This window comes from Aricia agestis, chromosome 15 (genome assembly GCF_905147365.1).
Source record: "Aricia agestis chromosome 15, ilAriAges1.1, whole genome shotgun sequence".
Classification (NCBI taxonomy): Eukaryota; Metazoa; Arthropoda; class Insecta; order Lepidoptera; family Lycaenidae; genus Aricia; species Aricia agestis.
This window is the reverse complement of record NC_056420.1, coordinates 6051070-6294862: the sequence shown is the minus strand read 5'-3', so window position 1 is coordinate 6294862 and position 243793 is coordinate 6051070. Positions and strand designations below refer to the sequence as shown.

The 243793-nt window shown below is 36.5% G+C and overlaps 2 protein-coding genes across 4 annotated transcripts; both read left to right on the top strand.

The window, feature by feature from the left end:
* Positions 1-4290: 4290 nt before the first annotated feature.
* Positions 4291-209067, top strand: LOC121734083. Of its 3 annotated transcripts, none has more exons than XM_042124494.1 (8): positions 4291-4327; positions 174752-174855; positions 180298-180450; positions 190340-190500; positions 197763-197976; positions 203945-204362; positions 207867-207970; positions 208807-209067. In XM_042124494.1, exons 2-8 carry the CDS (start codon positions 174795-174797, stop codon positions 208917-208919), a joined length of 1224 nt encoding a protein of 407 aa, XP_041980428.1. In that variant the 5' UTR covers positions 4291-4327; positions 174752-174794; the 3' UTR covers positions 208920-209067. The 3 variants fall into 3 exon arrangements, with proteins under 3 accessions (XP_041980428.1, XP_041980427.1, XP_041980429.1); XM_042124493.1 differs by lacking the exon at positions 4291-4327 and adding an exon at positions 138147-138237; XM_042124495.1 differs by lacking the exons at positions 4291-4327; positions 180298-180450 and adding an exon at positions 138147-138237.
* On the top strand, positions 129482-135597 carry LOC121734459. Its single transcript, XM_042125071.1, has 2 exons — positions 129482-135218; positions 135249-135597. Exons 1-2 carry the CDS (start codon positions 129723-129725, stop codon positions 135543-135545), a joined length of 5793 nt encoding a protein of 1930 aa, XP_041981005.1. The 5' UTR covers positions 129482-129722; the 3' UTR covers positions 135546-135597.
* Positions 209068-243793: the final 34726 nt, after the last annotated feature.

The window sequence follows — 243793 nt, the reverse complement described above, 5'->3', positions numbered from 1 at the left end:
AACTCGATAACGGCTGGACCGATTCTGCTAATTTTAGTCTTAAAATAATCCTTGAAGTCCGAGCAAGGCTTTAAAGTGACACGAAGTTCGCCGGGATAGCTAGTTAGCAATAAATCAAACTAAAGCATACAGAGATATCATGCATAATAATACTTAGAGGTTAGGATTATTTAGCCTTATATTTTCTATGAATATGACACTTAAGTCGTTGCCACAGAGAATACGTCAGAGGTAAAATATTTCTAAGCGCAATAATATGATAAACGCCTAACCCGGCTCCTAAGAGCCGTCTTATCACTGTAATCAACCCCGTTCTTACTGTAATATAATTTATGTTTATTATTCCGAAAGACGTCTATAATGTCTCATCATTTATGTCTATAAAAACGCAATATTCTCTTAATTTACTTTTCCAAAGTTGATCATAAAAATGATTTCTAGTCATAGACTGCCTATATAGATCAGCAGCCCTAAATGTGCTAGAACTGAGTTATTGATTAGCAATTAGTCAGTTGCAACGCCTTAAGGGATTGGCAATCGTAAAAAGGTACGCCAACAACTTTAAAATTTACTGCATAGTCATAAATTTTAGAAAAAAATGAAAGAGATTATTACCTTTTCCCTTTACACTTTTAACTGGAATCCATACTTCCATACTAATATTATTATAAATTTCAAAAGTGTGCCTGTCTATCTGGCTGTTACCTTTTCACGCTCAAACTGCTGTTGAAATTTGGCATTTACTTTGAGTCCCGAGAAAGGACATAGGATAGTTTTTATTCCGGAAAAATGTACGGTTTCTGCGCGATAAACGAATTTTGGCGCAACGCAACGGAGCGGGCGTCATCTAGTCAGATATAATGGGTAAGAGATAGCTTTCGTTACTACACAAGTTATTACATAATCTAAGCCGTGGGAGAGCCATGCTTCGGCACGAATGGGCCGGCTCGACCGGAGAAATACCACGTTCTCACAGAAAACCGGCGTGAAACAGCGCTTGCGCTGTGTTTCGCCGAGAGAGTGAGTTTACCGGAGGCCCAATCCCCTACCCTATTCCCTTCCGTACCCTCCCCTATTCGCTTCCCTTCCCATCCCTACCCTCCCCTATTTTATTCCCTCTTAAAGGGCCGGCAACGCACCTGCAGCTCTTCTGATGCTGCGAGTGTCCATGGGCGACGGAAGTTGCTTTTGCTCGTTTGCCCCCTTATTTCATAAAAAAAAGCCTGATTACTGATTGATTCATGTCCTTGACTGGTTCCATTTTTATATCTTTATTTATGTACATTAATATACTTTTATAGGGATCAAATAGTTCATTATCTTTTTTATTATTTTCACATAATATTATACTAAACGAAAAATACTAAACAAATAGAAGAAACTATCAAAAGTACTATCAGAGGAGTTGATTCCTAGGCAGATGGCGGACCTATAAGTAATTTGGTCGCATAACGGCCGTTCCCAATATTCAATATCTATCTCTGGTTTGACATACAACCGATCGCAGCTAACATTGAATTGACATAAAATATATGTCTCTAATGTCTAATGTGAGCTAAAGTCTGGCTAGCGAAAGATGAGACTGGAAAAAGGCGGCAAATTCAAAAAATCTACGTATCGCAACCTTGTCTATAGTCGGAATTATAGTTTTTTTTTTTCTTTTTTTTTATTCTGTTTAATTTATGTATAGGACCTTTTGATACTTGATTATTTATGACAATATTATTATATTTTAGTTTGGATAACTCATTTCAAGAATGAGTTTATTGTTGTTGTATTAATAATTGTTTGGTTAAATTTTATTTTGCAATACGTTTCATTGTGTTTTGTTTTTGACGAAAACTCTTGCATGTTTTTGTCGGAGTGTTAAAACTTCTTCTTTAATTCTTACCGTACATCATGAAATATATTACAAAATATAATTTAACCAAACAATTATCTTCATTTTCTTAAACTAAATTGTCACTACTGTTTCTAAGTTTAAATATAATTTAATTTAAATGTTAAATATTTTCCTGTATTATATTATTACTCGCAAGCATCATAGATTGTATTAATTATACTCAAATATGTTTATTGTTTATTTAATACATACTTGTACATGCCTGAAACTAATAACCCTCCCTTGCAAGTTGATTAAAAACTTGCGGATTTTTTTTCGCATTTTATATAAACATTCGAAAGGTTGTTTTTATAAAGTTTATTTACAATTGACTAAAATATATAGGTGTCATTTTGTTTCACAACTTTTTGCCATCTTGTTGGTAGGGACACGATCCCATTGCTATAAAAATTTTGGGGCCTCTGATGAAAAAACTGCGACAAGTGGTTTTGGCAGTCCTCTTGTAATGTCAACCTGACACTGCCTAAGGAATCCTGCAGCGATTGAAACAGGTGGAAATCTGAAGGTGCAAAGTCAGGACTATACGGCGGATGCATTAACACCTTCCAGCCAAACTCCCGTAACCACACGCCTTTATTTATGTGGCCTTCTTTTTTAATCCTTTTTAGGGTACAAACACTGATATCTGAAAATGTTTAGGGTAGTTGACAATCGTCAAGTTAACAATTGCTCCCTGTATATTTTTTGAAAATTAAATAAATTAAGTTACAATGTCCACAAATAGTGATGCGAATAACGAAGTGGAGGTGCAAGGAATCTCGCCCGATGAAATTCAACGTCTATCGGAGTTGGAGACACATATTTTCAACACCAATGTTAACACTCGTTGAGGCAACCGCAGCGCGACGGATAACAACGACTAGTGGATCTCTCGGTCAGAATTTCGGGAGTTTACGTTGGAATTACTGAAACGTATAGATGCTCAAACCGAAAAAATTATACATCTTCAAGAAATATGTGTATCTACGAAGATGGAATTGTTGAAGCTACAATATAAGGCGATTATACCGCGACAGCAGCAGAACCAAGCATCAACATCAAATCGAGTTCTGGAGCATGCGGCGGTGGACAACACTAAACCACATCGAGGAACGAAATCTTTAAGTGGGAGCATTATTAACACCAAAAAACAGAATAATTCCACGATTTTTAGTAAAAAAAAAATAGCAAAGGATTTCATCATAATGAAAAAAAATCGTAAATACCCACCCGTCTCAATCTCGTGAGGCCACGAAATCAGCGTCATCAAGTAGTTCGATAGCAGCTCAGGCGCAAACTAAAACAACAACTGTAACATTGATTTCGGCCGGGGGCTATGGAGAAAAAGAGCAAGGGGAGGCTGACCCCATGATAATGAAGATCAATAGGACATCTCTAACCCAAGAAGTTAAACGAGGTGAGTATGGATTCAATGGAAATAAGGGCAGTGGAAAAGAAGAAAAACCTTCATGTCTGGAGACTAGAAGCTAGTACTTCAGTAGAAAAATTAACAGCTCATGTGAAGCAAATATGTGGACAAACAGTAGATTTGAAAATTATAAAAATCAGACACAAAAATGAGAAAAAGTATGCATCGTTCATCATAATGACGTCTGAATCTGTTTATAGAAAACTATGTCAACCAGATGTTTGGCCCGTTAATGCGGAATTTTCTGAATGGTTTTGGTTTCGGAAAACAAAAAGGCAAACATTTGAAGAAAGAAGCTAATTATATTACTATTTTTTATCAGAATGTCAGAGGTCTACGCACAAAATTTTTATTATTAGAACGTATTTTATAATAATTTGGAATCCTTGTGTGCGGACCTTATTGCAATAACTGAGTCTGGATGCAATGAATCTATTATGGATGCGGAGTTAATACCGCCAGGGTATCAAATCTTGCGTTGCGATCGAGCAGACGGACGAAAGCAGGGTGGCGCGCTTTTAGTGGCCACACATAACTTGCGCTTGCGACGAGTCGAGCCGAGTGATGTTAGTGTTGATCGGTGCTCGTTTGAACTAATTAGTGCAACAGTGTACGATAGGCATTGTAAATATCTGTTTTTGTGTTGCGTGGTTTACGTACCGCCAAATACTAAAGACCTTGAATACTTGTTGCTATTTAGGATTATCGAGGATTTGTGTGTAAAGTATAACAAAGTCATTGTCATTGGTGATTTTAATTTGCATTCGACAAGTGAATATGTTAAAAACTACATAGAGTATTTCATGTCGTTTTGTGAATTCCCTCAGATGAATGATGTACCTAACTGTAACGGTAGACAGTTGGATTTGGTGTTGTGCTCGGATTGTTTGTGCAATGGTATGTTCGTGAGCCGGGCGGACGAAGCCGTGGTGCCCGTCGATACCTACCACCCGCCGCTAACGATTGAACTGCGAACGGGGTATTCATCGGTTGTGCCAGATAAGTCGGACCAGCGAGTAAACGTAAGTAATAATTTTGAATGGAATTTTTACAAGGCGGATCTTAACCTATTGTATTCTTCGATAGCCAACGTAAACTGGCATCACTTATACGATATTTTAAGCCCTGAGGAGGCACTAGAATATTTTTATAAAAATATTTATGATAATTATATTTAGTATTAGTGTTCCCCCCAAACGCAAAAAGCTAAACTCGAAACGGAATTATCCCGAATGGTACACGAAAGATATTATCGAAGATATACAATTAAAGTCACGTTTACATAGGCAGTATAAAAGGTCGGGGTCTCAGGACGATTACCTAATATTTGCCTCTTGCAGAGCTAACATTAAAAAAACTATAAATATCGCCCTAAAAAATTATGAGAAACGTATACTGAATAATTTAGTTAAGGACCCAAAAATGTTCTGGAATTATATTAAATGTAAAAAACATTCTACTAATGTAGTAAAATTATAAAAAATGGGGAGGAGTTATCTAGTCAGCAAAGTGCGCATGAATTTGCTAATTACTTTTACTCGGTGTTTAATAAAACGAAGGCGAAACTAAGTGTGGACGAGGCCGTCGCGGCGGGAGGCGGTGGCAGCTCGCGCGTATACCTGCCGTCCCTCACAATAAAGGAGGTGAGCACAGCTCTCAAGCTTCTAAAACCGAAACAGTCGGCCGGCCCGGATGGCATCCCGGCTTTTCTAATAAGAGACTGCCGGACGGCATTAGCGAAGCCGATGACGCATATATTTAATTTATGTTTAGGTAGCTCGTACTTTCCGGATAGGTGGAAAAGGTCCCACGTTGTACCTATACACAAAGGAGGAGACGAAACCAGAGTCGAGTCTTACAGGCCGGTGGCGATCCTGTGGACGCCAGCCAAAGTATTTGAAGCCGCCATTCAAAGGGGCATCCAAGTGCAAATTGAATCGTCGCTGACGGATTGCCAACACGGTTTTCGTCCAAACAGGAGTACTAGCAGTAATTTACTAGAAGCGATGGGGTATATTACACCCCATGTAGATAGGGGGTTGCAGGTAGATGCGATTTATTTAGATTATCGAAAAGCATTCGATGTTGTCGATTGTGGCGGTACCCACAATTCGCCTAACATTCCTGCATCGCGCTATCGAAGTTTCGGAGAACGGCAAGATATATACAACGTCTGAGATGACGTCAGTGGGCTTCGGCCTGACCGAGCATGCTATCTCTCTCGGTCGGAAGATCTTCCTTTTCGGCCGCCACGAACAACGTTAAATTGGTGACCACCGACAAGAACACGCATCCTTCTGGACATCGATCATCATCAACACTCCCCGCCCCTCCGCACCACGTCAGCAGACATCAAGGATAACCGGGTCGCCTCGACCATAAGCCGCGTTAGGCTTCCGCACTGGTCGAACCCGTGTCTGGCTTGAACGGGGCAGCCATAGGCTACAACGGCCGGTCAACAAGCAGAGCACGGGGTCCCTCTCCTGGTCATTGCACGCGTAGCTTCGGCCCACACCTGACAATACAAGCGCATCGAAGAATACCACAGGTCTTCGGGGGGGAGTGATGTGGCGGTAACCACAATTCGCCTAACATTCCTGCATCGCGCTATCGAAGTTTCGGAGAACGGCAACAATGAGTTTCTAAAATACTAGAGTAGCAATGTCTTACAAAAGATTCTCAGAAATGCGTAACCACTTTTTTGTTCAAAAGACAATGTCAAGTCATATATTGGTTATGTCATTATGTATGTGAGATATGCCTGCAGACATCTTCGAAGTGGCAACGCGTTGCTACCGTAAACTTCCAATCTAGTTACGTTAGTAACATAGAATATCATTGAACGGCAAGATATATACAACGTCTGAGATGACGTCAGTGGGCTTCGGCCTGACCGAGCATGCTATCTCTCTCGGTCGGAAGATCTTCCTTTTCAGCCGCCACGAACAACGTTAAACGATCATGACATTCTGCTGGCAAAAATGGCTAAAATAGGTTTTACTCCTAAGCTACTGCTATTTTTCGTAAATTACTTGAGAGACAGGAGGCAGTACGTAGAATTTGCGGGCTGTCGATCAGCTCCGTATGCTACAGAATCTGAAGTGAGTCAGGGTAGTAATTTGGGGCCATTAAAATTTCTCATTATGATAAATGACTTACCGGTGATAATTATATATGTATGTAATATGCCTACTATTCGCGGATGATCTCAAGTTGTTGCTGGCGATCAAAGGCATCAATGATTGTGAGCGCCTCCAGCGGGACTTGGCGAGGGTAGTCGAGTGGAGTCGGAAGAATAAGCTGGAATTTAATGTCTCTAAATGTTCGGTCATTTCGTTTAGCCGAGCGAACACTCCCCTGATCCACGACTACAAGGTAAAGGAGGTTACTTTGTCCAAGGAAAAGTCGGTGCGGGATCTCGGGGTCCTGGTGGATGAGAAGCTGTTCTTTCGGGATCACGTTTCTAACGTCTGTAAGAAGGCATACCGGCGTTTAGGCTTCGTACTACGAAGGTCCGCGACGTTTCGGAATGTTAGGGCGATTACAACGTTATATGATGCGTTCGTGAGAAGTCAGCTGGAGTTCAACGCGGCTGTGTGGGCCCCGCATAAGAGCAAGTACAAGCTCATGCTGGTGCGCATTCAAAACAAGTATTTGCGTTTTCTCTATTTAAAACTATATTGAGTGTATCCTTTCTACCCGTTGATGTATCCGACGCTGTTTGTGTTAGGCTGTTTGGGTTAGGGTGGGATACAACAAGTTGGAGACCAGGAGGGACTTGAGTTTGGCGTGTTTTATGTTGAAAGTGTTGCGTGGCAAATTAATTTATCCGGATTTACTGCAATGGCTGGCATTGAATGTCCCCGATAGGTATGTGTGGCGGAGGCGGTCTCCCGAGCTGTTCGCGACGCCGCACTCTAGAACAAACTTATTAAAATACGCGCCCATTGTAGGAGCAATCCGAACACTTAACAAAGTCAACAGCAAGTTGGACTTATTCGTATGTCCTTTGAGTGAGTTCACAAAAGTGACACTATCGGTCATATGTTATACATGAATTAATTTAGGGAGGTGGAGTGTAGTCGATTAGTTCATGAATAACATAATATTGTTAAATAATATTATACAGTAAATTTAGGACATGTATTTATTGTTGTTGATGGCATTTTGTTTTTCTGATTTTCCTTTGACAGGAAACAACATCAAGAATCATCAAGACTATGGTGCCCGTTTCAGACTTTGCGGGAAAGGGGAAAAATTGTGTTATTCTGTAGAACGGAAGTAATAACTTTAATTGCGTCGGGGAACAAAAAGAGACAATACGTAAACATTTAAGGCCGTGGTCGTTTAAGAAATTTATTGTCTGGAAAGCTTCTTTTTGGGTACTTTTCTATTTTTAGCCCTCAATATCCGCTTTAAATGCAAATAGGACGACCTCCTTAAGTCTGCCAACAGCAGTAAGACGATTCTGAAACATAATTCCTTTATCTGCGAATTAGTTCTCGATAGTAAGATGCGAAAGTGTGTATGTGTGTCTGTATGTTACCTCTTTGCCTTTAAGGGCCACAACCACACCACATCGCAACGACAAAATGTCATCGAGCAATGGTTACGTGTGAATGGTGTCGCTGCAGCTTTTTGTAGTTGCGTTGTGGTACCGACAAAATGCCAACGTGGTTGCGTTGACCCCAGCAGTTGCGATGTGGTTACGTACGAAAGTCAATGAAACGGAGAGGGGAAGGGCGCGGGCGGTGTGCGCGCATTGTCATTGCATCGACGCAACGTTGTGGTTGCGATGTGGTCGGCCATGGTTGCGATGTGGTCGGTATCACACAAGTGGTCAACAACGACTGCAATATGTGGTACGTGTGAATGGTTCAATTCATTGTCAATACGAAATATACGCCCGACCACGTTGTGTGCTTGTGGTGTGGTTGTGGTTGTCGTGTGGTCGTGGTACGTGTGGGTTGGCCCTAAAACGCTGAACCTATTTTGATGGGTATGCAAATATACTTGAAGTCCCGGGAAAGGACATAGGATAGTTTTTGCTGGAAAAATCCCTTGCGAGGTACAAGGAATTTTTTCTTGCACCGAAATGCGTTTATCGCGCGACAAGCGTACAATTTTCCGGGGTAAAAAAAAATATCCTTTCCCGACGCCCAAAGTATGTGCATATCAAATTTCATCAAAATTGGTTCAGCGGTTTTAGTGTGAGGAGGTGACGGACCGACGCTTTCTCATTAGTATGGATTATGGTTTATAAACTATTATCTATATATTAATACGCAAGCGAAAAACTTTGTATCCTTTTTGACGAAAAATGGGGAAACGTAGGTGAATGAAATTTTGCACAGTTATAGTTTATATGGTGAAGGAGTGCATCGAGCTAATATTATTTTGAAATTATGCATTTATCATACATTAATTTAACAGATAAAACATTACACACACTACAACACACACACTAAAAAATTGACATATATTTGAGTGATACACAGGAATTATACTCTTTTATTTATGGTTGAAGTCTGTTGACAAAATTGGAAATAGATGATAGTTTTTTTTATTAAATCTGAGATACTATGAGACAATGCTTACACGGCCAGTATGAGATCAGCTGAGTCCCAGAGACAAGAGTTGAAAAAAAATATATGATAAAGTCAATATTTTTTTACAAAATATAGGTAGTAGTCCTAATGTCGTTGAACGTGAGGTCGAATTTCGACCATTGGGCGATCTCTAGTTATTATTCTTATTTATACATAATATTAAGATACAAACGTGTTAAAAATCAAATTAAAAGTTTATTTCATAGTTCATCAGCAAAATACAATGCTCAGTAAGTTTCAAATTGCGTTTGAAATAGTATTCTTGGAAGTAATGTTTGTAAGGTTTCTCTGGAGTTTGTGCAACTATAATTTCAAACTCTGAAGCAAAAAAACTCTTTGTTATGATTTGAGAATTATTATAAATCAAAGTTATAATTGTGCTATTCTAATAATCCATACTAATATTATAAATACAAAATTGTGTCTGTCTGTTACCTCTTCACGCCCAAACCACTGAACTGATTTGACTGAAATATGGAGATGCTTTGAGTCCCGGGGAAGGACATAGGATATATATCCCGGAAAAATGTACGGTTCCCGCGCGATAAACGAGTTTTGGCGCAACGGAGTTGCGGGCATCAGCTAGTAATAGTTTATCTGTTTATGACCCCTATTATAGAGGTAAGAACGACCAGCAACTATGGAGTTTCGGTCGCGGTTACTTTAGGAGTTATCCAGTTCTAAAGGTCTACCTGACCTTCGATACAATGTAAAGCTCATTTTCTTTCTTCGGGATAACTGTAGGAATTTCGTCTTACACTGCCGGATATTTTTGACTGTTGCTCCCCCCTGCCACAATAGACATAACGACCAGTAGTTCGACTGCAAAGAGACGGACAGGTTTCAATATCTGTCAAATTCGTCGGGTTTCACTAGGATTATGAACGGAATGTGCCTCGCGCTGGCTGATATAATTTATTTTTAAATATTTAAAATAAAGATTTCGAAATTGGATCCTGACAATTTTAATCGCATGTGCCAAAACACAAACAACAATACGACCAAAGAATAACACGTCCATCGAATATGTCATAGTTTTAAATTCGTAGGTAACAAGTTAACAACCCTAGCGACGATTCTCGTCATAATACGTCAAATTTAAAAATTTCAACATCAGTTCTACGTCGGCATACTCTATCATTCTGTCTACTCTGCCCCTGCCATAGAATCTCAAATTCTAATACTGGATGTCTGGCAGCTGTCAAAAATGTCCTATACAGCTATCCAAAAAAAACTTGAGAGGTGTCAAGGGACACCCAAATAGAACGAAATTATTTCTTATGTTCAAAAAACCTGTATACATATTATATTATACTTACACTCAAAAAAAAAATTTAATATAACGCCATCTATTGACGCCCAGGGCTACTGACAACGCGTCGCTGTTTATTTTTAAAAAACCCCATCTAGTTGACGCACAGGAATACTTACTATCAACGCCCTCCGCCCTAACATGCAGGTACTAATAAGTGTCGAGGTCAAATCAAGATCAAATATCGTTCTGTTTAGCCTTCGTTCCAATATTAAAAAATTGAACTTAACTCTTTATCTACGGCAACGCTATTCTACCTGTCCTATACCTGGTATGTGACCTAATCGTTTTCTCCTTATATTCAAAAGTTGCCAAGAAACTATAAATATATCTATACAACATTTCGGACCTATAAGTTTATTGCAGGTACCGATTACTGTGAAGTCGCTAAAAGGTTTCAAAAGTAAATCTGACTGTAATATTGAAGAAATTCAACGTTCAAATCCTGTTTCAATATAATATCGGCTGGGAAATCAAAGTCACATTCCCCTATAATGGAATATTCAAATGAGCCTCATTATATATACTATGTCACAATTCGGTGGCGTACATTTTATTTGAGATACACCCCATATTTTGATGCTTAATTTTTTTTTTTTTTTTTATGAAATAAGGAGGCAAACGAGCAAACGGGTCACCTGATGGAAAGCAACTTCCGTCGCCCATGGACACTCGCAGCATCAGAAGAGCTGCAGGTGCGTTGCCGGCCTTTTAAGGGGTAACAGGGGAGGGTAGGGAAGGGAATTACAGGGGAGGGTGAGGAAGGAAATAGGGGAGGGTAGGGAAGAGAAAAGGGTAGGGGATTGGGCCTCCGGTAAACTCACTCACTCGGCGAAACACAGCGCAAGCGCTGTTTCACGCCGGTTTTCTGTGAGGACGTGGTATTTCTCCGGTCGAGCCGGCCCATTCGTGTCGAAGCATGGCTCTCCCACGTCAAAATTTCATTTAGGTTTGTGTCAAGACAGGTTTACCAGCAAGAGGTTTACCAGCAAGAGTTACCCACAGTTTAACCTCAAGGAACAGTGTTATACAAGGTACCGAAAATTATGAAACCGATTTTATACTTAATTTCCGTAAGATTGACTAGAGCTTAAAAATTATTTTATACTTTTTGGTGGATGGTAATAATTATTTGATGGTAGTAATTTTGTTTTTTTTTTTTTTGCAAATCTCACACTTATGATGGTCACAAATTCATAATCTTACGTTGCCACTAAAATATACCTGAAACGTAGAGATAATATAATAATTAAATTTTATAATCCCTTACCTATACTCATTACGCAGAAAGGAAAAACTTTCAGCTAACAAAAAAACCGTGTTGGATATGTTTTCAGCAATAAATGGAAAGGGTGTAAGCGACAAAATGGTTTTTGTCGCGTAATTTAAAAACCATAAATACATTTCATTTAAGCTATAGGAAAATTAAAGTGTTTGCTTGAACCAATTTATGTACAAATTTTGGAAGCTTAAATCACTCTCCTCTGTTGGCAAAATAATAATTCCTTTTTGATTGATTATTCTGTGTTATAAAAGTTGACCAATCGTGTAATGCTATGGGTAATTCAAAGATATGATGAATACTGACATTGAACTTTAATTTCCTAGCTTTAGTCATCGCGGAGAAAAATCGATATCAATACAGCCAAATTATCAAGGCGTCGCCTTAAGGCCATCTTCCGAGCAAACGACCTCGACCATACATTTCCCGCGTTGCCGAGATCGCAGCAAAATCCTATTTTTTTACTTCTCTTAGTTCAAAATTGACCTAAAGAAATTCGATCGCGGGATACTTTTATGTACTACATAGTACATAAAATTGACGATCTACTGGCGTGTGTTTCAAATGAAAGTTAATTTGTAAATACTAGACTAGGGAGATACTGAAAGTATGCTTGAATTTTAATAAATTGGTATTACTTTGGAAGCTGGTGAGTATAATAAACAAAAATAGGAAATTAATAACTGGGAAAGGAATGTTGAGTTATAAGCCCCTTAAAAACGGTAAATTACGGCATCTCCGTAAACGGAGTGCCTTAAGAGGATACACCAGGGGCGAGAGAAATTGAAAATAGGTATTTGAAAATGTATTGCTGTCTCACCAATCTCAAGTCGCCCACCGCAGAGCGCGATAGAGACAACACGACAAAAGTTCTAATAAAAGAACAGAAAATCTTCGATTCGTTGTCCGCTGATTCCTTCTCCAAAACTTAACCGATTTAAGTACTTTTTTCATTAAGAATTAAAGGAAGGATTGAGCTGTGTTCCTATATTTTTTTTTTTTTGTATATTTTAGCCAGTTTTGTTTTCTGGGTGTTTGAACACAGAAGAAAATCTGGCCATTTTTTTGGGTTTTTGGACGTTCTTATCTTTTTTAATAATAAAATTATGAAAAAAAGGAAAACATAGGGACATGCTAATAGTGGCCATAGATATTCAGGAAAAAAATCATAACTCTACCGACATTATCCAGGGAGGAAACAGGGGACAACGTTTGTATGGAAAAACGGCGGTGTGGAATCCTCTTAAGACGCTGACAACTGCCAATGACCTTGAGGATTCGCATTTCTAAGCCACGCCCCCTAATTGTCCGATAAGACAGCGCCAACTTTGCTAGCGGCTAAACCCGGAAACTTCTAAAAGATAGGTTTGACTAATATTGAGCTGTCGCATAGAGATTTCAATAGATGGCGCGTAATAAATAAATACATGTACTTTATTTCCGTGAGCGAACTATAAGAGTGCGGAAGATTAGTGCAGAATGCAGATAGAACGGAGCACAGCGGAGAGGTAATATTAACGCACTTGAAAATAAACTTTATAATCATTAAACTAAAGTGCATAAATGCTTGAACCTTACAAAAAATGCACGTTTGTCCTCGAGGATACGCGGGAATCTTTAAAAGTTTGAAGTCGATATTATACTGATTCGTTATGTCTATTGTGGTAGTAATGTAAGCCATACACGTTACGCAGGTAGACCGGAATGTGTGTGGGAATATACCTGTGCAGTTTTTTGGACCTGCGCAGGCGACCAGGTCCCACACACATACCGGTATACCTGTGCAGGAATACCTGCGTGCTGTACAGGTGGATCTCTCCCGTCCCCGGTAGACCGTAGCGTGTAAGGCTTACTTATGGTAAATAAAACACAGTTATTCTTTTATAATATACCTATTATATTATAAAATAATGACAAAACCCAACTGCGTAAAAACATTCAATTTTTTTCATAAACATTTTTTCTGTTACATTACAATTTACATTAAAATTACAATTACATAAGTACAGCAAGAAATAAAACAAAATTCAGGAATCGTTTTTTACTGTCCCGGCAAACGTTGCTTTGCCATAATATTATATTTACGATAATATTATTATTTTAATTAAGTGACTAACGGCCGTTCCCAATATATGATCTATCTCTGGTTTTGCCCTACTAGAGATATGAATAGCTCACATTAGACATTAGAGACATATATTTTGTCAATTGTGAGCTATTCCTATCTCTAGTAGGGCAAAACCAGAGATAGATCAAATATTGGGAGCGGCCGTAAATAGGTAAGTATGTCACCATGGCAACGTTGATCGCTATCCCGTCGCACAAACTTAATGGTCGCCGTCAGTCTCAGGTTATAATAATTTACTATTATTTATTCAACAAATGCACTTTATATATATATATATATATATATATATATATATATATATATATATATATATATATATATATATATATATATATATATATATATATATATATATATATATATATATATATATATATATACATAGCTGGGCACCGTTAATCAAATAGTTAACTTCGTTAATCGTTAATCCGTTAAAAAAAATGTTAGCTTCGTTAAACGTTAAAGCGTTACACTGCGGACGAATTAGCGCAAGTTAACGTTAATCGTTAATCCGTTAATATGTGTAATATGGCCTTGTTGTAACTTATATCATTGCGTTAGTGTACATACAAAACCTGTTGGTTTAAGGTTTTGGAAGTTAACAGGTTAGGGACAAAACAAAATACTTCTATAATTATTGTATTCTAGGTAGAAATTACAATACAATAATTATTATAGATATAGTTTATTGTTATTATAAATCATTTGCATGTTGATAAAGAAGAGTGCAGTATAATTTAGTTAGGTAACTAAATTATACTGCACTCTTCTTTATCAACATAATGAAATGATAAAACGAAACAAATATCTTCTCACTCGCATGCGCCTGAAAATGTATATCTAGTATTATTTTTGTTTCGTCTGAACCTGTTTTCGCGCGGCGCCGCGGTGCCGTGCGGTAAATAGTAGGCATTGGATTAACGATTAACGGACTTCTGCATATTAACGGAAGTTAACCAGTCCGTTAATATTTTTAAAAGTTAATCCGTTAATCAAAATGTTAACTTCGTTAATTAACGATTAACGGAATAACGAGTTAATGCCCAGCTACGTATTACTTTAGGGTGTGTACGTGTTCCTTGTAGAGAGTTCACTGTGAAAGTAGCAGCTCTGAAAGACGATTTTTTTTTCTTTTGTATGAGCAATGGCAAGATTCACGAGTTTCCCCATACAAAAGAAAAAAAAATTAGGTCTTTCAGCGCTGCTACTTTTACAGTGAACTCTCAACAAGGAACACGTACAAACCCTGTGTCGAGAAAATTGAATGCCGAAATCACCTACTTCGGAACTTCTGTAATAGGCTAAAAATTTACAAACTGATACGAAATATCCCATCAAAGACACAAATTTGACCCAAAGCGTGATCATGATGAAGTTATTAGAAAATTATTAGAAAACTTTGGCCGGGTGATAAAAAGAAGACCCAACACTGCAAGTGCTAACCTAGTAAAAGACATTTTATATAAAAAAAAAATAAGCTTCGTTTCTTCTATCAAACATGGCCAAGAAAATTAAAAACAAGCAATAAGAGATTTAGAATTACAAGAAGGAATTAAAGTAAAGCCTTGCGGGCTATTTATAGATACAGACTTGCCATTTTTAGGAGCAACGCCCGATGGAATTTGCGATGAAAAAACTATTTTAGAAATTAAATGTCCCATCACAGCATATAACATTGGAGTAGACGCTGCTATAACACAACAAAAAGTTACATTTTGGAAAATAGATAAACAGGGCAAATTAAATATAGACAAAAATCACTCCTGGTTTTATAAGGTGCAAGGGCAGCTCCATATTTCAGGTTACGAATATTGCCTTATTATTATTGATAGGCATGTAATGGTCTTCATTTGAGTCACTATCAATTATCAATATTAGATTGCAAAGTATGCATAGAAATGTGAATTTTGAATTGAGGCCATCTTGCTTTTCACCTACTAGTTCTATGTCAGTTAAAGCACATCCAAAAGGACCATGATGAGAAATTTCTTGCAACCTCTTATAAAAATATGAAACACTTATAATTCTTCTTCCGACATCAGGTTTCTTCTGAGGAAGTGCAGTTTCAACAATAAGCTTTTCAGCATCACATTCAGCCTCCAAACTACATAGTCCAGTGTCATGGGTACTTTTTTCTTCCAGCCTGTAAGTAAGTTTATACTTTGAGACATCGACATTTAACAACAGTTTAAAAACTGGATCACCACAAAATTTCATAAATTAAAATGATTAACTTTTCGATTATTGGGAAATAGGAATTAGGATAAAATTATACAGAACTCAATATTTAAAAAAGCCTTTTGCTCGTTTGCCTTCTAATTTCATTAAAAAGGTATACTAAAAATTTTATTAGGCTAATACGCTGCACTCCGCAGTAGGGGTGGGTCGTTATGTGATTTTTAACCGACGAAACAAGTTACGACGCGGGCGCCCGGTAACGGTGTGACGTCATATCACAATTTCGCCGCGCGGGCCCCATACAATAAACGTGATTTTTTGCTCTATCTCAATAACTGCAACAGGTAGGCACTTGAAATTTTCATCAAGGCCTTAATTATATATGTACTTTAATAATTAATAATAATATTATATTATGTTACTAAACTTTTCGATTATTGGGAAATGGGAATTAGGATAAAATTATACAGAACTCAATATTTAAAAAAGCCTTTTGCTCGTTTGCCTTCTAATTTCATTAAAAAGGTATACTAAAAATTTATTACGTTAATACGCTGCACTCCGCAGTAGGGGTGGGTCGTTATGTGATTTTTAACCGACGAAACAAGTTGTAACTGTACGACGCGGGCGCCCGGTAACGGTGTGACGTCATATCACAATTTCGCCGCGCGGGCCCCATACAATAAACGTGATTTTTTTCTCTATCTCAATAACTGCAACAGGTAGGCACTTGAAATTTTCATCAAGGCCTTAATTATATATGTACTTTAATAATCAATAATAATATTATAATAAAATAAAAAATAAAATCACAAATTTTGGCCTATTTTGCACTATAACGGTATGTGTATTCATAAGGGAGTCCGATTAGTAACATAATATAATATTATTATTAATTATTAAAGTACACATATAATTAAGGCCTCGGTGAAAATTTCAAGTGCCTACCTGTTGCCGTTATTGAGATAGAGCAAAAAATCACGTTTATTGTATAGGACCCGCGCGGAAAAATTGTGATATGACGTCACAAGCGGTCGCGGGACTGTTAGCGGGAATCGATATTTTTCGAAACTTTGAATGCCTATAAAATCAAAACTACAAGGTATTTTTGACTGCAACAAAAACTAGTGTATTTGTATACATACAGGCTTTACTGTGACAAAATTTCAAGCAATTTGGCATACCTAGTAACATTCTCAATTAAACCTTCCTGCCCAATTATTCCAGCGGGGCTAAAATGGTCGCTTTGTTGAATCATGAGACGAATCATAATATGATTCATTTCTCTAATATCGCAAAATGCAACTCTGCTTGCAATTCATTTTTGTATTTTTGCACTGATTTGACATTTGTCAGTTTTGACAATTCATTTGCTGAATTGATTGAGAGGAATTGCTAAATATTACCATTTTAGCCCCGCAGGGCTTAGGTATCATTAGGAGAGCCCATTAAACCAAAAAAATGGGTGTTATTTTTTTTAAATGACAATATTTTATCCCATTTAAAATCGTTGCAGAAAGGTCACTCGCGGCGCGGGGGAATGAAAGGGGGTGACGCCGGGATGAGGCGCGCGCGCGGGCCTATAGCCTATAGCCTTTTTTCAAATCGGACCAGTAGTTCCTGAGATTAGCGCGTTCAAACAAACAAACAAACTCTTCCCAATTATAATATTAGTATTGATATAAACTAATTAATATTTTTGCTAGGTAATCTGCGCGGAACTAGTTGGCCGCGCCGCCGGTATGCTCACATACCGGCGGCGCGGCCAACTAGTTCCGCGCGGACTATAGCAAACTCGCTGTCGCTCGCTAGGTCGACCGGTGCAGTGGGCGGCGGGCGCTAGCTGCGACTCCAAACGAAACAACGCGACGATCGCTCGACGGTACTTCATACCACCCAATGCAATAAAAACGTTACAAAAATCACTACTCTACTATATAAATACGACTCGAAACTAGTTATTCGGTTACTGTATGTAGCTAGTTATTGTAACTATAGTGACGTGAAATAACGCTCACCCCTACTCCGCAGTGAAGCCGCACCCTATTAGGGCCGGGACACAAAAACACGGTCCGGCGCCGTACGACGTCGCGTCGTCGTGCCGTGATTTTGTGTCCCGGCCCTTACGGAGCATGTCCTTGAATAGAGCTGAAAGAATCGCGCAATCGCATCGCGCTCAACTAGTAATAAACTTATTATATCTATATTTACCTAGCCTATCGTAATTGTAAAAATATACTTGCCTTTTTAAAATACTACCCGTCGCTATATTGCGATCGGCATTTGCTACATTTTCCACTGTGTTATTATCTAATTCCATCGTTTTCGGTCGACTGGAAAAAAATTAAATCATAATAATATCATAAAAAGGCTAAAATAGCTTGTAATAGACAAACTGGATCATGAAAAATACAATGAATGAGCCATGCTTTGGCACGAATGGGCCGACTCGACCAGAGAAATACCACGGACTCACAGGAAAACCGGCGTGAAACAGCCCTTGCGCTGTGTTTCGTAGTCGTGAAGGACGTTTGGTTACAACTTATAATAAGTAGATAAATAAACTTATATTACCTTTCCAACATACTACCTGCCGCTGGATCTGAATTGGCATTTGGTGATTCGTTTGGGTTATCAATAATTGCACTATCCATGGTTTTCCGCCGCCTGAAATAAAAATTTAAATAATAAAGGCCTAAATAAAACTTCAGATTCAAAGCAAAATGAACTTATAGTACCTAATTATAGTACTTGTACTATTATTTATTCTGTGCTAATAGTGATAAAAAAAAACCATAAAAAGTATTACGAAAATTCTCTGAAACTCGATCCATAGACCGATTGAATATTGATTTATCAGAACGATCCCCGACGCGCGACGCTAAAACTTATTTAGGCGAACGAAATAATCAACTTTATGAGTGGTGATTTTTTAACTTTTTGAACATTTATTTTAACTCCGACATAAATGTTCAGATACAAAGCAAATTTATTATCAGTGATAAAATAAAACATAAAAAACTGTATTACGATTTACGAAAATCCTCTAAGATTCGAACCATAGGCCGATTGGAAATTGATATAATGTTATCACAACGATTGTGATAACATTATTATGTCAATTTCCAAGGTCTATGGTTCGAATCTTAGAGGATTTTCGTAAATCGTAATCATTCGTAATACAGTTTTTTTATGTTTTATTTGACACAACGATCCTGGCTATCCTAAAACACATTGAGAGTGACGAAATATTTTGATTCGGGGTCGTAATTCTTCGTTTTTTTTTTTTAATAAAGACGTACGCAACTAGAAAGTAGATAAAATTGAACTTACTTTTACTTCCATCATGTATTTGTGGCTTTCACGAAGCTGTCGCTTTTTTGCTGGACGTCTTTTCTTTTTCTAGTCACTCATTTTTACAGACGCGCAATATAATTTCAAATATTTACAGAAAAATATTTACAGAATAAACTTAATATACTATAAAACAATGAGAAATACCTATATACAAATTTTAAGAACTAAACGCTTCAATTACACTAAAATCACAATATCGGCAGAGCGAAATCCGTCACACGTCCACATAGCACCGCGCCTCAGCGAACACTGTCGGTTTTCATGCGAGAGAGAGAGATGTGAAATGTTCACTCAGAAGCGTGGATATATTTTTCGTTTGTTAGAGGAAAAATAAATATTGTGGGAAATCTAGATGTCAGAGCCGAAAATTAAATCGGGCAATCTTTGGATTTTTGTAAAAGGTATCAAATAAACAAATTTTTAAAGCATAGATTGTATTATTACTTTAGTTAGAACTGTTTAAAGTTCCCGAAAGATGTGACTTTGGTATTTTTTTTCATCCAGTAGGAGTACATTATTTTATTATTTAAATCGGACAAGCTTTTCCAAATATAATCAAAAATCACATATATTTTTTTTGTGCCAATCAATGAAATACATACGTCTAGAAAACTGCACAAAGATGTCAAATTGGCAGCTGTCTGCGCCTTAAGGCCGAAGATTGTTTGTAATATATTGCGAGAGGTCACATTATATTAAATTGTTTTCAAGTAACTTCAACTCCGACAGCCTTTTCCGTCATATCCAATTATTCTCAAAATATATTATTAATTAATATTGGTTAAAATATTTACACTGGAAATGTGAAACGTTATTACGTTATTATGAAAAAATATTAAGTACTTAATATTTTTTATAAGTTTGTGAGTGAGATCATGTTGCACAGTATACTGTAAGTTAAAAAAAATAATAAAATATTGTGTAAATTGGTACGAATTTAACAATTACAATTGTGACTTGCTTCGTGGTTTTCATGATATTTTTATTTAATGAAATTATTTCATAACACAGGCTAGATACCTAACTAATATACTTACTAACTAGCACACGAAACTTTTTGTTCCATCGGCGGGATTTGATCCCGCGACCCCTGGCTTTAGCGCTGATAATGCACTCGACCACTGAGCCACAGAGGTGATTAAATGACAATTTTGACATAAGCTCATACAATAACTAGTAAATTCTTCAGTTATGTACTAACTACTAGTTACCAGACCAGTTGACTCTGTAGACCTATGCAATTTGTTTGCGTTATGCAAACCCAGCCGACAGATCAAATTACATTGAATTGACATAATCAGACCAATTGAAGTAGGTCCGTCAAAAGTCTTTGAATCAATTTCTTCGATGGTACATTTAACTTAATATTCTTTTTTTATGAAATAAGGGGGCAAACGAGCAAACGGGTCACCTAATGGAAAGCAACTTCCGTCGCCCATGGACACTCGCAGCATCAGAAGAGCTGCAGGTGCTTTGCCGGCCTTTAAGGAGGGAATAGGGTAATAGGGGAGGGTAGGGAAGGGAATAGGGTATATAAGGGATTGGGCCTCAGGTAAACTCACATTCTCGGCGAAACACAGCGCAAGCGCTGTTTCTCGCCGGTTTTCTGTGAGAACGTGGTATTTATCCGGTCGAGCCGGCCCATTCGTGCCGAATCATGGCTCTCCCACGTCTAAAGTTCATCACTGAGTGCAGCAGTTAGATCAATTATTTAGCGACTTTGATTTACACTGATCCTGATCCCACATTTCACGTCAAAAAGCAGTGAGTACTTCGTTGTTACCTAATTAATAATCCCAATTTGGGTTGTACCCCAATTAATCAAAGTCACGTTGTAATAGGCTTATCTCTGACACCCGACTTCTTGTTCGGGTTGTATTCAACAGGACTTTCAGACAAGACGTTTTCTTTGTCGCTTTTTTATAGAATCGCTGATCAAAAGAGGAATAATTATTGACATTATACGTGTCGATAGTCAAATTCATATTATTATCGAACGCTCATGTCAAATCTATACAAACTCTTTTATCGGCGATTTTATAAAGAAGCGATAAAGAAAACGTTTTGGCTAAAAGGCTTGTTTCTGGACAGCCCTTAATAGGGCCAACCTACACGTACCACAAACACACCACGTCGTAACGACAAAATGCCGTCGCTGCAGCTTTTTGTAGTTGCGTTGTGGTATCGACAAAATGCCGACATGGTTGCGTTGTCGCCAGTGGTTGCGATGTGGTTACGTACGAAAGTCAATAAAAACGCGCACTGTCATTGCATCGACGCAACGCGTACCACATTTTGCAGTCGTTGTCGACCCCTAGTGTGATACCGACCACATCGCAACCACAACGTTGCGTCGATGCAATGACATTGAGCGCACACCGGCCGCGCTCTTCCCCTCCTCCGTTTTATTGACTTTCGTACAACAACAACAACATCGCAACCACTGGCGACAACGCAACCCTGTCGGCATTTTGTCGGTACCACAACGCAACTACAAAAATTTGCAGCGACACCATTCACACGTAACCACTGCTTGACAGCATTTTGTCGTTGCGAAGTGGTGTGGTTGTGGTACGTGTGGGTTGGCCCTTATTGTTACATTATTTGCACCCAAAGATGGATGAGAGTAACGGTTTCTAGGGTTCCGTACCAAAAAGGGTAAAAACGGGACCCTGTTACTAAGACTTCGCAGTCTGTCCGTCTGTCTGTCTCTAGGCTGTTCCTCAAGAACCGCTTGCTTGACTTCTGAAATTTTTACAGATTGTGTATATACACAATCTGTAAAAATTTCAGATAATATTATCTGTTGCCGCTGTAACAAAAATACAAAAATAAATAATTACTTACTACATACTTGCTACGGGGGCTTCTATACAACAAACGAGATTTTTTTGGCCTTTTAGGGTTCCGTAGCTAAATTGCAAAAAACGGAACCCCTATTTTTCTCGATATCAATAATAACAACAGGTAGGCAGTTGGAATTTTCAGAGAATTAATAAAATAAAATTTAAACACAGCCTACTTTTTCTTTATAACGGTACGGATCTCTTCATGCGCGAGTCGAACTCGCACTTGACCTTTTTATCACACTGTAGAAGCGCCACAGTAGTCCAATGTGAAGTGGTTTAAATAATTTCGACTCAGCTGTAGGTTCGGTTCCCGCGTTTTACGAGTAATAACCGAAATTGACAAGATTTTGAGAAAATTTAAAATTGAGTTTCATAATATTAATAAAGTATAAGTAAGTAGAATAGTGATTGTTCTCATCTCTGGACAGGGGCGCCAAAATACCAACTACTCCCTCTGGATTGTAATTCGTATCTAACCAAGTAAGCGACAAAATGGTTTTGTCGCGTAATTTAAAAACTATAAATAAATATTTTCATATAAGCTATGGACAAATTAAAGTGTTTGCTTGAACCAATCTATGTACTAATTTTGGAAGCTAAAATCACTCTCCTCTGTTGGCAAAATAGGAATCCCTTTTTTTACAAAGATCTTTTTGATTGATTATTCTGTGTTATAAAAGTTAACTAATCGTGTTATGCTATGGGTATATTCAAAGACAAATACATGATGAATACTGACAATGAACTTAAATTTCTTAGCTTTAGTCATTGTTCAGAAAAATCGATATTGCTGCAGCCAAATTATCAAGACGTCACCTTATAAGGCCGACAACGCACCTGCAGCTCTTCTGTTGCGAGTGTCCAAGGGCGACGGTAGTTGCTTTTCATCAGGTGATCCGTTTGCTCGTGTGCCCCCTTATTCCATTAAAAAAATCTAATAAACCTGTTTGTGTATATCTTTGTTTCTGATCTTTCACTGGTCGTATTGGTTTACACGTCTCATTGCGAAATATTGTATGAAAATTGTCCTCTACAATATGTTTTCAACTATTTAAGTATCTAAGACAGCTGATGATCATTAATAAGCTGAGTTATGACTTCTCCGAAAATTGAGTTCTCATTTCCCAGAAGATTCCAAACAATTTCAATATCGGATTAGTAACAATTTTCAACGGAAAAACTCCAAAAAATGCTTAGCATAAATAATTCAGGCTTTTTAATTTCCGCAATTTATAGTCTCATCGAGATTGAAAAATTCACAGCTTTTTGTCAAGGAAATTGTCAACACCCGCTAGGACCATCAATCTTTTTATCCTTATTTAATAAAACCCAAATACCTTAGATGCCTGAACTCTTAACTCCCTTTTATTGATTTTCAGCTTTGTTACAATCATCACCATCGTTTTTGCTGATTATTGTGACTGCTTTTATTATTAGCAGGATTCAAATGTCAGAATATTGTATTTAGATCCATACCCTTTTTTGTTACCTTTATTGATATAATGTTTTTCCACAATAAATTGTATTATTACCTTTGCGACCAACCGCCACTATATTATATTATTTTTGAAGTAATCACACAGTAGTCACACCAAAAAGACAACATTTTTATCGGAAGTCTTATAAATTCTAAGATAGATGTATCTTTTCAAAAGTATCTAAAGTAATAAAAATTTATGACACCGCTAAAGTATAATTTATGTCAAGTATTAACAGCCGCGTTACAAAGTTGGGAAACATTGAGATTCGAGGGTAGTTTGACACTCACAATGTCATTGAACCGGCATAATTTGCCCGAAATTCGAGCCTTTGACTTCATTATAGACCGTAATTATAGTTACCGCTAGTAATTATTGCTAATGGTAATAATCGTGAAGCTTCTTAGAGCAAGTAATTAATATTACACCTATATTAATTCATAGATCGTATAATATAGTATCTTATTACGTACTTACTATAAGATTATAATCACTATTTTGTGCAGAAATTCAATAATCTAGCGGAAAACATGTTCTTGTAACTTTCCGGGACTCGATGTCATGGTACAAAATGTTATCAAAATTGGTTCAATGGTTATTGCGTGTTAAAAAACAGACATGCACACTCTCACATTTAAACATTTACAAATTGGCTAGGGTTAGTCAGCGATCTCCGTGCACAGCGTGCGCCGCGGTGGAATCGCACCTTTAGTCAAATATACATATTACATGCTTATTAATGCATATTGTGTGCATTATATGGATCTTTTTCATTCGAGAGGTAAGTATACTAAAAATGCATCAAAATACAATTTTTTGATACTACAGCTAGGCTGTATAATAAATAATGATAAATTATCTAGTGTCAAGCGGGCTCCACACTCGCGGCGTGAATTGCGGCTGCGATTCTCGGGAGCTACGCGCCATGAACACGACGCTGATAAATACGGCCCTCTACACTCGCAATCTTCGCATTTACATTCACGCATTTGAGTAATACGGGCTCCACACTCGCGGCGCGAAAAACCGTGAAGGTCGCGAACCGCGAGTGTGAAGGGTTTCGCGGCTTCGCGTTCGCGCTTCGCGGCTTTCCCCGTCCGGAGTTGGTTTATTGGCCCGCGACAAAGGGCTCGCGAAGCGCGAACGCGAACATCATCTACACTCACTTTTATTCGGAGTTGAACACAATGTCAGAGCGGCAGCAACAGTGACTTCAACATCCGTTTTACTCAAATGCGCGAACGTAAATGCGAAGATTGCGAGTAAAGAGGGCCGTATTTGTTCGCGTCATGTTCAAGGCGCGTAGCGCCCGTGGATCGCGGCCGCAATTCGCACCGCGAGTGTGGAGAGGGCTTAAAATGAATGTTGAAGTCATTGTTGCTGCTGCTCTTACATAGTGTGCTTATCAAAATGTCGTGGACCAAAAAACTGACACCGGACGTGGAAAGCCGCGAAGCGCGAACGCAAAACCGCGAAACTATACACACTCGCGGCTCGCGGCCTTAGCGGGCTTTCGCGCAGTGAGTGTGGAGCCCACATTAGAAAAATTTGGTAACATAGGTGTTGTGAATGGTATTGGAACCTGGAAAAAAACTTAATACTTACTAAGTGACGCCCGCAACTCCGTTGCGTCAAAATTCGCTTATAGCGCGAGAACCATACATTTTTCCGGGATAAAAAATATCTTATGTCCTTTCCCGAGACTCAAAGTATCTCCATACCAAATTTCAGAAAAATCGGTTCAGCGTTTTGGCGTAAAAAGGTAACAGACAGACACACTTTCACATTTATAATATTAGTATGGATTATAATGACGTCATAATATTTGGTAGACATTTTTCCTTGACGTGAAACTTTTGTGAAGCGTAACGCCATCTATAGTTTAGTAACAGAACTAAAAGAAACTCATCTGGATTACTTAACAGCAATGATCGCCAGAGGCTTCATGGCATGGCTTTCACACATTTCAAGTGTTGAGATAAAGATGGCTCTGAATAAAATATCCGAGTTATGTAGGATTATAATATTTCTCCAATGTTTTCACGCTAAATGCAGCACCATCCAGTTAATAAAAAGTTTTGTTCGATGTTTGAAAAAGTTTTTGTCGATATTCTTATATTATGACGTGTGAAACATCAAACGTGTCGAATTTTGTCAGAATATTTACTTTATGTGCCGTAGCGTAGCGCCCTCTTCTCCGACCTAGTAATATTCCCTATTGGAACGAAGTTCTTTATCGCGTGTTTGGCGTAAAGAAGGCTAGACAGAACGATATTTGACCTCGACACTTTTTTATTAGTACCTGCATAGGGCGTTGATTCCTGTGCGTCAACTAGCCATCTAGTTGACGCACAGGAATACTAATAATACGTTTTTTGAGAATAAATAGTGACGCGTTGTTAGTATTCCTGGGCGTCAATATATGGCGTTTTTTATAATAATTTTTTGATTGTATAATATGTATACAGGTTTTTTGAATATAACAAATACTTAACTTCGTTCCATTCGGGTGTCCCTTGACACCTCTCAAGTTTTTTATATTATTATCGCACCGCGTATATTATGATAAAACACAGTTTGCTGGATCAGCAAGTTATAGGATGTAGATATGTTACGCTCAAGACCGAAAACGCTCAGTGAGCGAAAAAATGGCTCACAACGCGTTGTGGTGATAGTGAAACGGCCACGACGCGAAATTCGCGTCGTGGCCCTAGTGAAAACGGCCACGATGCGTTGTGGTAATCACAGAAATACCACAAAGCGAAATTCGTGTCGTGGCTGATGTGCTATTCGACCACAACGCGTTGTGGTAATCGAGTAAAACCATAACGCGTTCTGAGCATTTAAAAACAGCCACGACGCGAATTCATGTTGTGGCCCTAATGAAAACGGCCACGACGCGTTCTGAAACCAGGCCGTGTTACGCAGGAGTAATTTTATAGTGCCCAAGCGTGAGGTTATACGTGGGAGATCCATGCTTAGGCACGAATGGGCCGGCTCGACCGGAGAAATACCACGTTCTCACAAAAAACCGGCGTGAAACAGCGCTTGCGCTATGTTTCGCCGAGTAAGTGAGTTTACCGGAGGCCCAATTCCCTACCCTATTCCCTTCCCTACCCTCCCCTATTCCCTTCCCATCCCTACCCTCCCCTATTACCCTATTCCCTCTTAAAAGGCCGGTAACGCACCTGCAGCTCTTCTGATGCTGTGAGTGTCCATGGGCGATGGAAGTTGCTTTCCATCAGGTGACCCGTTTGCTCGTTTGCCCCTTTATTTCATTAAAAAAAATGTGTGCGCAATACACAAGAGCACTCTGGTTTCAATGAAACTAGGCCAGTTACGCAGGAGTAATTTTAAAGTGCACAAGTGTGTGCGCAATACACAAGAGCAGTCTGGTTTCAATGAAACCAGGTCAGTTGAGCAGAAGTTATTTCATAGTGCCCAAGTGTGTGCCCAAGTGTATCAGAACGCGTCGTGGCCGTTTTCATTAGGGCCACAACACGGATTCGCGTCGTGGCTGTTTTTAAATGCTCAGAACGCGTCATGGCTTTTCTCGATTACCACAACGCGTTGTGGTCGAATAGCACGTCAGCCACGACACGAATTTCGCTATGTGGTATTTCTGTGATTACCAGAACGCGTCGTGGCCGTTTTCACTAAGGCCACGACGCGAATTTCGCGAAGTGGCTGTTTCACTATGACCACAACGCGTTGTGAGCCATTTTTTCGCTCATTGAGCGTTTTCGGTCTTTGAGCGTAACAGATATAATAAAATATAATAATACGCTGAGTATTATATGAAGAAAAAGAAGACAAGTATAATGTCTTAGACATGACATTTCTTCCTTTGTGGTTGAGATAAAAAGGACATTCTAGAAAGCGTCATCTTCCGTCAGTACCGATGTTTTAAAAATTTGCTGGTCTTCGAATTGTTTGGTTTTAGAACCTGCTAGGTACAGTAGATATAATCGTACTATAAGGTTTTCATGCAAATCCAAGAGAGGGCGATATAAAAACATAAAAATATTTTGAATTATGTTGTTTTTGTTTTTAATTCGAAACATGTTGCTTGTGTGTCTTTTCCCAGGACTCAAAGTATCTTCTGACCAAATTTCAGCAAAATCAGTTCAGTGGCTTTGGCGTGAAGAGGTAACAGACAGACAAACTCACTCTTGCAAATATAGTACCTATATTAGTATGGATGTATTGTATTAGTAATCGATAAGAGTTTAATGAGATTAAATCGTCATTTCATCTTCCATCGAACATCTCAATTCAAATATTAGTCGTGACCATAAAGTTAATATACCTAGCGGAATAGAGAAACAAAGGCCTGAGCAAGTGATATGTCACTATCAGTAACACTGCGTGGTAAAAAGAGACGTGTGATACATGACAGCAGCACTCTTTTTTTGACGTCCAGTCGGCACGTGCCGCACGTTGACAATTTAATCTCATAGAATTCATGTTCAATCATGCTTGTGTAAGTGTATACGTACACATATTTTTCACACAGATGAAAACCAATTTCAGTTTCGTTTGACAGCTCGAGATTGTTGCTCTATTCCGCTAGGTATATTAACTTTATGGTCGTGACCTGTCGACTGCGTTTGATATAACAAATCCGCCATCTGCCTAAGCTTCACGAATCAGCTTCTGTGATACTACAAAAATCCTTCGACAAATAAATGAAAAAGTACAAGAAGTAAAACTTGTCTAAGGCCATTTAATCCCACCAAAGTTCGTCAAAGTGATTTCCCTGATATAGAATTATCTAATCGCGTTTGGTACTCGGATCACGGACGCGGGACGGACAACGTGACCGTGGCTTTGTAGATTCGAAGGTTCTTTTGAACCCTTCGACCTGATTATGTCTTAGAAATTATTCTTGAAAGGATAGTATGCATATTAATCTATTAGTAGCTGTGCGAAACTATAGGTCTACCAGAATCTGATGGCAAAACGTGAGAAAATAAATTGACTCTAGCAATACCGGGGTAATTATTGGAATAAAACATCGTCCGCCTTTTTTTCCTTATAGCGGCTTATTTTGTGTGTGAAATTTAAATTCAAATTTTTTATTAAGCATACAATAATATACAATAGTATAAAAGCTAGGTAGCGTACATCACGTTGTCTAATCCCATGCTAAGTAAAACTTGTGTTATGGCAATCAGACAACGGATGCACGCAGAACAATTGTATCCTAATATATTAATATATATTATTTACACATTCACACACACAATCACACTACACTTTATCACGTAAAGTCTCTTTCGGCGACGTGATGCGCGCTTCGTTCGGGAGCCTCCCCCGGAACCTCCGGTAAACTACACCGGCGGGCCAGAACTCCTCCACCTCGAAGATGGATAAAACTTGAGTCGGCACTCTCACCACAAAGGAACTGGAATATGCAAATATAAAAATGTATCCAATGATCAAGAATATTTTTTGAAAATCTGCCATCAAAATTTGCCATCAGATTCTGATAGACCTAGTAAGTAAGTATATCCTATTGTATTACACGAGGCCCAAAGTACTTATATCCATACCGAATTTAATTATAATTAGTTGTATGTTTTAAACGTGAAGAAGAATTAATAATAATAATAATATAATAATAAATTATATTTAAATATTACCTAAATCACAAATAAATTATTACCTTAGTCATACCTCAGAATTCAGATATTTCAAGATAGAGAATTTATACTAGACAATAATTACTAAAATTATTTGTGATTTTGACGAAAATGCAATTTATTCTCCGTGGCTACAAGATTTTAATTGGTAGCGAAATTTCCCACAAACCTTTGAAGACAACCATTGGATGTTCTTTTGATTAGTTTTGCGCTTTGTTTACTATATACAAAGGCTTACGGGGTCTCGTTAAAATTTCGCTAAAGTTTTAATTATTATAACTAAACGAAATTTCAGGTAGGGCGTAGTGTAAGCCCGAATAATATTGGCCTTTAATTTTAACATTAATTGTATATTTAACAAGTAAATGTTAGTCTAATTCAGTGTTTTTCAATCTGTGGGTCACGACCCCTAGGGTGACGTGAAGCCTTTCTCGGGGGGTCGCGACAGAGAGATAAAGTTGACGCATAATATATAAATGTACCAAACTAGAGAAATAATCATTACCTAACGTAGGTAACCTTTTAATAAAATTATTTCTTTGGTTTTCTATAATATAACACGAGGGGGTCGCCTGTTACCAGTAGGTATATTTCAATCTGTAAAGCAGTCACGAAATCAAAAAGATTGAAAAACACTGGTCTAATTTGTTACTAAAGCTGATCGCACATTTGTCAGCACGGTACGCGCTGTACACGTCAAACGCACCGCATAGTACACAAAATGCGGCGCGTACGGTGGGACGAATGTGCGAGGTTTTCATCATTAGCATTACATACAATGAATTCTACAATACGGTGCGTACGGTGGTCGGTGCGGACGAATGTGCGAGGTTTCACATCATTTCATACAATGAATTCTAAAATGCGAGTAGCCCGCACCGTACGCGCCGCATTTCGTGTACTATGCGGTGCGTTCGACGCGTACTGTGCGTACTGTTATGGGGTTCTTTCCAGACCCCTTTTTAAAAAAGGATTTATTTTACACACTAGAAAATATATGGAAATAGAAACACAGAATTAGTAATTTCGGCACACGACCGTCAATGAAATAGGATGGATGGAGACTGACTGGGAACTTGGGAGGATGTTTATATAAAGGGAGTAGGATTGCTGATGAGGATGGAAAGAATATGGATAGGGCTTAGGTAAGGAAAAAGGCTAACAAGGATAGGATATAACAGTACGGTGCTGACAAAATACATATGTGAGATCAGCTTTAATCCCGGAAAAATAAACGGTTTCCGCGCTATAAACTAATTTTGGCGCAACGGAATTGCGGGCGTCATCTAGTTGGAAAATATTTGTTGAATCGAAATCTTTTAACGCGTTAAAACATTTCCCCTCAGATCCTCGGGGATTCGAGATTTTCAGCAAAAAATATTTCTCTACAGTTTATTTATAAAGATACCTCGTTTCATTGTAGAGATACTGAATTATAGTTTGCAATCTCTTGGGAAGACTCCATAATTTTCTAGTATAAAACATCTCGCATTTTACTGAATTGGATGAAAAAAACTTATTTGCATTAAATATGCATTTAAATTCATGTCGATAGCAATCACTGTTAAGAATATTTTTATGTAACTACTTCAACATTTTATACTTCTATTTTATCGTCACTTCTTTAAATACTATATTTTTAAAATTTAAAATTACAAATATGTAAAGCCTAATTTTAGCCTAATTTTAAAAATAAAAAATATTTAAATTTTTTAAGTATGGGAACAAGAAGTTTAGATATAACTTGATAGCGTAGACCAGGATTCAAGTACACATACGAAACTTTTTGTAGCGAAAAATATAATGACTTCCGCGGGATAACATTGTTGTGAATTTGTAAAAATACACAAAACAGAATTTTGCCAAAAGAAAAAAGAATATCGAAACACAAAAGCCGAAACGACAAGACATTCGAAGGCTATCCCATCCCTATCTTATCGCTATCGGTCGCCCGCATGCGTCCCTTTTCAATCTCGGAAGTCAAAGCTAAAAGCCTAATTTTGAGAAAATAAGGTCTAAACTACCTAAAGCCGTATGCTAGGTCTTGGTATTAATAGCTATTGAACTACGAATAATCTAAATATATAAAACTCAAAGGTGACTGACTGACATGGTGATCTATCAATGATCACGGATAGATCCTGGCAGACCTATACTTTCTTATGACAACAGAAAGGCAGAAAAACTGGTCCATGAAGAATGGTGACTTACCAATCTCCCTGAAGCGCAGACTTGTTGATATGTGTATTTCACTCGTCATAACCAACGATGCGCAAACTCTATCATTGGCCGATTTACGATTTACAAAACTTCCAACTCGGGGTCTGCCAAAGGGCTGGTAAACGGTGACGCTGGAGCAAGATAAGTGAAAGATTCGGGCGGCGCCTTTGCCCAGCAGTTGGATAGCATATTTATATTTAGGCTATTGCACAGAATAATGACTTAAAATAATAATTTAAACTTTAATCAACATTTCGTTAAATTATAAACTTACTATTTTCCTTTATTTAATTAGATATAATCACAAATCAGCATTGTTTACGTAAACAATGATAATTTATATGTCCTTATTTCTTTTAAATAAAATGAAAAATGTAAAGAAATGTAATTACAACCACCAAATAACTACACAATGAAATATAAGACATACGAAATTCCGACTTTGGTACGTGTAGACAACGCAAAATTGTGATAGCGCCTTTAAACAAATGTGAATTTGTATGTCAGACATTACACGATACATTTAAATTAATCTTATATTAAGTAAAAGCTTCTATTTCATAATTTTATCTACTATTCGAAAAAACCGAAAATCCGGATTTTGAAATTTAAAAATCCGTATTTTTCGGATTTCGAAGTATCCGGATTGCAATCCCTAGCCGCATCGCTGTGCCGTTATTTTCATTACTAGAATATCTTGATTAATCACCGAGTGATAAAAGCTATGCAATAGGTTAAAAAGTATGGTTATGTATGAAAAGAAAACTTACTTAATTCATTTTTAATTACTTCAAAAAACTTGAAATAAATGATAACTCAGTTATATTATACATTTTCTAATACTCGCGAGAATTAGTGAGATGAGATTTAATCGAACTAAATGAAATAAAACACAATGTTACATTTATTTCACTGTTTCTTCTCAACTAGATCCTTTGATGTTATTTATTTACTAACTTTATGAATCTATTATATTATTATTAATAAATTGAAAGCACTTTAGCGACGTAAATTATTGCAATAAGTATTTTTATCTCGTTCTTGTTTTCTTCTACGTCTACTTCTTCATGCATAAACCGTTGAACTCATTATCCTCCTCAAAATGTAAGGATCCATTATAGGAGTTTAAACCGCTCATTACTCAGGAGTCAGGTAGCTTTCGGATCTTTGCCGCGAGCGACCGCGACGGATAAAAATTCAAATAAAATGCTACTCTATGATATACACTATAGGTATCATTTTCTACTGACATTGTGTCGCGACCCACGCTGCCGCCGGCGGCGACGTAAGAGCTAGTGGCGTAGTAAAATGAAACCTATAGCCTATGTCATAAAGTAGCATTTTGTTTGAATTTTTGTCGGTCGTGGTCGCTCGCGACAAAGATCCGAAAGCCACCTGAGTTTCGGCGCAGTGCAGCTGTGGGTAGAGTCCAATAGGCAGTAACATAAACTTCCTTCTACTTAAATCCGATAGAAGGATTCCAGGAAGCATATAAACATACATATCAATATCCATACTTAATATTATAAATCCGAAAGTGTATCTGTCAGTTACCTCTTCACGCCCAAACCACTGAACTAATTTTGCTAAAATTTGGTATGGAGATACTTTCAGTCCCGGGAAAGGACATAGCATACTTTTTATACCGAAAAAATGTGCGATTCTTTGCCATAAACGAACTTTGGCGCAACGGAGTTGCGGGCATCATTTAATATCCTACACGTTGGCCCGTTGTTTCGTTAAGGAGTGAGCACACTGAGACGGGCCGTGCTGAGGCGCATACAATTTGTATGGAAGCGGATGCGCGTATTGCACACTGTGTCGGGGCGCAGCTGATTTCCGCTTCCATACAAATTGTATGGAGGCGGATTTTTGCGATGCGCCCCGGCACGCTGAGCCCCGGCACGACCCATCTCAGTGTGCTCACTCCTTTACAAAACATTTATCATTCACGCTCCGCAGCATTTGTCTTCAACTTGCAGGTACATTTTAGCAACTCTCCTTTTTTCTACTTTTTTCACAAACATTTCGTTCAAATGTTTCCATGTTACGTTTGTCAGATAAGCGGCTTACGTTGTTTTGGCGCTGAAAATACAAGTGAAATATTTAAAAATCCTTTCCTTTTTTTAAAAGTCCTTTCGGAAATGTCATGCTTTGTGTAAGGTTTTCAAAATGGTTGCTTCATCGCTTCATTGTCGGTTGTACTTTAGAAATTAAGAAGAATGATCTCTCGTTACGTTTATAAAATACTATTATTAAAGACGGCGATGTAACGCAAATTAATATCGGGATTATCTTTTTAATAATAGCCGTTAAGGCCCTTTATACACGGAAGACGATTAAATCCGGTCGGACTAATCGCAGGAAAACCTCTACGTCAATACAAAAAACAAACAATATTTTTCTTAAAATCTGACTCTGTTCTTCTTAGCTTGCTTGCTGCTTACTTATGTACTTGGGAACCACAGAGCACTGCTTTTGGGAGTCTCTACCCACAAAACCTTTTACTAAACATGACATCAATTTGTTCAAAATGAGAACATTCTTAAAATGAAGCTTATAAAAACAATCGTAATGAAATCACTATTTCACAACATTAAAAAATAAATATTATGTTATATATATATATATATATATAGAGATTTATATATATATATATATATATATATATATATATATATATATATATATATATATATATATATATATATATATATAAATCTCTATATATATATATATATATATATATATATATATATATATATATATATATATATATATATATATATATATATATATATATATATATATATATATATATAACTTTGAAGTCAGGTCACTTTAAATTACAAAGGTAGTGTGATTAAATAACATGCAAAATGAGTGATTTAAAAGTGGGACAAGACTTTTTGGGGTGTCTATTCCAAATTGACTCGCGACGTGAAAGACTCACTACAATGTTACTAAATCCCTAAGGATACAAAGTAATAATTGCAAAGAATCAGAGCATTTTATATCTCATCTCTACGCAACTTTTATACAGCGCAACGCGAAGTCACAAGTGCGATGCATTTTTATCAGATCCGATTCCTCTTATACGACAAAAGGTGTCAAAGAGTACAGTGACAGGCTCTGCGGAAAGCCAACCGTAAATGTTTGCCTCTCATCCGTGTACCGCCGGGACGCATCAAGAGTAAGCTGTCACTTTGTTAGAATAGAGCTTTAACTGTATTTTTGCAACTTTCGTTGACGTCTCTACTTTTTAGGGTTCCGTAGTCAATAAGGAACCCATATAGTTTCGGTATGTCCGTCCGTCTGTCCGTCTGTCTGTCCGCGGTTTCGCTCAGAGACTATAGGACCTGCAAAGCTGTAATTTGGCATAAATACATATCCTAATGATGCTGACAAAAGGGTACATAAAATATTTAATTTTTTTTATGGTACCTGCCCTACACATCAAGCGGGGATGATTTTTTTTCGCGCCCGCTCCATCGTGTGGGGTGTCGTTGGATAGGTTTTTAAAAATATTATGAGTATTGATAGATCATTTTTCGATTTAGGAATCCATTTGCGAAATATTAAGTTTTAAAGTAGAAAAAATCGTTAAGAGTCCAGTGTTCCTTCCCTCCCCCTTCTATCAGATGAACGGTTGCTTCTGGAAATGTGAGAAAATTCACGGGAGCAGGAAATATGCTAAATTTAAAAGGAAAACTATCACGGCTAAGACGACTTCATAAGTATTGACAATGATGAAAAACTCAAAGCAGATATGTTACTACCGCGCGCGTTGTGAAGCTTCAAATACGGCCCAATTGGGCCGTCTGTTGTTTAGTCTGCATCGAGCGCAGTCACGAACGTGCCGCGTCTTGTCTTACCTAAATAAATTGAAAATGACGTCGTGCGTGTTTCGAAAATGTACCAATTATGACTCAAAAGAAAACAAAACACATGGAATCTCTTACCACATGTCTTGATTGCAATAAATACCTCGATTATTTACATTTTCAATTATTTTTTCGAACAATCTGGAAAAAATCGGATTTTCGTCATAGCTCAGGCGAAGAAAGAGACAGCGATACCATTCGACGTTTAAAAATAGAACTGTCTCTTTTATGTAAATGGTTTTTCATATCTTTTGTTTCACTTATCTGTCAAATTTTTCAATGTTTGCAACTTTGAATTTGAAAATTGTTCGGAAGAGATTTTAGCCGGAAATAGTATGGACGTAACAGATCTGTATAAGTACAATATCATTGAGTATTGAGTAATCGTCGATCAACTAAAAAAATGTATTCGGCGAAGTATAAAGGAACTATTCGTTCAAATTCTTTTGAAAGTAACTGAGATGATGTTGTTAGTAGTGTAAAACACGTTATAAATGTACGTTCATTGCCCATACAAAAAATTAAAAAAACTAGCGGTACTACCGTAGTACCGCTAGTTTTTTAATTTTTTGTACTACTACGGAACAAGCCCGACACGTACTTGGCCGGTTTTTTGTCAATGAAAATATTATAATGTAGCCTCCTAGACGATGCCTAAAACTATTCAATGTCCTTTTCCGTGTCTCAAAGTATCTTAAAAATCTAAATCAGCTTGATTCTAAAGCGGGTAATTGACTACCGGGCCGCCCGCTACGGGCCGCCCGTCACGGGCAGGTCTGAGGCATGTCTGCTTGTCAATTCGTAGGTACGGGCACAGACATGCCCGCCGGACCGTGCCCGCAGCATGCCCATGATCGCATTTTTCCCGCGCGAGCACGGGCAAGTCTGTACATGAATGGTCGCAACGAGCGGCCCGTCGTCATTTGCGCCTTGGACTCTCCAACTTGGACTGGAGTGCACTTAAAATATTATTGTAAGGTGCATTGGGGTAACTTCGGAAGAAAAAAAAAATGGGGATATTTCGAAAATGGCAAATAATTACCAAACAGAAAGTAATTTTGAGCTCTGGCTACATTAACCGAGACGCCAATTTAATCACCTCCCCCACTTCCTTTCCCTCGAGCCGTCAGCCGGCAGTGTATGTGCGCTAAGTTCATTTTTTCGCGCCAAGTGCAATTTTATGATTTTTTTGGGATTATCGAAATTACCCCGTATTGTTTTACACAGAAATTAGGTAAGTTACGAAATATTTTGTTTGTTTTAAAGAAGCTTTGACGTTTTTTGCTTTCCTAAGAATAGGTTACGTTGCTCTAGCTATGATTTTTAATAAACATTCGAAATAACCCCAGTGGGGTAAATTTGTTAACGAAATTTCCCCAAAAATTTTTTCATAGCCTTTTGCAGGGGTGCGCAACATAATATAATATTCCGATTTGATGGTCCTAAAATATGGATTGTTCTATTTGTAGGACAAGGTTACTCTTGAATTATATAACATTTAATAACCTATCATTATACAAAAAAACAGCTTATTAGGGTACCGTTTTAGTCGTTTTAGTTCACTAATCAACAAAACTTAGTTGACTACGGAACCCTAAAATGCACCCCTAACCAGCTGATTTTCTGTATATTGATAGGTTAATAGTTCTATCTCTGTTAGCTACCACTTTCGTTGGCTTTTTTATTGTTCTTATTCTATTTATTTCTTTGCTCCAAATGTTGAGGACATCTGCATCCCCGATGGGGTAATTTCGAAATTTTTTCGGTACAAAACTTAGTTTGGTGTCTTCTATGGCTTGTATGCACAATGTTTTTGTATGGGGTAAAATAGAATAAAAAAAAATATGTGCCTTAAATGTATTTTTACATTAGGTCGTGTTTCGGCTGTTATTCGAAATTACCCCTTGAGTATTCGAAATTACCCATGAAAAGTAAAAATAGGGTTATATTTTAAAGGGGTAGTTATATCAGAATCCGTAAATACTTTTGAACTAGAAAATATAAAAATTCACATGGAAATATGTTTATTATAACTAAAATGTTACAGTTATAGGTAACAACATATACAAATTCGTCTTCTAAACTTGGAACAATGACACTATATACTCACTCTTCCAAAAACTTTACGAGATTGCCCCAATGCACCTTAATTATTTTAAAACAATTATATTCAATTCAAATATTATTTATTGTGCACACAGTACATAGAGAATACAAACAATTTAAACAAGATTTTACATAGGTGTCACAATGGCGGCCTTATTACTAGGTAGCAATCTCTTCCAGACAACCACGAGCGAAGGTGATATTGTGGAAGAGATAAGTGTGCATGCGCAGACAAAATAATACAAATATTATTTTATTATAAATATATGAATAAATATGCACTTAGTGTTTGTACACTAAACTTAAGAAAAACCAACAAAAACAATTTTGAATTTTGACATTCGTTTATTTCTATTTACCGGTCGCAACCTTGTTTGTGGAAAGTTAAAACCAAGGATTACATGAATACCGATCTAGGTAAAGCCGCGTACAGCGAACTTATTGAAAAATCCAAAAAAATCAATGCCGATGCTGATCTATCATCTGTTTAAAAAGAATATCGAGTCCATGAGTCGACGACCGAGCTGCAGCTCTCCATCTATTCGATTGACTTGTCTGTTCTGTGTGTGTTGAATAGGGACAAGCGGCAGACTTGTGCCAGACCGGACGGCCCACAGGCAGCCCGGTGGTGAATTCCCCGCTTAAGCGTGAAGAAGTAACAGACGCACAGACGCACAGACAGTCAGACACACTTTTGCGTTTACAATTAATACAAGAATTAACGCCTCCGTGGTCTAGTGGTTAGAGCGTCGCTCTCGACTCCGGAGGTCGTGGGTTCGAATCCCGCGTTGGAAACATGTCATTTCCAAGTTTGGTTAGGACAATGCAGGCTGATCACCTGATTGTCTGACAAGTAAGATGATCCATACGTCGGATGGGCATGTAAAAAGTCGGTCCTGCGCCTGATCTCTCGCCAGTCGTGTCGGTCTTCCGTCCCACTGGGTTATGAGAGTAAAGGAATAGAGAGTGCTCTTGTGTACTGCGCACACACTTGGGCACTATAAAATCACTCCTGCGTACCTGGTCTGGTTTCAATGAAACCGGCCACCGTCACCGAAACCGGTATGGGGAGTATTAGTATTATATTACAAGGATGAAGATTATGATGATGCTGACAAAAAAGAGTGGCTTTCTATTGATAATGAATTTCAAAAACAGTTTCAGAGAGATCAGATTCAAAGATTAAGCCCTCGAACGTCACAAACTCACAAATTCACCAACTTTACCTCTTTATAAAATTAGTGTAGTTATCTGCGGTTTTAATTAAGTTCTGGTTCACAGAACAAATAAGTTCGGTCGGCCGCAATACGCTGCACGATACAATCAATGTTATAAACCTGTAATTTCACTGAAGATCTTATAAAGGATAGATGTGGTCAGAAATTAATATTATCTTACACACAGACACTCTATTAGTAGTCAGTTCGATATACTAATAAACGTATATATTTTATACCTTTAATCAAGTGTTATTAAAAATACAAAATACACTTATAAGGTGGTCATAATAATAATAATATTATAATAAGACGCTTTTTAAGTATCTACCACATAATATTATATAAAAATATTAAGTTTTAATAGAAACTTCTTATAAGAATAATTAAACTGGGATTTAATATTATAATATTTTACATTTTATATCCAACAAAATATATTTGACACATTTTCACAACATTATTTAGCTTCAAAGAGATAATTCTTCGAAAGATACTTTAACATGTGTCTTTTTGTCTTTGAAGCAGTGCCGTAAATAGGGCGGTGCCACCGGTGCCCAGGCACAGGGCGTAGACTCTGGGGGGGGGGGGGGGGGGGCGCAAGAATGGCCAGACCAGGCAGACTCTTATTTATATACTCTTTCGAATTGCTCCCAATAAGTACTTCCCGCTGCGCCCCAGAGATGTTTTCCAATGTAGTAAAAAAATATCTACAGCCGAACATATTATAACCTTCTGCTTTGTAGAAGCCAGTTAAAAAACAAGGGTGCAATTATAAGCTCGCGCAGGGCACAAAAAAGGCTATTTACGGCACTGCTTTGAAGCTAAATAATATTGTGAAAATGTAATTTTTGTTGTATAAAAGAATAAGTAAAGTACACATACATTATAACATAAGACTCATTTATATAAAGTAGCATTTAGAAATACCTATGTATAATATAAGGACCTCTTTAAAATTTTGCAGGGAATATAATAAAAATCCTACCCATTTCTAAACGTTTTTCACTCTACAGCATTGATGAACTTACCTTTTAATTTGAATATCATGATTGAAACTGAAATAATTGTAAGTCTGTTTTTATTGGTCAGTTTGAATTTGATTTAATTTGATTGAATGGTAAAACTGTAATATGGTGGTAACTCAATCCTACGAACTATATGCAATGTAACTTTTTTCGCTTCAGTTTAATTTAATCTTTAAAGTTTCATACGTTAAGTATTAAAATTGTAGCAAAAAGGTCAAATGAAACTAAGCTATCTATACTACTCGTAATATTATAAAGAGGTAAACTTTGTTTTTTTGTTTGTTTGTTTAATTGTAATGAATAGGCTCAAAAACTACTGGACCGATTTCAAAAATTCTTTCACCATTCGAAAGCTACATTATTTACGAGTAACATAGGCCACTTTTTATTTTGGAGAATATAGGGTTCCGTAAGATATTTCAGTTTTTCGGAAAAAACCAGAAAATTTATCTATTTTGCGTACGCTGCCTAAACTATAAAAGATAGAACTATACAATGTTCTAAGTAAATGTAGATCTTATAAATATCTACAAAAATGTCCGCGACACACTATACCTATCTATGTCAAGTGAGGCACAACAACCATTTTCTTATTTAAAAATGTAGATTTTTTTGGACTACATTTAAACGTATTTATTTTACTTATGCTAATGATCCTTATCAAAATAAATAATTTCATCACTTTATGTAGATGTAGATTATATATTTTTTCACAGTTTATGTAGATTATATTTGCTCATGATTGAAATTGGACGTTTGGTTTAGAAGTTATGGCGAAATTAAAATATTGCGATTTACGCCCGTTTCGAAGTGGGCGCTACCAATGCCACAGAATAGATAATAATAGTACGAGTACCAATGCAGTGGTGCGCATTGTAGACATTGAAAAGGTCTACAGAAAACTCCGCGATGGTATTTTTTTTATGAAATAAGGGGGCAAGCGAGCAAACGGGTCACCTGATGTAAAGCAACTTCCGTCGCCCATGGACACTCGCAGCATCAGAAGAGCTGCAATTGCGTTGCCGGCCTTTTAAAAGAGAATAGAGTAATAGGGGAGTGTAGGGATGGGAAGGGAATAGGGGAGGGTAGGGAAGGGAATAGGGTAGGGGATTGGGCCTCCGGTAAACTCACTCACTCAGCGAAACACAGCGTAAGCGCTGTTTCACGCCGGTTTTCTGTGAGAACGTGGTATTTCTCCGGTCGAGCCAGCCCACTCGTGCCGAAGCATGGCACTCCCACGTATAAGTATATCTCTTATGGATATATCCCACAATAACATATTTTTTTGTCATTTACTTTTAACTTCAAATAATGGCTAATTTTCGAAGCGATTTTAACCAATACGGCAATAATCCTTATTCAATTAAATACTTCAAATACATTATTGATTTTGGCCCTTTACAGCATAATTATTACGATTTTAATTTTAAATGAATATTTTCGAAGACATTACAGATTTAAAATTGCGGGACGTAAGTAGCTTTTGCGGCAGTACCGACCAACGCGGGCCACGGGTAGTAATGAATATAAATTATTTAAAATCAAACTACTGAATTGATTTTAATCATTTTTTCAGTGACTTAGGCCATAATATACCCGTGCGAGTATAAAAAATATACCCGTGCGAAGCCGGGGCGGGTCGCTAGTATACGTATAAATAGACCATTTTTATGGCTTTGTTTGTCATTTAACTGGTCATAAAAAATAGGCCAGTGTTATATTTTAAGTATAAAATCTAATTTGCGTGAAGCGATGCAATGCACAATTATTATTATGGCTGAATTTTTACGTTACCTCAATAATATTATATACTTACTTAATAATATCATTGCGTCACTTTTAAGCGTTGCGCCTTGGTGGGATATTTTTTAAAATAATAAATTAAGTATCTGCTATCGAGCTATGGACAAAAATATTTATTTTTCTTTATGCCTGGAAATATTACGCAACTACACAAATACGCGTTTTGTTCGGAGCCAACTTTTAACGCTTCGCACCGTTAACGTTACGTACCTCATAATTAACGTATTCAAAGTGCTCTCATAAAATATTATTCTGCAAAAATCGCTGTGGGCTATACGAATCGGGCTTTAACATTTTATGTATATTAGAAGCTTTTGGTTTTTATTACATCGCTAGATAATGTTCGACTATTTCAGGTTTTAAGGACATACTTTTTTAGTTTGTTTTCGGAGCGTAAGAAGACTTCTTTAAACCTATAATATATTCGTATAAGTCTGTTACTATTGAATAATTAAATTTTTAAATAATTGTAGCATGAAATTGACTAGAATAAATAACTTATACACTAAAAATGTTCATTGAAAACAAAAAGTATGTAAATATTCAACTAAATATTATTAAAATATTAACAAACAAAAAAAGAGTAAGAACGCTTCAGTAACTATACAAGTATACAATAACCAGCGCATAGTACAACCGCGACTAGTAGCCAGCTACAGTTTGTCGTTATGTTTTTTATTATTTTTAATCGACTTCCAAAAAGGAGGAGTTTTCTCAATTCCGTGTATATTATAATTTAATTTATCTGACGTTTTGATAAAATACCGTAATATTAAATTAGAAAGTATTTGTCTCGCAGAGACAGGCGTTAAAGGCCTGATAGACGTACGAACTTAAAGCACGCGAGTTTTAAGTTCGCGAAGTTACTCGGCGCGCGTTGCTCGGTGACACACGAGAATCGCTCACACTGGATTACCATGCCCCCAGGCTCGCGGCTCGCTGCTCTTTGCTGACACACAGGCGAGCCATAAATCCGCGTACTTACTCGCACGTCTGTCACCCATTTTAGGGGCTTATCAGATATTTTGTTATTGCTTTTTTTTTTTAATTTTTCTATTTTTGAGCCCTAATTTATACCGCCAGAACTTGTTGTAAGATTAAGGGACTTTTCACCACTTCACACAGGACAAACAGGCCCTTAGTGATTGATTATTGTGTTAGAACTTAGAATTATGTTCAAGTTGAAATTACGGTTGCAACCAGCGATCGGCGATTGTGGCCCGTCTGCACCGATCTCAAATTCGAACTGTTAAAAGAAATTGTTTGTTTAAAACCCATGTTTGATCTGAGAAATTGAAATAACTGAGCCAACATAATATAATCCAGGATATTGAACGGAAACGAATGCGTTTCTGAATATTCTCAGTTTTATTTTATTTTCAAAGCAAACACAGAGTTCGGAATTCTCGAATTCGTAACAATAACTGCCCAAATCGTTTAAAAATTTCACTGTATGCTTCCTGAATCAAAATAAGAAAAAATGGATGGAGCACTTAAGTGGATAAGCAAAATAAATCACCTCAAACCAGGATAATGTGTCAGATATATTAATATTTATTATAGTTTTTGTTTTGTAACCATTCTCGACCACGAATTTTTAAAAGGGACCCACGTCTGTAACATGAAACAATTTCTATTTCGATAAAATCTCAAATTCAGTACCAAAGCCGCTTTGGCGCCAAAGCCGAAATTCAAATTCGGCGCTAAATAAGCCGCAGTTCAAATTGAAATTCTAAACTTTTACATAGCTTAGGAGATTCCTTCGAAGCTGACTGAAAGAATTAGATATAAATACTCCTCCTCTTGCTTACAATATTACTACAAAGCTTGGGTGCATATTACTCCATTCCCATTGGCTTCTCTTACGACCGCACCCAGATACATAATTTAATGATGATTAAACTTCAATTCAATGAAGAGTTTGACAGATAATATAATTAGTGAGTCAAAATCTGTATTTATCTCTTACATAATGAAGAGCGTCATGTAAGAGATTACTTCACTCAGAGACGAATTACTACCATATATTATTATTAGGCTTGCATTTTACACAATGGATGAACTAGCCTTCTTCACAGCAACGTTCAGATATCAATGAATTGAGTATATAATATAAATTTATCAGTTGCACTTTGTTATTAAATTTTTCATTTTAAGGTGGTGCGTATAAAATCAAGTACTTAGCCTTTTTCTTTTTATTTTATTTCAAACTTTGTAAGTTTCTCCGCATATTATGACACTTTAGGGTTACTTAATTGTCCTCTAACAACAATTTGGACAGTGTAACCTCAGAAGGCTTTTAGCATCAAAATTAGGTTAATTTTCATGTTGTAAACTTATAACTTTTAACCTTCAAAGCTGTAGAAGGAAGCCTATACTTACCTAAAACATTATTATTTTTATCAGAAAATCAGTATATTAATTTAAGATTAAAATTATCCAAAGCGGTTCAGCCGTTTTTGAGTTGTAGTGAATTAATAAGCTTAAAAGAAAGTTTAACACTTTGAATTATCATTTTAAGGCCCACTTAGACACATCTGGGTTAAGTTAACACATTTTTTTTCTATAAGTTTTAATTAAGTAATTTAAATTAACATGTAAAGTAGTAATAATAAGTTTTAATAAATTTAAATTAACGTAAGTATTAAATTATCAAAATTATAAAATAAGAAAAGACATCAAAAATTCTAAGATCAATGGTGAAGTTAACAAATTATTATCCAAGGGTTTTTTCAACTGTAGGCAAGGTCTGCCCAAGAGGGTTTTTTGTCAGATATTCAAGACTATATTTTTTTATAACGTAACAAAAGTCAAAACTAAAGTTCCAAAATATTTAAACAAAGCAAGCACAGATGCAATTTAAAAATAGAAGTACGGGTACTAATTCTAAGATCCTTTAATCAATGATTTAAGGATCTCAAACTACATAATAATTGGTAGTTTATTAGTTACGGAAATATCAAGGGTGATTTCTGAGAATAAGCTTTTAATGAATAATTTTCAAACTAAACGTGAGAGGCATCTTAATGTTATTTTGGTCAAAAGCACTTTATGGTATTTGGAAAATTCCTCCGGTCTACCCTACATTCAAAGTTACCTTTATAAATGAAGAGATAATCGAATGAAGTGGGATAACTAACAATTAATAGCTCCCACAATAATTTCGATGTCATTATTGAAAATTCTCAGATCTCAAATATCTCAAAGAATATCCATCTATATATATAAAAATCAATTGCTGTTCGTTAGTCTCGCTAAAACTCGAGAACGGCTGAACGGATTTATCTTATCTTGGTCTTGAATTATTCGTGGAGGTCTAGGGAAGGTTTAAAAGGTGAGAAAAATTTTGGATGTGTGGCGGTACCCACAAATCGCCTAATATTCCTGCATCGCGCTATCGAAGTTTTCTGAGCGCGTCGGTATATATACGACAGCTGAAATGTATCACGTGGGCTTCGGCCTGACCGAGCATAACACCTCGCTCGGTCGGAAGATCTTCCTATAGCGTCGCCACGCATTATCCCACAGATGTATAGATGCATGGATGTATATGTAGATGTATGGATGTTTGTTACTCTTTCACGCAAAAACTACTGAACGGATTTTAATGAAACTTTACAATAATATAGCTTAAACATCATAATAACACATAGGCTACAATTTTAACCGACTTTCAAAATGGGGGAGGTGTTATGTTCGTTTTCTTATGTTCAACGATTACTCCGTCGTTTGTTAACCGATTTTCAAAATTTTTCTTTTGGGTAATATAGGGTATCATCCCAATTCGGTATTATATTCACAAAAGTGGTGATCTGATGAAGGATCCATAAGTAAACGAGGGAACTCCTCAAAAATTATAGGGAAATATGTGGTGACTTCGGTTTCGTGAGAAGTATTCTAAGCATATGCTACCAACAAGTAAGATTTTGAACCGAGGTATACCTGGTATACCGTGGTTCGGAAGGTGCTGAAAGAACTCCTGATTCTTTATAGATACAAGTTTGGGAGTTTCGGCGTTGTTTTAAGAACGGAAAGCATATGCTTCTATGCAAATTACATTCATCATCAACATCGTCATCATCATCACTACCATATTATACCATGTTATTGGTAAGTACTTTTCATAGTCTTTTAGATCGAGACTCGAGTTTGTCAAGCGATAATTTAAAAAAATCTATACCTACCTAATATTATAAACCTGAAGAGTATGTTTGCTTGAACGGAATCGGAGGAACTACAGATCCGATTTAAAAACTTATTTCAGTGTTAGATAGCTCATTTATCGAGTAAGAACTAAGACTATAGGCTAAGACTAATACGACCGAAGAAACTCAGGAAAATGTGGGAAAAACGGGGGAAATATTAGAAATTACGAACTACTGGAGCAATTTTTATGGCAATATTTGGCACAGATATAGAGTAGACCAAGTGAAGGGAGTAGGGACATAAGAGCTATTTTTATGGGAAAATGTACGGTTTCCGTAAAATTCCTAATTTACGCGGGCAAAGCCGCGCGGGACATCTAGTACTAAATATAATTTACACAATTATTCTAAAAGGTTTTCAAAAAATACAAAATTGAACTATATTTTATAAATAAACACAAATATATAATTATATAATGGCTTGGGGTTATTCCGAAAATAATTATAAATTTATCTACTACCAAGATTTGCAATATTTTTCGTTCTGGTAACATTGATTTCTCTTGAGACGAACAAAATGGCCACAAGATAAACTTTACCAGAGCGAAAATATTGCAAATCTAGGTAATTATGTAATATGTTCGGAATAACCCCTTTTTCGGAATTAACCCAATACACTACTAGATGACGCCCGCAACTCCGTTGCGCCAAAACTCGTTTATCGCGCGGGAACCGTACATTTTTCCGGGATAAAAAGTATCCTATGTCCTTTCCCGGGACTCAAAGTATCTCCATACAAAATTCACGTCCTCCAGTGGTTAAGAGTGTGGCTCTTGACTCGGAGGTCGTGGGTTCGATTCTCGCGTTGAAACATGTTATTTCTAAGTTTGGTTAGGACAATGCAGGCTGATCACCTGATTGTCTGACAAGTAAGATGATCCATGAGTCGGATGGGCATGTAAAAAGTCGGTCCTGCGCCTGATCTCTCGCCAGTCGTGTCGGTCTTCCGTCCCACTGTGCACTGTGTTATAAGAAGTAACAGGAATAGAGAGTGCTCTTGTGTACTGCGCACACACTTGGGCACTATAAAATTACTTCTGCGTAACTGGCCTGGTTTTAATGAAACCGGCCACCGTCACCGAAACCGGTGTGGGAGTTATTATTAGTACCAAATTTCAGCTAAATCGGTTCAGCGACTTGCGCGTGCAGAGGTAACAGACAGACAGACACACTTTCGCATTTATAACATTAAGTATGGAAGTATGGATAAGTTAAAAATGAAGTAGGTATAGGCCGGACTTCGGAGGCTGCGGGCAAAGTGCCAGTCACACTGGTAGCATTACCTCATTGTATGGGCAAACGAATACGCTGCCCGCTGGCCGAGGTAAGCGCTTGGTTTTATATCAAAATTGGTTCAGCAATTTAAACACTAAGAGGGAACGCGGAAGGAAGAGTGAGTCTATGCCTTTACGTGTCTATTTTTTTATATCTTTAGGAAGAGTGAGTCAAAAATCGCAAAAAATTAATGCCTCTACGTTTTTATTGTATCTTAAAGTTCTTTCTTTGTTTTATGGTTGGTGAATCGGCGGGGTACGAGGCATTCATTTTTTGCGATTTTTGAAGGGTCATATTTTTGATTTACTAGTAAATTTAAAATAAATCGCACGTAGAGGCATAGCTTTAACAGATCCCAATATTGTATAAAAATCATTTGTCTAGACGCATTGTCCAGGGAGTAAATAGGAGAATACGTTTGTATGGAAAAACATTGTTAGCGTTTCCTCAGAAACTATGACAGGCACACAATATCTCGAAGTATATTACCACAAAATTGCATAGGTACAACGGCTTACGTGATGCAATAATAGACACAGAGATTGATACACATTCGCATATTGTATTTATTATATTGATTTTATTAATGAATTCATGTTATGTATGAACAAGAACTCGTGTGTATGCGCACGATCCGAAGGCGCCTTGTCTATCGCGAGCAGCGCGGCGACTGAGTCATTGTAACCAGTACGCCTACCATGGAACCGCTTTGAGACTCAATTACAATCGAGTATGCCGCATCCTACTCTAACAATATCATTTCACGTTTGTTAGAGTAGTTGGACGCGGCATTCTCGTACGATTGTTTGAGTCTTACAGCAGTTTCGTGGTACGGCCCCTGGTTAATTGATATAAATTCGATTGCCTGTCATTCTGTGTGTCTATCGCTTACGTTATTCGTAGAACCTCCATCGTGGGTATCGCAATCATTATAATATATTTTCAATTTCCGTTATGCGGCAGCCGGCTGCCGCTTGGGGATTGATGGGATATACTATTACTAGGATCTAAATCGTTTTGTACACGATAATATACGCTTTTAACGTCAATTATTTACAAAAATATTAAACAAATCGCGTTCAAATAACATAAATAAAAACCAAATTTTCTCGTGTAAACTAGAAGTTATTACGATGTAAGTATTTCTTTCAAATGATTATCTAAAACTATTTATAAATTATAATTAATAAATTAAACTATTTTACTACTTACTTACATTCGTTAAATCCATCAATAATATCAAACAAACAACACAACATGGCAGAACACACACGAAAAATTCACGATTTTCAAATGACTGACAAATATTCGTCGACCACAGATTGTATAAGTAATATTTTGCATTGAGAATGTGGCAAATTTATCGTAGATCATAACTAACCAAACTTCTTCATACAAAAGTAGTCTCTAAGTCGACGAAATACGTAATTCAATCGAACGAAAGAGCGCGGCCACATCCGGCCGCTTGGGTGTAGACGGAATGGCTGCAGTATAATCTGTGGCGGCCGGATCCGGCCGCTTGGGGATTAAAAGGATATAATAGTATCGTTTTAGTAAAACAATCAAGATAAAAATTACCTATTTATAACGGCTTTTTGCCGGCCGCGGCCATTTTGAACTTTATTTGTATTGCACTAAGGACGAAGTTTGCTTGTGTATAATACCAAAACCGGTTTTTATTACTCTTATCTCTTATCTGTTTATTGATAACAAGTTAAGTTATTTCAAAGAATTGTTTACATAAACAGTTTGTATAGCTCTGTGTTATTGAGATTATAATAATGTATTAATATATTTGTTGCGAAATACCTAGTTAGAAACATAGATTTCAAAGTTTACAGTGGTGAGACGAATATCACATCTGACTAAATACTATATTATGATGGCTTGATAGATAGAAAATTTAACATAATATATTATAATATTTTTCACACAAACATAAAATATGGATTAGATATTGTAAGGTTATTACATTATTTGTACAAAGAGGGTAGACCGGGCGCCATTTTTTTTTGCACACCACGTACCCTACATTTTTGCAAAGATTTTGGCACTTACTGAAGAGTTAATTATGAAGCAAATTTATATTGATAGAGCACTTCACGTACGAACTTAAAGCACGTGGGCTTTAAATTCGCGAACTTACTCGGCTCGCGTCGGTGACAGACGTACGAACTTTAAGCACGCGGGTTTTAAGTTCGCTAACTTACTCGGCTCGAGGTCGGTGACACGACGAGAATGGCTCACACTGGATTACCATGTCCCCAGGCTCGCGGCTCGCAGTCTTGCCAGACGTACGAGCTGAGGCGAACTACGAGTAAAATTCCAAGACGGCGAACTTGCGCGGCAATCTTAAAGTACGCGGTTTAGGTGACACACAGGCGATTAAGATCGTCGAGCCATAAGTCCGCGTACTTACTCGCACGTCTGTCACCGCTTTAAAAGTACCAGTGTTACTAAGCAAAGACAGGCGGGTCGCTAGTTTACATTATAAATAGAAGTACTCGCGTTTCGACATCTTTATTATCCGTGATATATAGCAGTAATAATGCATTAACGTCTGCACTTCACATGCTTGTTAGATTGCTGTCGTGTGGCTTTTTAACAAATGCGGCTTCGTCCGCGTCGGTAGATTTAGCGCTTACGTAATACAAGTAAATTGAGGAAATTTAGTAGCAATTTGATAAATCATCTGCCTGCTAATGTGGCGTGAAACTATGCTATTATTTTTATAATGACACAAAAAAATCTCATTTATTATCATGAAGCCTGGATATTGTGATTGTGAGTGATTCACTTATATATAAGTACTTTTATCTTTACTTAATTTCATCTTCACCTTACTTCCCTCCTAATTATATGAATCTTTCCTGACATTCCACGAATATTTCAATATTAGCCAATTCAATTCAGCCATTCTTAAGTTTTAGTGGTACTAACAAAATTTTATAAACATTAATATTTATATAGATTATTTTATTTATAGTACTTATTTGATTTTTATTTTATTTAGCTAGAAAAATATTTCCCAACTTCAAATCAACTTAAAACGTTTTCTGATTGATCAAAACTTATTATCATTTATAAGGCGTTTGTTTTAGGTAGAGTATCATTATATTTGATAGGATTCGGACTAAATTCAAGTAGAATGATAAGTAAGCTTAATCAGGGTCCAGGATACGCAATAAAGTGATCAAAATTTGAAAACTTTGCTCGATCATCCATGACCAGAAACATTGAAATTTTTTTGGTCCGTCGGCGGGATTCAAACCCGCGACTCCCGGCTTGAGCTACCAACGCGCTCATCCACTGAGCCACAGAGGTCGTCTTAAGAATAATGTTATTATGTTTTCTAATATAATATTGGTTTACAGCTGTATTTAATATGAAATGGCAGAAGGCGGCAGATTTATTCCGCAGGATCAACACTAATAGTCGCGAAAAGTGGTGAAATTTTGACAACTTCCAAATTTCCTTGTACGATTGGACAAAGCTAGAGTTGCCGTTTAATCTGATTAGTGGTCGCTATTCGTAACGACCTGAATGGGCACATTGTCGAGATGGTAATTGGCTGTCAGGGGCATTCAGCAATATGTTTGCCTACGTTAAGCAAATATAGGTCGTGCATTATTAGATTCCAGGTACGAGATCCGATGGCAGATTGTATGCAAGAATATTCAGAGTTGTACTATGTACGATTTTCAAGTTGAGAGGGCAGTTTGATTGTGTAACGTGGTACCCCTGTTTGGGCACGGCAAATTACAATGGATTTTAGCGACCTCGTTATTTTTTCGTAATGATGACGTGGATTTTACTACTTTTCAATGAGTTTCTTTTTTATAAAAAAGTTTCCAACATCATATTAATATTTCTCAAACCCTTGCTCTGCGTCCGTAAGTTGTTTTTGTTGGTTGGTCAGTTCGTAATAACTAATAACAAAATGATATTGTGAAACTTTTAATAAACAAAAATATACAGGTTAGGTACCTGTATTTTTTATAGAGATTATAGATATACCGTTTTTCAAGATAATTTTCTTTGCTTTTCGTAACCAATTTAATTTCTCCACTCTAGTCCAAGCGACAATTCTTGATTATTTCTCATCGTTGCACATTATAAATATAAATAAAATCTATATCAATAAAAATAATTTTAAATTTTGATAGTCTCGCTTAACTCGAGAACGGCTGAACCGATTTGGCTAATTTTAGTCTTGAAATATTCGCGGAAGCCGAGGCAAGGCATTATGAAGAAAGCAATACAAAGCTTACCGGGTAAAGTTTGAAATAATTATATTACAATGTACAAATAGACCTCTTGATCGTCACTTAAAAAAATACTCAATTTCATAACTGAAGGAAATTTATTTTTGCAATTTTTTGCTATATACCAATAATGACAATTGACAACAGATAGGTACTTGAAATGTTCACAAAATACTCAATTGTTCTTAAACTTTAAAAATTGATGGTGAAATTAACTGACTTAATGATTAAGGGGGCTCCCATACAAAAAACATAATTTTTTGGTTATTTTTCTCTATTATAATGGTACGGAACCCTTCGTACGGGAGCCTAAAGCTACGTAGTTCCTGGAATATTCCAACGAATGGCAGTTCTTGGTTTCAAAGACGTGTTCTTAGTATTTCCACTCCGCGTTTACAGTATAATTCAGTTTGCTTAATTAGAATGTGCTCAACGTCTGTGAAGTGTGCTAATTGACTGTCATAGGCAAGCCACGAGATAATCACTGTAATCTCATGTAATTGACATGTGCTGATCAGCTATTGATGTGTTAACAATTTGTATCTGTAGCTTCCTCTGAAAGACGTAATAAGCAATCCGCAATTTTGAAAGTATCATCAGCTTGTGGCGGTACAATTACAGTACAGTTCGCGTAACAATCCTGCATCGCGCTATCGAAGTTTTGTAAGTGCTTAGGTATATATATATATATATATATATATATATATATATATATATATATATATATATATATATATATTTATATATATATATATATATATATATATATATATATATATATATATATATATATATATATATATATACCTAAGCACTTAGCACTTATATATACGACAGCTGAAATATATCACGTGGGCTCCGGCCTGACTGAGCATACTGCATCACACCTCGCTCGGTCGGAAGATCTTCCTTTGTGGCCTCCACTCATATTCCCACATTGGTGACCCCGACGTGGCAAATAGTGGGTACCGCCACAAGCTCATGTATAAAATTCTCGTGTCACAATGTTGATAAGTAAATTTGTTGAATAAAATATAGCAAATTATTTTAACTCGAGACTAACGGCGACCATTGTTTATGCGACGGGATAGCGATGGACGTTGCCATGGTGACATACTTATTTAGTCACTTCAATAAAATAATATGGGCGAAATACTTTATATGGCAAAACAATGCTTGCCGGGACAGCTAGTATATTATAAACTAGATGATGAACGCAACTCCGTTGCCCAAAATTCGTTTATCGTGCGAGAACCGGACATTTTTCCGAGATTAAAAATATCCTATGTCCTTTCCCGGGACTCGAAGTATCCCGATACGATATTTCAGCAAAATCGGTTTTGTGGTTTGGACGTGAAGAGGTAACAGACAGACACATGTTTGCATATTTATAATATCAGTATCTTCTGTATCTAAACCAAAGAACAAACAAATAATTTACCCAATGTAGTAAATTACGCTATTGACCCCTCGTTTTGGTTAAATATAGCAACGTGACGCATCGATGGGAGATTTTTAATTGGGATATTTAGTTCTAAACATTATAATATTTTACTGTTTTTATTATTCGTAGATTTTACTACACAAAAATACACATTTACGGCCGCTCGCGGTATTGGGCTGCGAGCAGTCACGAGGTTAAGCCCCAATTTCACCAACGACTGTTAAAGTTAACGTTCGAATTAGTATCACGTTACCTCTTTCGTTTTTCTTATGAATGAAAGAGAAGACATGACATTTTAACAAGCTGTTAACAGTAACAGACGTTGGTGAAATTGGGGCTAAGCGTTCCAGCGGTCAGTTTTGTGTTCTTTGTGTTGTTTTACGTTATACATAAAATAGATGTATCACACAGGGGGCGTCCTGACCGCGTCAGAATTCTTCCTGTGTAACTGAACGCTCGAAAGGAGAACGCTTGAACGCGTAACCTTACTGTCTGATAAGTCTCTAATTTCAATTTTTAATTACTTATTCAAAAATGTCACCGCCTTTCAATGCACAATGCAATGTGAACTAATCCTTAAGAGGAGTCCACACCGCCGTTTTTCCATACAAACGTTGTCCCCTGTTTCCTCCCTGGATAATGCCGGTAGAGTTATGATTTTTTTCTTGGATATCTATGGCCGCTATTATGATTTTTTTCCTGGATATCTATGGCCACTATTAGCATGTCCCTATGTTTTCTTTTTTTTTCATAATTGTATTATTAAAAAAGATAAGAACGTCCAAAAACTCAAAAAAATGGCCAGATTTTCCTCTGTGTTCAAACACCCAGAAAACAAAACTGGCTAAAATATAAAAAATAAATAAAACATAGGAACAGAGCTCAAGCCTTGTTTTAATTCTTAATGAAAAAAGTACTCAAATCGGTTAAGTTTTGGAGAAGGAATCAGCGGACAACGAATCGAAGATTTTCTGTTCTTTTATTAGAACTTTTGTCGTGTTGTCTCTATCGCGCTCTGCGCTGGGAGATTGGTGAGACAGCAATACATTTTCAAATACCTATTTTCAATTTCTCTCGCCCCTGCCTGCCTAGCATACGCCAACGAGATATCTCACTCTACATGTTTTCTCGATATTTGATGGTTTGTCTCTTTATCTCTATTGATCCTAGCATGACAAACATTTTTTCTCGCGTAGATCTATCATCGAAATAACCCATTTTTATAGAGTTTTGTCGAGATAATGTCGAGATTTTGACATTATGAGACGAGTAGTTTTTAATTATCTCGAGAGTGAGATATCTCGTTGGCGTATGCTAGGCAGGCAGGTGTATCCTCTTAAGCGTAAAACTATTTTAAGTCGTAATACCTTACAAAGGGAAATGCGGTGTGCGAATGAAGCAAGTTTTATTACTACAGGATAGTAAACTCGGATCGCAATTCCGTCACATGTTACTCAAAGTTATGCAACGAATGGTGCATCTACAGACATCTTAATTTCAACTTTATAAACATGCTATTTGCTTTTACTTAGACCAGAGACTTCGTAAAGTAACATTTTGTACTGAAGTGAATCTTATTTTATCTAGAAGTCGTAATCGTATAAAAATAACATTATGAACAACATTCCCAAAGGTACTATCGAGGAAATTGATCGGCTTATGTTAATTCAACTTTAGCTATGATCGGTCTGATAGGTTTGACTTAAGAGGGCAACTAACGCAAAAAATAAAACATCGTCCTTCTCTCTTTACACTAACGCCCGTCTTTTATATTATGCCGTGAAAAGGGACGACGCGGAATCATCGCCAAGTTAGTTTTTTCTTCATAACTCGATAAATATACAACATTTAAAAATTCCGCCCGGTCAGTGTCTCAATGATAGAATTTTATACAATGTGTTAAAATATTAACTTAGTTTAATGCACGGCTACGGCAATAATAAATGAAAAATTCGTGAAAATTAAACGCGATTAATTATAAAATCGACAATTTTGGGTTAGTCGCCCTCTTAACGCGACCAAATTACTTAGGTCCGCCATCTGCATAGGAATCAGCTTCTCTGATAGTACCTACATAATCTTGGGTAAGGTGTTCAAAGGGACACGGGGCTCCGGGTCAGGATGGGAACCTGCCCGGCTTAGCTAGTCCCGGCGCCGAGGGGAACGCTTTAGTTTGCCTTCCCTAACTTTGGTGGAAGTCCGGTCCCTTTTGAGGTAGACCGGCCGGTCGTGGAGGGAGTCCTGTGTTAGACCGATCCAGGATATCCCTCTTTATACGGCTGAAGGCAAACCGCAGGTGGTTTTAGTGGGATAACTGAGGCACATACCCAACCCGGGGCAACCATGATGGGTTTCCCCCCCCAAAAAAAATACAAGGCTTTAACAGAACATATTTGTGTATTTGCTCGGAAATATCAACCTTAATCTACATTAAGGCCATCCCCTGAGCAAACGACCTTGCCTATACATTTGCCGCATTGCCGAGATCGCGCCAAAATCCTTTTTTATCCTCCGACAAAAAAGAGGGGTGTTATAAGTTTGACTTGTCTGTCTGTCTGTCTGTCTGTCTGTCTGTTTGTTTGTCTGTGTGTGTATCTATCCGTGGCATCGTAGCATCCAAACGGGTGGACCGATTTTGATCTAGTTTTTTTTGTTAAAGCTGACATGATCGAGAGTGTTCTTAGCTGTAGTTCAGTTAAGTAGACGCATCATCATCGGCCTGGTCAGTGCTGGACAATCAGGGTTTATCTAGTTCATGAAAGGCCGTTAGCAACTTTTAGTCGTTTGATGGGTTTTATATTTCATTCTAGTTCGTGACATTTGTGAATATACAATATACGTATACACATATTAATGGAAAGTTGACTTAGTGCTGCAGCATCACGGTAATCAATAGGATATCCAACTCCTCGCCAACTTAGAGCAGAGGTTTCAGGTTTGGGCTCATTTTAATTGCGACAACCAGTAAGAAGTAGATGGACAGTAAATATATTTTACATGCTGCTGCTGCAGCATCACCTGGATTCTTTAGGAATCGAGATGCGTATGAACCTCAAAGTGCAGGTTTCATGTTTGGGCTTATATTAACGGCCTCATCGAAGAGGTAAATAGATGGTAATCATGAGAATATGATTCTGTTGATAATTCCTAACTTGTGTAAAGAAATATTTTAGTCCATAATTGCGGTCAAAGTGTGTCGGGGGACCGCTAATGTAGATGTTTGATTTCACATAACGTTATAGTTTAAGGATCATTTCACAGCGAACCGTATCGAGATTTGTAGTTTACTTGGTAGTCCCCCGACACACCGTGACAACAATTATGGGGACTAAAATATTACTTTACACAAGTTAGGAATTATTTGAACTTAAGGCAGTAAATATTATTTCATTACTTTTTAAAGTTGTTTGGCGGGTTTTTTTTTTTAATTTCTTAGTTTAATTTTTACTTGTCTTAGTTCAAAATTGACCTAAAAAAAATTCAAACTTCCAGATTGTCGATCTATTGGCGTGTGTTTCAAATAACCGTCATTTGTAAATACTAGGGAGATACTGAATGTATGCTTGAATTTAAATAAATTGGTATTGTTTTAGAAGCTGTATTTTATATTATAATTTTGTACCTTTCAAATTATGAGTTAATAAGGCTCTAAAAACGGTAAATTACGGCATCTCCGTAGGTGGAGCGCCTTAAGTACCATTTTCTATTTTCGTAACAAGCATCAGGCTTAATATACGACGTAATCATGTCTGAAAAAATAGAAACAAGCTTATATTATAGACTATGAATGTTTATCAAAACCCTGACAAAATATTCTATTGAAATTACCCTCGTTGGAATTTGCCGGGGGCGTAACTCATATTAAAAATCCCTATCGGACTTTTTCATTTTTATATCAAAGGCGATCAGAAACGTTCCTACTTATCATAAATTTAAATATATTAAGCAATTATGGGAACATCAAATTCCGATCCAGGCAAAAGCGATTAAAGTACGAAGAAGTTTTCATGATATTGATTAACTAGATCAAAGTTTATATTATTTTGACGTGGAATAAATAATAATATTATATTATGAAAAAAATGTAATGATACAAAAGTACATGGTAAAACAAAGTTTTCCGGACCAGCTAGGCTCATATAAATTATACCTACCTATTACACCTACCTAATATAATTTTTTTTTCGAGATGTTTGTTGATCTTGATCCTCTATTTCGTGCTCGGCTGGATCGATTCTGACGATTTATTGTGTTTTCATCGATCACATAATAATAGGATAACAATAATATATTTTTATAAATTTTATATTTTTCTAATAATTCAATATTGAAAAATAGAAATAATTTTTAATTTTCACCCTTATTACCGGCAAAACGTTTGCAATACGGTATTTTAATAACAAATTTTGATGATTTTTAATAACAAAAATACCGTATCGCATACGTTTTGCCGGGTCAGGTACTAATCTATAATATAATATTATCTAAGACTATCTATATCATTTAAGATATTATGTTATTACATCGTCATGATCCTGTAAAGAACTCAAAAATGTCCCCACAAATAGCACAATCCATCTCGTATTATAGTAGTGAAATTGTATATTTTCGCAGTCGAGGTTTTGCGTTATTAATTTTGGACCGCCACACGCCATATCAGCGCGTGATTTTAAACCACAGATAATGTGATTTATGCCTCTGTACAAATAAATCGAATTGTATAATATGTAACCGAATAATGTATCGTTTAGACTTTAGGCTACGTTAAATTATAGTATGAAGAATCATACAAATCATTCTAAATTTCTATCAAAACTAAAGTGTCTAAACACACTATGCCGAAGTTACGCGGCGTAATTTCCGCATGATTCCGCCTGCAATGTATTTTAAATTACCGATGATACACTATTACGTCGCGTTCCGTCCGTATATTGTACGCGTTTGACATTGCGGACATTACGCCGCGTAAATTCGGCCTAGTGTGTTTGGACACTTAGAGAATATTTTTTTGTTTTAGTGTTTTACTATTCTGTGGATTTCATGCGTAAAGCGTATGTTAAAATTAGTACTTTAGTAAAAGTTACATAATACTTATACCTAAATTTCCTAATATATCAAAACAAATACTTATTATTAGATGAAGCACAGGGTTCCCGGGAGATACCCGCTGTATCTAAGCGGATAGAACCACGGGTGTAAGCTCGTTTACTTATTATATTAAACTAGATGACGCCCACAACTCCGTTGCACCAAAATTCGTTTATCGCAAGGGAACCGTACATTATTCCAGCACAAAAAGGATCCTATGTTCTTTTCCGGGACTCAAAGCATCTCCATACCAAATTTCATCAAAATCGGTTTAGCGGTTTGGGTGTGAAAAGTTAACAAACAAACAGACTTTTGCGTTTATAATATTAAAGTTTGATAAGAGTATGATATATGGATAATGGATATATTGTATTGTGTATTCTGTTTTAGTTTTTTTTTTTTTTTTTATGAAATAAGGGGGCAAACGAGCAAACGGGTTACCTGATGAAAAGCAACTTCCATCGCCCATGGACACTCGCAGCATCAGAAGAGCTGCAAGTGCGTTGCCGACCTTTTAAGAGGGAATAGGGTAATAGGGGAGGGTAGAGAAGGGAAGGGAAGGGAATAGTTGAGGGTAGGGAAGGGAATAGGGTTAGGGGATTGGGCCTCCGGTAAACTCACTCACTCGGCGAAACACAGCGCAAGCGCTGTTTCATGCCGGTTTTCTGTGAGAACGTGGTATTTATCTGGTCGAGCCGGCCCATTCGTGCCGAAGCATGGCTCTCCCACGTATATAGTTATTTCTGAACTGAGTTCTTGGGGCTACACTACTCGTAATTTTAGTCCACGTTGCATAATCCGACTCCTAATGTGAGAATGATACAGGATTTCATACGTCTGCCTAATCCCCTTTGTTTTACTTGTATAGTTCTGACCATAGACCAAATAAGTCTCTAGATTTGGCATCGAGTCGAGTAACTACAATTGGATGTTTTGCAGTGACAAACTTTAATAATAATAATAATTTATTTATTTCCTCCCAAAAATTACAATGTAGTAATTTGTGGGAGACTTGGAGCCCAAACTAAGCCGAAGCCTGTATAATGTATATTGGTGCCCCAGGCCCCTGCCCCTCACAACTATTTTAATTTATTTTAACAATGTAATGTAGGCATTTTTAATTATTTAAAATGCCTACACTACATTATAATATAGATAATATATCTTCAAGCAAAAATATGAATCATCCAGAATGGATGCAAAATCTTTATTTTTTTCTATATTATATCTTTAGCGATGTTGTGCGTTTTTTTAACCGACTTCAAAAAAAGGAGATTATCAATTCAACGCGTACGTATATAATATTTCCGGAACTGCTCAGTTTTCGTATATTATGTTGGCCTATAATATCATCGTCTGAACAAATGTGCCAAATTTTAAAAGTGTATGTATGTAATATACCTATGTATGTTATTATGTTTGTGTTCGCATATTATGTCCGGAATTATTACAAGTCCGATTTAAGTTTTTTTTTTTTTGTTGTGATAGGTAATTTTCAACTTAGGGAATGTACTGCAAGTTTCATTAAAATCGGTTGAGTAGTTTTTGAGATAGGGAATTTTTATTCTCAATTACGTGCAATTTGGAAGTCGGCTTTATATTTATAATATGATAAAATGATATTATTTGGGTAGGTAAAAATATATTTTATCTCTCTATAGGATAAGTGGCCTTATCAAATATTTGTAAGACAGATTGAGATTATACCATCAGCACTGCAGAACAGGAATGGATGTTAATAATATTTGTTCCTCTCCTACTGCGCCCTGAAAATGTGTGCCAGCTTTGTTTTTCACTTTTGTCAGCACTCCCAGAGTACAACGCATTGTTTTTATTTTATAAAACAGATATTCAATTATCATTATTACAAAACAATTTTTATCATGATATCTTTGTCGCAGTCATCAGAGTTTTACAGTGCGCGGCAGAAAGTTACGCGAAAAACGCACTGTGGAAGACTGCCAGTCATCAAGGTGATTAGAATGGTATGTTTTTCGCGTGGGACGATAGCGAAAAGTTGCAGGTGGTATGATTCCGAACAATTCCTCAGAGCACGCCCCGTGATACAACCGATAGAGGATGCAGAGTGAAGCTACATCTCGGCGTAATTCCAAGGGGTCCAAGCTGTTTGAAACACTATGTGTATATGCAGTCAACAATTCGAGCGGCCTTTCGTTGGATAAGATTCAGAGGGAGCAGTTGGTATTTTGGTATTTTATTAAATGACTAGTGTGTATGTGTAATGTATTTTATTAAATTACATTATGGTATTTTATTAAATGACTAGTGAATTCATTCAATCAAACCATTTAATTTTGTGACTAAAGGCTAACTGGTCAAGTCGTTGATGTTTAGCGTCTAAACTACGAGCCAGCTCGTCCAGTTCGGCAATTATTCAATCAAATAGCAGATTCAACCAGATGACTGCGACATCTACACATCCCTAATGCTACGTATCTGACCTACCTAGGCATAAGCAAATACATCCATGTTTGTTCCCAAACAGAATCGCCCGACATGCCCTGTTACATACTCTATGTAAATACCAATGTTTGCAGATGCCCGCGGCTTTGTTCAGCGTCCAAACTACGTGCGTTTACAGATCATAGTTTTTCTAACTGTTAGCCAATTGCTTGATGGTAGCTCGCGTTGCCTGAAAAAATAGTATTTCTAAAAAAATGTGTGCAGGAATTTCGGAAAAAGGATTAATATGAGTGACGTTAAGCTTGTTTTAAAATTAAGCCTGAGCTCAATTTGTTATTTTTCTCAATTGTCATATTATTATTATATTAATAAAAGAAAAGGATATAATATTATCTATTTTAACACGTTAAAATCGTGTCACGTACTTTATGGATGGTCCCTAGCAGTTAAGGTCTGTCACAGTGGTTACGCTTAATTAAGACCGCTTTCTAATAATAAATTGCGGGGAAACCTTACGAGTGAAATTGTACATCAAAGCATTATTTAATATTATCCAACTTCCAAGCATACGTAACTGGCTGTGATCAAATATGTAGTACTAATTAATACTGAACATTTTAACACGTTAGAAACTGCTATATTTAGGTAATATTACAGTATAATATTATACCTGTCGATCTGTCCCTTTTCAAGTTCTGCCGACGTCACGTTGTATTGCTACTCATTTTGTGTCTGTCGATGCCAAAAACTTAAAAACCTCAAATTTTGAACTATGCCTTTTAAGGATGCGATATTATTACTATTCGCTTGCTTTAAACGTTAAACAAAATATTACCATGGTCCACTTTAGAAGTGGACAACTACTATATTTTCCATTGTCATACAATAATTGTCTTTTTGCATGCGGCCAAATTATTATAAAATCTATTGATGATGTGATTTTGAGTGGCAACTGTTGGGAGATCTCTGAATAATAACTTAATATAATACAATAAACAAAATGTCTACTATTAATCCTTCGATCGTGGATTCTTGGAAATCTATTGTTATTCTATTATGTTTTGCTCACCGGTGAGCTTTCGGAGCTTGATGGGTTAACCAGTAATTTGTGGGCAATTGTCATACAACGCGACGTAGTAAACAAAAACCGGAAGCTTTCGATCCGTTTGCACTTGTGGCTATTTACTCATTACATGTGTCCCAAAATACTCATGGCTCTTTAATCTCATGGCTCAGTATCGTTTAACTTCACAAAGATCTCTTGGCAGTACCCTCCTAATTTCAAAGGGCTTAACGTCATTTCAAGAAATGAAAATATCTCGTTTAAGGCTTTTAGGGTATAAAAAGCTTTTTAAATGAACACTTCAAATGCTAGGCCGTATCGTATATTTCCCGTACCGCAGTCCGCAGGACCTACCGACTATTAAAAATTAGGGTCTAAACCTCCCGACCTTTTATTGGTTGAAGTCAGCGGGGTTTTTTCTGTTTATTTGAAGTAAGTTTTGATTCAGTTGAAGAAAATAAACCAGTTCATTATTCAAATATATTATATATATAGTACCTAATATTATTATGTATTTGAATAGTTATGTTTTGTAGTCAAAAACAAGCAGTTTACAATGGCTGTTGCAGTGCATGGCAATGGCGATTTTTTTAACATCATTTGTTGATTAATGATCAGAAACCGAAAGTATAAGAAACCAAAAAAAATATATATTTCAAAGGACTATGCCCAAAAAAAACCCATAGTCGATTAAAGTAATTTATGTACAGCAAAGTAGAGCATAAATAGTAGATTGAAAATATGCAATTCATTTTTTTCTAAACCATAACCGAAACCGATAATTTGGAAAAATAAATCTGAGATACACAGTGTGGAATCTACTTCGGATCAACTAGTTATTTCCTTTGTTTTTGTGATCTTTCTCGTGAAAGCGATGTTGATAGACAATAATGTACAATTAAATACAAAAAAAATCGGCCAAGTGCGAGTCGGACTCGCGCACGAAGGGTTCCGTACCGTTATTGAGCGAAAGTAGGGAAAAATTGTATTTTGTATGTGAGCCCCCCTTAATTATTTATTTTATTTCCATTTTGCGATTAAATATTAAAGTACACACATAATTGAGGATTTCGTAAAAAAACAATGTGTCTACATAATATAGCCATTATAGATTAGGAGCTAAAAAGGGCAAAAATCACGTTTGTTGTATGGGAGCCTCCCTTGAATCTTAATTTTATTTAGTTTTTAGTATCTGTTGTTACAGCGGCATCAGATATTCACAATCTGTGAAGATTTCAGAAGTCTAGCTATAGCGGTTCTTGAGTAAGAGCCTGGAGACAGATAGACGGACAGACATCGAAGTCTCAGTAATAGCTGTGTCCCGTTTTTACCCTTTGGGTACGGAACCCTAAAAAAGTATGTCAAGTATAATATATTTTAAGAATAAACTAAATCACAAGTGGTTTCACTCTACATCTTCTATCGGTTGTATCACGGGGAGTGCTCTAAGAATTTGTTCGGAATCATACCACCTGCAACTTTTCACCATCGCTCCATGCAAAAAATATACCATCCTCATCACTTTGATGAGTGACAGTCTTCCACCGTGCGTTTTTTGCGTAACTTTCTGCTGCGCACTGTAAAACTCTGAAATAAACTGTCACTATATTTTCAATACGACCTGCAAACCTTCAAAGGCCGGCAACGTACTTGCAGCTCTTCTAATGTTGCGGGTGTCCATGGGCGACAGTATAGTTGCTTTCCATCAGGTGACCCGTTTGCTCGTTTGCCCCCTTATTTTATAAAAAAAACGATCATATAACCGATATCGTGTACTTAATAACTCTAAAAAAACAGTACATATTGTATACAGATTATTTTCTATACCAAAGTAACATTCTATACTGTCAGATATAAAAGTGATAAATATTTAAACATTAAATTCATAAATACATAATTACAACACTACATTTGTATTAAAAATGTTTTTACTACGTACTAATCGCCACACTATCGTTTGTAGCATCGCGTCGTCACGAATATCATATAGATTCCTATAAGAAAAGTCAATTAGTTACGATCGTTTTTAAAGTACTCGGTGATTGTTTAATCTAAGAAGGACATTGTATTTGGGATACCGTGTATGTAGTCTACTATGCCACATATACATGGTTTCAATCAATTACGGGTTTTTGGTCCATACATTTTTGGGCATTCACCTGTTTAAAATATACAAAATACATATTATTTTCTGAAAGCGTACACTGTTCATAGATACCTGGCTCCGATTTGTGAATAAGTGGCAAGAAGAATCGCCGTAAGAAACTATCGAGACCAATTATTTAAACGGAAATATATTAAGAAAGAAGCAAACGATAATAATTTTGTATTCATTTACCGTAATATTTCTTTGTCAATAATAGAATAAGTTATAAATAAATTGTTACATTGTTTATCATAGTGGGGTTGAGAAAATTATCACAAAAAACTAATACCATTTCATTTGATGGCACTGCCCAAGCCGAGGCAATATTATTAAGTGAACACTCATACGTTCACAGATGCTCTTATTATCTTATTTACTTTTATTTGAGCGCCAGATGGAGTATCGTATCTTTTTCTATTTATTTCCGTGCTATCCTCCATTACTTCTTATCTAGTTGACCAATAAAGATCCTTTAATTAATTACTAGATATTTATATGTTTTGCACTAAAGTTTCATCTCATTTAATATACACTTGGTTATGTAAATATAATATTCACGAAGTATATTGAATTTTTTTTTTGGTAAAATAAACCAGAAACAATTTCGTCCCCATCATTAAACGAATTGTGGCATACTTAAAAAGTGTTAAAGAGGTGCAAAAAAGAACAGCGGGCCTAAAATGGTCACATTTAGTAATTCCTCTCAATCAATTCAGCAAATGAATTGTCAAAACTGTCAAACTGACGAATTTCAAATTAGTATGAATGACTAGTATAGACATGAATTGCAAGCAGAGTGACTATTTTGCAATTAAAAAAAAATAGTCACATGATGTATAATAATAACCAATTTTTTTTTTCACTTTTGTATGGGGAAACTCGTGACGCTCGGGCTTTTGCCCATACAAAAGTGAAAAAAAAAATCGTCTTCAGCGCTGCTACTTTAATAGTAAACTCTCTACAGGGAACACGTACACACCCTAAAGCATTATCACTTATTTTTGTTACACACTGTAGACAACAAAAATAGACAACTACATTTAAGGTGTTTCTACTCGTAGATATCATATTTTCTGAACCCGAAAAAGCCTCATACGCAAGGTCTGAAAGTCCATAAAAATTGGCTTAGCAGTGAAAGTGTTAACCCACTAATCCCCAAGCGGCACCCGGCTGTCGCATAACAATTGAAAATCTATCGTGTCTGCGATTCCCATGATCGAGGTATAAATAAAAAATAATAATAAAGTATTATAAAATTTTATATTGCTTGGTTTGAAACAGCGTAATCGTGGTCTCAGCAATATTTTTAGTTGCAAAATGAGAGCATCCAGTATACCTCCAGCGTAGTTGGCTTAAAGACCGTATAAAAGCAATTCCTTTAAGAACGAAACGCGTCGCTTAATTACAGGTAAGCAGCTAAGTAGAAATTCCTTTTGTGTTTTTTTCACAAAGGGATTTCGAGGGAAAAATCAGCTTTTTGATGTTTACAAAAGCGAGGTCCTCATTTTGTCCTCAGCGTTTAAAAATAATTAATGTAACCGTTTCATTGATTTGAATTTTGTGTCTTTTAAACAAAATACATCTATATTAATATTATATAATATTATAAATGCGAAAGTGTGTCTGTCTGTTTTTTTTTCACGCCCAAACAGCTCAACTGATAATAAAGGATAAATGATACTTTTTACGGCGGAAAAATGTGCGGTTTCGCACGATAAACGAATTTTGACGAAACAAAGTTGCGTCGTCGTCTAGCTAATTAATAACATTTTATTCGTCACAATAAGTCATTCGCTATAAGATTATTTTTACATTGCCCGATTCAATTACGATCGTTGAGATATCGGAGCATGTTAATTTGTTATTATTAATGTAAGAAGTAATCCCACCAAAAACATATAATTATAATAATTATAAAATAAAGAAATCTATTGATACATTTACTGAATGTTGATTTAAATAACAAAATAAGTTGAAGGCTTGGCTTGAATGTGATCTGAAAACTTTTTACGACAGAAATATTAAAGCTATGCAATATTTTGCTTGGCTCCTTTTACATTTTATATTTTTGGTGGGATTTCATTTCTTTTTTTAAGGTTTTTTTTTTAATTCCAGGTCACGTTATAACTTTTCTGTACTTAGCTTCACTCATTTTCTATCTCCTTTATAATTTTTCATTGAGGCTTCGTTAGTTCTAAAGGTGGACAACGTAACGTAAATACTTCTGAGTTCTGAGTCGATTATTATATTCATATATAATTGACTCCTAAGCTTTAATACTTGAAGGTGGTCATTTTTAGCACTACCGTTGAATACATAACTGATGTAAGCGTCTCGACGTCGCGTTCCTCGCAGGAAGGGAACACACTTTATTTCATGTAATAACTTGAAACTCCCATAAGTATAGAGCGAGTAAGGAGTGTGTATCGCAGTACTGATTACATTTATATTTTAATAGAATTTAATTATTATGTCATTGTTAACGTTGTTAATACTATTTTTTATTTGATTAATACTATTTCATTGAGTATATAACTAACTTAAAGCGTTTTGTATGTAAAACAAATATGCAGTCGAAACTCATACTGTTCTTGCAGAGTTACAAACATAATAATCTTTTCTTGTATTTTATAAAGTATTATATTTTTCTATTATTATTCAATTTGTAAGTTTCCCTGCCCAAAGGATGAAAACGGGACCCTATTATTAATAAGTATTCGTATCCGTATGTCACCAGGCTAGATCTCGAAAACCGCAATAGCTACATAGTTGCAATTTTCACAAATTATGTATTTCTGGTGTCGTTATAAAAGCTAATGGTCCAAATAAAATGAATTATTAATAGGGGGCCTCATACAACAAACACGATTTTTCTCCCTTTTTTATCTATATCCATAATGGTAACAGTAAGGTTTTTGAAAATTTCAGGCAATATTCATTTGTATTTTAACTTTAATAATTAATAATAAAAATTAAATAAACTTATTATTTAAGGGGGGCTCCCATACAAATTTACGGCGCGGAACCCTATGTACGCCAGTCCGACTCGCACCTGGCCGGTTTCATAATTTTTCCTTTCATTGTGAATAAAGACCTATCCGGGTACCAAATTTTAAGGTTCTAAGTCTGCTAGAAGTACCTTAGAATTTTGATGATCTGTCAGTCAGTGAGTGACAAAATGTAGTAACTTTGACCATCCGTAACTATTAAACTATTTATCGAAATTTTATGTAATTTGGAGGTTAAGCTAGTTTTAATACTTGCTCCTAGTGACCGAAATTCTAAATCCCTAGCTTTATTAACATTGAAAATAAAAGGGGTGTGAAATAGCCGCGAACCGCTTCGAGAAAAGTATGGTACGGCCGTGCCTTTGCTAAAAAGCTAGGCGGTGGCACTGCCGTGCCACCAGATACTATGTTCCTTTGCGTTAATATTATTATCCGTTTGAATGTTTTGTGACATACCTTTCTAGTTTCTAATATTTTATTCGTACGATATCGTATCTGCAACTGATATCGAATCGGACATTGTAAGAACGCTGCCACACTTACTCTTAAACAAAGTTTATTTTAATTTCCATATTCGGCTTGTAGCAAATACAAATTATGGCAATTATAAATTTTCTTATACAGGTTATAATTAATCATAACTTTGGAACATGTTCGGAAGTTAACAGCTGTTTTCGTACACTTTTTGATGAGGTTTCCTAGCTTTGTTTTATATTATGAACGCTCCTTTGCGGTCAAAGTCCTAAGCAAGAACACAACATTTAAAGTTCCATACAACTGACGTTTTACAATCGCTAATCTGACGTTTAAAAACATCAGTTCTATTGAAAGTGAAGTGTCGCATAAGGACGTGTCGCTTTAAATGCGGTATCTCCTTTATTATTTTATTTTTAAGCATTATGATATTACTATCATTGAGATGGCGTACGACGTACGTATTTTTTTCTTTGCGCCCTAGTATTGTGGAATAAGATAGCAGTGACAAAAATAAGATTGTGATAATGGTACTTACTGTGTAAAATATTATTGCTTTAGGTGATAATAACTAAGTACTATTTATGTGCTCACTCTGTTTTGGTAAAAAGTTGAAGTTCAATAAAAGCGTGAAATAGTGACTTAATTTTACCATAAAGGAGTGAGCCCATTGAGACGGGCCGTGCCGTGGCTCAGCGTGCTCATCGCAAAAATCCGCCTCCATACAATTAGTATAGAAACGGATGCGCGTATCGCACTGTGTCGGGGCGCAGCGGATTTCCGTCAATGCGACAAGGCCCGGCAAGGCCTGGCAAACCCGCTGCGCCCCGGCAACAGTGTGACCACACTTCACGTAGATTTCCACTTTTTGGTAGATTTGAGGTCAAATGAATGACGATTTAGTAGTCCAAAATTTTTTGAAAGTTTTAATAGAAGATCGATATTATATAACAAATAAAATAAAAAATTTAAATGCATAATGAAGACAGTCCATATTATAAACATTTTAGTTTTATTTTAGTTTCAACCACGTAGAATACATTGATTAATAAAGGTAGATTTTTGGTAGAATCTAAAACACGTTCTAGTAGATTTTAGTAGAATACAGCAACTTTTTTGATATATCGAGTCACGAGTTGTTTAAGAGTGGTCACACTAGAGCTATCCAAAGTACTAAAAATCCGTCAATGCGATGCGGCCCGGCCCGGCAATAGTGTGCTATAGCGCATTTTGCGCTGCGCTGAGCCCCGATCCGCCCCGGCAAGCCCCGGCACGCGCCGACAAAGTGAGCGCGAACCTTAATGGTACAAGTTGGAAACCGCCTACATAAGGTTGTTTCACGTCATCGGCTGCCAACCGGCACCTTAATTTTTTGTCGTTATATTTTAAATGCATATTATTTATAATAGTTGTATAATAATTTATGACAGCTTTAAACAATATAATATGTTAGGATAATATAGGTTACCATTGATATAATAATTCAGTACCTACAACGTTATCGGACGACACAAATCATATCTTAGAATATCTGAATTCCCAGAAACAATTCCTTGAATTCCAGTGATACATGGACGTAGCTATGCGTAGATATATACGAACTAGCCAAAATGTCTGTATCTAGATTCTAGACCTGATTTGATGACGTCATTATCGAGTTACACCAGCCTAATCTAGTGGCTGTAACAAAACAAAGTGATATAACTTTAGGGTGTGTATTGTGTCATTGTGTCCTTCATATTATATAATACTAGCTTTTGCCCGCGGCTTCGCTCGCGTTAAGAAGTATTATTAACAATCTTTCATCCCCTTTTTTATCCCCTTAGGGGTGGAATTTATCAAAATCCTTTCTTAGCCTACGTAATAACATCTACCTGTATGCCAAATTTCAGCCCGATCCGTCCAGTGGTTTGGGCTGTGCGTTGATAGATCAGCTGTTATATCAGTGGTATCAGTCAGTCAGTCACCTTTGAGTTATATATATTTAGACTTATTATAGGTTTCATTTTCTACTGACATTGGTCTAGCGACCAATTTTTTCTTATAGTGGCGTAGAGAGAAATTAAACCAAAATTAGTCATCAAGTGGCATTTTATTTGAATTTTTGTCGGTCGCGGTCGCTTATCACATTGATCGGAAAGAAACCTTCAGATTCTTGAAATTTTTCAGTTAGAATTGCGGCACAAGTCCGATAGTCATGTTTAAGAAACTAATAAACAGTGGGTGTTTTAGCAATCATTATATAAAATACAGCTGCTATTTAAATAACATGATTTTGATACCCGCTTTGTACAAAACGAAATTAGATTTAGTTGTTTAAATTTAATTTGGTTCATAACTTAATTAACTGTTTTGTTTTGATATCTGGTTTAACAAAGGTAAACAAAATCGGATTTCAATTTAGGCATGGTCAGTGGATACTAAATTATAAGCCCAGAAGGCAAAGAGTTGGACAAAATAACACACACGATAATAGCTTTTGTATTATGTAAAAAAAATCGATTGTTGGAACTTTGATGTCATTTATTACATGGAATAAATAGGAACTAACGATGCTGTTTCTTAAAAAATCATTATCCAAACCAAGAAATATTTTTTTACAACTGTAAAAGGCATTGGTGGCTGCGCTGTAGTTTTACACGTGGGAGAGCCATGCTTCGGCACGAATGGGCCAGCTTAACCGGAAGAATAGCACGTTCTCACAGAAAACAGGCGTGAAACAGCGCTTGCGCTGTCTTTCGCGAAGTGAGTGAGTTTACCGGAGTCCGGAGGCCCAATCCCCTACCCTATTCCCTTCCCTACCCTCCCATATTCCCTTCCCTTCCCTACCCTCCCCTATCCGGCAACGCACCTGCAGCTCTTCTGATGCTGCGAGCGTCCATGGGCGACGGAAGTTGCTTTCCATCAGGTGACCCGTTTGCTCGTTATTTCATAAAAAAAAAACTTTAGTAGCTACCGGTTACTTATTGTAATTATTATATTTTATTTAAGTCATACTTATAGTGCATGTAATTTTGTAATGTAAATTTGTTTTGTTTTAGTAAAGAAATAAACCATTAAACTTAAAATGTATAAATTATTTTAAAAAAACAACCGAAATCTCTGAACCATAAAAAGTATAATCGCAGGCACTTACAACTATTCTAACTTTTTATCTTCTCAGCATTTGAAATATTTCACTGATTGTGCCACAAGTTAAATTAGTATTAAAACGTGTTCGGGTTTTAGTGCACCGGAGAATACGTGTTTAAAATGTAATGTTGTATTACTTTGTACTTAGTTTATGACACTTTGAATATAAAATACATTATAGTTTACGAGTTTTCTATGTCATATTTATAATAGTGATAAATATTGTTCTACACGTACCAGGGGCGTAGCGTACCTTGGCGGGGCCCCATATAAAATTTGTTTGGGGGCCTTAGGAAGGGTAAAGATTTCTCAAAAAAGAAAAAAATGTTTGCTTAAAATTATAAGAAATATTTACTTATTCATCATAATTATCTATCTGTCACTTTTTAAAAACAATTCAAATTAAATATTATTAACTCTCCTTGCCTTTTTTCTCCAAACTGATTAATTAAATCATTCATAGGTGATGATTGATGACTTTAGTTTTTCTAAAGTTTCTGCCTCTATGGACAATAGTGACAGGTGTGACAGGCGTTTCTGTTCCATAAAAGTTCTATAATTTTTTATCAGTTTTAATACGCACAATATATTACGCACCTTGGGGGCCCCCATAGGCGGGGGGCCCCGTATAATTGATACGGCTGATACGGCGATAGCTACGCCCCTGACACGTACCCTCTTACTAATAAAGGTTTTCACTTAGCGCGGCGTTCTATACGCTGAGTGAAAAATTTCAAGATTCATTCTCTCAATTATTATAATACGAGCGGCTTCGCTCGCGTTAAAAAGTATTATTATATACAAACTTTCATCCCCTATTTGAACCCCTTGGGGTTGGAATTTATCAAAATCCTGTCTTAGCGGATGCCTACGTCATAACATCTACCTGCATGCCAAATTTCAGCCCGATCCGTCCAGTGGTTTGGGCTGTGCGTTGATAGATCACTATGTCAATTTTTTGAGTTTTTTAACCCCCGACAAAAAAGAGGGGTGTTATAAGTTTGACGTGTCTGTCTGTCTGTCTATCTGTCTGTGTGTGTATCTGTCCGTGGCATCGTAGCATCCAAACGGATGGACCAATTTTGATCTAGTTTTTTTTATTTGAAAGCTGACATGATCGAGAGTGTTCTTAGCTATAATTCATCATCATCAGCCTGCTCAGTGCTGGACAATCAGGGTTTATCTGGTTCATGAAAGGCCGTTAGCAACTTGTATTCGTTTGATGGGTTTTATATTTCATTCTAGGTCGTGACATTTGTGAATATGCAATATACGTATACACATATTAATGGAAAGTTGACCAGGTGCTGCAGTATCACCTGGTTATCAATAGGATATCCAACTCCTCGCCAACTTAGAGCAGAGGTTTCGTGTTTGGGCTCATTTTAATCGCGACAACCAGTAAGAAGTAGATAGACACTAGACAGTAAATATTTACATGCTGCTGCTGCAGCATCACCTGGATTCTATAGGAACCGATCTTCGTATGAACCCAAAGTGGAGGTTTCATGTTTGGGCTCATATTGACGGCCTCATCGAAAAGGACATTGATAGATGGTAAATACGTTGATAGGAATTATTTTGCACTATAACCAATACAATTTTAAAAAGTATGAAATAAAATAAAATTAAGAAATTTAAAAAAACCCCGCCAAAACAACTTTAAAAAGTAATGAAATAATATTTACTGCCTTTTAAGTTCAAATAATTCCTAACTTGTGTAAAGTAATATTTTAGTCCATAATTATTGTTGTCAAGGTGTGTCGGGGGACCGCTAATGTAGATGTTTGATTTGAGATTTCTCATAACATTATAGTTTAAGGATCAATTCACAGCGAACCGAATGGAGATAATCAGCGACTTGGCGGTTGTTGGTTGTAGTTTACTTGGCGGTCCCCCGACACACCGTGACAACAATAATTATGGACTAAAATATTACTTCACACAAGTTAGGAATTATTTGAACTCAAAAGGCAGTAAATATTATTTCATTACTTTTTAAAGTTGTTTGGCGGGGTTTTTTATATATATATATATATATATATATATATATATATATATATATATATATATATATATATATATATATATATATATATATATATATATATATATATATATATATATATATACAGATTATTGTCTATCACGCGAATTTTCCAAGGGGGGGCCTCCACAAATTACGTGCGGTGATTTTGTCTTATTTTTTGACCCCCCCTCCCCCCTGGTGAGATTTCGTAAGAGTTTATTCAACCCCCCTCACAAATCGTGAGATTTGGGGGGAGATTTTTCAAAATATGGGTTTCTTACGTAAAGTTTGGTTTGACAGTCAGTAGATTTTCTTTCGAACGAATTTGTGAATGATCTTAATCGTATAACGATTTCGCATACGATTAAATCTTAAGCATACGTACAATCTGGATGAAATGGGCCATGGAAATTCGTATTATTTTGTTGAAAAAAAAATTACGTGAGATTTGCCGAGATTCCTCCTCTCCCCAACGTGAGATTAGATGAGATTTGACTCGACCCCCTCCCCCCTTAAACACCTCACGTAATTTGTGGACGCCCCCCAATGTGCCAGGCAAAAATAAGCAGATCTTATAAATTATTGTTATAATTCGTGAGTAAGGATGCTAGAGAATTATCAATTTTAAATTAAAATGATGTGATAGAGACGCATCGAAAGGAGATCTGTCGTAGTGTACGGGACTAATAATAGGTAATATTGTAGTAGACGCACCCTACCCACTAAAAACTTGACGGCACTTCACTAAACGCCATAGGCGAATTAATACGATCCTGGCATACATACTCTTTCTACGATTCAATTAGTGTAAAATATGTGTGTAGAATAAAATGATTCGGTGTGCATTGTCTGATTGCCATAACAAAAGTATAGCTTAGCATGGAATTAGACGAGATGTATGCTGCCTGTTTTGTTCTGTTTTATATTATTATGTGTCTTAATAAAGAATTGAATTATACATAAGCTTTTAGCTGTTGTATTGTTTATTCTTTAAGGCAATTTGCATACAGAAAACTACGATACATTATGTTATCTTATCGAACGTGTGAAATAGCGCAGATTTACACACACATGAATGAAAAACCGACCTCACTTTGTAGTTCATACAACTCTGTCTATACCTCAATTTGGTCTCAGGTAAGCAATTGAAATTTTATGTAAGCATCCCACTTCTACATGCAACATTTCATTCCTCTCAGCTCTGCAACTCTGAAACTTGCAGTAAGTTTCAAAGTACTATAACTCAAACTTTAAAGTTCGAACCTTTGTTGTTAGACTATTAATATCCAATTGAATATGGATGGAGATGATTAATAATAATGTTTACATATTGAATAGATTTTATACGTGGGAGAGCCATGCTTCGGCACGAATGGGCCGGCTCGACCGGAGAAATACCGCGTTCTCACAGAAAACTGGCGTGAAACAGCGCTAGCGCTGTGTTTCGCCGAGTGAGTGAGTTTACCGGAGGCCCAATCTCCTACCCTATTCCCTTCCCTACCCTCCCCAATTCCCTTCCCTACCCTCCCCAATTCCCTTCCCATCCCTACCCTCCCCTATTACCCTATTCCCTCTTAAAAGGCCGGCAACGCACCTGCAGCTCTTCTGATGCTGCGAGTGTCCATGGGCGACGGAAGTTGCTTTCCATCAGGTGACCCGTTTGCTCGTTTGCCCCTTTATTTCATAAAAAAAAACAGTAAGATAAGAATACAGCATTATGTCGCATCATTTTTCAACCAGTAAAGTATGTACCATCAGGAAAATTGATTCACAGGCTTACTATACCTACTTCATTTGCTCGGGTTATTTCAAAAGCCTCTACTGTCGCGCAGCTGTCTGTTAACTGTCTAAATATGCCCTTTTCCGGGACGCAAAGTAATTCTAGAATCTAGACCCGCTATCCCCAATCCGAGGACCGCGGGCCGCGTGCGGTCCGCCGGAACTTTATTTGTGGCCCGCGTGATGTTAAAAAAATTGAAATTCACGCCCACCGATAAAATAACGTAAAGTCTACGTGATAGTAGTTAAATTTTCTCCACTTTTAAATCGTTAATTTTGAAGAATGTTATTTTTTAACCCAAATTTTTTTGGGGCCGACCGACACCAAGACCAAAACATGTTTGTGGCCCGCATGAAAAAAAAAGTTGGGGGCCACTAGACTCTAGAGTCTAGTGGTCCCCAACATTTTTTTTTTCATTCTACCTATCACTCCAATTGGCTTAGGTTCCAGTATAGAAAATTGTCAGACATACACACTTTTAATATTAATACGGAGAATATTATGATGAAATTAAAATTACAACACAATTGAAGAATTGTAAAGGGAGATCTTTAACGTAATTATAGACAACTTTTTTTTTCTTTCAAAAAATCTAATATTAAACCGTTATTTTGGAGTGCAAATTAAAAACAAAAGGGCAATTCAATTACGTCAATCGAGTTAAAAAGTTTCAAGTTCGTCTAACTTCGATTTAATTAAATTTTCTGCTAACATTATATTATTTTTTGCCTGCAAAATTAGGAGGTAAAAAGATTTTTTTATGAAGTGGCACTACCGTAAGGATTTTTTTTAATAAACCTGTAGGTATTTGTTAGGATTAAATATGAATTTGAAGTGTTTTAGAATTAATGGCTGCTAAAATATTATTATACTTACCTGGCTGCCCGTTCGACGATGGAATTATTCGATATGTGACGAAGTACAGTGTACTACAGAATACAACAGTGGTTCTCAAACTTTTTTGTGACATTTTTAACTGACACCCAAAAAATAATCAATAGTCTCCTCGTGTCTAATATTATTTTTAAAAATAATGTATGTATTACTCGCGGCCTTTGCGGGTCCAGGGGCCAGGGCTCCTCGGAGCACACTTTGAGAGTGTTTGGTGTAAGTATATGTTACGCTCAAAGACCGAAAACGCTCAGTGTGCGAAAAAATGGCTCACAACGCGTTGTGGTCATTATAGTGAAATGGCGAAATTCGCATCGTGGCCCTAATGAAAACGGCCACGACGCGTTCTGGTAATCACAGAAATACCACAAAGCGAAAGTCGTGTCGTGGCTGACGTGCTATTCGACCACAACGCGTTGTGGTAATTGAGTAAAACCATGACGCGTTCTGAGCACTTAAAAAACAGCCACGACGCGAATAATTTAGTGTATGGGCCCTAATGAAAACGGCCACGACGCGTTCTGAAACCAGGCCAGTTACAATGGAGTTATTTTTATAGTGCCCAAGTGTGCGCGCAATACACAAAAGCACTCTGGTTTCAATGAAACTAGGCCAGTTACGCAGGAGTTATTTTATAGTGCCCAAGTGTGCGCGCAATACACAAGAGCACTCTGTTTTCTATGAAATCAGGCCAGCTGTTAAGCAGGAGTAATTTTAAAAAAGCCAAAAAAATCACGTTTGTTGTAAGGCCCCTTAGAATTTTTTTTTATTTTGTTTTTAGTTTAGTTGTTATAGCGGCAACAGACATACACAATCTGTAAAAATTTCAGACGTCTAGCTATAGCGGTTCTTAAGATACAGCCTGGAGACATACAGACGGACGGACGGACTGACGGACAGACGCACAGACAACGAAGTTTTAGTAATCTGCCCTCGTAAATGTAAATGCAGTATTTGCAATATGGCGGTTTGGAGAAAAACGCGGTTAAAGGTTTTTTTACGATCTCTACAATTACTGAAATCATATTATATGTTTTATTTTTGACTGAGTGTGTACATAATTTTATACGTGGGAGAGCCATGCTTCGGCACGAATGGGCCGGCTCGACCGGAGAAATACCACGTTCTCACAGAAAACCGGCGTGAAACAGCGCTTGCGCTGTGTTTCGCCGAGTGAGTGAGTTTACCGGAGGCCCAATCCTATTCCCTTCCCTATCCTCCCCTATTCCCTTCCCTTCCCATCCTTACCCTCTCCTATTACCCTGTTCCCTCTTAAAAGGCCGGCAACGCACTTGCAGCTCTTCTGATGCTGCGAGTGTCCATGGGCGATGGAAGTTGCTTTCCATCAGGTGACCCGTTTGCTCGTTTACCCCCTTATTTCATAAAAAAAAAAAATAATAAGTCAATTTACTATTTACTTTAACATTAATGACAATTTTATCGATTAGTTAGTTTATAATGTTGAATACTCGTACTGCATTTTATCTTAGTATTTATATTTGATATTTTCATTTATTTTCAAGTGATATGCAGTATTTGTGCTTTGAACTGCGTTTATGTCTAGGAAACAATTCAAACTGCGTTTATTTCTAGTACATCGACATTCTATAAATGCAGTAAATTATCATTTCATCGACACATAAAATAATAGGAATGTAGATAAAATTACAAATAAAGTCATAATTTATAGAAATAATAAGTACTTTATTAAAGTAAAGCTCTCATTAAACAATTCAATGTTAATTAAATTGAGAAATTTAAAAAAAACCCTGCCAAACAACTTTAAAAATGAAATAATATTTACTGACTTTAAGTTTAAATAATTCTTAAGTGTAAAGTTATATTTTGTCTCGGTGTGTCGGGGGACCGCGAACAGCGATTTTTGCATTTTGTATCGAAAAGTCACTGATTGTCTCGATTCGGTTGAACTGACCAACATCTACATTAGCGGTCCCCCGACACACCTTGACAACAATAAATAGGGTCCAGTTTTCACCCTTGGGGTACGGAACCCTAAAACGTCGGATTGTCTTCTCTACGGTAACGCGCTAAAAAGTAACACAACAATGTAGCTTGGCCCTATTTCATTACATCGTGTCGGTAAATATTTTAAAGCACTTTATTGTGTGAAAATAAATATGATTAAATTTTAACGTGTTAAAACAATCGTTTTCATTATTTATTTTCGCGTGATTGATTTAAACGTTTGTGTGAATGCCGAACCTCAACGTTAATCGTCATTTAAATTGACTTTGACGGTTTATCACCTCATTCGGTGATAATATGTTTCCCTGTATGTTTTATGGGTGTTTTAACGTGAGAATCCTGTAAAAGAATAACTTTCTATCGCATATGTAATTTAAAATAATTAATAGTATCTTACAATAATTATAGTAGATGGGCCCGCTGGTAGTTTCGGTTGTATTTAATACTAGCTGGTGCCCGCGACTTCGTCCGCGTCAGCATAGTAGATCACGTCCCAAGTATTATTTTTCAAAAATATTTAATGTACAGAATTGAGTCTCTTACGATTTTATTATAATATGTAGATAGATGACTTAGTTTGTTCCTAAAAAGGAGAAATAAAACGCAATACAAACGCCATGACACCATTTCGTTATAAGTAACAGATCCATGGTGGGGGGGGGGGGGGGGGGGGTTTGGGTGGGCGCAGCCCCCCCAAATCAAATGACACTCGAAAACCGTATGTTTAGTGTAGTTTTTAACTTTGTTCTTCAAAATGGAGAAACATGTCTACGTGACATCGTTTTGTTGAAAGAAAATTTTTAGGAGGGGGGGGGGGGGGGGGTTAGGTTAGGTTCCTTGGGCGTTTGTTCTTAAAAATGGAGAAACATGTCTACGTGACATCGTTTTGTTGAAAGAAAATTTTAAGGAGGGGGGGGGGGGGGGGGTTTAAATTTTAAGGAATGACCGGCGCCGAAGTTTTGAGTTTTGTCGATGTTACTATGAAACCAAAGTTTTCATGCTAATATACAGGTTTACGTAATAATAATGATTATCATTTTCGTTTATTTACAAGGTCCGTAACTATTTTTTTTATAAGATATGGGGGTAAACGAGCAAATGGGTCACATTATGAAACGCAACTACCGTCCGCTACTGCTGGTGCGTTGCCGGCCTTGAGGGAATACGCTCTTTTCTTGGAGGTTTGCAGGTCGTAATGGTCCGGAATACTGCTGGTACTTAATCGATACCTCGAGGATCCCGAAAAAATCACAGATTTTGTAAACATGGTATCAAATTCGGGTTAACAATTAATTATGCAACAAACAAAAGAATTTTGAAAATCTGACCGCAAACAGTAAAGTAAACATTAACTCCTTCTTTTTTGGAAGTCGTTTAAAAAGTATCTAAGATGTTGACCGGGGATGTAAGGTGTTACCATATCAAATGCCATGCCAAATTTAATTGAAATTGGTCCAGCGGATTCAGAAATTAGCCTGTACAAACAGACAAACAGACAGAGAAACAAAAAATTCTAAAAGAGTTAAGATAATTATTGTGTTCTAATATATTATATTATATACTTCTAACATGCTCCTAACTCGTATTTTCAAGTTTATTTTCAATGTACAAAAATTTTACCTCTACGATTTTATTATAATATATTGTATAGATGACCCGGTCAACTCTGTATCATTTTTCTCCTAACGTAAACCTTCCCTTGTCTTCCACGAATATTTCAAGACTAAAATTAGCGAAATCGGTTCAGCTTTTCTCAAGTTTTATCGAGACTAAAAAAAATTTTAATAAATATTCATAGTACTAGCTGTCCCGGCAAACGTTTCTTTGCCATATAAAGTATTTCGCCCGTATTATTTTGGCCGTGTTCGTCGGCGTATTTTTGGACAATCCTTTTATTGCGCATGTCCAAAAGATGTCATGGCGACGCCATAATAAGTTGCTGGTCAAGTCGTAAACAACGTCTTAATTGTTTATACATGATTAAAATAATAAAAGCTAAACCAAAGAGAATATAATCACTACGTAAACATAAATACATAGGTAAGCCTAAATTGTCTAACAGCCGCACAAATAATTTATTTAACACTATGATAGTGTTTAATTATTTTATTTTGGAAAATATGGATATTGATCACTTGGAAAAATTTAAAAATTTAATTGTTTTTTTTATATTATGAAATAAGAGGGCAAACGAGCAAACGGGTCACCTGATGGAAAGCAACTTCCGTCACCCATGGACACTCGTAGCATCAGAAGAGATGCAGGTGCGTTGCCGGCCTTTTAAGAGGGAATAGGGTAACAGGGGAGGGTAGGGATGGGAAGGGAAGGGAATAGGGGAAGATAGGGAAGGGAATAGGGTAGGGGATTGGGCCTCCGGTAAACTCACTCACTCGGTGAAACACAGCGCAAGCGCTGTTTCACGCAGGTTTTCTGTGAGAGCGTGGTATTTCTCCGGTCGAGCCGGCCCATTCGTGCCGAAGCATGGCTCTCCCATTGGTTTGTTCATTGCAACGCCACCAACAAATTGCAATTGGGTTAAATGTCAAGTCGTAAACAGTTGTCGTTGCCATGACATGACATGATTTGGACATGCGCAATAACTAGGTTTTGCAGCGAATGCGCTAAAAATTACGCCGACGAACACGGCCTTTATTGAAGTGACTAAATAAGTATGTCACCATGGCAACGTCCATCGCTATCCCGTCGCACAAACAATGGTCGCCGTCAGTCTCGAGTTGTAATAATTTACTATTATTTATTCAACAAATGCACTTATCAACAATATAATAAGTACCCAGTAGCCGATTCTCAGACCCACTGAATATGCATATAAAATTTGGTTAAAATAAGTAAAGCCGTTTCGGAGGAGTACGCGGCCTAACATTGTGACACGAGAATTTTATTTTAAATAAGATATACATAAATATCTTATAACTTATAAGATTACTAATTTATGGGTTTCGTTACACTAAAATACCCCAGCCCAGGCTTACGTAAGTGTCGAATGAGAGTACCGGTAATTTATTTTCAGGTAAAAGTTCGCATTAATGTCAGGGGCAATTTATCTTTGCCGTAATTCGTGTTAAGCGCTTATTGGATGTCGTAGCCAAATATTACAAGCCATTTGCGATTTCAATTAATTGATATAGACTTACGGGGACTTGTAATGGACTTGTTGCGTCGATATATCCACATTTTCTCGGCAGAGTGTTGTTGCCAGTTTTCTCTGAGGCCGTCGTATCGATCCTCAGCAATGCGAGTGTCCGTGGGTGACGGCTTTCCATCAGGTGACCCGTTTGCTCGTTTGCCCCTCTATCTTATAAAAAAAATTACCGGTTCTTTCTGAGGTATTAATCGGTTCAGCCAGCTCTTACGGGTTGGTCTGGCTCTCTAATGCAATATTATTATGAAGAATCTTGCGGTTTTTTTAAGTCTTGCATGACGTGAAAGTTAATACATGTAAGTACGAGAAAACAGAAGAAGGCACGTGTTCTTATTTAGGATACGTTTCCGTATTTTATAGAGCTATTTCTCAACATGTAAATAACACCATAATTATCCTTGTAGACATGCAAAGTCAGCCAATATAGATTCTCTGCTACAAAATATGCTCATTCTAAACCCGATAAAACTGCCTCAGTTGCAGAATGCCTTTTATCAATTCGATTAAAGCATAATGACAGCCACTGAGTAGCGGAGAAGTTTTAACTCAGCACAGATCCGCGATAACTGGCTTATATTGGAGAATTTATTGAGCGAGTTCTATTCCTTTGTCGTTAGATAATCGGGCATCAGCTTTTTACCTAACGCTAGAGACTTATAAAGTAAAGGCTGGTTCTTCTGAGATAAGCTCAAGGCCGTAAAATATTTAAAAAATACGAGTGGTACTCGTGGACTGCCACGGTAAAGCATTTTTAGGGTCCCGTAGCCAAATGGCAAAAAACGGAACCCTTATAGATTCGTCATGTCTGTCTGTCTGTCTGTCTGTCCGTCCGTCCGTATGTCACAGCCACTTTTCTCCGAAACTATAAGAGCTATACTATTGAAACTTGGTAAGTAGATGTAGTCTATAAACCACTTTAAGATTTTGATACAAAAATCGAAAAATTATTAAAAATTTTAGGGGTCCCCATAGATACAACTGAAACAAAAAAAAAATCATCCATCCTACATTGTGTGTGTTATTTATGGATAGGTCTTTAAAAATCATATTAAGGTTTCTAATATCATTTTTTTCTAACCTGAATAGTTTGCGAGAGACACTCTTCCAAAGTGGTAAAATGTGTGTCCCCCCCTCTAACTTCTAAAGTGATAAGTCTAAAAAAATATGATACATTACTACAAAAACTACCAACGAAAATTGGTTCGAACGAGATCTAGCCAGTAGTTTTTTTTTATACGTCATGAATGGTAAACCTTAATTTAACTTTCATAAAAATTAACTGAAATATGAAAATAAATCAAAAACCTCTTAATTTCATAAAAATAAACCTTATTGCTGCTGCGGAACCCTTCATGGGCGAGTCCAACTCGCACTTGGCTGGTTTTTTTATCAATTAAAATCATGATTCGCATACGTCTAGCTAGTCGCACGCAAACAAACACTGTGCTGAACCGTCTGGCAACGCCGCACCGCGAATGTCGGTGCTGCAAGCACACAGCCCGAGCCACACCGATGACCGAGCCGAAGTCTGCCGAACTGAAACGACGTTAGACGAATGTTACGTCGTTTGCGTTACGGAATTTCTTGATTCGGTCAAAGCCTGCGATAAATGCGATGCAATAGCTTTGTCCTTGCTTCTCGGGAACTTTTCGTTAACTAGTTTTGAGGGCCTTATTATACATAACTAGCTGGCCCGGCAAACGTTTCTTCGCCATATAAAGTATTTTGCCCGTATTATTTTACTGAAGTGACTCAATAAGTATGTCACCATGGCAACGTCCATCGCCATCCCGTCGCACAAACAATGGTCGCCTTCAGTCTCGAGTTGTAATAATTTACTATTATTTATTCAACAAATGCACTTATCATCATAAAAAGTACCCAGTAGCCGATTCTCAGACCCACTGAATATGCATATAAAATTTGGTTAAAATCAGTAAAGCCGTTTCGGAGGAGTACGCGGCCTAACATTGTGACACGACAATTTTATATATAAGAAGATTATACCTTCAGAACTATATATAGTAATATAATTTTACTTCAATAATATAGGTACTTTTTTTTGTTTTAGGTACCTAAGTATTAATTATGAAAATAAGTAAAGCCAAATAATATAACTAAACAATAACATTGATTATTATTAATTTAAACGTACTATAATATTTTAAACGTATGTTTGTATATTTTATTATTTAATTTATTCGAAAGGATAAACAAAGACGACGGACATGCATGTTATAAATATTATGTCTTAAGACATAAATTGTCTACGTTTATTTCAAAGATAAATTCAGTTGCTGTTTGCCCAATTTATATTTCACGACAAACCAAAGCAAATTTATGAGCGAGCTATGATATAATCCGGAATATCATTCTGTATTCACTTCTAATACTATTAAAAGCTTATTGGGTTGGGCAGAATTTATGTTCGTAGGAGGATACCTATAAGCTTCGTGGTATTTACAGGAACATTGTAGTATTTACAGGGAAGTCGTCTCGAAATATTGACTATCAGCTTACTATTAAAAAGTTACAAGATACAATATTAAAGTATATAAATTTCGTCTTTGTCTATAGATTCACTTTTGCAAATACGTTTGGCACTCGAGGACCGCGGCGGAAAAGATATTTTTTATCATATTATAGCATAGTATTTTTTATCAACTTATGCAATTATAATAATTCCTATACGTCCAGTCGCACGCACACAAACACCGTGAAGTAGTCTGCCGATCTAAAACGACGACGACGCACCGCTGTGCCGGTCAGAGTGGGGTTAGGTTTATTTTCGTTACGGAATTTCTTGATTCGTCGCACTAAAGCACACGACAATAGCTATGTAATAACTTAATAAATATTTACATAAATAAGAGGGTAGATGTATCCCGTGTCTTTTTACGTAATTTACTATCAAATTATTCGTCTTTGTCGTAATAATAAAGTAAATAATATTATACCTAGCGGAATAGAAACAAAGGCCTGAGCAAGCGAGATGTCACTATCAGTAACACTGCGTGGTAAAAAGAGACTTGTGATACATGACAGCAGAACCAATTTTTTCATCTGTTTGACGTCCAGTCGGCACTTATCAGCACATTGACAATTCTGAGCCCCTCAATCAGAGGCTTAAGACGGCTTCTCGGCATTTGTGAGACCTATGGCTAGAAACCATGGTCTCAAATACAATGTTGCTAAGACGCAGATGATGGTGTTTAAGGCTGACAAGGGTCCGGAGAGGGTCCCGCCGGTTTATTTAGATGGAGAAGTAGTGCAGCGAGTCGAGCGTTTCCGATACCTGGAACACATTTTGACCGAGAATATGTCTGACAATGAAGACATTGTTCGTGAGAGACGGGCAATGACTGTTCGGTGTAACATGCTCGCGCGCCGTTTTGCACGTTGCAGCATTGAAGCAAGGCTGACACTATTTAGGGCATATTGTCAATGCTTTTATACATGTCAGCTTTGGGTCAACTGCTCTAAAACTGTAAGGAGCAGCATCAGGGTGCAGTATAATAACGCATACCGCATTCTTATGAGACTGCCAAAATATTACAGCGCTTCGAGCATGTTTGCCGACGCCAGAGTTCCCGATTACTTCGCCATTATTAGAGCACGAGTTTTCTGGGCCCGCGTGCGTTCTTCTAAGGCCGCCTCCCCATATAGGCGAACGCGTTGGCCAACGCGTTCGCAGACGCGTTGGCAGTGCGCTTGCAACGGCGTTTGTGAGTAATCCACACATAGGAAGGTCGCTCAGTATGCTTTGGATCGCGCCAATGTGCGGACGGATTCAAAATGGATGTTGAGTCGCTAACAGCTGTAGCTGTATATTTATTCACATCATATAATTACTTTGTAAATGTGGACAAGAAAAAGTTTTTAAAGGGTATTCTCGAAATAAATAAATAAAAGGCGAGAAAACGTAACAAACAAAGAAATAAACTCACTTTTACATAATATTTTATAATATTAAAATAATATAAGTAATTATTTTATTACCTACTTATTATTTATTAAATTATTACATATAAAAATTATTACATATTATTATAATTATCATAACTATAACTCCGGGCGAACTGATCGCGCGGCCTATGAGTGGATGGAGCGCGAAGCTTGCGACAAATGTCCTTTGATCTTTTGCCGACATTTCCGACCCGCGCGGCAAGCTCGCAGACGCGTCGGCCAACGTCTAAATACCTACGGCCAACGCGCGAACGCCCGTTCTACACATTGGGCCAACGCGTCTGCAGACGCGTTGGCCAACGCGTTCGCCTATATCAAGAGCCGGCATAAGAATGAAATTCTCGTTGTGTGTGCCGGGTGTCCGGAGAATTCATTTCCAGCCTACTGGCTATCGGTGCATCGCGACAGAAACCAGAAATGATAAACGCATTTTTGTAACATTTTTTTTTATTTTTACCTATTGCTTATATTTTTTATTTTATTCACAATGTATACTTTTATGTAAAATTTAATTTAATTTAATTTTAACTCAATTTTATTTATATAAAACATAAATAATTATTGTTGTATGGGTTTATTGCTTGAATAAAAATGATTATTATTATTATTATATTATTATAATTCAATCTCTTTGAAAGATGCTTGTGTAAGTGTATAAGTAAACAATTTTTTACACACAGACGTAAATCAATTTCGGTTTCGTTTGACAGCTCGATATTGTTGCTCTATTCCGCTAAGTATATTAACTTTATGGTCGTAATGTAAAAGGTAGCTTATATCCTTAATCCTTACATTAATGTCAGTCACCTACATCTAATATTGAGGATACTTTACGTAACGTTTCTATTTTATGTATCAGAACAAGAACCAGCACTCATTTCTCAGAATCATAATGTATTTAGGGGTTAAATTGAGATATTCCATTATAATATGGGACAAACGACTCAGATACTAATGGCCGTGTCGCCGCTTGCTTTCAACAATAATTATGTTCTCGCAGCCGCAATGCAGTCAGTGTTTAGTGAGCTAGGGGCTTTATTTAATTTAATTTTTACTAGCATTTACCAATGATTTTGCCCGCGTTTAAATATTTCTGGGATATTTTTACTTTATTAAAAACTAGATGACGCCCGCAACTCCGTTGCACCAAAACTCGTTTATCGCGCGGGAACCGTACATTTTTCCGGGATTAAAAGTATCCTATGTCCTTTCCCGGGACTCAAAGTATCTCCATGCCAAATTTCAGCAAATCGGTTCAGCGGTTTGGGCGTGAAGAGGTAACAGATAGACAGACAGACGGACGGACAGACAGTCAGACACACTTTCGCATTTATAATATTAGTATGGATTATTCGCCCCCGTTTTACCCCTTGCGGGCGGAGTTTTGCAAAATCCGTTCCTAGCGTGAGTATATCTTAGAGGGTACTTATTTGCCGAAATTCAAGTACGTAGAATTTGCTTTACATAGTTTCTGGGATTTCGTGATTATCAGCGAATAATATTCATATTGTCTTAGGAAGAAAAATTACGTCTGTGCAAATAGTTGGGTTCTTGTAAATCTGGTTTAGATTAGTTTAGTTTAGATCGTTTAGTGACATGACGAAAAAGAGATTCCCAAAATATTATATATCTCCGATTCCTAATCTTATATATAAAAATGGATTTTCAGATGTGTTAGTCGCGCTAAAACTCGAAAACACCTGAACGGATTGTGCTGATTTTAGTCTTAAAATATTCGTAGAAGTCCAGGGAAGGTTTTAAAGTGACCTGTGACACGAAGTTCACCGGGACAGCTATTCTTCTCTTATATATAAAAATGGATTTGCAAATGTGTTAGTCGCGCTAAAACTCGAAAACGGCTGAACGGATTGGGCTGATTTTAGTCTTAAAATATTCCTAGAAGTCTAGGGTGATTCACTAAGCGTTTCCGCGCGGAATTTTTCCGATGTAGGAATCTATTTCACTTTCAAGCAAATGACAAGTGAATACTTTCCGATTTTGCTGTCATTTTGACAGTAGTGACATTTCTTTTGTATGAGTGAAATAGTTTCCGCCACGGATTCGATAAGATCTCACCGCGGATGGGAGTTTGACAACCGACGTCGGAAAATTATCCGAGGATTAGAGCCGTTTTTACGGAATCTTCCCGGCACCTCCGAGACTCGTGAAATCTTTTCACTTCGAGAACCGTGTCATGGGCCATGGCGGATATTGTTAGATGGAATTATTTAAGTAATGATAAGAATAAAACAAAGCAATTATTAATACTTAGTCGTGTCTTTTATACCTTTTTACCATTTTGAATAAATGTCGTACTGTAATAATTATTATGTGTTAAATCTTTAGGAAGTGTTCATTGAACAATAAATATTTTTTATTTATAAATGCAGTATTTGTGTTAACTTAAAGGTTTAGAAATATAATATTTTTTAAATTTTGTATTAATACTTGTGTAATATGTATATTATGTTAAAACATTATTGTGCTTTTACAATAATTTTAAATAGTTATTTATGTAAATATTATCATTATAATTCCAAGTTCATACTCACCACCTGGGAGCTTCCATAGTATCTAATATAAACTTATATTAAATGAAAAATAAATTTAAAACAAATATAAAATAGTAATAAGTTTGTTTTACACATAAATAAAAAGTATTCTCACACAACAAGATTTACCGATATAATATAATTATTGTAATATAATTATGTATTACCTATAGGGACCGTGCAGAAATTATAAAGGGTGTCGTAATTCGACAGCAGCGACATGTTGCGAGTAAAAGAAGTAACTTGTGAGACCCCGGCTAGTTTATAACTACATGTTTTTTTATGTTTTAGACTATAAAATGATTAAAATTATTAAAGATGGATTTATACCCGTAAACAAAGTTCGAAAGCGTGAATAAAAATGTAAAAAATGTATAAAGCGTTAACTAAGAAAATATCTGAAAAAGTAATTAGTAGCTATAGAAATTGATGGATATCAGCATAGAAAGTAAAAACTTGATAAATATTGCAATAAAATAGTGAAGATGCAAAAAATACTTCTAATTACTGAAAATACTTGTGGAAAATAAAACAAGTTCACTAAAATAAATGCTTTTATTTCATCAACCTTCTGCGATTCGGTCGATTCCATCTTCACAACTTTTGTCTGTCACTATTTTTAACTAATTTCAGTCTGGATCTCATCAGTGCAAACACCATTTATGTATTCTTTAAACAACACACAAAGACTGCACTATTAATCTTTTTTTTTTCCTACTTGAAGAATCATCCTTTTGAGAACCAACACTTTGACAAGATGGTTCAAGTTCAACACTATCCTCAGTGTTGAATTCCTGGCAGGACTCCTCCAAATTATCCTTACTTTTGATGCAACTTGTTGCATTCTAGTTGATGTCTTTGAATGTTTACTGAAATTGGATGTTTACTGAAAGAAGCAACGGTTATAGGTTAGGTTCTTATTGTGTTCATCAAAAATTAATTTATGGTTATAATCAACAAAATTCAGTGTTTTTACGAGTCTACACATAACATTCATGGAACTTTTTAAATAGGTACTTACGTATATGTTTTTACCGGCTTTTATACATTTCTTTCGTTTTTCAATAACCTATGGCATGTGAATACTTTTGGCAGGAAAATAGTATAATTTTACATCGTTCGATTTGCCTTTATTTTTCTTGTATGTATTAGAACATCCGGGAATACAACAATTTCTTAAAAATACTCAAATTTCTCAAGATATATAGGTAATTTTCCGTAGCTCGACTTGAGCTTGACAATAATAATTAATATCTTTGACAACACACAAGTCACAACTTACAGATTTGACAGATTGTCATTGTCGGCACATAGACAATATTTTTTGTATGGTAAGACTAGTCTTAGTCTTAAAAATTTTGTTCATTAAATTAAGAGGTGCAGGAAAATTTGGAAACAATAATTATTTTCCCATCTTTGATCTTGATACTGACAGCGATGAAATAACCAAGGCTATGTAATGTTATACCGTAGCACTTATTGCTAAAAAAAAAAAACTAGTGTCAATTATTCTCTTTGGTTTCGGATTCATTTCGGCGACGGAAAGTTTGTGAATCGCTGTGATACTGACAGATGAAATCTTTTCACGTGAGATCTTTCCGACGATCGTGCATCGGGGGAAGGTTTTAAAGTGACACGAAGTTCACCGAGACAGCTAGTGAAGAAAATAATTTTCTGTTTAAGCGAAGTTGCGCGCGAACTTTAGTACCTTTAATACTGATATACAGTGCTCCCAAAGTGATAATGCGCATAGACATTTTCGTAATTTTTCGGCAACGGTCGTATTTCCAGAGCGACGGTAGACGATATTGCATTTTATAATTGCATTGCGTTTAAGATACCTACATGTATTAGTAAAAGTTCATCGTGATATTTCTGTAGCTTTTGTAACACGGTCATTATTCACGGGTACACGCGCATTATTAATTTTGGAGTACTGTACCTAATATTGTAATGTTAAATTACAAAAAATCGATAAAAGATTATCGATTCCAAGAGTAAATTTCGTCTTGCCAAATATTTTGTTTCCGTAGAATTAATTTTGTAGTCTTAAACAAAAGCTGTTGGTAGTATGTGCAGAAAATTGAACTTTAATACTGGACTAAGCTATGTTAACTGCTGCATATTTTATCAGATTAGCAGCATTTTGTACGTTACGTAATTGTGAATATAATGTGTGAAAAATCCTAAATTTAATTACAAAATCAGATTTCTTTCTTTGTTAAACTACTAGATTATCCGCATCGAACCAGAAGTTCATGAGATTAGTGCGTTCAAACAAACAAACAAACAAACTTTTCCGCTTTATTATATTAAGTAAGTATAGAATTAGTATAAGTAGATTAAATTTCTTAAGGAACCTTTTTTAAATTTTTTAATGTATAGCTTTAGCTTTAAGAGGAGTCCACACCGCCGTTTTTCCATACAAACGCTGTCCCCTGTTTCCTCCCTGGATAATGCCGGTAGAGTTATAATTTTTTTCTGAATATCTATGGCCACTATTAGCATGTACCTATGTCTGTTTTTTCATAATTTTATTATTAAAAAAGATAAGAACGTCCAAAAACCTAAAAAAATGGCAAGATTTTCCTCTGTGTTCAAACACCCAGAAAAGAAAACTGGCAAAAATATACAAAAAAAAATGAAACATAGGATCACAGCTCAAGCCTTGTTTTAATTCTTAATGAAAAAAGTACTTAAATCGGTTAAGTTTTGGAGAAGGAATCAGCGGACAACGAATCGAAAATTTTCTATTCTTTTATTACAACTTTTGTCGTGTTGTCTCTATCGCGCTCTGCGGTGGGAGACTTGAGATTGGTGAGACAGCAATACATTTTCAAATACCTATTTTCAATTTCTCTCTCCCCTGGTGTATTCTCTTAAGTTTGTGTATGTAATGCTTTTAAATACTTCACGAAAAAACTACAGACCTAACTTAATAGACGTTTTGTAGAAGCTTACAAATACCCTTACATGACTACTTTCATAGCCAATGGCTATGTAAAAAGCGTGCTCACAGCGTTTATATACCCACTAGCAGATGGACCCCAAATACTGTCTACTACAGAGAACCCTCTGATATATGAAATAATATTGTTGAGTAAGCAGTACGCAGCGAGTACCAGTTGTGTGACCTTTGCCGGGTGCGTTATATTCTACTGTACACTTACTATCCCAATAAGAGCTGCAATAAACTATAGTGATAACTACAGGTCAAGTTAAGTCAACAAATCTTTTAGATTTGTTGACTACTTCCTTCTTAACTATTTCTATAATAGTTTACTAAATTGAGCTTCGAATCCAGAGAGACCTCTTCTCTCAGACATCCGCAAATCGGACGTTGTGTGATAAAGAAATATTATGACACAAGAAAATCGCCTTGTTCTTAAAATCAAATTTAAATAAAATAGGCGTTGAAAAGGTTACCGTAGGTAGTTGTCACTTAATTGTCATTCATCGCGTTGCATCCATTTTTACTCCTCTATAGAAAAACTAGCAAAGGAAAATAATTACATCAAAGCAAATGAATATTGTGAATATCTACGATACAATTATATTGAAGCCAATTACGACTCTGGTGATAAGAATTCTCGATTCATCTCTTCGTATGCGTTTATTTATTTCATTTTTAATTCTTTTTCGCTCTGATTCATGTTTGAGCTCCTTAAAAGCCTTTGAGAATTTCTTTGAAGTGGTAATTAACTCAAATTTTGCTGCTGAAGAAATATTTTATTGTTGACGATGCGATGCTAGAGGTTCGTCAGTGTTATAATATTATTTTCTTTGTCGTTCTTGAATCTAATTTAAAATCTCAGTGACACCAGACAAATTTTTTGCAGAAAATAACATCTATTGATAATTTTGTTAACCAAAGCTTATTTGGGTAAAAAATATTCTTCGCTCTTAAAACTACTGTGGATTTTCTTTTCTTACTTTTAGATATTATTTTGTTGTATTGGTGATACATTTTGTTGTAGCGGCAACCATAGCTCAAGGCTACACAATATACTGTAAGAGATAAAACTACAAAAAAACTATGTTGGAGACACCTCCCATTTTTTGACAATACCCTACTAGCAAACATAAAAGCAATTTAAAGACGTATTTACATCAAAAAATCCCCGAGGTTAAATAATTCTCGAATTTAAAGCGATCTCATTTACAAGTAGAGCGTTTCCGATTGTACGTTATACCACAATCGACAGAATAAACCGGTAGGCTGACTTCAAACAAACTGACGAATCGTTGCGGGTACTGCTGCTGTCCGATGTAAGGCTTCAGTTCCCGGCGTATTAGATGGCTTTCCGCGCTCCCGCCCCGCTGCCCGCTGATTTCGAGACTGAAACTTGGGTCAATTCAGACCCCAACGCGACGAGTAGATGCATTTCTAAATTTGTATAGATTTGCAAGACGTCTCACGCAATCTGTCAATTCAGTACAAATTTAGAAATGCATCTATGCGTCGCGTTGCGGTCTGAATTGACCCTAAGGGTGAAGTCAAACGAGCGTAATTTTGTGAGTAGTGAGTCGCAGAATTTCGGTCGCGTAAATATCTTTTCACACAAATCATGACTCACAAAATTACGCTCGTGTGAATCAAACAGGACTTTTGTATGAAACTGAATGCAGCAGAATTTCTGCCAGCCAAAATTCTGCTACTCACAACTCACAAATTACGCTCAAAATATTGGCTTCACCCTAAATGTGCTACGAAAGGCTGACCAACGTTCTGTCAAGGTGTGTGCCAGTCGATATGATATACCACGTCAAACGTATACATTTTGAGAACTCTTCTAAGTCGGGCTACTGGTTCGTTCTGCCTATTGTGATTGTAGGAAGCTCTAACAAGCCGCAGACGGAGCAATTAACTTTTCAGACGGATCTATTACTGTATTGCAATTATTTATTTTGTTATTCAATTCCAATAAGCGTTGGATTATTGAATTGACTAATAAATAATTATTTGATGTGGCAAAAAGTTGTATCAGTATTTTAAATTTTTATATTTTCATGCTCAAGAAAAATAATATTATTTTCAACACATATTTTGCATTTTTAAGCTGGTTGCATGTAACATGTAAAAACTAAAGTTATATAAAAGTTTTCCTTTTCTATACTAACTTATCGAATTTCAAAATCAAAGATAAGATCGGATTGTGGGAGTGTGGCAGAACAGAAAAAAATCGGCCAAGTTCGAGTCGGACTCGCGCGCGAAAGTTTCCGTAGCAAAATCAGACCAAAATATTAAAGTATTATTACTGTTGCCATTATTGATATAGACCAAAAAAAAAAACAAAAAAACACGTTTATTGCATGGGAGCCCCCCTTAAATATTTATTTTATTTTGTTTTTAGTATTGGTTGTTATAAAAAAAAAAAATACGTTTATTTCAGGTAAAATATAACCCATAGGAAAATTAGCAGCAACAGGTATACATAATCTATGAAAATTTCAACTCTCTAGCTATTACCGTTCTTGAGTTATAACCTGGAGACAGACATACAGACAGACAGACGGACAGACGAACAGATGGACAGACAACGAAGTCTTAGTAATAGGGTCCCGTTTTTACCCTTTGGGTACGGAACCCTAAAAAAGACAAGAGTTTTGCATTTTACATTTTTTTCCTTGTCCCAAAATAAGTATTTTCTTCGAAAAACAGAATAATCTGTGAAGATCAGTAGAAAAAAACAAGCACGGCAAGTCTATTCAAATCATTTTATATCTCCGAACTATTCCAATACGTTTGTGGCTGTATTTTTGTAGCCTAAATAAAATTCGTACATGATAAGTAGTTTGCGTTATGTTCCATAAAATATTCCTTTGGGTTTATTACTGTGGGAATTGATATCGGGACACGACGGTTTGAGGAAGAATGGAAAATGGAATACACATTAAAATACCTCGTACATTTTTATATTTTCGGCATTTGAAACATACCGAAAGTACATGTCGCTCGCAACTCCGTTGCGCCAAAATTCGTTTATCGCGATTAAGATTACCAAATTTTAACAAAATCAGTTCAGCGGTTTGGGCGTGAAGAGTTAACAGACTGTCAGATACACTTTCGCATTTATAATAATGTTAGTATAGTTGTTGTCTTCGTTCACGCATAAAAAAAAACATATATTTATATTCAAAACAGCTAATATGAATACACTTTTTGAACGTAGAGGCTATGCCTACCACCGGTTTAGGAACGAGCCCAGTGAGAAGAACCTATGTGAAGTTAGCAACCGAGTTCAAGGTAAATGATTTTTATGTATGTCATTCGATTGTACCCGGAGTGTACCCGATTGTACCGCAATTAAAATCGTTTGTACCTCAATAGGGTAGAAATGGGGGGGTGGTAAAATTTGCTTAGCAACCGACATAAAGATACCGGAATTTCAATGATGCCATCTGGAAGAGTATCGTTTGTACCGGATTGTACCCGTTTTTAAAGTTAATTTTTTTTTTATTTTACGAAAAAAAAAAACAAAAAAAATTTTCCCTAAAAATAAGGCTTTGTATGGAGTAGAAGGAAAGAAAGTATATAAAGCAGTTCAAATGTGTAAAAGAAGTTATTTTTTGAGGTAGATTCGTTCGGTCTTGACGAATTTTCCAATATCTTACTATAAAAGTCGGAGTTATATTTTGCAGTTTTTTTGTCGTTTGTACCTCGCCAAAACAGAAAGATTATAAAAGAAGATACTATTCTCTTTAAATTCACACAAAATTTTTTGAGGTACAAACGATTTTTCATATAGTAACAACGTCAGAAATTCGATCGGTCTTGACGAATTTTCCTATAACTTACTATAAAACTTGGAGTAAAATTTTGCAACTTTTATCGTCTGTACCTCGCCAAAACAGAAAGATTATAAAAGAAGATACTATTCACTTCATATTTCCAAAAAAAAATTTGAGGTACAAACGATTTTTCATATAGTAACAACGTCAGATATTCTATCGGTCTTGACGACATTTCGAATATCTTACTATAAAACTCGGAGTCAAATTTTGCAACTTTTGTCGTTTGTACCTCGCCAAAACAGAAAAATTATTAAAGAAGATACTATTCACTTCATATTCACTCAAAATTTTTTGAGGAACAAACGATTTTTCATATAGTAACAACGTCAGAGATTCGATCGGTCTTGACGAATTTTCCAATATCTTACTATAAAACTCGGAGTCAAATTTTGCAACTTTTGTCGTTTGTACCTCGCCAAAACAGAAAAATTATTAAAGAAGATACTATTAAGTTCATTTTTCACAAAAAATTTTGAGGTACAAACGATTTTTCATATAGTAACAACGTCAGAGATTCGATCGGTCTTGACGAATTTTCGAATATCTTACTATAAAACTCGGAGTCAAATTTTGCAACTTTTGTCGTTTGTACCTCGCCAAAACAGAAAGATTATAAAAGAAGATACTATTCACTTCATATTTCCAAAAAAAAATTTGAGGTACAAACGACAAAAGTATAGTGATAACGTCAGAGATTCGATCGGTCTTGACGAATTTTCGAATATCTTACTATAAAACTCGGAGTCAAATTTTGCAACTTTTATCGTTTGTACCTCGCCAAAACCGATAGATTATAAAAGAAGATACTATTCAGTTCATTTTTACACAAAAAATTTTGAGGTACAAACGATTTTTCATATAGTAACAACGTCAGAGATTCGATCGGTCTTGACGAATTTTCGAATATCTTACTATAAAACTCGGAGTCAAATTTTGCAACTTTTGTCGTTTGTACCTCGCCAAAACAGAAAGATTATAAAAGAAGATACTATTCACTTCATATTTCCAAAAAAAAATTTGAGGTACAAACGATTTTTCATATAGTGATAACGTCAGAGATTCGATCGGTCTTGACGAATTTTCGAATATCTTACTATAAAACTCGGAGTCAAATTTTGCAACTTTTATCGTTTGTACCTCGCCAAAACCGATAGATTATAAAAGAAGATACTATTCAGTTCATTTTTACACAAAAAATTTTGAGGTACAAACGATTTTTCATATAGTAACAACGTCAGATATTCTATCGGTCTTGACGAATTTTCGAATATCTTACTATAAAACTCGGAGTCAAATTTTGCAACTTTTGTCGTTTGTACCTCGCCAAAACAGAAAAATTATTAAAGAAGATACTATTCACTTCATATTCACTCAAAATTTTTTGAGGTACAAACGATTTTTCATATAGTAACAACGTCAGAGATTCGATCGGTCTTGACGAATTTTCCAATATCTTACTATAAAACTTGGAGTAAAATTTTGCAACTTTTATCGTTTGTACCTCGCCAAAACATAAAGATTATAAAAGAAGATACTATTCACTTCATATTTCAAAAAAAAAAATTTGAGGTACAAACAATTTTTCATATAGTGATAACGTCAGAGATTCGATCGGTCTTGACGAATTTTCGAATATCTTACTATAAAACTCGGAGTCAAATTTTGCAATTTTTATCGTTTGTACCTCGCCAAAACCGAAAGATTATAAAACAAGATACTATTTAGTTCATTTTTACACAAAAAATTTTGAGGTACAAACGATTTTTCATATAGTAACAACGTCAGATATTCTATTGGTCTTGACGACATTTCGAATATCTTACTATAAAACTCGGAGTCAAATTTTGCAACTTTTGTCGTTTGTACCTCGCCAAAACAGAAAAATTATTAAAGAAGATACTATTCACTTCATATTCACTCAAAATTTTTTGAGGTACAAACGATTTTTCATATAGTAACAACGTCAGAGATTCGATCGGTCTTGACGAATTTTCCAATATCTTACTATAAAACTCGGAGTCATATTTTGCAACTTTTATCGTTTGTACCTCGCCAAAACCGAAAGACTATAAAAGAAGATACTATTCACTTCATATTCACTCAAAATTTTTTGAGGTACAAACGATTTTTCATATAGTAACAACGTCAGAGATTCGATCGGTCTTGACGACATTTCGAATATCTTACTATAAAACTCGGAGTCAAATTTTGCAACTTTTATCGTTTGTACCTCGCCAAAACCGAAAGATTATAAAAGAAGATACTATTAAGTTCATTTTTCACAAAAAATTTTGAGGAACAAACGATTTTTCATATAGTAACAACGTAAGAGATTCGATCGGTCTTGACGAATTTTCGAATATCTTACTATAAAACTCGGAGTCAAATTTTGCAACTTTTGTCGTTTGTACCTCGCCAAAAAAGAAAGATTATAAAAGAAGATACTATTCACTTCATATTTCCAAAAAAAAATTTGAGGTACAAACGATTTTTCATATAGTGATAACGTCAGAGATTCGATCGGTCTTGACGAATTTTCGAATATCTTACTATAAAACTCGGAGTCAAATTTTGCAACTTTTATCGTTTGTACCTCGCCAAAACCGAAAGATTATAAAAGAAGATACTAATCAGTTCATTTTTACATAAAAATTTTTGAGGTACAAACGATTTTTCATATAGTAACAACGTCAGAGATTCGATCGGTATTGACGAATTTTCGAATATCTTACTATAAAACTCGGAGTCAAATTTTGCAACTTTTGTCGTTTGTACTTCGACAAAACAGAAAGATTATTAAAGAAGATACTATTCACTTCATACTCACTCAAAATTTTTTGAGGTACAAACGATTTTTCATATAGTAACAACGTCAGAGATTCGATCGGTCTTGACGAATTTTCCAATATCTTACTATAAAACTTGGAGTAAAATTTTGCAACTTTTATCGTTTGTACCTCGCCAAAACTGAAAGATTATAAAAGAAGATTCTATTCACTTCATATTAACAAAAAAAAATTATAAGTTAAAACGATTTTTCATATAGTAACAACGTCAGATATTCTATCGGTCTTGACGAATTTTCGAATATCTTACTATAAAACTCGGAGTCAAATTTTGCAACTTTTATCGTTTGTACCTCGCCAAAACTGAAAGATTATAAAAGAAGATACTATTCAGTTCATTTTTACATAAAAATTTTTGAGGTACAAACGATTTTTCATATAGTAACAACGTCAGAGATTCGATCGGTATTGACGAATTTTCGAATATCTTACTATAAAACTCGGAGTCAAATTTTGCAACTTTTGTCGTTTGAACTTCGACAAAACAGAAAGATTATTAAAAAAAATACTATCAACTTTATAATCACACAATTTGTTTTTTAAAACAATTGATTTTTCACATAGTAACAACGTCAGAGATTCGATCGGTCTTGACGAATTTTCCTGTATCTTACTATAAAACTCGGAGTCAAATTTTGCAACTTTTATCGTTTGTACCTCGCCAAAACCGAAAGATAATAAAAGAAAATACTATTCAGTTCATTTTTACACAAAAAATTTTGAGGTACAAACGATTTTTCATATAGTAACAACGTCAGAGATTCGATCGGTATTGACGAATTTTCGAATATCTTACTATAAAACTCGGAGTCAAATTTTGCAACTTTTGTCGTTTGTACTTCGACAAAACAGAAAGATTATTAAAGAAAATACTATCCACTTTATAATCACACAATTTGTTTTTTAAAACAATTGATTTTTCACATAGTAACAACGTCAGAGATTCGATCGGTCTTGACGAATTTTCCTGTATCTTACTATGAAACTCGGAGTTGAATTTTGTAACTTTTATCGTTTGTACCTCGACAAAACAGAAAGATTATTAAAGAAGATACTATCCACCTTATATTCAAATATTTTTTTTTTAAATAAACGATTTTTCACATAGTAACAACGTCAGAGATTCGATCGGTCTTGACGAATTTTCCTATATCTTACTATAAACTCGGAGTTAAATTTTGTAACTTTTATCGTTTGTACCTCGCCAAAACCGAAAGATTATAAAAGAAGATACTATTCAGTTCATTTTTACACAAAAAATTGAGTTACAAACGATTTTTCATATAGTAACAACGTCAGAGATTCGATCGGTCTTGACGAATTTTCCTGTATCTTACTATGAAACTCGGAGTTAAATTTTGTAACTTTTATCGTTTGTACTTCGACAAAACAGAAAGATTATTAAAGAAAATACTATCCATTTTATAATTACTCAATTTGTTTTTTAAAACAATTGATTTTTCACATAGTAACAACGTCAGAGATTCGATCGGTCTTGACGAATTTTCCTGTATCTTACTATGAAACTCGGAGTTAAATTTTGTAACTTTTATCGTTTGTACCTCGCCAAAACAGAAAGATTATTAAAGAACATACTATCCACCTTATATTCACATAATTGTTTTTTTAATTAAACGATTTTTCACATAGTAACAACGTCAGAGATTCGATCGGTCTTGACGAATTTTCCTGTATCTTACTATGAAACTCGGAGTTACATTTTGTAACTTTTATCGTTTGTACCTCGACAAAACAGAAAGATTATTAAAGAAAATACTATCCACTTTAAATTCACACAATATTTTTTTAAAACAAACGATTTTTCATTTAGTAACAACGTTAGAGATTCGATCGGTCTTGACGAATTTTCCTATATCTTACTATGAAACTCGGAGTTAAATTTTGTAACTTTTATCGTTTGTACCTCGACAAAACAGAAAGATTATTAAAGAAAATACTATCCATTTTACACTCACACAATTCGTTTTTTAAAACAATTGATTTTTCACATAGTAACAACGTCAGAGATTCGATCGGTTTTGACGAATTTTCCTGTATCTTACTATGAAACTCGGAGTTAAATTTTGTAACTATTATCGTTTGTATCTCGCCAAAACAGAAAGATTATTAAGGAAAATACTATCCACCATATATTCACTTAATTTGTTTTTTAAAACATTTTATTTTTCACATAGTAACAACGTCAGAGATTCTTTTTTTTCGTCAGGTTTTGACGAATTTTCCTGTATCTTACTATGAAACCTGTATGTTACTATATGAAAAATCGTTTGTACCTCAAAAAATTTTGATTGAATATGAAGTAAATAGTATCTTCTTTAATAATTTTTCTGTTTTGGCGAGGTACAAACGACAAAAGTTGCAAAATTTGACTCCGAGTTTTATAGTAAGTTATAGGAAATTTCGTCAAGACCGATCGAATCTCTGACGTTGTTACTATATGAAAAATCGTTTGTACCTCAAATTTTTTTGTGTTCATATGAAATGAATAGTATCTTCTTTAATAATTTTTCAGTTTTGGCGAGGTACAAACGATAAAAGTTGCAAAATTTGACTCCGAGTTTTATAGTAAGATATTCAAAAATTCGTCAAGACCGATCGAATCTCTGACGTTGTTACTATATGAAAAATCGTTTGTACCTCAAAAAATTTTGATTGAATATGAAGTGAATAGTATCTTCTTTAATAATTTTTCTGTTTTGGCGAGGTACAAACGACAAAAGTTGCAAAATTTGACTCCGAGTTTTATAGTAAGATATTGGAAAATTCGTCAAGACCGATCGAATCTCTGACGTTGTTACTATATGAAAAATCGTTTGTACTTCAAAAATTTTTTTGTGAAAATAAAGTGAATAGTATCTTCTTTAATAATTTTTCTGTTTTGGCGAGGTACAAACGACAAAAATTGCAAAATTTGACTCCGAGTTTTATAGTAAGATATTCGAAAATTCGTCAAGACCGATCGAATCTCTGACGTTGTTACTATATTAAAAAATCGTTTGTACCTCAATTTTTTTTGTGTTCATATGAAATGAATAGTATCTTCTTTAATAATTTTTCGGTTTTGGCGAGGTACAAACGATAAAAGTTGCAAAATTTGACTCCGAGTTTTATAGTAAGATATTCAAAAATTCGTCAAGACCGATCGAATCTCTGACGTTGTTACTATATGAAAAATCGTTTGTACCTCAAAAAATTTTGATTGAATATGAAGTGAATAGTATCTTCTTTAATAATTTTTCTGTTTTGGCGAGGTACAAAGGACAAAAGTTGCAAAATTTGACTCCGAGTTTTATAGTAAGATATTGGAAAATTCGTCAAGACCGATCGAATCTCTGACGTTGTTACTATATGAAAAATCGTTTGTACCTCAAATTTTTTTGTGTAAATATGAAGTGAATAGTATCTTATTTTATAATCTTTCGGTTTTGGCGAGGTACAGACGATAAAAGTTACAAAATTTAACTCCGAGTTTCATAGTTAGATATAGGAAAATTTGTCAAGACCGATCGAATCTCTGACGTTGTTACTATATGAAAAATCGTTTGTACTTCAAAAATTTTTTTGTGAAAATAAAGTGAATAGTATCTTCTTTAATAATTTTTCTGTTTTGGCGAGGTACAAACGACAAAAATTGCAAAATTTGACTCCGAGTTTTATAGTAAGATATTTGAAAATTCGTCAAGACCGATCGAATCTCTGACGTTGTTACTATATTAAAAAATCGTTTGTACCTCAATTTTTTTTGTGTTCATATGAAATGAATAGTATCTTCTTTAATAATTTTCCGGTTTTGGCGAGGTACAAACGATAAAATTTGCAAAATTTGACTCCGAGTTTTATAGTAAGATATTCGAAAATTCGTCAAGACCGATCGAATCTCTGACGTTGTTACTATATGAAAAATCTTTTGTACCTCAAATGTTTTTGTGTAAATATGAAATGAATAGTATCTTCTTTAATAATTTTTCGGTTTTGGCGAGGTACAAACGATAAAAGTTGCAAAATTTGACTCCGAGTTTTATAGTAAGATATTCGAAAATTCGTCAAGACCGATAGAATCTCTGACGTTGTTACTATATGAAAAATCGTTTGTACCTCAAAAAATTTTGAGTGGGTATAAAGTGAATAGTATCTCCTTTAATAATTTTTCTGTTTTGGCGAGGCACAAACGACAAAAATTGCAAAATTTGACTCCGAGTTTTATAGTAAGATATTCGAAAATTCGTCAAGACCGATCGAATCTCTGACGTTGTTACTATATGAAAAATCGTTTGTACCTCAAATTTTTTTGTGTTAGTATGAAGTGATTAGTATTTTCTTTAATAATTTTTCGATTTTGGCGAGGTACAAACGATAAAAGTTGCAAAATATTGACTCCGAGTTTTATAGTAAGATATTCGAAAATTCGTCAAGACCGATCGAATCTCTAACGTTGTTACTATATGAAAAATCGTTTGTACCTCAAAATTTTTTATATAAATATGAAGTGAATAATATCTTCTTTTATAATCTTTTGGTTTTAGCGAGGTACAAGCGATAAAAGTTGCAAAATTTGACTCCAAGTTTTATAGTAAGATATTCGAAAATTCGTCAAGACCGATCGAATCTCTGACGTTGTTACTATATGAAAAATCGTTTGTACTTCAAAAATTTTTTTGTGAAAATAAAGTGAATAGTATTTTCTTTAATAATTTTTCTGTTTTGGCGAGGTATAAACGACAAAAATTGCAAAATTTGACTCCGAGTTTTATAGTAAGATATTCGAAAATTCGTCAAGACCAATCGAATCTCTGACGTTGTTACTATATGAAAAATCGTTTGTACCTCAAAATTTTTTATATAATTATGAAGTGAATAATATCTTCTTTTATAATCTTTCGGTTTTAGCGAGGTACAAGCGATAAAATTGCAAAATTTGACTCCGAGTTTTATAGTAAGATATTCGAAAATTCGTCAAGACCGATCGAATCTCTGACGTTGTTACTATATGAAAAATCATTTGTACTTCAAAAATTTTTTTGTGAAAATAAAGTGAATAGTATCTTCTTTAATAATCTTTCTGTTTTGGCGAGGTACAAACGATAAAAGTTGCAAAATTTAACTCTGACTTTTATAGTAAGATATTGGAAAATTCGGCAAGACCGATCGAATTTCTGACGTTGTTACTATATGAAAAATCGTTTGTACCTTAAAAAATTTTATGTTAAAATAAAGTGAATAGTATCTTCTTTAATAATCTTTCTGTTTTGGCGAGGTACAAACGATAAAAGTTGCAAAATTTAACTCAAAGTTTTATAGTAAGTTATAGGAAAATTCGTCAAGACCGATCGAATTTCTGACGTTGTTACTATATGAAAAATCGTTTGTACCTCAAAAAATTTTGTGTGAATTTAAAGTGAATAGTATCTTCTTTTATAATCTTTCTGTTTTGGCGAGGTACAAACGACAAAAAAACTGCAAAATATAACTCCGACTTTTATAGTAAGATATTGGAAAATTCGTCAAGACCGAACGAATCTACCTCAAAAAATAACTTCTTTTACACATTTGAACTGCTTTATATACTTTCTTTCCTTCTACTCCATACAAAGCCTTATTTTTAGGGAAAATTTTTTTTTTTTTTTTTTGCGTAAAATAAAAAAAAAATTAACTTTAAAAACGGGTACAATCCGGTACAAACGATACTCTTCCAGATGGCATCATTGAAATTCCGGTATCTTTATGTCGGTTGCTAAGCAAATTTTACCACCCCCCCATTTCTACCCTATTGAGGTACAAACGATTTTAATTGCGGTACAATCGGGTACACTCCGGGTACAATCGAATGACATACATAAAAATCATTTACCTTGAACTCGGTTGCTAACTTCACATAGGTGTGAGAAGACACTCGCACGGGGCCATCCTTTACCAAATATGTAAGATGGAAAATTATTGGTAATTACTTTGAGGCTGGAACTTTTATCCAAGAAACTATAGTTATTTCTTCTATATGGAGATCGAAAACAAATATTAATCGCCATGCTAAGGAGGCTGCAGGATAGGACAAATGGTAGACTAATAAAGTCAAAGCTAAGAATTTCATACTACTCGTATTAATGGCCGAATCACACCGGAATGGTAGCGCAGCGGCGAGCATTTTGAGTGTCATATGATTTTAAACTTTATCTTCAATATAATACATAGTATCGCTTGAGAAGTCGCCGGCGGCCGCGAGACTTTCCAAGTTTCTCAAGCGATACTGCAACAATGAAGATAAAGTTTAAAATCATAATATTATTATTAAGACACTGAAAATGCTTGCCGCTGCGCTGCCATTCCGGTGTGAATCGGCCCTAACGTAAAGCGTTTTTACGTGGGAGAGCCATGCTTCAGCACGAATGGGCTGGCTCGACCGGAGAAATACCACGTTCTCGCAGAAAACCGGCGTGAAACAGCGTTGTGTTTCGCCGAGTGAGTGAGTTTACCGGAGGCCCTATCCCCTACCCTATTCCCTTCCCTACCCTCCCCTATTCACTTCCCTTCCCATCCCTACCCTCCCGTATTTTCCTATTCCCTCTTAAAAGGCCGCAACGCACCTGCAGCTCTTCTGATGCTGCAAGTGTCAATGGGCGACGGAAGTTGCTTTCCATCAGGTGACCCGTTTGCTCGTTTGCCCCCTTATTTCATAAAAAAAATTGTAATACATAGTATCGCTTGAGATATGGAAAGTCGCTGGCGGCCGCGAGACTTTCCAAGTTTCTCAAGCGATACTGTATTGTATTACAATAATGAAGATAAAGTTTAAAATCATAATATTGTGACACTGAAAATGCTTGCCGCTGCGCTGCCATTCCGGTGTGAATAGCTTTGTCCACACTATGCCTTTTTCTGTTCGTCAAGGGCATGCGTTATAGCGCAGTCAACAGTGAACGTGAGGCATGCCCGCGATGCATGCCCTCTGACCGTATCCAAAAAACAAAAATGACAATGTTGGCGTTGCGTTTGTTGACGCATTCAATTATTGAATGCGCCAAAAAGTTGAATGAAAGAAGATGACGAAAATTGAAGATGAAAGCGCATAATGTGGACATAGCTAATCGGCCCTAATGTAAAGCGTTTTTCTGTGAGGATTATTTTGCGAACTACTATTATTTTTGTTTTTTCAGCTTGTTGGCCTACGAATAATAAAAACTATTGTTGGCACTATAAACGACAGTAAATTAACTAAATGTTCAAATTGAAGCTAAACATGCTTTAACATTAATTTATGGTGTTGATGAAGTGCAAGCATAAATTGGCAGTTATTTAGTGTAATGTTTTGATTGCAATTTAGTTCGCGTGCACCAAACCGCGAGCATGGATCCATCATTTATTAACGGCATTTTGTTCCACACTGGAGGGCTGTAGCGTACATTGAACTATGAAATATCATCACACTTCTATACTAATAATAGTAGTTGAATTTAAAAGCTTTCTTTCACTCTGTGCATTCCCTCTCGGCTCTCTCTATATCGTCTTTAAGAGGAGTCCACACCGCCGTTTTTCCATACAAACGTTGTCCCCTGTTTCCTCCCTGGATAATGCCGGTAGAGTTATGATTTTTTTCCTTAATATCTATGGCCACTATTAGCATGTCCCTATGTTTTCTTTTTTCTTCATAATTTTATTATTAAAAAAGATAAGAACGTCCAAAAACCAAAAAAATGGCCAATTTTCCTCTGTGTTCAGACACCCAGAAAACAAAACTGGCTAAAATATACAAAAAAAAATAAAACATAGGAACACAGCTCAAGCCTTGCTTTAATTCGTAAAGAAAAAAGTACTTAAATCGGTTAAGTTTTGGAGAAGGAATCAGCGGACAACGAATCGAAGATTTTCTGTTCTTTTATTAGAACTTTTGTCGTGTTGTCTCTATCGCGCTCTGCGTTGGGAGACTTGAGATTGGTGAGACAGCAATAAATTTTTAAATACCTATTTTTAATTTCTCTCGCCCCTGGTGTATCCTCTTAACGTATAGTCCGTGCAATCCACGAAGACGCGCCCCACCAATTTTTGGGTGAGCATCTTTCCCTTTGACCGTGACGCTATCTCTTAATTGGTCTATTTATTGTAGTGTGCGCGTGAACTCATAGGTAATTAGTGTGTACCGATAACACTCAAACATTGGCAAAAGCTTGCACACATATACTATAGACTAGGGGTCACCAATTAGTTTCGCTCGGGGTCCGTTTTAACTTTTAAAACATGAAATGACCTTCGCGGTCCACACATTTTATATTAAAAAAAAAATTATTAAACAAAGGTAATTACGAAAATTACAAAGGTATTTTTAGATATCAATGAGAAAAGTAATCATTTTTTGTTGCTAATGATCTCTCTGAAGTTTGGAGTGAAATATTAGTGCAAGCTATAGATATTGACATTAAATCCTAGAGATGTTGAAGTCCTAAGATGAACGAAGATCATCTTCGAACATGCTTGGTCCGCACACAATGGGTCGGCAGTCCGGATGCGGACCGCGGTCCGCCATTTGGTGACCCCTGCTATAGACGATTAGGAGGAACAGTGGGGCGCGTCTTCGTGGATCGCACGGACTATAACTAAATTAGTAGCTTTGAAGAGAATCATTTCCTAACCAAAAAATTTGATCGTTTCAACAATTTATCTTTAACCAAAATTATTGGATATAAATTAAAATTTTGCGTAGATATTAGTTCAGATTTCATACTAAATAAAACTATTTTGATACTTAAAACAAAACTAATTGAAAACTTTGTGGTTTAGGCTACCTTTATTGAGTACCAATAGAAATGTTTCGTGTTCTACAACTTTCGAACAATTTTAGCCCAGTAGGTACCTAAATATGTAAAGTTATTATTATTGTAGGGAACATTGATGAAAATTGTTTAAAAATTTTCTACTTGATGCCTATCACTAGGCATTCTATTGCCAGGACTACTATTTAAGCCCGAAAGGTACCTAAATATGTAAAGTTATTATTATTGTAGGGAACATTGATGAAAATTGTTTAAAATGATCTACTTGTTGTTCTTGCGAGTAATTTCGTATTTTGCAGCAATAAAAAAAAAGTATCGTTGATCGTTTCTCGGGCATGATAAACAACCGAAATAGCTGTAGTTTATGTATTTTTACAGTGATAAGTTGACAAAAAAAATACGTGTGGCATTCGGGGATTGCCGCGGTAAAGCTAAAAATTACGCATACGTCTAGTCGCACGCACACAAACACCTCGCCAAAGTCTGCCGAACCGAAACGACATTAGACAATGCACGGCTTTCAATGGGTCACCGCTGTGCCAGTTGGGGGTATTAGGTTTATTTTCGTTACGGAATTTCTTGATTCGGTCGCCGCGCTCAAAGCCCTCGATAATCGGTGACGAGGAAAGTCGTTGATGATGATGATTGAATTTTCTCATGAAAATATTAAGTGGAGCGTAATGAAGCAGCTTAAAGGAAAAACAGTCTCGGTTTAGTGAAATAAAATTTTATTGAGTAAATCCTGAAAAAGTTATAATCACTCATTTAAAACTTTCCTAGTCAGAATTCAGTTTTAAATGGTTTTTAAATTATGTAATATATTAACAACGAATCTATATATAAAAATTAGGGATATTATAACTTTTTGTGTAATCCGGAAAATGAGCAGAAAGATCGCCTGAGCGAATGTCATCGCGGACGGCACTGAATCCACGCTGCACCTGTTTAGATTTTTGCTGATCGGTTTTCAGGTTTTGCCTTTTCTTTTTTAAATACGAAGAACGATAGAGAGGCATCAATATTATCCATTATCAACTGTGAGTTCTGTGACCCACTGGCGCATGTGAGTCTAATAAAGATAAGAATAAGAATGGATTTATTTTTAGCATCACACAATACATCACAATATAAGTATACAGTTCGACTATAATATTATAAAATTAACTACTACAATGCTGCGTGACACCAAAAATTGGCCCCAGCTCAGCAAACGCAGCAAGCAAGCCCGCTGCACTGATTTTCTGGAGAGGCCAATAAGTGGCTTCACAACGCTACTAAACTAAACACAAAATTATTTACTGAAAAAAAAACAAGTAATAATAGCGACAAGAAGTCAAGAGGTACTAGGGACTGTTAAGTTAGCAAGATTATGGTTATGTCGCTTTTTGATCAGCATTAAAATCTACCAGACTATTCAATAAAAGCATACATTTTCGAATTTATAATAATACTTAAATATTATTTATTATATTGTATTTATGAAGAAGAATTGCATGTTATGTATGGTTTATGCATAGTAAGCATGTTTAGTAAAGTAATTAATATAATTATTGTCAAAATAATTAAATAAAGTCGATTTAAAAACCTGTTAATCCCAAACATTGATATCATGATTTATAAGGCGAGAATCGTGTTTGTTAGTGATTTATTTGGGAGAAAAAGTGTGAATTATTGTTTACAGGCGCGTCCCGGTCGTAACTCGGAATTCGATTTAGTGGAGTTAATAATTCCGGGCACGTAGGAGCCAGATCGAATAGACACTCACGCGGTTCGTTACTATGTGTCAACAAAAAATTACGCTTATTTGAAAAAAGAATTGGACAAACAAAAATAATACTAGATGACGCCCGCAACTCCGTTGCGTCAAAATTCGTTTATCGCGCGGGAACCGTACGGGACGAAAATTTTATGTTAGGACATATTCAGCTGTTATAGGCCTACTACAAAACCGTTTTGAGACTCAAACAATTGAACGAGAATGCCGCGTCCTGCTCTAACAACGTCATTTCACGTTTGTTAGAGTAGGACGCGGCATTTTCGTACGGTTTGTGGCGGTACCCACAATTCGCCTAACATTCCTGCATCGCGCTATCGAAGTTTTCTGAGCGCGTCGGTATATACAGTGTGTAACAAAAATAAGTGATAATAATTTTGGGTGTGTACGTGTTCCCTGTAGAGAGTTCACTGTGAAAGTAGCAGCTCTGAAAGATGAAAATTTTTTTTCACTTTTGTATGGGCAAGGGCCCGAGCGTCACGAGTTTCCCCATACAAAAGTGGAAAAAAATTTTGGTCTTTCAGCCCTGCTACTTTCACAGTGAACTCTCTACAAGGAACATGTACACACCCTAAAGTATTATCACTTATTTTTGTTACACCCTGTATACGACAGCCGAGATGTATCACGTGGGCTCTGGCCTGACCGAGCATGACACCTCGCTCGGTCGGAAGATCTTCCTTTGGCCTCCACGCACATATTCCCACAGATTGTTTGAGCCTCAAAACAGTTTCGTGGTACGACCTCTGGACCCGGGACTCAACGTATCTCCATACAAATTTTAGCAAAATCGTTTCAGCGGTTTGGACGTGGACAGGTAATAGACAGACAGACACGTTTTCGCATTTATAATATTAGTATGGATTTCATAATATTATGTACAGTAAGAAGTCGATTAACAGCTGACTAATTGTTACGACTTCGTAATATTGATTCGTATGTTTGGAAATTCGACAAAGCCATAGAGCTAAGTACGGGGAAAAAATTAAGCAAATTTTTTCTAAAGGAAAACTCATGGGTCACACGAAAATTTTCTTTACTTAAATATTTTAATTATATATTATTTTGTGTTTTATCTGTGAATTGTAAATTTTGTGACTATAACATAAGATGAGATTGTAACATTAACTTCTAAGCTCGCTCGATGTAAAATGTAATATTTACTACATTGTTTACTTTCTTTATCATGTAAGTGAATTTATGTAAAACTCTTATAATAATTAGTCTTGTCATTAAATCTCGAGAGAAAATAATTCATCAACTCGACAGAAATAGTTCGCTTTCCTTTCTTACTACATTATAATTCACTATTTACGTAAATCATGATCAATACTCAACAAAATTATAATACGTCCTATTACGTAGGTTACGGGCAGAATCTTAAGTCATGTAATATATTATATAAGGCGCTTAGTCTGATCACAGCTTTAGGGTCACCACGCACGAGCTACCGACCACAATCACAAAACGTTGCTACCGGCGTATTTAAAACTATTGTTAGATGTCGCCCGCAACTCCATTGCGCCAAAATTAGTTTATCGCGCTGGAACCGTACATTTATATATCTATGCCAAAGAGCAAGGAACCTAATTGGTGTACCTAAAGTCAAAATACAAATAGGAAATACTCTTTTTTAAAATGTCGTAATTGATACGGTTTTGGAATAAATAAGAATTAAAAAAAATACAAATTAGAAGGTTTATAATATACTTTGTCTTAACGTTTAAGAAGTACTTAACAAATAATTAAAAAAAACTGAAAAAAATAACTCTTATTTATTCTGAAACCGTATCAGTTAAGACATTTTACCGAAGAGTATTTCCTATTTATATTTTGATGTACTATTGATTGGCACATGTTTTATCTCTTGGCGCCAAAATGACTTTTTTATCGCAAAATAAAATGTCCCATGGTCTTTTAGCAAAATTGGTTCAGCTGTTTGGGCGTGAAGAGATAACAAACAAACAGACAGACAGACAGACGGACGGACAGACAGACACACTATCGCATTTTTAATATTAAGTATGGATAGTTTGCATATTTTCCTCTGTCCTCTAAAATATTTTTTTGGACTCGCCGCACATTGTTGACGTCGTTGGCCGCCAGTCGCTACACGCTAATCGTCACTGTTTGCTTCTTGTTGCCTGCATCGGCCGCTAAAGGCCTAATTATGTGATTATCCCTACGAACTCCTAACGAGAAGGGTGGCGAGACAGTGCCCTCCGAGCACATACTTAAATATACATCCCTTATAATATCTTATCTATTATATTCTATTATATTCCGGTTCGGCTTCTGTCAAGTAACATCGTGTCGTAACTTCAGTGCGGGATTTAAACTAATTTCTGTGAAAATACCGCTGTAAACCACAAGGACTATAAACAAAAGTGCAGTGCAAGAACCCGTGAAAAGGATAAGCCATAAGTTTTAACTATTCTCGTGTGATTTCGAGCATAAAACAGTGAAATAAGGACGAAAGCATATATACGTATACATATATAGCTACCTACAAAGCGCCAACGTTTTCATACGTCAAATTGACAACTTATAAACGTCAAGTCAACCGACGTTTTCTGGTACAGTGACAGTTGACAGACAGAGCGGCAACCTAAAGGTACCAACCAAGGTTCCATGGTTACCAACAAGTAAACATGGAAAAACAAATGGAAGATTTTATAAAAGATATCGGCATAAAGATGAACGAAACGATAAAGGAAGTTAAGAACGAGTTTAAACGGCAAACAACAATTCTGACGGAAAATTTTGCTAAATCTATGGCACTTACGATTGATGAGAAATTGAAACCTTTCTTCGAAGAAAAAAGAAACTCCAAGAAGAAGTGAATATGTTAAAACAGAAAGTTTGACACCTAGAGAAAAGGAATAGAAAGAATAATATCATACTTCACGGGATCGAAGAGAAAGAACAAAAAATAACAGACTTACTGGACTTAGTCTTAGAAGTCTTAAATACAATGGCAGAACAAGCAGACATCACCAGCTTTGACAAATGGGAAATCAGCGAAGTCCATAGACTGGGCAATAAGAACATCAACAAAACTAGACCTATCCTAATAAGACTTACCCTGGAATGGAGAAAATACGACATTCTACAAAATAAATAGCAAAATTTATTTTGTAAAGCGACAGCCACTACACTGTTGCTAGAAGTGTTTACAAAATAAATTTTGAACTATTAAACCAAAAAACTTGTAAAGAAAACTTGTAAACACAGAATAAAGGACTATTTTATTTATTTATTTAATATCTTATCTACTATAATCTTGCACACTCAAGCTCATATTATTATTATAATATCAATAATATACTGTCCTTTGCCAGTGGTTGCCTGGAAGGTGAAATTAGTAATAAGGCCGCCATTATGGTACACTGTATTAGTAATTAATAAATGTTGTAATTTTACTTCTTAGCGTGTGCACAATAAATAATATTTATTATTATTATTATCCCGAGTGAGCAGCCAAGGGCACTGTCTCGACATGTCTCGCCACTCTACTCGGTAGGTATAATAAGTCCTTTACTACCTAGCCACAAATGGGTGTCGCGCTGTGTGGCTGCTTCTAGCAACAGTGTAGTGGCTGTCGCGTGTGGCCCGTATGCGGCGACCCTTAGCGTTTATTTTTGACGAGTCATTCTGCTTGTGACATTACCGTAATAGGATCGACTGTACATGATACGCAAAAAAACTCCAACGCTGAAGGTTTCTGGTTAGAAAATGACTGTCTTTTCTCGAGAGAGAATCAATAAAATTGAACATGCGAAGCGTGACTCGTAAACATTTCTTGTATTTACAATTCCTTGTTTATTTTACGTCTCAGTATTTCCATACATTTTGAGATTACTCGTTATTATTAACAAGAGCCTGCAGGCACTTATGAATGTCATGTATGTGGCTTCATTCAATGAAACTGAATTTTAAGGAACTTTATTGAGACAAGACGTGGTTTTTACGCCACAGCGGGTAGCACAAGGATCTACGCGCGTAGCTCAGGTGCTACGTCCGTAGCTTTACTACTTTGTAGCCCAAAGGTAAGCGTTTGTTCACAGCGAAAGGAACGCGACATACATAGCAAAAAAAAACAATATTTCTCAGGTTTCCGTACGCGTATAAAAAGTATTCAGTATAAAATTAATGTTAGTCTTTGCTGTTACGCCTACTAATCACGATAACTTATGATAATTATCAATATACTAGCTTTTTTTTTTTTTTTTTAATATACTAGCTGTCCCAGTGAACTTCGTGTCACTTTAAAACCTGCCCTGGACTTCTACGAATATTTTAAGACTAAAATTAGCTGTTTTCGAGTTTTAGCGTTACTAACACAATTGAAGATCCATTTATATATATAAATAGATTAAAGAATCATTGCTTTTCGCCGAGATGAAGGCATCCATCCTAAAGCTATCAGGCCTATTTCTCTGTTCAAATAACATGCTTTCTAACAACTGTTTATACAGAAACGTATACGGAATTTGACGTCACTAATAGCTGAACAAATAAACGGGATAAATGCTATACGTCGACGTATTTTAATATAGTCGAAGACGAGTCGTTAAACGTACCGAATGAAAAATAAATGCGCGTCATTGAAAGCATTGTGCAATGCCGAGATGGAAATAGGAGTTTATATCGCCAATATCCTGCGATCAATATATTATACAATATATACCGTATTAGTGTTATAAAATGGAAGATATGGTTTATGCTATTTGAATTCCAAACTTGGATTTAAAAATATCGGTGCGATATTCTTTGTGTGTTCGGTCTTTCTTCGGTCTACCGCCAAAACGATTCCAAAGTTGTAGGCAACACACTCTATTTTTTCGGGAGTAAAATTATTCATTATCTTTTTCCGGCACTAAGAGAAACTTTCTGACGACCTCTGTGGCTCAGTTGGTGGCGCGTTGGCAGCGCAAGCCGGGGGTCGCGGGTTCGAATCCTGCCGACTGAACAAAAGTTTTCAATGTTCCTGGGTCTTGGATATGTATTAAATATATGTATGATATAATAAAAATGTTAAATATATAATATAAAAGTATTAAATATGTTTCCGTTGTCTGGTACCCAATTCCTTCAGGTACTTACCACGGGGCCAGACTGACGTGGTGTGAAGCGTCCATATATATTATTATTAAATATTATTTAAAAAATCTGCATACCGTACAATGTACATATACATTTAATCAAACATACACATTCAATCAAAGTTGGTTCAGTGGTTTAAGCGTGCAGAGGTAACAAAATATTATATTCTCGCTTTTCTAATAATACTAGATGACGCCCGCGACTCTGTTGCACCAACATTCGTTTATCACGCGGGAACCCTACATTTTTCCGGGATAAAATGTATCCTGTGTCCCTTTCCGGGACTCAAGTATCTCCATACCAAATTTCAGTAAAATCGGTTCAGCTTGGGCATGAAATGTGACAGGACAAACAGACACACTTAAAATATTAGAATGGATTGGTTTGGATAGCTTATAATCGTAATATAATTCGTTTGGATAATTTTTAATTTGATTTAGAATTTGAATAATAACTTGAGAAATCATATTACGTGGTATATCATGCTCCATTGATAGGCAGTTCGATATGGAAATCACGTATTGCCCTTAGCTCAATAGCTAGCTGGAGCAAATGTATTGTATCGTACAATGCAATCATCAATGTTCATAATTATATTGTGAGCGAATTAAATCACAGACGTATATTATACTGCGTAGGCTCTGCTTGTTTGGCTTCGTCAATATAATATAATGTAACAGTAAATACTATATTATAATAGCTACTACTTGAATGTAATAATCTTATATTTAAATTCTCCTGTCACAATGTTAGGCCGCGTACTCCTCCGGCTAACGGCTTTATTGATTGTAATCAAATTTTATATGCATATTCAGTAGGTCTGAGAATCGGCTACTGAGTACTTTTTATATTGATAATAATTGCATTTGTTGAATAAATAATAGTAAATTATTACAACTCGAGACTGACGGCGACCATTGTTTGTGCGACGGGATAGCGATGGACGTTGCTATGGTGACATACTTATTTAGTCAAATCAATAAAATAATACGGACGAAATACTTTAAATGGCAAAGAAACGTTTGCCGGGACAGCTGGTAACTTTATATAAACTTAGGGGGCAAACGAGCAAATGGAACACGTCGACGATCAGTAGAGTTGCGTGTGCGTGTGATGCGTTACTTTTCTTGAAGATTTGCAGGTCTTAATGGTCCGGAAATACCGCGGGCGATGGTTCATTCCAGAGTTATAATAATAAATGGCTGAGCATACGTTGTAAATATACTTTGTTGAATCTATACTAATATTATAAAGCGAAAGGGTTAGTTAGTTTGTTTGTTTGTTTGAACGCGCTAATCTCAGGAACTACTGGTCCGATTTGAAAAATTCTTTCAGTGTTAGATAGCCCAGTTCTCGAGAAAGGAAATAAGCTGAATTTTATAACGCCAAGACAAATAGGAGCGAAGAAATAGAGGAAAATGTAAAAAAAAACGGGGAAAATTATTTGAAAGGGCTTATTTGAACGCACTAATCTCAGGAACTATTGGTCTGATTTGACAAATTCTTTCAGTGTTAGATAGCCCAGTTACCAAAAAAGGCTATAGGCTATATTTTGTTATGCTAAGACTTATAGAAGCGAAGAAATAGAGGAAAATGTGGAAAAAACGGGGAAATTATTAGAAAGGGCTTATTTGAACACGCTAATCTCAGGAACTACTGGTCCGATTTAAAAAATTCTTTCAGTGTTAGAAAGCTCACGAACTACTAGAGCATTTTTTCTGTTATTTGGATCAGATAAGAAATATACCACGTGAAGGATCATAGGCTTTTTTTGTGAATTAATTTTACTGTGAAATATCTAATTTACGCGGGCGAAGCCGCGCGGAACGTCTAGTAAAAAATAATATGCTTAGCTTCAAAGAAAGCTTTTCCGAAGCAGGTGTTTTCGGTCGAGTCAAAACCCACTGTCGTCATTTCAGACGTTACTTAAGTCGTGCCAGTCTCAGAAAGATTTAACGCTGATCGATCGGTTAGAAGGTTCTGATTCTAACACCGACCCTATAATCGCACAAAATTCCATGAAAATCGGTTGAACCGTTTCGGAGGAGATGGGAAACAACGCGACACAAGAATTTTATATATCAGAAGGTATCTTCTGCAAATTTTTCTCGTTTAAAGTCTAAGTTATTCAATTTATAAAGGTAGTCCAAACTTGCAACTAAAATGTTGTAAGTAACCTAGTTTTCGTCTCGCAAAATTCTAAATTTCACATCGAAAGTATCTATGCCAAATTACCGAGTTTTCTACGTTGACGACGAGTTTGAACGAGCTAGTTGGGTTTCTATAAATTCGTAACTATGTTAGAAATTAGACAGCTAATAAGACTTATTTATTTTAGATCACTTCTGTTATCTATTTTGGTGGTTCAATGAATATACTAGGCGGCCATTTGTAAATTCAAAATCAGACTCAAAGATACGACAATTATAGCTAGTAACACTACGAATAATAAGAACTAAGGAAAAGTAACTCCGTCCAAGACATGTTCTACAATACGTGTCAAAAATGTGTACCAGGTACACATTTTCAATACATTTGCAATATTTAGGTGGCCTTCAGCGGTATCAGGCTGACGTTACAATTCATGACAGTTCATAAGGAACCTTTAAAGGAGTGAGCACATTGAGACGGGCCGTGCCGGGGCTCATCGCAAAAATCCGCCTCCATACAATTTGTATGGAAGCGGAAATCCGCTGCGCCCCGACACAGTGTGCGATACGCGCATTCGCTTCCATACAAATTGTATGGAGGCGGATTTTTGCGATGAGCCCCGGCACGCTGAGCCCCGGCACGGCCCGTCTCAGTGTGCTCACTCCTTGAAACGGTAATAGTATGGGAGTTATGTTTTCTTCGTTTTTATGATTCGTACTTAGTAACACAATATAATTTTTACTATATAACTAGAAAGAAAATGTATTACTTACTTAGTTTTATGTTTTACTAGATTTTAGTTTATAATCGTATAATTTCTCTGGATAAAATGTATCTTGTCTTTTCATGGGACAGAGAATCTTCATACCACATCAAAATTGGTTCAGCGTTTGGGTGTTAAGAGGTAACAGACAGCCAGACATACTTTCGCATTTTGGATATTAGAATTTAGATTAGAATAGATTGTAATTTTGCTTCGTGTAAACTCTTGATGGACAATATGATTGCCACCGTAATTCAAAGCTGTCTTTAGCATTCAAAATCGACGTCTATTATGAGCAATTATAGACGAACTACTCGTATTAACACCTACATTGGGGTTCCCAATCTTTTTCAGCCTGCGGCGCACTTATAAGTCAATATTTTGTCACGCGCGGCGCCCTTCTCTACCTATAGCTATTTAAAAAAAAAACACCTTTATGCTAAGCACTCGAATGCGGTTTTGCTCGATAGTTTTACTCTAAATCGAGTAATAATTACTGTGTGGACCGCGAAACTGATAGCTCGAAGGCTCGCATCGAGCCGGCTTGATTTGATTAAATATATCGATTTAGAATAAAACTATCGAGCAATGCTGAATGTGTGTGTGTTTTGCTCGACGTTGTTGCTCGATCGAGCAAAACCGTATGACTTGTGAGTACTTAGCATTAGTTAGGTTAACCCTAGATAGCTAACCTCCGTCGAATCGACGGGCGGCGCAAACTAATATCGCCATATCTTTTTATTGTCGCGTCCGAATATTTTGTTTCGCCTATTTAACTCATTTGCCGGTGAGGTCGTTACAGTGGCACACTCGTCGTACAGGTAAGTGCCATACTTTTCGGTTTAAGCAGACTTTGCCCGTCGTTTCGACGGGTGGTTAGCTTTACCGTTAGTTTTTCTACTGAAATGCGTGTATTTATTTTTGACGTAAACTGTGTTTTTTTTAGATTTTTACCATGTTTCCGTTTATTTAAAATGCTATAAATAATCTATTAAACCAAGAGCTTAGTAAAATAAATATTTAGAAGCGTTTTTTCTGAACAGCCATCGAATATAGTGCGCAGAGCAGTTGCCGTCGGGCCAAGCTTCTTTGAAGGGAATAGAGAACGAAGAAGAGTATTTTACAAATTTTCCAAGAGAAAAACGGAAAAGAAAAACACGTGGGAAATGCTACGACTAGAAAAGCGCATGACCAAAAGTATATTTTGTTATAATTGTAAGGTATCAATATGAGGTGAACATACAATAAATCTTTGTATCACGTCATGTTCTAAAAAAAGTAGTTTATTTTATTTCTTACTAGCTGACCCGGCGAACTTCGTACCGCCTAACAGTCAATGAATGTCGTGTTACTTTTTAGCTGAACTAATTTAGGCTTTGATGAACGTAAAACAATGATACAAAATAATATATTTATATAGATAGAAACAAAAAAGTATTTTATTATGATGAATGATGATGAAAACATACCTACAGAATGAGAATAAAAATAAAAAATAATAATTAAGTACTTCAAACTCATGTCAGAAAAAAATGATTGAAAACTATGTTGTGCAGATTGGGGAAAAAAAACTCGGATTAATTCATTAATAGGATTTTCATTCAAGCACTTTGTGGTAAGCGACATTCTTTGTTTTTTGGTCAGGCGCAAGAACAAATAAAGCGGATGGTTTGCCGACACGTGAGCATGCCACGTACAATTGTCCATGAGAAAAGCATGCATTTTCTAGATTGAGGCCACAAATAGTCAAGGATTGGCTCTGTGATTTGTTGATCGTCATGGCGAAGGCAAGACGAATCGGGAATTGAATTCGTTTAAACTCAAAGGGCAAAATGTCCGAAATATAATAACAATGCCTGAACTTTCGAGACATAGACAATAGCTCAAAGAGTATATAACCACTACGTATGAATAGCTTATCAAGAAAAATCATACAACTTATAAAAAGACATTTACACTTTTGTTAACCTGTAGATTTTTTTTCCTTAATCTTATAACCTTTACCAACAGATTTTTTATTTCCTAAATTCCGTTCCTTTCCGATGATTTTATGTTTGTAGACCTGAACTTTGTAGACATTATACAACTTTATACAACTTTGTAGACTTTCTTTTATATATATAGATAGAAATAGATTAAGTTTTATATTTCTATGTGCCATATAATGACAAAAAAACTGAGTGTTCTGTTTTGAATATTATTTTATTTTGTTTAAGAAAAGTTTGATTGAAAATGTTCCTATTTTTTAGTTTCAAAAGTAAATAAAAAATGTAAATATGCAAAGTGTTATTTTATTGCTAAGCTCATCATATGTCTGTAACAAAAAATCCAGGTCCAGAAAGTGGTAAAATCTCAATAAAAATACTCATTTTTAATACCCGTCGTTTCGATGGATGGTTAGCTTAAACAGGGTCTCCCAAAAGGGTAGCTAAGGGTTAAGCAAGTAAATAATAATAAACAAATATTTAATTTTAATCATCTGCCTGATTTCTATTATTCATAATATTATTATTTTATTTTACAATATTTTTGGTTATAAATAATGATGAAGGATCGACTCACGGCGCCCCTCTTGCCTTTTTTTTATGAAATAAGGGTGCAAACGAGCAAACGGGTCACCTGATGGAAATCAACTTCCGTCGCCCATGGACACTCGCAGCATCAGAAGAGCTGCAAGTTCGTTGCCGACCTTTTAAGAGGGAATAGGGTAATAGGGGAGGGTAGGGAAGGGAAGGGAAGGGAATAGTTGAGGGTAGGGAAGGGAATAGGGTAGGGGTTAGGGGATTGGGCCTCCGGTAAACTCACTCACCCGGGGAAACACAGCGCAAGCGCTGTTTCACGCCGGTTGTCTGTGAGAACGTGGTATTTATCCGGTCGAGCCGGCCCATTCGTGCCGAAGCATGGCTCTCCCACGTATAAATCGTAAATTGTTTTTCATATTTAACATAACGAGCTTAACAAATGCTTAAGTTCAATGGAATTATGCTAGTATCATATTACCCCCAAAGAAGACAATAGAGTCGGACAGATAGAGAAAACAAAATAAATGCTTTTTCATTTAGAAATCTTTTGTGCTGGGTTAAAAGCGGACGGCGATATATGGGAACATTAGGAAAAACAATACCCATTGTACATGCTTTGTAGATAATGCACGAGGTTTTCGAAGGCAATTTTAACAGCCTAATACACAAATCAATACTCTTATCGGTACAGTTTTACTCTTGCTGTTCCGCGCGACTTTCTATTCGTGAGATTAAATGTCGTAGTGACCATTATCACGTGACAAAAAGCTGCCTTTGTTGTTTCCCGAGATCTACACTCACTCTTTACTATTATTTGCGCCTATTTCATAAAAAACTGTATGTTATAAAAATATCATAATATATTATGTGTTAATACCAATTAATATCCTGTATTAAACATTCATATGCGCAGTTTATATGACTAAATTTTTAAGGGTATAATAACTCCAAATTACCCAGAACCTATTTAAAGCACTACGAGTAACGACTGCTTAGTGTATTCCAACTATATCTAATCTACTAATTACGACCTCAAATAATTCCAAATAGATATCGATCCAACCTTATCACGGTTCCAATAACGACTGAACAACTTTTTTTCAAAATAAAATTAAAACTATTTGAGATATTTCAAAAATTTTGGTATCAGGTAGTAGTACAATGAAAACATTTTTGAATGGAACTAATAAGTCATATGGCCACCGCAAGCACGTTTTTTATTTTTTTCGAAAGGGTCTAAGCTACTGGTCTAGTTAAGACCATGGTAGTTTAATGGTGGCTATAACTAGTCTGTTGTTAGTTGGTTTGGAGATAAACAAATGGGCCTGGGCTCGCTCATATGGCCACCGCAAGCACGTTTACAGCGGTGATTCGTTGAGCCCAATTTTCTATGGCTCGTCCACACATTTCAAGTATTTCGCGTTAAATTTTGGCTCTGAGCTCTTCCAATCTCGTCGGCTTATCCAACGACTTGACGCATCCCCAAACTTATTGTTTGGGGGGAGATAATCAAGAGGCGTTAAATCGCACGAAAGAGGCGGTTAATCGACTGGTCCATTTTTTGAGATAACACGCTCATCTAACTTGCTCTTCAATAAATCGATTGTAACGTATGCTGTGCGGCTTGTGGCGCCGTTCTATTGAAACCTCATGCTGTCCAAGTCCATATCTTTCAATCTGGGCCAAAAATAACCCACAACCATAACCAATCTGCCTGTCTACAAGGGCGAGAATTACGATCGAAAATCGGAGTTAACGCTCTTAAAGTAGCGACCACTGACTCCGAATTTCTGAAGTAAATTTTTAAGATTAGCAGACGTTGTTCGTTCGTGTACGTCACCATGATACAAGTGTTATGTCTACTGAATAAACTGATAGTGACAGTTCGATGTTAAATGAAAGGGTGCGTCCACAAACTAAATTCAAAATTGTCAAGTCCCTGTTGGAAAACCCTTTACTATGAGTCTTTCACATCTTTATAAATATTATACAAGATGACGCCTGCAAACTCCGTTGCATCAAAATTCGTTTGTCACAGAGAAAGCGTAGATTTTTCTAGAATAAAAAGTATCCTATGTCCTTTACCGGGACTCTAAGTAGTTCTATATAAAATTTCTGAAAAATCGGTTGGTGGTTTGGGCGTGAAGAGGTAACAGCCAGACAAAAACACTTTCGCATTTATAATATTAGTATTATATTAGTATGGAGATAGTTCAATCTCTCAATCTGATCAATACAAGAAAACGACAAAAAATAACCGACTATGTAACCCTTCTACAGAAATATGCCGTCTATATCTCAGCTAACCCTTGGGAAATGTCTTGTCGCCGTAAAATATGTACTTGATGACAGTCTGCTCAATACTTTATGTAACTGTACACTGTACAGTCAGAAAACGAAAGTTTGGTTCAATCGTGGTCATATCACAAATGATTTTCTAGTATTTACAAAGACTAGATATCGCCCAATGGTCGAAATTCTACCTTAAATTTAATTATCTTCTTCTTTTGGCTCCCCTTTTAAAGAATTGACTATGTCAGATTTAATAAAAAAACAACAATGCATTTTTAATTTGACAACAGACTTCAACCATAAACAAAAGATTATAATATTTCCTATGTATAGGTCTGTCATTCAAAAATATGGTATTGTGTAAATTGTAGTACCTATGTGTAATGTTTTATTTGTTAATAAAATATAGTATTATGATTTTAAAATAATATTAGCTCGATGCACGCCTTCACCATAATATTATAAACTATAACTGTGCAAAATTTCATTCACCTACGTTTCCTCATTTTTCGTCAAAAGGGATCCAAAGTTTTTCGCTCGCGTATAATAATCGCGTATAAGAGATTAATCAACTTTTTCTAAACCGATGGAGATATTTTCCTAAAATTTAGTATGAAGATACTTTAAGTTCCGAGAAAGGACATAGGATCTTTTTGTCCCGGAAAAAAGTACGGTCCCCGCACGATAAACGAATTTTCGCGCAACGGAGTTCCTGGCATAAACTAGTACTTCATGCGAGTGACTGTCAGTCTGTCCGCCTTAGCCCATTTTGATGAAATCTGATATGGTGATATAAGTACAGGAAGACGTTAAATATTTTTGATACCTGAAAAAGTTACAGTTTCATCATCTCAACATCATCAACATCTAGCAAGCAAAATAATCTAAGTATACACAATAATAATCTGGTATTTTGTTTGTTAATTTGAATACTGGGTGTGCTGTGGACTATCCATCAGTGATTACGGCTGCTGGAAAGGAGACGAAACGTCTAAAAAGAGGTTAAAATGTCAGTGACAAATAAACATTAGAAAATAGTATTATAAAGAAGAGCATAATATTACATATTATATTTTGAAGACATATTCCTAGGGTGTGGAATCTTAAATAGATGGACTTTACCCAGAGCACGTTTCTGTATCGATATTTCGGCAATATTTTACAGTTACCACCTATTGCTTGTCTAGTTTTCTTTTATTCTTTTACTATTATTTCTATAACCCAGTACATTGTAAAATGTGTGTCCATCCATCTGTCACCTCTTCACGCCGATGAATTAATTTAAATGGAAGGCATGGAGATATTTTTTAAATGACTTAGATATTCATGTTCAAAATTGAGATACGACGGACACAGAAAAGTTTTAATTACCCCAAAATATTTTTACCTCCGTTATTCGTTTGATATACTGAGTTTAGCTCAAGCGAAGTGGTTGGCAACATGGTGAGTCAGTTGTAAAAATAAACTAAAAAAGTTCTTCTAATGCATTCAAAATTGCGAATACACTCAAATACTATAATTTTCTCCAGTCCACTTATGTCATCGCTTAAAATAAAATGTGACCTCAACCACTGGTATCATACCAGTCTTTAACCTTCATTTAATGTCTACGAAAGCGTAAAATTTCAATTTCAAATATTATAAGCGTTCTTCAGCAAACACAAATCTTCAATCTTCGAATGTACTAAGCAAACGACAAACGAACGAAATATTTTGATTTCCCATGTCATTTATTTCGCGGAGTGTGTTATTTTGGGAACACTCAACGTTTTGTAAGGTTGAGAATAAATGAACTTCGGGCCCGTCTTTTAATTTGTTTGACATAAAGGTTTGACTTCACTGAAAATACTTTTTAAATTTAGTTCGTACGCGATTCTTCCGATACTTTTAACATTATTCGCTATTAAATTTTACCTAATACCATGCGAATTAAGGTATACAATACCTTTGGCATCGTTAGGATCATCTCAATATTTTTTGCTCATAGTCAGTGACAGTAGGTTACCTTCGTACAACTATTATAATACAAAAATGTATCTCTCTGTTACCGTGTCTGTTACCTCTTCATTCGTTAACCAATTTTGGCTGAGAAAGGATATACGCTAGTATTAAAACCCAGAAAATGTATATTTCTCACGCACTGATGCTTTGATGAGTGAAGATGCGGCGACATCTAGTTTTATATTACTTTAAAGCCTTATATTTCTTGTATTGCAACCAAAGCAATAAATTTAGAAAGACCGAACACTGAAGTTATAACTATTGTACAATTCTGGCTGGTTGGGTTTAAAAATCTATACTTCATAAGAATAGTTAACTATGTAACATAATATCCGATATCCATATATCATCCAATTTGTACAAAAATAATATTTTATCTATGTAAAACCTTCAAACTAGATGTATGCTTTTTTCGATATTTCTATTGAGTTCGCCGAACAGTATTTCACCTTGATATAACGAAAACTTTTTCGTGGAGGGACGTTTTTAGAAAAAGTACAATTTATTAGTCCGGTCCCAGTGCTTCGTGCATTCCGGTATTTTTTTATTTTTTACACATCGCCACCTGGAACACAAGTTTTTCTCATAAAACCTGACAATGTTTAGATTTTTCCGAAATCTAAAAATGGTCGTACATGTTTTTGTCGTATATATTTTTTGGTGATTATCTTTCTAACGTAATAGATAAGAAATTTGCTAGCCGGCCCCTAAACGAGCAATTTGCTAGCCGGCCTCTAGACGTCAATATAACGCTTCAATCTTATTGAACAGTTTATTTGACAATTAGATTGAAGGCGCGCGATATTTAACATCAACATTAAATGGTCAATAATATTACGCAATACGTGATATTAACAATAAAACTGCTCGTCTAGGGGCCGGCGCGGCGTAGATAAAAATATGTGTCAATACATATTATAGGTAAATTAGTATTATGTATGCATTATCATTAAAGGTCCACAGTGTGTAAATATTAATGTGCTACTCTGATGCAACTCGTCTTTTTTCTACTTTTTAGGGTTCCGTACCCAAAGGGTAAAAACGGGAGCCTATTACTAAGACTTTCCGTCTGTCTGTTGTCTGTCCGTCTGTCTGTCCGTCTGTCTCCAGGCTGTATCTCAAGAACCGCTATAGCTAGACTTCTGAAATTTTCTGAGTTTGTGTATAATATCTATTGCCGCTTTAACAACCAATACTGGAAACAAAATAAAACTAACATTTAAGGGAGGCTCCAATACAACAAACGTGATTTTTTCGGCCTTTTTCACTCTATATCAATAATGGCATGAGATAGGTAATTGAATTTTTCACACATTCTTTTTTATATGTGTACTTTAATATTTAGTAATAATATTAAAACAAAATAAAAATTTAAGGGGGGCTCCCATACAAAAACACATTTTTTTGTAAGGAACCCCTCGTGCACGAATTCGACTCGGACTTGGCCGTTTTTTATTTAATAAAATCATGCATTTTGGTCTACAAGATATGAAAATTGATGTTTCTAAATAAAATTGTAAAAGGTCTGTTACACCGATCAAATACAAATCGACGTATTTAATAAACGTATTTAAACCCCATTGGGTACAATCTCGGTGAGCGGAGCGGAATACAGAATATTTTTCAACAGTAGAAGAATGTAACATGTTCTATACAAGCAAACTTCGGTGGATTCAAGCGAAGTAAACGCTACGAAACTTTGGTATATTGCATGTATAATGACGTAGACTGTAGAGTATTACATACATGGCAAGCGATGTCTATTACCAGGCGTATATACTTTAAATATAGAAAAGGAACAGGTTTTAAAGTGGAACGAAAGCAGCAGCAGCCTTATCCCGAAACTGATATCAGATTTTTGACACTATAACATCTAAAATATGAAGAAATAGAATGTCTAAAGTGTAAAAAATCTGATATCAGATTGATATCAGTTTCGGGAATAAGGCTGCAGGTTAACGTTTTGGTCGTTATGTAGAAAAGAGAGGCATATTATGTTTTCTCTTCTTCTTCGGCAGTAGTCTTATCCCCCTTGGTGTTACAAAAATTTTGTATTCGATAAGAGCACGGTATAATATAACGTGTCGTGACGTAACTCAATAATATGTTAAACTCACTTTAACTTAAGACTTTCCCCCGATAAAACGACCTTGACCATCATACATTTTGACGTGGGAGAGCATGCTTCAGCATGAATGGGCCGGCTCGACCGGAGAAATACCACGGGCTCATAGAATACCGACGTGAAACAGCGCTTGCGCTGTGTTTCGCCGAGTTTACCGGAGGCCCAATCCCCTACCCTTTTCCCTTCCCTACCCTCTCATATTTCCTTCCCTACCCTTCCCTATTCCCTTTCTTACCCTCCCCTATAATCCTATTCCCTCTTAAAAAAGGCGGCAACGCACCTGCAGCTCTTCTGATGCTGCGAGTGTCCATGGACGACGGAAGTTGCTTTCCACCAGGTGACCCGTTTACTCGTTTGCCCCTTTAATTCATAAAAAAAAACATTTGACGCGTTGCCGACATCGCACAAAAATCCTATTTTTTACTGATCTTAGTTCAAAATTGATCTAAAAAAAATTTAAAACGGGGAATATGTAGTTAAGTAGCTGGTGCCCGCGACTTCGTCCGCGTCAGCATAGTAGATCACGTCCCAAGTAGTATTTTTCAAAAATAGTCAGAATTGAGTCTCTTTCGATTTTATTATATGTATAGATAGATGACTTAGTTTGTTCCTAAAAAAGAGAAATAAGACGCAATACAAACGCCCTGACACCATTTCGTTATAAGTAACAGATCCATGGTGGGGACATCCCCGGGTTTGAAATAACACTCAAAAATGTCAAATGACACTCGAAAACCGTATGTTTAGTGTAGTTTTTAACTTTGTTCTTAAAAATGGAGAAATATGTCTACGTGACATCGTTTTGTTGAAAGAAAATTTTTAGGAGGGAGGGTTGGGGGCAGGGCGCAAATCGAAATCTGTATAGATAAGGTAGATAAAAGCTCATAGCAAGGCAAGGAGTGGAGATAGATACAAAGTCCATCCAGTACTTTCTGAGTTTATCCCGGACATACATACAGACAAACAGACAAACAGACAAAAATTCTAAAAACTATGTTTTTGGCTTCCATATCGATTGTAGATCACGTCCCAAGTATTATTTTTTAAAAATATTCAATGTACAGAATTACGATTTTATTATGTGTATAGATGAAATTGTCGATCGATCGGCGTGTGTTTCAAATAAAAGTAATTTGTAAATACTAAGGAGATGCTGAAAGTATGCTCGAATTTCGATAAATTGGCTTTACTTTGGAAGCTAATATCATAAGTTTATTAAACAAAAATAGAAAATTAAAAACAGGGAAAGGAATGTTGATATACTGAATTTTATTGCTGTATTTTTGTAATAACTTTTTAGCCTTCAAATTATGAGTTTATAAGCCTTTAAATATGGTAAATTACGGAATCTCCGTAGGGGAAGGCCCTTAACCCAAAGTGCACAATGCCGCTAAAGAAGTTGTCACTTCATAATTAGTCATTAGTCATTACTAAAGTTTTTGTAACTAGCTGTGACTAATTTTACTTATCAGTCTTACTGCCTAATATTATACTATGCTTAAAGTAACTCTAGCAATTCAATTTAAATTTTCATCTTGATAACAATCAGATACATATAAGTGGACCCTACGTTTTGAGTATTGAGCAATCAATAACATTGAATCGCTCGACTCGGCTCTCCACAAGTAATAAAGGTTTTTTATTCAACAGAAACGATAAGAGCCTATTCACCTTTGATCGGCAATAATGACGACTTGACGAACATAATATGTTACGATTCTGTCGGGGTTGCAGAATTTGTGACGCGACCTGACTATTGTCTAAAGTTTATGACACAATAATAATACGGATATACATTATACAATCTATCTTTTCTGGGATTTACTGAATTCTGCAAAGGTTACAAAAAATAAAAATTCTTACGAAGCATGTGACTATAATTCTTGTAGTTCACTATCTCATCTATCACGTAACATCTATACTAATATTATAAAGCGGAAGAGTTTGTTAGTTTGTTTGTTTGTTTGAACGCGCTAATCTCAGGAAGTACTGGTCCGATTTAAAAAATTCTTTCAGTGTTAGATAGCCCAGTTATTGAGGAAAGCTATATGCTATATTTTATTACGATAAGACTAATAAGAGCGAAGAAATAGAGAAAAATTATTGAGAGGGCTTATTTAAACGCGCTAATCTTAGGAAAACCTGGTCCGATTTAAAAAAATATTTCAGTATTAGATATCCCAGTTATCGAGGAAGGCTATAGGTTATATTTTATTACGCTCAGACTAATAGGAGCGAAGAAATAGAGAAAAATGTGGAAAAATCGGGGGAAATTATTTGAAAGGGCTTATCTCACGAACTACTAGAGCATTTTTTCTGTTAATTGGATCAGATAAGAAGTAGACCACGTGAAGGATCATAGGCTTTTTTGTGGACTAATTTTTCTGTGAAATATCTCATTTACGCGGGCGAAGCCGCGCGGAACGTCTAGTTTCTAATAATTATGCTTAACAAAGATAAGATGATTGAAGAAGACGAAAAAAAAAAGTCGTCGTATAATAAAATTATTGTCACCGTGTCAATATTTTTTTTTAATTACGATCCATGGGCCTTAGATGTCTATGTATAATATATTTTCTACCACCAGTCTATAATCCTAATATGTTGTTGCACAAAGCGATTAGAACTGAAAAGTGGCAAACTTCGTTAAAATAAAAGAGAAAAGTTGGTTGGTATTAACGTAGTAGCCTCGGGCTAAATAGTTTTACACTCGTAACAACAAAAACATCATTCTTTCATTACTTACTCCTATGTAGAGGATAAAAACAGTTTGGTTTTATGATTATTTTGTCTGCACTCTAAATAATAACAACAAAGATTTGGTGGTTATTTCATATTTTGTACTCAAAACTGCGCACTTTTTAATTCGGGATGTGTAAAAATTGTTAACTCGCGTCAGGAAATTCGTAAGACAGAAGAAGAGTCACAGTCGTGTAAGAGAGGAAATAACATGAATTTCTTTCCACTATGCAACGAAAATGTTTGAAGAGATTCATACACTTTCGTGTTAATTTATCATATTTTGTCTCATGGAAATATTTTTCCGGCACTCTTTAGGGAGTGCAGCCCTAATTTTCCCACGCTGTTTATTTTTAATTATTATTAAGAGTCTAAGACCAAGAAAATTGGAATGAAGTCTCCTACTCATCGAACTAGAACTTTAATACGAAAGAAATAAGCTTCGATTTAATTTAAAGGAATCTATTCAAATTAACTAGCTGGCGGTTTAGTAGAGAATCTGAGCTGCGCCTTAATGCGCGTAAATGTAGGTCTATTAGAAATCGATGCAGTCTATATTAGAGCTAAGATATAATTATTACTTAGAAATTATTACGAGATATAAATGGTAGATTACTACATACATCAGGGGTTCCCAAACTTATTTTGTCTACTGCCCACTTTGAGAAAAAATATTTTTTTACCGCCCCCATTGTTTCACCTACTTTTTTATCTCTATTTAAATAAAGGGGCTTTTGCCGCAAATTTTATGAAAATAAATACAAAATGCTAAATTAGTTCGTTTTCGAACCATATTTTTTTACCATTACCACCGACTTAATTTGCATTTCCGAATTTTATCCAATTCCGGAATTCCGAGATTTTTGTTTAACAAAATATTGAAGTCGTCTCCAACATTTGCTAGCCAAAAATTTAAACTAATGTGAGGGAATAAATGCATTTAATTGCAAATGCTGGATGCATGAAATGAAATTATAAATCACCCCCCAAGCCTCGGCACAACGCTCCCAATTTTTTACGGGTTCCCTTTAGGCTTTCAGCGCTCACAAGGAAAGGTTGCTTTGGAAAACGCTTTGGGAAAGGCTGACCTACTTTATTATAAAGTGTAGAATTATAGTTCGGTTATAACAGCTTTACATTCTCAATTAAACTACAATCGAGATATTAATATTATAATATCAAAATATAAAAATTAATACTTTGGGGCAATAAATAGGGATCATATTAAAAAAAATGGTAAAGTAGTTTCCAATATTATCTAAAAATCTCAAAACATTCAAAGCCTAATTTAAAAACCCGCCTTTAGATTAAATAAGTTTTAGAGATTGACCATATTAAAATAACATAGAAATATTATATTGCATAATACTTTAGTTTTTGCATCGTAAGATAAATTGTAAGTGCGATGCGCATTTACATATTTTATCTTATATAATTAATCTCTAGCATTTACGAATAAATTTATAAGTGCTAGAGAATAAACAATGGGTAGTAATTATAGTGAAGAACAAAAAATTAGGAATTTAAATGAATTCACTAATGAATGAACGCGTAAAGCAAAAATGTAGGGCTTTTTACAGATTTACTATTTTAATATTAAAAAACATAGAAATATAATATTGCATACCTAAGTATGCAATAGTTTTTTAGTTTTAAAAAGTATTTAAGTTTCTAAAAAGTATTTTAGTTTTTACATTGTAAGAATTGTAAGATAAATGTAAATGCGCATCTAAATAAATTAATTATGTATAAGTGCCAGACAATTAACAATGGGAAGTAATAGTAGAGCACAAAAAAATTGGAATTTAAATGAATTCACTAATGAATGAACGCGTAAAGCAAAAATCTTAAGCTGCAGCTTGGAATGAGATTCGTAATAATGTAGTGAAATTCTCCAAAAATGCTCATCTTATCCACGAGCCATGACCGCAACTGGGTCATTCCTCTTCTCAAATGGGCCAGTGACTTGAAAGCGACCTAATTAAAAACCGAGAACCTTAATCTTAAGGTCAGCTCTAAAAGTTGGTGTTAAATTCGTAGTTTCAAATGCAGTTACAATTTATACTTGCTTTTTATTTTGCTTTCCTTTTTGACGACATTAATTTAAAATCATTTTGTTTCTCGCTCCTCGTAAAATCCTCGTAAAAGTCCGTATCGACACCTTTTATTATTTTGTTTTTCATTCTTAGTGAAATAATTACTAAGGGTCAATTCAGACCGCAACGCGACGAGTAGATGCATATTTTCTTGTATGGATTTAAGGACGCTATCACAAAAATTACGACAAAAATTAGCAGGTCAGTACGAATATCGACGTTAAGAACATTAAAATAACATTCAATATCAGCGCGCCTTGTACAGTGGCGGTTACGACGCTCTCCGCTTTGTTGATAGGGCGAAAATGTATGAAGAAATTTGAGAGCGTTTCTTATTTTACTTATAAATGGAAATGTTACTTATCTATATATATATATATATATATTGTTGAGGACAGCGGCCTCGCACCCGATAAACTCGTAGTGAGTGTATACAAACTCGTTAACAGTGAAATATGATAATAAACTCAGTGCAAAATAAGTGTTTTTAAAAATAAACTTTAGAAGTGAACTGTGATAAATCTGTGGCTCCCTAAGAGGCAAAAAGTTGTTATTTTAATAAAATAGAACGTTAACTAATAATTATCAGAAAATTAGTGTCTGAAATATAAATAGTTTGGAAAATATTAGGAAAAATGTGCTAAAAAACTATGTAAATTGTATTAACTTTTATCTTCGCCTAGCTATAACTATGTTAAATATAAGTGTTATTATTTAGAATAAGTTGATTATTGTGGAACGATAAATAAAGAATTTCCCGAAATGCGTTTCAATTACCTTGGCTCATGGCAAAATAGGGAAAATAGGGAAAATAGCCGCTTCCGATAGTGAAAATAAGACTGAAGAGACGTACGAATCGGAGCGGCTCTCTATACGGCATTGCCGCGGTCGGGTACCTCAGAGGGGCTTTCTATATGGCATTGCCTTGAGCCGGGTAAGCGAGACGGATTTCGGGGTCGATGTTCTCCTCGACGACTCGTGTGTTTTATTTACGCCCCCGCTCAGCAAGATATACCGGTGTAGCCTTGGAATCTTCGAGTCCGATCCGAGCCAGCGACGAAGCCAGCGACGAAACCTATGGGCGAATACTGTCCCAAACAGTGAAGTGGTCCTTTGCGATCCGGATTTGAAGACAGTGAAGCGGTCCTTTGCGCGCCTGACTTGAAGACGACACTTAGAAGAATTTCAACAGTCAACTGGAAGAAAAAATTTTGGAAGACCGGACTTGAAGAAGATTGGACTCGGAGATACAAGACAACACCGCTGGAGGGGAAGCAAGGATTCGTAGATTTTTCGTCACAAAAACCTACTGAAGATCCTTGAAAATAGAAGATTCAACATAGAAGATTCAATATAGAAGATTCAAAATAGAAGATTCAACATAGAAGATTCAACTTAGAAGATTAAACATAGAAGATTTAACTTAATTTCAAGATGGTCGTCACGAGGAGTCAGAGCGGGGCGGAGGAGAACCAGCCACCGAAAGTATTTTCGGATCCGCCCAGGTCGCCGTCTGCAGCCGCAACCAGCCAGCCACCGACCGGGGGAAGGGCGGATCCGCCTCAAACTGCGTCGAAACCGAAGCCGGGCGCCAGCAAGACACCCGCGCCATCGGGAGTACCTGTAGCCAGGAAGAAGGCTATTTCAATAAGGTCGCGTCGATCGACAGCAAGTGTCGTCGCGCGCATCCGATATGAGGCGGAAGAGAAACTTGCCGCACTCCGTAAGAAGGAACTGCAGATCGAAGCAGAACTTATCAAGAAGAAGCTCATCGCTGATGTCGCCACTGCCGAGGAAACCAGCGATCCAGACGATGATGAGCCTTCAGAGCAGGTGGAGCAACGGGTCCGAGCCTGGCTAAGCGAACAAGGTCCTGACAACGAAGAGACGGCCAAGGAACGGGTCGTGCCAGAGGAAGAAGGGGACGCGCCGAAGCCAGAAGACATACCACCTGCGGGAGAGAGACGCGAGCCGCAGAGATTGAGGTTCGAGCGGCCGATACAAAGCCGCATTCGCTCACCTACACCTCCTGCAGCCGGGATCAACGGGGTGGAACAGCTTGCCGACACTCTAGACAAGCTGTTGAACCAACGACAGCCGCGCCATCAGACGGAGTTGCCCATATTCACGGGCTCTCCTTCGGAATGGCTGCCGTTCAAAGCAGCCATGGAAGATACCACCACATTCTACAAGCTCAAGCCGATCGAGAACCTGGCGCGCCTGAGAAGCTGTCTCCGGGGGGAAGCTCGAGAAGCAGTGGCGCCGTTGCTGAGCATCGCAACACCACCCGAACAGATCATGAAGACTTTGGAGCAATGCTTCGGCCGGCCCGAGGTGATGGTCGACCGCATGATGGAAGATTTGAAGAAGCTTCCGAGGCTCGGAGGCTCGGCAGCAGAGCTCAACCACTTCGCGGTGAAGATTCAGAACATGGTGGCCATCCTGAGGAAGTTAAAGCACGGGTACCTCTTCAATCCGTTGCTTGTGAGAGACATCCTGGAGAAGCTCAGCCCGTACGAGAAGAGCAAATGGTACGACTACGCAGAAGAGACATCGCACTACCGGAACGAGCCCGATGTCGTCCTTCTCTCTGAATTCCTAATGAGAGAAGCGGACAGAGCACTGCGCTACGGATTCACCACGGCTCCGGCTTCGAGAAAAGAAACATCGCGTCCACCTCCCAACAAGAACGAAGTTAGACCGAGAAGACCAGTCTTCGCGATATCAGAAGAGGGCCGAGGCAAGCCGAGCCACGGCCAGCCAGAGAGAATGCGCGAAGAACAAACGAAGTGTCCGATATGCACCGACCGCCACGCTCTGTTTCGCTGCGCTGCTTTCAAGAAACTGAGTGTGCAAAAGAGATGGGACACAGTCAAGCAAGAGGGGCTGTGTTTCCTGTGCCTATCGAGCCGACACAGAAGATACAACTGCAAAGCGAAGCAGTGCGGTATGCAGGGATGCAAGCGGCCTCACCACCCACTACTACACGAGGAGAGGTCCGGCGGCGCTCCACCGATCGAGGACGCCGTAATCACCGCGTCGGTTGCCTCCGACCGCGCGGTGAAGCTGAAGATGAGAAGAATTCAAGTCGTTGGGCCACGGGGCGAAGCCGACATCTTCGCGCTGTTCGACGAGGGCTCGACGGTGACTCTGCTGGATGAAGACGTCGCTGAGGCTATCGGCGCGGACGGTCCACCGAAGATGCTGCGCATGCACGGGATCAACGCCGAGAGAAGGGAAGAGAGAAGCCGCCTCGTACAACTGGGCGTACGAGGTCGCGACGGTACCAGACACGACATCACCGCGAGGACTGTGAACGGGTTGAACCTCTTAACTCAATCCGTTCCGGAATCCCTTTTGCAACTCGCTCACCTGCGCGATCTCAAGAACGAAGAGATTTGCTACGAGAACAAGAAACCCCAACTTCTCATCGGCACGGACAATTGGCAGCTCATCGTGTCTCGGGAGCTGAGAATCGGGAAGAGGAACCAGCCTGCAGCCTCTAAGACGAAGCTTGGATGGGTGATACATGGCAGCATCCCCAAGCGCATCATAAGGCAGGACGAGAACGAAGACATCCTGCATATATCCACGGTGGAAACCAGAAACGATCGTCTGGAAGAAATGGTGAAGAAACACTTCGACATAGACGCTTTGGGAATAGCGGCTAAGGCGAAACTGAGCAACGAGGAACAGCGAGCCATCGACCTGTTTGGCAGAACGGCCAAGAGAACGGAAGACGGTCGATTCGAAGTGGGACTCTTGTGGCGCAAGGATGGCGTCAAACTGCCCCTCAGCTACAACAACGCGCTGAGGAGGCTCAAGAACTTAGAACGCAAGCTCGACAGAAACCCCCAAGATGCGGTGCAGTATCATGGGCAGATGGTGAACCTCATACGAAAAGGATATGCGGAGAAATGCGACGGGACGGAGGCCGGAAGCGAGAACACATGGTACCTACCGCACTTCCCGGTCAAGAACCCAAACAAGCCGGGCAAGCTGCGCTTGGTCTTCGACGCGGCGGCCAAAACGAACGGCGTGAGCCTCAACGATAATTTATTGGAGGGGCCCGATCTACTGACATCCCTACCGAGGATACTGTTCCGGTTCAGGGAGGAAGCCGTGGCCGTGAAAGCAGACATAGAAGAGATGTTCCTTCGCGTGAAGATCAGGAGGGAGGACCAACCGGCGCAGATGTTCCTGTGGAGGGAGGGCCGAGAGGAGCCGCCCTCCAAGTACAAGATGGTGGTCATGATATTTGGGGCATCGTGTTCACCGTACCTGGCACACTCAGTACGGAATCGAAATGCAGAGGAACACGCGGTATCGTGCCCAGAAGCCTATCGCGCCATCACCGAGGCTCACTACATGGACGATTATGTGGACAGCTATCCAGACTATGAGAAGGCCAAGCAAGTCGTGGAACAAGTGGACCGGGTGCACAAGATGGGCGGATTCCACTTGCGGGGATGGACGAGCAACGATCGACGAGCGCTGACGGGGCTACCGGTGGACCGCCTAGCTGATGATGTGGCGCAGCCTGTCACTAAGGGTGAACAGAAGACCCTGGGGATACTGTGGGATTCTCGAGGGGACACGTTGAAATTCAACACATCTCTATCAAGAGTCCCTAAAGAGGTCCGAGAGCTACAGCGCGCACCTACCAAGAGAGAGGCCCTTAGCACGGTGATGAGCATCTACGATCCGCTGGGGCTACTGAGCTGCTACACCATCACCGCCAAAGTTATCCTGCAAGGTCTGTGGCGTCAGAAGCTGGATTGGGACGAGCCGCTGCCGGCGGAGTCAGCCGAAGACTTCACTCGATGGCTGAGAGACATGGAGCACATCAGCCACCTCGAGCTACCCCGGAGCTACAACGGGGGGAGCCCCACAAGAAACCGGCAGCTGCACGTGTTCTGTGACGCGAGCAAAGACGCGTACGCGGCGGCCGTCTACTGGAGACTGGAGCAAGAAGATGGAGAAATTCGAGTAATGCTAGCCGCAGCCAAGGCTAAGGTGGCGCCACTGAAGACACAGACGATACCCCGACTAGAGCTACAAGCCGCTCTGGTCGGAGCGAGGCTCGGGAACGCCGTCACAGCGGAACACAGATGGAAGACAGATGCGATTTTCTACTGGACCGACGCTCAGGTAGTTCTGTGGTGGATACAGAACGGAAGCAGGAAATATACGCCATACGTCGCACACCGATTGGGAGAGATCGCCGAGCTGACATCCGTACACCAGTGGAGGTGGGTGAGCACCAAGAATAATATCGCTGACATGGCCACCCGAACGGGCTATGTCACCAAAAGCGAAGAGGATCCGTGGTTCAATGGACCAGACTTCCTGCGTAGGCCTGTGAACGAGTGGCCCACGGAGAGTCCCGTTCAAGCCGAGGACCTAGAGGAGCACGTCGCCTTCCAGACCACGGAGGCGAGCGAAGTAGACTGTCTGCCAGACGTGAGCCGCTTTTCAAAGTACGAGCGCCTCGTGAGATGTACGGCGATGGTTCTACTATTCATTGAGAAGTGTCGTGATCGCCGGGCCAGTCTCGACGTGCGGCACCTGGAGAAGGCGGAGGTATTATGGTACCGAAAATCACAACACGATAGCTTCGCACGGGAAATAGAGAAGATGAAAAACGGAGGGACGGCGCCGAGATGGAGCTCCTTGTGCCGGCTCAACCCGGTGTACAGAGACGGCTTGCTTACGCTGGACGGGAGGATCAGAGCAGCGCAGGTGCCGGATGAAATGAAGAACCCAGTTATCCTGGACGGAAGACACCCGTTCACGAGGCTGCTGGTGGCCAGGGAGCATGCCAGAGCCGGACATGGGAGCCGCGAGAGAGTAGTGAACGATCTAAGACAGAAATTCTGGATCCTGAAGCTACGGCCGACGGTGCGGAGCATCATACACAACTGCGCCTTCTGTAGGATGAGGAGGGCGCGCCCGAAAATCCCGCAACCTGGAGACCTGCCACCAGAGCGCCTGGGGGCGTTCCAGAGACCATTTTCCTACTGCGGTCTCGATTGTTTCGGCCCAATGATCGTTACCATCGGCCGGCGTCATGAGAAGAGATGGGGAGCGCTGTTTACCTGTTTGACGACGCGAGCGGTCCACCTGGAACTTGTGGCCACGCTGTCGACCGATTCAGCATTGATGGCAATGAGAAGAATGGCCGCACGGCGGGGATGGCCGGCGGTCATGTACAGCGATAATGGGACGAACTTCAGAGGCGCGAACGTCGAGCTGCAACGAGCGTACGCCGAGTGGGTGCCGGCTATGACCGAGCTGGGCCTCACACACCGCATGAAATGGAAGTTCACTCCGCCAGGGGCGCCGAACCAAGGGGGCGCCTGGGAGAGACTGGTGAGGTCGGTAAAAACCGCCCTACTCACCACACTGAACGAGAAATCACCGAAGGAGGAGGTGCTCCAGACCCTGATGACCGAGGCGGAATACTCCGTGAACGCTCGACCGCTCGTTCACGTTTCCGTGGACCCCGACGATCCAGAGGCGATCACACCTAACCATTTCCTCATAGGGTCATCTACTGGTCAACCATACGTCGGGCCGTGCGAGCTGGCCGACAAGAAGACGTGGAGGGTCGCGCAGGCCTTGGCGGACGAGTTCTGGAGGCGATGGGTGAGGGAGTATCTCCCGACGCTCACGCCCCGTGGCGGGGCCCCGAGGAGCGGCCGCAACCTGGCCCCGGGGGACTTGGTGATCGTCGTCGACCCCGCGCTGCCGCGTAATACGTGGCCGCGAGGAGTCGTACACCGTGTCTACCCGGGCCCGGACGGACGAGTGCGTTGCGCGGACGTGCGCACGCGTAGTGGAGTGTTCCGCAGACCAACATCAAAGCTGGCGGTGATAGAAGAGTCGCCGCCGGAGGAGCCGACGGCGCCGGGAGAGGAGCCGGCGGGCTCGTGCTCAGCCGGGCAGTCAGCGGCGGGCCTAGTCAGCCCGCAGTCGCCAGAACGAGTCGCGACGGGCTTAACCAGCTCGTGCTCAGCCGGGCAGTCAGCGGCGGGCCTAGTCAGCCCGCAGTCGCCAGAACGAGTCGCGACGGGCTTAACCAGCTCGTGCTCAGCCGGGCAGTCAGCGGCGGGCCTAGTCAGCCCGCAGTCACCAGATCGAGACGTGACGAGCTCAACCAGCTCGTGCTCAGCCGGGCAGCCACCAGCGAGGCCAGCCAGCCTGCAGTCAACCATGGATTCGGCGAGCCCGCAGTCACCGGAGAAGGCTGCGTAGACCCTGGCTACTGCGCCGGGGGGAGGATGTTGAGGACAGCGGCCTCGCACCCGATAAACTCGTAGTGAGTGTATACAAACTCGTTAACAGTGAAATATGATAATAAACTCAGTGCAAAATAAGTGTTTTTAAAAATAAACTTTAGAAGTGAACTGTGATAAATCTGTGGCTCCCTAAGAGGCAAAAAGTTGTTATTTTAATAAAATAGAACGTTAACTAATAATTATCAGAAAATTAGTGTCTGAAATATAAATAGTTTGGAAAATATTAGGAAAAATGTGCTAAAAAACTATGTAAATTGTATTAACTTTTATCTTCGCCTAGCTATAACTATGTTAAATATAAGTGTTATTATTTAGAATAAGTTGATTATTGTGGAACGATAAATAAAGAATTTCCCGAAATGCGTTTCAATTACCTTGGCTCATGGCAAAATAGGGAAAATAGGGAAAATAGCCGCTTCCGATAGTGAAAATAAGACTGAAGAGACGTACGAATCGGAGCGGCTCTCTATACGGCATTGCCGCGGTCGGGTACCTCAGAGGGGCTTTCTATATGGCATTGCCTTGAGCCGGGTAAGCGAGACGGATTTCGGGGTCGATGTTCTCCTCGACGACTCGTGTGTTTTATTTACGCCCCCGCTCAGCAAGATATACCGGTGTAGCCTTGGAATCTTCGAGTCCGATCCGAGCCAGCGACGAAGCCAGCGACGAAACCTATGGGCGAATACTGTCCCAAACATATATAAAAAATTCAAAGGTGACTGACTGACATGGTGAAGGATTTTGATCAATTCCACTTCCAAGGGGTTAAAATAGGGGATGATACCTTTGAATTTTATATATATATATATATATATATATATATATATATATATATATATATATATATATATATATATATATATATATATATATATATATATATATATATATATATATATAAAATTCAAAGGTGACTGACTGACATGGTGATCTATCAACGCACAGCCCAAACCACTGGACCGATCGGGCTGAAATTTGGCATGCAGGTAGATGTTATAACGAAGGCATCCGCTAAGAAAGGATTTTGATCAATTCCACTTCCAAGGGGTTAAAATAGGGGATGAAAGTTTGTATATAATAATACTTCTTAACGCGAGCGAAGCTGCGGGCAAAAGCTCTTTTTTATATAAAATATTTAGCTATTCGTATAGGGGTCTAAATAAGCATCATTTTTTTGTATATTTATTTTCCTTAGTTCAGTGTATTTAGCTATAATGGTACCTAATCAGACCTCATTTTTTATATTTTGCGATTATTGTGATGATGGTTAAATCGTATTTGATATGAAAATTTTGTATGCGGCTATAACATTTTTATGGTATAGACTAGTGGAGATGAATAAATTATTTTTCATTTAAAACCAAAATATCTTCGCAGTGTGACTCCTAATTCTTTAAAATGGTACCTGAAAATCACTGATAGTTGTGAAAAAATGTGATAGCGTCCTTATTTGCAAGACGTCTCGCGCAATTGACGACCTCTGTGGCTCAGTGGTGAGCGCGTTGGCAGCTCAAGCCGGGGGTCGCGGGTTCGAATCCCGCCGACGGAACAAAAAGATTTCAAAAAATTCCTGGGTCATGGACGTGTATTAAATATGTGTATCATATAATAAAAATCTGCAATATATGTATAGTATAAAAATTAAAAGTATTAATTATATTTCCGTTGTCTGGTACCTGTAACACAAGTCCTTCAGGTACTTACCACGGGGCCAGACTGATGTGGTGTGAAGCGTCCATAAAAAAAAATCGAAGTCTGTCAAATCCATGACACATTTTTAAATGCATCTACGGACTACGCGTCGCGTTGCGATCTGAATTGACCGTCGGAATCTACTAAGACTAATCTATTGTGACAATAGAATACAATTATAGCATTTCCAAGAATCCGCGATCGAAGTATTAATATCTAATATTATTTATTATTTTTGTAATCTAATCGATGTAAGTAATAATTTTTATTATTGTATTCATAAGATGATTTAATCACGCCAACTATTATTAACAGATAGAAGACAACAACATATATTATGAGAAGATGCTGAAGTATGCCCTGGATACGCCAGGGATCTACTTCTCATACTCATATGATCTCACACACTTCGAATTGGATAGAAATTAAGACCTACTGCTTGCTCGAGAGTGATAATTAGAAAAATCCAAAATTTAGATTAGTAAATTCAAAAGTATAATATTATAAGGTCTACGTACCTAGAATGAAAAGTTTCCTTATTGTAAACAGCAGCACTCAGCACAAGTTGGGTTAGTAAAAAAGTGATAATGAATATCGAAGTAAACATTAGGAATTGAGTTACCAAAACCCAAGTAGGCATACATTTCAGCGAAAAACTCAAGAAAAATACTCGTTTTATATTACTTTATTTGTGGGTCTTTCAGACCCTAAGATGTTTTGAGTAATTCATAATAGGAATGAGATTTTTTGAGATTCATAAGAATTTGTTTTAGATTTGTACCAGAAACTTTTTTGTGATGCGTAAAGCGGCGTCGGGAATGACGTTCGTCGCTCGCTCGCTCCCGACCTCAGTACTACACAGCCTCTGGCCGAGGAAACTCGATCGGTTCAAGAGTGGAGTGCAGTGTTTGTTCGTAGTGCTAACACAAATATTACAAAAAAAGTGCGCTTAAAATGTGAGTACGCTTTTGTATTTTTTTTTTTTAGAAAACGAAAAATATTTTTTGAAGAATACGATTTTTGTGAAATAAGTTTTAAAGTAAATAGAGGTGTACTTTTATAAATATCAAAAGCAAAACTTTTGCGGGGTTAATTGAAATTCGTACACAATAATTAACATGGAATAGTAACTTTGTCAAATAATTTAAAAGTTATCTAGTTAAGTGTTATTTTTTTGTGGATTTAAAAATTCAATCCCATAAATATTAATTACACGCAAAAGGTTTTTTTTTGCAATGTATTTAAATCCCGTGTCCAATTTAAATAATTATTGCAAAGGCTTTTAATTTCGCTGCGGCACCGCGGCGCTATAGCGCCTAATTACGGCCAATTAGAATTACGCTTTTTGGTGATTCGTTTGAAGTTTCGTATTAATATTAGATACCATTTTCTTTTTTTGCCAATTATACTTTAGAAAGCAAGGTAAGAATTTTTCATGCAAATCCACAAAGATTTATTTGAATAAAATAAGGTAAATATTAAATCGTCTAGTATATTGCGCCGGTCCCGAATATTTTGTAATATTCACGTTATAAATGGAATTAATGATTGAGTAACCAGAGCCTTTAAATATTAATTTTGTTACATTAATAATTTTCATAGCACTGATGGATTTATTTTTAGACTGTGCGAGGTTGTGGCATTAAAATTTCATAAAAATTATTTAACCCCTAATTAGGCGCATCAAATCTCGAATCACAAAGTCTCGAAATCTCATAAATTTCACTATGGTTGAGATCGAGATCTAAAAAAATCTATTATTCACATCGATGACCAGATTTTTTTTTGCAGTACCGAAGGAAGCAGGCCCTGTGATAATATGACTGACGAACATATTTTCCTTATTTGTATAATTTGTTACTCACTTGTGTTTATTACCCCCTCATCATCATCATCACCAAACAATGGTCTGGGATTATTTTAGTCATCTCTGGGTTTTAAAATCTTGTCTACCGATCCATGCCCGTCAAAAATCGGTGCATAGTTTTGTAGTTCATAGGCTAGACTCGCAAAATCTCTTTTATCTTCAGAAACCTTCCAGCTGCCAGCGTATTTTACTTTCTTGATCTATACTGACATTTTTACAGAGCAATTATTATTGAGTATATAAAAAATGATCTCAAGAAAAGATACTCATATATTTTTAAATCATCCTAAAGTATATCAAAAATAATTTAACTTTTAAACTTTCTTCTATTAGACGACTTGCAACATTGGATTACTTTCACTCCAATAATGGATAGTTTTAATTCAACTATACTAGTATATTTTGTTCCAGCGGTTCGCGAATGTGAATGTTATGTTAAGTATTATTATTATTTTCAGTACTTAGTATATTTTTTTTTCATTGCCCATTTTTAACCCTGTTTTTAATTTTCATATTTTAGTGTTAGTAAACAATAGAATATTCTATTGTTTTTTTGTAAGCACTCTTCTTACTACACAAGTCAATGTATTGTGTTGAATATTTAGGTAATTTTTAGTTTATAAAAACTTATTAACGGCTCATAGTTAATATTATTAGTTTTAATTGTTTTTATTGCATGGCTGTAAGTTTTTCTGGAGAAATACTTGTGACAAAAAAAAAAAACGTAAGTGGTCACATGGGGTCAGCTCTCAAGAGTACCGACGCATGCACCAGCGCTAGCTGATCGGCTACCACTTATTAGGATACCTCAATAGGAAACCATAATTTAAGCGTCGTGGCATTCCTGGAACTCTAGCACATTTTTTTTCGGTTTGAAAGTGATTTGACCCGTGCGACCAATTAAGGGTTAATAATTTTAGTGTCAAATTAACATACACATTTTGCGTTTTTGGATTTTTTTACTATAATTTCACTTTTTAATATTCCCTTAACTTACTGTAAGTTTAACTTTTTGGATCGAATTTCAAATCGTTTTTTTTCATATTATATTTTACAATGAAATATTTTTTCCTTTTTAATTTACTAAAATCTATTTTGCCTTTGTAATAAAAATATTTTTGTTACATTATGAATAATATTTTTAAAGTATGTAATTAATGTTTAATCTTTCTTAAATTTTAATTTATTTAAACTTATAATAACTCTAAACATCCTAGGTAAAAAAAGTTTAATAACAATCTTAATACAAAATAGATGATGACAATTTTATGGGATGAATAAAAAAATCGACCAAGTGCGAGTTAAACTCGCGCCTGAAGGTACCTCAATCGAGCAAAAATAGGCTGAAAATTGTGTTTTTTTGTATGGGAGCCCCCCTTAATTATTACATTTATTTAAATGTTATAATTGATTATTAAAGTACAAATATAACTGAGTATTTCGTGAATATTTCAAGTGCCTATGTGTTGCAGTTATTGACATCGAGCAAAAAATAGCAAAAAAATCACGTTTGTTGTATGGGAGCCCCCTTAATTAATATTGATTTTATTTTGTTTTTAGTATCTGTGAAAATTTTAGAAATCTAGCTATAGCGGTTCTTGAGTTACAGCCTGAAGACACACAGACAGACAGACGGACAGACATTGAAGTCTTAGTAATAGGGTCCCGTTTTACCCTTTGGGTACGGAACCCTAAAAAGCAGGTTGATATACATCATACACGTATTTGGACCTATGGCCTCTTTTATTAGGGCTACGGTCTACGGAACTACAAAATCAAATTGTGATATTTTCTGGAACATTTTGCTGTATACCGATTACCGCCTCACAAATTTGTAATTTATTCAAATACTAGTTTATAATCTCAATTTATCTACAAATTGAAACTAGTGCGTAATCCCTGAATTATTCCAGCGAATTTTCGCGAACTATCTGCCCAAATAATTTTCATCACCATCATCAACCACGTTAATACTAATAGAATAATGGTATACTAAATAATTCAAAATTAGCTTTCCGAAGATTTTCATTATGGAACCAAAAAAATATCTATACTAATATTATAAAGCTGATGAGTTTGTTTGTTTGAACGCGCTAATCTTAGGAACTACTGTTGTTGTCCGAATTGAAAAATCTTATCGTGTTGGATAGTTCATTGATGGACTATGGAGGAAGGCATTAATAGGGCGACTAACCCAAAAAATCAGACATCGTCCTTCTCTTTTCACACTCACGCCCGTATTTCATATGCCAGGTGAAAAAGGACGACGCGGGATCATCGCCAAGTTAGTATTTTCTTAATAACTCAATAAATATACAAAATTAAAAAAAAAAAGCCAAGTCAGATTCTCAGTGATAGAATTTTATACAATGTGTTAAAATATTAACTTAGTTTAATGCACGGTTATGGCAATATACGAAAAATTTGTGAAAATTATATGCAACTTTTTGTTTTTTTCTGTCGAGAAAATAATATAAGTATTGTGATTTTTTTTATATTTTTTTATGACTATTTATTGTGTTTTCGTTTAGATAAAATTCTTGGAAATATAATGTAGTATCTATGTATAGAAAATGAAACAATTCGGGGCTTATTTTCAAGTTTAAAAATGAATTATAAAATCGTCAATTTTTGGAATAGTCGCCCCCTTAAGCTATGTACAACGTCACACGGCGACCAAAAAGAACAAATATTAAACGAAAAATATGGAATTATCGGATAATGTTATTCATCTCTGTAACGCGGACGAAGTCGCGGGCAGCAGCCAGTTTATAATAATATGTTTGTAGTGTCTTTTTTTTTCAGAAAACAGTAGGTTATTCATTACGTAGAATATAGTATTTATAATTATCAACATTAAATTAAATAGCGTTTCAATGAAAACATTTAAATTAAAACAAAAACTCTTTATAAGTATCGTCTATCTTGTAGCAAAAGCTCACCGGATTTGTAATTTGAAAACGTATTAATTGAGAAATTCCTGCTGTAATTAAATGTGAGATTTATCGGAAATGGAGGTGAAAAGTTAGTTCATGCGTTGTGCATTTCTGAATAAGCCGTGCATGAACTGAGGCAAACTAAAGGTAAGACCGCACTACGCGACACGACGAGAAACTATACGTTCCCTAGAACTGAGTGCTGATGTTTGTACTAATGTCAGATTAACGTTTATAAAAGTACGTCAGTTCTATGGAATTTTTATACGTGGGAGAGCCATGCTTCGGCACGAATGGGCCGGCTCGACCGGAGAAATACCACGTTCTCACAGAAAACCGGCGTGAAACAGCGCTTGCGCTGTGTTTCGCTGAGTGAGTGAGTTTACCGGAGGGCCAATTTCCTTTCCTATCCTCCCCTATTCCTTTCCCTTCTCATCCCTACCCTCCCCTATTCCCTCTTAAAAGGCCGGCAACGCACCTGCAGCTCTTCTGATGCTGCGAGTGTCCATGGGCGACGGAAGTTGTTTCCATCAGGTGACCCGTTTGCTCGTTTGCCCCCTTCTTTCATAAAAAAAAAATGAAGTGTCGCGTCGTGTCGTGTCGCGTAGTGCGGTCTCGCCTCAATGGTTAAAGTTTACCGAGCAAGTGGAGTAATGTTCTATAGATCATTTAGAACAAGACTGTATTCAAAATTCAACAATATACCTTTTTTTGGGTTAGAACACAAATGCTTAAAAGCGACCAATTATAATGTATCGATTTATACATTACTACCCCTGATTTCGCCCATTTCGGATCGAATTTCGATCGGCGCTTGTTAGCCACGGGGTATAATTATTCCATATTCAACCATAATAACAGGGCACATCCATAGCTTATCGTAAATTCTGGTATATAGGACGCTGGCTGTCATTTCTCCACTTTATGGTTTACATCCCTTTTGTTTACGTCTCTGTAATCGCAAGTGGAAATAACGTAGACTCTAGATCAAATTCTCCGATGAAAAATTGGGCTGCCGCTAGATTTATCGAGTTTTGGCCGATATACCGCGAGATCACAAGATTCTTTTTAGCAACTTCAATTTGTATGGTAACATAAAAATAAGTTACACCTCTAGCGCTGCTACTTTTACAGTCAACTATATACAGGTCAACTTCGTTTCACTACCCTCCTAATATTAAACTTTTCTGGACTTCAACGAATATTTCAAACTAAAATTATCCAAATCTGTTAAGCCGTTCTCGAGCTTTAGCGAAACTAACAAAATTAAAAATTCATTTTTCTTGATAAGAAGAATATAGATTATTTATACATTATTTCGGAATATTAAATGTAATGTCATCTTATTGACCTACAAAAGTTGTGTCGGAACAGGTGTAAATATAGACGGACACTGAAAAAACATCTATTAAGAAAAGGCACTTTAATTAATGATGCGACCTCATCTTGTCCAGATAAACTTATTGTGGTTTTTGCGGCAAGATTTATTACTCCTACTTTTGTAATATTATTGAAATGTATTGAACAAAATAAATAAATAAAATTAATATTCATAATATGAATATTTATTTTATTTAATTATATTGTAGGCTATATTATAGCCTCTGTTCACTAAATACTAACATGCGAGTTACTGCATTACATTTATTAAGTTTAACGGGTAACTCAGTGAGGTGTATCCCCAGCTTTATAGTTGTGAGAATTTCTTAACTTCAGCGGTTTCATAGCCACAAATAGGCTTTGTCGTCTTAATATACAAAGTTAAGGCAACTCGGAATAAGTTGTAAGTCTCATGTCTCACTTTGCAATGTCACAGCTATTGTCTACCTGTTTTATTGTTATTTTGCTTGAAGGTATTTAAAGAAATGATTAAATAAGATATACTAGTACTAGAGCTGGCGCACACTACGACTTTAAGTCGCGCGATTATTTTATCGACCTACACAAATTCAAATAAAATGCCACTTTATGACATAAGCTATAGATTTCATTTTGCTCTTCCTTTCACATGGTCTACTTCTCATCTGTGCCAAATAACATAAAAATTGCTCCAGTACGTTCAAATAAGCCCTTTCAAATAATTTCCCTCGTTTTTTCCACACTTTCCTCTATTTCTTCGCTCCTATTAGTCTTAGCGCGATAAAATATAGCCTATAACCTTCCTCGATAAATGAGCTATCTAACACTGAAAGAATTTTTCAAATCGGACCAGTAGTTCTTGAGATTAGTGCGTTCAAACAAACACACAAACTCTTCCCAATTATAATAATACTACTAGCTGTTGCCCGCGACTTCGTCCGCATGGACTTTAGTTTATAGTTGTTCCCGTTTTTTCCACATTTTCCTCTATTTTTTCGTTTTTATTAATCTTAGCGTGATAAAATATAGCCTTTCTCGATAAGTGGGCTATCTAACACTGAAAGAATTTTTCAAATCGGACCAGTACTTCCTGAGATTAGCGCGTTCAAATAAGCCATGTAAAATATTTCTTTCCGTTTTTTACACTTTCCTCTATTTCTTCGCTCCTATTAATTTTAGCGCAATAAAATATAACCTATAGCCTTTTTCGATAAGTAGGCTATCTAACACCGAAAGAATTTTTCAAATCGGACCAGTACTTCCTGAGATTAGCGCGTTCAAATAAGCCATGTAAAATATTTCTTCCCGTTTTTTACACTTTCCTCTATTTCTTCGCTCCTATTAATTTTAGCGCAATGAAGCAGGAAGAAATATTTTACATGGCTTATTTGAACGCGCTAATCTCAGGAAGTACTGGTCCGATTTGAAAAATTCTTTCGGTGTTAGATAGCCCACTTATCGAAAAAGGCTATAGGTTATATTTTATTGCGCTAAAATTAATAGGAGCGAAGAAATAGAGGAAAGTGTAAAAAACGGGAAGAAATATTTTACATGGCTTATTTGAACGCGCTAATCTCAGGAAGTACTGGTCTGATTTGAAAACTATATCCTTCCTCGATAAAGAAGCTATCTAACACTGAATTTTTTTTTCAAATCGAACCAGTAGTTCCTGAGATTGGCGCGTTCATATAAGCCCTTTCAAATAATTTCCCCCCGTTTTTTCCACACTTTCCTCTATTTCTTCGCTCTTATTAGTAATAGCGTGATAAAATATAGCCTATAGCCTTCCTCGATAAATGAGCTATCTAATGCTGAAAGAATTTTTCAAATCGGACCAGTAGTTCCTGAGATTAGCGCGTTCACACAAACAAACAAACAAACAAACTCTTCCCAATCATAATATTAGTATAGATTAGCATAGATTACTATAGATAAGACCTTAATTTTTAATGCCGTAATTAGTTCGCCATGTCATCATTGTGAGATAATTTAAGTCTTAAGACTTAAATTATCTCCATGTGACATGTTAAAGTTAAACAAATTAAGTTCATTGGTTTTGTCGCAATAATTATAATTTTTTGCCGTTATATTAGTATTACCATGGGTTTCATAATTTAAAGTACAAGTTAAGTTGGATATTTATCCCAAAAACCACATAATATAGCGCTGATGAAAATCGCTTGTTGTATTTTACAAATATAAATTCGAATATTAAAATCGCTATCAAACTAGAGCAAGAAAGACTTTATCCAAAAATATATTGCATCCTTAATTGTATCACAGTAACAGATACTAAAAAAGGCATTTATTTTAAACACGAAATGGTGAAAATAAATTTTTGTTGTTGCCAAAAATCGAATGAGCCTATTCGGCCTGTTTCCAATTCGAACACAAAATTGCGTCGAAAAAGTGACTATATTTCCGCCTATCGTCTAACAATAGGATTTTATATACAAGTTACTATGATTTGTACCGGGCACTTATATGTTTTTTACACCGACTACGATAATAAAGTAACCTTTTTTCGCCTGGTAAATATTTTTCTCACATGCTACATGGGATTTCTTTTGTTCGGTGGCCTACATCCGAGATTGATTTGTGTCGAATGAGTAGTGTAAAAATATTATGTTTTATTCATAAAGTGGCTAAATACCCTTATCATTTGTCTAGGACTGTGTAAATATGGTTTTGCTTCATCTCCATAATAGAATATTTAAATGTATTTAAACTATGACTGCTACCGTGATTGAGAAGCTATCTGCATGCAGAATCGAAGTCGATCCAAGATATTATTATGTAATCAATCTATATTCTACTAGAGATCGCCCAATGGTCGAAATTCGACCTTAGTTTCAACGACATTAGGACTACTACCTATATTTTGTAAAAAATATTAACTTTATCATTTTTTTTTCAACTCTTGTCTATGGGACTTAGCTGATCTCAGACTGGCCGTGTTAGCATTGTCTAGTATCTTAGATTCAATAAAAAAAAACTATAATCCATTTTCAATTTGTCAACTTGTCAACAGACTTCAAACATAAATAAAAGAGTATAATTCGTATGTAGAGGCTTGTCTCTCAAAAATCTGTCATTTCTCATGTGTGTGTGTTGTAGTGTGTGTAATGTTTTATTTGTTAAAAAAATGTATGATAAAAGCATAATTTCAAAATAATATTAGTTCGATGCACTCCTTTACCATATAAACTATAACTGTGCAAAATTTCATGCACCTACGTTTCCCCATTTTTTGTAAAAAGGGTTACAAAGTTTTTCGTTCGCGTATTAATATTATGATAAGTACTAATGTTATAAAGCGAAAGAGTTTGTTTGTTTCTTTGTTTGTTTGAGCGCGCTAATCTCAGGAACTACTGGCCCGGTTTGAAAAATTATTTCAGTTTTAGATAGCCCATTTATCGAGGAAGACTATAGGCTATATTTTATCACGCTAAGACTAATAGGAGCGAAGAAATAGAGGAAAATGTGGAAAAAACGGGGGGAAATTATTTGAAAGGGCTTATTTGAACGTGCCAATCTCAGGAACTAATGGTCCGATTTGAATAATTATTTCAGTCTTAGATAGCCCATTAATCGAGAAAGTATATAGGCTATTCTTTATTGCGCTATGACTAATAGAAGCGAAGAAATTGAGGAAAATGTGTAAAAAACGGGTAAAATTATTTGAAAGGGCTTATCTCACGAATATACTGGAGAAATTTTTGTGTTATAAATTGGCACAATAAAGAAGTACAACACGTAAAGGATCATAGAATATTTTTTTGTGGACTAATTTTTGTGCGAAATATCTAATTATACGCGGGCGAAGCCGCGCGGAACGTCTAGTAAATAATTATCGTAGACGAATATGCGAATTCAGACTCATACTGTACAGCCTAAGGGCGCTTTTCCTGTGATGCGTGTCGTCGCCCGCATGCGGATCTGGTCAGCATGAAAGTTGCCCGCTTCCTTATATTATATTATCGTCTTAACATTTTTTTAGATCATTTTACTGTCAACACAAGTGCGGTCAGGCGCATGTTGTCACCCGCATGCGGACCAGATCTGCGAGCGGGTGACAATACGCTTGACGGGAAAAGTGCCCTAAGAGTAAAACTTCATTTTCTCCATAAAGTATTTCACTTCCGGACCTTTAAATGTCATATTTAAGTCTAAGAGCGTAAAATATGGGGTCGAACGCACGTGGGTCACGTATACCTCATTTTTCACGTTTAGAAGATGAGCAATAAAACTGAGCAAATCTGAATACCTCTTAGACCAAATAAAAAACCAAGATTTTGTCATAACTCATACCTAAAGCTAAAACTATTTTATTTATTCACATGTCGCACTTGCTTACTAATACAGTGTTCGTTTTATCATTACGCAATGAGCGTTTTCAATATTTAATTTGTCATAAGAGGGATCTTAGGGAATTTTTGGTAAATTAAATATCGAAATCCGTCAAGGTTTCAACCACAAAAAAAGCTTTCAATTACTCACTAAAACCACCTGCGGCCTTCGCCTTCAGCCGTGTAAAGGAGGGATGTCCCGGATCTAACAAACACAGGACTCCCTCCACGACCGGCCGGTCTACCTCAGAAGGGACCGGACTTCCACCAAAGTTAGGGAACGCTTCGGCAAACTGAAGCGTTCCCCTCGGCGCCGGGACTGGCTAAGCCGGGGAGGTAGCTTTCAATTCGATTTAGTACACAAGAACACATCATAATTATTTTTAGGCAAAACATTTCACTATAATAATAACACACACTACAAGCGTGACCACGTACAGTGTACACTAGTAGTACAATCACATTGACAGACATCATAGAAATTCCTTTGTACATAAAAATATGTTTTTACTATGTGCTAGGGCTTGATTAGTGAACAGAGTGGTATAAAGCCATAAAGTTAATACACCTAGCGGAATAGAGAAACAAAGGCCTGAGCAAGCGAGATGTCACTATCAGTAACACTGCGTGGTAAAAAGAGACGTGTGATCCATGACAGCAGAACCTATTTTTTTCATCTGTTTGACGTCCAGTTGGCACTTATCGTTGACAATTTAATCTCTTAGAATGTTGCTTGTGTAAGTCTATACGTAACCAAATTTTTACACACAAACTTAAATCAATTTCGGTTACGTTTAAAGATCGTTGCTCTATTCCGCTAGGTTTATTAACTGTGCAACTTATGGTACGGGACTTCAAAAATGTTAACACTTCCGTCTACTGTTTTTACTGAACTTAATTCGATTTCTTGTTAGTAAATGTTCCTAATTTAAACCTGAAATCTCAATCTACGAAGCTATTCTTTCTTCGTCTCGAGCATTATCTGTATCCATTTTCTAGATTGAATCCAACATTCCAGCTAAATCGATCTTTAACAGCTTACTTAAAGACAATGCTTCCATTTATAAACCAGCACTGCCCGTCTCTGGTGATAATGATTTTATAGCAATTGTTGAAGTCAATTTTTTTGTTAATTAAAAAAAATGGCTCTCGTTATTTTCAATTTGATGGCGTTGATTTTGATTAAAACTATATTTGATAAATAAGTATTTTATGGCAGGATATATAGAGTTTTAAATAAAAATTTAACAGTATTATCTGCCATTGCAATTTGATATCATACTTCAACATAGCATGGCACTGGCCTGTAGGCCATTTTATACCTAAAGGCTAAAAAATAATATAATACATTTTTATGATGTAACTAGCAAAATGGTTGTTGTTACAATGCCATGATTTATAACAGCAATTGATTTTGTTTTTGTTTTTTATTAATTTATTTCAGGTCGCTTTAACATCAGGGTCATTAGCGACCACAACAAAGAATACATTACAGAAGACTTAAATACATTTGTATACATTTATCATTTTCAAAAAATTTAGGGTTTTAATACATCCATTTTCATCATTTAAAAATATTTTATTATTTTTGAGTAGTTATCTATACTCCACTCGGGCTAACTTGTCGCTAGCGGTCGTTGACTCCCTGTTAAAAACTTCTCATTTTCCATATAAACCGCGATTGACAATGAAGTGTCAGATATTGTCAATCGTGGTTTTATATGGAAAATGACAAGTTTTTGACAATCAATGACCGCTAGCGACAAGTTAGCCCGAGTGGAGTATAGTCATGGAAATTTACATAAAATAAGTAGATGTAATTCTTTGAGAGAAACAAAATATATAACTTACTTCTATTGACTCGTCTTCAACAAAGAGATATGATTGTCACCGGAAATAAGAGGAAGTGAAATAATAAAACCTTTTTTGTTATTCGAATTTACCCAATTTGGGTTTGTTTATAGTGATAAAACTCGCGATAAGCCCGCAAGGTATGGGATTGAATTTAGACAACTATTCGTATGATAATGTTGAATTCAGGATGATCAATATCTTTAAATATAAAAAAAATCACAAATATCGTACACCTAACTCATTTTTTCGGAAACGGAGCCGCGCGCAACTTTAATGTACTTAATTATTGAAATTATAATAAAAATAAATAAAATAAAATAAAATAAAACGTTTTTATTTCGGTCTGTGGACCATATAGTGTTAGTAAACATTTAACTTAAAAACTATGTTAGCAACTATGTTAAAATATGTATTATATTTTCCTAAAGGATATTTTATTTTAGTAACATAATGTTAAATGTCATTAGTACGTAATTTAAATGTAACAATACATAAAACGACACACAAAAACTATTATTTTTACAAATTAAAAACGCATTAAGCTTATCAAAAAATCTAATGTCTGATATTTTCAAGGCTTTGACGTAATGGTAATCAGGCTTATACATTACACGTGAACCTATAATATTATCATTGGTTTTTAATTTAGTCCGTCTATTGTTATTTTTTTCAACTTCATACCTTGGCCGCTATAATAAACTTAATAGTTATTATCAGTTCGAAAAAAATCTAATAAATAATCTCCGTCAGTTTATAATCGGGGGCTGTGTTGCGATCATAAAGTTAATATACCTAGCGGAATAGAGACACGAAGGCCTGAGCAAGAGAGATGTCACTATCAGTAACACTGCGTGGTAAAAAGAGACGTGTGATACATGACAGCAGCACTCTTTTTTTGACGTCCAGTCGGCACGTGCCGCAAGTTGACAATTTAATCTCATAGAAATCATGCTTGTGTAAGTGTATACGTACACATATTTTTACACACAGATGAAACCAATTCCGGTTTCGTTTGACAGCTCGAGATTGTTGCTCTATTCCGCTAGGTATATTAACTTTATGGTTGCGATACGTGTCACACTTGTGTTGTGAATGGACAGGCAAGACCTTGACATTTCTCTCAACATGCCTAAAGAAGTTTCATTTAAAATGTTTAAATTTAACAGCCTTTTCACATGAAAAATTGCTTTACGTAAGGCGTATTGGAGATATCGTTAAGTGTGTGGGACTCTCCTGGCGTCAGTATACCCACTAAAACCATGGTGCTCCACTCCTCGCTTAAGGCAGAGTTGCAGGTACGATAGAACCACCCTACCAGCGATCGTCCACATCGTGCAGATCCTTTACCACTACACAGGAGGGCAAAATTTAACAGCCCCTAGACTACTTAAGGGGACTCCTTAATTGTGATTAAAGCATGTTCAAACTTTATCTCGTAACCAAAAACATTACCACACGTGACACGGCGGCACCGACGTAAAATTTAACTTTATGTTTATGTACAGAGAGTCCCATTTGCCTTGTGTTAAATTTTTATTATTGTCATGTAGAAGTAAATAAAAGTTTCAAGCCCGGTGGGAGCGCGGCAATATACTCGTCAAAGGGGCGACGACAAAGCTTCATTTTAGGTCAAAGTTTGTATTAGAGTGTCAAGCTGATATTGTGGCTTAGCTGCGTTTTAATAGGTTCCACAGACCTTAAGACATTAAGCAGCGATATTTTTTGAATATTTGACATACTTCATACTTCATAAAACGCATGATCGTTATCACTACTGGAGCAATTTTCATGTTATTTGGCAGAGAGTTCACTGTGAAAGTAGCAGCGCTGAAAGACCAAAATATTTTTTCACTTTTGTATGGGGAAACTCATGATGCTCAGGCCCTTGCCCGTACAAAAGTGAAAAAAAAAATTTCGTCTTTCAGCACTGCTACTTTCACAGTGAACTCTGTACAAGGAACACGTACAAACCCTAAAGTATTATCACTTATTTTTGTTACACACTGTAGAGTAGATCACATGAAGGGACATAAGCTATTTTTGCGGGAAAATGTAGGGTTTCCGTAAAATTCCTAATTTACGCGGGCGAAGCCGCGCGGAACATCTTGTACTTCATAAAACGCATGATCGTTACCAGTTATGGTGACGCCTTGATAATTTGGCTGCAGCGATATTGATTTTTCTCAACAATGACTAATGCTAAGAAATTAAAGTTCATTGTCAGTATTCATCATGTCTTTATTTTTGAATTACCCATAGCATAACACGATTGGTCAACTTTTATAACACAGAATAATTTATTCAAAAAGACCTCTATAAAAACAGGGATTCTAATTTTGCCAACAGAGGAGAGTGAGTAATGCTTTCAAAATTTGTACATAGATTAGTTCAAGCATACACTATAATTTGCCAATCGCTTATAATATGAAATATATTTATGGTTTTTAAATGACGCGACAAAAACCATTTTGTCGCTTACGCCCTTTCTATTTCTTGTTGTTCCATTTAGAAAACAAGCGATCTAAAACATATCCAAAACGATTTTTTTACTTTAACGCGGCGTCACCTTAATGACGTGTACGCCATGCACGCTACGGTTTACCGGAGAGGCCGCCTGCGCAGGTATCAGTCGAAAGAATTGATTTTCGATTTTCCTCTGGTTGTAGGCCTAAAAAACTGGTCTATTCCCATTTCCCACACACGTTCGGTTCTTCCTGTGCAGGCATACCTCTCCGGAAAACCATAGCGTGGATGGCGTACATTAGATGTACTTACATATAAATTATTATAGCAGCTAGATATAATGTACAAATCACAACATCAAACTAATTCTGAATTTGTAATCTACGCGTATACAATTATGTACAGCTATAAAAATTGTATGCTGATTATTGTTTTTTGTATGAAATAGGCTTTGTAGATTTCATAATTAAAATATTCTACATATTTCTTTAAAATTCGAGATCTACAATGTCATTGAAACTTCACTAGATGTCGCCCGCAACTCTGTTGCGCCAAAATTCATTTATCGCGCGGGCACCGTACATTTTTCCGGGATAAAAAGTATCCTAGGTATATCCTTTTCCGGGACTTAATATATGTCCACAAAAAATTTCAGCCAAATCGGTTCAGCGGTTTGGGCGTGAAGAGGTAACAGACAGACATAAGCGTATACCGATAGCGCTGATCAATTAGACAGACAGACAGACATACAGACAGACACACTTTCGCATTTATAACATTAAGTATGGGAAGTATGGATAATATTATATCACAAGTAACTTTGTCGCGACTAAAAGTGCTGGTAAAGTACAGTATTTAATAAAACTTTAATTTATACTGCACCTTAATGAGAGCAAAATTATATTGCTCCTTAGATTTTAGTTTCACGTGTGCAGACGCTTTCACTTATATAACACTTATAAGCAGCTGCTAACAAGCCATAAAAAGCAAGCAGCAGGAATAATAAAGTCCGTTGACTACTTTAATATTATTTTTAAAATGTTAGTTAGTAAAACAATTAAGTCTATTGTTTTGATATTTACGGTTAACGGTACAAAGCACTTTCATAAAAAGTGTTAAAGCAATTTAACATTATATTATTATTATTGCCTTTTTGTCTAGAGTTAGACCTTAGTAAGTACTAAAGTAACTAAAGTAACTAATTAGTAAATAAACATCCAGCATCGTGGTCCGTGGGCCGTGTTTCGAATAGAAATTCACTGAGACTAAGATCATACTGAAAACTAGTCATAACCATTTTTAGGACGGTAGTTTATTATATTTGGCCTTATCTAATTAACTCGTTAATCAAATTGGACGCGGTCCTTCAGTAATGCCCTAAACATTTCCGATAAGATTCTGAAAAAAGTAATAATAATATGTTTTGCTAAGCTTAAGATTTTTTTTTTACGAAATAAGGGGGCAAACGAGCAAACGGGTCACCTGATGGAAATCAACTTCCGCCGACCATGGACACTCGCAGCATCAGAAGAGCTGCAGGTGCGTTGCCAGCCTTTTAAGGGGTAACAGGGGAGGGTAGGGAAGGGAATTAAAGGGGAGGGTGAGGAAGGAAATAGGGGAGGGTAGGGAAGGGAAAAGGGTAGGGGATTGGGCCTCCGGTAAACTCACTCACTCGGCGAAACACAGCGCAAGCGCTGTTTCACGCCGGTTTTCTGTGAGGACGTGGTATTTCTCCGGTCGAGCCGGCCCATTCGTGCCGAAGCATGGCTCTCCCACGTCAGATGTAGGATTACCTATTATATCTATATAATACGTGGGAGAGCCATGCTTCGGCACGAATGGGCCGGCTCGACCGGATAAATACCACGTTCTCACAGAAAACCGGCGTGAAACAGCGCTTGCGCTGTGTTTCGCCGAGTGAGTGAGTTTACCGGAGGCCCAATCCCCTAACCCCTACCCTATTCCCTTCCCTACCCTCAACTATTCCCTTCCCTTCCCTACCCTCCCCTATTACCCTATTCCCTCTTAAATGGCCGGCAACGCACTTGCAGCTCTTCTGATGCTGCGAGTGTCCATGGGCGACGGAAGTTGCTTTCCATCAGGTGACCCGTTTGCTCGTTTGCCCCCTTATTTCATAAAAAAAAAAAAATATCTTTTATTTTAATTACTCAATCATTATAATATTTATCAGAATATGTCAGAAGAAAGGTTAATTGATAAGTCATGATCTTTAACTTGGCCTGACTAAATAAGGCCACCGGCCTACGAATATTTTTTTCTGATGGCCCTTTATATACTCAATATTTTTATTTCCAAAAGCTAATACGACTGTCACTGACAATAACTTTCAATTAATCCTAAAAAAATATCTTATTCACAAATAAATAAAATATGAAATGGAAACAGGATAATCTTGGAAGAGAAATATCAGAAAATGAAATAAAGTTTTGGTTTCTACGCGAAATGAAAATTCGAATATATCGGATTATTATGCAAAGTGAAATACGGCATTCCCGATATTCTTTTAAACAAATAGGCCTTGATTCTGCGGTCAAGGCGAGTCCAGCCGTATGAATATTTTATGAACATGTTTAAGTCACTCGATGCGACACTCATATATTTTCAACATTCATCGGATTGCTTATTTACTCTTTAAAATTTATTATTTATTTCGTATTCAAATAATGCATTTATTTGTTGCGTTTCTGTATACTTAATAAACCTATTTATAATCGTTTTAAGTAAGGTCCTAGTCAGATTTATATTTTAGGTAAGAAAAGTGGGTTTTCCAACAAATTGTTTAATATCTTTGAATCCGCAAACCGTTATAAAAAGTATAGATAACGTAACTATAAAGATTTAGCTTCATTTTTTTTATGAAAGAAAAAGCAAACGAGCAAACGGGTTACCTGATGGAAAGTAACTTCCGTCGCCCATGAACACTCGCAGCATCAGAAGAGCTGCTGGTGTGTTGCCGGTCTTTTAAGAGGGAATAGGGTAATAGGGGAGGGTAAGGATGGGAAGGGAAGGGAAAAGGGGAGGACAGGGAAGGGAATTGGGCGCCCGGTAAACTCACTCACTCGGCGAAAAACAGCGCAATCGCTGTATCACGCTGGTTTTCTGTGAGAACGTGGTATTTCTCCGGTCAATCCGGCCCGTTCGTGCCGAAGCATGGCTCTCCCACGTATAAAGTACAATGATAGTGTGCTACAATGAGGTGATGACAAATCATTTTTTTTGTCAATACATAATGTGTAACGAAAGAAATAAAACAAAAATACATTTTACAGTTCTCATACGTATAATTAATGGTTTACAGGTTAAATCCTAAAGACGACAAACAAAGTTCAAACACAAGTCGGTCAAACAGCTCTGATTAAAGAGCTTTTCACGTGTGAGCTTTCCCGAACTTTCGCGTAATTTACGCAAAGCTCCTACAACTTCGGTCCGATTCCGAAAAGTTGTCAAAGAAATATCAGTGCATCTGATGTAATAAAGCCGACGATTTATAACACCAATCAAAGCTTTAAACTTGGTGTAGGATAAGTTGGAGCCAGAAATTATTTTCTGGTTTAGGTGAAACGTATTTTTGAATGCCCGTATGAGTTAGGGCGGGTTTTACCCATAGAGAGTTTTGTGCTATGTGACACAGAACAAGAGTGCTATGTCGTGGCTATGTCAGTTATTTATTAACACAATAAAGATAACTAGAAATCGGCCAATGATCGAAATTCAACCTTAGTTTCAACGACATTAGGACTACTACCTATATTTTCTAAAAAAATATTGACTTTATCATTTTTTTCAACTCTTGTCTCTGGGACTTAGCTGATCTCAGACTGGCCGTGTAAGCATTGTCTAATAGTATCTTAGATTCAACAAAAAAAACTATAATCCATTTTCAATTTGTCAACTTGTTGTCAATTATAGACTTCAACCATAAATAAAAGAGTATAATTCGTATGTATAGGCTTGTCACTCAAAAATCTGTCATTTCTCATGTGTGTGTGTTTTAGTGTGTGTAATGTTTTATTTGTTAAAAAAATATATGATAAAAGCATAATTTCAAAATAATATTAGCTCGATGCACTCCTTCACCATATAAACTATAACTGTGCAAAATTTCATGCACCTACGTTTCCCCATTTTTTCGTAAAAAGGGTTACAAATTTTTTCGTTCACGTATTAATATTATGATGATATTACATTTAACACAAGAGCAATAGCTGAGTAGACAGAGTAGTTATGTCTATTGTGACAATAGTGTTATTTAACCAAAATATGTTCCTCGTTTTCACCTTTCTAACTCAATTTCAGGCGAAAACACTAAAACGATTTTAATGTTTCAAAATGCAGATCTCTGCAGGCCTACTATCTAGTAGGCCTGGGAAAGTGTCTACCTACATAATATTATTTTAGTCGACATCAGCTACTACGAGTAAATATTATAAAGTTAGACAGCGTCAGTAAATGGGAAATTAATTGCGAAAATTTAATTTCCTGCATTATACTGGTACCTTCTCTTATCATAGTAGTATACATAATATTATGTCGCAGCCAACTGGTCAAAATAGCCGTTCAATCAAATAGCTAGCCCTTTGACTGAATAGCGCCATTCAATCACACGTCTAGCTTTTTAATTGAATATTTCAGTCGCTCAAAACGTTCAACACTACAGTTGATTCAAAAGCAGCCGTTTGATTGAACTAGTTCAGCGCTCACCACTGCGGCGCTATGTGCGTTTTGTTTACAATATGGCGTCAACTATTTTGTGATTGTAAGATATTTTTCGTAAATATACGTAACAAGTGTTATTAAAGTGACAGAAATTATTGGAGCACATACGAGTCAATAAAAATTTAAACAAATATTCGAGGAGAAATTATGGGATTATGAAAAGCATCACAAAGGTATTTATTGCAATTGCGTTCAAAATGAGTTAGAATACAATTTATTCTACTTGTTATCATTACGCTTGTGTAATAATAACACTAAACTAATGGTCACCTTAGTTATTTTGCCATTTAACCAGTAAACTAAGCGTCGTCTAGTTGTAGTGTTGAACGTTGTAGTCAACAAGTCGGCTAAACGACGTATAGCCGTGTGATTGAATGGCGTTGTACAGTAAAAGGGCTAGTTCTTTGATTGAACGGCTATTTTAACCAGTGAACTGCGACACATACACAACGTGGGCTCGCTTTTAAAATGAACGCAAACAGTTCTAAAAAGCCTCGTCAAAACATAAAAACTTCGAAATCCTGAAAATACTCGAACATTAATAATTATTGAAATTATTATTACGATAACAAAAGAATAGACAAGGAACGTATTCAAAAAATAAATCAGTGAATAAAATAAATAAATGAACAAACAGATATCAATGTTAAGATAATCAAAACGTCTCCCAAAGGCTCAGGAAAATATATTATTTTCGTATCTTGATTTGAAAAAATATAAAAATAAATCTACAACTTTTATTTTTCCGTCGTCGGGACATCGCCTGAAAAACTTCGAAATCCTGAAAATACTCGAACATTAATAATTATTGAAATTATTATTACGATAACAAAAGAATAGACAAGGAACGTATTCAAAAAATAAATCAGTGAATAAAATAAATAAATGAACAAACAGATATCAATGTTAAGATAATCAAAACGTCTCCCAAAGGCTCAGGAAAATATATTATTTTCGTATCTTGATTTGAAAAAATATAAAAATAAATCTACAACTTTTATTTTTCCGTCGTCGGGACATCGCCTGGAGGGTATTATGTATATTTTGTGGATAAAAACAAACTTTTATTGTAGGCTAATAATACTTCGGAGTCTTGAAATATTGGAGTAGACGTTGGTTTACTGAAATGTATTCTTAATGACACCGTTGCGCCAAAAGTATATTTTGCCGGGATTAGATGCCTATGTCCTTTTCCAGGACTTAAGAGGCCTACTAACCCAAAAAATCATACATCGTCCTTCTTTCTTCACACTCATGCCCATCTTTCATATGCCAGGTGAAAAAGGACGACGTGGAATCATCGCCAAGTTAGTTTTCTAAGAATAAAAGACGAACTATAATGATTATAAAAAATATTTTGAGCAAGTTTAGGTTTTATCAATGCCTTTTTAGATATTAAAAAATATTAAAGAGAAGACAGCAAACTTCGAAGATCCAAGGAAAAAGGTGTCTAAAACAAGGTTCTTTGTAAAAATAAAACTATCGAGCATTTTTTCAGTAATCGTGTTTTATCTCTTGAGCATTTTATCTACAATCTACATAAACTGAAGCACAGAATATATATTAGTAGTAACTGAAGTTACTTGTGTAAAAAAATCAGTTTTCTACACCTTACAAATTTTGAGATCTAGGTTTAAGTTTATAGTCAAGTTTAGGTCGGGTGCATTCTTAAAGTATCTCCATGTCAAATTTCAGCATAATCAGACATAGTAGAGACAAACTCTTTTGCGTTTGTAATATTAGTATTATATGGATGTCTGTGCCCACGATAGCACATTAAAGGTCACTGCACATCACACGTGATGAGGTGGTGCGTTTTTAAATGAGCCATTGCAATTTGGAACAAGTACAGTCAATACATTGTGAACTGTGAACGATAAGACGCAGTAAATATACCTCATATTATTATAAACTTTTAATTTTGATGGTTTATAATATAAGGTATACATTTTACTACCTTTTTAGGGTTCCGTACTCAAAGGGTAAAAACGGGACCCTATTACTGAAACTTTGATGTCTGTCCGTGTGTCTGTCTGTCTCCAGGCTGTAAATTAAGAACCTCTATAGCTAGATTTCTGAAATTTTCACAGATTATGTATTTCTGATGCAACTATGACAACAAATACTAAATACAAAACAAAGTTAATACCGTATTTAAGGAGGGCTCCCATACATCAAACGTTATTTTTTGGTCTTTTTGGCTCGTTATCCATAATGGCAACTTAATATAGACACTTGAAATTTTCACACAATTCTCAATTATATGTGTACTTTAATATTAAATAATAAAATAAGAATAAAATAAATAATTAGGGGGCTCCCGTACAAAAAACACAATTTTTTCCTTATTTTCGCTCTATAACGGTATGGAACCCTTCGTGCGCGAGTCCGACTCGCACTTCGCCGATTTTATAATTGAAATGTTTTCAAGAACTACATCGCCCGTGGATTCTTTTATTTTTCAGAACAAGCACTCGAGAAAAGTTTTCAGATCACGTAAATTAATCTAGCCACTCGTTCTGTTGCTACCCAATGGAACCGACTGAAGTTTTCATAATTTACTCATGTTCATTCTAAGATATTACTGAAAAATTAAATAAAAACACTAAGAACATTTTATTCATAAAATTTATTGAAAAGTTATGGAATACAATATTTGTAGAGATGAAAATTAAAAAAGTGACTATAATGATTAGGCTGGCCGCATACACAAGTTTTCCGAATTCGTTTTCCTAAAACGGAATTACCATTTGGAATTCTGTGAGGCTAGCACACATTGTTAAAGTGACGCCGCGTTAAAGTAAAAAAATCGTTTGGATATGTTTTAAATCGCTTGTTTTTTATCAGAGGCCGGGCCGCGCGGGCCGGCCTCTCATAAAAAACAAGAAATGGAAAGCGACAAAATGGTTTTTGTCGCTTAATTTAAAAACCATAAATATATTTTATATAAGCTATGGGAAAATTATAGTATATGCTTGAACTAATCTATGTACAATTTTTGGAAGCTTAAATCACTCTCCTCTGTTGGCAAAATTAGAATTAGATTTTTTATAGGTATTTTTGATTGATATTAAAATATTAAAGAAAAGACAGCAAACTTCGAAGATCCAAGGAAAAATGTGTCTAAAACAAGGTTCTTTGTAAAAATAAAACTATCGAGCATTTTTTTTCAGTACTTAATCGTGTTTTATCTCTTGAGCATTTTATCTACATGAACTGAAGTTACTTGTGTAAAAAAATTTGTTTTCTAGACCTTACAAATTTTGAGATCTAGGTTTAAGTTTAAAGTCAAGTTAAGGTCAGGTGCATTCTTAAAGTATCTCCATGCCAAATTTCAGCATAATCAGACATAGTATAAGAGACAGACTCTTTCGCGCTTGTAATATTAGTATTATATGGATGTCTGTGCCCACGATAGCACATTAAAGGTCACTGCACATCACACGTGATGAGGTGGTGCATTTTTAAAAGAGCCGTTCCAATTTGGAACAAGTACAGTCAATGCATTGTGAACTGTGAACGAAAAGACGCAGTAAATATACCTAATATTTATTATAAACTTTTAATTTTGATGGTTTATATTTTACTATTTTTCTTATTACGACAAAATGGTTTTTGTCGCTTAATTTAAAAACCATAAATATATTTTATATAAGCTATGGGAAAATTATAGTGTATGCTTGAACTAATCTATGTGCAATTTTTGGAAGCTTAAATCACTCTCCTCTGTTGGCAAAATTAGAATCCCTGTTTTTATAGAGGTCCTTTTGATTAATTATTCTGTGTTATAAAAGTTGACCAATCGTGTTATGCTATGGGTAATTCAAAGATAAAGACATGGTGAATACTGACAATGAACTTTAATTTCTTAGCTTTAGTCATTGTTGAGAAAAATCGATATCGCTGCAGCCAAATTATCAAGGCATCACCTTAATGTCTAAGCACACTATGCCGAATTATCGCAGCGGAAGTTCAGCTTGATTTCGTCTGCAATGTATTTCAAATTACCGATGACACACCATGCTGAAATTCGTCGCGTTATATTGTATGCGTTTGACATTACTGACGTAATCATGCTGAATTTCCGCTGCGAAAATTCGGCATAGTGTGTTTAGACACTAATTAGTTTATTTCACGCATGAAACGCGCTGGCTTGCTTTTGAAAAGTTCCTGCGGAATTCGTTCCGTTCGGAAAAAAGCGAACGTGTGCGCCACTTAATGCATTGTCTAGATTCCATGCATATTTCCGAATACGGAAAACTAATGCGAAAATTGAGTATAGTAAATTAAATAATATGGAAATTGTATACGGAAAACGTACCTATGTTAATATAAGTTTTATGTAAGGCCAAAGTAATATCTCGGTCATGCCTAAGCGTATTTCGTCACCGGGTAGTAAATAATTTTAGTAATAATATTCTGACACGTGTAGCTGAAGCGTCTTAAGTTACGAATCATTAAAAACTTACCAAGTTTTCCCCTTGATCTCACAACTTTAAAGTTTAGGATTGATTACATGCATTCATTATATAGAAAATTAAGTTTACCTCACTAGGAAAGCCCCTAATTTAGCTTAAAAAAATAACTTGTACTATAAACTTAACATTTATTTTTGGAACGTAGTTCCTTAAGGCACGTTGCGCCTTGCTAGACCGAAAAAGTTGTAACGACACTTTTTTATTAGTACCTGCATAGTAGGGATAGAGGGCGTTGATAGTTTAGTTTTTTTATATTGAATCTTAAATACTGTTAGACTAATAATACACGGCCAGTCTGTCATCATTTGACTTAATTTATCTGGGACTGTCGCAGGAATTCTGTCAAAAAAATAATAAACGCAATATTTTGACAATAGAATATCAATAGAAAAGCGTTGAAATTTGAAACTTATAATTTAATATTTTATTTGAGGACGAATTTTGACCATCGGACGATCTCTAGTTATGAGAAATGGGCACCTGTAGCTCTACCATGAGTTTAAAGCTATAGTATTTTTCGATACTCGATACCGACTACCGTAAATTTTTAGTATGGCAAATTTTACAGCGCCTCTAGCGGTTACTTGTGGAACTAAAATCGCCATAATAAATATTTACGTAGTCGGTATCGAGTATCGATAAATACTATAGCTTTAAACTCATGGTAGAGCTACTGTATTTTATAACTTCGTTCCATCCGGGTGTCCCTTGACACCTCTCAAGTTTCCTTTTATCTTAAAATTTTGTTATTCTCGCTAAAACTGGAGAACGGCTGATCCGATATGGGTAATTTTAGTTTTGAAATATTTGTAGAAGTCCAGGGAAGGTTTATATCAGAAGAAAAGTGATACGAAGTTCACCAGGTTCTAGTAAAAAATATATGATAATTATTATCAATTCCCATCCGTTGAAGTAAACAAGCATAAAATTAATGCTCATAAGGTTACTTCCTAAATTAACATTTGCCCCGATTACTCTCTTGAAATGTACGCAAATTGATTTCAGCTAAACTACGCGGGTTTCACCACTAAACCTCTCTTAAACTACACGAGCTAATGAAGTTATAACATGTTTCTTTCTAATTAGAACTAATAAGCGTTCGCCGTATTTACTGAAAACGGCTTCAAACGCTATGTTAAAATATATTCTCAGTTCATTTCAGGAAAAGTGGTATTAAGAAAATTACAGTGGCCGTTTTCTTACGTTTATTAAGTTTTATATGCGGTTTTAGTTTGCGGCTACGTTCTAATAGGAAAGTAACAGCGTTGTTTAAGGGGGCGACTAACCCTAAAGTGTCGATTTTATAATTCATTTTTATACTTGAAAATAAGCCCCGAATTGTTTCAGTTTCTAAAATTAGATACTACATTATATTTCCGAGAATTAGATTTGAGCAAAAACACGATATCTTATAATTTTCTACATAGAAAAAAATCACAAATATGCATCTGATTTTCACGAAATTTTCATTTATTGCCATAATCGTGCATTGAACTAAGTTAATATTTTAACACATCGTATAAAATTCTATCATTGAGAGATCGACCTAGCGGATTTTTAGAATGTTGTATATTGATCGAGTTTTTGAGAAAAAACCAATTTGGCGATGAATCCGCGTCGTCCTTTTTCACCTGGCATATGAAAGACGGGCGTGAGTGTGAAGAGAGAAGGACGATGTTTGATTTTTTGGGTTAGTCGCCCTCTTAACGTAATCGCCTATTCGACCCGTAATCGTATTACCTCGTGTTCAGATGGCATTATTCTTGCTAATCCTTTGTAGGCTTTTAGTGTTATTATATTCAATTTGCACAATTACTTGTTAGCCTTTTACTGGTATAGCGTAAAGGACACGGCTCTATGCGCCCCTTTTGCTGAAAAGAGGTTGTATATTTTTTATATATTCGACGATAATTTGGGCGGTTTTTAAACCAATTTTCAAGAATATTTAATCGTTTGCGACAAACGACGCATAAGCTCTATGCTTCATTTTTTTTCTAAAAAGGAGGTTGTATAAATTTATATTTTTTCAGCGATAATTTGAACGTATATAATCCAAGTTTCAAATCTGGTTTTTGCAGTATTGACTAGTTCCAAATTAGTCCCACATTTAAAACAGTGATGATAAGTACTTACCACGGGGCCAGACTGACGTAGTGTGAAGCGTCCACAGATAAGTGTAAAAGTTTTCATATTTCATGGTATTTTTGTATGTCATAACACTATTTTCCGCAAATGTTTAATATTTATTACCACGAATTATCGCGAACTTAGCCAGTATTTCATCATTCGAAATCAATCTCAAGCATAAATGAAAAATCAATACGTAAAAGCTTTATAGATCGCTTCCAATTCTTTATTCCTCAAACGCTCCCATTACGCATAAATTGATTTAAAAGATGTCATAATTCAACGAAATTTCGGGCTCAAATCCAGAAGTATTGACATCAGTACAAATCGAAAAAGTCGTAAGCCGTCTCTTATTGCGTTATATAAGTTTGTTGAGTCAACGAAACAATTTTACTGAAACTCATTTTGTATTCTGACTTTTAAAAAGTCTTTCTTCTTTTCGCTTTAATTGGAATATTTATGTAAGGTATTCCATTTGACGCGTTGACTAATAGAATGGACAAAATATCTGTCCATTCTACATCCATATCATGTCATAATACGTGGGAGAGCAATGCTTCGGCGCGAATGGGCCGGCTCGACCGGAGAAATACCACGTTCTCACAGAAAACCGGCGTGAAACAGCGCTTGCGCTGTGTTTCGCCGAGTGAGTGAGTTTACCGGAGGCCCAATCCCCTACCCTATTCCCTTCCCTACCCTTCCCTATTCCCTTCCCTTCCCTACCCTCCCCTATTCCATTCCATTCCCTACCCTCCCCTATTACCCTATTCCCTCTCAAAAAGGCCAGCAACGCACCTGCAGCTCTTCTGATGCTGCGAGTGTCCATGGGCGACGGAAGTTGCTTTCCATCAGGTGACCCGTTTGCTCGTTTGCCTCCTAATTTCATTTAAAAAAAAATGAAGAGGATGAATACGATAAATAACAGTAAAAAAATTGCCGCTTTTTTGCATAAATGGGTACTTTAGGGCCGGAAAAATGATTTGAAATTAAAAACGAAAAAATCTTAATGTTAACAAGAGCGTGTCCTGACTCAGGACATCTTTATTACATCTACCAAGTAGAATGGCAAACAGTGGCAAGACGCCACTTTCTCACCACTGACTCGTCACCCTATTCGGTAGGTGTAGTAAGGCCCATAGGATTCACGTCGAATAGCTTCTTCAAAAAAGACTAAACCACCGAACCGACTTTAATAAATAATTTATTCAAGTCGCTTACGTTTAATTTGATATTGAGTTGAAAATAAACTTTAATAAATTTTGATATATAGTTACTTTACAACCCGGACAAAGAGGAATTATTATATTTTTATATAATGAAAGGAGCAAATACCTCTAAAACAGTTGCATACGCCTGTAATTAGCTATTGTGTTAGTTTAAAACAAAAATGTATTAGTTTTTAAGTTATTAATTTTGTCACAATATGTTGTTGGTGTATCTTTAAATAAATAAATAAATAAATCATCGAAAACTATACGGTTACAGTGTGGTACACAAACTTCACGAACCAAGTTGCGTACCACGTGTAGTATTATAAGTGACAAGTTTTAGTTCAATTTATGCAGTGATTTACGCTGTTTGATAGATCATGATAGCAATTCACTATTGTCAAGCATCTAGCATCTAGAGTAAAATAAATCCTGATGGATTCCCCCGTGAAATCCGTTACGGGACTAGGGCCCGTAGTCAAAATTATTCGCCAGTTTTGATAGCGAAGTTAAGATGTCAAAAAAATGTGGGATTTGACATACGCATAGCAAGTGCTTACACTTTGCGATGCTAGAGTAAGAGCCTGCGATGGCCAGACCTTCCTCAGTTTAGGAAAGCTGAAAGCATGCTTCGGCACTAATGTTGTCCATACGTTTATGTCAAATCCCATGCGAATTTGACATCTTTCTTTTAATCGTAACTGGCGAAGGCATTTTGACTAAGCACTCTGGTTTTATAACGCTGAGCCACGCTTAAGTTTTGGATTATTCGCTGTCGGGAACGTTTCGGCCTTGCCGGGCTTAAGGGAGCTTAAGGTTACCGATAAGGTCAGGGTATTCATATTTGCTTAACAAAATTTACTTTACGAGAATCATCTTTATCCGTTTAAACTTTGTATCTGCATTCTGCACACACATATTGTGTGCTTGTGTAACTTAGAAATTGTTTATTGTATCTTAAAATTATTACATAATATTATCTTCCGTGTTGGAAGACTAACTCGGCTATTCTCAAAGCGAGCTCCTCGGAGCCTTGGAGTTTCGCAAAGCCTTTGTAGGGGCTCCACCAGATTCTCGTGGAGCCTATACAAAGTGACAAGAATACTAGTAACTAGCTAAAAGCCGAGCTTTGTGAGGGCTCGCGTCGTTTTTCTGTGTGGTAATATCTTTGATAATGAGAAAAATACACCTCTGCTAATAAGCTGTTTATGCATTTAATGCCATAAAAGCTTCTTAGATATTTTATGTCAAATTAATTTAATATTAATATGTTTTAAGAGAGGCCTATGTCTTGCTAGACTTAAGGGTGATATGATGATGATGATGTTTTAAAATTGCACATAATTAAGTATTTACTTTTTTTTAGGGTTCCGTCCAAAATTTTGTCCTCTAAAAGAGTTCCTCCCACAGAAAGTTTAACCATCGTAACTAAAGCCATGCTACAGAGTGAAGTACCTATACAGAAAAACAGTAGCTTTTAAGTTGCCATGATTTTTGCAAGAATTCCGCAAAGTAGTATTTTTCTGAGATTGAATTAGAGTATTTAGAAGTTTCCAGGATATTATATTTTGTAGCAAATTTTATCACAATCGGTCTATTTTTTATTTAATTACTTATATTGAATAGACAATAAAACTATTATTTTCCATTCAATATAATTAAATAAAACTTTCCTCCAATTATATCCTAAAATATACTACTATTCTATACTATGTTAAAGAACTTAAAGATTACGGGATAAAAACTGCACTTACCTTAATTGCATATTAAACACGCTTTGTATACCTGAGTGGTGTTTGTGGTTGCATGTTTTGATTAACAATGTTAATAAAAGCGTCGAGTTGTTACCTAATCCGGTGGATTTTGCATGATTTACGGATCCTGCTATTATAAAATTAGGAGGCAAACGAGCTTAGGTACAGGGTGATAGAAAGCAATTCCAAAAAATTTTGGTAAACCCGAAAAGTGCTTTTGTATTATCAGATAAATTGAGTCACAAGCAGACCTACTTTTTTTTTATGAAATAAGGGGGCAAACGAGCAAACGGGTCACCTGATGGAAAGCAACTTCCGTCGCCCATGGACACTCGCAGCATCAGAAGAGCTGCAAGTGCGTTGCCGGCCTTTTAAGAGGGAATAGGGTAATAGGGGAGGGTAGGGAAGGGAAGGGAAGGGAATAGTTGAGGGTAGGGAAGGGAATAGGGTAGGGGTTAGGGGATTGGGCCTCCGGTAAACTCACTCACTCGGCGAAACACAGCGCAAGCGCTGTTTCACGTCGGTTTTCTGTGAGAACGTGGTATTTATCCGGTCGAGCCGGCCCATTCGTGCCGAAGCATGGCTCTCCCACGTATAGCATGGCTCTCCCTACTTTATTTGGTGGGGTTATGTCAGTGTTAGCTCAATAAACAGAACGAACCAGTAACTTCGGCTCAGTAACCTGTAACAGTCATGCCACACGACGCGGTGCGGTGCCGCACCGGAGGTCATCCCGGCGGACTACCGGCCACATGGCGATTGCGGTGCCGCAACGTTTTACAGTGGGTACTGACTACTGTAGCAGCGACGGACTCGAGCTCCACCAGTGCATACACCTCTCCCCGTATATTACGTACTATAATACTACGTCGTATATTATGTAGGTACTTATACTACGTCAAACGTATAAACGAGAATACTTCTAAGTCGGCCTACTGGTTCGTTCTGTTTTTTGTTGTTAGTCGTGGTCAGAAAAGCTTGACATAACCCGACCAAATTACATAAGTTCTCTAATAGTAATTAATAATTTCTCTTACGGTCAATACTTTATGTTTTTAAATTAATACAGTCCGCTTTAAGCCATCCGTTTACCATGTTATACAAATATTTTATTCTCTACTGTTTTAATATCCAACTTGATAATTTGACTGGCATAGTTAAGTCCCCAGATGTTGCTTCTCAAATTAAATATAAATTCCTCAAGGATATTGTAAATACAATTGACCTGAATTAGGTGAAACTAATGGACTATCACACCTTTCATTATACCAATAAGCTATATAATTACTTACTAGCTTTGGCTGAATATTTGTATAAAAAAAAACTTTATTTGAAATAAGGACGCTATCACAAAAATTATGACAAATTTTGGAAGGTCAGTACGAATATCGACGTTAATTACATTAAAATAACATTCAATATCAGCGCGCCTTGTACAGTGGCGGTTACGACGCTCGCCGCTTTCTCGATAGGGCGAAAATGTATGAAGAAATTTGAGAGCGTTTCTTATTTTTCTTATAAATGGAAATGTTATTTATTTTTATACAAAATATTTAGCTATTCGTATAGGGGACTAAATAAGCAAAAATTTTTTTGTATATTTATTTTCCTTAGTTTAGTGTATTTAGTTATAATGGTACCTAATCAAACCCCATTCTTTTTTAAATATTTTGCGATTTTCACATAAATACGTTTTAACCATCGTTAAAACGTATTTATGTGAAAATTTTGTATGCGGCTGTAAAAATTTTATAGTATAGACGTGGAGATGAATATATTATCTTTCATTTGAAACCAAAATATCCTTGCAGTGTGGCTCCTAATTCTATGGTACCTGAAAATCGCTGATATTTGTGAAAAAATGTGATAGCGTCCTTAAGCACGTAAGAACGAAGCCACGTATTGATTTGAGATTTACGAGAACGAAACCACATTTATGCAAGGCGATGCGTCGCGCCTCGCCACTGGACTGGCGGTTTTTAGGGTTCCATACCCAATTGGTAAAAACGGGATCATATTGCTAAGACTTCGTTGTCTGTCCGTCTGTCTGTCTGTCAATCGCCAGGCTGTGTCTCAAAAACCGCTAGACTTCTGAAATAAGCATAGATTGTGTATATCTTTTGCCGCTATAACAACAAATGCTAAAAACAAAATAATATTAATATTTAAGGAGGGCTCCCATACAAAAATTTAATTTTTTTGGCCTTTTTTGCTCGATATCAATAATAGCAACAGGTAGGCACTTGAAATTTTCACAAAGACCTTAAATATATTATGTGTACTTTAATAATTAATAAAAATATTTGAATAAAATAAAAGTTTAAGGGTAAGTTTAAGTTTAAGGCTCCCATACAAAAACACAATTTTTGGCTCTGTCGAAGTTCCTGAGATCGGAGTGCCAGCGTTTCCATGACATTTAATACCAACTACTATACCACAATATAATATTGTTATACTGTGACTGTATGATCTACGACTAAGATAACTGTGGACTCAACCGTATATTCCCCATATTATATTCCCACAACTTCTGGTATTATAATAAATAATTCATAATTATCATCCTTATCGCGTTGTCTTTCTAAATAAAATAAACATTATACACTTTTATAATTAAACGTCCTTTACTTCCGTTTATCCTATAAAATATGAGTGTACTGGCACCGTTTTAAGAACAAAACAAAGCCACACTTTTATGAGGTCATCTATTTACTTGACGGCTCTCAGAGTATAAAATACGGTTATAAATTGTGTTAACAAGCCCGTTTTCCTTTTGTTAGTTATTTCGGCAAATATCTGTCGCAGGTCGTGACTGTCAGCTTTTATTATTCTTATTTGAAGTAGAAGAGGTCATCTCGAAACGAGTTGAAATTATGCACGACATGATGATACATGCGATGAGATTAATAAATAGGCTATAATAATGCCTCCCGCACTGATTTTGGTGACGGTGACCAGGTTACATTGAACAGGCCAGTTACGCAGGAGTAATTTTATAGTGGCCAAGTATGTGCGCAACACACATTAAGTGCACTCTCTATTTCTTTAACTCTCATAACCCAGTAGGACACGACTGGCGAGAGATCAGGCGCAGGACCGACTTTTTACATGCCCATTGCCAATCCTACGCACGGATCATCTTACTCGTCAGAGAGTGATCAGCCTTCAATGTCCTAAGCAAACTTGGAAATACTAATGAACCGGAAATGCTAATAGTTTCAGACATCTGCATAGAAATGAATTTTGTAAAGTACGTTTTGCAAAAGTTCTGTACCATATCGACGGTGGAAAAGCAAAAGTTACCAAGCGACATACAGCTATTTTTACAAGAGAGCCGTTTAAAGATTCATTTTTTCTTTAAAAAATCGTAGAAAATTAGCTATTAGAGATATTTTAAAAAATCCAACGGATTTTTAAAGTATTTTAATGCCTTTATTAATTGGTTTATTTAAAAAAAGGTATATCTGTATACTTAGCGTAGAAGTGGCGTTTGGTTACAATTTACCTAAATTTAGAAGCAGGTAAAAGTTACCAACCGACAAAAACGTTTTATCTTTCAATCTAGTAAATATATCTAAATATATATTTTTTTCCAAATGGTTCGAAGCAAAAAGGGTTAAGTAGAGATTTTTTTTATTGATTGAACAAGCAAAGGGGTCTAAATTTCATAGTATTCCATTATTATAACAAGCAATGTTTACTATACGACAAATAAAATTCTGTTAGTGTAAGTAATTATTTACCTGCCGCCAAATAAATTTTAGCTAGAACTCAAAAAAATTTACTTTTTAGACTCAGTGAGGAAATTTGCTCAGCATAGTTATGCTGCAATCGAAAATAACTGAAGTCAAACTGTTGAAAAAAAAAACCTATCAAGTATACAATATTTGAAATATGCCTTTCAATAAATTAATTTCAAAAAAAAATAATTGAAGCCGAGTTCCTCGGTAAAAACAAAATTCAGTATTCCAATGAACCGTAACTTACTTACCGACTTCTAAAATGTATGAAGATTGAGTACTTAGAGATAATATAGTTTAGGCTTAGGCCAAGTACGGAACCCTAAAAAGGCACTAATATAAAATAAGAATTACGTAACACTTTTAAGTTTATTCATAAGAATATTAATTTTGCTTTTGCCGAGGTAGTCAGTTCCAATTTTTTGATTGAAAATAATTTATTGTTCTCTTTTTTACGGCTAGTCAACTAGGAACCCTTATAGTTTCGGTCTATCCGTCTGTCTGTCCGCGGTTTTTCTCAGAGACTATAAGGCTTACAAAGCTGTAATTGCGCATAAATGTACTTCTTAATCACGCCGACAAAATGGTATATAAAATCTTTAATTTTTTTTTGTGGTACCTCCGATACACATCAAGCGGGGGTGATTTATTTTTTCCGCGTCCACCCCACCGTATAGAGTGTCGTTGGATAGTATTTTTAAAAATATAATGAGTATTCAAAGACCATTTTCCGATTTAGGGATCCATTTGTGAAATATGAAGTTTTAAAGTGGAACAAATCGTTAGAGTCTAGTGTCCCCTAGTCCCCTTCTACCAGCTAAACGGTTGCTTCTGGAAATGTGAAAAAATACACAAGGGTAAGAAATATGTTGAATTTAAAACGAAAACTATCACGGCTAAGACATTCATGAGTTATTGAGTAATAGTCAATCAACTAAAAAATTTTATTCGTAGAAGTACAAAGGAAATTATAGTTCAAATTCCTTTGAACGTTACTGACATGATGTTGTTAGTAATGTAAAACACGTTTAATAAATGTACATTCATTAACCATACAAAAATATACCCTATATTGCGCGTGGCCCAACACGCACTTGGCGGGTTATTTTATTCGTGTCCATCCCAAAACATTTTCATTTCAAAAATCATTTTCTGATTTCGGGGTCCATATTTTGTGAAATATGAAGTTCTAAAGTGGAAAAATATGTTATTTTGCTACGGAATCAGTAAAATATTTGGTATGAGTTTATTATAAAATTAATATACTTTATAACTTACCAAAAACAGAAAACTCAAAAAAAAAACAAATTAGCTTGAAAATAATAATTTTAATAGATACCAAGTATCGTATCGCACAAAACAGTAGTAAAGAAATGCGCGAGAGCGCGCACGCTGGTTGCCTAAGCGACAGTGGAACTACGACTGATCGAAAAAACTGTTACTATCCACCATATTAGGTATAATTTACAGCGGGGACAAGCGACAATGCGTCAAGTGTTTGTTTGGGCTAACCACATTTAAAATTAAATAATTATTTCAGCAATTGGTATCCAACTAACAAAATTTATAAAAAAAACGGCAGGTAAAAGGTTACCAAGCGCCACCTATTATCTTAGTTTCGGCGAGTAAAATTTACTATATTGAATTTTTGATATGATTACGGTTTGTTAAAAAATACTTAACGACAGAAAAAATATCTCAAGGGTTTGAAAAAGAGTCCGAAATACCATAAATAAATAAATGTATTTTAGGTAAAACGTCCCAAGTACCTAATTGATACCATCAGTGGAAAGGCACAAATTACTAACTGTAGTTTGAATTAAAAACGTGTAAAGCAAAAAATTACCAAATAAAAAAAGAAACATGTAGATATTACCAAATGCCTACTTTTTTAAAAGGTATCAAAAAGTTGTCGCTTGGTCGCCGAAAATCAGAAAAATACCCGTTTCCACGGAGTTCCTAAGCGACATCAAAAGTGCTCGTAGAGACATGGGACTAAGACCAATCGATAGAGAAAAATTTGCTGATTTCGAATATATAAATAACTCATTTTGACCCCTAGTGTCGCTTGGTAACTTTTGCCTTTCCACCGTCGATATTATTATGTTAGGAATAATAATGTATACTTCCTTAGTGCTCTTTTTCGTGAAAAGTTATGTACCATGTTACAAATAAAAATGTACACTTCCTTTGTGTTCTGTTTCGTGTTTTCGAATAATTGCTAATTACAAGGAAAGTCGGGGATAGATCTGAAACAAAACACGTCTACACACCAATTTCTACCACAATAAGGACTACATTTTTATAACATGCAAAAAAATTAGTAACTTTAGAATTTTTAAACCAAAACCTTAGCGCTATCGGTTTATTTCTGAAGTTTTGTAATTGGAATTTATCTTTTCGCCACCGCTTGTGATTGGCTGACGTCAAACGTTAACCAATTAAAAATTGAAAATTTGGGTGAGTATTATATTTAAGTAGCATATAAATTAGGTTTTCCCTGCAATTAATCACCGTGTAGAGCAGGTTACTACAGCCTCATTAATAAAGCCTGTACTGGAGTAGCTATACCCTGGAGACCGGCCCGGTATGTGTAATGATATTACTAACAAGATATTTTATACTAAACCAGCGGTTTTTAAACTTTTTTGTGGTCAACTTTTAAGAAGTGTTATTTTTGACGGATCCCAAAAAAAAGATTAGTCTTTGAATGAATTATTATCTCCATGCTGGTGACTGGTCTCTGATGTTATTTCTAAGAACTTTTAATGTATAATTGCTCCCGGTGGCCTTTACTGAGTCTCATGGCTCCGAGAATTGAAAATTTGCGAGGCTGTACTAGATTAACTGACTATACAGAATGTCACAAAACAAAGTGATAAAACTTTTGTGTTTGTATATTGTGTCCCTTGTTTTACTTTAGATTCTACAACCGTCGGCCATTATCGTTATGCAGTTCCAGGTATATTTCGTTATGTATGAACCTTAGGTCAAGGCCCTTTGCGGCTCGCCTTATTAACTTTAACAGCATATTAATTATTCTCACTAAAACTATAGTTAGTATTTTCCGCTTGTATTTCATTTTCTTTGAAGTATCTTATAAGAGCTTCCCAAAGGTCTTAAAAGACGTCTAATGCCGTACTCAAAAGATACAACTTTTTAAGTTTAAGTAGGTTTAAGCACATAACATCGAACTCTAGCATTAATATAGTCATAACGTAGGTCATAACTCACAAAATTACCACTATATAATTTACTTATAATTATATTAATTTCAGTATAATGAAAGATCTTTGGCATGTAAGATGATATTGAACACTTTGAAAACGTTTTCAGCCCGAGAATCACCAAATAAGACATATTTCCATGAAGAAAATCAGTTTTCCTGTTTGTCAATAACATAATATTGAAAAACTCCGACATTACCCCGAATTAAGGGCCAATGACTCTCAAATATGAAATACTTCCAATCAATATTATTGTGTGACTGTAAATATTATTATGATCATTATCAACAATTGTTGTTGATGAATGATATTGACTTTTAGACAGGTAAATAACAGTGAATATTTTTTTATTCCTACTACCTGTAGCCCTAGCACGGCCACCAGTAGAAATGCGAAAGTATAGTATAACTGTGGACATAAACTAAAGGTTCCGTTCCGATCTTTACCGCGGCTAATCACGACTGACAAATTTTCAATTAAATGCCACTTTATGACAGACTATAGTATATGTCATAGAGTAGGATATTATTTGAATTTTTAGGAATAGTCTGTCATAAAGTGGCATTTTAATTGAATTTTTGGGAACGAAAAAAGATTAGAACGCTACGTTAAATTTATCTCCACAGTTTGTCCATACTTTCGCATTTCTACTGGTGGCCTTGCTAGGGCGGTCAATATATTTGTAGAATCGGTGGTTCTGATGCTGGCGTATATATAATATTTAACCTTTTTCCAAGCGAACTGTCTGCCTGTTGTTCAACGCTCAAACCGCTGAACCGATTTTTCTGAAATTTGGTATGGAGATACTTTGATTCTCGGGAAAGCAGCCACAATGCAGTCAGTTTTTTTTTAGTTTTTAGGGTTCCGTACCCAAAGTGTAAAAACGAGACCCTATTTCTGAGACTTCGATGTCTGTCCGTCTGTCTCCAGGCTCTAACTCAAGAACCGCTATATCTAGAATTCTGAAATTTTCACAGATTGTGTAGATTTGTTACCAATATTACAACAAATACTAAAAACAAAATAAAATTAATATTTTAGTGGGGCTCCCATACAACAAACGTGATTTTTTTTTTGCTTTTTTTGCTCTATATCAATAATGACAATAGGTAGGTACTTGAATTTTTCTCAAAGTCCTTAATTATATATGTACCTACTTTCATATTTAATAATAATATTAAAATAAAATAAAAAATCAAAGAGGGCTCCCATACAAAAATCACAATTTTTGTTTGGCCTAAATTTTGGTCTATAATGGTACGGAACCCTATATGTGCGAGTCCGACTCGCACTTGGCCGATTATTTAAATTACTATTATACATTTCAACTAGGGTTTTTGTAGTAATAAAAAACAATCTGAATTGTTGCAGGTAATCGGCGTGATGCTTGAGCGGGTGTTATGTGCCGTGTAATATGCCGTGGGGCGGCTTCTTCCTGGTCTGTCTAGCGTTATGCTGTATACAAACTGCATCAGGTATTTCATTTTGTATTATTAGCCTCATAACTATTATTAGGGCGCTTTTCTGTTGTCACCTAAGCGCGGATCTGGTCCGCTCATGGCCGCGCGCATGTTGCCCGCATGACAGGAAATCATCTATCAAGATGCGGATAACTTTCATGCGGACTAGATCCACACGCGGACGACGATACGCATGACAGGAATAGCACCCTTAGGGCCTTATTACACCAACCGAGTAGAGTGGTGAGACAGCGGCGAGACAGTGAGTGCGTGTGAAAATACACTGCAAATGGTTCAGAGCCAGTGCTCTCGGCAAATTGGCCGATAACCACAGACATAGATCAAGATAGATACCGCATGTGTATGTACTATCAGAGAAGTTGATTCCTATGCAAATCGGGGACCTAAGTCAGAGTAGACAGAATGATAGAGTATACCGACTTAGAACTGATGTTGAAATTTTTAAATTTGACGTATTATGACGAAAATCATCGCTAGGGTTGTTTAATTGTTACCTACGAATTTAAAACTATGACTTATTCGCTGGACGTGTTCCTATTTGGTCGTATTGTTGTTTGTGTTTTGGCACATGCGATTAAAATTGACAGAATCCAATTTTGAAATCTTTATTTTAAATATTTAAAAATAAATTATATCAGCCAGCGCGAGGCACATTCCGTTCATAATCCTAGTGAAACCCGACGAATTTGACAGATATTGAAACCTGTCCGTTTCTTTGCAGTCGAACTACTGGTAGTTATGTCTACTGTGCCTAAGTAGTTTGGTTGTGTTACGTCAAACCCAGCTGAACATTGAATTGACATATTTGTCCAAATAACGTTGGTCTGTCAATTGCATAGGAATCAACTTCCTCGATGGTACTTCACGTGCCATATCGCGTTCCCAAACGACGAGCAATGCTCGTCTTTCGAAAGTCTGTTCTTTAGTTTGCTATCGGAATCGGATGTCAATCGGAATTTTAAAAATGCCTAAATGCCTAATTGTGCCGTATTGAGCTGTAGACATTCAAATAGAAACGTTAGCCTAGATAATGGACATGTTTCTTATCATCGGTACATCACAGCTGTAGGAAGAAAAAAAAGGTGCACGCTCGTTTTTATACAAATGGAGCGACATGCGGTATCTATCTTGATCTATGTCTGTGGTCACAACTCACATCACCTTATTTTGGAAAAAAAATTCGTCATTCAAATCATAAAAAAAAAGAAATATTATGTATTCTTAATGGTAAAATAAATGTTTATAGCCTCAAAATTAAAAAAAAATACGCACAGTCTAAAACATCATTGCGCACAGCACTTACGACGCCATTCAGCTGAAAGAAAATACGTGGGAAAAACATTAATCTTATACTATTCAGAAATCCGTCTCGTACAAAAATAAAAGACACACATATTTTTGGCACACATAATATATTTTGTAGTCTGTCTGTGCATAATATAATAAAATTGGATACGTTTTTCTTTGAGGATTATGGATTAGTAAATTAGTTATGTCTCTTACTTTGACGTCAAGATAAAAGTGAAAGCTTTCATTACGAAAGTCGTGTTTTGTTCGTAAAAATATATATTTAGGTATTATCGTGCACTCCCATTAATTATATTGCAGAAAGACAGCTTAATTCAAGATAAAAATGTAGATTTTCGGACGTTAATATCTTAATAACCGTTTGAGATGTGTTTACGAAATTAAGGTCATATAATTATTTTGCAAGTCTCATTATATGAGCCAAATTTGAAACGTTTATGTGAAATAGTTTCTGAATGATGAGTGCTGCTCGCCAGTTCTGTTATGCTGGAAATTGGCATGACACGCTACCGCGTCTCTAGATGTTACTAATGTATGTTTAATCATTTACCTACAAAAACGAAATTAAGATACAAAAATACAATCTGTATTATTTTAATACATCGATCCATATAGGTTGGAGAAGATAATTTCAAGATGAACATTTACGAAAAAATATTTTTTTCACTAGAAAAGCTAAAAAAGTTGTACATGGCTATAATTTCTTTTTGCTTCTATTATCTTCTCTTAATAGGAAACGCTAACACTGTTTTTCCATACAAACGTGTTCCACAATTTACTCCCTGGACAATGCATCTAGACAAATTTTTTTAACAATATTGGGATCTGTTAAAGCTTTGTCTCTACGTTCACTTTTTTTTAATTTATTAAAAAATAAAAAAATATGACCCTGCAAAAATCGCAAAAAATGAATGCCCCGTACCCCGCCAATCCCCTGACCATAAAATAAATTTGAAAGATCTTTAAGATAAAATAAAAACGTAGAGGCATACTCACTCCTCTTGAATATATTTATATAAAAAAATTAATTAAATAGGCTCTATTTTGAAGGAGGAATAAGAGGACTACGTTACGAGGTAACGTAGTCCTCTTATTCCTCCTTATTACTATATATACATTTACTGTATCTGTCTCTATCACAATACACGTGTCGACCCAGGGTGAAGCGTGATGGCAATAGTTTCTTCGTTTAACTTACTCTTAACATACTCACTCCAATGTTACTTAACTGTAAAAACTTATAAATGGCTATTTCGTTTTGATCTTTGTCATTATTTAGACTGGTTTAGCTGTAAGTTTTTCAGTACAAATGAAATTAAATAAAATAAAAAAAAAGATGTGTGTCGTAGAATTAATATTGAAATTTAAAATCCCATTTTCCCAAGGCCAACTCGATTTTAATAACATGTTTTATAACGAAACAAAAGAACGCAAAGAACATGCATTAAGATGCTTCATAAGAAAATTATTCGACATCATTATTGATGTCGAATAATTTTCTTATGAAGCATCTTACGTGAACTCAACTAAAAACGTGTTGTTTTGTTTGTTTATACAAACAAAACAACACGTTTTTATACATTGTTAAACTCGAAGAATATACTTAATATATTGCTGCCATCTGCATTTTATATTAAGAGAAAACTTAACACATAGAACTGTAATACTTAATTACTTATATTTTTTTGTGATTTTTGTTTGTTATCCTTTTCAAGCAAAATCATCTAAACTGATTTCAATTAATTCGGAAACGCTATCCTGGCTTGACATTTGCTATTTTGGTGCGATAGCCACGGGCAAAAGCTTCTTGTGTGATAGACCAATACACACTGTAATCACTTGTTAATGTGTAAAGGAGCACTCATCTATAAATGCCTATTACTTTGATTGAGAAATGAGCATGCTACACTCACACAGTCGCAATCATAATTACTAGAGATCGCCCAATGGTCTAAATTCGACCTTAGTTTCAACGACATTAGGACTACTACCTATATTTTGAAAAAAATATTGACTTTATCATATTTTTTTCAACTCTTGTCTCTGGAATTCAGCTAACCTCAGACTGGCCGTGTAAGCATTGTCTAATAGTATCGTTTCAATAAAAAAAACTATAATCCATTATCAATTTGTCACTTTGTTGTCAACAGACTTCAACCCTAAATAAATGAATATAATTCGTATGTTTAGGTTTGTCACTCAAAAATCTGTCATTTTTCCTAGTGTGTGTGTTGTAGTGTGTGTAATTTTTTATTTGTTAAAAAAATGTATGATAAAAGCATAATTTCAAAATAATATTAGCTCGATGCACTCCTTCACCATATAAACAATAACTGTGCAAAATTTCATTCACCTACGTTTCCCCATTTTTCGTCAAAAGGGATACAAAGTTTTTGGCTCACGTATTATTAATATAAAAAATCTGTCATTTTTCCTAGCGTTTGTGTGTAATGTTTTATTTGTTAAAAAAATGTATGATAAAAGCATAATTTCAAAATAATATTAGCTCGATGCACTCCTTCACCTTAAAAACAATAACTGTGCAAAATTTCATTCACCTACGTTTCCCCATTTTTCGTCAAAAGGGATACAAAGTTTTTGGCTCACGTATTAATATATAGATTAATTAATTATAAACTCTCGAACGTGGAAATGGGCCTTAAAAATCGCGTGAAATAAAATGCATTGCCTACCTAAAGTAAGAACACACCTTCGAGTGAATGAATGCGAGAGGTCAGCGAGTATTATCATAGAATGCGGCTCAAAGCCACGCTTCATACAAAAGTATTAGATATTCTCTCAGCATTCTCCGGGTTCAGCTCACCTTATAAATATTTCATCTTGATGCTTCTGTGAGGAACTGTATTTTTTATTATGCTTTAGTAATTTCCAATTAAAATGCAGCTCTGCTATGCAGTCCAAAATATAATCAGATATAGGCGTAAGTTTATAATCGTATGGTACTTTTATTTGTTACTTATGAGATAAAATCTGTTTTTTAAACTATGCAAATAGAAAACAAACTTAATGCTTCTTCTGGAGAGAATATCTGAAAAATTAAACATAAAATAATCTAATATGCTAACATAAAACATAATAATATCATGTTATCAATTTACATCAAAAGTTAACTCACATTTGGTATATTTTTTCACAAGATCATCAAAACCCAAATTAAAATATAAAAAGGGCAATCATTAATAACCCTTATCTACTGTTAATGGGGTAAATTCTGTTGATTCATGAGTTAGGGACCACGTCATTAGCAGTCAATTTTGTAACGAAGTCTTAAAATTACATTACTTCCCTCAATTTTAGCTTTTTATGGAATAAAACGGGAACGGGAGCAGGGTGACTATGTGATGGTAAACGATTTGGGCGCTTTTCTGATAAGGTGCACAAGAAAATTACCCGCATTTAAAACGGGTAATTAGCCCACCACTCATTCCCACCAATGCAACTCCTGTGTCACTAGGATCAACAGTGGTAACCAACCACGAAAACCCTTTGATATGATCTCAGGGGTGATGAAAATTGTCCGCATCCTATCATTTCATAGCTGTTTTACCTGTCATGCAGGCAACACGCGTGTGGCCAGGAGCATGTTATCATCGGCATGCGGACCAGATCCGCGTGCGGGTCACAATACGCATTACAGGAGAAGCACCCTTATTGCCCATGATATTGGTTGGTTATCTGTGTAAGAAAGGGACAGCAAACTTCTACGCCTTTTTGATAGCGTTGCTTAGTAAAAAATATTACTATTTGCCGTCACGTCAATGTAAAGATTAGTATCGTCTTCTCATTTTTGGGTGATTTTAAAATTGTACCTAGCTTTGTAGCTTTTGAACATGGTACTGTTCACCGGTAACCCATAAAAACCCAAAGTGTAGGTTTTTTGCCTCGGTCCTAATGATTTTCAAAAATTGTTACACAATACGACTACACCAATAATAAATACTTGATTGAACTAATCAATCATAACTTTACCTTATTTGATATTCGCTCTGATACAAATCAGAACAAAAACCATTTACCCGTAAAGTAATGCATGCTATATCTATCCAGTCGAGTAAGTCTGAATGTGAACTTTTGGCCACATTTCTAACCGGTATCTGTCTTACACAGAACTCCAAATACCGGAAGAGGAAGTGTTACGGAGGCGTCGGAGCGATGAGAAAGATGGCCTGGCCTTGTCCAGGGAGATATTCAGGAACATTACCAAGAAACTTCGAGAAAATATTAAGTTCGAGGGACCAACTGAAGGGAGCAATTTGTTCAGTAAGTATTGATTCTGTACAGACAGCAAATAACACATGACATTGCTGAGGTTTTCTTTTAGTTTCATTCAGTTAGATTCGATTCGGTTCGATTCGGTTTATAATAATAATAATATCTAAGGACGCTTCACACCACGTCAGTCTGGCCCCGTGCTAAGTACCTAAAGGACTTGTTACAGGTACCAGACAACGGAAATATATTTAATACTTTTATACTATACATATATTTAAGATTTTTATTATATCATACACATATTTAATACACATCCAGACCCAGGAACATTGAAAACTTTTTGTTCCGTCGGCGGGATTCGAACCCGCGACCTCCGGCTTGAGCTACCGACGCGCTCACCACTGAGCCACAGAGGTCGGTTTGTTTAAAATATTGAGATTTACTTCCGCTGTTTGATTCAGTTATTATAGGTCGCTTGCAAATTTGTTGCCCAGAAATTTGCTTAACGCGTGGGAACTACACACTTTGTTAAAAAACTATATTGTTACGTGCTAGGGTTCGAGGATTTGGAGAGAAAGACCTGGTGACTCTCTTGAAGACTTTATTAACACTGCACTAAACACTAGGTCACAACACTTAGCACTAAGTCCAAACACTAATCACTAGGTCCAATCACTAAGCACTATCACTGTCCTAGGTCGTAGCCAAGTCGCAGGTTTCACTGGTTCACTCACTATTGATCACTTGTTGTCGCCTCGAAGATCGCTCAGATTGAACTGACTCACCGGGCCTGCCTGCGGCTTTTTATATAGCGAGACGAATTCCAGAAAGTTCCCGATTCACGTAAACAAGTAAACAGCCGTGGGAACTTTCTAGGAGGCTCGAGCATGTACCACAATAAAACTGCCATCCTTACGATAAGTGCAATAAGTTGAATTTAATTTAGACCTTATGTACTCAGTCATAAGGTCTAAATTAAAACACTTAAACACGCAAACAAATAAACGGTAAACACGTAAACAAACATTGGACCTTTCTAGAAGGTTCGAGTATGTACTTGCGCACCTCATGCCATCTAGTATTGAGTAGGGGATTTATGTTGCCTGTGCTCCCTCGTGTGTGGTTTGCCGCTAGATGGCACCACGTGTCCGTATACCATGTACCGTAACAATATTATTAAGGTGCTCCCCTTACGGAGATGCCGTAATTTACCGTATTTAGAGCCTTATTAACTCGTAATTTGAAAGATACAAAGTTATAACAAAAAATCGACAATAATCTTAATCAGTATATCAGCAATCCTTTCCCCGTTATTAATTTCCTATTTTTGTTTATTATACTCATTATATCAGCATCCAAAGTAATACAAACTTATTAAAATTCAAGAATACTTTCAGCATCTCCTCAGTATTTACAGATTACGTTTTTAAAAACACACGACAATAGATAGACAATTTCATTGACTCACTAAGTACATATTCACCGTTTGAATTTTTTTAAAATCAATATTGAACTAAAAAATAGGATTTTTGTGCGATTTCGGCAACGCATCAAATGTATGGTCAAGGTCGTTTGCGTAGGGGATTGCCTTAAACTCGAAGAAGAAATTTAATATAGATCTTATAATAATTATCTGTTCTTGATTGTTAGTAACCTGCTTGAGGTTACAGAAAGTTACACTTTCATATTTAACATATTAGTATCCAAGGACTTAACGCCTCCGTGGTCTAGTTCGCGCGCGGTTCTTGATTCGGAGGTCGTGGGTTCGATTCCCGCGTTGGAAACATGTTATTTCCAAGTTTGGTTAGGACAATGCAGGCTGATCACCTGATTGTCTGACAAGTAAGATGCTCCATGCGTCGGATGGACATGTAAAAAGTCGGTCCTGCGCCTGATCTCTCGCCAGTCGTGTCGGTCGTCCGTCCCACTGGGTTATGAGAGTAAAGGAATAGAAAGTGCTCTTGTGTACTGCGCACACACTAGGGCACTATAAAATTACTCCTGCGCAGCTGGCCTGGTTTCAATGAAACCGGCCACCGTCACCGAAACCGGTGTTGGGAGCTATTATTATTATCCAAGGACTTATTATTATAATTGTTATAAACTAAACTCATTTTTACCAGTTTTCAACAGTCGAATTTCGAGAATATAATTTTAATACAAACTACACAGTTATATTCGCGACCTCATTTCATTTCAATCGCGTAGAATTTTTAATTACATGACATATTTTTAATTATTTTAGTACTTGAACTGAGGTGACTTATTTAAATTATGAAGTGGACACTAGTTGCGAACACGAGCAACTAAAAACTGTTGATATTTTATTTTTAGTATACCTATGATATTATGATACTTATAACTATGTATGGAACAAAGATTTAAAACTCAAGATAGGCTGCGTTCTAACGTATCCTCTCTTGTATATTAAAACATAAGTTAGGCAAATGAAATTTCAAAAACCACAATACCTCGAATTCGGCCCCAAATAGTCTTATGGTGCCACACATATTTTGACTACGTTTTTGTCAAAATTCACACAACAAAAAGTAACACCATCCAATGTTATAACTAGAATCATAATAAGGCTCCAAACAACTACCCCAAAATGGCAGTTTTGGCTAGACCTTGACTATTATATTAAGCTGTCCTACTGATAGTAAAATTCTTAGAGCTCATTTCTTACTACTGATAAATATGCGAATGTTGCTAATGTCCATGGGCGACGGTAGTTTTCCATCAGATGACCTTCTTGCTCGTTTGATCCCTAATTTTATTTAAAACAAACGTGTGGTACTCGGGGACTGCCGCGGTAAAGCTATTTCATATCATTTTTTATCAAGTTGTGCAATTATAATTCGCATACGTGTAGTCGCAAATACCGTGCCGAGGTTGCAGAACTAAAATGACGTCAAATAATGCACCGTCACAGCGGTGCGGTGCTGTCGTACAGAGTGAGGTGTGTTAGGTTTTTCCCTTACGGAACTTCTGCGATAAAAATAGAATTCTGAAGCCTAGGTGGTTAGGACTTATTTTGCCAACCGTACATTTACGTATTCAAGGATCCTCATTTGAGAATACATTATGACTGGCGAGTAGCGGCCCAGATACGTCAGCGGATTGTTCCAGAACAGATCTTTAGAATATGTTCCCATATTATATTAGTGTCTAATATTCAATACCACTTAAATTAAGGTTAGAACATAAAGTTAATATACCTAGCGGAATAGAGCAACAATCTCGAGCTGTCAAACGAAACCGAAATTGGTTTTCATCTGTTTGAAAAATATGTGTACGTATACTCATACACAAGCATGATTGAACATGATTTCTATGAGAAAATAATTGTCTGGACTGGACGTCAAAAAAATAGTGCTGCTGTCATGTATCACACGTCTCTTTTTACCACGCAGTGTTACTGATAGTGACATCTCTCTTGCTCAGGCCTTTGTTTCTCTATTCCGCTAGGTATATCAACTTTATGGGTAAGAATAAGGAACGTACTATCAGAGAACTTGAGTCATAAGTAGATAGTGGACCAAGCACTTGCCCATACAAAGCACAAAAAATAGTCTTTCAGCGCTGCGACTTTCACAGTAAACTCTATTATAAGGGACACACTATATATATTTAAATGAAATAAGGGGGCAAATGAGCAAAGACGATCACCTGATGGAAAGCAACTTCCTTCGCCCATGGAGACTCGCAGCATCAGAAGAGTTGCAGGTGTGTTGCCGGCCTATTTAAGAGGGAATAGGGTAATAGGGTAATAGGGGAGGGTAGGGAAGGGAATAGGGGAGGGTAGGGAAGGGAATATGGGAGGGTAGGGAAGGAAATAGAAGAGGTAGGGAAGGGAAAAGGGTAGGGAAGGGAAAAGGGTAGGGGATTGGGCCTCCGGTAAACTCACTCACTCTCGGCGGAACACAGTGCAAGCGCTGTTTAACGTCGGTTTTCTGTGAGCCCGTGGCTTCGTGCCGAAGCATGGCTCGCCCACGTCAAAACATACACACCCTAAAGTAATAATTACTTTATTTTGCACGTTTATTCGTTGGGGCCATCGGTATCGTCACTTAGTTTTATTACACCCTGTATTTAAAATAAACATAATAATATTGTATTAAGCCATTCACATTGAAATTACGAAATTAGTTGGGTGAAATTATTCACACGTTGATAAGCTTAATGGGAAAATTAATATTTTTGTTTTCGTTTCAATTTATATTAATAAGCATAAGCAGGTTAAATACTAAATTGAACAGGAATAATAAAACATTGTATTAAAATTACTTTTATCATAATCTTAAATATAAAATTCTCGTGTCACAATGTTAGGCCGCGTACTCCTCCGAAACGGCTTTACTGATTTTAACCAAATTTTATATGCATATTCAGTGGGTCTGAGAATCGGCTACATGGGTACTTTTTATATTAATAAGTGCATTTGTTGAATAAATAATAGTAAATTATTACAACTCGAGACTGACGGCGACCATTGTTTGTGCGACGGGATAGCGATGGACGTTGCCATGGTGATATACTTATTTAGTCACTTCAATAAAATAATATGGGCGAAATACTTTATGTAGTCTAGTATGTTATAATATTATGCTGACTTTTTTCTAGTTAACTTTTAAGCTATTGCATTGCTTTTATCGTGGGCCTTAAGAACAACCCCCTAATTTCAGTAGGTACTCTAATAAGTGTTAGGATGGAAATTATTGAACCAATCAAATCACTGGCAGTTGATTAGAGGTATAACCTTTTAAGAAGACTCTCCATCATCCCAGCTTACAAACAAAAAACTATATCAAAATCGGCTCAGCCGTTTGGATATTCCGATGTCATAGATTGTCTGAGTGTATGACACTGACAAACAGACAGACTGACACGTCATACTAATAAAACCCTTTTTTAAAGGGGGTAAAAAGTGAATAGCTATGCCTTGCGATGTTTGTCGCAGATATATTTTCAGCAATAACTAGTTAATTTCAAAATAATATTTTGTTGTTACTCCCACATACGCTCAATTCATCTCCATAATGTATCGAACATGTTTTGGCAGAGAGCACACGCCTACGGAGGTATTCAATAGATTGTTATATTTTCAAGGTCTTATTCCGAAATAAAAATAGCTATACAAAAGTTTGTAATGCAGTTATTGAAATAATTCAAGCAGATGCAAGCAGATACAGCTGACCCGATAAACGTTGTTTTGCGTATGCTCGAGAGTCCCAAGGAAAATCTTCTGACAGAGCCAGGAGTAAACATTTCAGACATTGTAATGACAATTAAAATATCAGAGCCTCCTTGGAAACATTCAGACAAACTTTGATAGTGCGATTCAATAGGCATGACGATAATTTTTTTCTGGTTGGTAAGTAAAGGACCATTCAAAAATAGAAACATTGGTGAAAAAATGACTCTGATATCACAATTCAAAACTCACATAAAATAGACCTTCCCAAACAAAATGTTAGCTAACTATGACGTCACGCCTAGCTAGATTGTACGCATCGCGGGAAGATTTTGTATGTTAAAGTTGTTTCATAAGAAAATTGATATAAGTAAATTGCTTAACTTGGGTACACAAAAATTAAGAATATTATTAAAAGAAACTTGAGAGGTGTCAAGGGACACCAGGATGGAATGAAGTTCCAATTTATTATTTTTGATATTCAAAAAACCTGTACTCAAAAAAAGAGAGAAAGAGAGGCAGAGAGAGAAACACATTTTTTTTTGCTATACTTAGTTGTAAGCCGTGCGGTGGTACAGACACTTTTGTGTCTGTACAACTTTTCGTCTTAATTTTTTCTGTCTAGCCCCCTTTCGCAACGCGCGATAAGGAACTTCGTTCCAAAAATCGATTTGACCATCCAACCTTGAAGGCTCATAACAAACAAAATAATTACATAAATAATGAAGCTGAAATTTTGGAAATACTTCTTTTTTATCGTTGTGTCTTTATTTTATTACAAAAATTAGTTAATCTTTGACCTTGTCGTCATCCCTATTGTCTACTAGAATATTATTTCAGTTAAATTAGAAATAGAGTTGGCCTATTATTAGCAGACCCACAGGATGAGTACATAATGTCAACAAAATCGATGTCGTTTCAGAGAAGCTTGACATTCTATACCTGCCGGCCTAAGATGCGCAAACGCGAAAATTTTGTCTACATGTTTTTTTTTAATGTTTGATGGTTTGTCTCTTCATCTCTACTGACCCTAACATGGCATACATTTTTTTTTCGTGTAGATCTGTCGACAAAATCTATCGAAATAATGTCAAAAATGATTTTGAGATTATGTCCATATCGACAACATAACTACACACTAGCGTGAGATATCTCGTTGTAATAATAATAGCTCCCACACCGATTTCGGTTACGATGGCCGGTTTCATTGATACCAGGCCAGCTACGCATGAGTAATTTTATAGTGCCCAAGAGTGTGCGCAGTCCACAAGAGCACTCTCTATTCCTTTTACTCCTAATAACCCAGTGGGACGGTAGACCGACACGAATGGAAGAGATCAGGCGCAGGACCGACTTTTTTCTTGTCCTAACCAAACTTGGAAATAACATGTTTCCAACGCGGGAATCGAACCCACGATCTCCGAGCCGCACTCTGTACCACTACATCACGGAGGCGTTATCTCGTTGTACGCGCATGCTAGACGCACATGACATAAGAATTTTACATAACATACCATATTACTGTGTGTGTCTATCTGGTACATCTTCACCCGTTCACTGCTTAACCGATTCTGATGAAATTTGGTATAGAGATGCATTTAGTCCCGGGGAAGGACATATGATACTTTTTATCCCATAAAAAATTACGGGTCCAGTGCAATAAACGAATTTGGCGCAACGGAGTTGCGGGCGTCATATGGTATAAGATAATTAATACTGAGCAACATGTAAATAGCGTTGTCTATACTCGATTGGGTCCCCAATGGTAGATCAATCTCTCTACGTTCTACAATAACAAACATTATTCACAACTTCTAACATCACAACTTGTTTGGGTACCATTTGTCGCTTATAATATATTATATTATAAAGAGAGCAACATTTATAATGTGTAGAAAAAATAGAACGAGTGTTTACGAGGATCCATAATCCATTGCCTTTATATCTTCCTTGTATTATTCTTAGATTTGGCTTACTAACGTAAATAAACAGAAAGCTTATAGGATATTCGTCAATTGTTATCAAACCTTATTCAGTTACTCGCTTCTATAGTAATTATAATCTAACACGATAGTCAGAAAGCTTCATATTAAATGGGGATTTTTTTAAGTGCACTGTTAGAGATATTTATAATATTTTATTAGAAGACGGCGGACTTAAGTAGTTTGGCCGAGTTCATCACAATCTAAGGCTGGCCGCATACATACGTTTTTGGTATTCGTTTTCCGTATTCGGAATTCCTTGAGACGTTTTTTTTATGCGCAAACTCGCGCTTGTACTTGAAACATACGTGTGGAATTTTTTCCGTACTGGGAAAAACGAACGTGTGCGCCTACTTTCTACTGATTCTATGAATTCGGATTTCAGAATACGGACAAATAATTTGGAAATCACAAACGGAAAACGTATCTATGCGGCCAGCCTAAATTTTAAACCTTACGTAAGCCGATCAAATAACAAATCCGCTATCTGCACACATTTTTTTTTTAATTGTACCTCAATTTTAATAATATTGTTGACATCATGACACAGGTTATCCTAGTGTGAGGTCTACAACTAATCATTTTAAGGAGACTTCGTAGGACGAGGAAGGGAAGCCAGTCACGCCAAGCTGGTCTAATTTGGCGCCATTAAGATGTTTCTAAAATAATGGAGGAACTTAGTAATCATTTTAAGTAAATTAGATAGCGATTAAAATTGTCACCGTCATATTTATTTTCTGGAAGCACTGTACAGTTTTGCTAAAATAAAGTATATAATATATAATGTTTAAAAGGGTTTGTATACTAATTAAAACTACACATGGAGGCCATGAAACATATTCAGGAATGTCATAACTAAACCTAAATCAACAATCATAACACGTTTTATTACATAGCACTCATCCTATGAAAATACTACGTGCTGCGAATTATATACAAAGGATCGCGGTATTGCAACTTTTATCATCGCACAATTTGGAGTAATTGCTAGCGATGTATATCAACATGTTGGTACGCTTACCCTTAAAATGGGGAATATAATCACAAATATTTTACTATGAGTCAAGAAAACAATTCGTTTGATTTGACTGGAGTTTATTGTATTACTTTAATAAAACCATTACAATAAAGAAAACTATATAGCATAGATTTGTCTCTCTCAAATATCTCACCTTCCTGACTATAAGTATTTATACGTGGAAAAGCCATGCTTCGGCACGAATGGGCCGGCTCGACCGGAGAAATACCACGTTCTCACAGAAAACCGGCGTGAAACAGCGCTTGCGCTGTGTTTCGCCGAGTGAGTGAGTTTACCGGAGGCCCAATCCCCTACCCTATTCCCTTCCCTACCCTCCCCTATTCCCTTCCCTTCCCATCCCTACTCTCCCCTATTACCCTATTCCCTTTTAAAAGGCCGGCAACGCCCCTGCAGCTCTTCTGATGCTGCGAGTGTCCACGGGCGACGGAAGTTGCTTTTCATCAGGTGACCCGTTTGCTCGTTTGCCTCCTTATTTCATAAAAAAAAAGTAGCTAGAAAAATGACTGACCCCAGTTTAAAAACCAAGGGAAAGTACATATTATTACGTTGAAGTCTGGAAATATAGTGATGTGTGTTGGGAAACCCTATGTTCAACTCAGTAACTCTTCCCGTGTAGTATTTATTATTCGTAAAATAAAAAAACTAAAAAACAATGAAAGTACATCCATTTTTTATTCGTGGGAGAGCCACGAATGGGCCGGCTCGACCGGAGAAATACCACGTTCTCACAGAAAACGGTGTTTCGCCGAGTGAGTGAGTTTACCGGAGGTCCAATTCCCTTCTCTATCCTCCCCTAATCCCTTCCCTTCCCATCCCTACCCTCCCCTATCACCCTATTCCTTCTTAAAAGGCCGGCAACGCCCCTGCAGCTCTTCTGATGCTGCGAGTATCCATGGGCGACGGAAGTTGCTTTCCATCAGGTGACCCGTTTGCTCGTTAGCCTCCTTCTTTCATAAAAAAAAATTCTAGACATTTTACGTACTTCATTAGGAAACGTGTGATTTTTAATCCCGTAGCATCTCAATCGTGGGTATCACAGGTACAATAGATTTTCAATTGTTATGCGGCAGCCGGCTGCCGCTTGGGGATTGATGGGTCTAATGTAAATTATGACTTGCCAAGCTTTTGTTGCGAAACTGCTGTGCACGAAAAACTTAATTTATTATTGAAAGTACAAAGTTAAACGTAAAATTACGGAAGCGTAGCACTGCTACGAACGTGCTACGGTTCGTAATGAGTGCTACGCCGTAGACACCGCGTAGCACTCTGTCGAGTGACGGAAAACGAGATCTCAACATTGTTATTTTAAGCGTACATAACATTAAATTTGGGGATTTCTGCTTTTTACTCTCAGTTCTTTCGTGAATTGCTTGCAATGTTTTATTCCACTTTGACAAAGCGAAATGAAGTGGCAACATTTTAGTATAAATTGTATTTCACTAACGAATGAATGAACCAGAAAACAAGCAGATAAATCACATAATGATAGCGCTGGTCAGCGGCCATGTTTACTTGACACACCAGAAGTTTAGTAACACTTTTTGTAGGTGTGTGTGTTTTCGCTCATTGCTCGAAATTTTTGTTTTTTTAATACTATACTTATCCTCTGAAGCCACAACAATGATTGAATCAAACCAGCGTGGTGTAGCAAAGCTACCTCAGCTATTTTTTATATCGATCATTTAGTATCAAAATTACATTTCTTACTTATTTGTCCGACAGATAAGATAGAAGAGCGTCAGTTCGCGCCATACCAGGAGTACCATCACTACGAGAGGCACTGGGGCCCGTACTTCGAGGAGAAGAATGTGACGAGGCTTAGCGCGCACGTCGGCTCCGAGGCGCTCCTCAACTGCCGCGTCGTCATGCTCAAGGACAAGACTGTAAGTGTTAGCCGTCGTTAGCCAAGTGACATTGAGGCCCGTACTTCGAGGAGAAGAATGTGACGAGGCTTAGCGCGCACGTCGGCTCCGAGGCGCTCCTCAACTGCCGCGTCGTCATACTCAAGGACAAGACTGTAAGTGTAAGTCATCGTTAGCCAAGGGACACTGAGGCCGGAAAAAACCGAAGCCCTGCTCTTCCGCGGGCCCGGGAGGAAAGGACCCCCACCGAGTGCACGACTCCTGATCGGAGAGACCGAGGTCAGGGTGAGCCCGACACTTAAATGTCTTGGGCTCATCCTGGACGGGAGGTGGACCTTCGGCCCACACTTCCAACAGCTGGGACCGAAGGTCGTGAGGGCGGCGTCAGCGCTGGGCCGGCTTCTGCCGAACATAGGGGGCCCAGCGAAGCCTGCAGGCGGCTATACTCTGGGGTCTGCCGGAGTATAGCCCTGTACGGTGCTCCAATTTGGGCGGATTCCCTCACCGTCCATAATAGGGCCCAGCTGCGAAGAGCGCAGCGGGTCATATCGGTAAGGGTTATCAGGGGGTACCGTTCGGTCTCCTGGGCGGCAGCCACTGCTCTGGCTGGAGATCCCCCGTGGGAGCTCGTGGCTTTGGTGCTCGCCGAGGTGCGCCTATTTGTTTCGCAGAGGAAGTCACTTTTCAGTGAGTCACCGAATTGGGAGGAGCTCTCGCGGGTGCGAAAGCTGGGGCAAGAGTGGTTGCTACGAAGGTGGGTCGAGGATCTGGCGCAGACCCGGTACGGAAAACGTACCGCCGAGGCTCTGCATCCAGTTTTTGCGGCGTGGATGCGCCACAAGAAGAAACCCCTCACCTTCCGCCTTACACAGGTTCTCACCGGGCATGGGTGCTTCGGTGAGTACCTGTGTAGGGTTGCTAGGAGAGAGCCAACGCCAGCCTGCCATGAATGTGGCACTGCGGAGGACACGGCCCAGCATACCCTTGAGGTGTGCGATCGTTGGGCCGTGCAGCGCCACGATCTCGTGGCAGTGATAGGTGGAGACCTCTCGCTCCCGAGCATGGTACGCTGCATGCTCGAGAGCGATGAGGCCTGGCAGGCGGCGGTTTCTTTCTGTGAAACTGTCCTTTCGCAGAGGCCGCGGAGCGGAACAGAGAGGATGATCCATCCTCCGTTCCGCTCTGCCATCGTAGGACGGGAGTGCGGAGGCGTCGCTATGCGAACCTCCAATAACTTCCGTCCCACGGGGCTCCGGGTCAGGATAGGAACCTGCCCGGCTTAGCTAGTCCCGGCGTCGAGGGGAACGCTTTAGTTTGCCTAAGCGTTCCCTAACTTTGGTGGAAGTCCGGTCCCTTTTGAGGTAGACCGGCCGGTCGTGGAGGGAGTCCTGTGTTAGACAGATCCAGGATATCCCTCCGTATACGGCTGAAGGCAAACCGCAGGTGGTTTTAGTGGGTAAGAGTCCCACATAACCCCGGGGTGCTTCAGCTAACTGAGGCACATACCCAACCCGGGGCACCCATGATGGGTTTCCCCTGCGCAAAAAAAAAAAAAAAGGGACACTGAGGCCCGCACGTCGAGGAGGAGAATGTGATGGCACTCATCGACTGCCACGTCGTCATACTCAAGGACAAGACTGTAAGTATTAGCCGTCGTTAGCCAAGTGACATTGAGGCCCGTACATCGAGGAAAAGAAGCAACGAGGCTGAGCGCGCACGTCGGCTCCGAGGCGCTTCTCAACAGCCATAGTCATTAGCCAATTAGAACATAGTCGAAGTCGTTAGCTAAGTGGAATTAAAGCCAAGAGGAAAATAATGTGATGAGGCTCTGCTCAACTACCGCGTCGTCATGTTAAATGACAAAACTGTACGTGATAGCCAAAGTCACTTGGCTGGAGCCTCTATCAAAGTGTACCTATAGCAGTCTATAAAAGACTAAAAACGAATCTTAATATGCCAAAAAAAATTATAAGCTCTAAGCATTCTCCAATATCTTAATATTAAATAGTAATTTATATAAATTAACTATGTTACAACATGGCTGAAAAAAAACGGAGTAAACGAAAATAAATAATAATTATAATTGAGTACGTAACACAGTAAAAATCTTTCTATATTATGTGTTAATTATTGCATCGTATTTTGTCATGGATTATCAAGGATAAATAGACTTACTGCCGCACTCAGAGTGGAACATTATTAACTTAATTGTAATTAATTCAAAATTATGACATAAGCCCCATACATTATCTGTCAAACTCTTCATTAAATTCAAGGTTAATCGTAATTAAACGTCTCTGAGTAAGGCGGTTAGTTATGTATAAATCGTTTGTAACTACAAACCTCAGTCGGTAATTAATTCTTCAGGCTGCACCGTGCGGCGGGTCAGGTTGCAGGTTAATTGTTACAGTAACATTATTGTTATTGTTCAACCCGCCACCGGAACCTAAGCAAAACAGTTACTCAAGTCTGTTACGTAAGATGGCCGCAAAGATACAGAATAGCTTGGAATATTTGCCTATTAGTAATAAGTATGCAAGAATTTATGTAATGTAAACAAATGAGTTCCAGAATATGAGTTCCACGTAACATCTGAAGTCATAAGTTTCAAGTATGTTACATAAAGTAAAACATTTTTGGTTGCATAAAATGCGGCCTATGTTCTAATTAGGTAGTTTACCACCTAAATATACTTTAGGGTCTGTTTCACCATTCCTGATAAGTGCCGGATAGGCTAAAAAAACAAGAACATCTAAAGCGACTTACGTAGCTTTTATATGACGAGGACCAGGTCGTTGCTTCAAAACTCCTATCGCACGATAATCATACACTATACAGTTTGTCGTTACAAAAATTGAATTTTTCCGAGCTACATCGCCATGCTAATGCATGTAAATGAGCTTAGTAACTTCAACGCAAGGAGGTAAAAGACAGAAATCGTATATCTTTAAACGAGCAATTCTTGTATATGTATAATTGGAATCTCGGAATTGGCTCCAACGATTTTCATGAAATGTAGTATATAGGGGGTTTCGGGGGCGATAAGTCGATCTATCTAGAAATCATTTTTAGAAAATGTCATTCTATTCGTGTTGTATCGAATACCGAGCAAAGCTCGGTCAAATAGCTAGTTAGTCATAATGTTTAAAGCATTCAACAATTTTATTTTTCGTTTTCAAATATTATTAAAAATGAGAAAATACACAAAAAGAGAACGTTGTTCGCAGCCATTCAGGATTCTGTAATTAATGTGGCGATTGTCATAATTTTTCATTTATATGGCCCGGCATAAACATCTTAATGTATTTTGGCGCCGAGACTATTTTATTTTCGCTGGCTTAAATTTTTATTTAGACATAAGCACTGCTTTAACCTAATCTTTTTTAACTTATAGCTTTAAAGTCGGCCAATTCGAATAGAAAATCTGTTTTATAATTCGTAATAGGGTCGAGAGTTTTTTGCCAAACAGTTTATATTAGAATTTTATTTTTCTCGCGCCACTTTTTTGCGGAGGATTTTTTTTTCTTACCTCAATAACTTACAGTGTTTTTCAAACTGTGGGTCACGAGCCCCGTGAGAGTTGCGAAGTCTTACCCGAGCGAAATAAAAAGATACCTGTATTTAGGTTTTAAAGTTCCATTCCGAGTTTCCAAGGTCTAAACTAATATTATGAAGGTGAAAATTTGTAAGTATCTTCAAATTAGGCTTTGCATTAACACAAAAACTACCTTTAATGGCAAAATATGCTAAATACTGCTAAATAAGTATTTTTGAGCGTATGCTTGTTCATTATAATCATATCTGAAGTCTCAACTATCGGTAAAATATTAATACCACTACTTTCCAGCTACAGATTAAAGTTTTGTAAATATTTAGTTCTTCAAATAAAAAAAAATATATTCTGTTTCTTTCTCGATATTCTCGATATTGTCCCCTGATAAGTGAATACTGTTTGTAGTTCGTTTATTCATTCGTTATAATTATTAGTTATTTAATGGACTATGGCTAGACATTAAGAATTCATTCAAAACTAATTTAGACCAAACTAATCTTTATCCAGGGCAACAAATGGCCACAGACGCAGGCGAGAGCTAGTCAATATTAATTATCGGGAATCAATTTCTCACTATAGAGTTCGTAAACTCAATAACGAGTGAATTGATAGAGCTACCGAATTGCGAGTGCCATTTAACAGATATAATGGCATGTACAGTGTACGCTGTTTTGCCAAACCCTTTGGCCAATAACGATTATTGCTTTACAAATCTCTTGTTTATTAATATACTATTTAAGTACGTTTGTTTGTGTCTGTACTTATTGGTTAGTAGATGTTGAGATGACATTGTGCAAATTTTTCGGGTTTTCTCTGCGATGTAAATTAAGCAGTTGTCTACATGATTTTCCCTTAGTCGCTTCTATGCCCGTATATTTCGTCAAAGTCTGCCATGTTACTTTAAAACACACAGTGTGCAAAGAAACAAGCTATTTTTATAAATTTTATTAATAGTACGTTACTCCACATTATGTTGCTTATCCTGCCATTATAAAGGGGTAGAGTCTGTTTGTTTGTTTGGTCCGATTCGAAAAATTATTTCAGCGTTAGATAATAGATAGCCAATTTAGCGAGGAAGGCTATAGGCTATACTTTATCATGCTAAGACTAATAGGAGCGAAGAAATAGAGGAAAATATGGAAAAACCGGGGGAAATTATTTGAAAGGGCTTATTTCACGAACAACTGGAGAAATTTTTATATTATTTGGCACAGGTAAGAAGTAAACCACGTGAAGGATCATAGTCTATTTTTTGTGGACTAATTTGTCTGTGAAATATTTAATTCACGCGGGCGAAGCCGCGCGGAACGTCTAGTCAATGATATTATTATGCGTTATATCAGTGAACATTCATCTGTTTAGGACTGTATAATATTATCTTTACGACTTTTTTCAATTTGTACACCGATTTGTACCCGAAAAAGAAATAAAGCTTTATTTCTTTTTATATTCAATAAAACACGAATAAAATGACATTTTCTAAAAATGATTCCTAGCTAGATCGATTTATCGCCCCGAAACCCCCTATATACTAAATTTCATGAAAATCGTTGGAGCCGATTCCGAGATTCCAATTATATCTTATATACAAGAATTTCTCGTTTAAAGACTACGAATAATAAATAGTTTTTATTATTCGTATTAGTTTAAAGATATAAGATTCATCATTAATTCATCATTGGAACGAGACTAAAGATGAAAGTACAAATTGAAGAAACACTCTTCTATTCCGATATTCGTTATCATGAGATTTGTGCCTTAATTTTCTTTTGAGCCCATGATTTTGTCATCAGCTCCGAGATTTACGTCATCGCTGCAGCTCAGTCAACAAATCTGCTACGATTCACAATTTCAAAGCACACCGCTCATTTATTCATAGCTCGGAGTGACGGCCAGCCTACACCGTGCGTGATATTTCCTTCCTCAAATGTCGCAAAAGTATATCCGAGGCTGAAATTAATAGTATTTGTGAATTTCGAGGATTTCCACTAAGAACTTGTTGGGGTATATCTGACAAAAACCCTAACATTATTCACAATTTTTTTCCGCAACATTGTTTCCTTTATCCTTTTCCGTCTCTCAAAATATCGATCTTTATACCAAATAACATCTAAATCGGTTCAGCTGGTTAAGTGTTAAGTGGTTACAGACAGACAGACCATATTTCGCATCCATAATAATAATTTTGTGTCAATCCAAATCTGAAAAATTTAAATTACACGTAATGTTTTATTGTATTAAAATTTGATTAGCAATTCCCTCATCTCTTCAAACTTGTCTCATTCAAAATAAACATCCCTATATCGTATCTTTAGATACTTTCGTATATCTAGTAGTATGAAAACAAACGATTTTTAGGTCAAATTCAGTAAGTATAGAAATTACACAAAAAATTATACCCGATGGAAATTATTGAGTACAAACAATACCGTTTACAAATTCCGTCGACCGAATTATAATTTCATGCTTTATTTGTATCCCAAACTAATTTTAACTGCATCGTCCCAAACTTGATTGCATATTAATATTATCGATTGTTTAATACCCGGGATACCTGTATTTAAACTACTATATTATGTTGTTGCTCGTGATTTTGTTGGGCAGCAGTTTGCTTGACGCAAAAACTATTTTTTCGCGATAGATCCTAACCTACATGCCTTGAATGAATTGAATGTATCTCCATTACAAATCTATTCTAAAGCGGTTCAATGGGAGAGCGATCGAATCGGTTTGGGCTTTCCCGTGTGCACGAATCCGGTCGATTCGACTTGCGATCAGTCCGGTCGGATTCGATCGAGGTTCACATATATCCGGTAGGATTAGATTGGGCTTCAGGGTGAGGCCAAATGAGCGTAATGGCCGATTTACACGGGTGACTAAAGCCGCACGATTTACGCCGCACGGCGAAAATCGACCGTCTAAATGGCAATTTGACTACGCCGCATGCGGCTAAAGCCGCAGGCCCCAAAGTCGTGCGACCAGTGGCCGCATGCGGCTGGTGACTAAAATCGACCGTGCAAACGCTCAGTCGCAAGCGAACGCTTGCTGCGAATACTACTGTCGACTGCTGACTTGCCGGGTGACTAAAATCGACCCGTTAGTCACCCGTGTAAATGGGATGGCGATTCGACTTGGACAGGCGATTCGACTGGTGACTTGCCGGGTAACTAAAATCGACCCGTTAGTCACCCGTGTAAATCGACCATAATTTTGTGAGTCGTGAGTCACAGAATTTCGGTCGCAGTCATTCTATTCAGGTGTAACTGTAGAACGTTTGTAACAAAATATGTCACGCTTTCCTCGGCCCGCGTCGCCCCCGCGCCCCCCGCAAACTTAATTCGGTTCGCATAATGCATGGTCGACAGACAACTCATTTCGCGTCGCCGTGTGAATGAAACAGGACTTTTGTATGAAACCGAATGCAACAGAAATTACGCGATCGAAATTCTGCGAATCACGACTCACAAAATTACGCTCGCTTGGCCTCACCCTGTGTCTAAACACACTAGGCCGAAGGTACGCGGCGTAAATTCCGCATGATTACGTCCGCAAATTCAAACGCATACAAAATACGGACGGAACGCGACGGAATAGTGTGTCATCGGTAATTTAAAATACATTGCGGGCGTAATCATGCGGAATTTACGCTGCGTAATTTTGATCTAGTGTGTTTAGACACTTATGCGAGATTGATAACAAACGGATTGATTAAGATTTTCTATTTTACCAGGTGATGTGGCTCCGCAACACGACGGACACGGCCCAACTGCTGACGGTCGGCCCGGCGCCCTACGCGGGCGACAGTCGCGTCGCCGTGAAGTTCCAATACCCCAACAACTGGAGGCTCAGCATCAACCCCGTGAAGAGAGGCGATGCCGGCCTCTACATGTGCCAAATATCGACCCACCCCCCGCGGACGATATACGCAAACCTGACTGTACTACGTAAGTTTTTTTAAATGAAATAAGCCGTCACCCATGGATACTCGCAACATCAGAAGAGCTGCAAGTGCGTTGCCGGCCTTTTAAGAGGGAATACGCTCTCTTCTTGAGGTTTGCAGGTCGTATAGGTTATGGCATAGTATGTTGAATGATACAGTGTGTAACAAAACTAAGTGATGATACTTTAGGGTGTGTACGTATTCCTTGTAGGGAGTGTACTATGAAAATAGCAGCGATGAATGTCTATTTGAATGTCTACAGCTCAATACGGCACTTTTAGGCATTTTGGCATTTTTAAAATTCCGATTGACTTCTGATTCCGGTATCAGACTAAGGACTTTCAAAAGACGAGCATTGCTCATCCTTTGGGAACGCGAAATGGCACGCTAAGTACTGGCCAGTATCTCGTTACTTTACTCGGTAGGTGCAACCAGGCCCTATTTAGTAGCCAAATTAAGGCTTATACAAAAAGCACATACAATACACGATCTGATACGTACCTATTTATCACCTACATTACTTAGTACATAAATTAAATTGCAAAAAAGATAAAGAAGTTTGAGTTCAGTCAATTTGGTTGCGCTCCGCTTTTATACAATTCGTTATTAGCGGCGACAAACAACACACAGCCCTTAAACTTACCTTTCAACATAAAATTTGCTAAGCACAATTTACCCACATCAATTTGTTCCGCAAAACAGAATTATCACCCCTTCGAAGTTCTAGCGAAGATTCTGTAAGATCTACGCTTGAACTTCGAAAGGGTGATAAAATTTTCTAATATTACAACAATTGTGCGTCATAGAGGCTTAATATAATAATATTATTACGTACAATAGGCCTATTATAATGATATTATAATATTTATTCTACGTTAAATCTTTTATGTTGGCCGACGTTATCTTACGTACTCGAAATATTTAAGCATTTTACGAGTACATAAAACAAAGCGTAATTTAGAATCTTATTTGATACTTAGAATGTCAGTATAGTAGTCTAGACATCGCTTGGATCGATACTCAACACAATGCTTGGACAATATTGAGTGGTTCAGTTTAATCTTTTATTACAAACATTGCATCCTCTTCGTATCTGGCCAGTAATTTGTATGAAAAGAGTGGATTCTCAATAGATTTTATTTCATCAGTGGTTTAACCGGGTCAAGGAATATTTAAAAATTCGACAATCTTCTAACGTTGTCTTTTTTGTTCATTCACACGTGATAATACATATTATAGAAAAGGGTCTATAAGGAAAGCTATTAGCTAAATCTTCTTGTATGAGGGGAAAAAATAAGTAGCGGTACGTCAATGGCCAAATTTCGATTTGTTTAATGAAGTTTGCTATTTAAATTGTTTACAAAATATACTACATTTGCTACCTTGCAAAATTCTTGGTTCTGAATACGACTTCACATTATCACGTGACGAGGCGAAGCAATGGCATTAACCATTCAAATTAAAATAGGCATTGCAACATCTCTGTCCTTTAAATTATTTCTTCTGGTGTAGTAAAAAGTTCGGTTTATAGCTGTTTATAAAGACTGGGTCAATTCAGACCGCAACACGACGCATCACGCGTAGATGCATATTTCTTCTTCTTCTTTTAAAAATGGCCGCCTCGGTGAGTTGCCAATGTCAGAGTGGCTTAAAGGACTTTACTCTATGTAGCGAAGGTCTGGTGAAGTAACAAGAATTTCTCAATTTGTACTGAATTGACAGATTTCTTGAGCGTGAGACGTCTTGCAAATCTGTCAAATCCATACAAATTTAGAAATGCAACGCGTTGCGTAATCTTAAGGGTTGATTCAGACCGCAACGCGACGCGTAGATGCATTTCTAAATTAGTATGGATTTGACAGATTCGCAAGACGTCTGACGCAATTGAAATCTGTCAAATCCATACAAATTTAAAAATGCACCTACGCGTCGCGTTGCGGTCTGAACTGACCGTAAGTGTCTAGAAACACACTAGGCCGCAGTTACGCGGCGTAAATTCCGCATGATTCCGCCTGCAATTTATTTTAAATTACCGATGACACACTAGTCCGTCGCGGTCCGTCCGTATTTTATATGCGTTTGACATTGCGGACGTAACGTGTTTAGACACTTAGGGTCAATTCAGACCGCAATGCGACGCGTAGATGCATTTCTAAATTAGTATGGATTTGACAGATTCGCAAGACGTCTTACGCAATTGAAATCTGTCAAATACATACAAATTTAGAAATGCATCTACGCGTCACGTTGCGGTCTGAATCAACCCTTAGGGTCGCTATGACGTTGGCATAAAACACGGTCAGAAGCAACTTTTAACAGATATTAATTATTATATGACACATACAAGAAAGTAGAAACATAATATACCCCTGTACTACTAGACAAACTGTGGACATAAACTAAAGGTGCCGTTCCGATCTATACTGCGGCCCATCGCGACCGAAAAAAATTTAATTAAAATGCCACTTTATGACAGACTATAGTATATTATCTCATAGAGTAGGATATTATTTGAATTTTTAGGACTATAGTCTGTCATAAAGTGGCATTTTAATTGAATTTTTGGGAGCGAAAAAAGATCGGAACGCTAACTTACTTATCTCCACAGTTAGTCCATACTTTCGCATTTCTACTGGTGGCCGTGCTAGGGCTACAGATAACGCTCAGCGAGCGTTTCCCCAAACGCTACAGCAGAACACGCGCAGGTCTAAACGCGCGCGTAGAAACGCAAACATGTGGGTTATATTATAGCCATACATTTGCTCAGGCTCATTGGAGTACAAAACGTTTATCGATACCTACTTTACATACAATAATATCGAATGATTCATCAAAATGTATTTTGCTTCGACGAAATGATTTCCCCTAATGTTATGCCTTGCTCGCTCGTGTTCGAAATGAACGCACTTATTCATTATTCTCCTGTTTGAATAATTTTCTTCAAAAAAATTAGATAATGGTAAAGAATAAAAAAAACTGATTGAAAGAAGATGTAAACTGCCTTCCTATAGAAAAGAATTCAGATTAAAATGTTACTATATTATTTATATAGTTTATATTATAGTAAAATTTTAATGAAGAACTTTTTAATAGTTTTATTTCTATTTTTAATTTCATTTCATTCAGAAAATTTTCAAGTTAGAAACAAATCATTCATAATTATTAACAGAGGACTAAAAAAAGACTAAGATATTTTTTAGACAATTAATCAACTACATATTCACTTATATTATCATGCTAAACGATTAGCTCAGAATATACTTTATATTATATACATTTTTTAATAAACAAACACACATTCAGCTCAAGAACTTCAATTCAGTTTTAATTTTCTGAAAACTTCCACCTACATTGAATGCATATGCAAGTATGTAATTTGGCAGGCGGTTTGACCTTATTTTTATTCAAATTATGCGAGAGCACGTCAATGGAGCTCGCAATTAGCCAGCATTTATGGAAGACATGACATCAGGGCAACTGGGCTCGCTAAAAAGCCTCCTTACTTTTTATGTTAGCTTGTTTACTAAATTCGCGTAAAATAATTCAAACACACTTTAAGTAAATACCTAAAGTGTTTCCAAATATCATAAAGGAAAGGTTCCCTTCAATATATCACTACGAGTAAAATTATCCTTATTTGGCATTTAAACAAACATTAAGCTATGTTTTGTTGATAAATGTCCCAAAAAGTTATTGCATGTTTTTTTTATGCGCAGGGGAAACCCGTTACGGGTGCCCCGGGTTGGGGATGTGCCTCAGTTAACAAACACAGGACTTCCTCCACGACCGGCTGGTCTACCTCAGAAGGGACCGGACTTCCATCAAAGTTAGGGAACGCTTCGGCAAAAGTTACTGCATGTTGGCTATCCATGGATAATATACCATCGAGGAAATTGATTCCTAGACAGTTGTAGGGCCTACGTCATTTGGTCGGATCATGTCAATTCAATGTAAGCTCTGATTGGTGGGTTGTGTTTGACTTAACGCGATCAAATTACTTAGGTCCGCCATTTGCCTAGGAATCAACTTTTCTGACAGTACATTGTTATGCATTGTGTCAAAATTAAAAATAAAATATAAAACACAAGTATTTTTTTCCTTACTTTACAGGTATCTGGCGGCCTACCACAACCTTTCCTAAAACTATCATGTTTCCAGAACACTTTGTTGTAAGATTACAATAACCTTACTTTGATTCGTACCATGAACTTTTTAAGGTGTATGAAAACAATCTTGTTTTATTCCTGCTAAGTGATGGGAAAGAACGAACGATATCAAATTATTTGTTTACATTTATCAATGGGTGGAAGCGAGATAAGCAACTATGAAGCGCTTTGTTCCTCTCACACGATTGTGTAAACAAATGAATTGTCATGGGTGGAAGCGAGATAGCAGCTATAAAGCGTTTTGTCACTCTCACACGATTGTGTAAACAAATGAAGTGTCTAATTAGTCTAAACAAATGTAGAAAAAACTTATTAGTGACTGTAGAGAATTTGAATGGTACTAAACATAAATATTTCAATAAATTAAACCGATTCAGCGCTAAATTGTTAACAATAGGAATTAAATCAAATAGTGAAATTGTTGAAAAACTAATGCTGAAACCCAATTAAGACTTGAAGTGTTGTTGTGGTACGCTAAAACAAAAAAGTTTTAAGTGGTGTGTGAGTTGCGCGACTTTGAAGACTGTTTCGATATTTTCTATTATAAGGTAAATAGAAGGTACGTAAATATTTAATTCATTGGTTATCTCAAAACAAAAGCCGTTTTTTATGTACATGGTTAACTTTAAATACAAATAAAGTTAAGACTTTTCTTGTTAATACATAATATGCGTAATTTAAAGTCGTACCGTACTCAATTTTCAAATATAATTTTACTAAAAAACAGTAAAAAATGCAAAACAATCTTAAAAAAGTTGATATTTCACAGCGGATTTAAGATCGCTAGTTTGACGTTAAAGTAATCTTGCTCATCTGTCAAACGGTGTTAAAATGGAGCTCATGGTACGCTGAGAGCGAATGATATTGGGACAAAACGTTTTGACGGAACAATCTTAAAGTAAGTAATCTTATTTTTCAGAGGTGATGGTACGAAATCATAAAGTAATATTAAAATAATACTGCTATAAGAGGTTGTAGTAGGCCCCCTGATACCTGTAAAGTAAGGAAAAAATAATTACTCAAATTACACAATATTATACACAATCGTAAATTATCAAAAAGTACCTGACCGTTACGGCAGTTGCTTTTACTGAATGCATTGTAATTTTTATAAGAATTTATGGATTTAATACATAATATATCATAACCAGCTGTGATATTTATAGTTTAGCTCTCGAGCTTACTTTCTGGGTCATAAAATAACCCCTTATGATATAAACTTCTTAAATTTTAAAACTTTTATAGCAGCTGTTTTTCTCATGATTATAACTTTTACTAGCAATTGAATTGTCGTTTTCGATATCTTATTAGAAATTAGAAATTAACGCACTATCAGAACATTTAATTTATAGACAGATGGCGGACCATCGTGATTTAGTTGGGTTATGTCAATTACGAACTAAGTAGATACGCCATCCGCCTAAAAATCGATTTCCCTGATGGTACACGTGCCTTATATTGTAACAAAAAAGAAAGTGTCTGTTCGTGCGAAAGCCAAAAATGTATACAATATAATATTTTAAAAAGATTTTCCACGCTTTTAGTATTTCACCAGGACGGTCGTAAAACAATTTGTTATAATGAAATTTTGGTTCGTTACTCAGAAAAACGTTTTTTGAAATTCTTGCATCAGGTGTCACAGAGTAATTGGCAATTTCATCACTTTTATGTGTTTAATGGCCGGCTGTTTTCCTTTCAGCATAATGAAATATAATAAAGGAGCCGAAAATGATTATTTCTGTAACTTAATTATTTTAATTAACCTATTTCAGGCAGCGCTTATCTAAAAGATCTTTTCATTTCCAGCGCCCGTTTTGACAATAAACGGTGATAAAACCCACGATCTAAAGGACAGATTCTACAAAGCTGGCAGCTCTATAAAGTTGTCGTGCGTTATATCAGACGAGTACGTCGACACTTTGACGACGAAATCACCGACAGTCACCCAAACAACAGTCACCACACCGTTGACGACGACGACAGAGATGACGACGAAGATGAGCACGGTGTACAATAGGATAGATTTAATGTTGAATAAGAGTTGGAGCGTCGAAACGACGACCATAACGTCAACTGTTAGTGTAAGTGCTACGACGAAGAGTGCGACCGTCAAGAGTACAGAAATGACGACGCCGCCGCCTCGGATACTCAATAACGTGTTCGGACTCGCCTGGAGGAAGCAGGGGAAGGAATTCGCAGATTCTGTCACGTGGCGCAATATGAGGTAACTATTCTTCCTTTTTAACCCCCGACAAAAAAGAGGGGTGTTATAAGTTTGACGTGTCTGTCTGTCTGTCTGTCTGTTTGTCTGTGTGTGTATCTGTCCGTGGCATCGTAGCATCCAAACGGGTGGACCGATTTTGATCTAGTTTTTTTTGTTTGAAAGCTGACATGATCGAGAGTGTTCTTAGCTACAATTCATCATTATCAGCCTGCTCAGTGCTGAACAATCAGGGTTTATCTGGTTCATGAAAGGCCGTTAGCAACTTGTAGTCGTTTGATGGGTTTTATATTTCATTCTAGTTCGTGACATTTGTGAATATACAATATACGTATACATTAATAATGGAAAGTTGACCTGGTGCTGCAGCATCACCTGGTAATCAATAGGATATCCAACTCCTCGCCAACTTAGAGCAGAGGTTTCGTGTTTGGGCTCATTTTAATTGCGACAACCAGTATGAAGTAGATAAAGTATAAACAGTGAATATTTACATGCTGCTGCTGCAACATCACCTGGATTCTATAGGAATCGAGCTTCGTATGAACCCAAAGTGGAGGTTTCATGTTTGGGCTCATCGAAAAGGACATTGATAGATCATGAAAATATGATTCTGATAGGAATTATTCTGCACTATAACCAACACAAGTTTAAAAAGTATGAAATAAAATTAAATTAAGAAATTTAAAAAACCCCCGCCAAAACAACTTTAAAAAGTAATGAAATAATATTTACTGACTTTAAGTTCAAATAATTCCTAACTTGTGTAAAGTAATATTTTAGTCCATAATTATTGTTGTCAATGTGTGTCAGGGGACCGCCAAGTAAACTACAACCTACAACCGCCAAGTCATTTATATATTATAAATGACTTGGCGGTTGTAGGTTGTACAAAGAAACGTTTGCCGGGACAGCTAGTAATATCTAGCTGTCCCGGCAAACGTTTCTTTGCCATATAAAGTATTTCGCCCGTATTATTTTACTGAAGTGACTAAATAAGTATGTCACCATGGCAACGTCCAACGCTATCCCGTCGCACAAACAATGGTCGCCGACAGTCTCGAGTTGTAATAATTTACTACTATTTATGCACTTATCAATATAAAGTACCTAGTAGCCGATTCTCAGACCCACTGAATATGCATATAAAATTTGGTTAAAATCACTAAAGCCGTTTCGGAAGAGTACGCGGCCACAATGTTTTGTGACACTAGAATTTTTTTATATTAGAAGATGAATCTGGAAACGCATTACAACGGTAATGCGTTTCCATTTTTTTCCAATACGCTTGCAATGGCAAGCCGAGCCTTTGGATATCCATAAAATCACAGTCATCACTCTTTGTTTTTTTTTTTTTTTACTTTCTGTTGGGTCTCCGGTAACTTGTGAAAATAACATTCACTTTTGTGTATGATCGTAACAAGTATATACCAGATAAAAAATACGAACCCTTTGTTCTCCTTTTATAACTTTTTCGTTAAATTAAAAACAAAAATATAATCATTACGTCACTACACACAAAGAACAGACTACCTTTTGTCAATAATAATTATATTATAAACATCAAATATAAAACAATACTCAACGAAAATAATACCTTATAATAATTGGAAAACTGCATTATTTCTGATTAAGTTTCGGGAGGCCATTGTTTAACATAATATTCAGAAGAGCACAATCAGAATATCAAATCATACAATAAATTGTAAAACAAGTTTTGTTAAATAATTGGAGATTTTATTTTTGTAAAATTTTAAAATATACTATAAAAACCACAATATCTATACTGTGAACAGAAAATAAAGTGTAAAACTTATGGATATATTTTAATAATCTTTAAACATTTTTTATGAGTGTGCCTATCTGCTACTTTTTCTCGCTTAAACCGCTAAAATTATGGTAAAGTTATGTATTATTATATACGGTCTTACTACAAAAGATTTGAACACCTATTGAACAGCTGTTGATTAGAAAAAAAATCAGTACATAATATAATGGTCTCAAAACAACTGTTGAATAGATGTTTAAAATACTTTGTGGTAAGACCGATAGTATTTAAAATATGAAAATGTGCAGCTACGGCGAAATACACTGATTTCTGCGCAGCAAAGTCAGTTCCAACATGTTTATAATAAACAGAGAAACTAGTACCTACATTATAAACTTACAGCATTTTTGCTTGGAAAAATATACGCAATTATGTTTTAAACTAGGTGCAACAAGCTTTTAAACCATAAGTAGTTTTTGTTCTCTTTCGTTTAAACCGCGTTTAAACAATGTAACTTTATAATAGATCCTCAACAGCTCAGAAACAACCATTAACCTAATTGCATTAAATTTTTATAATTATATTTTAAACTTTGGCTAGCTAGTTGGCTTTAGCGACGTTGTTACTAAACTAACTGTGTTGCATCCATTAGTTGAATAAAAAATAACACATTCAAAAGCATAATATCAATTATGTATTTTTCTTTGTAATGGCTTTAAAATACAAGGTGGCGTCTCCAATTGCCTTTAAAAGGGCGAATAAAGCAAAAAATTAAACAAAGTCCTTCTCTCTTCACACTTACACACGATTTTCATTTGCCAGGTGAAAAAGAACGACGCGGAATCAGCGCCAAGTTAGTTTTTCTCTTAATAAACAAATAATATCGATGCATATAAAATTTGGTTAAAATCAGTAAAGCCGTTTTGGAGGAGTACGCGGCCTAACATTGTGACACGAGAATTTTATACATATTAAGAGAATGTTTACACGATTTATGGTACGTTTTCATGATTTTGTCGTCACTAACAGCGTGATTGTTGTTCACATCTAAAACTGTTACAGTTACTGGAACAGTTTAGATCATGTGGTATTATTCCGTCGTATATTTAACCTGGGGAGGGGTTTATGTAAAACACATCCACCTAACGGTTTAATTAGGAAACCGCACATGTTATTTGAAACTAGATTTTCCGTTGAACCCGTTATATAAATCCCTTGCTGGTTTGTTCTGTGGTGGTGACTAACCGCACCATGAAAATGATATATTAAGCGTAATTAAGCTTAATTTTAGCTATTTTTAGATATAAAATGAGTGATTGCTTTATATTTGTAACCTTTATAACAAAAATGTTATAATAATTGTATAACAAAATGTTTTGAAAACTATTCTAATAAAAGATCATGCCTGTAATTTCGATGTGCTTATGTAATTTTTTGGATGATGATGATTTTGGACAAAGTATTTTTACACCAAATTGTATTAAAATCGATTCAGCGGATAAATCACGAAGAACATACAACACGTCATAATAATTTTACATTAAAATGAGTTACTAAAACAGGATTTACAATAATTTACGTATCAATTTAAGTAACAATAATACATTTCTACATTACTCATTGTAAGAAATTAGAATTACAATTCGAGTATTGTGATTCCTCGGAGAAATATCGTAACTTAGAAACTTGTCAAAGACACGTAAACGAAGACGAATGGTTTTACGTATATTTATTTGCAGCGCCACAATCAGTGTCGGCTCGGCGTCACAAAATGACAGCGGGACGTACACCTGTCTCCTGCTAAACCACTCTCAAGTGACTGTCAATGTACACGTCTTGATCGGTAAGTTGACGTAAACAGGATAAAAGATAATCTCGTTTGTGAGAAAAGTGAATTCTTGGGTTACGCGCGTATTCTGGGGGAAATTATTGTTTTTGTTACTAAGGTGTACTCGGGGAATTGGGACAGTAGCGGTCATTGACTCCCTGTCAAAAAAATTGTCATTTTCTATATAAACTGCGATTGACAATGAAGTGTCAGATGTTTCTAGTCTAAGGGCGATATCGTATTTTGCATACTCGATGTGAACCGAATATGAATCATATCACTTCGAACTCATAAAAAGTTGGAGATTATTATTATTCTAAGCGTTACCAAGAGGTTTTCCTATAAATGAGTAATAATCTGTATCTTTATAAGAGGTCAATTTTATTCTTAAATATTTTAAATACATTATGCGAGCATTTTTCATTTAGCGCCTAGACTATACAGGCCAATGACCGCTACCGCCATGTTTCGCCGAGTACAGTTATTTATAATGCAATGTAACACTGATCATACTGAACATCAAGATAATATATTGAGAGTAATTAGCGCTAAATAGTCACAAGTAATAATGACAGTATTTGGAAGTTTTATGACAAGGGTTTATTTATTTGCGAACCGCGAACCAAATGCCAAACTGTTTGCGAGCACCAAACAGCTACCCAACTAACATCGCTATAGCATAGGATCTTATCCTATAGTACTCTATCTAATATTATGTAAAAATATATTCTTTTTTATTTAAATACATATTGGAATTATTTTCGAAAATAAAATATGAGAAATTTCAACACGCTTCGCGCTGCTAAGAAGAATCTATGTGACAAATTTATTTAATTTTTTTGTTTTTACAGGCGAAAATCAAGCAGCAGTTCACCACGATACCTGGAACAAGGGATCCCTGTACTGGCAAGCACAGAACCTTTGTTTGTTCACTTTAGTACTACTCATTTCATTTTGTACTTGAAAATAACATTCGAATAAGTTAACGACATAAATGACGAAAGCGTCAAAATATTCATTCAATTTCATAGTCTGTATCGAAACCGTAACGTATTTCATTTTATGGAAGTTTCAAAAATAAAATATCGTATGAAAGCTAACGCCTTTTTAATTATTTTTATGCTCGTGAAAAATAAAACTAAAATGTTTATTCACGTATAGGTTTGGACGTCACATTCAAAATTGTTGAATTTTTGTCATTTAAAGGAGTGAGCACACTGAGACGGGCCGTGCCGGGGCTCAGCGTGCCGGGGCTCATCGCAAAAATCCGCCTCCAAACAATTTGTATGGAAGCGGATGCGCGTATCGCACACTGTGTCGGGGCGCAGCAGATTTCCGCTTCCATACAAATTGTATGGAGGCGGATTTTTGCGATGAGCCCCGGCACGGCCCGTCTCAGTGTGCTCACTCCTTTAAGTGTCGGTCAGTCGGGCAAATATTTATGTATTTTATCACTCACAATGATATATAGCTATTAATGTCATTTGTTGTTTCAGGCCCAAGAATTATGGACCAAATATTTTCCGTGATCGTTTACTTTTAGTATTTAAAATAAGAAATAAATTTTACTAAGGTGTGAATGAAAATGATGTACAACTTTACAAATCATCTCACGTGGGAGAGCCATGCTTCGGCCGTCTCGACCGGAGAAATACCACGTTCCCACAGAAAACCGGCGTGAAACAGCGCTTGCGCTGTGTTTCGCCGAGTGAGTGAGATTACCGGAGGCCCAATTCCCTTCCCTATTCCCTTCCCTTCCCATCTCTACCCTCCCCTATTACCCTATTCCCTCTTAAAAGGCCGGCAACGCACCTGCGGCTCTTCTGATGCTGCGAGTGTCCATGGGCGACGGAAGTTGCTTTCCATCAGGTGACCCGTTTGCTCGTTTGCCCCCTTCTTTCATAAAAAAAAAAACGTTGTATTTTACATTGTTAAAGCTAGTAGGAAAAACGCCAAGTTGGTGCCGGCTTATTACAGTAACACTTCAGAAGTATTCATTACTATCATTATAATATCAAGGAAATAAAATTATTTTAAAATCTTAATACGACCTCTAAGAGATGTTTCAGTATTAACTTTAATAAACTAAAGAGTTTGATATAGATGTACGGACAGTATTTCAAAATCTTCGTTAAATTAAAGTTAAGAAAACATAAGTGTCTTTTAGGTCATCAGTCTTTTAAGTTTTAGGTCAGTTCAGTCCTAATCCTTCATTTACGAACGTAGAACGGCTCTAATTTATCTCCATTCAGTGTTGTATGAGCGACGAAGTGAAGAGAAAAAGTAATATTTTCGATGAATGGCGTGTAAGATTACACTTAATTGATGTTACTGAGCATCGAACATAATATATCTGTCGCAGTCATCTGGTTGAATCTGCTATTTGATTGAATGACTAGCGATATTATTGAATGAAACCATTTAATTTACAGTTAAAGACTAGATGAGTTGGTCTTGAGTTTAGACGTAATTCGTTACAATCAACGGATAAACGAGTTGGGCTTTAGTCATTAAATTAAATAGTTTTATTCAGTAAATTCGCTAGTCATTCAATCGAATAGCAGATTCAACCAGATGACTGCGACATACCTACTACCATGTATTTTCAGCGCACTGAATTTTGGAGTGTTATTCGAGTTTGAATAGGTAGGATGCAACCGAAAAAATGTTGTTTATAATATTATAGTAAAAAGTCGGCTGAAGCGAATGGAAAACGCTATAAAATAATATATTAATCGAAAAATGCGCACAATATTTTGTGTAATAAAATTGTCGATTGTATGTTTAATCTCTGAGTATTAAGTCTAAGATGAAATAATAACATATACGGTCAGTGTTTTAAAGGCATAATGTAATTATTTGCTCTAATTTTTTTATTTTTAAATGATGTTATTATTCAAAGATTTGTTTAGAATTGATATTAAATAACAACAAAATTAAATAATAAACAACCTACATTAATAATATTCATTGCGCTGACTTTACTTTGTACAAATTAATTATGGAATATTATTATTAAACCTTAGTAATAAATACTAAATTGTAAGTGATATTCGTATAATAATAGTGTAATATTAATTCACGTATCTCAAAACTAAATTGTACAGTTTATTAATTTTAAGCGCAGAGTTTCTTTAGAACCGTTTTGTAATATAATGCTAGGTACCGGCCAAGCCCTTTCTTTAAATTTGTTGTTCCCTTTTTGTTATATAATATTTGATCTGTAAAGGGAAATTATTATTGTAATGATATATTACATTAATATATTATAAATATAATCAAAATTGTGTTTTATTTTCAATCACATAAGAGAAGTACCTAATCATAGTTTTGCTAATGTATCTAAAGTTGTAAGTTCACCATAATATTATGAGCTCTTATCTTCCCACTCCCGGATCTTCCACATTCAATTAATATTCACGACATCTCGCGTGCCCCCGCCCGCTAGCCAATCACAGCGCGGGCGCATATAAGAAGCAATATGTCCGCCTGACTCGTCGCGCGTACATTCGTCTCCGAAAGAATAATCCCACCAAAAACATTTCTTGTAAAATGTCGCCGAGACAACCACATAAGGCTTAACCTGTGAAAAAGATTATATGAGATCTCATGTAGAGTCAGGTTCTACATACCAGTAAATATGTATGGCTTCGCCGTTCCCCTACCGTCACGGAAGTGATGCGAATATATTTTAGTTTCTGATCTGAAGTTAGTAACGAAACAGCCGAACCATACATAATATTTACTGGTATGTAGAATTTGTTCAAATAAGGATCGGTAGAGCTGTTAGGCCGTGAAGATTCAGAAGCTTGAAGCATCTTTTTCACAGGTTAAACCTTATGTGGTTGTCTCGGCGACATTTTACAAGAAATGTTTTTGGTAGGATTTCACTTCTTTTTGTAAGTTGGTTCTTGTAAGTTGTAATTATTTAAAGGTTTTTTAGTTACTGTCTACAGTCCCGTGTGAACTCTTAATGTGCCTTAATTTATAAATTTAATGAACATCTCATATAAACCTCCACCCGTTTTAGGGGATGGGGGGCGAAAGTCATAAGTTTTTGATTTTTTTTTGTTGGTTGTATACTAAACTTAGATTACATACCAAATTTCAGCTTTCTAGCACTCCAGGAAGTAGTCAAACATTTTGATGATCATCAGTGTGTCAGTGAGTCAGTACGCCAGTGGCAAAATCGATGTATTTTAGATATCAATAAAATCTAAAGTATAAGAGCTTTCCATAGCTACACAGCAATTTGTATGTTTAATAAACAAGTCTATTACATTACATCATATCCTGATCATATAAACTATCTGGTACATCGGAACCAACTTTATAAGGATTCAAAAAACGACGAAACACTTCGAGAAAATGTAGGTAGTGCCCATGCGCATCGCTTGGCTCGTCTCACTTGCTAGATAATTAAAATTGAAAACTATAAAAATAATAACCCTGAAAGAGGTTTACTGACTTCAGTAAACCTCTATCAGGGTTATTATTTTTGTGTGTGTGTGTGCTTGTGTACTTCGAAGATTTTTGCCAGCCGGCCGGCGAAGCCGCGACGTTGGTGATATTTCTTCAGTTCCTACTTTTCCAGGTGAGTGCTTGTACTTTTTACCACTATAGAGACCTGAGACACAGTATATTGAAGCGCAATTATAAGGGAAATGCAATTGCCTCTCTAGCGAGGATCATACACCTTTTAAATTTAAAAAAGCAGAAAATGTAATAGGAATTTTCCTGAAATATAATCGGAATACTTCAACCAATATGAAATAAGTTTTAACAGTTGAATAGTCCAACTTCTACAGCCAATATTATGGAGTACCATCTTCCTCGAAGTATAAAAGCTTTAAGTTTAAAATAAGATGAGAACGGAAAAATGAAATCTTATAAATCCACTAAAAAATAAATAAAATAAAAATTCTTTTATTTCTGAATTGATTTTAAGAAAATACTTTCAGAACGTTGATATACTACGGTGCCTACCACCGGTTCGGGAACTAACCTAACTAACTAATAATCTAAATGTTTTTAGGGAATGTTATCAACTAATATAATAATTTAATGGTTCAACAACATTTATAATTTAAAAAAGAAGTTGTTCGTAAGAATATTTTTGTATTATAAGTTAGATTACTCAAACACATAACTTGAAATATAATAATCATATCTTTGTATTACTTGATGAATATTATTAGTTGGTCCCTTGATCACATTTTAGTCGTCACTGGAAGAGACAGCATAATATGACGATACCCTGATATTTGTAGTATGGAAAACTTATCCACATCTCGCTGCTGGGTCTCCTACTCCTCCTTTTAACTTCACTGTTTAATGCTTGGGTTACACGGTGCGAGCTGACATGCAAGCTGGCCTAATCAGTTACTGAGGTGCAGCTACTTGCGCCATGTGATCGCACCATACGAGTTACTTTCATGTGCGAGTAGGTCAGTAGCTTGCGTTCGAGTTACTACAACATTTTTTGTTTTCACTCGCAACTCGCCTTTCCCTACCACAGCTGATACAACTCGACTAGGCGAATTCACCGTGGCATGACCTGTCTACTTGCGACGTCAGCAGCTTTTATGGTGTGACCCAGAGAGACGAGTCGAGCTGCTTGCTCTACACAGTACACAGGCACAGTAACTACCTACTCTCACCTCAGCTACTCGCAAAACCTATCCATAAGCCGTCGGCTAGCCTGACTATAAAAGTAAGGTGCTTTACAGACGACGGGGCGGGGCGGGCCGGTCAATTTCACCGCGATCGCACAAAGGGAATCCTATATATTACCAACGCACACGGCGGGCAAAAAGACCGCGCCGCTGGTTCCCGGCGGGCACTGGCGGCGCATGTCCGCGGCTGCCCGCCGTGGATCACACAAACCAGTTTACATGCAGTAACGCAGACGGCGTGTGCTTTGTGTACGCGGCGCGGGCAGCCGCAGACATCGACGGGCGTACGCGGCGAAATGGACCGGCCCGCCCCGCCCCGTCGTCTGCAATGCGCCTTAAGATAAAAACAAGCTTTTCTAATTTACCAAGGAAACGGTTACAATAACGGATCATTTAAGTAGAAACGTTGGAAGCAGTAAGGTTGGAGTAATTAATATAGCTTAGGGCCAGCGTTCGTCAGATTAAGATGTCATATTTCCAACAGAGTGTTTAATAGAGTGAAGAGCTGGGAATCTCACATAAATGAACGCTCAAATAGCTTTTCTTGGACATTTTTTAAAAAGTTTCATTAAAATACGAATAAAATAGTAATAAGAATGTTATAAATGCGGTTTTTAAATAGCATCTGACCGCAAACATTATCTCGCAACGCAACCTCTTCGCAACGAAATCTCTTTCTTCGAAAAACGATGCATTGCAAAATTTCAAATTTTGAAAAGGTTCTGCGCTGCAGAGTACCAACTTTAGCAATTGTATATTTTCTTTCAAGTAATTCTTGTATTCGCCTTACAACTCAATGCACTCCTTTGGGAGCTACCCTTATCTACATGGTAAAGAAGAACACAAAACATACTATATCGAAAGTGTAAAACATGAGCAAAATATTTTTCACAAAGATCAAGGAAACACGGTGTTATTTGATAAAAAGCCTACGTATTACTTGCTATTCTCTCAGAAAATGGGATAGGTGTGCGGTGAAGTTGAAAATCAATTACCAAGTTCTGGTAACACGAAAATATTATCTTACTTCGGCTTGGCGCAAACGGACTGCTGTGGGCTTTGTACACGAGTAATATGACGCACCGAGTTACAGCGGGGCTAAAATGGTCACATTTAGCAATTCCTCTCAATCAATTCAACAAATGAATCAAAATCTTATATATAACCAGACCAGTAGCTTAGACCCTTTCGAAAAAAAAAAAAAAAAATTGTCTCGGCGAAATTTTACAAGAAATGTTTTTGGTGGGATTTCACTTCTTTTTGTAAGTTGGTTCTTGTAAGTTGTAATTATTTAAAGGTTTTTTAGTTACTGTCTACAGTCCCGTGTGAACTCTTAATGTGCCTTAATTTATAAATTTAATGAACATCTCATATAAACCTCCACCCGTTTTAGGGGATGGGGGGCGAAAGTCATAAGTTTTTGATTTTTTTTGTTGGTTGTATACTAAACTTAGATTACATACCAAATTTCAGCTTTGTAGCACTCCAGGAAGTAGTCAAACATTTTGATGATCATCAGTGTGTCAGTGAGTCAGTACGCCAGTGGCAAAATCGATGTATTTTACATATCAATAAAATCTAAAGTATTAGAGCTTTCCATAGCTACACAGCAATTTGTATGTTTAATAAACAAGTCTATTACATTACATCATATCCTGATCATATAAACTATCTGGTACATCGGAACCAACTTTATAAGGATTCAAAAAACGACGAAACACTTCGAGAAAATGTAGGTAGTGCCCATGCGCATCGCTTGGCTCGTCTCACTTGCTAGATAATTAAAATTGAAAACTATAAAAATAATAACCCTGAAAGAGGTTTACTGACTTCAGTAAACCTCTATCAGGGTTTTTATATATTATTTTTGTGTGTGTGTGTGCTTGTGTACTTCGAAGATTTTTGCCAGCCGGCCGGCGAAGCCGCGACGTTGGTGATATTTCTTCAGTTCCTACTTTTCCAGGTGAGTGCTTGTACTTTTTACCACTATAGAGACCTGAGACACAGTATATTGAAGCGCAATTATAAGGGAAATGCAATTGCCTCTCTAGCGAGGATCATACACCTTTTAAATTTAAAAAAGCAGAAAATGTAATAGGAATTTTCCTGAAATATAATCGGAATACTTCAACCAATATGAAATAAGTTTTAACAGTTGAATAGTCCAACTTCTACAGCCAATATTATGTAGTACCATCTTCCTCGAAGTATAAAAGCTTTAAGTTTAAAATAAGATGAGAACGGAAAAATGAAATCTTATAAATCCACTAAAAAATAAATAAAATAAAAATTCTTTTATTTCTGAATTGATTTTAAGAAAATACTTTCAGAACGTTGATATACTACGGTGCCTACCACCGGTTCGGGAACTAACCTAACTAACTAATAATCTAAATGTTTTTAGGGAATGTTATCAACTAATATAATAATTTAATGGTTCAACAACATTTATAATTTAAAAAAGAAGTTGTTCGTAAGAATATTTTTGTATTATAAGTTAGATTACTCAAACACATAACTTGAAATATAATAATCATATCTTTGTATTACTTGATGAATATTATTAGTTGGTCCCTTGATCACATTTTAGTCGTCACTGGAAGAGACAGCATAATATGACGATACCCTGATATTTGTAGTATGGAAAACTTATCCACATCTCGCTGCTGGGTCTCCTACTCCTCCTTTTAACTTCACTGTTTAATGCTTGGGTTACACGGTGCGAGCTGACATGCAAGCTGGCCTAATCAGTTACTGAGGTGCAGCTACTTGCGCCATGTGATCGCACCATACGAGTTACTTTCATGTGCGAGTAGGTCAGTAGCTTGCGTTCGAGTTACTACAACATTTTTTGTTTTCACTCGCTACTCGCCTTTCCCTACCACAGCTGATACAACTCGACTAGGCGAATTCACTGTGGCATGACCTGTCTACTTGCGACGTCAGCAGCTTTTATGGTGTGACCCAGAGAGACGAGTCGAGCTGCTTGCTCTACACAGTACACAGGCACAGTAACAACCTACTCTCACCTCAGCTACTCGCAAAACCTATCCATAAACCGTCGGCTAGCCTGACTATAAAAGTAAGGTGCTTTACAGACGACGGGGCGGGGCGGGCCGGTCAATTTCACCGCGATCGCACAAAGGGAATTCTATATATTACCAACGCACACGGCGGGCAAAAAGTCCGCGGCTACCCGCCGTGGATCACACAAACCAGTTTACATGCAGTAACGTAGACGGCGTATGCTTTGTGTACGCGGCACGGGCAGCCGCAGACATCGACGGGCGTACGCAGCGAAATTGACCGGCCCGCCCCGCCCCGTCGTCTGCAATGCGCCTTAAGATAAAAACAAGCTTTTCTAATTTACCAAGGAAACGGTTACAATAACGGATCATTTAAGTAGAAACGTTGGAAGCAGTAAGGTTGGAGTAATTAATATAGCTTAGGGCCAGCGTTCGTCAGATTAAGATGTCATATTTCCAACAGAGTGTTTAATAGAGTGAAGCGCTGGGAATTTCACATAAATGAACGCTTAAATAGCTTTTCTTGGACTGTTTTTTAAAAAGTTTCATTAAAATATGAATAAAATAGTAATAAGAATGTTATAAATTGCGGTTTTTGGGTTCCGTACCCAAAGAGTAAAAACGGGACCATATTACTAAGACTTCGTTGTCTGTTGTTCTGTCTGTCTGTCGCCAGGCTGTATCTCAAGAACCGCTATAGCTAGATTTCTTTCACAGATTGTGTATATCTATTGCCGCTATAACAACAAATACTAAAAAACAAAATAATGTTAATATTTTAAGGGGGGCTTCCATACAACAAACGTGATTTTTTTTGGCCTTTTTTGCTCGTAATCAATAATGATAAGAGGTAGGCACTTGAAATTTTCATAAAGGCCTTAAATATATGTGTACTTTAATAATTAATAATAATATTTAAATAAAATAAATAATTAAGGGGGGCTCCCATACAAAAAACACAATGTTTGGCCTATTTTTTCTCTATAACGGTACGGAACCCTTAGTGCGCGAGTCCAACTCGCACTTGGCCGATTTTTATTAAATAGGATCTGACCGCAAACATTTTCCCGCAACGCAACCTCTTCGCAACGAAATCTTTTTCTTCGAAAAACGACGCATTGCAAAATTTCAAATTTCGAAAAGGTGCTACATTGCACAGTATCAACTTTAGCAACTGTGTATTTTCTTTCAAGTAATTCTTGTATTCGCCTTACAACTCAATGCACTCCTTTGGGAGCTACCCTTATCTACATGGTAAAGAAGAACACAAAACATACTATACCGAAAATGTAAAACATGAGCAAAATATTTTTCACAAAGATCAAGGAAACACGGTGTATTATATTTGATAAAAAGCCTACGTATTACTTGCTATTCTCTCAGAAAATGGGATAGGTGTGCGGTGAGGTAGAAAATCAATTACCAAGTTCTGGTAACACGAAAATATTATCTTACTTCTGCTCGGCGCAAACGGACTGCTGTGGGCTTTGTACACGAATAATATAGCGCACCGAGTTACTGATTTCATAGTAGGTGCCCAAGTGTGTTCGCAGTACAAGAACACTCTCAATGTCTTGGTTACTCTCATATCATTTTAGTTAAATATCGAGGCATATAATCTGACACGACTGGCAAGGGATTAGACGCAAGACCGACTTTTTGATACGTCATCACTCATCAGTCGTTAGTCTATTTGCATCTTTACTCTGGTAACAGAGATATAAGAACATTATTACTAGATTACGCCTGCAATTCCGTTGCGTCAAAATTAGCTTATAGCGTGGGAACCGTACATTTTTCCGAGATAAAAAGTATCCTATGTCCTTTTTCGGGACTCAAAGTCTCTCCATACTAAATTTCAGCAAAATTGGTTCAGCGATTTGGGCGTGAAGAAGTAACAGACAGACAGACACACTTTCGCATTTATAATATTATAAGTATGGATAACATATACAAAGTTAATTAAGACGGTAACTATACCAGAACATACTGGATATAGGTTGCGAAATTGTGAAACGGTAATGTTTCTAGCATTTTGGAACTAGCTTTTAAAAGTCTGTCAGTCACGAGTCCAATTTCGTTTAAGGCTTTCACTCTTTTCAATTGTGCTCTCTTTATAAAAGCTTCCGACGAGGTAAGGTAAGTAAGTAATTTCATCATATACTATTACATGCAATTTTTGTTTCAGAGCGAATTGGCTGCGCTAGAATTATTTTTAAATTGAATGTAAAGAACATATAAAAGTTTTTTTTTAAATATCTTTTTATCTAGGGATTTAAGCATACACAGTGGTTATGTCAATCCCATCTTGCTAGTAAAGAAAACTTAAACTAATTATTATTATTATTATTATTATTATTATTATTATTATTATTATTATTATTAATTTCTTTTAAAAGATAAATCTTGCTTTGCTAATTTTTTAAATTCTCAGCGCTATTCAAAGTAGTAAATTACATTTATTAGAAAACAATGAGGCGATATTATAGCAAAATAATTATGCTAACATACTCTTTACATTGTAAATAAACTACAGAACTACTAAACATAAACTTTTTTATCCTTGATTTTCTATTTAATATTGCGTAGAAACGTTTTTTATTGTTTGATTTTCAACAGTCAATATTTAATATTAACTGTCTTTATTAACAAAACCATAATAGACCATTCCCTATAAAAAAGTAAATAGAGCGAGAATTGTTTTCTCTTCTTCTAGCGAATGATTAAATTCATACGGGTAAATTCTTTAAGTCTACCAATAAAACTCAATTACCGTTTATTTATTTAAATTGATACACCAACAACTTATTGCTACAAGATTACATTATTTCTATACAGGTATACTTATTCTAAAACAAAAGTTAATTACAGGTGTACACAGCATTCACAATAATTAATATATTCTCCGTGCAGTTATCAGAAATACCTATTATATATAATAGCAAGACACAATTTTAATGATTCACATTTACATTAAATACAAAATTACAATAATATCATTTACAATTACTTAATTAATTATAGTTTATTAAAAGTATTATTTTAACATGTCAACATAACAAAATTTATTAAATGTCAATAGAATTCAGTTACTGCATAAAGTTATTAAATAATAAATATACTTACATTAAAAATGTCCTTAAATTAACTTATTTAATAAGATAGATACCGACGCCCGATATATCGTACCGAATAATCAGACAATCGTAAAAATGAAAATGTTCAGGAGAGCCGAAAAACTGATTTTTGTTAGTAGCTCCGTCAAAAAAGAAGCATCAAAGACTTTTTATATCTCAAATCAAAGCTAATTTTTTTGCCTATCTTGCTATCTTAACAATATTTAATTACCACCGAAGGTTTTTATTTAATAAAGCAAAACGCAACTTATCGTTCTAAAGTAGGTCAAGCTCTGAACATTATTGTCTATTGCATGATTATTCGGGTAATTTTGCGTTTCAACTTCAATAAAATGCACATATAACATCTCATTGCAATATTATTCGGGGAAATTGTTTGGGATAAGAATATTGGTAAACACCTATTACTTTAATATACGGTAATTAAAAAATATTGTACACTTTATAATTATTATAGTCATTGTCGTTTATTCCAATAATTTTCTACTATAGGTAAAATAAAAATAATATGTATTTTTATTTTAATACATTCATTATTTGATGACATAAATGACATTCTTGCAATCGAAACAGCTCTTGGTTAAAAAAAACACTCTAGAGACTGGCTCTATCGTTTTAGTAGTACTTATAATCATTGCAGTTAATTAAAAATTAAAATATTAATCATAACCCTCATCGCCACCGGAGTATCAGAGTTGGTGTCACAATAATCAATATCATATTATGTTCTAATAAAATGAATGATAATGGAAGGAAATTGCTTTAGACAGTCTTCCGAGAGCCTTGTGGGATAAGTGTGTGGTGGCCAAAGGAAGATCTTCCGACCGAGCGAGGTGTTATGCTCGGTCAGGCCGGAGCCCCCGTGATACGTTTCAGCTGTCGTATATATACCGACGCGCTTAGAAAACTTCGATAGCGCGATGCAGGAATGTTAGGCGAATTATGGGTACCGCCACATCACTTTCCCCCGAAGACCGGAGGTCGAATTGTGAAGTCTTGTCGCTTGAGTCGCCAGTGCCAGTGAGTTCCAGTGAGTCGGAACTGTTGCAGTGAGTCCCAGTGAGTCGGAACTGTGAAGCTGCTGCACGGGATCCAGTGAGTCGGATAGCTGCCGTGCGGGGCCGATGCTACGTGCTGACCAGGAGAGATGTGCTCTGCTTGCTGACCGGTCGGTGTAGTGAGAAAGCCCGATGATGCCGATGCGGAGTCGCCCAGGCCGCGGTACATTGCGGCTAGTGGACGATGTACCCGATGAGGCGATGCTGGCTGGCGCGGTGTGGAGGGCCGGGAGTGATGATGATGAAGGAGGCGTGTTCTGTCGAGGATCACCAATGTGGACTTTCATGACGGACATCCGAAGGTTGCGTGTTCAAATCACGTCGGGGTCACCAATGTGGGATAAGTGTGTGGTGGTCAAAGGAAGATCTTCCGACCGAGCGAGGTGTTATGCTCGGTCAGGCCGGAGCCCCCGTGATACGTTTCAGCTGTCATATATATACCGACGCGCTTAGAAAACTTCGATAGCGCGATGCAGGAATGATAGGCGAATTATGGGTACCGCCACATCCTCATAGGCCTTTCTTTTATGACGGTGCTTTAATCGTAATACAGTTCAATGTAATCAGGATCAAAACTATGTCAAAAACTTCTCAAGTTACAATACAATATTCACACAACACACTATAACAACACATCTTATAGTAGCTAGCAATCGCATTCCTAATTAAATACTGAATTGGGTCCCATTAGGACCTGCAGGACAACTTCCACGAATAATTTTTGACTGTCTGACAGCTGTTTGCAGGCGTAAAACTGTAAAAAGTGCTGTCGTGACAGTTTTAAGCACTTAGGAGACTTTGCGAAAGAAGAAGATATCTAAATACGTTCTCGTTAATTTGTAACAGATCTCGCTGCTTATCGGCCACGATTAGTTTATTTTGTAGCAAGTATTGCCCATACATCCTTGTTTGTAAGAAAACCCGCATGTGAATTACAAAAATCGAAACAGATTATGATTATACCTCCTGAAAACTGAAGAAGACGGATTCCTTTAATAGCCGTAAAGTATAAAATAAAAATATGACCAATGGACCTAATTTAACGAATATTAGGAAGGACTTTACCACTTGATGTCTTCCAAAACGACGATGTTCTTACGTCTATGACGACTTAAGACATGCAAAAAATCTAGCCAGGGACAGTCAGACATTCTTATTTTTTTAATGAAGAAAGTCTGTCAGACTTTCTTCTTTCTTCCTGACTCTTGGGTCCTGTCTTCTGCGATTACTGATCTGATGCTTGTCTGAGACTGGAGGCTGGAGGTGAGTGGACTGAGATGATCACCGCGATATGATGGTCGTCCGACTCAGATTCTACAAGTTGTCCAAAATAAAACCCAACCAATATGCCTTTATGCCCCAAAGGTGCACCGAAGACGCCCTCTATAGGTTATTGAACCACATCAGAAAGAAGAGAGAAGGAGAAAATTTCTGATGTGGTATCGCTGGATACAGAGGGGGCCTTCGACAATGCTCGGTGGCCAGCTGTAAAGTTTCGGTTAGCTGAAGTTAGGTGTCTGGGGAACCTAAGGCGGGTAATCAGCTACTACTACGGGTAATCTACCTTAGTGGAAGGAGTGTGAAAGTGAGATGCGCAGGAGTGGAAGTGTGCAGTAGGCAGCAATTTATTTACCCGAATAGTCATGCAATAGTCGTTTATCGTTAATTCGTTTTGACATATTTTTTAGCAATAGCCTATTGCCCAGTTTTTGGTGTAAAATACAATTTTAAGTATTGTTATGGAATAAACACATAATTTTTTATATCTTTGTAAATATCCATAGAAACATTCTGAAAAAAATTCACATGATGTATTTTGACTTCTAGATGCCAAATATCGCATAACAGCAAAAACCCCACAATAGCACATTGTCTGATTATTCGGTGGGGGCGTCGATACGCACAAATAATTTAGGGGAAATGTCAAAAATTGAGAATTAAAATGCAATGTGAACTAACTGAAACTAAATTAAACTTAAACAAAAGACGATAAATTAAATTAATATTAAATATAACCACATCAATATGTCAATTACTCATAATATCATTATCCTTCCACCTATCTATATCTTATTTGTTAGTTGCATTTAATTAATTAAAATTGCCACTCAATCATAGGTTGCTAGAGGATATAATATTTTGATATAATACTCAAATTCTGAATTCGTACATTGGATAGAGTAGAAAATACACCTTCAGCCATTGATTAAATCAACATCCAGCATCGCAGACGTCAGATCTGTGAAATCAATTCCGTGGAAATAGCCTTTCGATCTCGGATCTAAGTAAGATGATTAATATTGTACCTACATCTCCGTAGAATGTAATAGACTACGAGTAAGAAATCGTATTCGATAATATTATGCTTATTTTAGGTACTTGTAGTAGTTAGTTAGTTCTTTATATCTCAATATTATATTTAAAGATTCAATTCAATTCATATATTTTAATCAAAACAAAAAACAATTCAAATTAATAACGTGTAGATTTGTTTTTTAAGGTTTTTAAAATTAATAAAAGTCGAGAATTATTTTTTTAAAACTAGACATTCTTATTTACAAACTCCATTAATTATTTGAAATAATAAGACTGAAACCTAAGAACTCTCAACGTTTAATTTAAATATTTAAGGATTTCTACAAAAATTGTGAAGGACCAAATTAACGTTTGACATTGACAAAGCTTCTACTTAATAATAAATATCTACAAATCTACATATTTTCTACTAATAAATTTTACTGTTGCTTTACAACAATAAAATATTATGTTTTGAAGATATAAAATGTTATAATTATTATTATTGTAAAATTTAGTAAAAAATACAAATTCGGCGCCGCGTCTCGGTAAGTAAACCAAAAGTAAAAAAATACCCTCAAACTACATACTAGCCTCTGCTCCCGACTCCTCCCGCTAAGCACCGCTTCCCAAGGTACTTCCCACACTGCTATTTTTGTGCATAAAAGGTAGTTTATTCCTAGACTCGAACTAGCACTTTCTAATGTTTTTGGAAATTATTTATGTAAGAAGATGTACACATACGCCACACAAACAAACACATAAAAGTAGCTAGTGCTAATAATTCCTGAGCCTAATCCTGGTGTTACTAAACCAAATCGGCTAAAATTCCGTACACAAACGTTTCGTTCATAATAATAGTACGATTAAGAAAATCTTTCCCCACCTTCAAACTAATGGAGACAGTAGTCGGTAATCTACTGGTGATTCAGCGATGGGCTGCAATAAAATTTACCCGATAACTTCGCCCTTATTGGGCCCAGCTATGTGGTAAATGATCTGCAAAATATTAATGGCATATAAATACTCTTACAGTAAATTAAACAAAAAATATTTTAGGGATTACAGTAAATCTGTGGTCAGCAAGTTGTGTTATAGAAATTCTATCGTCAGCTTGATATTATTTCAATTCTAGTTGATCCGGCAAACTTTTTTAGATCGTTTGTCAAATTGAAAGAACTATATTTTTTCGCATTTATTATCTAAGCATAATATGATAAAATTTCTACAAAATCCTTCAAACCGTTTCGGAAGAGAACAATTAACACTGCGACAACAGAATTTTCTTTGTATTTAAAGATAGATCTGTGTTTCTAAATATCAATAGTCTCAAAGATAAAACATTCAAATGAAACATTTTTAACCTAAAAATGATAATAAATCCTCTACTTCTAAATGGAATTCGAAAATTCCCAAATTTTTCGGCCAACTGCTATCGAAAGTCGACATAGACAATCACAGAATCATTTGACCGGAAGTAAACTGTACAGGCTTTTATGATTCAAGTCAGGAACTAGAATTCCACTGCAGTAGTTTTAAAAGAAATATGAAATCGTGCATGTTGGGTTCTTGATTTGTAGTTTCGGAGATACAGAAAAAATCGTTAAAGGAAGATAACATTTTTGAACATAAAGATATCCGTACTGTACGGTAATAAATCATGATTCATAAGGGTCAATTAACATTGCAACGTGACGGGATTATTGTTTTAGGGAAGTATTGTTTTAGTTCTTTACTTACGTGTCACATACTAAAAAATAAATTTTTACATTTACATACAGAGAAACAGTAAAAAGTAACCCTTAATGCATTATTACAAGCATTATGTGCACACTGTATCCTTCTAGCGGTGAAATCACATAACTTACTTCATCGCTACTCCTCTACTTATCTTTGCTTACAGCTATGAGGACATGTCATATCCGTCCTGTGTCACATCCGTTGTCATCTCTCAGAATTCTACCATTTCGTGTCAGTTCTCAAAAGAACGCATGATCTATGCTCACTGAATTACAGTAGATCAGGCATGTCGCCGCATAGAATGACTAGCTTTGGCCGAACTGCGTATTACAGGAGATTACTACGATCCAAATTGTGGGTTAACCCACAAAACCAACATCTACAAGGTATAACAAAACTAAGTGATATTATTACTTAGTTTTGTTATACCTTGTAGATGTTGGTTTTGTATGAGTTTCCTGTATTGAGTTCACTGTTAAAGTAGCAGCGCTGATAAAGCTATTTTTATTTGTTTCACATCCTAATCCACTTAGTTTTGTTACACACTGTATAATGTAAATTATTATACATAAAAAATATGAATTTTCAATTTTAATAGTCTCGCTAAAACTCGAATACAGCAGAACCGATTTGACTAATTGTGCTCTTGAAATATTTGTGAAAGTCCTGGGAAGGTTTGTATGGTCAGAAAATATGCGAGTAAAATAAGTGATACGAAGTTCACCTGGTCGTCTAGTAAATAGTAATATCATGGTTTTTTGTGGTTTGGACCACGAAAAATTACAAGCAATTAGTAATCTGAGGAAAAACATAATCGCAGCAATTGCTTTAAGTTTAAGATGGGTTCGAAAATTAAAATATATTGTTAAGGTTATTCCAAGACCAGCATTACGTTAACATGATATTACCCGCCCAAATAACGTAGATCTGCTCTGCTCATTACTCAGATGGTACATCAATTCTGACTGACAAATTAAATGACAATAAAAACTAGAAACGCGTTAACTTAATTGCATAATTAAAAATTATATTTGAAAACCTTTTAAAATATCGAGTCCTTAAAACTTTTCAAAGACTTCGCTACCGTACGGATCGATAACTAATCAATTTGCTAAGTCCTTTGATCAGACGGAAACTGGGAAATTAAATAAGTCTTTTGGACATCGAGTTTTTCGCCGAAGTGACAAACTTTTCCTAGTCCGTATAAGTTACACGTAAAGTTATAAATTGGGGACTGAAAAGGACAAGAAATAGAAAGTTGGTAATGTAAAATGACATTTTTATGTTAACAATCCATATTTTAATATTATAAATGCGAGTGTATTTATCTGTCTGTATTGCCAAAATGTGCATTAAACTGAGTGAATATTGTAACACATTGTATAAAATTCTATCACCGAGGAACTAGCCTGACAGATTTTTAAAATGTTATTGCTATTGAGAAATAATCGGCCAAGTGCGAGTTGGACTCGCGCACGAAGGGTTCCGTACCATTATAGAAACTTGTGTTTTTTGTAATAATTTTTTATTTTATTTGAATATTATTATTAATTACTAGCTGGTGCCCGCGACTTCGTCCGCGTCAGCATAGTAGATCACGTCCCAAGTATTATTTTTCAAAAATATTCAGAATTGAGTCTCTTACGATTTTATTATATGTATAGATAGATGACTTAGTTTGTTCCTAAAAAGGAGAAATAAGACGCAATACCCTGACACCATTTCGTTATAAGTAACAGATCCATGGTGGGGAGGGGGGAGGGGGGGGGTTTGAAATGACACTCAAAAATGTCAAATGTCAAGGAGTGGAGATAGATAAAAAGTGTAAAGGAAAAATTTGTAGGAAATTTTATGAGCTTTCATTATGTACCGAACTTTTTTCTCTGCAACGCACCGTTTTAAGCGATATGAGCAAAAAACTAAAAATATTCAAGCTTGAGCCCCTCCCCCACCCTAGGCGATATCGTAATAATATGTAGCCTATGCGTTGACCCGACCTCTGAGTAATATTCGTGCAAAATTTGAAGGAAAACCATCCAGTACTTTCTAAGTTTATCCCGGACATACATACAGACAAACAGACAAACAGACAAAAATTCTAAAAATATATTTTTGGCTTCCATATCGATTGTAGATCACGTCCCAAGTATTATTTTTCAAAAATATTCAATGTACAGAATTGAGTCTCTTACGATTTTATTATAATATGTATAGATTAAATTACACATATTATAATTAATTCCTTTGTGAAAATTTCAAGTGCCTACCTATTGCCATTATTGATATCGGGCATAAAATAGCAAAAAAATACGTTTACAACAAACGTATTTTTTGCTATTTTATGGGAGCCCCCCTTAAATATTTAAATTATTTTGTTTTTAGTATTTATATAATATTTTTATAGCGGCAATATAATATATACACAATCTGTGAAAATTTCAGAAATCTTCTGGTTCTGGAGATACAGCCTGGAGACAAACAGACGGACAGACAGACATCGAAGTCTTAGTAATAGGGTGCTGTTTTTACCCTTTGGGTACGGAACCCTAAAAACTAACTTAGCGATGATTGCACGTTGTCCTTTTTCACCTGGCATATGAAAAAGGGGCGTGAGTGCGAAGAAAGAAGGACGCGGTTTGATTTTTTGCTTTATTCAACCTCTTCATGGTATAGCACTAATTATGAGGGTCTCCATCTCCACGTTGGGTTATGAATCATGATAGAACAGAGCTGTAATGAAAAATATGATAAATTAAAAAAAAAAAACATTATTTATAATATTATTATATATTTTGTCGGGGATAGCTAATTAAATGATAAATTGAAATCTTTCGATAAAAGAAATTTTAATAGAAATAAAGGGTTGTTAAAATGTTTTGTACCAACACTTTCAAAGTGTATCAACGAAATTAAACATCAAATGATTATTTTTCAAGTTGAATTTTTCCTGCTTCTTTAATTACCATCTAATTGAGAACGTTTATTAGCCAAAACGTTTTACCCCTTCACTTTCTTTTTTGCTTTCACACCAAAAATATAATTTCATGGAAACTCTTTATAAATCCTGTTCGTACAAAATTATGTTTTCTCGGAAGAGTGAGATTTCGTGTTTGTTCGCTGGTAATGAACATGACTTAATTTGTTTTTGGAAATTGAATGCGTCAGAATTCGCTCGTCAGGCGAGAACCGTACATTTACCCGTGATGAAAAGTATCCTATATCTTTTCCCGGGACTCAAAAAATATCCATACTAAGTATCATTAAACTCGGTTCAGTGGTTTAAGCGTGAAGAGGTCACAAACAAACACAGTTTCGTATGTATAACATTAATTTGGATAGACGTGTAACTCAGAGAATCAAGGTGAACACCTGCCGAACCGTTAGTGAACGGTCAATCCACTTAGTATTGGTCACTAAGCAAGTATTGACGTGTGCAGTCGGGCGTCAAATGGTAGATCAAGATAAGGATGTACAACGCCTTGTAATCCTCGTTTATAATTGTGTTACTAGAACTGATATCGGCATGGTATTATAAGTTCAAATGCCTCCGTGGTCCATTAGTTTAGAAACTCTTCACTCGGAAGTTGTAGGTTGGATTCTCACGTTGGAAAAATGCTCCTGATCGTCTGAAAAAAAAAACCTGATTGAGACTGCGTGTCGGTCATCCATCACACTGATAGTACAGGAAAATATTGTGCTAATAATTATTGTATACTGTGTACTGCGGTCTGCGCACATATCTTCCACTCCTCCTATTTTTCTTCCGATCAATTTTGTTGCAGGTCCCAAGATATATTTGGCTTGACCCTCGGGCACCCCTGAGATCATACCAATGGGTTTTTCTGGTCAGTGACCACTGCTGACACAGGAATTGTAGTGATGGCATAGCGGCCAATTGCCCGTTTAAAAAAATACTGCGCACATATTTGAGCGCCATCAAATCACTCCTGCAGAGCCTGGGATGGTTTAAAACAGAATCTTCCATCACTGGAACAGATGGAAGAGGCATTATTATTAATATTTAAAATCTAATACTAAATTACACTTACATAGGTACCAAATTAACAATTAAAATTACACTATACACTTGTACAGAGCACTGAATGAAAAATGATTTTGTTACTGAACAAAAGTAACTGGAATCACAATTTTAAATCATATAAACAATTAATTTCGAGCAGTAAATTATTGGAATAATCCTGTCGTAATAAACTGTTGTTAATAAGCTATAAAGATGTTGTTCCCGTAATTATATTTAGCCAAAACAATTTTGGCTCCTTGTGCTGTGAACGTTGTTGAGAAGGACTAAATAGTTATGAGTAGGAATTCAGCCAAGTTTAGTTTCGGGATGCCAAAGTTAGAGCATGTTTCGTTGTAATTGAATACACGAGTTTAATGTTCGAAAAGTAGCACCACTCTATAAATGTCAGATTTATTTATCGTTTGGGAACTTTTTACACTATCCGATATGGGATATCGGGTTCGATAAAGTGTTTATGACCATAGGATCCGATTGACTTTCGATCAGTACTACAAATTATGTGGTTGCACTGTTGGTGTATTATACAGGTGTGTGGGATATGCGTGGCCGCCACAAAGGAAGATCTTCCGACCGAGCGAGGTGTTATGCTCGGTCAGGCCGAAGCCCACGTGATGCATTTCAGCTGTCGTATATATACTGACGCGCTCAGAAAACTTCGATAGCGCGATGCAGAAATGTTAGGCAAATTGTGGGTACCGCCACATCACTCCCCCCCGAAGACCGGAGGTCGAATCTTGAAGTCTTGTCGCTTGAGTCGCCAATGCCAGTGAGTTCCAGTGCCGATGCGGAGTCGCCCAGGCCGCGGTACATTGCGGCTAGTGGACGATGTACCCGATGAGGCGATGCTGGCTGGCGCGGTGCGGAGGGGCGGGGAGTGATGATGATGAAGGAGGCGTGTTCTGTCGAGGGTCACCAATGTGGGATATGCGTGGCCGCCACAAAGGAAGATCTTCCGACCGAGCGAGGTGTTATGCTCGGTCAGGCCGAAGCCCACGTGATGCATTTCAGCTGTCGTATATATACTGACGCGCTCAGAAAACTTCGATAGCGCGATGCAGAAATGTTAGGCAAATTGTGGGTACCGCCACATCTGTAATATTATCTAGCGATCAATTTAGTACAAACGATCCTTTATAGCAGCGGTCGGCAACACCCGTTCGGCCCGTGAATGTGTTATGAATAAGTTATATGACGTATCAAAAACAGTGTTTTCTAATATTGCCCGTAGTTATTGCCTCTTAAGAACGTAGCTGTTTGTGTCATTTTATAACAAACACTAAATGTGTAGGTATACTGAGCTTCTAGGGTTAATACGAGTATGAGACTTGTGGGCCTTTAGTTTGTTTTGCCACCTTGTGGCCCTTGCCTGCCAAAAGGTTGCCGACCGCTGCTTTATAGGATCGCGATCGTCATCGTAGAAACGTCGTTAAGTACTATTGATCGAGTGATCATTTCATACAAAAACGAGACTTGACAAAACAGCGCATGCTGCGCCGCCGCCAGGTGAATATTGGTGTGAGCTGACCTTTCTTGTCTTCTGGAATGAGAAAGCTTACATTTTTAAATTATCTGAATTTTGAAGTCTCTTTTTTGACGACAAAAGTAACAAGTAACAAATACTCTGAATTAACGAAAACTCGTGTCAATTTTAAAGGGCTAGGTTTAATAAAGGTATTACTTAAAAATGTTTTATCCAAGCTTACATCAAAATAAACCTTATCCCAGCGACTTAAAGATGAATATCGTGTACGTAAACTTTCGTTTCCATTTGTACACTTTACTTAATGATGCCTATTCGCAACGTGGAACATGAAATACAGCCTAAACATTCAAGGAAGGCGAAACATCAAAAAGATTGATTAAATAGGTTAAGGAGTTGTATACGTCCCATATTTCAGAGTTGAACAAACAATGAGTATAATATGCAACGAGTTGTATTATTCAACCACTCGTTCACGTGAAACAAAACGAGACATTTCACCTGATTGTACGTCTCAAGAGGTGCTTCCAGATGAGCCATGACTATTGGTCTGTTTTTGGGCTTTCAGCAGCACTTCTGAGTGCGTCGATATCCAATGAACAACGCTGAAGAATTATTGTACTAAGCAAGCCTGCGATATCCAGACCTCCTCAGTTTAGAAAAGCTGAAAGTTTGCCTGTTTGTGACCATCACAGAGGTAAGAACGACCAGCAACTATGGACCGCGACAGAAACTCCATAGGTGCTCGTCTAAACTTTCAGCTTTCCTAAGCTGAAGAAGGTCTGGCCGTCACAGGCTCTTACTCTAAATGGCAAACACATGTCAATAGGTAAAACGTTCTTTCATGTTATCGCCCACGCGCGGTTCTGGGGCCGTACCACGAAATCGTTAAACAATCGTACGAGAATACTGCGTCCTGCTCTAACAACGTAATTTCTCGTTTGTTACAGTAGGACGCGGCATTCTCATTCGATTGTTTCAGTCTCAAAACAGTTTCGTAATAGGCCTACTGGTTCACATGGGGAACTTGCATCCATTTCATAGATGTTTTTCCTGTCATCGCGGGCAACACGCGTGCGACCAGGGCCTGTAGACAAGTTGCAAAGCGCTAACGCTAGCGCTACAAAATGTATGCTATTTGACATAAGTCATCGCTTCGCTAGCGAATACTAATGTCAAATCCATACATTTTGTAGCGCTAGCGTTGGCGTTAGCGTTAGCGTTTTGCCACTTGTCTACGGGGGCAGGTGCATGTTTTCAACCGCATGCGGACCACATCCACGCGCGGGCGATAATACGTATGACAGGAAAAGGACACTGAATTGCAGGAACTTCTACATCAACCAGTAGCTTCTCCAGGTTTTTTTTTTAATGATATAAGGGGACATACGAGCAAACGGGTCACCTGATGGAAAGCAACTTCCGTCGCCCATGGACACTCGCAGCATCAGAAGAGCTGCAGGTGCGTTGCCGGCCTTTTAATAGGCCTTTCCCTTCCCTACCCTCCCCTATTACCCTATTGTAATAGGGGAGGGTAGGGAAGGGAAGGGAATAGGGTAGGGGATTGGGCCTCCGGTAAACTCACTCACTCGGCGAAACACAGCGCAAGCGCTGTTTCACGCCGGTTTTCTGTGAGGACGTGGTATTTCTCCGGTCGAGCCGGCCCATTCGTGCCAAAGCATGGCTCTTCCACGTACAAAAGGATTACACGTACAGGATGTTAAAATACTATGACAAGCTGGTTTATTTGTTTGTTTAAAAAACACTCTAAAGAGGGGGTAGAATGTTTATACTTTGAAATCACACAATTTTCTGCATCACGTGATAAATCATTCAAATTCGCAGATTAATATAAATAATAATATCTATGGACGCTCCACACCACGTCAGTCTGGCCCCGTGCTAAGTACCTGAAGGACTTGCGTTACAGGTACCAGACAACGGAAATATATTTAATACTTTTATGCTATACATATATTTAAGATTTTTATTATATCATACACATATTTAATACACATCCATGTCCCAGGAACATTGAAAAACTCTTTTTTTGTTCCGTCGGCGGGATTCGAACCCGCGGCTTGAGTTGCCACACACTCTAACCCTTGAGCCACGGAGGTCGTCAATAAATGTTGATTTTCTCATTTTCTAGGCCCACGCTCTATGCAAAATCTGATTATTTTCCGCCAATTTTACATTTGTTTATTAAATTTTTTTCCGACTCAGTGAATTGTTGAGCAATCCGTGTAGAATATCTTTTAGGGGCCATAATAGAGAATCGAGTGTAAAGAAAATGGTATACCCTTTTTCCTTACACTTACCGAGCGAATCCTGAGCACGCGAGCCCGAAATAAAACAAAGATTTTTGTGAGAGCCGAACTAATGTCTGCGTTGTATTTAGGGTAATCTAAGTACTTCAGGATAAAACTTTTGTTTCATAAAGAAATTCTATGTAATTGGATGGAATTATTATTTCGTAAATACAAATAAAGAAACAGTGTACGTATACTAAACGTATACTAAGTATAAACTATAAAGTAACGTTTTTTAAAATATAAAATAAGGGGGCAAACGAGCAAATGGGTCACCTGATGGTAAGCAACTACCGTCGCTCATGGACTCTCGCAGCATCAGAAGAGCTGCAGGTGCGTTGCCGGCCTTTTAAGAGAGAAAACGCTCTCTTCTTGAAGGTTTGCAGGTCGTATAGGTCCGGAAATACTGCTGGTGACAGTTCGTTCCAGAGTTTTACGGTGTTGTATGTTTTTCGGGTGGGACGATGGCGAAATTGTACAATAGGAGTTTCTAAAATCCACATACGAGTAAGTTTTTAGGAGCGTTCGTAAGCCTTTTAAGAGCCCGAATTAGAAGATAGAAATATTTTGACGATTATTTTATAATTGTAGTATAACAGGTACTACGTGAGTTGTATTGTAATTTTAAAAATACTTAAGTATATTATGCGAACCCTTAAAAAACTTTCAAATTAAATAAAATTTCAAAAATTTCTAAGGCTAAAGTTTACTTATACATAGAAGAATTTAATAATACTAAACACATTTAAGATAACATTGGACCAAAAAAGTAAGTATTAAAACTCAAAAAGTATCCAATAAAAATGACGTAAAATATACTACTGTAATAATATTATGTCTGATAATATCTATCTTATTACTTTTCGTGTCATGATAAGGTGAATCTTTATCTTGAAATTTACTACCATAGTTGGCTCTTAACATCTTGATACTTTAGTTAGACATAAATTACAAAGTAGCAATCGGAGAACGGTGGCTTTATGATGATATACGGGCAAGTTAGAGGATACTTAAATCATAATAAATATCAAAATTATTTGTGATTTTAGATTTCATACTTGAGATTCAATAAAATTAAGGAAACAACGTCTCTTCTAGTGCCAAACGAAGTTATTTTCATTCATTTTCCTTGTGTTGGGAATTTTTGATTTAGTCATGTGTCCTGGGGGGTGAGCCAAAATCTTTTCGTTTTCGCTTCGTTATAGAGTCGCCGATGAAAATGTATGGAATTGACATAAGCGTTCGTTAATATGACGTTGACGTTCGACTCGTCTTATGTCAATTCCATACATTTTCATCGGCGATTCTATAACGGAGCGAAAACGAAAAAGTTTCGGCTAAATGGCCTAGAGTAAGTTTTCCTATATATTTTGTTTTATAATTAGACAGACTCACTTCTGACATATGACAAATTTTATGAGTATATATATACATTATGTACAACAAAAAAACTTGAGAGGTGTCAAGGGACACCTGAATGGAACGAAGTTATTCCTTATGTTCAAAAAACCTGTATACATAATATACACTCAAAAACATTATTTAAAATGCCGTCTATTGACGCCCAGGAATACTAATAACGAGTCGCTGTTTATTCTCAAAAAACACCATCTAGTTGACGCACAGGAATACTTACTATGAACGCCCTCAGGCAGGTACTAATAAAAAAGTGTCAAGGTCAAATATCGTTCTGTCCAGCCTCCTTTACGCCGAACGCGCGATAAGGAACTTCGTTCTAAAACTCGCTCTCCTGCAAAATTGTGTTTTTGTTGTTACGACCTTATGCGTATAGTACATGTCGACATGTGACAAAGTACTAAAACATAAACAGTAAACACGTAAACATCCGATCAGGACCGGTAGCTATAAAATGAATGATTGACTTTATTGTGATAGATTTATGTTTGCTGTGAAACGAAAATCCTTCAAAATTATATCTAGAAATCCATAAACTGTACCTATAAATAAAAATAAATTTTCAATTTTGTTGGTCTCGCTACAACTTGAGAACGGCTGAACCAGTTTGTCTTAGTTTAGTCTTAAAAAATTCGTGCAAGCCCAAGAATTAGTAGTCATCTAGTAATATTTATAATATCTTTATTTACATCGCTTTTTACAATTGTTGCGAAAAACTAATTTTAGTATCGGTTAAAAATTCGGAACTAACTGCAGTTCGAGTTTTGTAACAGAGTTTATTTATATAGCTTGCTTTTAGCTGCTGGTGAATATATTGAGCCATTTGATGGATAGCAATTAAAAGTTCTTGCGCACTAGACTGATACGGTATAAAACAACGTTCGTCCGATTTCCCAATTGGCCTAGATATCTTGGTCAAACTATTGAAATAGTAAAAACATGTGCGCCACTCTGCTGTGTAAATCTAAATTTATTTATAGAGAGTACATGCATAAATTGTATGAGATAGTTTGCATGAATTAAGCTATGATTAAGATTAGTTTACCTATTATATATATATATATATATATATATATATATATATATATATATATATATATATATATATATATATATATATATATATATATATGGAGAAAAATATTTATAGCAGTATTCTGAATTATCATTGCAATGTAAGTTTACACACGCATAATTTTTCCCTTGTAACAGTTTTGGATTTTTAATGAGGAAAGTGGAGTCGCCCAACTGTGAGGAATGTGGTGTGCGGGATCAGGGATGATATCTACCACCGCTTGATGGAGTGTTCCCGGAACGCAAACTAAAGGAAAAGGTGATTTTTGATTTTAAATTAATTAAATGTAATATTGGCATATTTCATAGCATTTTAGCAGAGCCTTCTTCTGATGCTGCTAATTTTAACTATATTTCGGAATAATTATAGATTGTTATGTTTAGCATAAGGTACGATGGGATTGACATCGTCTTTCTGTACAAGAATCCCTTTAAAAATAAAGAAAAAAATATAACTTTTCCATTAATTTATTAACAGTTTCATGCTTAGAAATCCTTCCAATATACTTTAATTACAGATAAACAGCCACTATAATAATATTATGATTAGGGTATAGGTTATTTTTTTTCTTGTTGCTCGGCCAAAAATTCTGAATGTCTTTTATATTAAAAGTAAAAATTTCCTTACTGTCTAATGTCTATCTAATATAATAAAAAAACTTGAGAGTAACACAAAATATCTCGTAATTATTTAACAGATGTAAAGGGCACTAGAGACTTAAGTCTTCCATTTTACTTTGCGTTGACATTTCAGCCTCATAAATATTAATATATTTTTATTAAAACACCTGTTACACCTTTCTGAATTCAGCTTAAATGATGAGTCTGAAAATTTTTTGTTTGTTGCTCCGACAAATATTATTTGTAACTTTGTAAAGAAAGTGTCAAATTATAACAAAATTGCTACGTCTTTTTTTTTTTTTATTAAATAAGGGGGCAAACGAGCAAACGGGTCACCTGATGGTAAGCAACTACCGTCGCCCATGGACACTCGCAACATCAGAAGAGCTGCAGGTGCGTTGCCGGCCTTTTAAGAGGGTATACGCTCTTTTCTTGAAGGTTTGCAGGTCGTATCGGTCCGGAAATACTGCTGGTGACAGCCCATTCCAGAGTTTTACAGTGCGCGGCAGAAAGCTTTACGAATATTTCGTGTCTTTCTCTCAATAAATGGACGTTTTAATGTATTTTGTAACCCATTTTAATTAATTTTGATATAAGTGTAAGAATGCTACCTCAAGAATCTATTAACCGTGCATGAAATAAAAAACTTGAAACATAGTAAGTAAAATTAATTTGGGAAAAGTAATACAAATTATTATATTACGCCGCAGTAAAGTGTGTGAGAGCCTTAACCAGTCTAATTTTACGGAACATATAATTTTAGTCCCAAACACAAATTATTTGGTCAAGCAATAAGCGAAATGCCATAAAAGCGCGCGTTCTGTCCGGGTCTAATCCGGATAATGAATAAATGGCAAATTTTTGTCACTCACCCGCCCGGTTGAGGGCAACTCCGCTCGTAAAAGACCAAATAAAAACGTACACGGATTAAAAAAGGCATAACTACCGAAATACCATGTTCTGGAAGAGTAAATTAAGTCAAAAAATGGTTTCAAGGAAATGGTTGTCAATGACAAAAATTGTATAACCGACCCGCGTATGACAACTTGGCATCCTCGGGTCGGACAATGTTTCTTGCCCTAGTGTTTACTTTTACAGTAGCTTAGATAAAAAATAGGCCTTTGTCAATACATCTGAGACTAACCATGTGCGGGTTTCCTCACGATGTTTTCCTTCAATATACGAGCGTTCGTGTAAAGTACCTACTTGTTATCTGAAAATATCCTATTGATACACGCCTCCACCCAGGACAAAATAAATAATAATATGATTATAAGTTAAAAGTGGTCATAAAAGTGGGTCCAATCGCTAGATGAAAATATGTTAAAAATTCGTATCTAGTCATTGGACCCAATGGATCCAATTTTTTTGGGTCCAATAGCCCGATTACTCGAATGAACCTGCATTCTCTCGAGTGCGAACCAAAGGTCTACCGTAGTGTCCGTAGTGCGTGGCCTAGCGTCCACGAATGCTTTTTAGATGTCAAATATTATATAAGAATTGTCGTTCTATACAGCTGTATTTCGATGGCCCTAATAACATACACGGATTAAAAAGGACATCATCCATGTACATAATTCCGTATAATTTTTTAAATATGCCCGTTCGTTGTGGTTTATTTGTGTTCGGTAGGGAAAAGTCCGTTTCATATTTAATTACCCTCTGTTTGTGGGTTAGGAGTAATTATTAATTAACCCTTTGACTGCAACACATCCGTATTAATATAAAAGATAATTATTGCGGGTACGCCATAAAATAAATGTACGATATGGTATGGGTTAGGTTAATACTTGAGAAGAAAATTTCAGTAAAATATAAGTAAATAAAAAGGGACAAAAGTCGAATCTCTCGTATAAATTTCTTTAACATAAATTGATTTATAGGCAGATAGATGGTGGACATACCATTACTAATTGTTCGGCAGGGTGATTTTGTATTTTGCTATGCAACAGGCATAAATTGAACTAAAATATTATATGCTATCAATCACAAATATACCAGTATGACATTTTTAGTTGACTGCTGGTTAATGGTTATGCCAAGTCAATGATAGTAATTATTGTGATCCGTCGGCTTGACATAACCCGATCTGAATCTCTATCTGAAATCTCCTTTGGATGAATTTCTTTGAGTATTTATTAAAGTAACCTTTACTTAGCTATTCATCGAAAGAAATTTTAATTTACGCTTACAAAACCTGGCTTAATAAATAATGCGTCTAGCAGGAGGTCGATCACGTACTGAAACGTGGATCAATTGTGAATATGGGCTCTCTGTGAATTAATTTTAACAAAATTACCTTACAGAGTTTATAAGGCGTGGCAAATATTCAAGCAATACTAATAATACAGTACTCGTTTAGTTTATATGATTCGATTTATATACTTAATTCAAAATTGATTTTAAATTTTCTTAGTCTCGCTAAAACTCGAGAATAGCTGAACCGATTTGGCTAATTTTAGTATTGAAATATTCTTGGAAATCCAGGGAGATTTATTGAAAGAGGGAAATTATACGAATTTCGCAGAATCATCTACTTTTGAATAATTATCATGATCTTGTGTGTTTTAGTCTGAACTCTGAAATAACTTTTAATTTTTAAGAGATAATACTTGTATTATGTTGAAACATACCTACTGTAAAATTTGCTGAACCAGGAAACGTTTTTTTAACACGCTTTTTTATCTTGAGCTGTATGTGTGTAATCGAATATTTGAGCACGATTTGTACCTATTTCCAGTAGTCTAATTAATTCGAAACTTTGCATAATATGGATTAGTGTCTAAGCACACCATGCCGAAGTTCCGCGGCGGAAATTCGGCATGATTATGTCAGCAATTTCAAACGCATCCATACTAATATTATAAATGCGAAAGTGTGTCTGTCTGTCTGTCTGTCTGTTACCTCTTCACGCTCGAACCGATGAATCGATTTTGCTGAAATTTGGTATGGAGATACTTTGAGTCCTGAGAAAGGACATAGGATAGTTTTTATCCCGGTAAAATGTACGGTTCCCGCTCGATAAACGAATTTTGGCGCAACGGAGTTGCCGGTGTCATCTAGTACAATATAATGCGACAGAATTTCGGCATGGTGTGTGATGTGTCATTGGTAATTTAAAATACATTGCAGGCGGAATCATGCCGAACTTCCGCCGCGGAACTTCGGCATGGCGTGTTTAGACATTAAGAGCCAATGACAATGCAATAATTTGTTAAAATTTTTTGAAAAAAATTAAAAGCATGTTTTTTAGTTTTTTAAACTATTATTATTTATTTTTGTTCTAGATTTTGCCGATATAAAAAAATTTATGTTTCTAGGACCTACGCCATAATCGATCAAACGATCCAGCTGGTTTGGTGGAGCATGACAATGCACGACACAAGAATGACAACACTACGACACAAGATTTTTATATATTATGATATTTTCCACCTCGTCTTGTAGGTTCACACGGCACAATCCTGCACGTTTTTTACATACGTCTTAACATCCATACGCCGATTGTACTACAACAAATCATGCAGTACAATCGGCGTGTGGTTGGTTTGTGGTTTTAGATTATACGAGCTTTTGCCCGCGGCTTCGCCCGCGTTAGGAAGTATTATATACAAACTTTCATCCCCTATTTTAACCCCTTGGGGGTAGAATTGATCAAAATCCTTTCTTAGCGGATGCCTACGTCATAACATCTTCCTGCATGCCAAATTGAACCCGATCCGTCCAGTGGCTTGGGCTGTGCGTTGATAGATCACTATGTCAATCAGTCAGTCACCTTTGAGTTATATATATATATATATATATATATATATATATATATATATATATATATATATATATATATATATATATATATATATATATATATATATACTCAAAGGTGACTGGTGAACATGCTTTTAATTTTTTTCAAAAAATGTTAACAAATTATTGCATTGTCATTGGCTCTTAGCTTCCTTTGAGTTATATATATATATATATATATATATATATATATATATATATATATATATATAACTCAAAGATTGAATGACTAGTGCATTCATTGAATGACACCATTCAATTAAATGACTAAAGGACAACTCGTCAAGACGTTGACTGTGACGTTTAACGTTTTGACTAAATGTCATAATATAGCGAAGTCGTTAAATGGCATGCTCTAATTTTTTTTATGTAGCCGTTAACGGGGTAGTAATTATACGTAAATCGACGCTGTTTATTACAAATAAAGTACATTAAATTAAATTTAATCGACAAAATATCAACACAATGCTATCAGCTGTGCGAGCTGTTTGACGCCATATTTGTTTTAGTGACTACTAGCGCCAAAGTGGGAAAAAAGTGAAATACCTGACTAATTTCATGTCCACTATCTTCAACGGGCTATGGGACAAATCGCTAACTAGTTGGACGTTGAGTGACGATCGTTCAATCAACGTTCGGCCGAGTCGTTCAATTGAATGGTGTCATTCAATGAATGCGCAAATCATTCAATCGAATCGCAGATTGAACCAGATGACTGAGACATATACATTGTATGCGCCGCTGTTTATTCGATTAGATATATAATATACTGCAAAAAAAAACGTGCAGGAAGCGTGCAGGATTGTGCCTTAAACAATATTCCAACATTTTTATCACAAGCAAATATAGTATACAATCGAGAAATAATTGTGTTTGCTCACTTCTTTACAGTTGAAATTCTGCGCCTTATGTTCCAATTCACATGAGTGGGGCGAAGAGGCTTTGTTAAATGTAATGACTGGATGTAAGAGCTCTCATACGTGTAGATACTTGAAGCTCTGAAAACATCACAAAAATGTACTTATATTTTTTATTATAAACAGTAACATACTATGGAATCGAAGTGCCGATGCAATTATTGTTATAAAAACTCTAATAATTTGTCGTGGATGTCGCGGTTGTCATGAGTTTGTATTAAAAAAGGAGAATAAAATAATCGGCCCAGTGCGAGTCGGACTCGCGCACGAAGGGTTCCGTACCGTTATAGAGCAAAATAAGGCCTAAAATTGTATTTTTTGTATGGAAGAGAAATTGGGAACCCCTGCTCTAGTTATTACCGTTCTTGAGTTACAACCTGGAGACACACAGACGGACAGACAACGAAGTCTTGGTAATGGGGTCCCGTTTTTACCCTTTGGGTACGGAACCCTAAAAAGCAAAATAAAAAAAATTAAAAGGCACTCTTTGGACCCTGATATTTTTTGTGTCTGCCTGCGAGTTTGTTCGTGGCATCGTATCCAAATGGATGGACCGATTTTTTTTAAAACTGACAAGATTGACAGTTTTCTTACAAATAATTCATCACCATCAGCTCGCCAAGTGTTAGAAAATTTCATCAGCATTATGAAACATGACTGTTTAGTTACCAGAATTTTGAATCAGGAATATAGTTTTTAAATTTCTTAATGTAACATTATTTGAAAGTGTTCGACGTGTGGATTTTTCTTTTGTTTCATGTGTTTTTAGAGAACGCTTTTGTTTTAACTTTCAAAGCAGTCCTTTGTAGTTCACAACTTATTTGCTAAATGCAGCAAATTGTAATTTCATTACCAGATTTGGAATGTAAAACAGACGGTAAACTGAAAGTTTTGGACCATAATCAACAGAAATTACAAAGGTAAATACAATCCCTAAAAGTGGAGTAGTTTTAATGTTTGTCTTTAGTAGATTCGGTACAAAAATCACTGGGTTCAATCCATACCTCCATATCAATATTATAAATGCGAAAGTGTGTCTGTCTGTTTGTTACCTCTTCACGCCCAAACCGCTGAATCGATTTTGGTAAAATTTGGTATGGGGATACTTTGACTCCCGGGGATGGACATAGGATATTTTAATTCCGGAAAAATTTACGATTCCCACGCGTTAGTCGAATTTTGGAGCAACGGAGTTGCGGGCGTTGTCGTTTATAGTAGGTAATAAATAAATTACATAATATCTACTGCTGAAAGACGAGTGGGCCGAGGTTAATGACCATACCTCGATTGGTCAGAGTTTTCCATATTCTCATTAAAAAAATTCATATGCAAAACAACGTCTACCAGGTCCAGATCAAATAAAATATTTCTAAGCTGATCCCCTCACGACGCGTGCCCGGAGAGTCGCAGAGATGTAGCTGTTAAGGTGATGCCTTGATAATTTGGCTGCAGCGATATCGATTTTTCTCAACAATGACTAAAGCTAAGGAATTAAATTTCATTGTCAGTATTTATCATGTCTTTATCTTTGAATTACCCATAGCATAACACAATTGGTCAACTTTTATAACATTAAACTAGACTTCTAGATTCTAGGGATAGGGGTTCTAATTTTGCTAATAGAGGAGAGTGATTTAAGCTTCTAAAATTTGTACATAGATTAGTTCAAGCATACACTTTAATTTGCCCATAGCGTATATGAAATATATTTATGGTTTTTAAATTACGCGACAAAAACCATTTTGTCGCTCGCGCCCTTTCCATTTCTTGCTGTTCCATATCTTGTTTTCTATGAGAGGCCGGCCCGGCCTCTCATAGAAAACAAGCGATCTAGAACATATCCAAAACGATTTTTTACGCGGCGTCACCTTAAACTCCGTTTCTACTTTTAACAAGTAAACTTTTCTTATACGGACTCACGGAAACGTGCGGATTTTATTTGCTGAAGGTATGTTCGCGTTCCACAAAAAAGTACACGAGTGAGTGTTCAGTCATTTTACATTTGAAATATCTTTATGACAAGGAAATAAAGATCACAACTGAAAATTCTAGTAAAAATATTATTTATTGTAAAAGGAAGAAATGTGTGCCTTTTCCGATGCATAGAAATGTATCGGATACGGTTTGTGGTATAGAATATAGATAGATGATGCATATTGGTAAAGGTATGTGACTTCTACAAACATTTCAAGACTAAAATTTGTCAAAACAGTTCAGCCGATCCTGAGTTTTAGCGAGATTAACAAAATTTAAAGTACGTTTTTAGGGTACCCGAAGGGTTAAAACGGGACCTTTACTGACTTCGATGTCTATCAGCTGTCCGTCTATCTGTCCGTCTGTCTGTCTCCAGGCTGTATCTCAAGAAACGCTATAGCTAGATTTCTGAAATTTTCACAGATTGTGTATATCTGTTGCCGATACAACAACAAATACTAAAAACAAAATAAATTAAATATTTAAGGGGGGCTGCCATACAACAAACGTAAATATTTTGCTCGATATAAATAATGGCAGTTGAAATGTTCACAACATACTCAGTAATTGTATATTATGTACTTTAATAATAAATATTAAATAAAATAAAATAAAATAAAATAATAAATAAAATAAAATAAATAATTAAAATAAATAATCCCATACAAAAAAAAACACATTTTTACCTACTTTTGATCTATAATGGTACGGAATCCGTCGTGCGCGATACCAACTCGCATTGGGCGTTTTTTTTATATGGCTTAAAAACATAAAATGAATGAATGTGCACAATATACTTTTTTGTGGATTTCATCTTTATAAATTGCCATTGCCAAAACTTGTTTTCTTTTCAAAGGATCCAGTGTCCCAGTTTTAACAAAACACGCGGTCAGCTGCAACGTTCCAAATCCAAAGCGAATCACCTATAGTCCATTTTCTGATATTTTCCCTCCGTTTCTACGACAACAACCCTTATGCCTTCGATATAAGGAACTATCAAAAGTAAAATAAATCCGAACGGTCTATAGCTTAGCTATAAAAACATTGACCCTTTCAACACTGAGTATATTATTTTAACGGAATTAAACTAAAACTAATTTGAAATAATAAATCATACGGTTTTTGCGCCTTTGGGTTTTGAATTATTTATTGTTTAACCTACATGTGATGACCTATTTTGGCCCGCTTGCTCCAGTCTGGGTTAAATTAACCCCGGATTAAATGAGTCATTTAACACGTTCCTCGTATTTATGAAAAAACGTATGAT

Coding starts and splice junctions, on each gene's coding strand:
- LOC121734459 (XM_042125071.1), top strand. CDS start 129,723: ATGGTCGTCACGAGGAGTCAGAGCGGGGCGGAGGAGAACCAGCCACCG. Junction 135,219..135,248: donor CGGGAGAGGAGCCGGCGGGC/TCGTGCTCAGCC, acceptor TCAGCGGCGGGC/CTAGTCAGCCCGCAGTCGCC.
- LOC121734083 (XM_042124494.1), top strand. CDS start 174,795: ATGCCGTGGGGCGGCTTCTTCCTGGTCTGTCTAGCGTTATGCTGTATA. Junction 190,501..197,762: donor TCATGCTCAAGGACAAGACT/GTAAGTGTTAGC, acceptor CTATTTTACCAG/GTGATGTGGCTCCGCAACAC. Junction 204,363..207,866: donor GTCACGTGGCGCAATATGAG/GTAACTATTCTT, acceptor ATTTATTTGCAG/CGCCACAATCAGTGTCGGCT.